Here is a 288,358-nt window from a genome sequence, read left to right as displayed (position 1 = left end):
AATTCCAGTAACCTTGCACGGGGGCGCGCACACACCTACAATGGAATCGACATGAGCAAGCAGTCGAAGAAGAACAGTGTCTGGTTGCGGTGTCCAAATTTAAAAAACAATGTTGACAAACTGGGAAAAAGTTCAGGAAAGCGCTATAGGAATTACTTGCGTTCTGGAAAACCTGCCTTACAATAAAAGTCTTTAGCCTTCGCTTGGATAAAACTAAACAGACTGAGCTCTCTAAGAGACGACTTGATCAGGCTAGAAATATTTAGATGGGGTAAACCCTGTGAGAAAGCTCTCTAATCTAGCAGACAAAGATCTAACCAGATCCAATCACTGAAAACAGAAGGCAGACAAATTCAGGCTGGAAACAGGGAGGGTAATTAACTACTGGAACCATTTACACAAGGAGGTGGTGGATTCTCAATCACTTCAAATCAGGATTGGCCGTCTCTTTATAATACAGACCTGTAGCTCATCCACAAGATATGGACTTGATTCAGGAATTGTAGGTGAAATTCTCTGACCTGTGTTATACAGGAGCTCAGACGAGATGATCATAATGGTTCCTTCTGACCTTAACGTCTATTAATTAAATTACCTTATAGCATCCTCTTTCCCAAACTGTCCAGTCTTTAACCCAAGTCTAGCCAACCATCATAGCCAAGATCTCTTAAACCTTTGATTAGTTTAGCTGTTCTTAGATACAAAATATTGACAATTTACTAATTATTTTCCTGTAATAAAGACATTTCCTGAACTAACCCTCATTAACTTTAAGCAACCCATTACTGCTGCAGTGTAGCAAAATGCAGTAGCACTGAGTAGCGTTATGTCTTCACAATTAAACCAGCAGCAAGTACTCTTTCAATAACCACATCACACTGTTTTTATGGCGAGAGTAATATAATATAAATAGAGTAACCATTGGCTCCAATCTGTCAGTGCTTATCCAGTACAGACTCCCATCTGACTTCAAAGACCTGCATGATTCTATTACCATCAAAGAACTGTTCGATACAAAAAAATAAACATTTAGTGCTTGGAAAACACATACAACTTCTGTCCTTCTGGGGAAAAGCCAGTTTTCACTTTAAATCTATTTCTGCATTTAACAATTAAACTAAATTATGAATCAATTATGGGAGGGACAAACGGGAGCACATGAAACAATTTGTTTTATTACAGCATTCTAACTACATCCAGTACTCTCAGAAAGCAACATTTAACCTTTCCCCAAACTCTTAAATTTACATAAGAGAAATATTAGATCCATATCTATATACAAGACATACAGCCAAACCCTCACGGTGTAAACTGGAACGGTCCCATTGAATTCAATGTGGACTTACACCTAGCCTGCTGTAAAACAAACAGCATCAGAATACCCATCCTGCTAATGCAACTCTATAGACCTGTTATGCCTCTCATTTAACTGAACTTCATCCGTGTCACTTCAGTGGAGTTATTCAGTAAATCCACTCTGAGTTAGAGGGAAAAACAAGCTACATGAGTATTTCTCTGAGCAACATTTAGAGTAAAACTGGCCCCCTTGCTGGCCCTCTGCACAGGGGTGAATTTCATCGTTGGTAAACCATTACAGCAATTAGTAAAATACTGTTCAGAGGAGCAGCTGCACCCAGCAAGGGGAAGGGGAAATTATGATGAGGTGATCAAGCTGCATTAAACTAAATTTAAATGACCCAGCACCCATAGAAGTCACTAAATTGGGCTTTAAGTCATTAAAGATTGCCACTGTGTGTAAGGGCGACACAAATATTAAGACTGCACATGTACATAGACTAGGCTTCCACTTACAATATAGTATGTAAAGACTGAGTAATGACACATAAGCAAACTTCAGGTTTTGTATTCATCCTTAACTTTGGCACTTCTTTTCCTTTTGAGTTCTTCTCTGTGCAACCTCAATATTGTATTAACGGAGGATTTTTTGCATGTGACTATTGTATTAAACTACTTTCATTCAAGTGAATTTTCATTTAATTTTACACGACTTCTTAGGACTCCAGTCCTACGTTTCTAAGTTCTGAACTTACTTTATTACAATAATGATAGTCTGAGTTGGCAGCAACTCCTACAGTTAAGGTTGCCTAAAGCTTTCTGTTATAAGACTGTTTTCAGTCACTTGTAACTTGGACTAACTTTAACCATTTGCGCAGCAGCCTTTCATGCTGAGTTTCTGCTAGGGAGTGAAGTTTGAGCCAAACTGGTTCAGTCATTTCCAAGAATGAGATTAGGGAAAAATGTTTTGCCTCTTACATTTTCTCAGTTGGTTTCATTGAAAACACTAGAACTTTGGCACAGGTACGCAAAATTTGGTGTGTGCGGCGGGGGTGGGGTGGGGGCATTTCCCCAGGAACGCTCAGATTAGAGATGTTGGTCTAGGTCTTTGGCCGATGTAAATTAGCCTAGTTCAGATCATCCTCCCTTCCTCAAGCACAGGTTGTTTGGAAGCTTGCATGAGCCTCCAAAAGTGGTATCCCCTTAAAAGGGCAAATGTTGCAGCAGCTGCAAGGCTCCTGGCTTTAGGATACCAATTGAAAGCAACACTTGATGGTGGCTAGCCCCCATACCAGCAGCAGGCTTCGTATCCTGAAATCTGAGCGTGTGAGCAGCCCTGCCCTTTTATGGGAGCTTTGACCACCAAGCATGGAGGAAATGTGGAAATCTCAGCACCAGACAGTGGGCGAGGTGCATGACGGCCTGTAGTGGCTGGAAATATCCCTAGGAATGCGGCTGAGGGGACATGGACGTTAACTCCGGTTCCAGAGTTCCTCGCCTCTTTTGTTGCCCACCATCCGCATGTCTGCAGAGACAGTTGGTGTTCTCTCTGAACAAACGTTTAGCATTTTTATATGCCTCTATTTCCTGGCCTTGGCGCCTGGGCTTGCATTACTCAGAAGGACCCATTTTTCAGCTGCTTCTGAAGGGATCTCCAGGTGGAACTGAGCTGGCCCACAGATGAGATTTATTTATATGCCTCAGGACAATCGTTTTGTCCATTCTGATCTCACTGAATTCAGAGAGATTTCTGGCTGGGGTAATGCAGGTTCTGGAGTCTGTCGTAATTAGCATATAGCCCCATTTTCTGAAGGGGGCAATTTCATGCTTACCATAGATTTTTCAGACCTCAGCACTTTGAACACCAGGGTTGAAAGTCCTGGCCTGAATTTAGGCATCTAAATGAAGTGTCCAGTTCTCATAGATGGCAAGCACCCAGCAGCTTCCATTGGCCTGGGTGTGGCTTTATCAGTTCAACCCCCATCTTCCTCCTTGGAAAACTGGCAGCGTGAACTGCCTGTGCTAGGTTTGTGCTCATCTCAAGTGTGGGGATCCGATGTCTAAATTGGGGTTGCTCACCCCCATAGCCTCTCGCGTCAGACCACATGGGGTGGGGGTCATGGCTCCAGCAACCCTCCAATTCCTTCTGATCGCTGGCCTGAGGTGAGCTGGCAGCTCACTTAGTGTGCTTAGCCACAGAAAAGCACCGAAGGCCTCTGCTTCTCTCTCGGTGGGACTTGGCAGAGAAGCAGCTGCTACTGATGCTGGAGTTATTTGATTCGATTGATCTGCGAAGCCAGGCAAGGACAGAGCCAAGATGCAGTCGATAGCTGTGGCTCAGTGGTTTAGGGTTTTCAAACTCCTGGAGCTAACTGTCAGCACCAGTAGTTCTGCTTCCCACTCCACACCAGTTCTCCCATCTTCGGGTTGGAGTAAGATTCTTCTCCCAGGCCCCAAGTGTCTCAGGCTGACTGCTTTCTTCTAGCACGCTGGGAGCATTAGACAGGGGAGTAGGGAGGGTGCTTTATTGAAAGTCTACGGATCCTATTGGGGAAAGGAGATGATTTCAACCAGACCCACCTATTCAGTAAATTGGAAGGTTTTACATCTGGGCAGCTGTAAAGGGAGCAGATCTGATATGTCCCTCCTCTGCCTTTGTCTTAGGCTGTTCAAACCGTTTGTCAGGGTCCAATGGTGACCACTCCATTTTGCTGCACAGCTCAATAGTCTCTACTCATCCGACAGCAACCGTATTTCTGACATCTTGTTCCATGATTCCTTGTTCTGGGTAAGCTTGTAGAGCAGCTGTATGAACCGCTGTTCAATTGTTCTCTACACCATGTCTGTGAAAACAGACCTAATGTCAGCCGGAGGGTTGGAGAGGTACAGGCCCAATGGCTGACCGTCCGCACACTGGGTTCATGATCTAGCAGGTTTTCACTACCTGGTGATATTACAGCCCACTCAGCTAGGTGCCCTGTGGGCATGACCAATATGTGCAAGGCCATTACATCGAACTCTGGTACTTTTTTACACACCTTGCCTCCCACAGTTTGACCTCTAGGGCTGATGTCAGTTGAAGATGGCAATCCTGTATCCCTTCCAATATTCCTCAGACCTCCTTCCGCTGCTCACTGCTTAGTTCTTCCCCAAGAACAAGGATCCACATGGACAATTCCAGAGGGAAAGAATCACTGAAATAAATGTTAGCCTGGGGACTCTCTCACTGCAGATGTAGCATAGGGACACTTGGATGCAGTGGAGAGGAAGGAGCCAGTAACTCATTGTAACGATCAAAGACAAGGGACTTCTAAATTTAAGTCAAACGTACCTTTTAGGGAATCTTAAATTTCAGTCTTAGGGAAGACACCAATTCCTAAAAATCTGCCTTTTGGGGCAAGATGGCACCCGTCTGAAACCCTCGAGCTGAAGTCTAAACAGCACCGCATCCTGATCTAGACTGGGATTCTCAAATGCAGCAGAGCCGGGTATTAGCCTCTTTGCCACAGCCTTTGAAAAGGACTGTGCCTTCGGTAAGCCCTGCTTGCAGCATGGCTCTGCATTCCCACCTGCACGGAGATCTGTGACTGCTGCTGTTTCCGTGCCAGATTGGGGGATTTAGCTCAAGTGGAGGAGACTTGTGCTTTTCTTAGCCGCACGTTCAGTCTCCGCTGGACTACCAGAACAGGCATGGTGGTGGAAGATATGGCTAGGCTGTCTGTAGCCACTAGCCCCCACTCGGCTTCCAGCGACAGGAAGAGAAACCATAAATCCTACCATGTCTCACGCAGTGGTGTCACCCACTGACTCAGTGAAGGGGTTCTCTCAGTGTGAAGTGGTCCATGGAATATAACCACATGCTTGCCCCTCCCCCTCAACATTTACTTCATTGGCTGATGGTGGAAAGGTCTGTGCTGTCAATTTCAAGGTTGTGGGTTCAAACCCTGCTTTGGGGGCCCATGTGGGGTGAAGAAAAAGTGTATCAATTTTACTGTAAGGACCCGGGCATAACTAATGGAATGATGTATATCGCTAGCCATTTTATTTAGACTGAATCTGAATGTTGTTGGGCTAATAATTCTTTGATGGTTGCACTTATCTTATTGGTCGATGGTTAATGGGAGCTGCCCCTTTAGAATAGGCTGCAATTGGCCGTGTCTGACACTGAAAACAGGGAGCGATCCTGCCTGGCTCAGCACCACAAAGGTCAGGACTGGATTCCATAAACTTACCTTGAAGCAGCCTCGTTGCTTAAGGGGTCAGCCTCGTGCCTAGGGGTGGGCGGGCTGGGTGCCTCAGGGCAGGGCCATCCCTGGAGGGCACCACTTTGAATGCTGACCTGCTAAGCAGAGATTGCTTTTGGTTCCCATCTCATGGAGGTTTGGTATCTCCGACCCAGTCAGAGCTTGTGTTGCCTTATGGGCCACACGCCATCCAAACCCTGCAGGGGATACACAGTTATTCATGTCCCGGTGCTCTCCAAATATCAGTGCTCCACAACCAGTCACTGATCTTCACCACACCCTTGTGTAGTGGTAGTCTCCCCCTTTGACAGCTGGGGAACTGAGTCAGGGAGATGGAAGCCAACGTTGTCAAGCGTCTGCTAATTTCAGGTGAGACACCTAGGCCATTTTTCTAGCACTGTGTGTTCAAAGCATGGCTCCCACTGACTTCAGGTGCAGATCTGGCCCATTACCTCAAGTTAGGCATCTGGAAAATGAGGAACACAGTCAGTGGCCACCTGTGAAAAGTCTGCTTTGCGTGACTTGCCCAGCATCACACAGGAACTCTGGGGCCGAGGCAGGGATTCCAGCATGGCATTCGACAGCCCTAACTCCAAGACCTTCGTCTCTCTTCCTGCAACCCCCTGCCTCATTCATCACACATCAACAAATAAGGGAAGAATCTTAGTTGTCTTTACTGCACAACCCTGATTCAGCATCAGTGTGCCGTCCACCCTGTACAATGAACGAGGCAGTGGTCTGTGGGTTGTGCAGAAATGCTACGTGATTATTTAATTAAAGACTATTGCAATGCATATTCTGCAGTTTCTCCAACTTTCACTTGCCACCTAAGCAAGCAAATGTTCGTTTAGCACAGCTTTTTGTATATAATTACTTAGGTTTTAAAGCAGGGAAAAAAGATAAAAACCAAGTTCTCTCATGTACAGCCCACATATGATCATGTAATTAAAGACTAGCATAATTCATATGTGCAAAGGGGTACAATTAATTTGGCATGGGCGTGCTTAATTCTGGCATTTCCTAACTTTTGAGTGCTCGACTTGGCAACCTTTTTTTTTTTTTTTTTTAAGTTATTTGTCATTTCCTAAGCTTTTAGAAAAGCAAATTAAAAAAAAAATCCATCATTTGGAACCATGTTGATCCCACATAGGTAATCAGCAGGATTGGACTCTTTAGATGCACAGCACAGATATCCACCACTTGAGTTAACAGTAACTGGTAGCAGTAGTAGGCCATTACCCACTGCTAGCGGCCTGTTCACAGAGGCTGACACCCAAACTTTGCCAGTGGGTTTCAGACTTGTTTGCTGACAGCAGAGAGATGTTTGACTCTGGAATCCTGGATCCTTTTTGAGGCTCTAGAGAGGAGTGTTCTCTAGTGGTTATAAAACCTGCTCCACAGCATCCCTTCCGCTCTTCCTTAGCTGTGCCCCTCAGTTCCTTCTCCCTCCCACCCCCATTCTCAATCCTCAGTGCAGAATCTCCCTGCACTTAATTCCCGTGCCTTGTGTCGCAGCTTCTCCCGGCTATTGGAGGCAGCAATTGCAGGGCAAGTTTAGCCTGTCCTCTGTAGCGCTGGGCTGCAGCATACTCAGTACAGATTGAATCTTCGATGAATAATGCTACCAAACTCATGCAAGCCTTCCCAGAGTATGTGCAAACTATTAGGAGAAGTTTATAACTTGATCAGATTTTCACAGGACATCAAAAGGCACTCCAGGGCATCCCCTCCACTCAGGGCCGAGCCAGACCTCACTGCAATCCCTTATCCTGGAACTAGGGCCACGTCCTGCTGGACCAATAATTCTCAGCACTCTGCAGAGAATGTAGGGCCAGCTCTTCAAACAGCTAAATCCATTCAGCTCCAGTGAAGTCAGCTGAGAGGCCAGAGTCTTGTGCCTTGATCTTCCATCTGAACCGTCAGCTCACAACCTCATCCTACCCCAATTATTTTCCCTACTACCTACAGCAAATGTCTTATGTGAGCAAGTTTGTGGCAATGGATTGCTGGCAAACAGCCTGCTGCTCACTATTCACAATTCCACTAGCGGAGCCATGTGAATCGTCACCCGAATTCTCCTCCTTCCTCTCTGCCGTCTGAGTGACCTCACCTTGGTAAAGCCCTTCCTCCCACATTACGCTAAGCTTCAGCATAAAGTGCCTTTGAGTTGTGAAGTGGAATCTCTCCGGGAACCGCCACTCCCATGCCACCTTTTTGAGCCAAAGGCAAACACAGCTGGAGTGAAAACCTATTTAAAAATCACAGCAGCATTTATGAAGCGTTTATCCCTCACTGTGCACCTGGCCTGGGTGCTATGCAATCGCAAGCTGTCTGCAAAGCCAAGACAAGAGGAGACACCCGCCAAAGCAATATACAGAAAAAGAAACCAGTTACTAGGACAGCACCTTGATCAAAGTAAGAGAGACTCTGCCACAAAGCACCAAATGATCTGGTACAGTACAGGAAGTCTGATTTATCACACACTCCACTCCCACCAGGCCATATTTCCTGAAATTAGTATAAATAACTATTCAAAAGCAGTGCTCAAGACACTGGATTTAACCCTGAAAAGACTTCATTCTGCCTACACGCAGAAGAATGCAGCTATCTACAGGGCAACACATTACTACATAGAAGCTTCCTGCTAGTAAATCTCCTATTGCAATCAACTATACAAAACAACAAGCCGTCTGTTTCTAAATACAGAATGAGCGAGGCCATACTGGGAGATATAGGGGATCCCAGGAAGAGCAGTACAGCAGTCATAATGGGAGAAAAATGAAATGCAGACATACACACTTTCTGCTTTATGGTATAAAATGAGTCTTAAGCACTCAAAGGATAAATAAAACTCTGCATAATTTGGTGTGGGGGGAACTGGCAGATTGGAACTGTGCCCATATCAGAAAGGGATAACAGTGATTTGGGGGTGGGGAATGTCAACTGTATACACTGTGGCAAACTTCTACCAAGTCAATAAATGCAGCCAGGCACAAATCCAAACGTGTGTAGACAAACTGGTTAATTATGCATGCAGATAAGTAGTTGCGTATGCAAATGTACATTGTGTGAGCAAATGCAGATTTTTATGCACACAGACACAGACAGACAGACACACACACCCATGAATAGCGCAGGTGCCTTTTTGAGAGGCTGATTTACAGTTTAGGCCAACGTATACAACCCATTTCCTTTTGCTGCTACTCTGAAATCCGTCCCATCCAGAGACGTTCGATGCACTAACATTAGCAACATCTGAATGCCTTGTCATGTCAACAGTTTTTTTTTTAAACTGAGCGAGCTAGAAATGCATGATGGCATCTTCAAAATATGCCAGCGGTCATAAAAGAGGAGACTCAGGCTGTGTCTACATAGCAGAAAAAACCCCACAGCAGCAAGTCTCAGAGCCTCAGTCAACTGACTGGTGCTCGCACTGCAGGGATAAAAATAGCCGGGTAGATATTTGGGCTCAGGCTGGAGCCCAGGTAGAGCAGCCAACTCTGTAATTTGTGAAAACTGGGTGCTGCCACCAGAACCTCCCCCACCCCCTGCTCTGCCCCTTTGTCTGAGGCCCTGCTCCCCACTCCTCATCCCCTCCCACCATCACTGGCTGCTCCCACCTCCTGCCAAGTGAGCAAGGCTCTATGGGCAGGGGTGACTGGGGCAGGGTGGGGGAGCCGCCTGTGTCTCTCTCTGACGGAGCCGTTCCCGAGAGCTCCTCCAGACTCTAGCAGCAGCAGCTGCTGTTCCCTCCCGCCAGTGGCGGAGGCCGGTTACTGCAGGTAACCCGACTTCTAGTGTAACCAAACTTTCTGGTCAAAAAACAGACACCTGGCAAGCCTAAGCACAGGCTCAGAGACCCTCCCCACTCCGCAGCTTTCAGACAAGCTGGGAACATCTACACTGCTGATTTTTAGCATTGCAGTGCGAGACCCGAGAGCCCAAGTCAGGCGACCTGGGCTCTGAGACTCGCTGCCGCAGGCCCTTTTTTTGCTGTGCAGGCATGCCCTAAGTGATGTGTCCCTAGGATTCCTGCTGCAGAGTCAGCTCGGCTACAGAAGAGGCAGCTGGAATTGACTTCATGCGCATCAACAGCAGAATTGATTACTGAATTTGATATAGAGTCAAACCCGTCTGTCAAAAATGACTGAAAGCAGGTGCCACTGAAAGAAGAAATAGGGTTACAGAGGTGGGCAGAGAAGCAAAGAATCCTGGCTTGACTCTCAGATCCCAGCTTGAGACTGCGGGGCTGGGAGCGAGAGGAAACCATGGCTTACTTGCAGAAAGAGCCTGTTGTGTCTCAGTGTATTTAGAGCAAAGCTGGTAGACCCTGCCTGCCGTTTTTCAGGACAGAAGAGCATGCTATGCGGGGACCTAATCCAACTGCCACATTCCCTTCCTGAGAGTAGTAGGGGCTCTCGCTGCTGCCTGTCAGTTCTGGGCGAGTGGGTGGGGGAGGCATTTTCCTATAGGTATCATCCTGTCCATTTCCAATATTTTTAAATCAGCAGGTGCAGGTACCTTGCATGCAAGTGTTTTATGAGAGCTGCATGGGCAGCTCGCTGGACCATTAATGTTGATAATAATGATAAGTTTTGGAAAACTGGGGAAATTCTAGAAGACTGGAAGAGAAGTAATGCTGTGCCAATTTTTAAAAAGGGCAAATAGAGATGACCCGGGTAATTATAGGCCGGTCAGCTTGATATCAATATTAGGCAAGATAATGGAGCAGCTGATATGGGATTCAATTAATAAAGAACTAAAAGAGGGTAATGTAATTAACGCAAATCAACATAGGTTTATGGAAAAAAATTCTGTTAAACTAATTTGGTTTCTTTTTTGATGAGATAAGTTTGATTGATAAAGGTAATGTGCTGATATATACCTCAACTTGCTATCAAATGGCATTTTGATTAAAAATTAGAATTATATCAAATTAACAAGGCACATAGCAAATGGATTAAAAATTGGGTAACTGATAGGTCTCAAAATGTAAGTAAATGTGCAAACGTCATCAAGTGGGTGAGTTTTCAGTGGTCCCCCCCCCGGATTGGGTTTTGTCCCTACGCTCTTTACATCTTTATCAATGACCTGGAAGAAAACATACAATCATCACCAATAAAGTTTGCAGATTACATGAAAATGCGGGGTGTGGTAAATAATGAGGACAGGTCACTGATTCATAGGTGCTGGCAGTAGGCACATGCCGCAGCCCATGGCTGGAAGTGGTTTCCATCACATCCAGGGCTTGCAGTTTGGTTCAATGGCTCTCAGCACCTCTCCCCCCATACACATTATTCCAGCCCCTATTTAGATTGGTTGGTACACTGGGTGCAAGCATACAATGCATGTTTTAACACTGCTAAATGTAAATGCACACATCTAGGAACAAAGTACGCTGGCCATACTCACAAGATGGGGACAATCTCCTGGGAAGCAGAGAGACAGAGATTTGGGGGTCACGATACATAATGAGCTCTCAGTGTGATGCTGCAGCTGAAAGAGCTAGTGTGAGCATGGGATACATAAACAGGGGAACCTGGAGTGGGGTAGAGGAGTTATTTTACTTCTGTATTTGACATCTGGTTGCAACCGCTGCTGGAATCCTGTGTCCAGGTCTGATGCTTGCAATTCAAGAAGGAAGTGGATAAATTGGAGACGGTTCAGAGAAGAGCCAGAGTGACAGACACATGGAGCTCAATCTATTTAGCTGAACAAAGGGAAGGGTAAGGGGTGACTTGATTACATAGTTATAAATACCTACACCAGGAGCAAGTATTTAATAACGGGCTCTCCAGTCTAGCAGAGGAAGGTAGAACATGATCCAATGGCTGGAAGTTGAAGCTAGACATATTCAGACTGGAAATAAGGAGTAATCTTTTAACGGTGAATGTAGTTAACCATTGGAACAATTTACCAAGCGTTCTGGTGGATTCTCCATCACTGACAATTTTTAAAATCAAGATTGGTAATTTTTCTAAAAGCTCTGCTCTAGGAATTACTTGGGGGCAGGTCTCTGGCCTGTGCTATACAGAAGCTCAGACTAGATGATCAGTGGTTCCTTCTGGCTTTGGAATCAATGAATCTATGGCAGGGAAGTAGAAATTTGTATTTAGGTACATTTAAAACCACCCCCATTGCATGGGCATGTGCAGTAGGAGAAAGGGTTTCACACGGTGTAGCTAAGGGTAGAAAAAAAGGTAAATGTCAATATGCTGCAAAACAGACAGACAAGCTGAATTTACTGTGGAGGGACTTTTCAAGCCGAAGAATCAGGGCCAGCAAGGGCTCTCAGAATTGCCCTCTATGGCTCGATCTTTCTGATGACTGGAGAGGGAGCGGAGGGAGTTGGCCATCAGACAGTCTGAGCAGCTGAATGAGGAGGCAGGACTCCTAGAAGCCGGATCCTTCCTCTCTGAACATAAATGTTTCCCATGGTGCAAGATGTCACATAGGGCATGGATTCTCACTGTGCCTATAATAAAAATGTCCAGTTGTACAGCTTCCAGGGGAAGCACTCATCAGAAGAATGCTATGGGCATGCTTTACTGGTCCAATCCCATTCCACTGGCACAGTGGTGGAGACAACTGGCTCAGACATTTGCCCTAGATGTCGTTCCTGGATGCTGTTGGAGACCACTTGCCTTGGCATAAACTTGGCAGCAAGTAAGCCTTCTCTTCCCAGGGTGGGGAAATCCAGGCTGATACATGCAGGCTCTGATAGGTTTTACTCAGCTGAGCTGGGAGCTAGAAAAGCTTTGATTTGTTTATGAGCCTCTGGAAGCACCTATGTTTAAAAAAAAAAAAAAAAAAAAATTTAACAAGGCAAAATCCTTTGGTTTCTGCCAGAGCTGAGTTTGCCTAAAGAGTGGAAACATCATTCCTTCTCATTTTTATGCTGTATCTTTCCTTGATATCAGAGCTAGTGAGAGCGTGTTTACCTGTCAGTCACTTGTTGACACAACCCTCAAGACATCAACGTAGGCCTGCTGGGCCCCAAATCTCACAACAGGCATCCAAAAGATGTTTCCCTCGATCAGAAGATTTGCTCTGAGACACTATTCAGCCATATGTTCTCAAATGCAATGGTCTTAACACACTTCCACTCCTAGTGGCACAATCATAAGAGGCAATGTCCCTGCAGCAGTTTCCTCATGCTCTCTCTTCTGTAGGCTAAAGGAACACCTCTCCTCCGACACACTAGCTCAGAGTTGAGTCTGCACTGCTGAAGCCGGGCCACTCACCACATAAATTATCCATTTAAAACTGACTGACTTGCTGATTGAGATTTGATCTACGTGACATCTCTGCATTGGCTAAACAAAGGCCTCCAGGCTACTTGTCCTAGTACAGCGTGCAGCAAGTGTTGAGCCTGACGTGCTGCACACATAGGGTTAAATGAGGCAGTTTAAGCGAGACTACATTTCAAGCCCACTGCATGCCTAGCTCCTCTGCCAACAGCTGGCAGCATCTTGATGGCTGCACAGCCGCACTCTGGACAGGAAGGAATCGTATTGCACCCTGCGTTCATGCACATACACCAGCAGCCTGAGATTAAGCCTAGCGCAGAGGGGCATGTAGAGGACTGTAGCAGAGAAAGAAACTACCTGACCTCCCTCACATTACTGGTTTGCTCCCACTCCACCCTCCCATGCCAGTTTCTTGTAGCCACCAAACTCCTACAGCAACGTGACGCTAGGATGCCTCACAACCAGGGCACTGCAAATAGACAGCTGCAGGGGCACTAAGAATCTCCCCACAATGTCTGCGTGGGAGGAGAGAGATGCCACAGCCTTGGCTGCTGACAGGATGTTGATGACACTTGGCTACATACCACTCCACCAACGTAACCGCCACCACTCCGGCGGGCCTACAGGAAAGTCACTCCTAGGTGAAAGGCAGCTGGCTGAAGCTGGACCCAGGTGATGCTGGTCGGAGAGGAGAACACATTGAAGGCCTGGCCAAGATGCTGTCACCACTTCCCATTGGAGACCTACAGCTCCCATTTCTCAGAGTGATTCAAAGCCTCCGGCTCCCGTTTGACTCCTCACTATGCGTGGATGAGCACATGGCAGAAGTTTCCAAAAATGCCCCCTTTCACCTCCTGCTGGCTAGGAAACTTCCTCGCAGACAAGACCCTGGCCACAGCAATCCATGAACGTGTCACCTCCTGGCTGGGTCACTGTAGCTTCTTGCATCTGAAGCAGACTGTAAAGACTATGCACAGACTCTGGCTGGTATAGACTGTAGCTGACTACCTGCCTCAGGCTGAGGCCGCTGAGAATGGATCAAGCCCCAGCTACATCAAAGACAGAATTTAGATCAACAATCTGTCCGCTCCTCTGGGGCAAAAAATCACACAAAGCCGGGACCAAAGTTTTCTTCACCAAGGGGATTTAACAGCGGGACCATTTCCAAAGGGGATGAGGTAAATTCAGAATCTGACCAGCATCAGGAAACGTGGCCAAGCCTTCTGCTTTGAGACATCCTTTCCACCATGAGCGACACTCACAAGTGAAACACCCTTGTTATTTCCAAATCCTTCCCAGCCCCAACACAATCTATCCCCGAGCAGGATTCTGACCCCACCAGGGAGAAATGCCAGAAACTTCTTGAAGTCCACTAGGGACTTTGCTACAGATTTTACATGGGAGGTGCTCAGATACTACCGCAATGAGCAGCAACGTGAAACACAGAGGGTGCCAAACACAGAGATGAGACATCACCTCTAAGTGGCTCATTTGGTGTAATCTGCAGCTAGCTCCCATCTGAGTCACTGGAGAACTACGCTCAGGAAGGCATCCAGACAGGATGGCTGATTAGGGAAGTGGCCAGAGCCCAGCGGCTGATAGGGGTAGGCTCCCGACAGGACTCCAATGGCAAATCACTTCCCCTGCTTTGCACACATCTTTACAAGGTCCTGACGAGAACCACCGCCCACCACAACCATTCGAGGGGAGAATGGTTTTCAAAGCCCCCTTTGAAAGAAAGAAAGAGCTGTTGGGGAGATGCGGGAAGTGTATTGCAATGGATGCTGGTCTAACAGGATTTGATCGGGGGCAGTCCGGTTGCTGAGGAGTGCTAGAGCTGAGAGGCAAAGACGACAGAGGCTATCAGAGCTGCCCCTCAGTAGTGTTCACTTCTTGACATAGAGCATGACCTGGTGGTTGCCATATAAAAACGTTAATCTGCCGTCCCCCAAGGCCCAGCTAAGTGCAGTCTGCCACAGGAGAGAAAGGCTAGGGAAGCCCTATTAAGTAATGGCCGTGTGATCCTAGAGGCCAGTGCAGTATGGGATATCCTCCAGGGGTTTGTCCAGTCTGATTTTAAATAATCAGAGAAACATCCTAGTTAAGACACGTGAATTTGTTTACATTGCTCCACTCATTGAAACTGCAGGCTTGGCGCCCTCAAGTGTTCACTTTAAGCTACTTTGTGTAGTTTGAAATTAGAAATTCTCTGTAATTTGTCAAATGAAAACCAAAATGCATCTCTCCAGCCCGAGATCTCTGAATACAGGCGTATGTTTGAGTGGACGTAAGTCAGTACAATAGGAATATCAGCCATGACCTTCACCGCCAGCTTTTGGCGGCATTAAATCAGAAACTAAAGACATTTTTAAAGTGGTCTGCGAGGATTAAATTTTGCAATTTCCAGAGTAGTCACTTCAGGCTGGTCTCCTCCTCTTAGCGGAAAGTCACATGCTACTGGACTTGAGGCCTTCCTGTAGCTAACAGCCCAAGGCAGTGTCTTTCATCAGATCTCACAGGCAGTATGTGGATGAAAAACAAAGCAAAACTCTGAGTGCAAGGCACAAGGCGGCACTACTACACCAACTCTCCATTGTGGCCTATGACACACGGCGCTACTGGACATGGCTGCCTTGCAAATCTGACATTTTTTCAGCCCCTGGTTGTCCTCTCCTTTTTGAAATTGGGGGTCAACAGTGAAGGGAAAATATAAAGTGCCCGGCTGCAGACAGCATAAGCTACAGGAATCAGTTTGTCCCCGGTATAAAGTGACTCACCACTGTAGCTGAACTAACTTTGCTTGTCCTGATAGTGAGTTAATGTGGAAGGGAAATATTTAAATGTCAACCTATTCAGAAGTTAGCCCACTGGGATTCTATCCTGCCACATACACTCGTGCCCCTGCTCAGTATGATGGTATGGACCACACATTCAATAGTTTCATTCAGAAGCTTCAGTGTTGAATCTTTTATTTTTATGCAGGGCAGAGTTTTCAGAGTCCGGCGCTGGCTTAGCATCCTGTTCCCCTCATCCCTAAAAGAGCCATGTGCGGGAGAGAATAATTTAACTTTTCAGATTCTAAAACGATCTGAGGTATAGTTCTAGAGGTATTTCATGTCTACACTGCATTTTAAAACCCATGGCAGAGAGGCTCAGAGTCTGGTCTAGCGTGATGGCACTAAAAACAGCTGTGTAGATGTTCATGCTTTGGCTCTGAAGCTCGGGGAGGGGATGGGTTTCACAGCCTGAGCATCTACATCTACACAGCTGTTTTTAGCTCCTCAGCTAGGTCTGGACTCCGAGGTGCCACTGCAGGTTTTAAAATGTAGTTAGACAGAACACTAAGTCTGCTGGTAGGGTCGAACTACAAATTGGGCTTGCCCAAAATGACAAAGTTGACAGGCAGAACACGTGTGAAGAAATTTGAGAACACAGCAGAACAGTCCCCCAAGCACTTTTCAAATCAAAGCGATTTCTAGGAGGCAGGGAAACAGTGCAGCTCCACAGCTTACAGGCAGATGGTGCCTTGGCAAAGGTCATGTTCGAGTTAACATTGCAGAACACAGACAAGAAGCCAGAGGTTTCACAAAAGCTCAGGTTCCAGGTTTATTAAGTAAAGTTAACTTAACTGTTCTTGTTCTGTAGGGATTCCTTCCTGCCTTACCCAAAGGGGTGCAGTGCTGCACTGAATCACGGCTGGACTGTGATAATCCAAATACAACTTTGGCTCATCTCACTGCTGACACATCTGGAATGACTTGGGAATTATTACATGCTGTGTCATCTGCTTGAGGCAGGTACATGGACAGATCGGCACAAGTTGCAAACAACAGTTTACAACCTTTCGAAACAAAGCAGGGCATTTTGCAAATGCACCGCCATGAGAAGACAAATGAAAAAGAAATCACACAGACTTGCTAATACATAATAAGTTCAGGCGATGAAAAACAAAAAACAAACCTCAAATACTAAATGCCAAGGGGAAAACAGTTTCAGACACAGTCTGTTCTAATTAAAACCCAATTGTAATTTAACTTTAAATTCCTTCCAAACGGGAAATGTACAGTAATGCAATTTAACAAAAACCAAGCTCACCGTGGAGAGGTGTGTCCAAAAACACTGATGCACAAACAGGTTCAGAATTCAAAGCAAAATGTCCCTGGGCATTGGTGGATTTGACTCTTGGAGCCAGAGCAAAGCAATTCATTACACTAGTTGCACTGGAGGGCCTACTGCTGGTCCACGTTGTTACAACAGCACGTAGGATTCCAGATGCAGGCAGACAGCAGCACACAAAATTCTGGTTACTGTGAAAAATGCCACAAGCCAGATCTCCCTGGGATTGACTGGAATAAAACAGCCAGTAACCTGTCCTCAGTTGCTCAGTGTTAGTGTAATATTCTGCAAGATTCTTCAGTTCTTAGCTCGCTCCTTTCTGAGCCTGAATTGTTTCTGTCTTGTGCCTGAGCACAAGCAAAATCGGCCATGCAAAATTATCCAAAAAACACAAGGGACAGGACCAAGAGAGCTAGCTAAAGCTGTAGCTGGCTTTCAAATCCTGTATTTCCAAATATCTGAGTTACAGATCAGAGCTTTATCTACAAAAGAAATAAAAAAATGAAATAAAAATGGCACCGTCCACAAAATTAAAAAAAAAAAAATTCTTACAACACAGCCTTGTAAAAATGGTTAGCAACAAGAGCTCAGTCACAAAACGAAGGATTCTAGTTTTTCGAAGGGCAGAGGAAACAGAAAGCTAAAAATTACTATTCCACATTCTCTTAATAAGTTAAACTTACCTTCCCTCCCACATGTCTACAAAAAGGCTGAGTAATCTACAAGCAAGAGGGGGAAAAGAGGCTACCAAAAAAAGGAAGAGGAGAGGAGGAGAGAAAGCACGCGCAAGAGAGAGAGCGCAGTCTGTAGTCATCTGGGCTCAGATGGGGCTGAGTTCCTTTTAGGGGTTTAAAAGATGCAAAACAGTTCCTTAAAGGTTTCCAATCTTCAGCAGTTAGTTCAACACCATAGCCATAAAAACTCAAGTATGTATAGGAGGGAAGATTCTTTCAGGCAGATCCACTGTCACTAAGAGAGCTAATCAATTTGTTTTAATCCTCAATGATTATCGGTTCATCATTCATGGGCTGTCGTAACTGCACTGCCTGGACTGGCCGGAGGATAATGGGCTTGTAAGGGCGTCTGGCGGCTCGTTTGGCTTCAGATGATGAAAGCAGCTTGCGAATTTTCCTATAAACAGTGAAAAGAAAAAGGAGATGGTCACGAAGGCAGAAAATCCTGGCATTTATGACTATTTCCTATTTCGCAGAGTGCTTAACGGGATGGGTTGAAGATGCCTATTCCAGCCAAGTCTTCTCAGCTTTTTTTTTTTTTTTTTTTAAAATAAACCCAACAAAAAAGAGGATTGCCATTTCTCTAACTTTTCTCCTCTGACTTTAGTGGCCTATTCACATATGGGATTGTTTGCAGGATCAGAGCCTATACTGGAGCAGATGTAGGTAATGTCTGAAATAGTTACCGCAACCAAACAGTTTTCATTAATAACCTGGGTATTTTAAAATATTCCTACACAAACACTCATGGCAATAATATCCATGTGATACATTTCAGAGCCATCATACAACTTTGGCTACCTTACCTGCCTACAAAGCCACCTCTTTTAGACATATTACATTCCAAACTTCTGAGCAGGTTCAAACAGCTGTCAGTTAAAATAATTTTAAAAAAGCCAAAAATTTTCTCTTTTCCCCTCAAATGTGGAATTTCTCATTTCATCAAAATGACACAGGCCCAGGCCCAAGCCCAAGAATGGGTAATGTTCAGTCCCGTTATCTGTAACAGCTTTCCTATGTGTCAAAATGTAATTACCTGGAAGTTTGGTATCTTGTACTCTGCTAGGGCTAGAAACAAGAGGTGAAAACCTGATCAATTCCAACAGAAGTTTTGCCATTGATGTCAATGGAGCCAGGATTTCATCCAAGGGTTTTATCCCATTGGTAAAGGGAGATTCCCATATTTTTAAGTACAGAAAATTCATTATAAATTTGGTCACAAAAACATTTTCTTCCTACAATACATTTTAAATTCAAAATTTTTCATGGGAAAATGACTCAAATTGAAGTTTTCATTCCAAACCAACTCATTTTGATTTGGTATCCAAAACCTGGTATTTCTGAAATATCACTTGTTTTTCTACACGTTCTCCCCTTCTGGCCATTGAATACAACATGAATTGTACAGAAAAGATTCCACTGAAGGTGACCTCCCGCCAGTCTGGTGCTTCCCTGAGGCCACAGATTTGACGCCAAGGTGAAGAGCCTGACAGAAGTGCCAGAGGATATTTTCCTTTCCACCTCTGCTCCTTTGGCAATCCCCTCATATTTTCAGGAAGCCTGGACTGTAATCACCTGGGACACTGGGTCCTGGTGCTTGTGAAGAAGCAGTATTCTAATTCAGTCCCAGTCTCTTCAGACCCTTTCTCCCCCTACTTCCCCTGTTCCTTTTCACGGACCCTTCTCACAAGATACTGTTAACACAAGAAATGGACTCCCTTCAACACCTGAGAGCAGTGGAGAAGGTGCCCAGAGAGTTCAGTGTCAGGGAATTTTATTCACGATATTTTCTCATTCCAATGAAGAAAGAAGGCTGTATCCCATTCTGGTTCTTTGACATCTCCAATTCATCCATTGTTTCAAACTCAGGACTCCACTAGTGTCAATGACTCTAGCCTCCACGATTCCCTCCTTAGATCCTCACGACTGATTTGTGGCTTTCTACCTGCAAAATGCTTATTTACAAGCATCCATTTAGTCAGCCAACAGGGAACACCTCAGATTCCTGGTAAGAACATGTTATTTCCAGTACAGGCTCCTACCCTTTGCTCTTTCTGCAACACCAACGGTATTCACCAAAAGTTTGGCAATCATGGCAGTTCCCCTAAAGAGGCAGAGAAACCCTTGCCTCAACTACTAGCTGATTCAGTGAAGATCAGTCCAGCAGGTGACCAACTCAATCCAAGAAATCCTAAAGCTCTTCACCTCATTGGGCCACAAAATCAGAGAGAAATCCACACTTGCTCCAGTTCAAATCAAGAGCTCATAGGTGCAATTTTCGATTCCAGAGAGAAGAAGGTTTAGAGTAGGAGGAGTAAAGGCAAACTGCCCAAGCAGTTTTAAGATGGAGCTTGATAAATTTATGAATGGGATTATATAATGAGTTGCCTGCTAAGCAAAGGACTGGATTTGATGACCCAGGAGATCTCTTCAAGTCTTATGTCCCTACGAATCCACTTTACGTGGTGTACTGCAGTGGCATACAGTTGGCCAGGGGCCCATTCCTTTTAAACACCAGGCCTGGTGAAGAGAATTTCTGAGCAATCATACAAATGTCATCAGTGTGCATAAATAGTGCTGCGGGTGACACATGAGAAGTAGAAACCAAAAGGAGTCACACACAGTAAGAATCCCTGGATTGACATATATTCCCTACCTGGTTTCCTCAGTGGCCAGATAAAACACATCATCTGGCGCATCAATCCAGTTCATCCTCCTCCTTTTCACCGGAGGCATGGATCCACCACGAATTAATCGGACTTTTGTTGGGTATGATTTCCCATTGAGCAGCAAGTTTCGGCTTGGTCCCTAACAATATATAAAGAAGTAAAATTATGGACTGCAGCTAATCCATGGTGGCATGAGACAAACAATTAAACAAGAGGAGAGAAGGATTTAAAGCTGCCAAATCAGATTTTAAAAGTTCACTGCAAGTTCTCCCCCGCCTGCCTAGGAGTAAATGTAAATTTCATGAAAAAGCAACTGGCCACTAGTACTAGAGGTTTAGGACAGGATAGTACTCTAACAAACAATACAAAGCAAGGCCAGTAAACCAACATTTGTACACAGAAGGATCCTGTCAAGTTTGGAAGACTGAGTGCAGGATGAAGCTCTCAGTCACACTGCTGTAAATCTGGAGTAATTCCATTAAATTCCAGGAGAATGAAATCTAGATTTACAACCAGTAAAACATAAAAATCTGGTTCCAAGGTTATACTGAGCTCTCACACTCACCCACATCCCTTTTGCCTTGAGGTTAATTTTTAAGAAGGGCAATATATAGTTAAAGATGCTTTTGAAAAAGCTAAAATAGCAAACTTTAAAGGTGGTCATCAGAAGGTCTCACTGACATTTGTCTTATTTTGATGCCCCCACTGATACTGAACTTGCTTTATGAAGTTAGCCACTGCCACTCCATTGAAAGTTGTAAGTCTACCTTTATAAAGATGCAGGTGAGGGCATGCAAGGAATTAAAACTACTGAAGTATGGTTGTCCTCCATCACTTGGGGCCCAGTTCTGCCACCTGTACTCAAACTAAGTACTATTTAGAGTAATCCCACTGAAATTAACAGAGCTCATCAGCAGAATCAGGCTCTGAAATATGCAAATTAGAACTGTTCAGAAAATTTTCTAGAGATGTAAAGAAAATGTTGATGAAAACAAAAATAAGTTTGTGAAAACTAAGTTTTCCATGGAAAATTTTGATTTTGGGGGGAAAATTGGAATCCTGAAAAATTCTGACCAAAATACAAAAAGTCTGATTAGGAAATTCGGCCCCAGCACCTCATGGAGGACTACAACTGCCACAATGCACCATGGTCACCCCTCTTGAAGAGGGGAAGTAGTGTACCATGAGAGTCTCTGGCCATGGTGCATCATGGGAGATGTAGTCTGGCTGGGAAGCCCTACAGGAGAATGCAAACATAAAGCACCCAAACGTCAATTCCCAAGAGGCAGTGTGGCAACATAGCCAAACTGAAATATTTTTAGGGGTGGGGGACGGAGGGGATGTGAGGGGTTTGGGTTTTTTGGGGCAAATCATTTAAATTTTCTGCAGAAAGCAGATACTTTGTGAGAATTTCATTTAGTCAAAAAATCTAATTTTCTCTCAAAAAAAGATGTGACAAAATTTTCAGCCTGCTCTAATGTAAATGCCATTGGCTGCTTTAGGTTGGATATATTTTCCTACTCTTCTCTCTCAGCAAATACAACTCTGCAAAAGAGCTAAATCCTTTCCCTTCTTAACTCCTTGAAAACAGGGAGCAGCTCCCTCAGTTATATTCTATAAATGGCATAGACTACTTTCTCTCAGTTTTTCTGCCTCCTTTGTATTTTAGACAATACTGGCATCAAAGCAAGCCACCAAGATACTTTCACAAATTCAGCATTTACTTTTGTGGTTTGGGGAACAATGATTGAAATATGGTGTTGCCAGATTTCTGAAGAATTGTCCTTCTCGTTGTGGTGGGAAGAATATTTTCTGCAGTGTGTTAAGAGTCTGAACGACTCAGTGAAAGTTCTCAGAAACGTTTGGAAGAGAGGAGGAACTATGCTTGGAGTCTGCCTTTTCTCTCCCCAAACAGGGTAATCAGTTCAACTGGTACATCCTGAAACGTGGACCTTTCCTTTTCAGTAGAACATTTTATCAAATAGGCAGAGAAGCAAGATAATTCAACATTCTTATCCCTACAGGTGATGGAGGTATGGCCATTTCTTAGATTTCTCCCACTAGATTGTGAGTTGGTTTACACAGTAGACACAAACAAGTAGCCAGTCTCCTCTGCAGTAAGAGGTGAAACTGAATTCAATTAAAAATTCACCAGTTCTTATCAAATGCTAATGTGACAAACAACATGATCTTACAACTAGAATAGCATGACAATGTTACATCCTGGCCATAAGATATTATACTCTACCCAAGACAGAAGCATTAGATTTGATAATACTCAGTCATTATTCAATAGCTGTCATTCAGACCTGCTGCAGATTTACTAATTTCTGAGTGCCTCCATTCACACTAGTACATTGTGGCAATTTACCAAACAGGGCAAATTCTATGATGGCAACACTATGAGGGTGTTTTGCAGCAAAAATTCCAGGGTGAAAAATTCTTCCCTATGAAGAGACCCAGAACAAGGGCCATTAAATCCCATTTTCATGGCTTAAAGTGGCGCCGCCTCTTTGTGTTTGCCCTCTGCAAAGGGGTGAAGTGCACCCCAGGAGCAGTCCATGAAAATCACTTTGCCAGAGACCCATCGTTCAGACTGGCTATTTGCTTCTGTCCCCTGATAAAGCTCTCAGCATAACGGATGAAAGGCAAAGATGATTTTTTTACTTTTAAAAACACACACATTCTCGGCAGACAACTTGCACACCAACTTTCCAAAAAAAAAAAAAAAAAAAAAAAAATAAACCATTTTCCAAACAAAATGCCTTCCTTCCTGCTTCAATGAAACACATTCCATCTAAAATGCTTGTCGAGGCTTTGCTGTAAACAGCCACTCTCTTGATTTCCATCTGAGTGGACACCCAAAATGTTCCATTCAAAACAGAATTTCATTGATACAGACTGCATTGTGTCTTTTTCATTTAAACGCCTAGATCTGTTTTCCATACATAGAACCATCCTGGATAATTGAAAAAAAAAAATTGATAAAGTCTGAATAGCTGTGAACAGCAAAGGCAGAAGTGAAATAACTAAGCTTTAAAGGGGTAATCTATCTAGAGAGAGTTACAGTTTGGGTGTTTTGTTTTGTTGTTTTCTTTTTCCCGTTTTTGGTTTAAATGAACATTCTCTTACCATTTGTCTGGTTTGTCCGTGGTTAGGCAGACCTAACAAACAGGAAAGAGAATAGAGCTCGTAAGACAGCAGTGATTTTCCAAGACAGAAAAAAATACCAAAAAAAAAAAAAAAAAATCAAACAAACACAGCTATGTTTGCATTTGGGTTGGTTTTCTGATGTAGCAGTTTTCTACCACCCTAATATCTCCCCCTCCTAGAGGGATAACTGAGAAGATAGCCTCCCTAACAACACAATCTAAAAAACAAGGCCAAAAAGTTAAAATATGCTACTCATTTTATTCTCCATTCACTCCTACCTTACTAGACAATACATAGGAAACCACCATCACAATCAAAATCAAATCCCCACTTTCAGATATAGAAACTACTTCTCAATTACTTGGAAAAATCCCCAGTTTTCAAATTTTATGATGGACTTAAAGGGAAAGAGGGTTTTGCACATCAAGGGAGCAAAGAGTAAAAACTGTCAACATCCAGGAAAATCCAGGGAACTACTCCTTTTGGATTTTATCTTCTGGATGTACAATCAGATCATATCTATTGAACTGTTCAGTCCATAAAAATCTGCCACAAGTAAAGGCTTCCAGTATCTTAGCTCTGACAGTCATAGAGCTCAGCAAACCTCTCCATCACACACAAGGTGGTACTCCAGTAACAGTACTGGAAAGCATCAGGCACAGTGATCTGATATAGTAAGTGGTAGTCTAGTAACATTATTAGATATTCCATCACATTGCAAAAGGCCCATGTTTTAGGTGCAGAGCAAGTGTGTAAACTGAACCACAGTTCTAAAGAAAGAGGAATATTACTGGACATGTACAAGTTTTTTCAGTATGTAAGAGAATGAAGTGCTGGTATAAAGCTGCAGCAAAAGTCTGGCAGGGAATGGCTTAGGTAACTTAATAAGTCTTTTCCATTGCCACCTTTTTACTATTTTATGCTCAGCTAGGTAACATTAAAAATCGTCCTACGTCAGTTAATTTGTACTGGCGTGCACATTCCCAAAACAATCAATCACATTTCATCAATTGCAGTGCACGAGTGTCTCTGGGCCCCTTTTATAGCCCAGAAAGGAATTGCTCCAGACATAAAGAGAATATGTATTGTAAGAAGCAACTACCAGTGTGCCTTCATTGGCTACAAAATGGGTTTGCATCATCACCCTGCTTTCACACTCACAACTTTCCTAAACATTATCCTCTTAGCCTGAGCTTTTCCTCATTTGGTCTTTGACTTTTATTTTAAAAAAATGTTTGAGCAAAGTCCCTGCTGCTATTTGAGAATTCAGCAACAATTCATGCACACGCACAGCTCCTGCTTTAAAAGATTCTGACCATAATCGTCAGACAGATGGCCTACATCAAAACTGGCTATGTCTGAAGATTCCTTTGTATAACAAACGCTAAAATACTCAGCAAGTACACCAGTAAAACATATCGGCTATACAACAAGGCCAAGTTAATGTTTCAGGGGGAAAAATACAACTGTTGGACTTTCCTATTTTTGAGTGCTTCAGTGGTTTCAACTGTAATATTGTATTAAAATCAGTAGTTTGCATTACATACGGTAACAGTGCACCTGTCTGCAAAAGGGCAGATATAAGTAGCTACCAGCATATGAAAACAAACACACACATTCACACATGGCTTCATTTTCTAGTACTTCGGTGCTCAAACATCCACACAGAGCTGAAGATCATCTAATGAAGATTATTTGCAGTATTGCTGTAGCTGTGTTGGGGTCCCATGATATTAAAGAGACAAGGTAGGTGACCCTGGACCCAAGGAAGAGCTCTGTGTAGCTCAAAAGCTTGTACCTTCAACCAACAGAAGTTGGTCTAATATAATATATTGCCTCATCCACCTTGTCTCCCTGATGACGGAGAGGTCAGTCAATGATACATCCAGTATCAGGAAGTAGCTCAGTTGGTGAAGGGAATGTAAAAGTCTCCAGAAAATAGATTCACACCTTTAAGGGAAGAGCAGCAGCCACATTCAAAAGGCAGTAGTAGCAGGAATAGCCATTTGAGATAGACAAGGAGCTCAACACAGCTATCGGATGGAACATGGACATTAGGTTGCAACATGAGACGAAGTCAGGAGAGCTGAGTTCTAGTCACTGCTTGGCAATTTTATCCGTCGTGTAACTGTGGGCATGTGTCAGTTCCCCTTTCTATAAAACGAGGATAATACCGTCCTTGCTCACAGGGTATTGAGAGCTTTAACTAACCGATGTTTGTGAAAAAATTTGAGCTCTGTGGATGGAAGGCACAAGGCTCAATATGCTTGATGCCAAGGAAAACAAAGGCCACAGGAGCAACTTGTGTCAAAGGATTTCCATTCAGAGAAGAGAGATCGCTACTGGGGCCAAGGTAGTAGTCAGTAGCAAGGCTACTCCCAGTTCCAAAATCATGATTAATACCGATCCTCCATGGTGAGGAGACAATTGTCACATGTTGAGTGTGACAAAAGCAAGACTCAGAGGTGAAAGCAGGGCAGAAATTACTACTGGTTCCAAGAGCTTGTGCCTCAAGTCCATAGACAATAGTAGCAAAAACACAAAATTCTGTTAAACATCTGGACCCAACCTCAATAGTAAACTGCTCCTTCCGGGCAAAAGGAACCCACAGTTGTAGTTGATTATTTTTCTGATCCACAACTCAGCAATATAAAATAGATAAATTTTTCAAAGCAATTTTTATAGTCTTACTATTACATTATGTTTGATGTTAAGATGCATGTAGGTAATATACTAATCTTTCACTATTTGAGATTGTTCCCTTTCAACAAATGTATACACCTGGAATGTACAAGACAAGAAAGAATACAGGAAAAGCCATCTAAAAAACTAAGTGTGTTATGACAGAAAATTACATCAGAAATAATGGCTGGCCATTTAAAATACACCATTTACCAATAGTTATCACATGGCAGTAAAAGAGATACAGTGCCACAGCTATATCATATTCCAAATATACTCTCAGAGCTGCTGCCAGGCCAAAGGAAAATACTTTGTACTGGTAGTGACAGATTCCTAGCTTGAACCAGACATACTTTTGGTGATTTCTCATTATCAAGAGGTAGAAGTATACATCTTGAAGCTCATGAACCAGACCTGAGAGTTTGGGGAAGGAATGATAATTGCCTTGGAGATACACGATCTTTCCTAAACTGCTGTTCAATTTTTCAGGGATTGAAAATGGAATACAGACACCCTTCTCCCTCAACAAACAGACACGCACACATAAACCTCTTAGGTCTAAGTACATATTAGGAATAAAACTCCAGAGGGCTCTGGCACCCCTTCTACAGCTCTCTATATTTAAAAGGAAAATTTCTCTCTTAGCAGTGTCTCATTACAGGGATCCCTGAAAAGGGACCAGGAAAGGAGCCTGGGATATCCCTTTTTGATGACCTGTGAATGTATAGACTGCCATGACTGAAAATATTGGGTTGACTGTCCCCCAAAGGCAGAGAAACTCCAGAAAATACAGCATTTATTTCAAGTTCCTCAGGCATGCTTTCAAGTCATGCTTCTAAGAGATATTCAATGACAGATCCAAAACTGAGGAGAAAGGCCATAAGCTTCTCCTGACTAACCAGATTTTTCCTCCTTTTGGGGATGAAAGCTACAAGGCAGATGGCTACGGAAACTAAGATGCTTTCTGAAATCTCAAAGATTAGGATTTATTTCCACAGAACAATATGAAAAAACCCATAGCCCTGGAGAGTGTCTACTGCCTTGCAATTTTCCTAAAGCCTCATAGTATAATAAATATGAACAACAGAGGAACTTCAAAAGGTCAAATTAAGTCAAGAACTTTTGACTGCACTTCCGCAGGTAACCTAGAATTCCTTAACCAAAAATGACTCTGGAGCATTATTGAAATGACTATAGAGCAAGCAACTATATTACAGGACAGTGCATGACACCCTCAAAGTATGTCTTAGCTCTTGAATGGCGGACAAGGCCTCAAACCTTTGCTCTCTGGCACAAGACCTATTCCGGAGGAAAGCTTGCTTCACAGGGAGTAGTCACAGTGGGTTAACACGGTCTTATGATTGGCCAATCTTAGAATGTCAGAGCTGCCGAGGAATAGACTTCCTCCCAAGGCGATCCAGGAGAGGCAATGTAACAGAATTTCAATTTCACTGCAGCTAAACTCCATTTCTATTTAATTACTCCAATCAGATAAAGGCAAGTTTAAAACCTAGATTAGATCTCCGAAATAAAACACAAAAACATTGCTTTTTATACACCAACCCCCCCTCCTTTTTAAAAATGAATCCAATGAATACCTGACCTGAGGGAGCTCATGACTCCAACGAACACTGAAATCTGCATCTCCTGCAGGAGCCATTGTGCTGGGGCCACAGAATAGCATAAGAGAGGGGTCTCTAGCTTCTGGCACACTACCGAGGAAGCTTGCTAGAGTGGCTGATTTCCTGGGGAAATCTGCAAGGTCACAGACATGCATGCTCTAATTGACATGGAGTCCAGCGAGACCTTGCCATGCCACAGTGGTAGCATCATAACTCTCCCCCGCAACTTGCCTACTCCCATTTCAGAAGCGCAATCTCCTTCCTCAGCACCACCACAAAATGCACTCCAGTCACTGCCAGAGGTGGGAGACCCAGATCCCCCCCCCAGCTTGGTCTCTGGGAAGTATTCATTCACAGCGGGGTGCCTGGCAAAGGGGGGGGGGGACCTTCCAGCAAAGGCCAAAGTCAGGAAGCTGCAGAATAGAAAGTGGGTACCTCCCCATCTGCCAGTCAGCTGTTCATGTAACTAGCACTCTCTAAGCCTTGCTACACCTCTCTTACCTCATTTTATGCAAACTTGACCTCAGCACCACATAACCTTCACCTGAATCCCTTTCCTCTACCAGCAGCTCTATTATAGCTCCTCACAACCAACCTCTGAAGCACCGACTGAGTTCCAAGGGAACCCACAGTCCAGCACCCAACCATTTAGGGCAAACTTGGGATGGCCTGATTTAATAGCACATAAAACATTTAACTCCCTCCCCAATGATGAAGCATGGTCACCCCCCCAAGGCACAAAAGTTTGCTCTCCCAAAATGCACATCCACCTCCCAAAGACCCAAGAACCTCTTTTGGTCAATCAGCACAGCAAGAAGTTAATCTTCAAATGTTTTATTTCCCTTTGCTGAAGAGAGCTATCATGCAAAACATGCAGTATGAAAAGTCATTCCGAAATGTAGCTCTGATAAACAGATGTACAGAGAGATACATTCTCAAGACTAGAAAATTTAAAATCTAGACTACCTTTTAAAATACATAGATTTGTTTTCAAAGTCCATGTGATGTTTTACATCTATTTTCTCCCTCTCCCTGCCACCAAAAAACAACAAAAAAGTATTTTCAGGGATCCTGCTCTGTTCAACAACAAAATGTATCAGCAGCCCCGCATTCATGAGCAAACCACAACAAACTAGTGTGTGCACATGGCAGAGTAAATATTTTATGATAAGGAAACAGACTTCATTTTCAAGTTGCTAAGTGAACTTCAAGCTTAACTTTAAAATAGTGATAGAATTTGTGTGCGTGTGTGTGTGTGTGTGTGTGTGTATACACACACACGCATACCCACACCATTTTCATAAATAAATCATGAAAGTTATAGACTACTCTAACTGCTGAGAAACTAGCGCTAGTATTGTGCATTGTTGGAGCTGTGTGCAGATTGCCAGATGAACATCACCTTAAAACTTAAAACCCACCTTAAAACAGTGGGTGAACTTGTAGGAGTGTACGTACAGAAGTGCCATTAGCAGAATAGGATTAGATTATACCAAATAGCACCTATACTAGACTAATGGTTTCTTATAAAAGTCTGTTGGGCATATAACAGTGTTAAAATTGTAAGTTACTTACCTAAATAAGTTCCTACCAAGATTGGCAAAGGAGAAGGGAAAAAAAGATTTAAAGTTAAAAAAGGAATGATATGTGATTCAGAATACAGCAGCCAAGCACCATGAAATAAAAGCAGAAAAACAGAGTAGCTATTTTGATTGTAATGGAGGGCAAAAGTGACTGAGTTTCTATAATGCTTAATCTTGCCTCATTTAGTGTAATATCAAATAGAAATTAATTTTCTCCAAATATGCGATAAAGCAAAGGCCAGATATTGGATTCTCTAGGCATAAAAAAAAAGTCGTTCTTTGCCCATGTCCCTCCACTATAGCTTGCATGTTAGTTATGTATTTATTGGCCTTGGACAGTTGATCCTGAAATGCTCAGTTCTACAGCTGTTTATACTGAATCAGTTTGCTACGAACATACTATATGGTCAGATTCCGATGCCCTCTCTCACACAGGGTAGCACCTTGCTCCACATGTTATCCCACTGACTGTGATGGTGCTCTTTGTGAAGTAAGGTCCTAGTCCACATGAGAAAGGCCACTGGTGATTAGATGAGGTTGGTCCAGAATGGATCAGTAGCAGTCAGCTTCATCCCTGAAACAGCATTTCTATACTCTGTCCAGTTGAGAGGTGCTGGAGGAAGAGAGAAGTTCACTCTGAAGTCTTGTTTCTTTGGACACTGTCAAATCTGGATGATAGAAACTGTCAGCATCTGAGTTACCTGCTACTGTTCAAGCTGGGACAAAGCAATGGAACTCCACATATCAGATAGGAGTCCAAGCTACCTGTCATCATCTTCAAGGCCATTCACAACTCAGCTCTTGTCCTGTCACCACCCTGCTCCTTAACCGCATCAGCAATGCCAGCCCATGTCTGCTCTTCAAACAAAGCTAGGGAGACCTGACGTCCCAACATTAGAGGCTTTGTCTTATATAGACAACTATGCCTTACCTCCCCACCCGAAAAGAGTGTCCCGATTTTTCACACTTGCTATCCGGTCACTCTAAACAAATCTCTCTGTGCCTTCCTTCAAGCTGTCCCTTACATGCCTGGAATGCTTTTCCTGAACAGATCCATGCGATTTGAAGGAGAAGGTGGCAGTCTCTTCTCCAGATCTACTTTTCCCACACTACCAGTAAAAATCCAGTCAACATACGATGGCTAGGCTGAGGACAGGTGGAAAAGTTGAATATAAAAACTGTATACACCTGTCTCCATTGCCCCCTATCTTTTTAGACGAAGCTCTCCAGGACATGGCCCGTGCTTAATTTTGTGCAGAGTCTAGTAGAACAAATCTTCATCCTGATTAGGGCTTCTATGCACTGTACTGTAATATAAATATCGTACCTTGAAGAGATGCAGTTCAATGTGCTTCTCACAAAGTGGCTTATCTCCTAAGTGCGTGTGTGCAGAGGAGACAAGTGCCTTCTAAAGGCTAGACTGTGCTTTTATCACAGGCCCACCATCCCAGCACTGGGAGGCACTCTGAACAATGCTGCCTGGATCACCTCAGCAATGATTCACTACCTCCCTTTAAAGGGGGGAGAATATTTGCCCTCATGAAGCCAGCCAGCTCCACTAACCCATGTGCAAGCACCTGAAGCCATGGCTGCATCCATTCACCACTCAGTAGCTCCTTGGGGGGGAGGGAAGGAAGGATCCAGGCTGTAGTCCCTGGACACCCATTAGTACTCCAGCTGCTAATGTGGCTGGGCCCTTCCTTTCTCCTATGCCCCCGCATGGCTATGTAAGGGCAGGGCACAATCTAGCCTTCAGGGAGTAAGAGTTTTCCACCTTTCATGGAAGTTCTGCTTCAGGCTCATTCAAAAACCTGATCCGGAATGAATATATGAGATCTAGCAATATTCTTCAGAGCAGTCGCCAACTCTATTCCTCATACTAATTTGGGAATAATTAAGGATTTTAAATAACTATAGTTACACTAGCTCAGCCTGGTTAGCATATGTATAGACAACTAAATATGTCAACCTTCTCGACAATGCTGAAGTTACACTTTTAAAGATTTCCTATGGCTCAGGACTATGTTACACTAAGAGAATGCCAGTGGAATCCAGTGTCAGAACACTTGTGTCCTGCTGCTATTTGAATAGCAAAACTTGGAGTCATTTATTTTCAAGGCTGGGGAAATTTGCCCTGAAACATTGTTCTGCTCTCTTCAATGTTTGCTTTATTTCCACTTGGCCACATAGAGCATACACTTTTTGGAGAATGAAAATACTTCCTTCTGTTTCCCCTTGCACAGACTCAGCCCTGCTCTGCAAACATAACTCACTAATCACCACAGAGTAGAACATTACGTGGGGGGAGGGAAACCCAGCATGCTGACTTCCTTTATGTTTTGAATCTGCCTGACCTTCATTTCAAGCTGTGCTCTGTGCAGCTGAACAGTCTTTTTACCAAGCCCTTATTACATCTAAAGTGATCATGTAAGCTTTTCATGATATTCAATATTCTCCTCAGGCCAACTGAGCCCCTCCCTGGACTAATTTTCCATTCTCATTAAATCTCACCTTTCAGGCTTCCCACAGTATTGCATATTTGCGGGGTTTCCAAGATCTTTAGTTTAGCTACAGAATTATAGAGCTGCATAATCACTGCCCAAGGCTGCTCGTGATCCCTGTCCAGATTCAGCCCTCCCCCACCCCCCTATGTCCACACAGTAGGCCAAGCTTCTCACTTTCAAAAAGAGGAAGCTCTCCTCCTTTGTCTTTTGGAGTCCTCACCATGGGGTGAGGATTTATTCCATTTCTCCTCTGAGTATCCAAATGCCTTTTCCCCGTTTCTTCTGTTTTTCTTAACAGCTGCTGCAACCTCTTGTGAGCTCAGACTTCAAGGAAAGAAATCTTCATTCAGTCCCATACCAACCCTTTGCAGGCATTCATTTTGCTTGCCAGCACTTTTATTCACCGTAGGGGACACTGCAGAGATTTTAGGGTTAGTGGCCTTAAGCCACTGCTACAGGGATTTCTGGATCAGAGTCAGATCTTTTCAATAATTAATTCTTGGCATATAACTATGCCTCCAAGCCATGCCATTTCATCCTTTTGTTCAGCGTCTGAATCTTTTTCTTCTACTTTATGTGGTTTGATGCCACTAACAGCTTCAACTAAGGGTTCTCTCACAGAAGCATGCCATCATGTATCACCACTGTTGGGGCCCTCAGGGTTAACATCTGTAAAGCCCTGTGCAGATGCAAAAATTTGGATCCGCATCTACTCCACGATAATTAACTTGTATCCAACCCACAACCTGCACGCCACCTTTTATATGCATTCATATCTGTACAAGCACCTTATCTCACTGTTAGAGCTCTGCACGGATACAAAAATATCCGATCTGCAAAGAGGGGAAATGACACAACCAAATCCGTGGATGCAGGTAACCATGGATATAAAGCAGATATCCATGGATTTGCAGGTCTCTAAACATTTGCACTAAGGTATCTGCTAACTTTGGAGGACCACTGCATCCAGGCTCCTTTTCTGGAGCAAGTCTTTTGAGTAAAGCGATGCCTACCAGGGCTCAAATTTATTTAAATGGGCTCTGGGGAGACAAACGGAGACTTTGGGTAGCTCATCTTGAATGATAGTGATTTCGGTAGCACAATGGTAGCACTGGTTGCCCTTCCAAACATCTCTCTTTGATCCAGATAAGTACATGGTCACAACCATACTTTCTGTAAGATCTATGTAGCATAAACGCCAACCCAAAAGGCAATACAGGGAATACATCATTTTAATTAATTTATTTATTTTTGTAAGGCCAGAAGGGACCATTAAGATCATCTAGACTGATCACCTGCATAACAGAGGTCATAGGACTGCCCTGAATTAATTCCTGCTTCAAGTCCCACAGGTGAAGTTGAACTAGGACAGTAGCTTTCACCCTATTTACCATTGTGGGCCACATTCAATACTTACTACCTGTATGACCCTGAGGATATGACATGGGTTGCAGCTGTGTGCTGATTAGGCCACAGGCGTCCCATGGGTTGAGAACCACTGAACTGGGGCATATCCATTAGAAAAGCATCAAATCTCTATTGAAAGATTTCTTGTGATGGAGAATCTGCACAAACCAGGGTAAGTTGTTCCCATGGCTAACTACCATCACTGTGAGAAATGTATGCCTCATTTTTAGTCTGATTTGTCTAGCTTCAACTTCCAGCCACTGGATCTTGTTATACCTTTGTCTGACAGATCAAACATCCTTCTATTATTAAATTTCTGTTCACTGTATCGGTACTTATAGATTGATCAAGTTCCCCTCTCCCCCACCTTCTCAGGTCTTTCACTTTAAGACATGTTTTCCATTTTTTAATCATCATGACGTTTTTCTGAATGCTCTCTGATTTTTCAATATTCTTCTTGAATTGTGGACACCAGAAATGGACACAGTATATCAATACTAGTCACACTAATGCCAAATACAGACAAAATGACTATACGATAGTCCCCTTTATATCTCTCAGGGTCACATTAGCACTTTTGACTACAGTATTGCACTGGGAGCTCAGCTCACATTTAGTTGATTATCCTAGGAAACAGTGACTCAAACACCATAGGGGGTCATGGTGGATAGAGACCCCAGTCTGGGAACTGTTAGTATTGTTTTGATATTAGAAATCTGAGAAGCAGACATTTGCAAAGTCAAGAGCCCAAAGTCAGTTTTCTTCCTGTGAGGAGAGAGGATTTTTTCCTAGAAATATAAGGTCTCAGACCTTAAAGCCTCCACCCTTGTGGGTATCAGAAACAGAGCTCTGTATTTCTTTCACAAGGATGCATGGATTGGATGGCTCTCTGACAGGAAGAGCTGAATTTCCTGTGGTGTCTTTCCCTGATACGGCCTATCACAAATGCATCATCAAGGGGGGCAATTTAAAGGAATTTATTCAGAGCAATTTCCATCTAGACCTATTGGATAATGATCAGGACACATGTCGAAGGTACCCTAACAGCTTCTGGTTAAGGGCCTTCATCTTTCTCAGCAAGGAGTTTTACTTGCAGTAGATATTGGCAGGCTATTTACTCCAGAACATTAAAAAAAACTACTAAAACCAAAAGACAGATGACAAGTTAATAAATTTATAAATACCCCAGTGAACCTAGGGCATCTCAGAAACCGAGTGCTTTAAAATGCTAGAAACCGTGGAATCTGCAGAGTGGTTCTAGGCCCCAGGCTGAAAAACAGGGAGTTGGGAAGATGTCCTATGCTCAGAAGTTACCTCCAGTAGGATGAGAGGAAGAACAGAACAGGTTTCCCAGAAACCACTAATGGAAAGAAAACCACTAAGCTTCTCCCACACGCTGAGAGTACTGAAAATAGTGGTGGGACAGGCTAGCCAGGGCACGTGGGTGAGGAGAGGAAGTGTTGTGTGAGGAAGGGGAGTGAGCTGCACTGTCGTGCTTCTAGAAGGATTCCTATAATTTGAGTGCCAACTAGTTTGAGATGCTTAAGCAGATGAACCCATAATCCAAACTTTACAAACTTTGGCTATAACTAAGCAAGACAGATGCTGGCTGGATTGCTAGACTTCAAAGGGGCATAGAAAAACTTCATCCCCTGCCCCATTTAAAGATTTTTAGATTAAATTTCAGTACTAGGTGGTTGAATCTCTAATTCTAAAATGTCTAGAGTTAAATTCTTTCATCAGGTCTGAGGGCACAGCTGAGATAAAAGTAAAAGAAAATCAGCTTAATTCAATTGCAAGTAAAACCACTGTTAAATTTGCTGATGTGGAAATCATATTTCTACCACCAATCATATTATTAAATGTAGCCCTAAACCTTCAATAAATGTATTGAAAGGGTTTTGGTCCTGAAAGATCCTGAGTGCTACCACCACCTCAAGCTTATAAATTGACATTAATGTAGATTTATATGAAAGGATAAAGCTACTTCATGTAACTTTTTCCATATAGTTGGATTTTCACACATTTTGTTTCTATGAGCATTCGTGTCCACATCACTCACAATATAAAAAGAGAGATAAATGAGCACATCATTTATAATGATAAAGATCTACAATCCATATCACAAGGAATGGACAACATTCTAAGCAGTTTTTTCTCAAGGAGAGGTTACCTGGTGTAGAAACAGCAGATGGCATTTAGGATGTTCCATTCCTGTATTACCAATTATGACATCACACGTCCTAAGTTTCTGAACACTGATTGCCTACATTAAAAGCTGATGAAATCTCAGGTCAAAATCTGCTAATAAGAGTGCTTAGAGTAAGGCATTTAAATCCATATTTTAAGCACCTAAACATGTGACCTCATTGCCGGAGGTGCTAAACAGCCTGCATACCAAATGATGTAAAAGGGATCTGAAAATCAAGTCACATGTGTGCCTATATAATGATTTTGAGTGCCTAACTTTAGGCACCCATGTTTGAAAATCCCAGCCTCAATCCCCACAAAATATCCTCTCTTTCATCCTGACCGTATTAAAGGACTACCTGTGGCATGCCTGTCCAGCTGATAGTTTAAAGCAGTCAGGTGAGAAACTATCCCCCGTGAATCTGGAAGCACAGTTCCATTACTAAAGGGCTTAGCACAGAATCTCAGCAAAGGTCCCCTGGGGCTGGATGTCCACAGTCAGATTCATAGATTCCCAGGCCAGAAGGGACCACTGTGATCAATTAGTTTGACAATCTGCATGACACAGGCCACATAATTGCCCCAAATCAATTCCTAGAGCAGATCTTGTAGAAACACACCCCATCTTGATGTAAAAATTGTCAGAGATGGAGAATCCACCACGACCCTTGGCAAGCTGTTCCAGTGATTAATTACTCTCACTCTTATGCCTTTGAGCACATGTCTTACGAGGAGAGGCTGAGGGAACTGGGCTTGTTTAGTCTGTAGAAGAGAAGAATGAGGGGGGATTAGATAGCAGCCTTTAACTACCTGAAAGGGGGTTCCAGGGAGAATGGAGCTAGGCTGTTCTCAATGGTAGAAGATGACAGAACAAGGAGCAATGATCTCAAGTTGCAGTGGGGGAGGTCTAGGTTGGATATTAGGAAAATCTTTTTCTCTAGGAGGGTGGTGAAGCACTGGAACGGGTTACCTAGCAAGGTGGTGGAATCTCCATCCTTAGAGATTTTTATGGTCCAGCTTGACAAAGCCCTGGCTGGGATGATTTAGTCAGGGTTGGTCCTACTTTGAGCAGGGGGTTGGACTAGACTAGTTGGACCTCCTGAGATCCCTTCCAATCCTGATCTTCTTTGGTTCTATGATTCTATGTGGAAAGTCAGCAAGCTGCTCAGCAGGCTTGAGCTCCCCTGCACATCCCTTAGCTCTGGCATGGAGGGTGAGGAGGCCCACGAGGCAGTGGAGACAGACTAAGTGGGTGAATGGGAGAGTTTTCTTTATTATTTTCTTTCAATTCACCCTCAAAAAGAATATTAAAAATGACATTAAGGGCTACACTTTAGTGCACAGTTCAGGTTTAGATTTACAAAATAATCAGAAGATAGAAGATTCTTTTCATGCGAACTCTAACACACCCATATTTCACATATATATTTTCAACTACTAACTAGGCTGCTAATATAATCTTAAAATTCAAGGGATGTGCAATATGGCTGAGTAAATATTTATTGTGCAAACCTTCACTTCTGCATTGCCTGATTTTTGTTGAACACAACCTAAACCTGCATTAATAGACTGTTCTACTCCACTCACTACAGCAGATGCCAGTCGCTTACTAAACATAGCTTTCCAAATTATTCCAAAACAAAAGTTTTAATGGTTGGTTTCTCACCAAAGAAGATTGAGAACATTCTTTTCCACCTGCTATGACTGTGGGAGGGAAGGGGGGGGAGTTAGAATCTTCCCATGCTTTTTAAAAACAGCTTCAGTAAAAAATGGAAGCGTGAAACTTGAGACTTAGCACATACAGTCTTTAGAACAGCAGTGTCTTTGCTTACCAGGAAAAAATAGTTTTTATTTAACATAGTCAAGATCCTTTGAAAATTATGTTCTGAACATGTGCAGTAGAACATTTTGTCAGCATACCTGGATTCTATTCCCAGCTCTTAGATGATTAGCCTACACACTGAATGAATGTATCAGTTTGGCTCAGTTTCTCCGTTTGCAAAACTGGGACACGAGGAAGTTACTTATCTTATTGCGACTGAAAGGTTCTTTGAGATCTATAGTCCCTATCAGTCAGTATTCCACTGTGGATTTGCATGTGCTCCACACCCAGTCAGAGAATTCTTGCAACCAGCATCTATTGGTCCATCCTCACTCTTCTTATGTTTACAACCAAAGGCATAAATAGCAGAGTGGACTGACTCTTTCCAGTTCCTTCTTTATCATGAATCCAGTAAAGAGCCAAACCAGAGGGAAAGGAGCTTGGATTGTGGAATACAAATATGGACCACGCATCCCAAAGAACTTCCAGTTGGTATATGGAAAGTAACTCTCTCTTCTTCAAGTGCTATACCTATGTGTATTCCAGTGTGGATGACTGACAAGCGGTATTTAAGAAGGAGGTGGCTGCAAGAATGCAGACTGCAGAGCCATTTGGACGACTGCTGTCCCAAAGGATGCATCAGAGGAGAAGTTCTGTACTGGACCATCATGTCTTTCAAACGTGTGGCTGGAACTCCATGTAGGTGCCCTGCAAACATCAAGTATTGGTACTTCCTGAAGTGATACCACTGAAGTTGTTTGCACTCTTGCAGAATGAGCTCTCGCCACACAAGGGGAAGGAAGATGCAACGACAAGTAACAGAGCAGGATGCAGCTCAAGATCCTTTTAGAGTGTCTCTGGGATAGCTTGACCTTGGACTAGTTTTGAAATAGCGAGAGCCAGTCTAGGTGATTTTCTGATTTTGTCTTTTGCAAATAGAAAGTGAGAGTGCATTTTACATCAAGGGAGTGAAGTCTCCTCTCCTCCTAAGATGCATACAGTTCCAAAAAGACACAGGTAAGTGGACTGACTGGTTTATGTGACACTCCAAACTACTTTGGGGTGAATTTCAGAGGTAAACGTAATGAGACTTTGTCCTTTCAGAATACAGTGTATGGCAAATCTGCTGTTAGGGCTCCCAACTTACCTACCCTTCTGGCTGAGGTGATGGTCAAAAGGAATGCAACTATCACTAATGGTAATAACCTAATGGTTTGAAGGGAGGCTTAGTGAGTGCGACAAGTACAAGATTTAAATTCCCATGCTTTCCTTACCTGTGGGAAGGATCTGCTTCGGCCCTTTAAGAATCGGTCAGTCAATGGGTTATTGAATAACCATCCTATGGTGGATGGCACACACTGACTGATGCCAGGTGGACTCCTATAGAACTGAGGAAAAGATATTCCCCTTATTTCGGACTACCTGCTGACTCAGGAGATGCGTGTTTCTGCTATGTTCAGATGGGAAACTCTTCCACTTGGCTAAATATCATTTCCAAGTGGACTCTTTTCTGCTGTTAAGGATGGTTTGTAAGGTTTCAGAGAAGGAAGGTTCTAGCATTGATGTCCATCTGAAAACCAAGCCATAGCATGGAGTGCTTCAGAATCGGAATGCTTGACCCTGCCCCTCTCATGGGTCAAAAGATTGGGAAAAGACTGGATGCTGATCAGAGGGTGAGATGACATTAGAAAGAACTTAAGAATGGCCATACTGGGTCAGACCAATGGTCCATCTAGCCCAGTATCCTATCTTCCAACAGTGACCAATGCCAGGTGCTTCAGAAGGAATGAAGTGATGGATCCCATGCCCAACTTCTTGCAAACAGAAATCCCTAATAGCCATTGATGGACCTATCCTCCAGGAACTTCTCTAGTTCTTTTGTGAATCCCATTATAGTCTTGGCCTTCACAACATCCTCTGGCAAGGAGTTCCACGGGTTCACTATGTGTTGTGTGAAGCAATACTTCCTTTTGTTTGTTTTAAACCTGCTTCCTATTAATTTCCTTTGGTGATCCCTAGTTCTTGTGTTATGAGAAGGAGTAAATGACACTTCCTTATTCACTTTCTCCACACCAGTCCTGATTTTATAGACCTCAATCACATCCCTCCCTTAGTAGTCTCTTTTCCAAGCTGAAAAGTCCCAGTCTTACTAATCTCGCTTCATATGGAAGCTGTTCCCTATCCCTAATTATTTTTGTTGCCCTTTTCTGTATCTTTCCCAATTCTGATATAACTTTTTTGAGATGGAGTGACCAGATGTACACACAGTATTCACGATATTGGTGTACCATGAATTTATAAAAAGGCAATATATTTTCTGTCTTATCTATCCCCTTCCCAATGATTCTCTACATTGTTAGCTTTTTTGACTGCCGCTGCACATTGAGTGGATGTTTTCAGAGAACTATCCACACTGACGCCAAGATCTCTTTCTTGAATGTTAACAGCTAATTTAGACCCCATCATTTTATATGTATAGTTGGGATTATGTTTTCCAGTGTGCAATACTTTGCATTGATCGATATTGAATTTCATCTGCCATTTTGTTACCCACTCACCCAGTTTTGTGAGATCACTTTGTAACTCTCCGCAGTCTGCTTTGGACTTAGCTACGTTGAGTAGTTTTGTATCATCTGCAAATTTTGCCACCTCATGGTTTACCCCTTTTCCCAGATTATTTATGAATATGTTGAACAGCACTAGTCCTCGTACAGACTCCTGAGGACACCACCATTTTACCTCTCTCCATTCTGAAAAATGACAACTTATTCCTACCCTGTTTCCTATCTTTTAACCAGCTACTGTTCCAGGAGAGGGCCTTCCCTCTTATCCCATGACTGCTTATTTTGTGTAAGAACCTTTGGTGAGGGACCATTTCAAAGGCTTTCTGAAAATCTAAGGACACTATATCCACTGGATCACCCTTCTCCACATGCTTATTGATCCCCTCAAAGAATTCTAATGGATTGGTGAGGCATGATTCCCCTTTACAAAAACTATGTTGACTCTTCCCCAGAAAACTGTATTCATCTGTGTGTCTGATAATTCTGTTCTTTACTATAGTTTCAACCAAGTTGCCGGGTAATGAAGTTAGGTTTACCAGCCTGTAATCGCTGGGATTGTCTTTTTCTTTTATTGTTTGGATTTTATTTTGGAGAGGGTGGGGGGAGGGGGAGAGAGGAATTATTGTCTTTAGTTTACAGAATGCTAATGAAGTGTTTCTACCCCTCTCCCCTCCCATTCTTCCACTCCCCATCTAAACTCCCTCACAAAACTCCCATTAGCTGCTCCTGTTCATTAGCTATTTGGGAACCAAAACAGTCTGGGCCAATAGAGGGTGATGAGGATGACATATACCCTTTCCTGTCAAATCTTCTGTAAGACTCAAGGCGTAAGTGGTAAGGGAGTAAAGACATGGGTCAGATGTCCTGACCATAGGAAGAAGGAGAGCATTTCCCCAAAAACGTAGACCTACAGCTCCTCTGGAATAGTAGATGTTGCATTTCCTGTTCATTTGGGAGGAGAACAGATGCCAGGTTGGGGTCCGCCACCAAGCAAAGATTCTGTTAACCACAGAAATGTGCAATTCCCATTCATGATTGACCACAAAATGCCTATTAAGGGTGTCCAACACATTCTGAGTTCCTGGAATGTAAGCTGCTGACAGGGTGATTTGTTTCCTGACACATCAACAAACAAGCAAGGGCGAGATCCATCTTGTATAGATGCGGTCACCTTAGGGAACTGTGTAAGGGGGGGGTTGTCATGTTGCCTGACATTATGAGGACATGGTGGAACTGGATAAGTTGCAGAAAAACCTTTGAAGCTTCTCTGACTGGTCAAAGTTCCAGAAGGTTTATGTGCATCTTGGTATCCAAGCACCCTGTGCCATATGGCTGTCAATGCGGGCTCCCTCCCCAGCCTAAGAGAGTGATGCCTGTAATGATCATCTTGTCTGGTGAGGATTGTACGAAGGGGACACCATACATACCTGATGAGGATCCTTTCACTAAGTTACTCTGGAAGGAATGGTTATCAAGTATTTATGCAGAATTTGGTTGGTGAATACATTGTGTGGAGCCACACCTGAAGGAAACATAGATGGAGTGAGACGAATGGGGTAACAAGTGCATGAAGCCAAGTGCCCCAGCAGGAAAAGACAAGTTCTCACTGGAGCTTGAGGTTTGCATATAACCTGGTGTATCCGGTCGTTCATGATGCAGAACCTGTCCTGTTGTAGATAATATCTCACCATGACGGAATCTAGAAGTGGTTCTTGTGAAGTCCATAGTCTGTGTCGGAGTGAGGATTGATTTTTCCAGGTTCAGAGACTTCTAGAGAGAGAAGTAACTGAAGCATTAATGAGGTCAACTCACAGGCTTCTTGACATGTCCTGGCAATGAGAAGCCAGTCATCGAGATAGGAGAAGATGGTGAAGCTCTACTATCTAAAATGAGCTGCTACCATCAGAAAGACCTTGGTAAAGACATGAGGGCAGTGGGAATGCTGAATGGGAAGCACCTGTACTGGAAGTGGTCAGGGTCCACCATGAATCTGAGAAAATGCTTGTGGGCAAGGTGAATATTCAAGTGAAATTAAGCATTCTTCATATCGAGAGCTGTAAACCAAATATCCTTTTCCAAGATGGGATTATTGATGCCACAGAGACTATTCGCAAGCTAAAATTTCAAATGAAGTGGTTGAGATTGTGGAGATTCAGGATAGGTCTCCAACTTCCCTTCTTTTTGGGGACTAGGAAGTACATTTTCTGGTGTTGAAGAGGTACTTGCTTTATTGCTCCTGGCTGGAGGAGGGATTCCACTGTCTCCCTGAGAATAGTCCTTGAAGATGGATGGCAGTTTTGGAGAATAAACTCAATAGCACAGCGAGAATGGATAACTAAATTCCCACTTGTCCACTGTTCTAGCACTCCAGTTGTGAAAACAGAGCGCTAAATGACATCCAAAGGATATGTGGGGATTGGATAGGGGTGGCTTCATCAATGGTTTGCAGCTCTCAAACGCCCATCAAAAATATTTTTTGGTGGGGGATGGAGCTGAGATGGTGCTGTAGAAACAGGAGTTGCAGGGAAATGAGACTTCTGTATCCTTTGTCTCTCACAAAGAGGGTCGTAAAATCATTGGTGATAAAACTATCAAGTCCCCTGTCTAGGTTTGCAAGACTGCCTGTAATACTTTCTTTTTGGGTAGGTGTATATATTCCCAAGGAGCAGAAGGCAAGAACCTAAGGACTCATCTGTCTTTTCAGGGAAAATGGGGGCTTCACGGAAGGGTGAGTCCTCCATGGTGTTTGGGATCTCCCTGGGAAATCCTGAAGTGTGTAGCCATGACTCATGACATATCACGACGGCTGTTGCCATTAATCTGGAAGATGTGTCTGCTGCATCAACTGTTGATTGGCATGCAGTTGTGGCCCAGCTTACCCTCTTCAGGAAGAGCCTGGAAGTGAGCTGTGTCCTCTTGAGATAGCTTGTCTCCAAAGCCTATGAATGTGGAACAGTTCAGATAGTCATATTTAGCCAACAGCACTTGACAGTTCGCTGTATGAAACAGAAGACTTGTGGATGTGAAGACCTTTCTTCCCAACAAACCGAGGAATTTAGCTTCCCTGTCAGAAGGAGTGGATGTTGCTGTCTAGATCTCTCCACGGCAGCCTGTGAGCCATCCCCAGGAGCTGTGCAAACGAATCAGATGTAGACTCTATTTTATTGTATAAGAAAGATCAAGGTAGAGATAGATTTTTCCTTTACTGTTATGATAATGGTATAGTACTGTTTAGTGTGGCATAAGTGGATTCCATCTTGTTAGTTTCTTGAAGTAAACTCTTTCCTGAAACTTGTATTACTGAATCTAAAAATATCTTGATGAATTCTCTGAGAGAGAGAGAGTAAGGAATATATGTGCAGGGCCATAAAAAGATGTCAATTAACCTGCTCTAACAGAAAAGAAAGTGAAAACGCCAACTGCCATCCTGACCCTGAAGGCCGAAGAATGCATATCAACCACCCTGAAGTGCAGATAACGACCCTAAAGTACAGAAGGAGCCACCCTGGGAACTGACAAAGTACAGAAATAAGAAAATAGTCATGCCAGCAATTAGCTGGTGATTAACAACCATACTGAACCTGGAGGCAGCATGACACAGCAAGACCCACAGACTTACATGAGAGCCAGTAACTATAAAAGATGTGGTAAGAACATGGAAACTGAGTTTCGGTCTGCAATCGTCATTTTGGAGCATCGGATTCATGACTGACAGAATCCCAGCTCCCTCCTCATGGTGGATATCTGGCATACGGGTCCCATGTTCCCCAGTACGGCCAATAAACTGCGTCAGGAGAAGGTTGTGGGGGTTCCCAAGGCATCGGGTACCAACACTCCCAAGGTAAATGTCGAGGTGGAGGATGGTACAAGGAGGCTCTGAATATCCTTTCTGACTAGCATTCTTGGAGGATGAGATGATAGCTCCTCTGGTGGTTTCAATTCTACCGAGGAAGAGAAAAATGTGTCCAGATCCAATGGCAGCATTAATGGTCCAATGGAGGAAAGGCACTGCCAGTAGATGAAAGAGGATATAGGTTTCTGTCCTCAGTAACATCCCCTAGAGGAGTCACAATCTCCCTAGGGAGAGACGGTTTTAATGATGGGAGAAACTGAGGCTCAGGAAGAGCAAAGATGTCCCTTCAGGGTAACAGAAATATCTGACCTCCCTGAAATGCAAGGGGTCCAATCCATTCATGCTGATAGGGTCAGAGAAGGGAGGCTCCATGTGAGAGAGAGAACCAATAGTACCAACGGTGGTTAAAGCTGACTGTGGTGGAACCGATGGATCCTGACTTTTTTACTTGGACGGTACCTGCTGAATTGGTGTGGTTGTACCGATAAAGCCCTGGCTTTATGGGGTTTAGAGTCATGTTCTGGGACTTAGTATGTCTTAAGTCCTTAGAGGTTGAGCGAACTTGTGTCAGACATCATCGAAGCAAACTTAAAGGAAGACTTGCTCTTCTGTTTGTTCAAGTGTTCTCTGCCTTCTCGATGAGACCCCAACTGTGGGTATGGATTCTCTTGAAACAGAGTTGGACCTCATGATAGGAGGCGCACTGTGTGTCGAATCAGGCCAATGTACGGCAGGATCCCTCAGACGGGGCTCGGATTGTGGCCTCATGGCTTTCTGCATGAGGTGCTTTCTAAGCCGGAGTTCCTGTGCCACTTGTGTATGGCTACAGAAAGGAGTATAGTGTGCCTCTCTGAAACAGAACAAGCAGTGCTGATGGTCATCACTGACAGAGAAGGAACGGGGGTCGGACACATTTTTTTAATCCTGGAGTTCTGGGCACACTCAAATGACCATAATGGGTCATAAGGGGAAGTTTTCCTAAGCCGGGGAATATATCTAACTAGAAATCTTTGCTAAACACTATTAAAACTAGCTAGCTGTATACAAAATAAACCAAAGGCAATTGTTGAAATATTTACAGATCAAAGAAATCAAAGGAGAGCTCTGGTCACTGGAGGTTGGGACCCAGGCCATGCAGCAGTAAGAAGAAACTGGAGAGGCAGTCGGTCCACTCCACCATTTATGCCCTCATTTGGAAAAAACTAGGAGGAAAAAGGTGCATGGGAAGATAAATGGATGCTGCTTGCAAGAATCCTCCGACTCCGGATGCATGGAGCACATGCCACAATGGAATATGCATAGGGACCAGCACTCGAAGAAAAAGAATTCTTACTAACCTTGTAAAGCACTTTGAGATCTATGAACGAAAAGCACTATGTAAGAGCAAATTATTATAATTACAGATGCTAGTTTGATAAAGATAGATATGCACACCAGCACTGGCTAATCAAACAGCTAGCAGTATCTCTAACATTATAAAGGGTCATGAATACAAGGCAGAAAATATCCTATTATATTTTGATTCTTTTGTGATCTGTATGTTTTTTATATTTAAATTCATATAGAACATTTGAAGACTACATTTCTTAATGTTAAATAGTGAACCAAAAACATATTCAAACTATCTTTACATTCCTAAACATTCAATATCTTTTACAAAACTGCTAGAAAAATGTCTGATAATTTGGGGATTTTAGTAGTAGAAGATTAAATCTTTCATTTCATTACCACTTCCATGCAACAACTATGGTTGTACAACTATTATGCCCACATGTGAAAAAAGGCTGGAAAATAATTAGCAGTGCATAGACTATGGATACAGAGATTATCCAAAGAACATTTAGACACCAACACAAAATTTACACAGAGCATTAGTAGCCACAAGGCACAGACAAGCGAACTAGAGAAGCCAACAGATGAAACGAAAAAAGACACTGTCCTAGCATAAGCTGAGCGCAGCTCTGAGGTCTTACCCCTGCTAGGCATCAACAGGCGCTTCTTCACGTTGCCTGACAGAGCATAAGTGAAGAGAAAAGAGAAAAAACACCATATCAGCAATCTGAACAGTGGCATTTTTAAAAGCTAAATATTAGACAGTAAGATACTCACTGCTGATTGTGGAGTTTGCCTTCAATATAAATGCTAATTTAATCTAAGAATAAATGTAAAGATGGTTGCACTGAAATGCAGTGGCAGTACTGCTTTAATGCAGCACAGTAAATTGACAGGGATGGAGCAGAATGGGAGAGAATCTGGTCTCACTCCAGAAGGAGAAGACCTGTAATAGTTTGACAATCAGCTGTGCTCACTTCTGGGAAAGTTGGAAGCTCATTTTTCTCCTCACCCTGTCACAGGCCCACCAACAGCAATTCCAGGCCCCAGAGCAGAACAGTCAACAGCTCCCCTAGAAAGGGAGGGCTGAGGTTTAAGACCATGGGCAGCAAGTGAAGCTTCCCACTGCTTCCGCCTGTGGTCCCGCCCTTCTGTCCCAGGCCCCACCCCCCAAATCCCCCTCCTCTCTTCCACACATCCTCTTCCCCTAGGCAGCGATGAGCAGCGGCCTGGGGGACGGGGGGTTGAGCAGGGAAGGAGAGGAGGAAGGGATGTGGCAGTGAGCAGGGCAGGGGATAGGGGTGGAGTGGAATGTGGGCAGGGCCACAGGTGGAAGAGGCAGGACGGGGAACTAGCCTCCCCAAGGGGAAGCATCACCCACCACTGGGCCCCTGGCCAATTGCTCCTTTTGCCCCCCATAGGCGGGCCTGCACTGTCATGATCACTTAAGTGCCATGCTCCAGATGCACCCCTCTTAAGTGAGCCATTCTCCACCTTCCTATTCCTGAATAAGCCCGCTCAATCTTGATTGAGGAGCCAGCTGTGCCAGGCTCAGCCAACAGCCAGCTCTTCAGGACAGAGCCCTGGACTCCATGCCAGGAGAATTGTGCCTCCATCTCCTGCTGCAAGCACATGCTGTCTTTACCCATGCTGCTTACTGGGCTGACGGTAGGGGTGAGACCCACCTCCAGTGAGAGGAGACTCTCATTGAGAGGCCAGCCAGGGAAGAAGGGTTGGCTCGAAGTAAGGCAATGCAGGGCTGACTAAAAGCAAGATTCCCCACTTAGTCCTGCTCCAGTTCAGCTAACCACTAGCCTGCCTTCCTCCCTGGAAAAGCAGCCCTGAAGGCTTTCCTCATACCCTGCCAATCCAGAGGTGACATCCACCTGAGAACTGGGCAGTTTCTGAAGGTTTTTAAAAAAGCAGTAAATTCTTAACGAAAGAGGAGAAACCATCTGGGAAATTCTCTGTAGTAATTCCTATGGTGGTAGTAACCATGATAATAATAAAAAAAGAGGATTGTCATTTTCCGTCATGTCTGCAAGGCTGAGATCAGCCTGACATTAAGATATGGTCTAAGTGGGCAGAGTTCCATTAGTCTAACAGCTCTATATAAATACACTGCTCAGACCATACACGTCCTTGCCTGCACAAGCAAAATAAAACAAAATCAGCCTTTGCAAGAAGAGAAAAGTAAACCATAATGTTTCTTGTTCTGTGTTCAAAACAATTAAGGCCCCTAAAATAAAAACCACAATCTCCCCTGGTATATGGCTGATGCTGTCCCTTTGGCAATATTCCTACTCCATTACAGCATCCTGAAATGGAAATTATTAATAGGAGCACTTTGCTTGAGACACAAGAAACACCCAACAGATGACAACATACGCGTACTAAAAATATTTACCATCCATCCCATTGTGTTGCTCATAGCTTCTTTTTCCCAGGATAGTTGGGGATCCATTGTTTATGACAGGTGTGAACTTGGCAGGAGTCAGACTGTTCAGAGAACTGGACAAACTCTTTACAGGGTCTGGTTTCGGAGGACATGGATGAGACTCTGTTGTAAAACAGCAGTGTGTTATTTTTATTAGTAGATAGAGAGATTATAAATCCAAATATGAACATCCCTCTCACGCTAACGGAAATCCATATATTCAAAGCTGCCTTATGCGGACTTACACCTACTCTGCTGATATGCAAGGGAATCTAAGTTAGTGAAAAGAGGTCTAAACACAAATTCCTGCACATATCACCTTTGAATTTGACCCTAAGCCTAACAGAATATTGCTACTTATTTATAGCATTGTAAATATACTGCTGAATTCAACTCTATTAAGGATGTTTTAACCTGTGCCATAACATTCACTGCCGTATAACTCTAAAATAGGGGATAAAAGGCTGTTTTGTCTCCTTTGCCAAAACTGTTTTCCACTAATTCTGGGTAATATTGGCTGCTCTATATTAGAAGCCATCTTCAAGAAGTCATGCAACACCCCCAGGCTACCAGGAAGTTACAAAATGGCCAATTTCATCAGAATTGTACAAATGCAATTCCAAAACTGGCCAAGCCATTTAAGACTCAAAACAAAACTATCAAGAACATGCACAGAATTTAAATCTAACCTTTTGGCTGAGGCAGAGATCAAGCATAGGCGTGCCAAGGGAAAAGACGTTGAGAAAGTTACAAGCAACTGAAAACAGGGGGATTTAAAATGAGTTGCTCTTTCTCGGCCCTAGCTGTGGATTCACAGCTCTGACTCTGTAATAGCAAGAAGTAGCATAACACTGCTGAAGATAGTGACATCAAAGGAGAATGGCCCCGATACCCTCCTCTCTGTTTCCTGTCTTAAGAGCCACCCCACTGAAGCATTGGCTTTCAGATGAGACCTTAAAAACAAAGGTCCTATTTGCTGTGAGCATTAGAGATCCTATGGTACTCTTCATAAAGAGTAGGTTTTTTTCCTGGGACCCCATAGCAAAATTTCCTCTCCTTTTAGTGGCTGCATTTTGGTTGTGCTCCGTGTATACCATTTGGGAAGTTCTATGGGACATTTATTATTATGGAATGTTTTAATTGTTAAGTACTGTATCTAAAACAAAAGCAGACAAACCCTATTTAACGAATACTCATGCAATACACACACTATATTTTTATAAAGAAAAATACTCAAAGAACCAAACTAACTTCAAAGATTCCTATCAGAGTTAAGAGAGAGTTATTTTAACTGCTGAACTGGGAGCCTTAAAGTAAATCCCAGACCGACTCTCTGGAATTTAGAAGCAGCCTGGCCACTGCTCTAGTGAACAAAGCCAGTCTCTACAGGGAAAATGCCCCTTCCCCATCCGTATCACTCAGCAAGACTAGAGAAGTGGTCAGAGGAGGCTTTTAACATTAGAGCACTGTTCTGGGTGCTCGTTTAAGGCTCCCAAATTCAGTATTTAAACCGACCAGGAAAGTCTGAAGGAGGCAGTGTAGTCGCTGCTGGAAACACCAGAAAGAAGCATGACCATTTTAAAACTGTCCCTGCCTTTGCAACCTGACTGTCCCTCCGGAGCAGTCTGTGGCCTCTAGTCCCTTAAAACTCAATGGCTATTTAAACAAAAAATTGGGTGTCTTAAATTTCAACTTCAATAGAAAGTGAGCTGGCAGCAGCTGCTTGGCCACAAATGAAGTTGAAAGAGCGATAGCTCATGGGACCCTAGAGAAGACGGGGGGCCGAGGAGTTCAGGTTACCTACAAAGAGTAAACGTTAAGTAATAAGAGAAGGAGGAGAAGGTTAAAATGGATTTTAAAATATCATCAAAAATATTATGAGAGGCTTCTGTAGCCTTTTCCCCTATTATTCCTCTCCTTCTAGATTTTTAATAGTAGAAGGATGCAATACATTAAGCACCATAACTTTTTAAATACAAAAGAAACAGTTAATAAGCTGTACTCTGATGCCAGCATGGGCTATGGTAAAGTCATAAGGCCTTCATCCCTGTGCCCCACAACACACTCCAGGCATGCACCAATAGTCAGTTAATGCACACAGTATCCTGGCTTACTGCAATGTTCATTTGACAGCATTCCCAGTTATGGGAGGGATCCTCCTTTAAGGCAATGCATGATGCACATATGATTATATGAGAATTTGCAGATACCAATGTATTGATAAGAACAAGCAACAGATCAAATTAAGCACAAATTCACTGAAATACTTGGATAAAAGGTGCTAATGAAATATCAGCCATTTGTTTCAAAGAGCCCAAAGCACTTTTCACGTTGCAAACGATACACACGTGAAATCATGTCATCCACTCATAAGGAAGACTAACGGATGTGTAACAGCACACAGCAATGCTAAACAATTTAGGACAAGAGGAAAAGAATGCTGTTCCCAAACAAAACTGCAGAGGGAATTTCTGGACAGGACACACATTCCCCTACTTTTGTAAAAGAGGGATGCAGACTGTGGTTTTGTTTGTCTGCTTTAAAGGGGTGATTGAGACCATCCTTTTATGTTCAACCTGAAAGACAGAACCTCCCGCAGCACCATACTTCACGCTGGGGACATGATTCCCACTCACTCAGGAGGAAGAGGACAACCTCCTGAACCACCTCTGGTGCCCAGATGGTTTTGAGTTCTTGCTCCCAAGTACTGATCAAACAGTGTAGGGATTATTTGGGGGATGCTCTCTGGCCTGCATTATGCATGAGATGATCACAATGGTCCCTTCTGAATCTGAAATCTAGGAATCACCCACTGATCATAATTCCTGCACTTCAACCTTTTCCGCTGCAGAATCTACTCTCAAAGGCCTAAAAGGCCAAGCAAACAAACTCCAATGCAATTTCTACTGCACGCTGGTGACACCATAGAATCATAGAAGATGAGGGTTGGAAGGGACCTCAGGGGGTCATCTAGTCCAACCCCCTGCTCAAAGCAGGACCAACCACCAATAAACCATCCCAGCCAGGGCTTTGTCAAGTGGGGCCTTAAAAACCTCTAAGGATGGAGATCCCACCACCTCCCTAGGTAGCCCATTCCAGTGCCTTACCACATCCTTATCAGACATTTGCTACTGTGCAGTGATTGGGGTGCTGGGGAGATGCCCACAGCAGAGCTGTAGACTCCTTCGGTAGCTCCTGCAAAGCACTTACTCTCAGCATTTCACGGACAAAGCTCTGTACCCTGAGTGAGGCCTCTTAGACTTGAGAAGAGGCTGCACAGAGGACCCCGTTGTAGGAATTATATTAAGACTGCAGGAATGTGGACCAGCCAACTGCACCCATCTGATCACATTCATGGATTGTAAGCAGAAGGCCTCCCATCCAGGGCCATCAAGACACCAGAGGCTGCAGGAAAGGAGGCTGCCTCATGACCGCTAAAGAGGAGTTTCTGATATGGGATGGAGGATGGGTAATAGGCTGCTTAGCCACCAGACTTCTACATATAGTATGATGAGAAGAAAGTTCACAGTGGCCCCTGCAGCCTCTCTCCTGTTCCAGAGAAGGAAACAATAGCCTATCAAGTGAACATACCAGGACCTTACAAAAGGTTTAGTTAAACTTATTTCTAAAGAGGGGCAAAATTTTGGGAAAGAGGATCCTATTTTTTCAGATCAGGTTACTCAGCCCCCGTTTCTAGTTCCAAAACAATGAAAATATGCAGTTAGGATAATTAGCCAGTAGCGTATTTACCTAAATATCGGAGTACTGCTTCTAAAGGCTTTCGAACAACTTGCTTTAACAACAAAGGATTTTCTGATGCTTCTGGTAAGCGTGCTGTGCCTGTGAAGACAATATCGAGGTTGGGGAAAACAATTTTCTTATTAAAAAGGAATGGAATCTCTGACATGAACTTAGTATGACAGACTATATATCTGTGTTCACTCTTTTTACAAGACTGTGATAAATTTCATACAAAGAGTGGTTTGTGAGGTATTGTTTTGAAACTCATAATCCACTGAACATTATTGTCCTGATAAAATGTGTGGCAACATTTTACGTAAAGTTAGAAATTTCTAATGTATAACATTGCTGTAACATTCCAGAGTTAGAAAAGCAACCCAAACCAGTTCTTCAGAGACACACTGGCTGGGTATTAGCATAATCAAATGGACTATCATAGACTATCACCGGGCTAAATGGCCATTCTTCAGCAGGAAGAAGGGTCTGAGCAAGAACTTTCTATACTGGCAATGGAACAGCAGGGGGTTTCCCTGTAAACAGGCTGGCTGTCACCTAAACCCAGCTGGTGATAATCCTCAAAGTAGGGAGGAAGATATAAGAATGAGAAACAAAGGCTCCCAAAATCACCTTCTCTCTACCCATGGTAACTATAACGTTTGAAAGATAAAGGAAGCATAATTGAACTGGGGGGAGATCCTGGTTGAAGCAATCCAGACCTTTTTGCTTTTAATTTCACTTAGCTTGTTAAAGTTAGGCATTAGTTAGCGCTTTTCCGTTTTATTTTCTGTGTAACCAGTTTTGACCTTTATGCTTCATTACTTGTAATCACTTAAAATCTATCTATCTTTCTGTAGTTAATAAACTTGTTTTATCTAAACCAGTGTGTTTGGATGGAAGTGTTTGGGAACCTTCACTTGAGATAACAGGGTTTGGGCATATCATTTTCCATTGATGAAATGACAGACTTTCTACGAGCTTGCATTGTCCAGGAAGGTGCTTGGCAGTACAAGATGCACGTTTCTGGGGGACAACACTGGGACTAGTTATTTGCTTGTGTCACTCTGCAATACAATTCGTAAGTGACTTGCCAGAGCATTCATGTAATTCAGCTGGAGTGATTTTGCATGCAAGAGTCTGTGTCTGAGCAGGACCAAGAGAGGTTGCTCTCACAATATAGAAATGTAAAAGACACCACAGGCAGGAGAAGTGAGGGGACACAACTGTTCCGAGTCCAGATTGTACCTTGGGAAATGTTGCTCTGGAGAAGTCTAAAACAGTTCTTTTCTGGAGAACTTTCTAGTAAAAAAGGATGTTTACGGATTAGGTTTATGTTTTGTGTACACACAGGGAAAGGAATGTGCTGCATACTGGCAAACAAGTGACATTAAAAAAAAAAAGCTGATCTATTTCAGACCTGTTATTTGACAATCACATGATGAGTTAGGTCATTTCGGAAAATGAAATAAGTAACAGCAGGTCATCTGGGCTTAGCTCCTGTCCCCTGGAAAGATCTAACAAGTCTTTCCTAAGAGGAGGAATTAATTTCAAATTCTGGTTTCCCAATTTCTTAATAAGTGTATGGCGGGCTGGGTAAACACTCACATTCTGCTTTGATTGCTGCACTGTTGATGGGCAGATAGGGATGTCTTGCCGCATGCCAAGGACGCAAGATTTCCCGACATAAGCGTCTGGCAATCCTGGTCAGTTTTGTTGTATGCAGATAAAAAGCTTGTCGTGTCTTCATGGCAAACTTGGGGCTCCCACTGTTTCGCACTGGCACACCATGAGGACTCTGGGAAGAGGAGAAAAGCACAAGCACTTTTACTGTTTATAACTGATTTTTATTAGAAATGTGCAGAACACCAGAATCCAGCATCAATAAACACTACATAGCCCACTCTGCAACTCATTCCCATCTATAGCCTCCTATTCAAACCCCTTCTTTCCTAAGTATTTTAAAGGCTGGGCAGAAGGAGAGGGATGCTCAGGCAAAGTAAAATATTCGCTTCTATGCAGTCTCTGAAAGGCTCCAGGGGACAGAGATGGGAGCTTGGAGTTGATACAGGCTGAAGGAAGGTACAGAGATGGAGGTGAAGGGAAGAGAGGCAGGCAGAGATCCGGAAGGATGACTCAACAAGCTAAGAATGCAACACAACACTCCATACCCTTCTCCCATCTGAACAGCTGCTGCTCTTCCCAAGTCACGATTCATTTTTTAAATTTTTTGGCCCTCTACTTTAATGTGGACCAATTTAAGCACTCTGTCTTGGAAGGCTGGCTTTGGCCAAAGGCATACATACTGAACGACACATGAACAAAGGTGACGTGTCAATTATTGCACAGGCCAGGCCCTTACTATGTCATAAAGAAAGCCAAGCTCTGACTAATAAATTCTGTTGGATTAGGCTTTAAACAGTTGTGTATTATTTGATGTGGTTGATGGGTGTGGCAGGAAGAAGGGATACTTTTTCCATTACTCTTAACTGGATACGAGCACTCTGTTCCCTGACCAACAATCCCAAGCTGCCTACACTGAAGGCACATACCATATTATTGCGGTTTGGTCCTGGTCTCTCGCCATCTAGTCTTGTTGGCATTTTCAAGCCACCATATTTCTTCCAGTATGTCCAACAGGATGCACAGAGGCGACACTGCATGTTAGGGGGACCCCAAGAATACCACTGATAAGACTGTGTGGCTAGGGATAATAAAGGTGGAAACATATAGATTCTTAAACAGAATTGATTTTCAACGTTTATAGCCTTTACAAGCATCTTTACCATCTCAAAGGAGAAAGAGTATTTAGTGTCACAATATAACAAAACTAGATTGTAAGCCTGTTGTATCAGAAATGAGGCAAATTAAAACTTTACCATCACCATCATCAAATGTGTTGTTGCAGCCATGTTGGTCCCAGGATATTAGAGAGACAAGGCAGGTGAAGTAATCTCTTTTACTAGACCAGTTTCTGTTAAGAGAGACAAGCCTTTGAGCTTACACAGAAGAAGAGCTCTGTATAAATTCAAAAGCTTGTCTCTCTCACTACCAGAAGTTGGTCCAATAAAAGGAGATTACCTCATCATCTTCTCTCTCTGACATTAGCTAAAGTAGTTACACTTGTTAGTATGTCACTGAAAATAGTAATACGACTTAGTCATTAGGATGGGGACACTTCCTGTCAATGCCTTTGAGATATCTTATGCCGTAACTCCAAAACACAACCAGCCCTTTGCATATGTGAGGGGGTGATGGTGGGAGGTGCACTGCAACTTTTCTTCTCTATTTTAGAAGTCTCCTCCCCAACTTCACCATTACGGAAAAGGGGCAGAGGGGGAGGGGGGAAATGTCAGTCATTTTGACTCTCCATACAGCCTTGTGTTTTAGCACATCTCAGACTCTCCATAAAGGAGAGGGATGCCTATTAGGCTAGGACATATTAACAGATGAGTTCATAGTGAATACAAGGATGTAACCATGCTCTTTGGACTTTCCGCTACCATTATAAAACTGTGAGAACATCAGCAAGGCCTCTCCAGTGAATTAAAGCTTTGTCTTCGCTCAGGAGACATCTATTACTCCACAGGAAACATCAGCTCTTACAGTTATTTACAAAAAAATCCAACCACCTAAAAACTTAGAAGCATTTATGTAAAGAAAAACCTTGCCTATTCCCCCTCCCCACCATGGTAGCTTATTAAAGCTTTACTTTAGTCTTAGTGCTAGAATACTTTCACTGTTCTTGCACAATTGCTACATTTGCAAATCACTTACTATAGCAGCTTTCACAGGCCCGTCCTGCTCCTGTGTTCTGTGCCTGTCCTCCTGTACCATTTACCACGCCTGGCTTGACATTATTTACATTGATCTGGTTGGGGTTTGGCTTGTTACTTAAAACACAAAGCAAAAAAGGGAAAAAATTAATTGATTGTGACATGTAACTTTCCTAAGTGACTTAAAAAAACCCCCAAACACATGGCCCAAAAGATTAAAACTGAAGACTTGGATTTCTCACACGTCTCTGAATTTCAAAGCAAGAAACATTACTTATCAGTACAGAGAGTTCTCTGCACACACTTCCTCTGCAGATCATACTGTAGAAGTCACATGCCATTTCTCAGTCGTACCAGAACCACTTAAGAGCAGTTAACCATTCTGATCATGAATTGATTATTGATCCAAAAACATTCTAATCTACATGACAAGAGGGCTGCATCCACAGACATCCCTCTGCTCCTCTCTGCCTGAACAAAATTTTACTGAAGCCTCCAAAGAAGTGAGGAAGGCGGGAGAGTCAAGGTGGATCTGCAGGAGCAACATATTCAGAGAATTCCATGGTAAAGTAGCCTTCCTTTCTCCTTCAGGAAACTGCCTCTTCAAATCCCCTCTCTCTGTAGGAGACTGGCAAGACAAGAGCGGTGGCGTAGTAATTCAGAGACTCCAAGCTTGCTCTCCTAAAACAGGCACTTACTGTCACTTCATTATGAAAGAATTGCAGAGTAAAAGTTATCCTCAGATAACTCAAGTGGGAACACCTTGTACAGACAGCAGTCTTCCCCATCTGATTGAGAGGTATTTCCTGTGCAATTTCTTAAAAGAGATGCGTAAGATGCTTCCTTTAAGATCAATAGCTCCATACCATCCTGTGGATTTAGCGTAGAAATTATGGCACTCCAAGCCAACATGCAAATCAGATTTATTTACTAAACTTTATTTTATCACACCCTTCATCAAATCCACAACAGAATTAGACTTGTGATTAAAACACTGGACTGCCATACAGGGGTCTAGGTTCAATTCCAAGATTTCCTATGTGACACTTGGCAAGTCTTTTAGGGCTTGCATACACAGGCACTCCACAGGGGTGTGATTTCTAAAGCACATTCCTGTGCTGCACATTAATTTGCCTGGGTAGACCACTAGTCCGCAACCTTTTTACACAGCCATTCTGCTCTGTGCGTGTATTCAGCATCTCATCCGCTGACTTCAGTGACAAAAACAGTTTACCACTTTTCACAACCATTAGCCCTGCAAAGCCAGCACAGTTAAGAGACAGACAGATGCAATTCCTTCTGATGCAGCACCAACAGAAGGATTTAGTAAATTCCAATCAGCTACACCTGCACACACCTATCAAAGGCAAAGAGATTGCCTCTGGAATTATTCTGGAGACAACGGGGTTGGGCAGGGAAAAATAAAACCATAATTTGACCCAAAGAGAAACGTGAGGATATGACAGAAAGAAAGAACCCAGTTTGATTCTCAGAGCCCAGGCTGTGTTTCCAGGGCTGTCAGTCAAAATTTTTTTTTTTTTTTTAAACTTGGAAGTAATTACATTTGATTGGGAGTCCCTGACAGACAAAGAGTCCCACACACAATGCCTCTTCACCCCCCCCCCCCCCCCCAAAGCTACAGGCAGATTCTTCTAACTGCTTCAGTGGCACACAAGGGCCATAAAGGCTCCACAAGCAGGCAGGGGAGCCTTTACCAAGCCCAGGAGATGTTTTATACGGACCTATGCTGCTCCCCTTTGTACAATATAGTGGGCTTACTAAGAAGGAGGAATGGCGGGAGAGGAAGGTCTGTGTACTGCTGAATACTACAGACATTCTGGTCTGCAGGGGACTCCAGTTAAGGCAGAAAAAGAAGAATTAATAGCTGGGGCCTTTATAGTCTCTTACAGACTTGGCTCCATTGTTCTGACCTTCAGCTGATGCACTTTCATGGCCCTAATGATTATTAACAGATGCAAAACAGCTCTGGGATTTGTAAGTCACGGCACGATGCTCCTGCCCTGGGAGACCTGCAAAGGTAACTCTGCGAAGGAGAAAGTTGGAATATGGTACCTTTGCGCTGTAGAAGAGAGAATCTGGAGCACTGGGCCTGGTGCAAGATCTGAGGCCTGAACCAGAGGCTGTGAACCAAAGTGAGGCCATGTATTAAAGCAGATGCTTACAAGTTCACCGTCCAGTACCTGAACTTGGCAAAGTTGCTGCTAATATATTAGCTACTGGATATTTATGTAACTATATTCCAGCTAATACAGACACATCCCACTTACCACAAGATAAGATAGTTTGACAAAACAATGCATAGGGATGTTTTGTCCAAGGTATCAGGAACAAGGGGCAGTAACAAATAGATGTAATAAATACGTAAGGTGATGTGTAAGTTGTGCATGGTAGTTGTTTGTTTTAGCCTATAAACGTCAGAGTACTTTGCCTTAATTCTCTGTTCAGCCTAGAGGGTGGCGGAAAGGTCCATCACTCACTGAGCCATTCCTTGTCACAGGACCCTCATGGCTTAGTGTACCTGTAACCACAGAGCCAGGGTGCTAGGACCACCTATGGATGGCAATACACTTGGACAAGTGCCTTTGGTCACTGAACCGTACCTGTGGTCTTTCTTTATGGGCAACATCAAAGTCTGCTTAGCTAACATGCTGTGCTACCACCACAAACTCCAAGGACAGAAGTGTGAGCAGCCTAAAGAGCGTTACTAAGGCAACGACATCCCCAGCCTGCAGCACTTAACCACACTGGGTAGTACTATCAAGGTCTGCTGAACCAACTACCTGCACTGCATGGAGCTGGGGACAGCACACGGAAAGAACACGCACACGCAAGCCAACAGACAATATGCACAAGTCAAGCATTTTGTTAATTGCTACCACATTAAAAATGAGCTTTCTACTTCTGTTGATGCCAATAGCTCACCAGAAATTCATTTGGTGCAAATATAACGAGATTACTTCAGGCAGCGGGGGCTCTCCAAATGTATTGTCTCCACAGATTCATGCTATGAATGGAGGCACGCTATGGAGGCAATTACATAGTGGATAGAGCACTGGACTAGAGCACATGAGACCTTAGTTCTACTCCCAGTTGTGCCACTGGCCTGCTGGGTGACCTTGGAGAAATCATTTAATCTCTCTGTGCCTCAGTTTCCCGCTCTATAAAATAACGATCCTCTAAAAAGAGCTTGGCGCAATTATTATATTACATTACTATTGTAGAATGCTGTGCTGCATGGTTCAAGAAACTGCATACAAACACATGTAGGGGATAATGGGTGGATGATGGTTGGTCATCAATGTATTTCTCTAAACTCCAGTTACAGTAAATAACTTTTTCTTCATAAGCATGCTGCCTCTGCCTTCTGAATAATGAAATCAAAGATTTAAGTGCCCTACCCTAAGCACCCTAACCCTTATTTCTTCAAAGCTTGGTACAAAGGTTATTAGTAAATCTAATTAAATTAGCTTGTTAATTCATTAGTTACTTAATAAAAATGAAATCAGCAAGGTTCAAACTGCAAGTAAGATGCACATTTTTAAACACAAATCATCAACAAGTGTGGTAAGTTTTCCTATCACTTTCTAAAAGATTTGTGGTTGAATATCTAGTATGCAGGAATTTTCTGGCCTGTGTTATGGTCATCCAATCTGATTTCCTGCATAATAGTCTCTTCTGACATTTGAGTCTATTAAAGTGACAAGATTCTTGTAAGAACTGTTGGCTCTGAGATTCCCTTTAAATCATGAATTGACAAACATCTCTCAAAACCTTGACATTTTACCAGTGTGACACCAATCTTAGCATTTTGCTGATAGCACTAAATTAACATGGGAACAGGAACTGAAGTCTTACTTTTCTGAAAGGAGAAACTTGTGTGCCAAAGACATGGTAGCTAAAGATTAAATTGGTTAGAAGACAGTGGAACACCACTAATGCGCACTGAAATAGTTCCAGTCACCCAGGTACATACAAAAAAAGGTTACTAAACTTTCTGTAACTATTGTTCTTCAAGATGTGTTGCTCATGTCCATTCCAAGTAGGTAGGTGCGTGTATGCTGCATGCAGTCACCAGAAGGTTTTTCCCCTAGCGGTATCCGTAGGGTCAGCTCTGGTGCCCCCTGGAGTGGCACCCTCATGGTACCGTATACAGGGCACTGCTGACCCCCTGCCTCTTCAGTTCCTTCTTGACAGCTGGCTCCAACAGAGGGGTAGGTGGGTGGGTCTTGGAAGGGACATGAGCAACACATCTTGAAGAACAACAGTTACAGAAGGTTAGTAACGTTTTTTTCTTTTTCGAGTGCTTGCTCATGTCCATTCCAAGTAGGTGACTCTCAAGCTGATCCAGAGGAGGAGGGGTCAGAGTTCAAAGCCCTGAGGATTGCAGTACTGCTCTGCCAAAAGCAGCAGCATCTCTGGCGTGCTGTGTAGTAGTGCAGTGACGGCGTGAATAGGGGACCATTGCTGCTCTACAAATGTCCTGGATTGGAAATGAGCCAGGTGGTTGCCGAAGACCCTATGCCCTTGTGGAGTGAGCTGTCAGTGCTGGGGCAGGCACCCATGCCAAGTTATAATATGTCCAGATACAAGATGTGATTCATGACAAGATTCTTTGGGATGAAACAGGGAGGCCTTTCATCCTGTCTGCTATTGCTACGAAGAGCTGTGTCATTTTCCTAAATGGTTTTTGTCCTCTCACTATACAAGGCCAAGGCCCGCCTGACATCCAGAGAATGCAGCCTCTGCTCCTGACTATTGGCGTGTGGTATTGGGTAGAAAACAGGGAGGAATGTGTCCTGGTTTGCGTGGAATTGTGAAACCACCTTCTGAAGGAAGGCTAGGTGAGGGTGAAGTTGAATCTTGTCCTTTTCTTGACTATTTACAGTCAACGTTTGAATGTCTATTGGGGAAGAGCTTGCTAGGCAAGAGAAGAGCAATGTTCCAGAGACCACCACGGACAGTAAGAAGAAACTGAAGAGGAAGGGGATCGGCAGGGCCCTATATACAGTGCCATAAGGGCACCACTCCAAGGGGCACCAGAGCCAACCCTATGGATATCACTGGGGAAAAAGCCTTCTGGCAACGCTGCATGTGGCATGTGCACACCTACCTATTTAGAATCAACATGAGCAAGCACTTGAAGAGACACCAGATGTTCGGGTTCCACATGACAAACACAGATTTTGAAATAACATCTTGATAAAAGAGAAGGGCACTTCCCCGCTTAATGCACCTACAGCTTTGTCAAACCATTGCTTTGTGCATCTGAAAATGTGTGCCTAACAATCTATTGTGTGTCCACTTTTGAAAAAAAAAAAATAGTCTAATGTTTGTTAATTTTCTTAGGCATTGGAAAGATCCTTCTCCACCAACTCTAAAAGTATAGATCACTGTTGTAACACACCTACAAAAGAGGGACCAAAAGTATAATCATTAAGATTAAGATTTTGTCTCTGTTATTTTTAGCCAAACTCAGGAAGAGTCACGGGCAATAAACAAAAATTCACAGAAGCTGTGACCTCTTCCTGACTTTAGCTAAAAATAACTAATTATGACTGGGATGAGAGCAGCAGAGCAGGGTCCACTCCCTCCGTTTCCTTGCGGAGGCAGAGAGCTGGGACCAGGGCTGGGAACTCTGAGTCTGTGCCCCCCTGCTGCCCAGAGCTGAGACCCCACCCCCCGCAGCAGCTCAGAGCTGGGGGCTCCCCACCCACAACAGTATCTCTCAGCTCAAAGGGCTGCCCGCGGTGGCTCAGAACTCCAGGGTTCACCACTGCTTGTGGTGGTGGAGGATCGGAGCTCCAAGAGGCCTCTGCCACCCATGGTGGCTCGGAGCTCCAGGAATACCACCCCATCAGCTGCCCATGAGCTGCAGGGGCCATGGGAAGCAGCAGGGAGCATCAGGGGTCCCCTGCTGCTCGCTGCAGCTTGGAGCTCCTGGTCCCTTTTACTCTTTGCCTAAGGGGGCAGGGAACCACTGAAAGTGTTGCCAGGCAGTGTCCGGGCAACAGCACGGATCTCCTTTAGCTGCCACAACCATTCCTGCTCCTTGCTCGTAAATTCCTGGCTTTGACCTCAGGTTGATTTGGACTTTGCCTCCTGACTTGATCCTGAAACATGGCTTGGGCTTGGACCCTTTGTACGAACCCTGGCCTGGACCCTGACTATGAACACGTCCGCTACTTCCAGCCTCAGGTTTGCCCCTGCTCTGACCCCTGGCCCTGATTACCTTGTTGGGTTCCTGACAAGGAAAAATTTCCTCCTTCACAGGGGTTTTATACGCCAAAATTCGTTGTGTTTGTAAGTGGGCTTTGAGCTTCTTGGATAGATGGCATTAGGAGAAGAAAATATTAGTCTAAATCCTTCTTGAAAATGGTGGATTGCATGGGGCATTAATCTAGATTTTCATCATATCCTTCCCCTTGTTCTTTCTACCTCTTCTGATATGGTAATGTAGTTCTTCAAACTAGAACCAGAGGAGCCATACCGGATCCCATTCTCCTACCCCGATGTTGCTATTTCCAGATGTCCTGCCCCCAGATACAACTTGCTAAACATGCAGAATAGCACCAGGTAGATACCGGAAGTTAGAGCAAGTGACATCCTCCCAGGAGAGAGCAAATAAGACCGAGATATGACTTCCACGGCATCCTGCAGAGTCTGCTTGGTTAACCTCTGGAAAAAAGAAATGTTACATTTGCACAAGAGAGAGTGACCAACCAGGAAATGAGGAATGTCAAATACTCAATAAAACCATCCAACTGTATTTGAAGCATAAACTACATGGAATGAGTTGACAGTAGCATCTTTGTTGTCATCCTCGAGAATAAGATTGTGTCTGAGTATACAGACTAAATTAAGTCAATGTTGCAAAATAAATATGGTCTTCTCTCATTTATACTTAAGTAGCAACAACAAGGTCATATGCATCCAGCTACTATACTGATCCACAAGCACTGCTAACATTTAATGAAATTGTAACGGAAGTAACTTTCAGTGAGTTTATGCATTTAAATACTATTCTGTTACAGAAAAAGGGAGAGATTTGTATTTTGCATATTAATTCTAACTTTCTGTATAACCACGACACATCTCCACTCCCACAACTGAAGACATAGGAGACTACAAGGTTTCCTCTCTATCGAAGGCACAAAATGGCACAAAAATGTCATTCCTGCTTTTCAGTTCCTCCATAGACTTGTCCCATCTCCCAGGTTTTCTATTCTCCAGTTTATTCCTTGCACATGAATATTCGACTCCCTTCTGTGTCTCCCTCTCACAGTTAATAGCAGCCTCTGAAAAAAGTGCACTGCTTCTAGATGCCTAGTTGATTTCTTAAATCTTCCAATCTCTTCTTCTCTTGGATTCCTTTGCCCCTCATATTAGCCTCCCAGGGGATCCTGTCCATCAGCTCCCTGAGGGAGTCAAAGTCCGCTTTTCTGAAGTCCATGGTCCATATCCTGCTGTTCTCCTTTTTTCCTTTTGTCAGGATCCTGAACTTGACCATCTCATAGTCACTGCTGCCTAGGTTGCCACCCACTTCTACTTCCCCTACCAAATCTTTCCTGTTTGTGAGCAGCAGGTCAAGAGAAGCACGGCCCCTAGTTGGTTCCTCCAGCACTTGCACCAGGAAGTTGTCTGCAACACTATCCAAAAACCTCCTGGATTGTTTGTGCTCTGCTGTATTGCTCTTCCAGCAGATGTCAGGGTGATTGAAGTCTCCCATGAGAATCAGGTCCTGTGAACTGGAAACTTTCCCTAGTTGACTGAAGAAAGCCTCATCCTCCTGGTCTGGTGGTCTATAAGAGATACCCACCACGACATCACCCTTATTGTTCTTGCTTCTAAGCTTAACCCAGAAACTCTCAACTGGCTTATCTCCAGTTTCATACTGGAGCTCAGAGCAATCATAGAGCTCTCTTACATACAGTGCAACTCCTCCACCCTTTCACCTCTGCCTGTCCTTCCTGACCAGTTTATACCCATCCATGACAGTGCTCCAGTCGTGCGAATTACTCCACCAAGTCTCAGTTATTCCAATCATGTCATAGTTTCTTGACTGTGTCAGGACTTCCAATTGCTCCTGCTTGTTTTCCAGGGTTCTTGCATTTGTGTACAGGCACTTGAGATAACTAGCCGATTCATACTGAGAAAGTAGGCCAATCAGGAGGCCTCCCCTGCTGCATCCTCCTCCTTCTGCTTCCTTGTGGTGTCCCACTTCCCCACTAACCTTCGGGCTTAGGTCTCTGTCCCCCATCAAACCTAGTTTAAAGCCCTCCTCATTAGGTTAGCCAGCCTGTCTGTGAAGATACTCTTCCCTCTCTTCGTTAGGTGAATCCCATCTCTTCCTAGTAATCCTTCTTCCTGGAACAACATCCCATGATCGAAGAATCCAAACCCCCTTCTCTGACACCACCTGCGTAACCACGCGTTTACTTCTGCAATGCGACGGTCCCTACCTGGGCCTTTTCCTTCAACAGGGAGGATGGACGAGAACACCATTTGCACTTCAAACTCTTTTATCCTTCTTCCCAGAGCCACATAGTCCGCAGTGATCTGCTCAAGATCGTCTTGGCAGTGCCGTTGGTGCCCACATGGAGAAGTAGGAAGGGGTAGCGGTCTGAGGACTTGAGTCCTAGCAGTCTTTCCGTCACATCCTGAACCCTAGCTCCAGGCAAGCAGCACACTTCTCTAATTTCCTGGTCCGGACGGCAGATGGATGACTCGGTCCCCCTTAGGAAGGAGTCCCCGACCACCATCACCCTTCTCTTCCTCTTAGGAGTGGTGGTCGTGGAACCCCATCCCTAGGACAATGCATCACTTGCCTTCTGATCACCAGGGTCTCCTTCTGATCCATTCCCTCAGATGAGTCTTCCAAATCGTTCTCCGCCATAGTACCTGTGCAAAGAGCCTGAAAACGATTCCTTACCTCTATCTGCATGGTGGGCATGTAGGTTCTCTTTCTTCAGGAGGTCACATGCTCCCAATTTTCTTCCCCGTTCTTCAGTTTCCCTTGCACTGCCTTCTTTGAATTTTCCTCACACTGTGCCTGCAGTAGCAAATCATGTCTTCAATCGAGAAAGACTTCATTTTCTTTAATGCAACGCAGGGTTGATACTTAGGTCTCTAGTCCTTTAACCTTCTCTTCCAATATGGAAACCAGTCTGCACTTTGTACAGATGAAGTCAACTCTATCCTGTGGGAGGAAGACAAACATAGCACATCCAGTGCTGGTGACAACAGCAGATCGCTCACTTTCCATATCTTTCCTCTGAAAGCCTCTTCAGATGCTGTATTTACTGCTCAGCAAAGTCTGAAAGGCAAAACCCTGCTATGGGCTCTCCCCCCAGGTGAACTCCAAGGTAAACTCCCTCTGTTCACTTCTCCCTCTGTTCACAACTGACTGCTTCTTATAAAGGCTGCTGACTCGAAGCAGTTGCCCCGCCTCAATGCCTCCCTCTGCAATCAACCATTCAAGATCTACCCGGAACAAAGTACTCCCAATTCACACTGTTCAATCATTCAATCAATCACACACATGGTCAACTGCCAAACAGTCCCTGTAACTGCATCAGTCACAATCACACACACAGTCATCTGTAACTTGCACCAGTCACACAAATGGTCTCCCAGATACTCACCCCCCTAGCACACAACAAAGCTTCCCTCACACAGCACTCACCTGGGCTCCTCTCCGACAGATCTCAGGCAAACTCCTTCTGTTTGCCTCTCCTCTGTTCGCAGCTCCAAGAAGGCTAATAGCATATTGGGCTGCATTAGGAGGAGCATTGCCAGCAGGTCGCGGGAAGTGATCATTCCCCTCTATTCGGAATTGGTGAGGCCGCATTTAGAGTATTGTGTCCAGTTTTGGGCCCCCCACTACAGAAAGAATGTGGACAAGTTGAAGAGAGTCCAGCGGAGGGCAACAAAAATGATTAGGGGCTGGAGAACAAGACTTACGAGGAGAGGCTGAGGAAACTAGGCTTGTTTAGTTTGCAGAAGAGAAGAATGAGGGGAGATTTGATAGCAGCCTTTAACTACCTGAAAGGGAGTTCCAGGGAGGATGGAGCTAGGCTGTTCTCAGTGGTGGCAGATGACAGAACAAGGAGCAGCGGTCTCAAGTTGCAGTGGGAGAGATCTAGGTTGGACATTAGGAAAAAAAGTTTTTCACTAGGAGGGTGGTGAAGCACTGGAATGGGTTATCTAGGGAGGTGGTGGAATCTCTATCTTTAGAGGTTTTTAAGCTGCGGCTTGACAAAACCCTCGCTGGGATTATTTAGCTTTGAGCAGGGGGCTGGACTAGATGACCTCCTGAGGTCCCTTCCAACTCTATGATTCTATCTGAAGCACCATCTCTCAAAACCTCTTCCTATAATAGGATCATTAATGGACAGTGGTGGATGGTAGAATGGGATGGATGGGACGATGTAATCTCTTCAAAATAGGATCATTTTGCATGCTGCATTTTTTGTGTGTATACACACACAAGTGGGAATGGTTCTTGCTGATATTGTATCTTATTGAAGAGCAAGATCAGTTTCAAGACAACCTTTGTTAGGAAGGAAATTATATAGAGAAATAAGGTATCAAAACTTTCTATTTGCTAGCTGTAGCATAGGACCGTCTTGTATTTTTGTTTTCTCTGTCCCAGTATGCAGCACCGCACAGGGAAAGAGGCCAGATAACAAAAGTACAGGAAGTGGGGCATCACTACACTTCCTGGAGGAAGTGCTTGTTAGCACACCTAACCCAGATCAGTGAAAGGCTCATTTTAAAATATTATTTCAATGCTGTTAATTTTGCCCTTTATTTTTGTATTCTTTCTTTCACTTGTCAGACACAACAGTGTATCTATGAAGGGAACCATTTGTGCACTGCAAACAGTGGGTTCAGCCCATTCTGCTGTAGATGTCTGCCCCATAATCAGATGCTTCTCTGAGAGGAAAGCAAGGTTGGTCTCATGGTAGGGGGCACTTTTCTAGGACTCTGAAGACCTAGGTTCAACCTGCTGCTCCATCAGTCTCTCTATGTAGCCTGGGGCAAGTCACTTAGTCTCTCTGTTCTTAATTCCCCAGCTGTACAATGGGGATAACAGCACTGCCCTGCCCCCACAGGGCATTGTGCGGATAAATACATTAAAGCTTGAGACGAACCTATGCCTATTACTATGGTAATGGGAGCCATATAAGAACCACAGATAGTTAACAACCCACTACAGCTTTGGTTCTATTTTCTCTTCCTATCCTCTGTCAAATGCCTTTCCCACTATCACTACAAAAAGGAAACCAGCCTTCCATCAGCTGAAGTGCCCAGAGACAGAGAGAAAAGCATCCTGAGTTAACTTAGGGTACGTGCACCCAGTGAAAAACAAGCGAGCCAACAAAACCCCACAGCAGCAAGTCTCAGAGCCCAGGTCAACAGACTTGGCCTCAAGCTATTGGGCTACAAATAGCACTGTATATGTGCCTGCTTGGGCTAGCACCCAGCCTCTGAATCCCAGCAAGGAGGGAGAGTCTCAGAGACCAGACTCCAGCCCAAGCGGGAACATCTACCCTTATTTTTAGCCCTGAAACACAAGCCCAAGTTAGCTGACCAGGGCTCAGACTCGCTGCTGCAGGTCTGGTTTAGCAGAGCAGACATCCATAAGGGCTTGCTAGATCACTCTTTGCAGTCAAACACTGATCAGCAGGACTTGCTTCCAGGTGGGCCTGGAGTAGCCTGATCGCAAGGGACAATCGTTCATTCCTAAGGTGACAAACACCTGGATCGTTATTGTTAAATCCTCATACAGAAACAGGCATCAGCCCACACCACACCAGGCTGGATTTATTTATATGCAATACATTTATCATGACAGCAGGAGTGGAGCCAGGTTAACACAACTCCGCTCACAGCTGCCATCATCTAATCAACCAGAGTTCAACTGTAGTGAAAATCCACCAGAACAAGCCCATCGCTGGGAAGATATCATCCATCAATGCCACGAGTGGTCTCGGTGCCATGACTTGGTCTGAAACTTGACAGAGGCAGTAAGAACACTTGGGGGAGACAATGGGGCTCTGCACAGGGATTGCAGCTTTTCCCGATACACGCCAAGGAGGTCAGAGGAGAACGACAGTGTATGTTACACCTGCTTAAAGGCTCACTGTGTAAGTTACAGTGCACTCCCATTCAAGTCACCTGTGAATTCACCCCTGAGTATTGTGTGCAGCGGGAGGGGCAAAAGGCATCCGTGAAGCAAAGCTGAAGGCTCCTACTTCGCAGCTTGGACTCCTGCCTATCAACTGTCCCTTCACCACCAGGCGACATGAGCGCTTGTGGTGGGGGTAAGAAGCAGGGTAGGGGACAGGGTGTGAAAGTCTTCCCCATATTAGCTGAGGGGCAGACATGGCTGTAAAATGGAATTTTCTTCTCATGAAAAACTTTGATTTGGGGGAAAATTATCCATCCCAAACTGGGAAGAAGAGTCAAAATTTGAAAGCCTTTTGCAGGAGGAAACATTCTGAAAAGTTCCATTTCAGGAGAACTGGAAGAATTTTTTGGCTCTTTCCCAGCTGCTCGACTCCCTAAGCTGTGCCTCTCTGGACTGCCCAGATCCCTGGGAGTCAGACTGCCTGGCCTGGGAGGTGGGGGGGCCCGGGCTTACAGGAAACAGGTAGGCAGACGCTGTCGCCAACCTACCTGCCTCGTTTCTGTGGGAAGTTTTGACACAATGGACAAATCGCATGGAACATTTCTTACATCTAAGCAGCATTTTCCAAATGAAAAGTGTTCTGTCAGAAAATTTTCAACCAGCTCTGACTACCCAGCGAGGTTCAAGAACAGGTTTCGCCCCACTTGGGCAAGCAGAACTGTGAAGGCAGGCTTTGAAGTGTGCACTGAGGTGACAGCCCTGATAAAGGGAATCAGATTTGAATGAACAAGGCTCACGGTATTTAAAATTCTTAGCACATTACAATCAGAAGAATAAGAGCATACAAGTAAAGGAGCCTTACAGACATATCCTGCACAGTAGGACTCCAGTGGTCACTGCAATTAAGACTACTTTCAAGTGCATGTTCGAGGCTGGAAAAAAGGGAGAAAAAAGGCAAACCGTACACACACACAAAGAAAATTAACCAACCCATATAGAAAACTAAGAGAATACTTTCATTATTATGTGACCAAAGCTACTGAGGGGGGGAATAATCTGTTTTTTCTGTTAATATCCTTCTTTGTATCTACAGTCCAAAATGGCATTTGTTTTGCTGTCTTACTGTATTGTACATCAATGTCTAATTTGTCACCCTGAATAGTATCCGCTTCCACGAAGGACATTACCACGGAATAATAATGAGAAAAATTCTGTTGAACTTCATTCTGAATATTACATTCTGTTTTGGACATAATGTCACCTGATACAGATATTGACATGCTGCAAAGAATTCAGAAGACAGCAACAAAAATGACCAGGGGTTTGGGGATTGACTTCAAGCTAAATGTGTAAATCTTGGTTTAGCTATGGTTAGGAGGACAGGAAAAGAATTCTTAACTATTTGAAGACCATTAACATAAAAGGAGGGAAAGGAATTATTTAGGGTGGCCCTAGGAAAAAATACTTCTATGAGTTATCTCCCAGCCAACAAAAGTTAGAGGAAGAATAGACCGAATATTATTCGGTAATTTTTAGCAATCCCTTTTTGTCCATTATACTCCCGATCTAACAAAATCACCAATTCTTATTTAATATGAAAAATAAGACTATGAAAGATTTTTTTATTTAAAAAAAAAAAAAAAAAAAAAAAGGCTCAGAAATTCTAAGGGCCAAGTTATGGCAAGCCCTGTGTCAGTGTGCTATGGGGGGGTGGAGAGAATACAAAGAGCCCCTCAACCCATAGTGCACCCATGCAAGAAACAACCTTAAGCTCAGAAGCCCAAGGGGAAGCCCACCAGCACTGTTTAAAGCACTCCTGGCCTGAGAGGTAGTAAGTCTGGGCAAGACAGGTGCATGGCCTTGCCTTCCATGCATGTGCAAGCAGCAGTATGATTGCACTAGGAAGAGCAGTGGCTGCGCGTTCCTAGCCAGCTCCACCCGAAGCACAGGAGGCATTATACTTTCCTCTGCAGCGCCTGTTCCATGCACTCCCCTGGCTGTTAGGAGCCATCATTCTGCCCAACATGTTTGGTAAGAAGCACATAAGTCAGACACAGAAGAGGCCAGAGACAATATTTACATGTGCATTCAATCCACTGGCCTTTGTGCTGGCTGTGCAAAATAGCTACCGATGGTCATTTCCTGATCTGTCTGTTAGCATGCAATGCCTTCCATTGGACTCACAACAGATGGCAGAGTTACTGGGTACAAGCGATGATTGCAGGTGATGACCATGCATCCAAGTTAGACTGTGGCTAATTTATTCTTCAAGACCAGAACTCCTCCTTACTCAGCTCTTTAATAATCTAGGTTGTTAATTCTTCTGACATGAGCTTTCTATGGCTGCTCTATTCCAGTTTTTCAAATGAAATCAGTGCACCACACTGCCAGGCAAAGGAGACTGCTACTATATCAAGCCTCCACAATGAAACGGGAAATTCATCAATAAGGAAAGATACTTACTAGTTGGGTATATACACTTGTTTTAGCTTGCTTTCTGCTTCCGCTGCTTTCAATCGTTTCTTAAAACACAAAAAAAAGGAAGTTACAGTGAAAAATGAAAAGAATAAAAAACGAATGTTCATACCCATTTTAGCTGGGAGTCTGGCAATTCAACCAACAGCTCTTTTAATGAACAGGAGTAAAATTCACTTCTTGGCATTAGTCGCTATCACATATTCCCTTCCCAACACAGAAATACCCACTGAAAAGCAACTGCTGGCATCAAGAGTCAACTAAAAAGTGTCTTCTGTGACTTCAACCCATCCGTTTCCAAACTTACAATCCAACAACTTCTCATAAAGAACACTCGTTTCATCCTTTTTTAGTTTTGGAATCATTCCACATAAAAGGAATTATGTATGCGAAGAAAGGTCTCAAATGTTCTGTGCTCGTCCTGCTTGTTAGCACGTACCCAACCACAATATACCTTAAATGGTACGACATCTTATTCATTCACTGTCCTGATCAGCTGCACCGCTTCAGAGAATTTGAAGGGATTTCTGTTTAAAAGGAGAGGCTAGGCCTAAACTGTGTTAGAGATCTTTCCAAAATATGTTTGTAGCATAGGGCTATCAACCCATTTATCTAGTAAACAAAAGTCTCCAGTTTGTAAATCACATAGAAACAAACAAAGGAGATTTTAAGAACAAGGGCTAGACTCAAGGGTTGGCAATGACTTTGGGAGGTTTTCACCTTCCCCTGCAGCAGGTGGGAGCAGGTCACTTGCCAGTAATGTCTGGGTATATCTCTCAATCATTTCCCTGCCACTGTGGGGGCCTTGGTACCTCCTATTCTCTGGTTGTGGCATATAACACTTTAGTGTTCTGTGGGCTGTAATCCTTTGATCTAATTTCAGTTGCTGGGTTTAGTGTGCAGATGCTGGGCAGTGTTGGTAATTGGTGATGCACGGGAGATCAGACAGATAACGATTCTGACCCTAATAAACTAGGCAGTGGCCAGCACAGTTTGCACTGTCTTGCCCAGACTTACTACCTAACAGACTTACTACAGTGATGGGTATATCAGAAATACTTACACTGATTACATTTTTATCTTCCTTTGCAACTAACCTTTCTGCCAATTTACCCAATTCTCACCGCTAGTTTTCAGTGGCCAGATTTCTACAGAATCCCTTTTTATATTTCCTGTATTGTATTCTCTTTATTTAAGTGACCAACTTATCTCCTCTGTTAGACAAAGGGGGATGAAATGAGAGCAATACTAGCCAAAACTGGCTGGTGAGGGTGTGGGTTAAGGAATGCCAGGCACAAGAACCTCCATAGGAACAGCAGGCACTTGGTTCTCCGGTCTGGGAGTCATGAGGAGACAGAGGTGAGGAATAGCCAAGGGATGGCTGTTCTACACAGCCACCTCCTCTTCTCACACAGAAGTTCCTGGGTAATTTCCTGCTAAAGTTAATGCTGATCTTGAATACAGTAACATACCAAGATTTTAGTTTTGTTCTCCTTCCCACACTCTGGAGACAAAGAAGTTCCAAAGCAGTCATTTCAAAGCACCTCTAACATAGACAGGAAATGAAGAAGCATGTGTGAAAGGAACACACGTGGTAACCCCACATATTTCCCTGACTTCTACATGGTAGCTGAAGAATTCAGTGGCAGAGGAGCTATTTCTGGTACTTTGAAGTATTGCGAAATCCACCTGCTGGACTGATTCCCAAGAGGAAGTTCAAAGCAGCAATGCTCTTCCTTTAAAGACAACAAAAGCAGTGCCTGTTAGAATCCAATGGGCTGTGCAGAATTTCACTTACCTGCTGAACGTATCTGTCTGTAGTTTTCCACATGTAGTAATATTCTATTATGCTGGTTAAGGACTTCCATGGAAGCTAGGGACATGAACAAAAAGCCACAGTCATCATAAGAAGCTGGTGCCTCACGGAAATTCACAAGAATCTTTTGACAGAAGCCTTTCAGCAAAGTGTTCTATAGACTATAATTCTTCCTAACAGAGAAGCCAGTCAGTGCCTGCTAGGGGCACCAACCATTCTTGGAGGCTATATAAAATAAATGCCTTTCAAGTACAGTGCCTTCACTTCAGAAGTGGGGCAGAGGGTAGATAAAATCATGCTGTGCTGGCTCTGCTTCAATCCACTGAAGGAACAAAAAGGCAAGGTGGAAAAGAGGCACATTAGCTCAGACTCTCTGCTTGAGATGAAGTCTCAGACCAGAGCCACAATTCAATTGCACTGCCTCAATTTATACTCACAAAATCTTGTTGAATATCAGTGAAGTCTTTTCCATATTTTTCCAGTGCCTCCTCAAAGAGATTTGCCTCGGAAGCAGACCACTCTTCCATCTCATCCCTACATAGGACTGGCCCTCCCTGTGGCACAAGGGCGGAGATCGCCTTGGAAATGTCATAGACATTTTTGTGCAAAGTGTCCATGGCATGGAACTAAACAGAAGTTTAAAAAATAAAGTTAACGAAAGATGAGCATACAGAAAGTCAAGTGCTTAAAAATGATCCCAGCGACAGGAGCCAGGTGGGTTATACACATCCCACATGCTGTAATTAGGAGGGCAAAATATTTCATCATGATACAATGTGAGTAAGAATCCCCCCATCCCAGACTGACCATTTACTACTAGTAAATGGATACAATGGTCATCTAGTAATAGTGCTTTTTTTGGAAAAGGTGACCCCACATGTCCATACTTTCCACTCATCTGCTCCCAAGCAGTAATCTGATGGTACAATTGTAGAAACTGCAAATGAGAAAGCCCTGTTAAATTCCATCCATGGATGGGGCAGGGGAAGGGGGGGGGTCTTTGAGGGCATGCCATGCAAACTCAGGATTTATTGTTCATCTTCTTTTACTCACAATCAATAGCAACTGCATTACAAAAAAACCAAAATATTACCTCATCAATGCACCTTACTAACCGCAACATAATATAGATCCAAAAATCCCTTTAAAAGAGTTTAAGTTTCAAAGGGCAACCCCCACTCAAATCAAACCAGAGAAGCTAGAACAGAGGCAGAGTTAAGTTTGTCTGTGGTTGATATCTGAGGATTTGCAAGGGGTGAGGATGTGAGGAGTGAGAGAAAGATGGTATAGTGTGAAGGTTTTACTCTATTTCCTAGTTTTGAGTTAGATGTTATTTGCCCCTAGCAAACTTAACTGTTCTTACGGTTTTGTGCATGGATGAATGTATTCTACAGTGCTTTGTCCTGTTTAATTTAAATGACCCAAGCAATAGGGCATCTATCACTCTCCTTCAGAGACTTCAACAAATTCATGCATCTCACTGCCAGGAAGCTGATACGCAGCTTGAATTTTCCCTTTCGACTCATTAGTTATAATCATTAGCATTAGCATGTAATGTTTTACAATACCACCACTTGGTGAATTTTGTTATAAATAACTAAAAATAGAGAAGGAACAGGCTGTACTGAAATTCAGCAATTACTACTAGGGAAGAATAGATCTGAAAGCCAAGTTTGCTGTTCTGATCTTTTTCACCCATTGATGGCTAGAATATTCCCTGATTTTTTTGGAATGGATCAGATGCATCATTCCAAAGTTCTGATGTTACAAACAGCAAACTAATCTTTGTTGTTTTAAAGACAGCTACTCAGTATGCGCACCCCAAGAGATGACTGAAAAGCACTGGGCAGAAAACATTCATACACAATTTAAAAAGGGTTTGCAGTAATCTAATTGCAACATTATCCAGGTCTGAAGATGAGGAGAAATGTTTCAAGAAGTCTTTCGAGAATAGAGAAGAGGCTCCTTTAAAAAAAGCACTCACTGAATCTCAATCACAATCCATCTGCCCCTCTCTCCTTATGCCAACTGCGGTAATGGAGGGGCATATTTTACATTTCTCTCAAAATCCTCTTAAAATCTTACCAGTGTGATGTCCCTGGAGGCTGCTGCAGCGCTCATGTGCAAACTTGGTTGTCTGACAGAACTGCTGCAGTCTAGGGCTCGGGCAAACGTACCAACAGAGCTGAAAAGGATTACGAGAACATCAACCTTGCATGAAAAGTGAACATAGGAAAATCCACACGTACTATTTCTGAGGCGAGCAGGGCCACAGTGAACAGCTCTGTCGTTCTTCTCCATTACTTCATATCGGGCTCCAGCTCTGAGCCAAAGATCCCTTTCATCACATGGCTTGCCATGGCCGATATGCTTCATTCTGCTTAGCTCACATGGTCACAAGTTACGCTTATGCATAGCAGGAGGCATGAGGAGAGAGACAAACGCTCAGGGATCACACTGGGATGTTTCCTTGTCTCCCCACCCCTCAACAGATACTGCTGGATCAGCATTGAACTGGAAACCTGATCTACATCAAGTTCCAGGCACATCAGAACCCTTTCCGTGAAGATAAGAGCAGTTTTTAATTAACTGAAGGCACAAAGGAGAAGAGAGATAGCTGCCAAGGTAACAGGTGGAAGGAGAAACAGCAGTGATCCAATTATAATTCCTCTAAGAAAGTTTCAGAAGACAGTCTATTCACATTTAAACGGTTTCATATTCTGCACTGTATATCCTACACTTACAGTGGGGGGAAGGAAGGAGGGCAGCAGCGGTGGGAGAGAGAGGGCAGTAACTCTTGATGCTGGCCTCTCCAGCTCACCATGCCCATAATCCCCAAAACTCCTCATTCCATCCCCAAACTCCCAGGGCCTTCCCTCACTCCCAGCCTTCACCAGATCCACATTTACCACCTGTCACACCCAGCTTGTTAGGTCTTTCCAAATTTCTCAGCTATGGATCAACTTACCAAGACTCCCACCAGAAGCAACCTCCCAGCTATTGCTCCCCAGTTATTGGCTCTCAGTTTTCCTCCCCTTCAGCCAAATCCATTGGGCTGCATCTGAAACACTGGCTACAGTAAGTTTTGCTGCTCTATTCTCACTCCTCACGGAAAAAGGCAAAGCTGTGGGATCAGCAACACAACAGTTAGGGCTGGTCTACACTACATAGCTTTGTCAATAAAGCACTGGAGGGGTGCACACTGCAACGTTCCCCCCGCCGATGTAACTCCCCTGCTCTGCCGACAATAAAACCACCTCAGCAACAAGAGGCGTAGGGCAGTGGTTCTCAAACTTTTTGTACTGGTGACCCCTTTCCCACAGCAAGCCTCTGAGTGTGACCCCCTGACCACTACAGGCTCCTCTCTACCGCTTCACCCCTAACCCCTGCACTGTGCCCTCTTCTCCCCCTAAAACCTGCACCCCCTCCTGCACCCATGTGGGGAAACTGACCTGCATGCAAGGAGCAGCTGGTATTGCTGCCTGCTCCCCCATTGAAAAGTACTCCTCCAGGCACCCCTAGGGGCTGTGAGGGGGAAGCGAGGAGCAATGGCAGGGCTCCCTGCATCCAGGTCACTCTCCCCGCATCCAGGTCACTCTCCCCGCCTGGGTGGCATAAGGGGAGGGCAGAGAGTAGCAGCTCCTGATGTTGGCCTTACAGCACAGCCCAGGTGGGAAAAGTGACCTGGATGCAGGGAGCCCTAGCATTGCTCCTTGCTCCCCCCCACCCACCGCCCCTTAGAGGGGTGTAGAGAAATGCTGGGGTTGGTAAGCAGTATCTGTACTGCATGCTCGCCCTGCCCCCCCTCCATGTTCCTCCACCTGGCCAGGCTCCAGGCCCGCAGCCCCATGCCTGGCCAGGGTTGGGGCTCTCAGCCTGCAACTCCCACAAAACCACAGAGAGGTCGCAACCCCCAGTTTAAGAACCAATGGTGTAGGGCTTATGTTGGTGTGGAAAGGGCGATGCACTATCAGGGAAGACACCGTGTTCCTTACATCAACTGTTCGCTGTCGTTCTTGTCAATTTGACAAGAAAGCCGGGCAGCTACAGCCCAGCTTTACATGGCAGGGAGAAGCCCTGGGCATCTTCCCCCAGTGGGGAGCAGGGAGTGGGGGAGGAGAAGGGGCAGTCCACTGGGAGCCTGTGGGGCAGCCAGGCTCCCAGCAGAGAGCTGCCAGTGGAACTGAGATATGGGGCTCCCAGCTCCCCACACTGTCCCCTGGGGTCAAGGGAAGTGCTCTCGGGGAGGACGCGCACCACCGGCCCAAGGAGGGCGGTGTGGACATCAGCCACTGCAATCATTACAGCGGTGGCTGTAAGTCGACCTAACATAGGTCGACTTACCTTTGTGGTATAGACTAGGCCTTACCAAAGCCAATGAACTTCACAGTGAATTAATTTGAGTGCAGCCACAATACACAGGACTATCAAAACTAGAAAGGCTGCATCTAGATGAGGAAAATGAGTTAGCAAATAAACAAGCATTAGCTAGCCCTGAGCTAACCATTACATTTTCCATGGTATAGATACAGGTTAACATTTTTACTTCAGCGTAGCTAACTGAGGTCAATCCTAGACTCCCCACTAGATCTGAGCATCCAACCCAGCACCTTAAAGCCTCTCAAACTGGACACCCAAAAGTCACCAGTCAGTCATTTTTTAAAATACTGAAGAAAGTTCCCTTCAATGACACATCCATGAATCAGGAAAATAGATCGCTTTGAGATGAGAATGAACCCTTTCCATCTTACCAATATTTGTATTTTATTTTAGAAGAACTATTTCCCTTTACTACTCTCACTTCACTCACTCATTTGTTTCCTCCTACTTCCTTCGTGTCTTACTCAGCATGCTAATTCCTTCCATCGTGTTTTTTCTTCTTGCTTGTGTAAATTGCATTAAATGGGGTCTGCTCAGTTCAAAGTGCTCTCTTTAGTGCCACATCCTCTACCACCACATCACACGCTAACATATCTTCCTTTACGACATCCCACCATTTCTTCTTGGGTTGGTCTCAGTCTTTTTCCTTCTGCCTTGATCTGTTAGACTCTCTTACCCACATAGTTTTCAGGACTGTACTTGGGTCATGTCAACCATCTGAACCTGCACTCCCTCTTTTTTTCATTTAGAGGTGTCACTTTGAGCATGTCTCTAACATGCACATTCCTCAGATGGTCTTTCTTGTTTACACCACTCATCCAGCTCAATATTCACAATGCTGTGGAAGTGATTATTTGCTCATTTTTCTTCTTTGTTACCTAATACTCACAGCCATACCTTAAAACTGGATGGACCAAAATTCAATAAACTTTCCCTTTTAATTTTATTGGTATCTTCCTGTCACATACTACACCCCTTATACCTCTCTGCATATGAGCCAGGCATTTATTATCCTAGCTGTAAGTTCATTTCCCTAGTCTGGAACCCAGATACTTGAAACTTTGCATTTTCAGCACTATCTGCCCATCTAGTTTCAACCAGACTTCTTCAGTATTGATATTATTCACATTACATACCACATACTTTTTTTTTCCTCCACTTATTTTGTGTCCATGTCTCTCCAACACATCTCTCCATTTATCAAGATCCTCTTCTAGACTCACTGAAAAGGATGATATCATCTGCAAACAACATGCATGCACCAAGGTGCCTCTATCTGTATGTTCCTTGCAAGGGTACCCAGGATGAGGATAAAGATGTGCACTAATGTTTGGTAAGTATTAAATACTTTTTTGCGGTATTCATCAATAGCATGTGCTTAAACTTTTCTGAAGGCTGAAGTGCTAGCCTTGAATTGGGAATGCTCTCCTGAACTGGTGCTAGAATGGGTACCACCATGTGATGAATGCAACACAAGGAAGACTTACGAGTGAAAAGTAGGAAGGCTAGCTACCTTTAAAACCATTGGCCCCAATTCAGCAAAGCAGTTTAAAAGGACATGTTTAGTTAATCCCTGTACAGCAAAGCACTTCAGCAACAGAACTGATAGTTTGCTGAAACAGGGTTCATGTTATCAGATGCCCTGCCCAACTTGCGTAAGTTTTGAGCACACTGAGCTCCACTATATGTTCGTAACTCCACACATTCTTCTCCCTTCAACATCCGATGACATTTGAGTCCACTCCACTAACCACATCCCTCTCTTCAATTACCATTACTTCACCCATTCCCCTTTCCTGTCAGGCTTTCAGACAGTTCTATAAACTTATCTGAAAAGCACAATAAGAAATTTGATATTCTCACCATTTCCCTTTAACTTTTTAGTATTAAATTTTCATTCACAGAATTAAATTGGTTCAAATGGTTCTACTGTGAAAAACTTTCAAATATGACATGTTCACGAAAACATTTCAGAGTAACAAGATCAAGAATTTTTTTTTTTTTTTTTTTTTTTTTTTAAAAGAATCCACAATTGATTGGGGTTGGAGTGTTAGCTGGAAAAATGTACGTACATTTTCAACATTTAGCAACTGTACAGATTTTGAAGATTTTGCCCAAAAGTAAATTGCATCTACATAATCTACATACTCTAGCAATGCTACTTGAAAACCCTCACTACACTCCATCAAAATGTAAAAATTGGTATTTCAGTAAACTCCCAAGATATGGTTGTCCATAATTCATGTACTTTATTTGCATTTTCTGTTTCACAATGGGAACAGCTATTCAATCTTATATCTTGAACCTCAAGTCACATTTAGGCAAGTGAAATGCACCTTTTTAAAAAGAAGAAAGTGAACCAGCAATCAAAAGAGTTCATACCAGAAAAGAGAGAATATGAATGTTGGATTTGGAATAGCAGGAGGTGAAACAAGAAACCACCACTAAAATTTTAAAAAAGGTATTCAAGTTCTTTAGTTTTTTTGCCCAAACAAAAGTCACATTTTCTTACCGTGCTACCACCAAGAACTGGTCTATCTGTTTGTCAATTAGCGGATTAAATGCTTCCCAAACTTTTGTTTCAAGTTTTGATTGATCTCTTCCATCTTCTTCACCTGGTTGAAATGCAAGTTAGAAACGTTTCAGTATAGCAGCTTTCAGAAAGAATAAAAGTATTTATCTTCAGTATTTCATCTCCACCAAAAGTTATGTAACTGCCAGGTCCTTGGTTTATTAAAGCATATTAGCTTGCTGTTTGTGTGGCTGGAAAATGTTTTACCCATTTGCCTGTGGCAACTGCACCCTGGATACACAGCTATCGGCTCTGCCACTGTTTTTGCAAGCTATGTGCTATGTTCCCACCATAGCTGTGTCCCCAGACCACATTGGATCAGCTTTGGCTAGTGCTCTGGATGTCTCGTAACTTTTTCTAAGCCTGTTCATATCCACTCTCTCTCATATAATAATGCTCATTTATAAGTTTTGTGGCACATGGAGAATGGACTTGTAACCACCACATCTGATCAGTGACAGGGGATGTAAGCCAAAAGTGCAATACAATGACAATCTGAATAATTTTTTCACCACAGCATGCAGAAAAAGTTGGCCTGGGTGTGTGGTGTGTTAAGTCTATAGAAAGGTATTGCATACTTTTATATATATATATATTTTTTTTAAACAAAAATGTATTCTTACATAACACATCCACGCTGTGTCTTCCGTTCTAAAAATGACCCAAACAACCTCCGGAAATACTAGACAGTTCATGCTGCAGCATAATATTAAAATGTATCTTTGTCCATCACATATGAAAGCATGGTAACAGAATGCAGAGAATTTGGGATCTTTCCACACAGTGCTGCATATCACGCTAGTCTGGCTATTGAACACTTTTTTAAATGCACTCCGTTGTTATTCTTCCTTCATGTCTCCTCCACTTTAAGGCTCACCACATTTTACAGTCTCTACATTAGTCTTTTTCCTCTATCAAACCTATTATTTCCACCTTCCCCGTGTCTTTTGCTCCACTGGTTTTCCCACATTCTTTACCTTTCTTCTTCCACCCATTCTCTTCTCACTCTTCATTCCAAATACCCTCTCTCCAGCCCCCCACCCCAAATCCACCACTCCCAGAAACACAACAATACACATGTTCATCAGCTGCTCGGAGGGGAGCAGAGTGGAGCTGTAGGAAGAACATCAGCATGCTGTTGGGCAAATATTTTCCTTGACCATCTTCCCACCCTGTAGTTTCTTCTTTTCCCAGCCCAGTGAACACTGGTCTCCCCTTCGTTCTCTACAGAAGATCAGAGGATTCTACTTCCCCCATCCCCGTCTTCTCAATGTGTGGAGATGGAGTGCCATAAGGTTGGCTCTTCCTCCTCTCGAGCTGGGATGCTAGCCCAGCTGCAGTTGAAACAGCACCAGTTTCCCAAGCAGAGCAAATAGAAGCCCTGATCTGTGATCCACCCCCTTTCTTGCCTGTTCTAAAACCAAGCTAGACAACGTCAGCAAAGCACAGATCAAAGCATCGATGTTACTTCACACCTCTGCCCTATGCAGAAGAATGGCACAATCAAAATGGAGATATGTGCACTGAGGTTCACAGAGGTTTCCCCTTTGGAGAAGAGGAGGGAAGATCCCCCCCAGAGGTCCAGGAGAGAGAGAGTTGGAGGGGGGGGGGGTAAGAGTGAATATCTGTATATGCATCCCCTCCTTCTGGGCCCGGGAGTGATGGAAAGCGAGGATTTCCAGAGCTCCAGCTGCTGCCTGGCTTGCCACCCCTTACCCTGGGCCTACAGGGAAAGAGACAATAATTCCTATAGTTCTCCTCCTCCTCTAGAAGTACCAGGAGAGTGAAGTAAATCCTCACAATTTCCCTTGTCTTGGCACACAGTTCACACCAGCAAATCCTTCATCACTCCTGTCCTGTGGGTTAGAGCTCCAGTAGTCAAAAGTGATGGGTGGTCAAATGGCTGTTGGAAGCGGGCACCCAGGAGTAATGGACAGACAGTATTTAACAGGTGATGGGTTGGGAGAGACCCTTCACGTGGGGCAGGGGTTGATTCACAACATAAAAAGCTTTCACATGCATGGTGAAAATTTGGGCTCCCATGGGCAATTCTCAAACATCTTATGAAAAAAAAGAGTAGGCTCCTGGGAACCAATTAATCAAATGTGTTTCAACAGCTTTTACGACCTGGACAACTGCCCACTTAAACTTGGACTGAAATCCAACTAATTGCCATCAGCTAGTAACACCACATTAGCCTCTAACAAACCAGGCTATAGTCCTAGACCTAGAGCTGAAAGACTCCATACCCCATGAGTCACACAGTCCACTCAAACAAATAAATAAATATAAAAACCATTTTCAATGTGGCATCTTAACAATTCTAATGAAATCATAGGTATTACCCTCTTTTAATAAGTCTGTTATATCCGCCTGGTATCGGTTTCCAACTCGAATCTCTCCTTTATCAGCCAGTAGAGTCTTTTGTTGTGGATCATACACTAGTGAATAAAAGAAGAAATCCTAAAAATAATACAAAGACAAAAGACAAGCAACATTATTAATGTTACTGGTAGCTAGTGGCCAGTTTTTAATTACAGATTTGGTTTTTTCCTAATCTATCTATATTTTTGTAATCAGGTGGATGAACTATGAACCAAAACACCAGTCTTAAGAAGCAAAATGAAATGCGAGGACTTCCTTCTGAAAACGAAACGGCACTCCCTAAGTAAAGGATGTCTTTCTGGAGAACACACATACAGTTGTTACAGCTAACGTAAGCACAGTTTCCTCTTGTGTGATGCAAATGAGCTCTGGCACCACAATGACCAACAGCCTGGAAAACATGAAAGAAGAATCTAAATAAAACTAGTAAAATTCTCCTCCTCCTCTCGCAGGAGATTACACCAAATGGCACAATGCTACTGTGCCTTGCAATATACCAGAGAGTAACTAATGGGCCCTTTGGCAGCTATCTACACTGTGAGAGTATGTGATCCCGCAACATCCAGACCCTGCTGCCCATACATGGAGCTGTGCAGCGGGGAAGATAAAGTAGTGCTGCTGAATGGCGGTATTGCACACTCCAGCTCACTTGAGGCTCAATGGGGACAAAAGGTTGAACAGGCCCAAGGGACAGAAGAAGCCACATGGCTAGTTCACAACACACGTTCAAGCAACACAGAAGACAACTGTAGCCTGAAGGCTTCCAACTGCAAGTCACTTCTGCTTCCTGAGCCCTACTTGCATGTGCACATACCCCTCAAATCCCGTGTTGACAAGAAAGGAATTCTGAAGTTTTCCCCCTTCTCTCTGTATTTCTAATGCACCAATAATCATGGTATCCAGTTATCAAACCCAAGCACTGTACACTTTTGAATAGTCTTAATAGCATTATATTTTCTGCTCCACTGTCAACTGGATGGACTTATTTTGGAGGAAGAGTTGATGGGAGAAGGGAGAGGACTTGACAGCCAGAATATCGCATCACTACTGGAGAAAGGTGTTTGCAAACAGATGCACCATGCCTGGTGCTCCAAAGGAGGCAAGGAAAGAATCATCCTCATCTCGGGCAACAGAGGGAGCACCTGTCCTATTTCCACTTCAGACTGAGCTCTCCGGCATCTTGCACAGTACGGAGCACAATGCTGATGCTTAACAAAGGCCTGATCCAAAGTCCATTCAAGTCAACTGGAGCCTTCCCATTGGACTTGAGTAATCATTGGATCAAGGCCTATATGAACAAACAACCTCTGTATGAGACTATTGGGCCTAATTCTCATGCACACTAAAGGCGCTTTACCTCACTCTGACAGCACAAAGGGGCCTCAAAGTGGGTGCAAATGTAACTGATGCCAGAGCAGTGTAAAGCAGCTTTAGTGGTGATGAGAATTAGGCTAGTCATCTTGATAGTTATAAAATATTTAAGACTGCATTGTCATAAACAAGAGTAAAGGGGGAGGGGTTGCATATTTCCGTGTTACAAACGAGAGTTTTATTTGGGTTTCAGCCACACAGCATCCATCTCTAGGACTGCAGTGTATCTAGTGCAACAGTCAGCATTTTCAAGCCACTTGCCCAGCAAATACACAAGCAAAGCCTTCAGCATGTCATACTACAGGCTCAGGATGCCAGATACACCAGTCCACTCCTTAAAGCAGTGGGATGGCCAGTGAAGAACACTGCCTGCGCAGAGGAACTCTTTGCTAGCAAAGATTGTTCTGCCATCTATTCTGGCACCTACCTCCCATCCCTGCCATAAAGGGAAAGAGGGGACATGTCAGTGGTAGGGCATAGATATATGTTCAGCATGCTATTACAAGTACAACACAGAGTCCAGTTCTGATTTGTAAAGTCTCTTCAGTCAAGATTTTCAAAATTAAGACTTTAAAGGCTTCTAGCTGTATATTTCAGCACCTAAGTAAGCAGACAGATTTTCTGAAGCACCGTGTAACCACTGCCTCCCATGACCTCTACACGGAGCATTTGGGTGCTCACCACTTTTGATGAGCAAATCACTGATCCAGGAGCCAACGCTAAGCATCCATTTTTTAAAACCTTAGCCTTGGAAAAATTGGTTTGTCATGGGCGATTTGCATTTTTAGTGCCCTGGTATAACTCTTTCCTACATTTCTTTCCCTCTGCCAGGAAGTTGGCTACTTTATGGTTTGTAGGCTAGATAATGCAGACATTTACTTACTGAAACTCCCAAACAATTTCTATTTTAAAAAAATCTTTCCATTTCTGTGTCAGAAGAAAAAACCACCCCTCTCTGCTGTTCTCATGCTTGCTCCAAAAAGAAAAATGCCAAGTTCTGTTTTTTGAAAGTTTGGCAGCAGATTCATCAAAATAAAGATCTACAATACTGAAAATTGCCCTGACTTAAGGACCTTCTCTCACTCATTATATGGAAGATGGACTCCCAGGATCCCTGACCAAGGTGCAAGGGAGGCTGTTGCCCCAAGTGGTGGCGCAATGCCCCTGCCAGCTTTTTCCAAGACACTACTAGGAAGAACACACGTTCTGCAGTATGCTGATCTTCAAACTGGCTTTCCAAAACCTACTCTTATGGAATTAATCTCACTCTTACTGCAGTGCCATTGCAAAAGTATGCTCCTGGGTGGCTGATAGTTTTTCTACCCTAACCTCAAAAGGGCAGCTGGATTCTTCTGCACCACCTGGTGATGGAAGTCACATTAGATGATTTCCAGAAGAGTCAAAACGTTGGAAAAAGTGACATTCTGCCCTACGTAGGAAATGGCATAGTCCTTTCACAAAGTCTGTGCTCATTTTAGCTGTAAAAACTGTATACACCTCTTTCACAGCACTGCTTGCAAGAGAAGAGAAATAATATACAAAATACAATCATTGATGCTGAACGTGTTTAGAAAATCAAAATGGATTGCAGGAATTAGAACTGAACTATGAAGTTCTACTTTCCCAGAGACAGTGCAGTGTGGCAGATGTGTTTGAATTTCCCTTTCAGACCCCGATCTCGCCCTAATTCATCAGTAACATTAGCCAAAGATCAAACCCACAAGGAAACTGCAGAAAATTTGGGAAAAGAAAATGACCAGAAAAAATATGGCTGATAAGAATTTTTGCTATAAGTTGGGGACACATCAGTTGGAAATGACAGAGGAAGAGAGGGACCTGGGTGTATTCGTTGATCACAGGATGACTATGAGTCACCAATGTGATGGGGCTGTGAAAAAAAGCTAATGCAGTCCTAGAATGCATTAGGAGAGGTATTTCTAGTAGAGATAGGGAACTGTTAGTACCGTTATGCAAGGCACTGGTGAGCTATTATATGTAATACTGTATGCAGTTCTGGTCTCCTATGTTTTAGAAAGATGAATTCAAACTGGAACAGGTGCAGAGAAGGGCTATTAGGATGATCCGCGGAATGGAAAACCTGCCTCATGAGAGGAGACTCAAAGAGCTTGGTTTGTTTAGCCTAACCAAAAAAAGGCTAAGGGGCGATACGATTGCTCTTTATAAATACATCAGAGGGATAAATACCAGGAGGCAGAGGAATTATTTAAGTTCAGCAGCAATGTGGACACAAGAACTAATGGATATAAACTGGCCATCAGAAAGTTTAGACTTGAAATTAGATGAAGGTTTCTAACCATCAGGGGAGTGAAGTTCTGGAATAGCCTTCAAGGGGAGCAGTGGGGGCAAGAAACCTAGCTGGCTTCAAGACTGAGCTTGGTAAGTTTATGGAGGGGGATGGTCTGATGGGACAGCCTCGTTTGGCTATTGACTGATCTTTGACCACTAGCAGTAAATATACCCAATGGCCTGTGAAGGGGTGTTTCATGGGGTGGGTTCTGAGTTATTACAGAGAATTCTTTCTGGGTGTCTGGCTGGTGAGTCTTGTCCACATGCTCAGGGTTTAGCTGATCACCATATTTGGGGTCCGTAAGGAATTTTCCCCCAGAGCAGATTGGCACAGGCCCCAGGGGTCTTTCACCTTCCTCTGCAGCATGGGGCACGGGTCACTTGCTGATGAATTCTCTGTACCTTGAAGTTTTTAAACCATGATTTGAGGACTTCAAGAACTAAGTCATAAGTTAGGGGTCTATTACGGAGTGGGTGGGTGAGGTTCTGTGGCCTACGTTGTGCAGGAGGTCAGACTAGATGATCATAATGGTCCCTTCTGACCTTAAAAGTCTATGAGGAAGATACTTTGTTGTTTGCAGTGTTATTGTTGCTGTGTTCATCTGAGGCTATTAAAGAGATAAGGTGGATGAGGTAAGATTTTTTATTGGACCAACTTCAGTTGGTGAAAGACAAGCTGTCAAGCTTACACAGAGCTCAAAACCTCGGTTTCTTTCACCAGCAAAAGTTGGGTCAATAAGAGATACTGTCTCCCTCATCTTGTCTCTCTAAGAAAATACAGACATCAAGAGATGTTAGTCTATCGGGAATTTGTACACAACTAATCTAAGTTCAGAAATATTAACCAGCTAACTGTCTTGGCAGTCTGCTAATTAGATTTCACGAGCTCAATTTGAAAAATACTAGTTTATTTTTCCTTTTCAGGGCCATTCACAGACTAGTGAGACACGTGGGCAGCTATCTACGGGGCAAAGTTCTCCCAGGTTGCTGGATGCATGCTTGCAAGGCAATGAAATAGTTGGGGGACATAAAACATTGCCTGGCGTGGAGGAGGAAAGATTAGATTAATTGCTTCTGCCACCTTGTAAATGATTCTGTGTCTACAGTAAATTCAGATTCTCCCCATAGCTTCTCTTCCTCCTGGTTCTTCCACTCTTCCAAATGCAATACGAACCAGAAGTGCTGATTGCGAGCATGCTAGCCAGCCCCCAAGGAGTTTAACAAAACGTTCCACTGGGAGAGGGACCTAAGCTAACTTCCACTATCCAGCTGAAAAATCACTTTTTTGTTTTGCCTGTTACCTCCTCCAGAAGTTTAGCCTACATGTCTCAGAGTGGTTACTATGTGCAGGGCGCCACATTCCAGATCTCTAGGACACAGTTTTTCCTTTTTCTGTGGGAGCTATGTTTGAAATTGAAAATGCACTTTTAAGGATGGAGGAGAAAAGGTAAGGAGGTTGAAAGGGATAGGCAAGTGTTACACCTCCTATCATAAATTTGTCTCCTATTCTTCCCTCTCCCTTCAGCCCTCTCTTTTCATTGCTCTCTGCATGCTCCACACCCACATGTTCTCTAAAACTCTCCATTTCCCTCGGTCTCCCATGTCCACTAAGTTTTTGAGCACTAAAACAGTTCCCTTCTGTGGGAACAGAACACCTTCATGAAACCTCTTATCGTGTGAAGTTTCTTCCCAAAATGCCTGCTCAGTTTTTTAAAATAGCCAATATCACTCAGCTCAGCATTCTGACAGTTCAAAGGAAAAGTTACCCGTCAGGAAACCAGGGTTCTAATCGCAGATCTGCAGCTGAACTGCTGCATGACCATGAACAAATCAATGCACCTCTCAGCCTCAGTTTACCCATCTCTACAATGGGGATAAATATACTTTCCTTTGAAAAGAGATCTGCAGACAAAGAGCACTCAACAACTAAGTATTATCAAACTATGAAACTAATTCTGTTTTCTAAGTTTACACTTTCAATTGGCATTTTCTCAGCTGCCAGCTGGTGGTCGCCATTGTCTGAATACCGTGGGTCTTGTTTGACCCCCTGTCCATTTGGCAGCCTTATGTGAGACTTACCATGTTTCTAGTTTAACATTCTGAAGAGAAACTTGAATATTCAGCAGTCTTTTTTTTTTTTTTTAAATCTTAAATGTGTCAGATTCATTTAATTTTCTGACTATTAAAGCTTCCTTTATAAATACATTTCTAACCTACTTTATGATGGAACAGATTTCAGTTTACAATTTGCAAGACCGGTTTTGTTTTTTTAAAAAAGTTAATGGCTGTTGTTTTCAATCAACTAATTTTTCCTGTCTCTTATACTTATGCAACATTTAAGTCTTGTCAAAGGAGACCATCACCCTTGCAGATGTTTGTAATACCGTCATATTAAAATTCATTTTTACTTCTCAATATAAATAAAATTGAAGAAAAACTTGCTAATAATCTCTGAAACGAAGCTCCCAGACTGTCAGGTCAAATTCCAACAAGATTGCTGACACCAGCAGGCAGCATAGAGATGTCAATTGTAACTAAAATTAAATACATATAAATGTGTTAATACAGGATTACGGCTGCACAGTTTAAATTAACAAAATACCAGAAAGTAAGGTCCAAGGCCTAAATCTTAAGCAGTTACAAGTGATTTGGGATGCCCCAATTTTTAGGTGTTAAGTTTGAGACATCTTTAAAGAGCCTGACTTCAGAGGGTGAGTGCTTGATGTTTCCTGAAAATCAGACCCTGTTATGTTTCTCAGTCAGGATAACCAAAAATAGTCACTTTAAAATATGTAGGGTTCCAAAATAATGTTAATTCAGACAATTTAAGTAGCTTCTATATCCTATGATTGATATATTCTACAGCATCAATAATATAGTAAGCTGTGCATTTAACCAGAAAAATAAGATGATAAAGTTTCCTGCATGCACAAGATGACAAGCTGTCTTTGCATCCATCAGGCTAGACCGTGAGAAATCTGCCGCAATGTCACAGAAAAGATGAGGCCACAATGATTTCTGCTAAAACTTCAGTAGATGTCTACTGAATTTGTTCACAAGTAATCTTTCAATTGTTTAAAACCTTTGTTTTCTCTTTCCAGGCTTACTAGTGCACATGCTCCTCATTGAGGAGTATGGGAAAAAATTTTGAAGGAGTCTGACTACCATTGAAAGTCTAATTCTAGTTTCAAGTTTGAAGCTTTATCACTTATGCTGTTACATAAAAAAAAAAATCTATTGGTTAGAATTTCTTTTTTTTAATTTACAACTGAATATCAAAATAACAAAACAACCCCAAGAGGGGTATTTCCCCCCACTTTTCTGTAACTCAAGAATAGATTTGATTGAATTCCAGAAATAATTTAATTTTGAAGAGAGAACCAAATTTTCAGCCTCAGTAGGTAAAGTTTCAGAAAATTATCTTACAAAAATAAGGCAAACTGTTCTGTAATCTCAACTATAGTGGTTGCTAACAGCAACTTCTACTACATATTTCAGTTTAATCCTGTCAACAGATGAGTTAATCTTTGAACTTTCAGACTGCTGGGCTGACAAAATGAGTAGGGTTTTCTTTATAGGAGGAGAGATGGTTTAATGTCGCAAATATATATTTAAACAATGAGCCTTGCCTGCTACAGTCATAAAATTTTTACAGCAGAATGAAAACTGCAGAACCAGACAATTTTATTGACCTTAATCTTTTCTAGTGGCCCTGACAAATGCCAAATGAGAAAAGAAGAAAATCTCATAATTGGACTACTTGCAGAAAGCCACCAATACTAAACTGTGGCAAAATAACCTGGTGAAGCTTTGCAAATTGCAAAATGGATTCATACCTCCCGTTCCAGATATGATTTAAGGGATTCTGTCTCATTTAACAGAGTAACGCTGCATTTGCCTCTAAAAAAAAAGAAAGAGATCACATTTTATGAAAAAAATTAATATATTAAACTCATGATATATACAATAGTATTACTGTAACTTTTGCACAAAATTTATTCTTACACAGGAAGAATACTGGATTAACAGTAGGCTGTTTGCCAGCATAATTAAGGAATTACCTTATGTGTGTGGCAGGTAAAGATTCCAGCTGTCGTGAGAGAAACAGTTCTCGATGCCTTAGCTGATGCTTCTGTTTCTCTGGTAAATCAACCATTTCTGGGTTTTCCATCTCTTCTTCCATTTCCCCTAATTACAGAGGAAGCGGAAAAGCTTAATATCATAAATGTATTGCAAACAGTCCCTCTTGGCCAATCGAAATGCATTGCTGCAAGACCATATCACAGTACACTGTACCTAGGCTATTTTCCTCTCTGCCTCTTACTACTACAGCCAGGAGCTACAGCCCATGGCAGTAGGCAGCTTACACCAACCACAGCATTGAACAGAGTTACAGAACACGTGTGGTGAGGCCAATCGTATGCCTACCCAATCTCGTCAGCTATTCTAATGGCACTACTAATGTCTAACACCAAGTAGTGCTAACCCCATTTCAATGCTCCGACTCATTTTATTTTATATATGGTCATGACCCGTTTGACTCTCTGATCATAATTCTTTGGCATCAGAGGTATACTGTCCCAATTTCTTAAACGAATCTTTAAGCCTATATGCTAAACTACATCCTCACTAATACATAACTTATCTGCAAAACAACTGAATCCAGGTAATGTCCCAGGGGGAAATAGTTGCAAGAGGGCATTGACATTAGTGACATCTGTGATGCATGGATAAGAAGGTGACTATTTCTCTCACTGTTGTTACCATGCTTACATGATTTCCATAAATTTTGTACACACATAAACGGAAAAGTTATGAATTGCTAAGTATGATTTATATGCATGAATCATCTCTGTATCTGAAGTTATTAATATTGTATGTAACCATCTCAAACTTGTATTGTATGCCTGGGTGACACCCCCAGATAGATTTACATCAAGACTGGTCCATTAAGGACATTCAGCTCTCATAACGGGCCATTGAAGAAACTCATCCACCTCCTAGGTCTTCCTGCGGATGCCTCAGACAGCAAGGAGCCAATGGCCAACCCCTATGATGTGTTTGGCTTCTGGTTAACAAGTGGGGTGCTAAAGAAGTTCTTTGTTACTGGTTTGGTGAATCTAATTGTAGAGGAAACCACCAGTTTGGGGAATTGCCTGCCCTATTTCTTGCAGTCTGCCCTGAGTGTGGCACTCCCAGTGTGGTCTGCACCAGGCACCCGGTAACAACAACATCTTCTTTCAATTATGCCAGATATGGCATTTGGAGCCAGACCACTTTAGGAAAAGGCCCAGCAACCAATCATGAGAAACTGCAAAAAAGGAATTTTTCCTTCTACGGAATTCAAATCAGCTATTGCATTGGCCAGAAAGTGTGGGAGAATTTTTGGATTCTAGCAGACTGAGCTGTTAGTTTTACACCAGATTTAACAAACTCATTACACTACTCTCAAAAAAAGGTTGAGCAGTCTGATGCCTGTAGCTAACTTCAACAGCTGTTGCTGAGAAATACTTCTTCATCCCCCCTCCCCCACTCGTAGAACCTACATGCACAGATGATTACTGTATGAAAACATACTGCACACCCAAGGATTTTAGTCATTTATAATCCTCAAAATTATCCCAAACCAAGGCAAAAATAAAGGGAATATCTCAATTTTGTAAAATGTTAAGTTGCATACTTGGTTTTCAACTGGCCGCTGTGCCAAAGTGATGAGGAGAAATCACATGCCTCTCTCAGGTTCTGTACAGTTTATATTACTTTGTTTTATCATTCTGAAACAAGACCTGATGTTTTATATACCCATGTAAGCTTCTCCAACAAAAAAAGAATATGCAGTAGTAACATAATTAAACCAGGCGTGCAACATGCAATAGTTACTACACTATATAAGCTGTTAAACATACAGCAGTGTGCATTTGCACTAATACTTTCCTAGGAAATGGAACAGAATTTATGTGTGTGTCACAGTTGCATGGCTTCACAATTTATTTGCTTAAGTTAGTTCTGTTTTAATAGAAAATTTATATCGTGACTGGTGGACCACACTATCAATACACCAGCAACAACCCACAAACAAGTCAGCAAGTCATAGACCATGTGATTTGAAAACTAGTAAATACAACATATTAAAAGACAACATGGAAAACCCCCATCATGCTTACATTTGCAAGTGTGTATAGAGAACAAGAAATCTGTGCTATTTAAAACCCTCCCATTCTGAATTTTCAAAAACCGTTTAGTATGACAATGCTTTGCATCTTTTAAAGAGTTTGGAGAGAGATGTACTATGTCAAGGAGCTCAAAATAATTCTCAATGCCTTGAGCTCATTTGAAAACTTCAAGCTTTTTTTTTTTTTTTTTTTTAAATAGTGATTAACACACAAAAAATGAAGCCACCCACTAGACAAATAAATTTAATCTCAAACTGTAATTTTCTTCACCTTCCACCAAGAACTTAAACCAAGTAGTGTTATTTGCTTGGCTTGTTTTTGTAATGTAACACAGAGGCTGTGAAGCACACATTGCCTTTGCACTCAGCCTGCTGTACACAGCCTTTCAAAATAAAAAGGCACAATGCAGGACATTTTGAAAGAAAGACTTCATCTAAGGTAACAAAGAAAAGTCCAATACAAAATGGCTAAAGCTTTTGAGGACAAAAGTGGGTAAGAACTCTCTGAAGAATAAAAAAGCGGTATGCAAATATCTTTGTCCCCCTTGCTGAGACCCCTTTAATAGTGAAATGCATGAACCTGATGAATTTAGACATAATAAAAGCACAGAGAACGTAGGGTCAATTCAGTACTAATATAAGCGAACCGTCAGCACAAAGCCCTCAGCACCACATTGACGTTGTGCAGCATTGACATGGTTGCAGTGACCATACAAAAGTACCTTTGCAACAACTGCATGTGCAGAAAGACTCAGCATCTGCACTGGGGGCTGACCCTGGGCACAGGCTGGGAAGCGGATTTCACCTCTGAAGCTCAGCTGTGCTTCACCCTCTCACAGCTCAATTACTCTTACTTTATGTAAAGTAAGTGGATTATCACCCTAGAAAAAACCAATGAGGAACAGGCACTATATGGCTTTTTAAAGAACAAATCTTGTCGGACAAATTTGACTGCTTTTATGGTAGTGTTACAGAAGTCACAATGGAACACAGTAGATGCAACATATTTGGATTTTAACAAGAATTGATACACTGTCACATAAAATCTTACTTGAAAAGTAATTTCTTGGCTAGGACTGGAACACTCAGTCTGAAAACTTAATAAAAAACACTTTACACAAACAAGAACATGCAATATATCAAGTGGAGGGAAGTATCCAAAGGGGATCTGCAGGAATCTGTGTTAGGTCCAGTCTTATTTAACATCTGTATTAATGATTTGGAAAAAGGATTACTACTAGCGCATTAACAAAGTTTGTGATTACTATGTTGGTAGGAGGAGACATGAACGCTAGAGAAGACAGAGAAATAAGGCGAGATACAGGCAGATCGAGCACTTGGATAGAAGAAATGACAATCAATTTGAAAGAATGAAAGCTAATAGATGTAGGAAAAAATTAATTAAAAAATACAGATACACAATTGCAGGGAGAAAGTAAAGCAGCAACAATGATAATCATCAGTTGGGCCCTCCAGAATTCACGGCACTGAAAAATGCATCACGGACTGTGAAATCTGGTCTTTCGTATACTGTTACCCTACACTATAGGCAGTGTTTCTCAAACTGGGGGGGAGGGGGGGTCTTGACCCAAAAGGCAGTTGCAAGACTATTGTGGGGAGTGGGGGATCACAATATTGCCATCCTTACTTCTGCATTGCCTTCAGAGATGGATGGACAGTGGCACAGCTCTGAATGCAGCGCCACAGCCAGCAGCAGCGCAGGAATAAGGGCTACAATACCGTGACCTCCTACAATAGCCTTGTGACCCCCTTTTGGGTTGGGACGCCAGTTTGAGAAACGCTGATGTTTATATTTTGCTATTTTTAAACAAGTCATGTTTTATTACATGAAATTTAAGATTCAAATATCTGAAACCATGAAATTCAAGGTTTTAAAAACGCTGAGACTGTGAAATTTACAAAAATGGATCGTGACTTTGGTAGGGCCATGATTATGAGAGCTAAAGATATCAGGTGACAAATTAAACAGCATCCTACATGTAGTGCCCCTGTAATAGTCACTATAAAGAAAAGTGAGACACAGGCTTGCAGAGTGATATGGATCAATGCATGTTGGACTATCTATAAAAATCAGGGAGGGAGGGAGAGCTCCTTTATATTCTAGCTGTGTCATTACTATAAAAATACTAACAATTGGAAAAAAGCTCAGAAAAAATACAAAAAGTAAGCACAAGATGGACTTGAAGATTAAAAGAGCTAATATGTACAGCTTGGCTAAGCAATGATAAAAAAGGAGACAGGAGAGTCTACACTATTTGAAGAAGAGAAATTTAGCATAATATTCTTAGTTTAAGTAAGAATAGGATGAGAAAATAATGAAATTTGAGAAAAAAAATGTAGGCTGAATATCTGGAAAAAACTAGTTAATTCTGTGCAATTAACCTGTGAAAGTTTAAGAAGTTGTAGAAGCCCCATCACTTGTGACTTTTGTAACTAGAGTGGACAAAACTTTAGAAGATATCCTGAAGGATGCTGCATTTGCAGAGATCGACTAGATTATCTATAGCTCATTTCCATGTCTAATAAGCCTAAAATAAACCACAGAATCAGAGCTGGAAGGGACCTCAAGAGGTCATCCAGTCCAGTCCCCTGCACTCATGGCAAGACCAAATGTTATTTTGACCAAGCAAATCACACAGGACCCTGAGTGGCAGGTAAGCAGGTTGTTGCTTTGTTTTTGTGATCTCCACTGAGATAATTAACTCATTGACAGTTATGCTATATAGGATTTCTTTTTTAAAAAGAAGGTATATGAACCCTTACACATCAATGGTTAGGAAGAAGTTTCCCTGGTTGCAGGTAATACGTTATTCCATAATGACCTATTATAGGGTTTCTTGCACTTCCTCTTAAACAGGAGGCTGAATATCTGGAAAAATGGCCACTACCAGATTGGATACTGAAGTAGATGGACGACTGGTCTGATATGGTATGGCAATTTCCATGTTAATTCAGGGAGAGAGAGAGAGAGACTAATTTAACTCAGAATTCTGGGAGTTTACTCAAAAGAAGCTGGCTCTGCCTCTTCGGGAATGATGAAACCAAAAATCTCATTTTAGATTTTGTTTCAGGTGAATTCTGAAACTCTGAAACCGATGATCTGAGCACTTCCAAACTTTGGGGATGCAGAGTCAACTGACTAAGACCTCATTCATGAGGATATATTCCAACTGTCTTCACACTCGCTGGTGGTGTAGAAACCACACAGGCTGAGCAACTTCCTCAGGCAAACAAACCTCAGGCACCTAACATGTTGGTCTGATAATGACATCTTCCTGCTGCAAGACACTTATTTTTAGAAGCTTTGAAACTTCAGAATATGCCATCTTGTAGGCCTGACAACTGAACAGCAGCTGCTGAAAGCGGATAGGAAAAGTGCCAATAGCTGTCCAACTGGGACTACGAACAACTATTCATTTATTTTTATGAACTGGGACAAATTAATGGAGTGTTGATTCTGTGGCCACTGTTGCCAATGGCAAAAAAAAGAGAAGATGGCTAGGGGGAGAGGGTCTTTTATAACTGGTTGGAAATATTTCAATATCTGATCAATGCATACCTGCTCCCTACCATTTTATTACTTTAAGTGTTTTCCTCCTACACTTTGTTAGTTGTGGCATCCAATCCTTACCTAGGAGTCCAGCAGAGTAAATTATATAAAACAGAAGTGCGTTCTGACTCCCTAAATTCTCCCTGCAATTTTAATTGGATTCCTTATTTATTCTTTGTTTCCTGTCCCAAACTCTTGTGCAGTTTTGCTGGAGACCTGTTAAATAGAAATTGTGTTCCCCCCCGAGGAAGCTGCATTCAAGCAATTCTCGTGAATAATTTATGAAGTGATTATGGAGTTTAAAGAATGGAAAATGCGAGAAAAGGTATAATAATCATTATTCAACCATAACCCCAGACAAGCGTCACATCAGGTGGTTAAAAAAAGGAAATTTGCAGTTCAGACACAGGAATCATACTGCATACATTGCATACAAACTTATAAACATCACTGCAGAAGGCACATCACTTCTCTTCTTGGAAAAGGGCTACAAGATAAAACCCCTGCATCTTTCTTTAAGTTTCCGATGCTTATACTGATAAAGGTTTATTATACCCCTATTTATTTTACTTAGTGACATTTATTTACTTGAATATCTCAGTCATTTTTCTCACCGCCCCTCTATTTTAAGTGAGAAATAGATAAATATTGCTAAATTGCACAATATTTGAGTACATGAAATATTCACACATTATTCCTTTCTTTTTCATAGTTATATCATTGGTAGGTCTAAAATAAAGGCATCAATAGCAGACTTACAATTAGAAAATACAAGACTGAGTGAATCCAGAAGTGTCTGCAGTCACACACCTTCATTAATCAGCTGAACAAAGGCAGTTAAAAGATCAGTGAGGCAGATACATACATCTATTGCAAATGCATCAAAATGAAAAGGGATTGTTATGCAATCAACTCGGAAATCAGTGACAATGTTGATTCTCTCTGATCAAGTATTTGTATTAGAATTTTTGTAGGAAATTAGGAGTAATTTGATTCTAAATTATATTTAGAAAGTTGATTGCTACATAAGCATATTTTTACCTTTTAAAAAGGAGCAACTGAAGCCACACAAGAGGGACCTGTTAAAAGAAAGTCTGTTTTCTGGGAATTAACTGGTACCTGTGCCAAAACGACAATACAGAACAATTCTACATAAGGAAATCTAAACTGACATACATTGTCTCGGTTTCTGTGTTGTTTCCATTCATAGCACTGTTCTATAGTTGGATTTTTCTGACAGTCTTCCAAATAGCTATGAAAGTGAAGCAATGATCTATTTTCTATTTAGATCAAAACTGTTCATTTCATATTAAAAAGAAAAAAACCTGAACTGTCAGGTTCAAAGAATGGCTATTGTGGCTAAGAGCAAGCTTTCTCATCTTCATCTCAAACAGTGCAGTGCTTTCAACAATTCCTTCTCACTCCATTTACTAACTTACTGAACTGAGACACACATGAACGAGTCAACATATTTACTTTGTTTGCAGGGAGGTGTCTATTAAACTTCAGCATTCCTAAGCAATGGAACAGTTATGGCACTGAAGAGATTCCAGAAAAAACTATGTATTGTGACCAAAAATGACCTAAAAACATGGACAAATCTCATCTCGTATCCATATGGATACATGGACCAAGATTTAATTCTATTAATACAGCACACATATTTCATTCTAGTCAAACCTATTACCGATAAAAAAGCTATTTTGAAGGCAGAGCGCAAGCACAGGTCTAATTTTACTGGGCCTTTCCAATAGCATGATGGCAGTATTCAGAAGTGTAGCGCTCAGATTTTTGGATTCATCAAGACTAGAAAGAAGTCGGATCTGTAAGTTGTGTATTTTAATAAATGACATGAGTAGTGACAAAATTAACAGGTTCTTTTTCCTCCTTTGGAGACGGAGGCACTTCTTCACAGTAAGTTATTGTACCATAGTCTTAAAATTTAAATTGACCTAAAAAGCATCTATCCATTGTAGTATCTCAGCAGTTTTGGGAGGAAGGAAGGAAAAGTTTTATTACTAGAGACTTTTTTTTTTTTTTAATTTCTTGTTTGATTGTGGACTTAGGTAGATGGTTACATATACTTATACTATATTTTAGGGAAATTCAACTATTACTTTTTTCCAGTATTTAAATATTGTTAAACTGTTTCTCTAACATAAGTGTGCAGAATTTGTACTCTATTGGTTTGATACCTAATATATGCACAAATGAAAATATGCTATTGTTTTATACCATCAGATACATAGTGCTCTAAAATGACACACACAGGTCAATTGACTTTTCAAGAGGCCTTTGTTTCTTAAAAGAAAAAAGGTCAGAAGTGAGCCAACCAAGTGATACAACTAATTATTGGAGATATTTCCTAGCTGCTTAGGATGGGGATCATAGATTTAAAATAACCTAGCATCCAACATTCATGCATCTTTAGAATAGCATCAACACTTCATCCAAACCTAGAAATTAAAATTAATAATGAGTTAAAATAAACAAGCTTATTTGCATGTTTGAGAGCCAGTACAAAGACATAGTATAGTGCAGACAGACAGTAACAAAAGGCATAGATACTGAAAGATTTTTATATTGTAATTTAAGTAAAACCTTTGTATAAGCTTCTCCCAATTATTCATTACACTTCAGATACAGATTAATTACATTTTTTTAAAAATGACTTATGAAGCATCTCTCTGGAATATGCAGAGAGACATGATACAACAAGAAATTACAGCTCAACTGCCGCACCGGTATCTTAGCATCATCATAATGCACACACACAAGCGAGGCCAAGTGAAAGTGGCATGAACAAACAACTTTGGCACTTTCTGACTTTTCAATACTTTTCATGAAACTAAAAATTCTCACTATTTTTTTTTTAAACAAATTGAATTATTACAGTGTTCAAACCACTAAGCAGCACTAATTCTCTTCAGATGTCCATCCAATTGGGAGATTATCATCCTCTGAACAGATGCCATAAATTCAAGACCTCACATAATGGTGGCGTGTCCCAAAATCACTAATGTTTAGAAATTGTACTAAACATGCTGAGTCAAATTTTCCATCATTCACAATTTCACTAATTCTGTAAACTTGTCAAAGAAACAACTCTGGATAGAGAACCAACAAGCCATGTCTGATGTTTTAATGTTCTTAAATGTGAGTTATTGGCAAACAAAGTATGACCAGGGGTTTTGTTTATTTATTTGTTTTTTAAATGCAAGGAGTGTATTTCCCTTTCCCAATCAACTTATTAGTATGTGAAATTTTCCTCAAATGTTTTCAAGAAATTCACCTTCATGTAGAGACAGTCATGCACTTTTATTCAGCCCAAAGGGAGAGTGTAAGAAAGTTATGTTTAATAATTATAAACAGACATTCTTCTCCCCTGCCCCCCCTCACTCTCTCACACACACACACACACACACACACACACACACACACACCCCTCAAGAGGCCTTTGTTTCTTAAAAGAAGACAGTCAGAACTCTGACAACCTAGTGATATAGTACAATTAATTGTGTTAGATACTTCCTAGCTGCTTGGGATGGGGATCATAACATTTAAAGTAATCTAGCAGTTCCAACATCCATGCCTCTTTAGCACAGCATCAACACTTCATCCCAACTTAGATATTAGACATTAAAATCGATAATGGTTTAAACAAACAAGCTTACTTGCATGTTTGTCAGCCAATACAATAAGAGTACTCGATATGTCTCTTCTTCTGTAGAAACACACCACCTTTGCTTCCACATTTCCATTTGCTGTCTGTAACAGTGAACAGAAAAATTATTCTTGGGCATAAATAAAAAACTGGATCGCAAACTACTAAACTAGAAATCCATTAAAGTATTTTTAAAAATTAACCATAAGTACTCCAATCAAATACATGAACCTTACTATGAATAAAATGCATTTTTATAGAAAATGAAACATTGTCATCAGCTGTCTAAGCAAGCACTCTGCAGTTCTACAATATTGAAAAAGAGAAGTTATATCAGAACAGACCATTGTTGTAAATCCCATTTCTTGTTCACAATCATGGTCTATACTAGATTGTACAGAGGAAGAGAAACAAAGATCTCATAAGGCTTCTGAGAAATTAGACTGGGTTGTACAAAGATGTCAGCGTGAATCTCCTTCCTGACCTCACACCCATTCATCTTGATTACCTGAAGCAGGCAATTTTAATTCAGTTTAATCAGTAGATTAACCAAGGATTCAGTCAAGTAGATTGGATAACCTCATACGGTAACGAAGCGAAAACCTACACAGGATCAAATTCTGATCTTCCCTCAAACAGAGTAGAACCTTATTCTACAAGTATCTCATTTACCCTAAACCTGATCTAAGTGGCATCAGGTAAAATTAAATAGAAGTAAGGGGATCACAATCTGGTCCTTTCTTTGTAATTCTGCTTCTCCCCCAGAATTCTCATGTCTAGATCTCAGGGCAGCAGTTTCAGTAGGAAAGCAAACCAGTTTTACACGGGGGATTGCACACTGCATCAGAGAATAAATTTACCACTTTAACAACTTTCTTAGTAAATTCCTAATCTACTGGAAACCAAAAGCTTCCCCCAAAAAGATGATCCAAATAAAGTAATCAAGAAGTTAATGCCTCAAAAAAGTACAATAAAAAATTCAAATGGAAAAAGGTAACGACCACCTCGGAAAGGTTTCCATCCTCCATCTTTCCAAAGTGAGAAGGGTTAGAAAGAACCTGCCAAGATGAAATCACATGTGTAAGATTCTCCCAACTGATGAGTAAGTAACTCCAGGTAAGTCCCAAAAGGAGCAGCAATAAAACTGCAACAGGGAGCAAGATTCTTGTCAACGACAACCATATGAAAGAAGGTTTATATTTTTTGTTGGTCTTAAAATAAGGTACTATACCGAACATTTGTGAAACTGGCTCTGTATATTTCTATTTGTAACAGGCTTGCTCACAGAGTTTTATCTATTTGCATGAACCCAGATCATCTCAATTCTCTTGTGGACTTCTCCCCAAAATGCCTGAATGATGAAAACAAAACTTAAGTGACAGCATCCCAGTGTGGTGCACTGATGAGCTAGATTTAAATCCCAAGGTTTAGTAGACTGGCAGTTTGGGGATTAGAGATGTAAAAGCCCAAAAAGAAAATAGTCAGAAGTGAATGAGTGACGTTCCATGCACAAGGAAATAAAAGGCCAGTATATAAGGTAGCTGCTAAAACCTTAATGGTGGAAGGGACAACAATCAAGATATCTAATTCTATCAAATTATCTAGAATTAGAAACATCATGCAACATGTACACACATACAAATGTTTCCATCTCACAGGCACACAGTTTTCTGGTGCAAGGCTTGCAAGACTTTGACCAAGTTTATCTTAAACATTTAAGTTTTGGATTATTCTGAAAACACGAGGACCCATAATCCAAGCCACAAGATGCTAGATTTCTAGATCTGGATTGAGAATTTGACCCTTTTCAAGACTCGGAGAAAGGAGGAAAGTTTCCCAGGAAACTGGCAATAGGTCCAAGTACCACACTGATGTCTAGAGCCATTAAGATCACAAGTATCCTGACCCACTTACTTTTCTCAGGACTAGAAGTATTCATAGGAGTGGAGAAAATGCATCTCTTCTTGACAGGAGTTATGACTTGCTATATGCATTTCCCAGAAATGTAGTTCCCTGACCATTCTAGAGGAAAGACTTCAGACATTGATATTGCTGCAAGACAAACAAGTCTATCTTTGATAAACACATTTAGCACAGACTGAGGAGGTCATCACTGTATTCCTCATGGAGGACACACAAGTTTCTGCCATAGGAGACTTCGTACCAAATGGGAGTGATTACAAGAATGACATGGACCTTCACATCCACTTCTTCAGTTTGCAAATCTACAGATGAATCCTTCATAAAAAGTTTATAACAAAGAAGCTTTAAAAAAGACAAATCTCCCCCAACCATTGAATTTCTTTAGCCAATCTCCGATGGCAGCTAGATGATTGGGTCCAACCCCGAGAAGATGACACCAAGTTTCCTCTCCACAGACTGCAAAGGACTGAATAGAACTGTACTAGGAGGGAGATCTAAAGTGATACAGTGTGGTAGGGACAGTAGTTGAGGACTTCAGAACAGGCTCTCTGTGCTGAAACTGATCCTTAGTACCAAAGGATTCAGATTCTTCCCCTTCCCCACCCCACCTTTCATCTGTTCTACTGGAACGGCAGTGGCTATCATACCGCTTTTTCATCTCCAAGCAAGAAGAGTGTTCCGAGGACTAAGAACACAAATAATACACCAGCCCCAGACCACAAGAAGAGAAAAATTTCAGTAGGTTGATGTGAGGATATGGCGCACTTCTTCCTCATAAGAGGGGCTCCCAGGTAGTTCAAACCATAAGGCTCTTTCCAAGCCAACCATTACATCTTTGGATCAAAACAGCACCAAGAGTTTAAGTAATGCAAATTAAACCTTGCCTGATAAGCCAGAGTGGGAGGGCAGGGTCAGTGTCAGGATGACTTTCAGCTGGTGCTCTCTGGCCTTTGCAGACAGCACATGCCAAGCACCGCTTGAATGAATGACTACCCCAGGTTATTCCAGGCAATGGTCAGATATCATTACTATATATTCTGTAATTACTAGCATCTTAAAAAAAATACTGCAAATTATTTCAAACTGATAAAAAGGGAGGTGGGGGTAGACAAAATTATTTTCAAGTCAAATAAAATTAGAAAATACAGCCAACAATTTCAGATACCTGGAGAAAAAACATTAGCTTTGCATTACCTTATTGAGTTCTTCTATTCTTCGTATCAAGTATGGGTTACTTGAAGAATTTTCAAAGTAGACATAATCTGGAAAAATACAGAAGGAAACCCCCAAAAGTTAGAGTATGTTTTCCTTCAAAGTATAAACTTTCAAAATGGCATTGCTTATAAAACCCCAGATACACAAAATGACACTGCACTACTTTCATTTTAGCAGCAGTTCACAATTCCAGCATCCCATCTAAATCCAGTAACAAAAGAGATGCATAATCGGAATCCAATCTTGCTTCACTTAACATTTCATTCCAGAAACCAGAATTAATGAAATATGAAGGCTGTAAAATTCCATCTTCAAAACAGGGTAAATTATAAAAGTTCTCCTGCTATCCTCTGCATTCAGAAAGCAATGCTTAAGATCATCTGCCTGTGATCAGACCACATCACTCCCATCGATGAGTCCCTTTGACTCCTTCTCCCCTTCCATATCTAGTTCTAGCTTCCAGCTTCAAGGCTTTGCATAATTCTGTCCCGCAGCATGTCTCATCCTATCTCCCATTTGTTCCACCTACGAATAATGCCTTACTTCTCCCTTATTCTTTTATCTGATTCTTATATTTGCCCTTATTCCCATGTCTGAAACTGCCTCTTTAGCCACAGACACCCTCTCCTTCCAAGTCTCTCACCAAAATCTGTTTCTTCTGTAAATCCCATAAATGTAAGCTACATCAGTAAAAGTGCTGTCAGCATGCATATGATTTAATATTAATCCCCCACAGGAGGGAGGCATGGTAACCCCTAACTCACAGATTGAGTAATACCATCTGGCTCTTACAAAGCTCTTTTCATCAGTAGATCTCAAAGCACTGTACAAAGGAGGTTAGTATCTCCAGTTTACTGATGGGGAAACTAAGGCACACAGAGAGAAAGTGACCTGCCCACGGTCACACAGCGGGCCAATGGCAGAGCTGGGAACAGAGCACAGGTCTCCTTTGTCCCAGTCCAGTGCTCTGTCCAATAGGCAAAACTTCTAGGCCCTGTACATTCAGAGAGATCAAGACAGGGATTGACTCAAAGAGCTTGTAATCTAAGACAATAAATATATGAAAGGTGGAGGAGTGGGATTCAATCAAATATACTTAACTGTTACATGCTCCTACTTTAACTTAAGCAATTACATAAATATACTTTAACTGCCTGTAAGCCAGTGAGCTCTCTCACCAGCCTGCACATCAAGGAACACACACCAGCTAGAAGATTCTAGTTCCCTTTTTCCCATGGTGTTGATTTTATTTCTTCAAAATAAAACCACTTAGCACAGGTACATCTCAGTCATGCTCTTTGCTCGCTGCAGAAGACCAGGTGAGGAAAAATTGACTCCCTACAGCATTACACTCCACAAACAGTCTGCCTGGGAGTCAAGGGTCTCTGCTCTCTTCTCCTTTGTTGTCGGCTCTCCATAGGATTACATTGCTCAGGCCATCTGCCTGAGAGTCTCCTAGAAACTGGGTTATTTTCCTCCACCTGGGGACTCCTGCGAGAACCAGGCTACTTCCCTGCATTTCTCATTTGCAGCTAAGCTCGTGCTCATGTTTATGAGGACCCGGTAATCTCCCACCTATCACCAGATCCCCAGCCTCTCAACAGCAGCTGGGAGGCAGTGATTAGCCACAGATGGGGCTGAGCCAAACTCCCCCTATAGGGCCAGCCATCCTGTGATACCAGCCCTCCCCATCTAGCCATTAATCATTAGTGTCCAGGTCCAACCAGAGTAGCTCTTGAGTTCACACTCTACTAAATCTAAGATGGGGGAATCCAGAGGGAAGTTGTGTCTGACCTGTATTTAGATTTTAAGCTCAATAGCCCCTCAGGGTAGGAACCATGTCTTCCTCAGCCCTGAACAGGCTGGCAGGGCTTACCATCATGGTTTGTTTGTTGAGGCGATGGCAAGTTGTCTGACAGAGTGAACAGAGCACTGGTCAGTGCAACAATCCACCTGTCAACTAACAGGTGCTAGAGAACAGTGGGGAGTGTGGAACTACAAATCCGAGTTGACTGGACATCTTCCCAGTAGCTAGACAGGAGCAGGGTGTTCTGTAGTCAGTGAACCAGCAAGCATGCCCCAGAGGACTAAGAAGAAAAAACAGGGTATAGTCTTTCAAATAAAGTTACAGAGATACAAAATGTGGGCATAACACCGTGAAAAGGCAGGGCAGCATTTTCCCTGTGATGTTGGATTTACGTGATGACAAGAATTACAACCTTGCATGGGAAGGCTCAGCTATCACAACATGCACATTTGTGCTGCATAAAATTATTAAAAATCCCAATAAACTTTAAGGACACTACACAGCAGCACTCTGAAATCACAAACAGGGTCTCCAGCTCCTTAGGTTGACTCCCATTATCTTGGAATGAAGGGCCAAGGGCTGAAACCCTCTTCCTGCCTCTGCAACAGCCACTTTCTCTTTAAATCTTCCCTCTTTTCAGGATTCAAGAGTCAGTGATGGACAAAGCTCAGAAGTCTGGAGTTTGCATTTGGTTTGGAAAAGGATCCAAAGTTTGAATCTTATCTGTATTTGAAACCCAAAGTGTCAATTTTTATCATAAGAAAGCACGAGGCTGGTATACTATGCGAAGTAAGAGCAAAAAGAGTTTAAAATCACTATGACTAATTCTAGAACAGGCAGCCTAAAGGAGTAACATTTAGCACTTTACAAACATTAAGAATTAATGGAACAATAACTAAAATTAGAGGAAACCATACCAACAAGAGAACTAGTGGGTTTTCTTCTGAGGGGGCATGCACTGAGTGGAGGAGGTGCATGAGTGAGCATGTATCTCCCACACAGCTCTGCCTCACCATAGCTCTCTGCACATCAGCAAGTTGGGGGAGGGAATCTGCTGCTACGTAGATCCTCCCCTTTTGTCTCTCAGAGGAGACTCTTTAGGGATATAGTGACTACTTCAGAGTCAGGGTTCCAGGACCAGGAGAAGGGATGAATGATTCCTTCCTCCCTCCCTCCCTCTGCCCCCTACTCAACTAACTACTATTCACCCCAGTTACTCGACCAGCTCCGCAGCAGAGTGAAGATTTGGGACTAAATGTAAAGAGATTACATTCATGAACTCCAAGACTGAAAATCGGAGAACTCAAAAGTAAAGAAATGTCAACGTTTTTATTTGAACATACAACCTTAACTCCACTCCTCTATAAGTAGGTATGCATTACAAGCCTTCAATTACGTTCTGCGTAGTATTTCTCAAACAATAGAACATAAAATAAAATGACAACCTTACATGAAACATTGTATTAACGCACATTACGACAAGAGCTTATTACAAAAATTTGGCATGAGTTAATAAAACAGTGTTATCATTAGAGATTATAGGCTTGCCAAAAACTAGCATAGAGCAACCACTAACAGTTTATGATTGTAAATATACCAGATACAGGACTTCTAGATTTTTTTTTTAAACAAACTATATTTGAAATGAGTGGCAAAGGACAATTTACAAGTCTGTGATTAGTATCTGCAATCAAATCTTGGCACCGCCCACACTAACAGCCTATAGATACGGGTGCCCTTTTAAGTGGCCACACAAAGGTGGGTGGTGGGTTGCCACCAAGCACAAGCAGTCGCAAATGCTCTGCAGATGAAGTACTCACTTAGAGGATATGTTTAAACCATTGCACCATAACATTGGCCATGTCATGAAGCCTTTGATCTCTGATAGTACATTTCAACTTTAATGTAGATACACGCCAACACATCATAAACGTTTCAAATCAGTCTCTCACACATTAAGCAGCTCACCATGAGTAACAAGCAGGTGAAGAAGATGTTGTGATCCAGGCCACATTACTGAAACTAGCTGGAAATACTTATAAAATTTCTATCTTTTTTATGAATAATTAAAAGTAGAGTGTGCTACAAATCAAATAAAAGGGAAGTCCAAAGAGAAGAGAAACAGCATTCACATTCTCTCAAAAGCTCTTAAGACCTACACATGTCTAACTAGAGTTCAAATATTCTATACAAAGTCACTTCTGTGAACCGCTGCTCAGCATAAAAAAATTAAAATTCAGAGACTTATCCCTTAAAATGGTGCTTTAGAGGGTAGGGAACTCCTGCAGGTGCATCAAAAATTATACATAATGTGGTTAGTTCCCACAGCCTCTCTCAGGAATTCAGAATGATTAGGAAACAAACTCCTTTTCCATGTTATCCATCAATTATATGCATCTTCCAGAATACTGGGAGGGAAGAGGGAATTTACAAATAAAAGGAAAGTTTGGAAACTAAACTGAACTGGTCACATCAATAAATCATCTCCAACTACTTTAATGCTATAGGATTACTATAACTACTGTAATGTTTCTTCACTAAGTTTTGCACAAAGGGGTGCAATATTTCCTTATCACCAACAGCCCAGCTGCCGCTATTTTCACAAAACAGTCTCTGTAGATAGTGGCTAAAATTCCTATTGATGATTACTTCACAAATGAGCACTGGGACACTGGGAGCCTAATGGTTCTGACACAGGTAAAATATCAGGTGGTGTGAAAGAAAGGGGGAGGGAGAGGAGTGAACACCAGCACCGTGCTTGTAATTCAGCCACTGCTACAATGCAGGGAGAGGATATGCAGCTAAGACCACCACCCCCCAAAAATATTAAGAAATAAATTCATAGATTGCAAGTCCAGAAGGGACCAATGTGATCACCCAGTCAGAACTCCTGTACAGCACAGGCCAGAGAACCTCCGCAACAAAATTCCTAGAGCAGGTAGTTTAGAAAAGCAGCCAACCATGATTTTAAAAATGGTCAGTGATGGAGAATCCCCCACCACCCTTGGAAAATTGTTCCAATGGTTAATTACTCTCACTGTTAAATAGGTACACCTTCTTTCCACTCTGAATTTTGTCTAACTTCAACTTCCAGACATAGGAGCATGTTATATCCTTCTCTGCTAGGTTGAAGAGCCCATTATTAAATATTTGTTTCATATACAGATACTTTTAGACTGCAGTCAAGTCACCCCTTAACCTTCTTTGTTCAGCTGAACAGATTGAGCTCCATGACAGCCTATCACTATAAGGCAGGTTTTCTAATCCTTTAATCATTCTTGTGACTCTTCTCCGAACCCTCTTCAATTTACCAACATTCATCTTGAATTGTGGGCATCAGTACTGGACACGGTATTCCAGCAGCAGTCACATCAGTGCCAAATACAGCAGTAAAATAACCCCTCTACTCCTACCTGCAGTTTCCATTCATGCACCCAAGGATCACATTAGCCCTTTTGGCTACAGCGTTACACTGGGGACTCATGTGCCGTTGATTATCCACCACAACCCCTAAATCTTTTTCAGTGACAGAAAAAAAAGCAGCATGACACCGAAGTAATACATGAGGAAATCAGGCACTTCAGATAGGAGAGATCAAGCGTCCTGGCCTACTGGCTTTACCACTTACTGCCCTACATGCAGAACCAATCTACCTGCTCTGTGCTCCATGAAAGTAACAAAGAGAGCAGAAGGATGCAGGGAGTCTCCTCAGAAACAAACACATCCTCCACTCTCACACTGGCTCCTTGCAGAATTCTGAGTGAGAGTTCAAAGATTCAGTCCTTATCTTTAATGTGTTCAGTGACCTGGACTGTGGATACCAAAAAAGAGCATCTGATGACTGATGAAGACTGTGATTGATAACTTCCCTCCTCTGGCACAGTGTAGCTTTCTGCAGTAAGGGTAAACAGAGCAGCAAACAGAGAACAGCATTTGTCTATGTTAAAAAAGTCAACACAAAAAACACTTCACTGCCCACACTTCTCCCCCTGCGGGAGCACAAAAGAACAAACACCACGTGACAGATGTTAATCAGGTAACAAGGCACTGAGGGAAGGTACTCAGATACTAGGTGATGAGCCTACATAGAATCGTTAGGGCTGGAACATTGAAGTCTGGACATCACAGAAGGAGGAGTGCTTCAGTGAAGCACCCACAATTCTGGAATTCTGTCTAATACTAGGAGATATAAATTTCTGGTCCAAATAACACAATCTGCCCAAAAGCTAACATTTTTTGGGAGAGAGATTGGATTAACAGCAGAGATAAATTGTACCAATGTGGGGAAAGGTAACAGTTATGAACTCAGAAGCTTCCAAGCATCTGCACACTTTACAATCCTCAGAAAAATGGTTTGAACATTCCTCATGAATTTTCTCCTTCTGTTTCACATGGAGTTGTAGAGAGATCAGGATTGGGTTGGCTGCTGCTGTGGCAACTGTTCAGCTCCTGCATTTTTGGATAGGGAAGGATGCAGATGTGCTCTCCTTTTTCCTTTTTGCTCACTAAGGTTTTTAGACTGAATGTCAGGCTATGAAATGAGATATGGATCCTGTTCTTTGTTATTGGTAGTTAGCATGGAGAGAGTTGAATATATTATTAGAGACATGTCAATGACCATCTAAGGGAGGTCCGGACACCAAATAGTTATGGAGTCGTTTTGTTTTGAAAGGGAGGATGGCCTATTAGCGTGCAAATTTATACAGACATTGCTTTTATGTATGATCTTACATTTTAATGTAAATTAATACTCAAATATTAGTTGTTTCTATCATAAAAAATCTTGTTTCAATGCAAGCTTCAGTAAATATATCAAATATACATTTTGACTAAAGAAACTTGTAGCAAACAGTTAAAAATTGCTCGCATGGATCCACATAGCAGGCATTGCAAAATGCATGCCCTTATATTCAATTTAAACTTTCTTGATCGCAGCATCCGTTGGATTTAAATCTGTTGATAGCAGCACCCGTTGGAGTTAAAGGTGGCACACCATTGACTGCAACTCAGTTTTCTTCTACTAATTCAAGAATCTATTGTGTGAATCAAGTAACAGGGAAGAGCATGAATTCTTGCAGGCAATCATTTTGAAGAACTATAAGAAGTAACCAACTGATCCAATGGTGTGATTCTATTCCTCCCTGCTTGGATATGAAGCACACAGATACTTAAGCGTCTGCCTTAGCTAGGACCAAAAGGTCTTCAAGAGTATTCAGAGTCACAGAATGTTCCACACAACACTCGTGGGTTGCTCTCTGAAGGACAGAAGCATCAAGTGTATCTAATATGACTGTACTGGACAAATTTAGAAGTCTTTTTTCAACTGGGGATTGTCCCTGGACTGCCATGAAACTGGCTTGGCAGCCAAAGATGTCCTCATGCCACACTAAGGTGAATTTTGTAGGTAAGGAACAGGAATAGGACTCCCAACGCCTGGGTTCTGTTCCAGTTCTGCCAGACTTCCTGTGGTACCTTGGACAAGTCACTTAACCTCTCTATGCCCGCTATCCAGCTGCAAAAATGGGAATTAATACTTTCCTACCTCACAGGACTATTGAAGGTATTTTCATAGGGTAGGTATTACCTGAATGCCTCACAATGAGGAGGTCCATATGAGTATCAAGTACAAGAAGTGCAACTAGTCACCAGATACCTCAGGTTCCATTGATGTTGTCAAAAGTGCCATGTGCCTGCTGCTGCCGCCGCCACCATCAAGCCAACAAACCTGAGAAAACAAGCTTTTGCTTTAATTCCCTCTGCTGGATGTAGTCTTCTGGACCTTGAGGCATTGCAAGAAGTCTCTGAGACCTGAATCAGGCTTACTTTTTTTACTGAGACTAAGCACATTAGAGAGATATCTAAGGCTAAACACTAAAACTAATGTTTCGAGGGTTCAGGGTATTTAAATTTTAGGATGAATGCAAACAGAGTGAGGTGGCTCAGGGACCGCTATGTTAGATGGAAAGAAAAACCTAAGATGGTTAGATAATGGAGGAAAGGCTCTTCAACCCCAGACTGGAATGTACTAATTGTCAATTGATGCACATGATTCCTAACGGCGTAACACCTACAGAAGGTTTTATGGCTTGCGAGACAAAGCATGATTCCCATGGCTAATTACCTAGTGTCAACACACCAGTTACCTAGAATTGGCGAAATGAAGCAGAACTACTCCCAAACCACCAATTTCACCACTTTGAGAGCAAGCTTCTGGATCACAACAATGGTTACAGGGAGCCCTAGACTTCCATGCTGCTGTCTGATGCCAAAATCCTGCAACCAACTTCTCAGATCTGAATTGGCAGTGATTGCCCCTCTCACTGAGCACAAATCCACCCAGAATCCCAATTTAAGCTGCTCATAATCACTTGGCATAGCCCAGTCCAAGGACTGGTAACGTTCCCTCCTAAGAACCCATTGGTCTGAGGATCACCAGTGATCTCCTGACAGTCATTAAAATATCATCTCAGGGAATGCCCCTTGGTCATCAGGTCTACATACTTAGCAAATTCCCTACCACCAGAACAGTCTGCTCCAGCTGATAGATTAGCTGCAGTTTGGCTTGCTGCTACTCCGTCACAGCAAGTTATAGCTGCCATATAAGTTGTGGCAGCTCTACCAATCACTTGATCATCTCACATTCCCCTGTATTAGTTTGCAGAGACTCTGCTTGGAGTTCTGAAGCCTCGCAACCCAGACAACTGTAAGCTGCTGAAGGAACGCTCTGTTTTCCACTTCAAGATTTTAGAATACGTAAGGGCTCATCTACACACGTAGATCCTGATCTTCTGTGTGTGTGGACATTCTGAGGACAGGTCTACATTACAGTTAGGACAACATAAACTACCTTGCATTGACTTAGTTGTGCACGTGTCTACACCTCTCCTACCGATAGAAGTGCCCCATTACAACAATGAAGTAAGACCACTTCCCAAGCAGTGTTGAGCCATGGGCAACGTACTGAGGTCAATTCAGCATAAGTGAACACAATGTTACTTACGTCAACCCTAGGAATCCTCCAGCAGTTGTACCACAAAGCCCAACACAGACTGCTTTGGTCACAATTATGAACTGCACTGCACTCATGGAGACCGGAAGTCAGGGACTTTAAAGCCCTATGCATTTTTGAAGTCTGTTCCTGATTGTCCAGGTTGGCAAGCACACTTAGCAACTCTCCACTGTTGTGTGCAACTGCCCAATTGACCATGCCTGCTACACACTCCAGTCTCCTGGGCATGCGGGGAGAAGAGACTGTGCAGGCACAGCTACGGATCAGCTGTAGAAACATGGATATCTACGAGAAGGTTGCACAGGGTAGGTAGGAGAAGGGGTACGACAGGGACCAGTAGCACAGTGAAGGAACTGCTGCAGGCATACCAGAAGGGCAAGGATGCCAACAGTCAATCCCGAGCCAAGCCACGGACCTGCCACTTTTACAAAGAGCTACATGCCGTGATTGGTAGAGACCCTGCCACCAACCTTGCCTTGGATACCTCCAAGAAGCCAGAGTCACAGGCCCCTGGCATGAACAGCAAGGAAGAGGAGGTGATGGAGGTTCTGCAGCTACTGCTTGTCACCCCAAGCCTGCATTATGATGCAATCCCATCAGTCAATGCTCATTTCTCAGCCTCAAAAGAAACACTCCACCATCTGCAGCTGTTCTATGACCATCTCCACCAACTTTGAAATGGTGGACAAATTGCTGTGGGACATAGAGAGCACCAAGAAATCACCATGTTCCCTGCTGATTTGGTTCTTCTTACCGCTGCGCATGTATCAGAGGATTGTGCATCCTGTACTTGCAATACTGATGACAATCAGTGCAGAGCTGTGCAAGCTCCACGCTTCTCAGAGATGGTGGGTAGCAAGGAGGGCCACACAAGTCTGTAGGATTTTAAAGGAATATCCCAACATTTTTTAGTCTAGGTGACATTATGAGATGAAAACAGCTGCACTCTGAGAAATTGCTCCCTTGTTCCCAGTCACCCCTGCATGATTAAATTCCTGCCTCACTATGCACTACCAAAATTTCCCAAAAGAGAGTGTGCTGGACAATGGTGGTTAGCACACTCTGATACCCACCTATGGTACATTGCACTGTGCACTGACACAAGCATGCCTAGTGAGCATGAACACGCACAAGTGACAGCTTTATTCCGATGTAACTTGTGTCAAAGCTTTTACTGCAGACATGCCTTACTCTAGGATACATGTCTCCACACAGAATAATCTGGCATAATTTCATGTGTAGGCAAGCAGTTATAAGAGAAACAGCAGGCATTTTACATAAAAAAGGAGCACACACAACATGTTCTCAAAGGCCTTCCCTTCCAATTAACGAGTAGGCATTTTAAATTTCTTATACTTCTTCCAAGAGACCAATGGGCCTTCAATCTTTAGCCCTGTACACTTGTGAAAGGTCTACCCAAGAAGATAATACCTGGCTTCCAGCAAACAGGGTAAGGCAACATTACCATAATACCTGTGTAACAAGACAGAGGGTAGAAAACCTCACATCTGCCTCCGTTAGCCCAAACCGAAGGGGCTTGGGCAGCACAGGTAACAGCTGCAGCTCCTGATTAAGCTGGGTCCGAGCCTGACCTAACGAAGGAACAGATGGGGACCTGGCCCACAGAGACAAATAGGCCAGTACCTGAAGCCAGGAAGAGAGGCATGCCAGAGCAGGGCAGGGGACTCTGGGAGACAGGCTGTCTGCTGGCCAGGAGGGAAGTCAAACCCTGAGCCTCTGAGCCCATAGAGTGCCTGGGGCAGAAAACTGGGACCGACTGTTATGCACTGTAAATAAAGGAGCACAGGTGATTGCAACATACCAAGGCGTGATGAGTCCTTTGGGCCAGGAAGAGGGGACCCTGTGGACAGAAACAGGGATCCGGGCCACCCGGCCTGCTACCACCTAGATATCAAATACGTCTATGCACGTGCATGGACACACAGTTTTGGTTCTGCATAATATCAGTTCTAACAGTATTCCCCAAGTATAAGTAAGTATAGGAAGCATCTCTGAAACATGTAAAGCCAGAATAAATTTTGCATAAATAATTATATACAATAAATTCAATATACCTCCACCCTGCAAAAATCTCCACTACTTTAAAGAAAAGTTAAGTTTGCAAAGAGAAACATTCAGAAGTCAAGAAATGTCATGGCTACAGGAACACCACTAGTTTGGCTCCTCCTTTATACAAATGCCCTAAATTTCAGTCTTTATTAACATAATCGTGCGTGCACATACAAACAGGCAGAGAACACCATTAGAGACTGTGTGCTACATGAGGCAGTGGGTCCCTATGCACACTGAATATGTAGGAGTGTGGTAGAGCTGTGCCTCAATTTAGGCCAAGTTCTATTTGCAATTACAACATCATAAACCCACATGACGACATCTGGTGAGGGAGACACACCCAGAGGAAAAAGGTAAAACGTATGAGTGCACAAGTGAAGGATCCAGGCATAAGAGGAGACAAGATCTCCATAAGAGGTGTGTAGAGGAAGACTGAGTAGGCACTTACAAAAACATGAACCTCTTTTAAACGTGAACGCAGACACATTTAGCATATCTGTGGTGTTAAGGGTGGCACGGGTGTTCCTGAAAGAGCAATAGGCTTAAATGGAGTATTTCCTCTCTCAGTGCCTAGGTTCACTAGTTCTAATAGGGTGTTTCCCCTCTGCTCTGCAGAACTGGAGACAGGGCTGCATCAATAACCAGGGATAGGCCTCTAGTTCCTCCCCTTAGAAACTCCACCAGAGCTCTAACGTGCTCAAGAAATTAATCTAAAATTGGGCATCCGAATGCAGAAATATTAATCCTATATCCCTATTACACTTTCTTCAGTGCAAGGAGAATTTACATCCAGGTAGGGATGACTTGATTAATCTGCTCATCAAGGGCACAACTACACTTAAAACTTAAGTTGACCTATGTTAAGTCAATTTATAGTCACCACGGTAACTGTGGGTAGTTCATGTCCAAACTGCCCTCCTTCTGTCAGTGGTGCCCCGGCTCCCCACTGGGCACCAGCAGCTGTCCAGTCTCTCAGCACCTCCCCCACACAGGCAGGGAGCCCAGGCAGCAGCCCAGCTAGGAGCCAGGAACCGTGAAATTGACAAGAATGATAACCAACAGCCGATGTAAGTAATCAGCAGCATCTACACCAACACTGCATCACCCTAACTACACCAACATAAGCCCTATGCCTCTCGTGGAGATGGGAGTTGTTATGCTGGTGTAGTATGGCACTTACATTGGCAGAAGGAAGGCTGTAGGATAGACACTGACTAATTAGGTCAACGTAAGCTGCCTTATGTTGATCTCTCTCTGTAGTGCAGACCAGGGGCTGAGAGAAGGAAAACAAGGTAAGTCTGTTTTAAATCCGTCCTCCAATGGCCAAAGTCATTACTCCTGAAACTGGGATTTTAACAGCAGAGGCACTCCATGACAATGTCTTTTACTCAAAAGTAGTACATACCTGAAAAAACAAAACAAAATAAAGGGTTTTTTTGTCTTAGATGTGTATCACTGAAAGCTGTACCTTCCTAGTAAAGACAGCATTAAGCAAAGACTGTACATATAGTTCATAAATGTCTAGAAAATGTAGGAACAAAAACCCAGATAACTACCTTACAAATATGCTTCCAAAGAAGAGAAGAATTTTCTGCTGCAAAAATATAGAGACTAATCTGGACTGATGGACCAGAGTTTTCTCCAGGATGGAAAACTTGGAATTTATAAAGCTCTGTATTAAAAAGTTTAACACAGTAGTACTGGAGGCATTTGAAGTTTGTTTTTTTCTTTGACTGCCAAATGATAGAGAACAAGCAGATCTGTGTACTTTTGGAAAAACCTTTTCCTGTTTTGGCAATGCTCTAAATGCCCTTCTTCTATCCAGTCAATCCCATTGTTTTCCTTAGGGTGCACCAAGCAGGGGTGTGATGGGACTTGCCAGCACCGCCCTGGCCTAGAGAGAGGGTTAACGACACACTGCAGGCTGAATGAGGTGACACGCCTTCACCTCTGCTGGGTATGCTCAGCCTAGAAGTCAGGTATAAAAAGGAAGCAAGCAAGCCAGCTCAGTCCGGACAGGCTGCAGAAGAGGAAGGACACAGACCACCTGCTCTCTCCAGAGAACTGCTGCTGCTGACTTCAATCCCAGAGCTAAGCCACACTCAGGCAGCTTCCAAGTTGACAGACAAATCCAGGGAAGGGACCGAGCCCTGGGGAACAGCACCAGCTGAGACCTCAGAGAATTGGGAACCATTGCCATAGGAAACAGGGTTAGGAGTACCCCTGGGGATCAGGAGAGCGCTATGGGGGGAGGATCGGAGAACCAATCAGCATGTTTTGAGAGGATCCCTGCTGACTCGGTGGCGAGTATCCCCACCAATGTTAGGCACCTGGCTGGGGCTCAGAGAGGCAGCGAGGGCCCAAGCCCCCCACCCAGGGCACCACACATCCCAAGGTAGCGCTCCACTCCCCAACATGCCAATAGAGCATCTTATCCCACCAACGTGGGCCATGCTACCCCGACCAGAGGGCCGCTGTATTGACTCTGGACACCAGGCCACGGCCCTGAATGAAAGGGCCGCTTTGCTGACTCTGGCTGCTAGACCACACTGCCCTAACTGACAGGGCCACTTTATTGACCCAGACCATTGGACCATGTTACCACATGGAATAGTCTGGGGTTAAGGATGAGAGACCCAACTGGTGGCTCTATGGCTTTTCCCTACCTTCTCAGCTCATGTGACCCGACATCTGGGACAGGCCGCATCAGCCCTGTGACAAGGGGCAAAAAGGAAGCAAGCACACCCTCTGTACTGATGAAAAATAGTGATTACAATATCATTGCTCCACTTTGAGTGGTAGGTATCTATGTTAGTGGGATTCCGTAAATAAGGCTGATAGCTGTGAAATGTTGTGATGACGTAATTGCTTCTAGGAACGCTAACTTGAAGATAAGATAGAGACAGATACAGAACATAAGCAGGACTTTAAAGAGGACTCTGAGGATATTAAAAAAAAGATTAAGCTTCCAGGGCACTACCTGGAGAATTAAGAAGCACGTTTGCTCTTAAAAACGTTTATATGGTGTGATGAGGAAATAAATAAAAATAAATAATCTAAAAAAAATAAATAAAATGGAGACCTAAGCCCGAAGTTAAGTGGGGAAGAGGGGCACCACAAGAAAGCAGGAGGAGGAGGGTGCAGCAGGGGAGGCCTCCCAATTCATACTGTGAAAGTAGGCCAATCGACTACTTATCTCAAGTGCCTGTACACAAATGCAAGAAGCCTGGGAAACAAGGAGGAGGAACTGGAAGTCCTGGCACAGTCAAGAAACTACGACATGACTGGAATAACTGAGACTTGGTGGAGTAACTCACACGATTGGAGCACTGTCATGGATGGGTATAAACTGGTCAGGAAGGACAGGCAGGGGCGAAGGGGTGGAGGAGTGGCACTGTATGTAAGAGAGCACTATGATTGCTCTGAGCTCCAGTATGAAACTGGAGAAAAGCCAGTTGAGTGTCTCTGGGTTAAGCTTAGAAGCAAGAACAATAAGGGTGATGTCGTGGTGGGTGTCTGTTATAGACCACCAGACCAGGAGGATGAGGTAGATGAGGCTTTCTTTACTCAACTAGGGAAAGTTTCCAGTTCACAGGACCTGATTTTCATGGGGGACTTCAATCACCCTGACATCTGCTGGAAGAGCAATACAGCAGAGCACAACCAATCTAGAAGGTTTTTGGATAGTGTCACAGACAATTTCCTGGGGCAAGTGCTGGAGCAACCAAGTAGGGGCCATGCTTCTCTTGACCTGCTGCTCACAAACAGGGAAAATTTGGTAGGGGAAGTAGAAGTGGGTGGCAACCTAGGCAGCAGTGACCATGAGATGGTCGAGTTCAGGATCATGACGAAAGGAAAAAAGGAGAACAGCAGGATACGGACCATGGACTTCAGAAAAGCGGACTTTGACTCCCTCAGGGAACTGATGGGCAGGATTCCCTGGGAGGCTAATATGAGGGGGAAAGGAACCCAAGAGAGCTGGCTGTATTTTAAAGAAACCTTATTGAGGGCACAGGAGCAAACCATCCCGATGTGCAGAAAGAATAGCAAATATGGTAGGCGTCCAGCTTGCCGTAACAAAGAAGTCTTTGGCGAACTTAAACACAAAAAAGAAGCTTACAAGAAGTGGAAGCTTGGTCAGATGACTAGGCAGGATTATAAAAATACTGCTCGAACATGCAGGAATGAAATCAGGAAGGCCAAAGCACAATTGGAGTTGCAGCTAGCAAGGGACGTGAAGGGGAACAAGAAGGGTTTCTACAGGTATGTTGCCAACAAGAGGAAGATTAGGGAAAGTGTGGGCCCCTTAGAGAATGAAGGAGGCAACCTAGTGACAGAGGATGTGGAGAAAGCTGAGGTACTCAATGCCTTTTTTGCCTCTGTCTTCACAGACAAGATCAGCTCCCAGAGTGCTTCACTGGGTGGCACAGAATGGGAAGGAGCCGAACATCCCACAGTGCTGAAGGAATAGGTCCAAGACTATTTAGAAGGATTAGACATACACAAGTCCATGGGGCCGGATGCAATGCACCCGAGGCTGCTGAGGGAGTTGGCTGAGGTGATTTCAGAGCCATTGGCTATTATCTTTGAAAGCTCGTGGCAACAGGGGACTGGGAAAAAGCAAATATAGTGCCCATCTTCAAAAAAAGGAGGAAAGAGGATCCAAGGAACTACAGACCAGTCATCCTCACTTCAATCCCTGGAAAAATCATGGAGCAGGTCCTTAAGGAATCCATTTTAAGGCACTTGGAAGAGAGGAAGGTGATCAGGAACAGTCAACACGGATTCACCAAGGGAAAGCCATGCCTGACCAGCTGATTGCTTTCTATGAAGAAGTGACTGGCTTTGTGGAGGTAGGGAAGGCGTTAGATGTGATATACCTTGACTTTAGCAAAGCTTTTGATACTGTCTCTCACAGTATTCTTATCAGCAAGTTAAAGAAGTATGGGTTGGATGAATGGACTATAAAATGGATAGAGAACTGGCTAGAGCATAGGGCTCAACGAGTAGTGATCAATGGCTCCATGTCTAGCTGGCAACCAGTCACAAGCGGAGTGCCCCAGGGGTCGGTCCTGGGGCTGGTTTTGTTCAACGTCTTCATTAATGATCTGGAAGATGGGGTAGATTGCACCCTCAGCAAGTTTGCAGATGACACTAAGATGGGGGAGTGGTAGATATCCTGGAAGTTAGGGATAGGATACAGAAGGACCTAAACAAACTGGAGGATTGGGCCAAAAGAAATCTAATGAGGTTCAACAAAGAAAAGTGCAGAGTCCTCCACTTAGGAAGGAAGAATCCCATGCACAGCTATAGACTGGGGACCGACGAGCTAGGCAGCAGTTCTGCAGAAAAGGACCTGGGGGGAACAGTGGATAAAAAGCTGGATATGAGTCAGCAGAGTGCCCTGGTTGCCAAGAAGGCTAATAGCATATTGGGCTGCATTAGGAGGAGCATTGCCAGCAGGTCACAGGAAGTGATTATTCCCCTCTATTTGGCATTGGTAAGACCGCATTTGGAGTACTGTGTCCAATTTTGGGCCCCCCCACTACAAAAAGGATGTAGACAAGTTGGAGAGAGAACAGCAGAGGGCAACCAAAATGATTAGGGGGCTGGAGCACAGGACTTATGAGGAGAGGCTAAGGGAACTGGGCTTGTTTAGTCTGCAAAAGAGAAGAATGAGGGGGGATTTGATAGCATCCTTTAACTACCTGAAAGGGGGTTCCAGGGAGGAGGGGGCTAGGATGTTCTCGGTGGTGGCAGATGACAGAACAAGGAGCAACGGTCTCAAGTTGCAGTTGGGGAGGTCTAGGTTGGACATTAGGAAAAAGTTTTTTACTAGGAGGGTGGTGAAGCATTGGAATGGGTTACCTAGGGAGGTGGTGGAATCTCCATCTTTAGAGGTTTTTAAGCTGAGGCTTGACAAAGCCCTGGCTGGGATGATATAGCTGAGGTTAGTCCTGCTTTGAGCAGGGGGTTGGACTAGATGACCTCTGAGGTCCCTTCCAACTCTAATGTTCTATGATTCTATGATTCTATGATTCTAATCACTCGAAGATAGAAAAAAGTTTTTTTCCCCCAAAAAGCTACAAAAAGGAGACTCCGAGGTCTCTCAGTACCACATTAAAGCACCAAAATGATGTCTTCACAAGGAAAAAAAAAGGTGCCTTGGCACAAGTTAACAAATATGAGCTAAAGTCTTAAGTGAAGACAAGGCAGTTTATAGTTTCCACACAAGTTATCAGATTGAGTTAGACTATGGAGAGGCCTAGCATTTACTTCAGCCTGTTAACTCATGTGAGCTACACACTGTTTTGTCTTCACTAGGCTTTTACCTCTTTATTTCATTCACGTTAAGAACCCACCCTTGTTCCTAGTGAAGACAAGGCCAAAGAACATATGAGACTGGGCTCTGTTTTGTGCCTGACCACATCTAAGGAAGTGCCCACAAAGTAAGTTATTTTGCTGTAAGTAACAGAGCTCAAACCTCTACCCATGTAGTTAGTGCTATTGGGTGTGCTGGTGCATTGCTCTTACACTGTTTGTGGGGCTGGGAAGAGGGGAAATGATAAGGGGATCTCCTAGCACTGAGTTTTCTGCCATCTCAAGTTGTGACCCTAAGAGCAGTCAGCTCCCCACTTACACATCAGCAGTTGGGGTCACCACTCTTTATGCTGTTGGGTGTGCTGGTGGATTGCTCATGTGCTGTTCATACAGCTCAGGAGCTAGATGCATGGCAGAGTGCTGCTTGCTGGTTCTGCTGACCTCAATGTCCCTTCTAAAGGCAGATCAGACTCAGTTCGGTAACCAGGGTGGTCAGCCAGGTTTATTGCCAACAAGACACAGTCCTAGTGCCCTGGCTCAACACATATAGGTTCACTAACATTGTCACAGACATATGTGTGTATCAGCTCAATCAACAGAACAGAATGCTGTCCCATAGGCCAACAAAAAGTTGCCCCAAACTATGACTTCTGCTTTTATATATTGAAACAAACACACTTCAGATGTTGTTAGTTGCCACCCTTGCACCTGCTAGTTCGAACAAGTCATCCCCGCCTTATCTTTAGAGCCCTACAAATCTGCGAATATCTGCTCTATATCTGCAGATGCATATGTGGATAACCATGGATCCTTTTTTTTTTTTTTTTTTTTTTTTTGCAGATGGTGGATTGGATGTGGATTTCACAGGTGGGAAAGCAGCTGTCTGCAGCTCATAGCCTTTGAGACTGCTTCCCCGCCTCTGAGATGGGGTGGGGGCTGGCTGCTGATCAGCTGTTCCATGGGGCTCCCCTGCGGGCTGCCAATCAGCTGTTGGGCAGCTGCCTGAAAGGGCTGGCCTCTGAACAGCTGATCAGCGGCAGAGACTGCAGTGGAGCTGGTTTGCAAACAGATGATTGGGGCCCCAGAGCTACGGGTGTGGATGACCTAGACTGCGGATGGCGGCCGGAGGTAAGCTGATTGGGACAGAGGCAGATCCACATTTGTGTATCAGTGCAGGGTTCTACTTATCTTTACGAGGCGTTGGTGTATTCCTGTCCCATCCTCTCCAGTCAGGAATGTGCTTAAATGGTTAGTTGATGTCAGAATCGTAGCATCTAGGTAAGGCTTACTTTGGTTCACCATCTTTGATTCATATTCTTAGCCAGGCCTAGGGCTCCTGCAAGGCCTACAATCCAAACTGAAAAGTTATATCAGCATAGCTACATCAGCCACACCCCAAATCAACGCAGCTATGCTGACATTGCTATGTCGAAATAACTTTTCAGAGTAGATATAGCAATCTTTGTTCAAAAAGGTGATGTTCTTGTACCAACAGAAAAACCCCTTCTGTCACCAGAGCCTGCATTTACACTACAGGGCTGTGCTGGCATGGCATAGTCGCCATAGTGTAGACATAACCCTTAACTACTCAGCTATATATTTTTGCTCAATGCCCTGAAGATGGCCCAGACTCCGTAAGAGATTTATTTTGCCCTTGCACAATTGATTTTTTGGATCATGTGATTTCCATATTCTGTTTCACATGTGACAGACTGCTCAATTTAACAGCCAATGAGCTGGGGCCTCACAAAATCCCTGTACTCGAAAAGGCCTGCCTGAGATGAAAGCTTAATGATATATGGCAAGATTCAAAAGCTCCAAACAGAGGAATCTTTTCAATCAATTGGGACAGGTCTAGTTTGAGAAATTTATGAATGAAGGTAAGTTGCAACTTTAACTTTTGCTACTAGGAAAGCATATATAAACAGAACAGTGGGCGAGTTTCTTTGCAAGTTTTATTTTAAATTGCAATAAAAAAAGTGAAGAAATGCATCTTGAATAACCCTAGAAAGCTCTAATAATTTTCCTGGAAAAGAAAGATGACATTTCCTGTAGCTTTTGAGAATAGGATGAGCAACACTTTTTCTTCATATTAAGTTCAATTTAGGCTTTACCACAAAATTAAGTTAGTAAAAGTAGATGAGAAAGGGCTTATTGGAAATATTTAAGGCTTACATTTGCTCAAATTGTAGCATCCTGCCATTTATCATTGACTTCCAGAAGAGGTTGTATCACAACTTCTGGGGGTGGTTTGTGAAAAAGCTTTCTTTCTACTTCCAGCAAGAGAAACTTCCTATTTACTAATGGAAGTCACTCATTTCACGATTGAGTGAATGGAAGCACAATTTCAAAGTATGAAACTTTAATTAGAGTAACCAAAGTTATTTTTAAAAAGGACTTTAATACTGAAGAAAGCATTTCACCAGGAGCCAAACTTCTCACATGATTTTCCTAATTGTTTGGTAATTAAGTAGAACCGCCTTAATTCTTACTAATTATGGACAGTCCAACAGGCTAATTATTGATTAACGAATTTACAAATTAGTAAGAAAACAAAGTTTTTAAAAAGCAATCATGTTTCAAAAATACTTCATTATATTAGAGATGTATAGGGCTCAACGAGTAGTGATCAATGGCTCCATGTCTAGCTGGCAACCGGTCACAAGCGGAGTTCCCCAGGGGTCGGTCCTGGGGCCGGTTTTGTTCAACGTCTTCATTAATGATCTGGAAGATGGGGTAGATTGCACCCTCAGCAAGTTTGCAGATGACACTAAGATGGGGGAGTGGTAGATATCCTGGAAGTTAGGGATAGGATACAGAAGGACCTAAACAAACTGGAGGATTGGGCCAAAAGAAATCTAATGAGGTTCAACAAGGATAAGTGCAGAGTCCTCCACTTAGGAAGGAAGAATCCCATGCACAGCTATAGACTGGGGACTGGGCAGCAGCTCTGCAGAAAAGGATCTGGGGGTAACGGTGGATAAAAAGCTGGATATGAGTCAGCAGTGTGCCCTGGTTGTCAAGAAGGCTAATGGCATATTGGGCTGCATTAGGAGGGGCATTGCCAGCAGGTCACGGGAAGTGATTATTCCCCTCTATTCGGCATTGGTGAGGCCGCATTTAGAATATTGTGTCCAGTTTTGGGCCCCCCACTACAAAAAGGATGTGGACAAGTTGGAGAGAGTGCAGCGGAGGGCAACCAAAATGATTAGGGGGCTGGAGCACAGGACTTATGAGGAGAGGCTGAGGGAACTGGGCTTGTTTAGTCTGCAAAAGAGAAGAGTGAGGGGGGATTTGATAGCGGCCTTTAACTACCTGAAAGGGGGTTCCAGGGAGGAGGGGGCTAGGCTGTTCTCGGTGGTGGCAGATGACAGAACAAGGAGCAACAGTCTCAAGTTGCAGGGCGGGAGGTCTAGGTTGGACATTAGGAAAAAGTTTTTTACTAGGAGGGTGGTGAAGCACTGGAATGGGTTACCTAGGGAGGTGGTGGAATCTCCATCCTTAGAGGTTTTTAAGCTGAGGCTTGACAAAGCCCTGGTTGGGATGATATAGCTGAGGTTAGTCCTGCTTTGAGCAAGGGGTTGGACTAGATGACCTCCTGAGGTCCCTTCCAACTCTAATATTCTATGATTCTATGTACTGTAGTCAATTTTGTAAAGTAATGGAGTCCTAATATACTACAAGAGCTCATGATACTCAAGACTTACTAAAACTTCACTAGATAAAGAGAAAAGACTGAAGTTTATTTATTAAAAAGAATCAAGTTTGTAAGTTAGAGAGGAATAAGATAGTGAGGGTCCAATGTATCAAATTCCATTCCCCATTTGACACTGCAGCTAACTAATTTTAACTTTAACATCATGATCACTTTGCTGTCAAAAGATTATTATATCTCTGCACACAAAAGCAGATGTTACACTATTTTACAAAAAAGCCTGAAGTCCAACTCAAGAACACACAGTACCAAATTTCAAGTTTCGACCCTGAACTACTGAAGTGTTTAAAATAAGTTTTATTTTTCTTTTAATTAATAATTGCACACGTATTTTTCTACTTTTGTCATCTAAAAAAAATCTGTATGTAAACTGCTGGCAGTTCTGGTCACCTCATCTCAAAAAAGATACATAAGAACTGGAAAATGTACAGAGAAGGGCAACAAAAATGATTAGGAGTATGGAACAGCTTCTATGAGGAGAGATTAAAAAGACTGGGACTGTTCATCTTGGAAAAGAGACAACTAAGGGAGTGGGGGGGGGGCGTGGACAGAGGCCTATTAAAATCACAAATGGTGTGGAGAAAAAGTGAATAGGGAAGTATACCCCTTCGTATTAAACAAGACCCAGGCTTGAAATCTGATGAAATTAATAAGCAACACATTTAAAACAAACATAAGGAAGTACTTCTTCACACAACCCACAGTGAAGCTGTGGAGCTCATTGCAAGGGGACGTTGTGAAGGCCAAAACTATAACTATAGGTTCATGCAGGATAGATCCATCAATGACTATTAGCCAAGATGATTAGGGATGAAACCCCATGTTCTGGGAGTCCCTAAACTTCTGACTGCCAAAAGCTGAGACTGGCAACAGGGAATAGATCGCTTTGTTCGTTCCCTCTGAGGTATCTGGTACTGGCTAGATGTCCATTGATCTCACCCAATATGGCCGTTCTTATGAAATCAATTGGACTCAGTGCTGCCAAGTGTACACAGCTAATCAAACTGGTGAAATAAAGAAAAGTTAGGTGATACCAATATTTTCAGAAATAAGTGACTAAATTGATGGTGTCCCTTTCTCAGGATGGCTATATATGCATAAACCCTATTTGTGACTCTCCAGGCAGATGAAGAAGTTAAAATATTTGCAATGTCAGTTCCAGAAATTTTTTTAGAAGGGTCACCTAAGCCATAAAAAAAAAAAAAAGAACCTAGCCACCTTACAACCCCCCAAAAAGACAGTCTGAATTAATAGGTCTTGCAACATGCCTTGAAGGCCAGTAACTCTGGCTCTGTAAACAAAGGAAGTGAAGCGTAGAATTAAAGGGCCCCACCTTGAAAGCTCTGCACCCAGCCCCATTCACACACAAATCTAGAACTATTAGTCAGTTGCTTCCTAGCTGATCTCAATTCTCATGATAGTGTAAAAGGACAGATTTAAAAACTTTTATTAAAGATAAATGTTTTTAAAAAAGGATCAAGTACAGAGTTTAAACAAAAGAGTTTCTGGACATCCAAGCATAATGTACAGATTATCAGCGGGTACAGAGTTTGGTTGGAAGTTGGAGCGTACAAGGAAAGCATAATCTGCTGTATCCCGGATAGAGGGCAATAGGTTTGACAGTTAACAGTACAAGCAGTCGGGTAAGAGGGTACGTTGCTCATACAAAAGTTCCGTTTAAGCGTGGTTTGCAGGAAGTAGATACGGTAATGAAAGCAGGTTGACCCTCATTGAGTGAGAATTATGGTATAGATAATCCTCCAGTACATAAAATCTAATAAGGAAAGGCTTTCGATTCCCATCATCTACAAAGTAATCAGGACCAAACCATCAAGGGCTCCAAAAAAAAAAAGTGAGTTGTACACTGGTAGATATTTAAAGTCTGCAGAGTGTACTGACACAAGTATACTAATACAGCCTATCCAAAACACACCACTAAGATAACATATCATGAACCCGCAGAAGTTTCTGGAGAGTCTTCAGGTGTGGCCTAAAGCTAAAGCACACTGCAGTAGTCCAATCTGGAGAGGACAAAGTCCTAGAAGACTGTGGAAAGCTCCATATAGAAAAGGAAAAGTTGTAAGACGATGAAAAAACCTACGCTTGGCTACTGCTGAGCCCTGATAATCCAGAAGTAACCATGAATTGAATAGGACCACTAAACTGTAAAGGTTGTTAACAAATGGCACGCCTACCCACACATTCCAGGAATCAGCTCTCACTCTCACCATCTCTGCTGGTTATTTCACCTCTTCACCCAACATTTCCTCTGCTCCATCTCAAGTCACCTTCAAGTAAGACCCAACTTCAGCTAAATGCTGGGAAAGCAGAGACCACATCACTTGGGTCTGATGAAAGAGATAAATCAATAGAACACTCAGCTCTGTATCATAACAATGCATTTTCACAATCTCCTCGATCAACTTCACACACACACTGACAAAATACGGCAGAAAAATTGGATCAGGACTCCAAAAAGATCTGCATTCAATCCTTAGCTCTGGCACAAACTTCCTTAATCTTTGGGCCTCAGTTCCCACCTGAAAGTGGATATTACTATTAGCCTATATTACTAAGGTGTCATGAGGATAAATTCACTAATATGTGAAAGGTGCTCAGAAACTATGAAGATGGGGGCATAAGAAGGAAATCCTGGGGAGTTCCAAAAGGTGGTAATATCACATAGGAGAAAACAAAACAAAAAATAGACAGCTACTGGTCCCTAGTGATGCACTAAAAACACTTTACCATAAAAGACTGATGATATCATAGGTCTTTTTTTTAAGCCAGTATGAGAGACTCCCAAAACTAACACCTGACTCAAAGGGCAACTTTTAAAATTCCAGATAAGGCAAGAACCTTGGCACTAAACTTCTCCAAGATGTTAGAGACAGGACTATCGTTGGCAAGACTGTCAGTGTCAAGAGGTAGCTTCTTGGGCATCAACATAATTGTTCATATATGCTGCCCTCCTGAGTAGAGGAGTTAGCACTCTGGTAACAGTGATATAAAACATATCCCTATCGTAACTTTACCAGCCAGCAGGGACATAGATCCAAGCTGTAGGTCACAGCCTAAAACTCCCCACTATCTTTAGGCATCATGTTTGTCCAACTACCTTTCTAGAAACAGGAAACCCAAATGGATCTGCCGTTATACAGCCAGCCAGTCACTGCAAACCTAACCAATCTTGTCGAACATTTGACTGCTTCCAAACAAAAGCAGACCACATTCACCATGCTGCCCCAGAAGATTTCAGGCTATTTGGGCTTTCATAGAATCTATGGTGGAGAAGAAAATCTTCACTATTATATTCAAGGCACATGATTTCAAACAGTTCTTTATAGGTGATCAGTCAAATTCAGTGCTCAATTTCTGCTCTGGCCTCTTTAATGTAAAGACATTCCATCTGCTGCAGGCGGTCTGTACACCATGGGGACTGTTGAGGATGGTGCTAAGGAAGATATTTGCAAACTACTGTATCAACTTTAGAGGGTAAAAGATAGCTAAAGAGTCCTACAGAGTGGTCCACAAAGTGCATTGTACTCTGCATCGGAAAATACTATTAGTTTCTGAAGGCAGGCAAATAAAACAGGTTCCACACATCTGCAGAGCAAAGGTGTGTGCAGACTTATCTGGTTCATGTACGACAAGACCATAATAAAGTAATCTTCACCATGACTGTTGCCAATCCCAACTCCAAAATAAGCTTAGCAAATACTGTCATCTAGACAACCTAGTACAGACCATTATGATTATGGCAGCCACTGGATCTTGAGTCAATATAGCAGGGTCCTCATTTCCCTGGAGACTGAAGTAACTCCGGACAATAAGCCTAGATGACCAAAAACAAGTAATCAACAGGGAGTCAAATGTATGAAGGTGGTCCTTTCAGAACCTGGCATCCCATTTTAATCATACCCTGAACTCATGGCAGGCGCGCACACAGCCGGTTATGAAATGGGAGTCTCTCTCCTTCCAAGGCGATGCAACCAACACAGCCTCCTTCATGAGCTCAGAACAGAAGAGTCCCCTAGAGGCTGTATTGTCCATATAGGTCTTGTAACGCTTGTCATGTAAAACAACAGTGTGCTAATTTAGGCTAATAGCCAATAACCTCTCCCTACACAACACGACCCACAGAGCATGGTGCCTATCATTCAATGCTCCAGAGATGAGACTATGAGCAAGACTGTCAAACTCCAAACAAAATGGTCAATCCCTGTGATTTATAAACCAGATTATTTCACAACAGGAACCAAGAGTCACAAACCCCTACCAATGATCACCTTCAGTATTCTACCCTCAATAAACCCAATCCACAGCAGTGATGCTCAGCATTTTCTGAAGCCAGAGGTGCAAAATTATGACAGCAGGGAGCCACATTACATCCCCTCACCAAGCCAAATACGCAGGGAAGTGGGTAGATGTGACAAAGTAAGAGGCACCTAATGGAGCCAAAAGCAAGAGAACAGTAAGAGGTAGGCCAAGGTGAGTCAGAGAGATGAGCTAAAAGGACAATAGTTGGAAGCCAGGACTGGTACTTGGTCCTCTGCCACTCCCTGCTTTGAATGTCACTCCTGCCATATCCTCTTAATTCATCCATTTTCCTGGAACTGATAACACCATAATGGCCACTGGATGCCAAAGGAAACGGGGCATACTAGGATGCAGGGCACTGATATAGAACAAACCCCCTTGTACCATTCCTCCCCACCTCACTTCCAGGAATAAGGAAGCTCCACAGCACAGCTTTCATACAGGAAACCAGTTACGGATGAATCTACACCAGGCCACCCTTTCAAAGTTTATATTCCCTAAAATTCCACCCCAGATGCCTATGGCCTCTTCTTTCTCCTCCCATGAGTTAAACCTGACACAGTAGGACAGAAGTGGGGGACTCTGAGTAGCAGGGAAGAGGTTGGAGTCAAGCACAAGCCACCATAAAACCGTGGTGGGAAGAGGGGAAGACAGAAACTAGCAGATCTTTTGTACCAGCTACGGAGAGCCTCTCCTTATCCTCACATACACCTCCCCACAACCCTGCCCCATACACACCCGACCCCACACATCTCCCCAGTTCTACAACCCCAAGCCCTCCTCCCCATCCAACCTTACCTCCTCCCACCACCTTTCTTTCACCTCCCAAGCCCTCACCCGCACACCCTAGCCCTACAGTCCTGCCCCAGAGACAACTGTCCCCCTCCAACTCCCCAGCCCCATCACACCCATAGTCTTGGAACCCCCACATCCATTCCCCGCTCCCCCACCTCCACCTCCACAAACACTAACCCTTCCCAACCTCAGCTCTGCAACCCCCTTCCCACCCTACAGCACCCATCCAGTGCTAGCCCCATCCTGCAAGCCCTACACACATCCAGTCCCCCATTTTCCCTAACCGCTACCCCAAAATCTCCTCATCCCTACGACCATTGCCAACCCCTGCGCTGCCAGCCCCCCAACTCTAAACTCCCTACAACCCTCAAACCCACCCAGCCCCCAAACACTCGACCCCACCCCTACATCCTCCCCGGCCACTCAGCACCCATCCCCTGCCAGGCCCCCAACTCAGCCCCACCCCTGCAACCCCACACCCACCCTACCCCCACTCCTCTAACCCTCACGCCCACCCAGCCCCCCACTTCCAGCCCCCAAACCTAGCCCCCCACGGCTCCACACCCACCCAGCCCCAAACCCAGCCCCAAACCTAGCCCCACCCCTGCAACCCTCACACCCACCCAACCCCCCACTTCCAGCCCCCAAACCTGCCCCTGCCCCCACCCCTGCAACCCCGCGGCCCCCACCCCACAAACCCCCTCGGCGGGGCGGGTGGGGGGCCCGTGACGCGTTGCTCAACCACCGGGAGACGAGAAGCGGCGCGGCGGTGGCGGTGGAGGCGAGGCCAGGCCAGGCCGGGCCGGGCCGGGCCGGGCCGCGGGGCTCTTACCTCCGACCCGGTACATGTTAGCGGCCATGCCCGGTCGAGATCCAGGACTGGGCCGGGCCAGGCCGCTCCCGCCACTGCTGCCTCCCGGTGCCGGATCCGCTGGAAAATGGAGGCTGGAGCGGCCGGGAGGGGGAGGGGAGCGAGGGAATTAAAGGGGCCGCGCCGGCCGGAGAGGGAGGTTGAGGGGGGCTGCCAAAGTGGGCGGGGCGGGGGGAGGACAGGTCAGAGCCGGGGGGCGGGGTGTGGGGTGGCAGATCAGAGCTGAGGGGGGCGGGGAGCTGTGTAGGGAGTGGGGGACAGATCAGAGCTGGGGGGGCAATGCAGGGAGTGGGGGGCAGATCAGAGCCCCCGACGGCAGAATTGAGAGGGGAAGGGCAGCTTGTGGGGAGTGGGGGGCAGATGCTATTTGGGGGGCAGTGGGTAAGGGGGATGGCAATGGCCACAGTGGCGAGAGGAGTTGAAGGGATGGGGCAGCCGGGCGCTGTGGGGGGGTAGGGTGAGAGAACTGGGCGTGGATGGAGGGCGGGGGGGGGGGCACAACGAGAGAGAAGGAGGGGAGAGGAGGGCTGGGCTGGGCGGGGCGGGGCGGAGCAGAGCTGGGCGCTGGGAGAGGAGGAGTGGCAGGAGAGAGAACGGGGATATAAGGAGGATGGAGGTCAGCTGGGGAACAGGCTGGCAAGGGCTGGGAGGCAGAAGAATGGGGCAGAGGAGAAGCAGTGGAGCTAGCCTTAAGCCTAGTCCACCATTCACGGGGCACAGCTGCCAAACTGCACCTGCCTCACAGCCTGCAGCAAGCGGATGGCGAGGGGGGTTCAGAGTTGAAGCAAGATAAGCTCCCTGCCACTGTTAGACACTTGCCTCTTGAGGGGCAGCAAGTCTGGTCCGGTGGGGAAAGGAAACTCCTGAGGGAGCAATGGGCATGGCCCTGAGGGGATGCAGCCAGCAGATCCCTGAATGGGGGCAAGGGGAGCAGCAGCAATCATGGGGTGATGATACTCAGCTCTAAGGCTGATAGTACGAGAGCACGCACAACACAGCATCATTATTTTCCCAGGGCCTGGCCCAGCTAGAGCTCCAGCTGAAAGAGAAGGGGCTGCGTCACACACCAGGAGAGAAGGAAGCAAAGGGAAGGCATTCAGATGAATGCATGCTGGCGTTGGTTACAGCATTGATTGAAGGTGTAGGCCGGACCTTTGCCGAAATATATCACTGCCTTGGGGACTGACTGGGTCCCCTGCTGAGCCTAATCTATTACTAGATTATAGAGATCTTGGCACTAGCTGGGGTAGGGACCAGGTACTTGCAATGAAGTAAAACTCCCAAAATGGACCAATTAAGGTCGATGCTGTCGATGTAGAATTCCTTCCTAAACCCAAGCAGTGAGCATCCCATGACCATGATAAAGTCCCCACACAAAAAGTTACTTTCTTCCACCATGGACCTGTGTTAAACTAAAGAAAGCAGAATCAGCCCTAAAGCTGTTCTCTCTCTAGTGCTTCTCCAACAACTGTCCTTTCAGCCTCCCCAGGCCTGGCTTTCAGGAATCACATCTTCACATCTCCCCCGCCCCCCCGTGTAAACAAGGTAACAAAAATGTTTTTAAAAAAATTAAAAAGATCCCAGCAAGACACTAGCTTCACTTACAATTAGGTCTGGTCTTCTGACTTTGAGGAGGGCTTTGTCCAGTTGACTCACTTGAATTCTCAAATATCACAGAGAGAACCTGGTGTTCAGTAGGATTTAACTGAATTACCTCCCTTCATTAAAGCTGTGCTGATAGTACCATTGCAGTTAGGTCAGGTCAATGCTTGGAGCCAGTTGAAGACACTTCCTCTTCCTCCTGTAGCGAGTTCCTTAATTAGTTTTGACCATGTAGAATCGCTGCATGCAGCTTCTTTCGGTGTTAGGAACAGGTGCTGTTCAATACGTCTCATCCAGTTCTAACAGGACTGCGTTTCCTAGGTCACGTTGGACTAAGCTCCAGGCAGCAGTCTGACAGTTAAAGCCAAAATACCTCCTCGATTTGGTACTTCACAGCTTCACATCCTTTGACCAGGGCTACTCACACCTAAAATTTACCTCTGAGATTAGCCACATTGTTTTTAGCTGTCAACCCATGAACAGCGGGCCTGAGTTAACTCTGTTGACTAATGTGGAGGTAGCTGCCTTATAGCTCAGCAGAGCTAGTACGGGGTCTTTTGTTGTAGAATTCTCTGACTGCTGTGTACGGTTTTCTTTGCCACTGCATTCCTCTGTGGGCGGTGAAGACTGGAGTTAATATCCTTGAAATTGCACTATATCCCCCAAAGTTGGAATTCAGAGCAGGAAACATATGGTCCATTGTCAGAGACTTTTCCCAAACATCCCACTGAGAAAAGATTCTTTTAATTTTGCTAAGCCCCTGTTGACAGGTGGGAAGTAGACTTCTTACAACTCTAGACAACTAGTGGTTACCACACTGGCGTGTCTCTTCTTCACACTTTTCCAAGGTCTATCGAGTAGCCCTGTGACAATGGGAAATTTTCTGAGTTTTGTTCTGTCAGGTCATTCTGCAAGACTCAGGTTTTCATCCTACAGTGAGCCATCACACCGACATTACAGCTCCTTCTAGCATTTCTCAGGGCCTAATATGCCTCATGTGTCCTTTACAAGGACTGTAGGAACACAATACAGATGCTATCGGTAATCAGTACAAGGACTATAGGAACACAGTACAGATGCTATCGGTAATCAGACCTTCATCTTCAGAAAGTTCACTTCTTATTACATAGACATCATGGACTGGATGCTGAACCTCTCATAAGTAACTAAGCCGGCCATGTCTTATAACCTGGTTTCCAGTGGTGTTTGAATCAGCTCTGGAGTTTCTGTGGTGAGAGTGAGTGGATAGACTAAATGAGACATATCATAGAGTTGGAAGGGACGTCAGGAGGTCATCTAGTCCAACCCCCTGCTCAAAGCAGGACTAACCTCAGTTATATAATTCCAGCGAGGGTTTTGTCAAGCTGCAGTTTAAAAACCTCTAAAGATGGAAATTCCACCACCTCCCTAGGTAACCCATTCCAGTGCTTCACCATCCTCCTCGTGAAAAACTTTTTCCTAATGTCCAACCTAGACCTCCCCCACTGCAACTTGAGACCATTGCTCCTTGTTCTGTCATCTGCCACCACTGAGAACAGCCTAGCTCCATCCTCCCTGGAACCCCCTTTCAGGTAGTTAAAGGATGCTATCAAATCCCCCCTCATTCTTCTCTTCTGCAGACTAAACAAGCCTAGTTCCCTCAGCCTCTCCTCATAAGTCTTGTGCTCCAGCCCCCTAATCATTTTTGTTGCCCTCCGCTGGACTCTCTCCAACTTGTCCACATCCTTGTTGTAGTGGGGGCCCAAAACTGGACACAATACTCCAAATGCGGCCTCACCAATGCCAAATAGAGGGGAATAATCACTTCCTGCGAGCTGCCGGCAATGCTCCTCCTAATGCAGCCCAATATGCTATTAGCCTTCCTGGCAACAAGGCCACACTGCTGGCTCATATCCAGCTTTTTATCCACTGTAAGCCCCAGGTCCTTTTCTGCAGAACTGCTGCCTAGCTCGTCGGTCCCCAGTCTGTAGCTGTGCATGGGATTCTTCCGTCCTAAGTGCAGGACTCTGCACTTTTGTTGAACCTCATTAGATTTCTTTTGGCCCAATCCTCCAGTTTGTTTAGGTCCTTCTGTATCCTATCCCTACCTTCCAGGGTATCTACCACTCCCCCCAGCTTAGTGTCATCTGCAAACTTGCTGAGGGTGCAATCTACCCCATCTTCCAGATCATATGTGAGCTTCTATATCATCCCAAGCCTCTGGAGAAGCTGTGTGATCAATAGGGATCCCCAATACAGGGTCAATCACCTTGATGGTCTTTCTAATAAGATGGACAGTCACCTGTGTGCCTATTCTGCAATACATGTATATCTCAAACGATGAGGAATCTCTGGTGTTTAATATGTGTCTTGCTTAGGTAGATAGTGTTTATTAAAAATATAAGTAGTTTGTGGTCTGTCACCAACCTAATGTTATCAAGTTCACGCAAGTGGCCTGTGACTCTCTTGTATACCCACATGCTTGCTAGATAGTCTCTCTCACACCTGCTCTCAGAATCTGAATGCACAATAGGTCAAGGCAGGGCCAGTCTACAATAGAGAGACCGTGGGCCAAATCCAGATCACCAGCCACTTGTGAATGGACTGCAAAACCTTTTTATTTACTTATCATTATTGTTATTGCGGCATGAAAAATGTTTCTCTGGGGTCTGGCCCTTGACCAAGAAATTTAGACCTTGACAAAAAATAATTGACTATCTCTGGGTCAAGATTTCCAAAGCCCTCTAGCATATTTAGCCCTACAAATGCTCTGGGGCTAAGTATTCTAGTTGACTTTGAAAATCTCAAATCAGTATTTTTCTAAATCATATTCCAGCTGCTCAATTTCCATCAATCTCTGGAATTAGAGTAACAACCCACCAATACCATAACTACCAGCATCTGCTGAGATCACTGTAGATCATAAAACACCAATATTGGGAATGTGGTCAGTAGAGAATTTTAAATCCCCAAAAGTGTGCCCCTGTGCTTTATCCCAGATTCACTAACAGTTTTAAACAATTCATAAAGAACTTGGCCTTTTCAGAATGATTTAGTGCGACGATTCTCCAGCATTCAGTCAGATGGAGGAACAGCCCCACTCTGATACATTGTAGGAGGTGACCTTTCAACTATGACTGTTTCTATTGCTAACCTTACCCCTTCTTTATCAGTCCTGCGTCCTAAGAACCATAGCTGCTTTGTTCTAGCATATATTTTTATCCTTTTAATTTTAGTCTTGCATCTGCCATAGCTTTCAGAACTTGCTTTAGCCCTAAGTTAAGTTCTTCCACAGGCTTCCCTTACTTATAAAGTCATCCACATAAACCTTCGTTCCCTACTAGCCACATCACCTCTCATTTCTCTTTGGAGGATTTCTGAGGCATCTGACATGCTGAACAGGAGGCAATGCAAGCCGTATCTGCCAAGTAGTGATACAATTATCAGTTGACACGGCCAGGAGAGAGCTGGACTTGGCAGGCTCCTTTAGCTGGCTCTAGAGAGGAGAATACCATTGCATCTGCTTATTTAGAAAGGAAGCCCCTAATTCTCCCCGTCAATACAACTATTTTGTGTGGCTCTGGTGGCACAACACAGCCAGAAAGCAGGCATGACCATCTCCCCGGGAATCCCCAAGTGGCATAAAATTGGGGCAGCTCTTCTCCACTGACTCCCCTCTCTGCCCCCGGCCTCGGGTGTAGGGGCATTCAGGCACTCCCCAATGCTGGAACAACCTCTGGGGGGTGATCGGCAGCAGGGTGTCATTGACAGAACTCAGATTGCCGTACATCGCACTGGGCGCTAAAGCAGCCCTGAGCTAGCTCGAGAAGAAAGAGGCTGCAAAGTTGAAGAGTTAAGCCACCTTTCTCGCCCTGACCACCCTCCACCCGTGCTCCTGCATCAGAGGGGAAGACTATACCGCTCCTCTCCACCCACCATTTTTCTGAGCTCCTTTACTTCCGTACAAATACAGATAGGTCCCTATTTTTTCACAACAGGCCCTACAGCCGGGTCGCACTCTGTTGGCTCACTAATGCACCCTCACACTTCTCTCCTATTGCTAATACTGAGAAAGTAGGATTTCTTCTGTGCCATTGTCTGGGGTCTTTCTAAACCAACAAGGCTTAGGGCTGGTGGCTATGGGCAGTGGGGCCCTGTAACAAAAGGGTTGCACCTCCCCGCCCCCCCCCCCCCTTACACACATCCAGCCTCCTTGCTGTTGTGGCTAGTATTGGCTTTAAATTGGTCCAGATAACATATGTCTCCCCGCACTAACACACAGGACCCGGGGTTGCTTTAACTTAGCTGTAAGGCTGATCTTCTTCTTACAAATTGTTACAAGTCACTTCCACCCCTGAATTAGTTTTAAATGTAACACTAGTGCAGATCTTGACTTTACCAGTGCCACTCTGCTTATCAGTGCTATATTTGGAAACAGAGTCCAGGAAATCAGCCTCACCCCTCACCTTGCTTGGGCTATCTCCCCACTAATTTCATGTTGGTCACAAACTGATACTTCACACTCCCCCCTCATTAATCTATTCACTGCTAACAGTCCTAGTACCATACCAGTAACCCCTTTTCAAGTTGCAAATGACCACTTGTTACTACGCATTGATTTCTACCTCCTAGCTAGTTTCTAACCCTTAACAAACAGCATCTGTGGACCATATTCCCTTTCACTAGCTGCTTTTGTCCACGGCCCTACATCCACTCCCCTCCAATGAAAATCCTACAACTCTCATCTATGTCGTGGCACCTCCATCTTGGCCTACTGCGATGTGCTCCACTTGTGGCTACTTTTAAAGTTCACTTGGGAGTTCCTTCCACTGGAGAACACAGCTGCCCATCTCCTGAGACTCTCAGGGAACATGGACAAAACACCTATACTCAGGTCTCTGCATGAGTTTTCTTGTTTTCAGATGCAGCTCAAGGGGGGGTGGGGCGGGGGAGAAGAGGGGATCTTGTTATTTGAGAGGTGGCACTCACGCCATACTCCACCCTGCCAGTTAAAATCAGTTGTGATGTTCTCACAATGCGTTCCCAAAATTTAACTTGCTTTTGTGCAAGAAGCCTGAGCTTCCAGTAGAATGCAAGATACAGTTATTTGGTTTAGCTTTTACAGGAGTTTTGTTACTAGCTGTTGGACCTTTGCTCCCGGAGAAGTGATAGGACTCTTGCGAACGTCTACTTAACACACTGCTGGTGCTAGACACACAATGCAATCCCTGTAGGCAGTAGCAGAGGGTTAGAGGGGTATTCATTTTGGGCAGTTTTATGTCAGCTATTTGTTAAAATTCTGCAATAAAACTCCTAGCTGCCCTGCCAGTAAGTGGTTAATACTTTTTAGCAAGCACATGATCACTCCTGCTATACCAATAGATAAGACTGCATAACAATAACCAGTATAAATCCCTCTGTGCACAGCTTTCCGATACAATTCGCTTTGGTGCTCAAGTTTTCTGCATTTCCTACATGCCCAAAAGTGACTGCTCCTTCTCTCCCCAAAAATAATCAGTCTTAAAATCTGACGGCCTTTTGTTCCAGCTAGATGATTTTGGCTATGTTTAAATTGCCGCTGCCAGATCGATCTTTCAGGATCGATTGAGCAGTCAGTGAGACCCGCTCAATCGATCAGGAAGTCGACTGAGTAAGTCCATCCACTCAAGTAGGGTAGAGCTGCCTGAACAGCACACAGAAGGGAAGCTTAGCAGTCCACGTCAGTTACGCAAACTACTCTGTGTAGTTTGCATAACCCCGGTCGACTGCCACCGAATTGTGCAGTAAGTGTGAACCAGCCCTTAGAAACAGCTGAGCACCGACACTTTACATTTGACATGTAAAGAACACACAGAGAGAAAAAAATTGGTTCAATAAGAAGTTACATGTGATTGATAAAATCACTTCTGAGCATGCTCAGTGGGCATCTGAAGGTTTTTTTTTGTTTTTTGCTAACAAAACCATGCCCCATTAGTGACTTCATAATACACATTGTATCACATATCACATATCAATACACATACGCATCAGGCTGTGGGGTTACTTCTCCCAGATGGAACTGATTGTTTCAATAGGATACACAAACATCTTCCCAAACAAGGATTCTCAAACCAGTGGTCTCTGGACACTTGCTAGCAGTAAATGAAGAGTTGGCACGTCACATGGTGCTAGCTCCTCTTCAATCCCAGATGCTAAATTGCTTTAAAAGATTGGGGGAGGGGGCGGAAGGAACCCCATAAAACACTTTCCTGATGTTACGTTTCTATGTAGCATAAAAAGTGCAGTTCCCACAGGACCGTTATGCAATTGCAAATGAGAAGAGTTGGTCCCCATGATTATGAACAGAAGCAGAGGCTGTTATTGGGAGATGGGAATCCCCTGCTGGGATGTGGGACAGGGCAAAGGGCCTGGCTCACTATTTGTCATTAAAGCCATGTTGACAGAAAACATTCTGTGGAGCCTTTGAATGTGGGGTCTCATACGTGTGACTCTTTTGACAGAAAAACCCTTCTATCTGGCCGCTTTCACTGAGAAAGCCAATGTGCACACCCAGTGGAAAAGGGCGATTCTGCAAATAAGTGATTTGGACAAAAAATACCTTCTCTGTGAAAGCCCTTTGCAGCGTGAACTTGTTAGTCCTGAAAGTTTCCCCAGGGAAAATGGGCAGAGAAAAGCCTTTGGGTAAATTGTCCCCTCCCAGCAACCAGCAGCACCTTTGTTTTGCATGGGGGTATCCCTCATTCCACCCTGCCCCTCCGGCAAAACCAAGTTTAGGCTCCCTGCAGTACATGCCCTCATTCCTGCCCCTATCTGTGCTCCTTCTTTCATACTCAAGGTCAGTAGTCCATGCATTGTTCATAAGCCATGTCTCATTTCATGCTGCATGTCTGCACTATGGCAGCTGAGGGAGTGTGGATTGACTTTTGGATGGAAAGGCCTGGCCACCAGAAGGTGGAGAGGGCCAGGCACACTTCAATTGAGAATATTTTTAGATGCCCAGCACAGTGTGCACTGAATTCTCTTCATCACTTACACTATGTCCATAGCAAGACAGAGCACTTGACCAAAGAGCCACAACTCTGATCTGGACTCCGTGTTCTTCCTGAGAACCACCATGTGTGGCACTGTCAAGGAGCCCAACTCCCATTGAATTTTAACGTGTTTTTGGCACCTAAATCCCTTATGCACCTTTGTAAATCTCTGTGCATATGACACTCATCAAATTTAAAGGGGCTACAGCTTTCACAATTCTTACAGGGATTGTCCAGAGTTTGAACTTCAAACCTCAATTTAAGGCCTTGTCTACTTGAGGAAGATGCTCCTGTTTAGCATAAGGTGTGAATTTAACCTGATTTAGTTAAATTAGTACAAATCCTGTGTATATGGATATTTATTTTGATTTAAGAGTGGTTTATTGCACTTACATTTCATAGAATCATAGAACCATAGGGGTAGAAGGGACCGTAGGGGTCATCTAAGCTAATGTCCCACCAAGATGCAGGATTTGTTGCATCTAAACCATCCAAGACAGATGGCTATCCAGCCTCCTTTTGAAAACCTCCAGTGAAGGAACTTCCACAACCTCCCAAAGCCGTCTGCTCCATTGTCCTAACAGTTAGGAAGTTTTTCCTGGGATTTAATCTAAATCTGTTGTGCAATAGTTTGTTCCCAACTGATTTAAGCTAAATAGAAAAAAACCCAAAACATTCTTATACTGAAAAAAAATAATATTCCAGAAAGCTGTTGTCTAGCACTTTTCATCAGTAGGTCTCAATGCACTTTACGAAGGTGGTCAGTATCATGATCCTCATTTTACAGATAAGGAAACTGAGGCACAGAACCATTAAGTGATTTGCCCAAGATCACCCAGCAGGTCCGTGACAGAGCTGGACTAGAACTCAGGTCTCCTGAGTCTCAGTCCAGTGCTCTGTTTGCTAACAGTTTATACAAGTTTAACTAAATCCATTTAAAAAACCCTGTAAGTTACAACAGTGCAACTTTCCTGTGGAGACAAGGCCTAAGATAGACTGCTCTATCAACAAGACACTGTGTTGGAGTCTACTTCCGCCATGTGAAGGATTTTATAAATTAGTCTGGAGAAATATTTCCCAAGATTTAAAAGTATCACCCTCCCCATCTCAGATAGTTTGCCTAAGATTTAGTCTCAGGACCCCAAGCAACACAGTTACAAGACCCCTGTCACAAGTTATTCCCACTGAAAAAAAGGACACCAGTTTTTGAACACCGGCGGTTTGTGCTCCTCGGTTAGCTTTGGCAGTAGCAATATTTGGCCAGGTGTAGCTTCAATAAATTACATACTGCCTATAATCTTTTAAGGAAACGGGATGTGATTAGAGAAAACTAACGTCACTCTCACCTGGGAGTAGCGAAGGTTGAGAGTCCACTTGAACAGTGCTAGAACTAAATCCATCCACCTGAAATTTTGGTCATGCCTCTCTGCTGGAGAAGTTTTGAAATTTGTCTTTTTCAAGCATGAGGCTTGTTGGACAATGATATATTCTTAATCTGTACATCTGAGAAAGTCAAGTTCTTTCACATTTTGAAAACTGGTTTTTTGTTGTCCTGGGAACATTGTATCTTGGAAACAGCTTGGGAAGTGGCATCCTCCAGGAGGAGCGGGGTCTTTTACAATATTTTGTAGTGTTTGGGAAATTACTCTTAGAATGGCTTTATATGTTTTCCCAAATTCTCAGCACTCCATGAGCATCCTGCAGACTTTAGCAGCAGTCCAGGAGAAACCCTAAAAAAAAACAAAGCAAGCACTCTAGACCATTTCCTTGTGAAGGATCTTCAATGCAGATTGCCAAGGCATTTCATATATTTTATTCCCTCCCACAAAAAAGCCCTGTTGTAGCAGAACAAGAAGGCTGCAGCATGAAGCACTCCGAGTCCAACAGCCATTGTGAAGGTGGCCCAGGTAGCCCGCAGCCCTGGACTCATTCAGTATGCAGATTGGATGGCTCAGAGCAACTCGCAAAACAGCGAGGAGCAACAAAATCAATAGTGACCAGCTGCCTCATTCAATGCCCGCTGTGCAATGCACGCGCACAACGAGCACCCGCCTCTCCCGGGGAAACAGCACACTGCCCCAGCTTTGTTCCAGCACCACTCCTGGCCAGGAAAGCTAGTTCCTCCACTCAGGCAACAGACACATTAGCATGTGAGGCTGGAGCCCAGTCCCTTATCCAGAATAGCAAAGGGCAGACACTGCAGGAGGATCCCACAGGCACGTATTTGCTCATATCCACACATCAAACAGTTCCAGACACCTTTTGTGGACACCCCGCACAGAGAGAAAGGGACCAAACTTGCCTGATTACTTATTCGACATCCAGTGGAGCCAGCGTCAGCTGTACCCAGTCAGTCCTGTGTTTGGACTGCTATGGGCCAGAACTGTCCCTTGCCTTACACAGAACTATGACGATAAAGGGCACCTGCGAGTCAGGCCCCGTATTTACTCCATCCCCGCAGCCTGACACTGCCTCATCTTCATCACCTGAAAACAGCAGCTCTGCAGTATCTCCCCCAACAGCCTCTATAGCAAAGGCTGACACCAAGAAGTCCATTGGCTTAGCAGACCCCTCATCTCCCTTGCTGGCTTACATTACTCCCTGGGGCCAGCTGATGCCCGTTTCGTGTTTATATACACTTCCTGTTTGTGACGTGCGGAGACCTTTGCTCTTCGAGTTCTCACTGAGCTCTTCCCTCTCGCAACCTAACTCCATGCTCCACAGGTGTCTGGCAGCGGGTGCCGCACCATGGACCAGTCCCACACGCCATCCAGTTCGCCACAAGAAGGTGCGATTCTCAGCTGCACTCAATCAGCCCAGCCGAGAGGGGGTAAGCTGCCGTCTTGCGCTGTCTTTCCCCCAGTGCAGGTTACCACTGCTTCCCCCACCTCCTGACAACAGAAGGGATTGTGGCTTCCCAGTGCACAGGCCTGGGACTAGAACCGACAGGCTGCAGCATCCCAGCTTCATTCCCACGAGCCCAGAGAGTGTTCAGGCGGTGGCATGACAGCTAGCCTGGCTCTCGACCGCTGTATACATCTATGGCTCACCGGCAGCATTGGAGACAATCATCCAGTCTGGCTGGAGGAACTTCGGGGACTGGGTTTGTCCATGAACACTTAATGACTGACCCTTCCAGCACAGCATAATGCTCTTTAGGAGCGCACATCGCAAGCTTACAGAAAGCACTCTTTGCCTCCAGCAGGGGACACAGTTTCAGTTGCAGGGGGCTGGACTAGGTCCCTTCCAACTCTCATCTGCAATTCTATTAAATGCTCAGAGCTCAGAAACAAATTCAGTTTCTGATGAATGAAGTCAGACTCCCCAGGAGAAGGGAGCATCTCCATGATCATCTCCCCTCCTTGCAACTAAGAGAAATGCCTTTTTTTCAAAATCACATGCACCCATGGAGGAGAGGTTGGGGCAGCCATATTTGTTGTGCGTGTGGGGTTAAGCGGTTCTGAGGACCGGTTTGCATTAGCCAGTGTACAGGGATTTGCACACTTGCTGATTAAGTGTAAAGTAACACTCAGCCATTTTCTAGTGTCTTTCATCTCAGGATTTCAAAGCACTACATGGTAGCTGCCACCCTCTGAGTTGGGCAGCATTACCCCCATTTTACAGATGGGAAGATTGAGGCACAGAAGTTAAAATGGTCTGCCCAAGATCACCCTGTAAGTCAGTAAGAGAGCCAGGTGCAAAATACAGGTCTCCTGAATCTCAGCCCTGTTTTAGGCACAAGAAAGCAGACTCACATTCCGCAATTTATCCATCCACTGAACTGCAAGGAATTGCACAACTAAGAAATCAGCATATATTCACAGATCACAAATGCACATCACCCCTGCAGGACTGGCAGATTCCCATTTCAGTACTGCCGGTAATTTCTTTAGAGGTTGGAATCTTGAAAGGAAAAATTTTGAATTTTTTAAAAAAGATACTTGTATTTTAAAATACAACTCAACTTCTCCCTCCACCAAAGCCCTTGCTAAAGGCATTGTAATAGCACAGTAGCCTCTGATAACAGGGCAGGCCATCACTACGCCTTGGGTGCGTAAGCAGACTGGCCAATGTTAGCTTTTCTTCCTACTTCCACAAAAAGAGGGTTCTCAGACATATATCACGTCTGCCCTCTAGTGGCTGTACTGTAGCTAACGTACAAAAAACTTCATACAACATGAAAGCTGCACAATTAATGTGAAAATAAAGAGAGAAGAGGTCAAGGACCACAACTGTGTCAACAGAGGGGAAAGGGGATGAGACTGCAGTAATCCTGCTCTATCTTTGTGTGTGAAATATTCTTGAATATGGGCATGAAAAAAGCCACAGGCATAAAGCAGCCAGCTCAAGTGCAATATGGCCTTAAAAATGCGCTTTGGTCTTGTCAACACAACTGGTAGCAGCAATGGCTTCCCTGAGCCAGTGCTGTGAATGCTTTGGCTGCTAGCGTGGGCAGTACCAGAAAGTCTCCAGCTGTGTCAAAGCATCCCAGAGACTTCTTTCCGCCATGTCTCACTCTTACTTGCTGTACTGGTGCAGGAGAAATGTTTTTCATCTACTCTAGCAGCTAAGCCCTTCCAAAGCATCAATTCAAGAGGACTGTCAGCTGGCATGAGATTTCCAAAGCAGGTCAATTTCCTAGTGTAGACAGATCTCAGACATACAGAGCTATAAAATGCAGCCATTTCAATCCAGGCCAGGTTGGTTGCTGGCACAGAAATGGATGGCCACTCCCACCCAAAGGAGACGGCTGGGACGTGAGTGTGCTTTCATGTCCAGTTTTATTAGTGTTGCATTAGTACCATAAAATAGTTGATGAGGTTGCGCACTTTGCAGTTTGTTTAAAAAAAAAAGGGCTATTTACATTTAATTTGTCTTCATATAAAACCTAAAATCCAAACAATACAACAATGATACAGATGAGCAACTTAGACATCTACAGAGTGGTAACATCCCTTCATTTGACGCAATGCTTGCTGTACATGTGACAATCTCGCACACAAGTGTACCCACACTTAGAAAGGGGCTTCCTAAAGGGCGCACTGAGTAAAGACGCATTGGATGCGAGTCACACACACTAAGTTCTGCGGTTCCTTCTACCAGGCTGTACAGAGGGGGAAGCTGACCTGACAGGGGTTTTGATGTCAAACAGAGTGTGCTTCCTTTTAAAGAAATTAATGTCCGGCTCCTCGTTCTCTCGAGCATCAAGTCCTAAAGGGCTTGGAAGGAAACCCAGGAGAGCCCATCACTCCAACTCTCTCGCTTACTTTGCAAAGAACTTGCCATAACAGCATCATCAAGGTCTGCTGGAGGTGCTGTGCTCAGATAGTCGCCTCTCACAGTGGGCATCCCAGTGGAACATCATGCTAGGGCTCTAGCAAGTCACCACAGCTCTAATGGCCAGGATACAGAAATGCACCCAATGGAGGGTTTGTAGTCATCTCAACAACTCTAAGCAAACACCACGAAGACAGACAAAACAGAACACCAAGATATTACAAAGATCTTTCAGACTTTACATTCCTGGGATCTGAAACAGTGCTCCCATCTGACAGTGAAACGTCAAAGAAGCCCCCATCTTTTCAGTACTTCAAACTACCGGGAAAGAATACAACAGGCTCTCTGTTCTCATCAAGATGTTTTCTGTACAAGGTTTCAGGGCACCTGGTACCATTTCTTGAACCCTCAAAACTGAACGATTCTTAGAATGTTTTATTGATACAAAACAGCTGGCCAGATTCATCTGAGATGGTAGCAACACTTGGCCAAAGACTAACAGGACACACGTCAAGAAGAGTATTTTAGTGACATTAATGAACAGTGCTGGTCTGTTTGGTTTTTAGCTAGGTCAAGTGCCTACAGGTGGGTATGACATATCTATACGAAATCACAATACTTCCTGTCCTGCTACCCCACCCTCAGATCGCCTCTCTAGGATATGACAAGGCTTGTTAATTAAAGCAGCAAAATGAAGAACAGGAGAGGTTGACAAATATCCTCAAACTAATGTAATTAAGAACTTTGTAATTACATTGGAAATGTAAACGAACAGTTTAACGGGGCAGTTGGGTTGAGCAGAAAAACGTGATTGATTATATGCAATTGGTAACTGCAGGTGAAGTTAACGGAAAGCCAGTGGTTAAGTGAATATTGCTGCTCCAGCAGCTGTTTTCTTTAGGGCAAAGAAAAAGAAATGCAAGCCCAGCAAGCATTCAGTACAGGTAAGGATATTCCCTGATTTGCCATGGTGTATTTCTGCATTTCCTTTAGCCGTGGAAGTGTGAAACTAGAGCTACAGTTCTTGGTCAGAACATCAGCTTCCTTAGCTCCCACCTCCCAGGACGGACTGGGGTCAGTTTCCCAAGAGAACATCAGGAAAGGGAAACGACAGCTCTGCTGATAGGGACGTGCTGGAGTCGGACAGAAAAGTTGCCTCTGGTCACAGTTTGGACCTCTGGGGAAGTCAGTCAGTGGGTAATGGGAATCAAATGGACACTGCAGCTCATTCCTGCAGGACGCTGCTGCAACCCCAGTGCAGGTGGGGGGGGATGTTGACAAGTGATGGGCTGGCATGTGACCTGCTGAAAGCTAGGCCATCGGACGGTCCCCATGCCCCCACTTCCCTTCCCCCCGACAGCCAGGAACCTGCCTGTTCCTTGCCAGAAATCCAGGGGCTTCAGTAAAAGTGGCCTCTAGACTTTCAGATAAAACAGGCAAAGTCTGATGTCGGCCAGTGAGTGAGAGAAAGCGAATGAGTCGCATTCTGGGGGAGGCCTATAGAGATCTCTGTTCGTTATACCATGCAGAGTTTTAAACAAACATGCAGCTGTGCTGGGTTTTTTTCTCCATGAGGATCAGGCTTCTGCACTCCTCTGGAGAGGCAAGTAAGCACCCCCCTAATATCCTGATGGCCACCTTTGCTGGCACAAAAACTAGCACCCTCCCCCCACCCCGGCCCCGTTGGTGAGCTCTTCCTGGAACCCTCCATCGCCCCAGACCACAGATTCTACCTGCATGCAACGGGAAAGTCGCAGCAAAATGGCACACAGCCCAGTTCTCCAGAATGACTTCCTGTCAACCCTGGAATAGGTGGCTGGCTGCAGAGCACCACATGGGAGACCTGAGCTCAGCTCCTGTCACTGCTTTATCAAAATCCATTCCTATGGAGCAGCCCACTCTCTGAGCAGCCCAGGTGTTGGAACAGCTCACTTGGTTACAGCAGAGCTTCCACACTCAGTGTCTGTCCGAGAATGTTTCCCCAGGGGTCGGGAACAAAGTTAGTCATATGAAGACGCTCAAAGCAAAGTAAAACTTTAACAAACACTGCCAGGGAAAAAAATCCAACTCTAACCCTTGGCTCTGAGGCAGTGCAGCACCATGACTAACCACTAAGAATGAAGCTTTCCCCAGATCAGTGCAGTCCTGGCAAACACCAGCCTGATTTAGGGCTCCCAGCATGAGGCTTCAAGGAGTGTTTCCTTGGATGCCTTGCTACAGCAGCTCGCCTTAGGAAACCAACGCTGCTTTCTGTAAGCTCTTGGGTGTGGAAAGTTTCCTGGTGAAGTAGATTTCATAAAATGTAATTAAAATAAAGAACTAACCCACATGAAACATTACACCCGGTAAAGTAGAAGGAAGGTGGCAACATATGTTTGAGATGCAGGAGCCGTAAAGCCCCTTACTGGCTACAGGTGGTCTTGCTACAGTAGGTGGAAATCCAAAGAGGAGCAAAGCGTCAAATCCTTCATCGCCCCTGGTAAACAAAGTTATTGCAAAAAGCCAGTCCAACCCCTCCCCAGAGCTGCAGGGGCGATGAAGGCCAGGCAAGGATACCAGCCAGCGCTGGTGCAGAATAAGCCATGGCACTGAAATCAGACTGGGTTTCAGTCACTCAAGTCACACGGGACAGAGCGATTTAAGGAAGAACCGGAAGAGCTGACTTCACGAAAAGTCTTGTCTGAGGCAACAGCTTCAATAAAGAGGGTGGAGGTGCTTGTGTGTTCCCCCAGAGCGACAGCACAAGCCTTCTCAGAAGATGCTAAGCCCCAGTCACCCCGATGCTGACAGATTCTTTCTGCCTCCATCACCAAGTGTTAAAGGGAACCCTGCCCACTCCTCTGGGCTGCTCGGAGTGAATCATTCACAGTACCCCCTTGCCAGCTGTCTCAGCGTTCATGCATGGGTCTCTCTGCACACGGACCTGCCTGACTCCTCATACAAGGAGGGCCCTCTGCCAGTCCGAGGTGAGTCCATTCCTGGGCCTGGCTCGAATTGCACTAAAAGGGTTTCTTTTTAAGAAACACACATCTACGCCAGCAGCCTGGGCAGGGAGGGGAAAGGCGCACACACTGTTTGCTCCGCAGACACTCCTCTGTGGTGCGACAGGGAGCAGGGAGGCACTGTTCTCATTCCCTCAGCAGGGCTGTTGGCTGAAAGCACCCACAGCTGCCCATGGGATTCCTGCCCAAGTCAAGGAACCCCCCACACTCCCCCACCCCGCTGGGGGCACAACCCACCGGAAGGGCAGAACAGGCTCCCCAGCCATTTGCAAATCTTCGTTTTCTTTAACCAAACCTGGTCAGTCAGTCAGGGCCGCAAAACATTTGGGCTTTGAAAGATGCTTATGGTATTGGTATTGCTGCCCCTTTGAGAGGCAGGGAAAGGAGCCACTCGGGGTGGGAAGAGGTGTGTGTCTCCTTTGCAAAGCAAACAAGCTCTAGCTCCTGAGCCCCTGGGTTTGGAAACTCTATAAAGGCCAGGGCCTGCCTGGAGCTGTGCTGCCAAGAGCTCCCTGCAGATTCAGGCATGGGACCCTCCCCCCCCCCAGCTGTTCAGGTTTGCTGCAGTGAGATTCCTCGCAGGTCTGATGGGGGAGGACTTCTGGGCAAAGGCCCCACACAGCTGGAAATTTCAGTCCACCTGCACAGCCTGTTTCACTCAACTCCAGGCATCAAACCGGGTTAAGCCTGTGGTGAGAAGGATCAGAACCTCATCCCTCCAGTTCTTTAGAGTACCGTGATGTCCGTTCTGCAGAGCAAAGCTCTGTCCTAAAGCCAAGGCAGAATTCCCAGGGAGGAGAGCTGCTGCAATAGCTCCTACATGAGCCCATGCTCCCAGCTACCATCGTGACTGGCAGCCAGAGGAAAAGCTGTAGCGGAGTCTCCTTGGCTTCAGTGATCCTCTGCTGCTGACACGGCCCTGTAGGGCTACTGATAGAATGTAAATCAGAGCAATCATCAGGCTGCTTTAGCGTACCCTGGGAACTGGGCTGGGCACCATGATATCACTGTGGGGGTTGGGGGAACATAAGGAGCTCATGGCTTCCCACTCCTGAGCTACAACCATGCTCAGGATCTGGGCTGCAAGGGACAGTGAATTTCCCACAGGGGCTGGCTGGTTTTGCATAATAAACCCTTTATCCCTGCACGGTGGGACATTCTGCTAGCTGTAAGATTGTCTCCTGCTGGAGCAGCCTCCTTTGCCATAGAGAAGTGCCCACGAGAAGTGGCATTCAGTACAGAAGCTGATGAAGACATTTGCTTCCTAATCTATGAGAGCCAGGCCCTGAGAGGCACTGAGGGACTCCTCCACCTCCACCTTAGGATGGACCCTAAGCTGGCTAACGTTGCACTGTGCAGCACAGGGGCACTGCCGGAGCAGAAGAGCTAAGTGAACCCTCAGGTCGGGGGCATTCCAACGCTGTCTGGACAAGCCAAGGTTTTCTCTCTGCGCTGTCAAAGCTGGCTTCCTGCCTCAGAAAGGGGAGCAGCAGCTCACACCTCTGGAGGGGCCCCTCCAAACAAGGAATCCCCATCACTGGTCTGGAACAAGAAGGGGGACCCTGGCGCACGCTGCCTAGAAGAGAGGGTGCATTCAGGATGAGGTATGCAGATGGCGCGCTTGCTGTGAGCTGGTGTCATATGTGCTTCTGCTGTACGGATGTGAATGTAGCTGGTGTCAGAAATGCAGCTGGTCATGTGTAAGGTCCCAAGTGGCTCACGAACTAGCCAGTAACTGATGCTTGGACAATCAGACAGCTCATCTTTCCTGTAGTCTTTTTCAGCAACTTAATCTTTTTTAAAAGCATTAAAAAAAAACCTGCACCTGTAAAAAATCCATTCCCTTGAGAAGCTGGACAAGGTTTTATTGACATTTACATAATCTGTGTGAAAATCTAAATAGCAGCAACCCCACTGAAGTGGTGTCCTTCAAATATAGCTCCTGGCTGCAGGCGGGGCCCTGTGTCTGGCTCGGTTTGGTTACTGGATGGACTTCGAACAATGGGATTCCTCAAACATACATTCTGTCCTTTGTATTTCAGTCTCTGCCCAACCTTGGTCAGGCACAAGAGTGGACACGTCTGCCTGTTTCTATAGCTGGCCTTAAAACAATGACCCTCTGTAGTTTGTCACCTGTGCAGAATCTCTGGGGTTTCCCTCAGTTATTGGTTTGGTTTTTGGCAAACAGCACAGTGTATTTCACATTTTTGGTACCTGAACTAGATGGCAGTGAACCAGTCTCTACTTCCTTCATGTGACACCTGGGAGGGAGAGTTAAACCTTTTAAAACACTTCCTTCTCCCCCTATCTCCCACTCTCCCCACACAAACCACTCAAACCCAATCCAGAACCCACAGCCCCACACGCTTCCATGAGGTTTCAGGTTAATAAGCAGTGCAGTTATTCAGCTATCTGCTCTTAAATTCTCGCACAGGTCACCCCACTTGTGGAGTTCCCCCATTAATTTCCATGTTATCGGCACAGCTCTACTTAAGACTGTTTTTTTGCTTTGCTTAAGGGGTTTCCTTCCCCTGTAGTAAACTTAAGAATTAATAGAAAAAAGTAATTCGGAAGTAATCCAGACACATCTGTAAGTAATCTGCAGTAAGCGAGCAGAGTTGGTGCTCAGATTCCTGGCTCCTGGATGTGCAGTCTCTACAGAGGCACAAAGCCTCCCCGCTGAAAGCAGTTAGAAGTTAGCTTTGGAGTGTCCGAATATGCAGATGGGAAAGTGCTTGACATGGGAGGACCACTGTGCTGCCAGCTGAAAGAACTTCACATCGTTCCACTCTACGCCATCAATCAGGACTGCAGGGGAAGAATATAACAAGGAAGCGGGTCAAAAAGCCAGCCAGCCAGCCAAAGAGCCCACTGGAGAATACCTATGCCAGAATTCTATGCCATCACAGCATCCTTCTTCTGCCAGTACAGGAAACAAACTGTGCTGACAGCTAGAGAGTAGAAAAATGAGGAAGACAGCCCAGTCAATTTTTATGATGCCCTAAAGATCAAACAAAAATGGCTCAGCAGCTGAGTTGGGAAAGATGTCAGCCGTCTCCCTGCCCAGCCCCGATGGTGGGAAATTATTGTAGATTGGCTGCATGTATGATGGAGAAATTCTCCCCTTTCTCTCAGGCATCAGGCACAGGCCACAACCAGAGCAAACAAGATGGCCCACGGGTTTGGTCCATAAGCAATGCCTATCATACTGACCTGACTGACCCCTCCCAAAGGATTTTACCTTTTCCCAACAGTGAACCCATGTTATGCTACAAAAACACTTCACGGAGTTCTCCCCCACCAAGCCAGAAAGGAAAAAAAGAGGGCTGTCATGTCCCCCAGACCTGTTTGCAACTCCCAGATTGAGAACCTAAGGTTTAGGGTAGTCTCAGGGCTACTCTAAACTGTGCCAGCTACCCTAAGGGCTGTTCTAGCACCCAGGAATCAATGAAGTATAAGGTGCTCTGACCACATCCCCTTTTCACCAGGAATCTGCCCTGCCCCAGGGTGGTTGGCTCTACTCCACCTGTGGATTTCCCCATGACAGGAGAATTCTCCTCTGGCCAGATCTACCAGATTCCAGTCTGCTCTGTGTCACGGGCCAGCACATACTGGTCAAGCACTGAGATCTCTGGCTGACCAGCACTAGCAAGAAAATGCTCCTTTTTACTAACAGAAATGATGCAATAATTCAGCACTTACCCCGCAGCATGTTCTGCTGATGTTTTGCTGTGCAAATCAACCGACTAATTCCTTCAATGCATTGGCTCTTAGACTCTATTTCCTTGTCTTTTGTTTTCTTGGGCAAAAACATCACTAGAAAAAAAAACAAATATGTTTAACCTCTGCCAGGCACAAAAAGTTATACTGAAACAATTCCTTACAAACACACTGAAGTCTAAACTTCCCTCTTTACCGGGAGTTTGACAGTCCAGGTGCTCCCCCGGCCCATCCTTACTACCATTTCCCGTTCACAGAAATGCTTACCAAGCATTGCCACTGTACAAAATGGGCCCTATAAACTGGGCCTTTTTAGGGACAATTCTTACAGCCACAAAGCAATTCATACAGCCTCTGAAAGTCTCCAGTGCTATAAGCTTCCCCTTCATCCTCCTAGGGCAACTCCCCAATTGGGAAAACATCCAGTCCGTTACAACATAAAGCTCCACCCTTTCCACTGCAAGTGTTAGTGGTTTGGCTCAAATGATATAAAATCTACTCGTTTTAGTGGAGATTCTTGCTTATTGAAAGACATTTCTAGAGCAGAAGGCCACAGATTTTATCTTCCCTTCCAGCTGAATGTGACAACTCATGCCTGTGCACAGTCACAGATTCACTACACAAACTACACACCAATAGCTGCTCAAAGGGACAGTCCAGATAAGGGAGCTACTGCAAATATTGGAAATGGGTAGGATGGGGAAAGGTTAGGAAGCCCTTCTGAAAAAGGTACCGAGATCTCAGGACCAATCTGAATTAACAGACAGAAAGGGAGGTGGAGGCTCCAGGAGAAATGTTTCCAAACCGGGGATGAACTCTCTTAAATCTAATCTGGGCAAACTCTATATGGGAGCTTCTCAAGTGCCATTTTAGCAAAGCCTCAGGTCTCCCAGACAGAACATACCAGCCGTTCATGTCTGATCGGGAGGCTGGCACTTCCTGCAGCACAACCACCGTGGCCAGAGTGACGCGGCACTTGCTCAGCATTAATTATGGCCCAGCACTGCAATGGGATGCCCATGCAGAGCTCCCTGCAAAAGGAGATCCCCACGAGGGAAAGAGTCACCAGCTATTGAATAGCCAAAGCCGCTTCCTGCAACCAAGTGTGTTTTCAAACCAAAGAGCTGGCTAGCACAATTCAGCAAAGCGCTGGAGATCAGACATGTTCACAGTCCCCTGCAATATGACTATTGCCATCTCCTCAGCTCTCGGAGAATTATTTTTTCATGGGGAGTTGTTGTAGAAGACTCTTGAAGGAAAAGGAATTCTAGAAATGCCTCATTCGTAACAGGTTTCCCAGAAAGTGTAACTTCCCAGCTTTCCAGTATTTTGGGTCCCCCCCCCCCCAAGTTCAGAAATTGGTAGTTTCCCTCCAACCTCTCTCCTTTGTGAAGTATTTGTGTTTACACCCTTTAAAAAATGAATCATTTTTCAAGAAAAACACAGCCTTCAAAACCCCAATGCAACAAACAAGACACTTATCTCAGCTATCGTTACTATTAACATCAGGACAAAGCAATGCAAGCACATGGCTAGTGCTTTGTGCTTTTACAATGTGTAGTCTCTTTTTTCATACAGGAAATGCTTAGCCAGGATCATAAGATGTACACTGACTACAATCGCGATCTTGCAGGTATTACTTTTCATAATATCATACGAGATGCTATGCACCATGCATCCGTGTTACATTTGATTTTAGTGTACCCAACCCATTTGTGACTAGTGTGCAGTTACGGTCATGGTGGTGGCGGACAAGCCCAGCCTGACAGGGACTCAGGGAAGACTAAGCTCACAGGGTGGAAAGGTGGTTCTGTTAATATCTGGAGAATGGAGTTTAAGAACTAGGAACTGGAGAAGGCCCAAGGATGGTGGCAGTTCTTTGAAACTCACAGATGCATGGCTGGTTCCATTAGTCTGGGTCAGAGTTCATCTCTGCAACCTGCAATCTCAGGGAGCTGGGAGGATTCCCATGACACACACTAACCCCCTCCTCCCCCCCCTTACAGCAGTATCTGAAGTGGAGCCGTATATATGGGATCATCCTGTGGCGGCTGCCTGCTTTCGTGAGGCTAACAGCCTGTTAACAGATAACAGCCATGTGCCAGTACCCCCTGCACCTTCGCACTGGTCTTTGCCATCTGGGTTCGCTTAGAAGAATGTAAATGTGTGATCCATTCATGCCGAGTCAGTAGTGTCACTGGGCCATGTTCTTCTTTCTGCTATTTCCAACCTCCACGTCCACCCTGGCGCTATCGGCATCCCTGATGCTTCCAGGCCCTGCCTGGTGGTGGCATGCTTGGCGGCGGACCACTCCAGCAGTCTCATCTCAGGGTTCCTGAAACAGAATCTCCTTGTCTAGTTGTTTGCTGCAGGGCTAACAGCTGCTGTGACCTGCTCACCAACCCCCTCCGGGGCAGGAAGGGCTGGCATGCTCTGGCATCTCTGCACCACGCTTCTGGAGGGTGGAGATAGTGCCTACCTGGAGTCCTGCCACTGCTACTCTCATGAGGTGCACCACCCAGCTAAGCACCCCTCAATCTACTCTCTATTTGGGTCAGCCCATCTCTGCTGTGGGGCTCTGGACCCGCACCTGGGCAGGTTTTCAGACCAGTGGAGGGGTTGGTTGGCCACCATCAGTTCCCTGCCTCTTGCCTCCCTTGGCTGTTTATATCGTCTCCCACAGCGGTGCTGTCTGATCTTATCGCGCGCCATCCTCAGCATGGAGGTAGGTGTCTACGAGGTCAGTCCTCAGTGTCGCGAATCCAGCCAGCCCATGACATCCCTGGCTTCCATTTGGGAATGGACACTCATCGCAGCATGGGTTCAGGAATGGTCCCATGCCAGGCTGCTCCCCCAGGGATCAGTGACCCCCTCACATCTGCTACTGGATTCCCTAGGGCTGGCCCGCATTCTGTGCAAGGTTGCCCTGAGGCTGCCAACTCGCCCTGCGGGAACAGATTCATTCTCACAGGCCCAGTCGTGCTATGGGCCCTCCTGGTCCAAGGGGAAGGAGTCAGCAGAGCCCATACCCCCAGAGCTTTGGCACTCAGCTGGTCTGCTCTGGGAACGAGGAGCTGGGAGACCTGGCACCTTCACGGACCTTCCTGGTTGCCTGGTCCTCGTCTGAGTGGGGGATTGGCACGTTCAGTGCTGAGCTGGAAAAATAGGGGGAGGTAAGTAGAGGCCTTCTGAACAGCTGGAACAAGCATGGGCTGGCTAGTAGCATGGCACCGGGAGATGGGGCAGTTGCAAAGGGCAAAAGGAAGAGAAGCTCAGAAGACCTGAGAACTGTAGCAAGTTCTCTGCACTGCTGCTCCTACTCCAGAGGCAGCACATTTTGGTGGTGGGTTTCCAGCAGGCAGGTCCTTAAGAGAGAAGATTAGACTCAAGCTGTAAGTGGGAGGACACCCTCGATGGGGGGCTGGGACATACTCTCACTTGAGTACTGGCAGCACACTGCTGTACCCCCTTATCCAGCCCGACCCTCCTCTTCTCCCTCATTCCCATTCTCACCCTTCCTCCACTAACCATCGCCTTCCCCGTGACTATCACCTCACCATCCTCCTTCCTCCCAACAAACGAACAGCAGGAATCCAAAGGCTTGTCCACATGAGGAAACAGCCTAGAATAACACACTACCCCCTTCGGTGGACACTCACATAGCACACTAAGAGTGCCTTTGTGTGCTTTAAATTAATCCACTTCCGATTAATCCATCACTTTACAGTCACACCCTCTCTTATTTCACAATAGATTCCCCATATAAACAAGCTGGAAGGGTAAAATCTGTTCCTCCTTGCTGCAAAATCTTCTAACAAAGGTACAGGATGATACTGAGTCCAGTACAGGGGCTGGGTAGATGTATGACCATTAACACATCTGTACCTACAATAATGAACAGAGCAATTCAATCTCATGCTTCATCAAGCCTTCAACTGATACTCAGCAAGAGTCACAACTGCATAGCTGGCTAGGTGCATTTGGGGTCTCTTCATCTCCAACATCAAGTACTAGCCATCTTCCGACCACAGAGAGATCCATTAGGGCATAATTTGTACACCCAGACCTGGCAAAAGTTTTTTTGCAAGTCTAAAGTTAATGGAGCTACAGTGCGTGGAATTCTGTAGGAAATGGCACTGTGACAGAAAGGGCTAGCCATGAGTCCACCACAAGATTGTTTGGCTCATGATTTGTTGTGTGTACAATTATTCAGTGGCCCTGGCTGACCTCATATTATAGCCACCAGCTTTTATTTCACAGGGGCACTCCATCAGGAGACCTAGCCAACATGGTGTGATTTGCTGGCACCAAACAGCTTCCTCTTCACAGCAACACAGGGAGTCACTCCCCATAGGAAAAAAATAAGGGGCTGCAAGCCACCATGCCTAAGGAGGACCTTTCAGGGCTGAGGAGCAAGCCGTACTGTTAAGATATCGTACAGTGAATCTGGGCAGACCTGGAAAGCCAGGACAGGTGCAACAGTCCATCTTGCACACATCAGCAACACCCGACAGCAGCAGTAAGCTGACATCCTCTCTGCCATCTTACCCTTTTTGTTCTTTTCCTTTGTCACGACTGTCATTGACATGGTTGGAGTGCTGGTGGTCTCCCCACTGGTGGGTAGCCTGCTGACCTGGAGAGACCGGAAAGTGCATTTCAGAGTGTTTTTGGCAGCGGAAGAGTCCTTCTTCTCTGGGTCTCTCTTTTTCTCCATGGGCTGAACTGCAATCCAATAATCCACCTGCAGTCCCATCAGCTCAGCACCAAGGCTCTGGCTAAGAGATGGAAAGAAAGAATCATTTCCACATTGCTGACGGACAGGATTTTCATCAAAAAAACAAATCAAGGGCCTAACATTTTCACAAGTGACTAGTGATTTTGGCTGCCCAACCTGAGACTCCTCAGGGCGGTCAGGTTTTCAGAAGGAGAGCGCTCAGCGTCTTTGGCAAGTCGGACCCCTTGGACGTCTCTCAGAATGGGCACCACCCAGAAACAACTAGTCACTTATGGAAATGTAGACCAAGGTGGTTAGGATCTTCCCATGAAGGACAATTGTCAAGGAGGCTCAGTTACGTGGCTAATAAGCCAGGGATCTCTGTCTCTAATAATCACATTTTATTGGTTAACTTCTAATTCCTTTTCCTTTGTTTTAATTGCAGTCCTGAGAATAACCATCAGATTTAACAATCAGAAGAACAATTGTTCCTCAGTGCAGCCAGTTACTTTTTCAGGTGACTACACGGTCAGTCAGTCTGGCTAGAATCACATCTGCAGTGCAGTTTACAAAGCCCAACCCGTGGACCAGGAATTGCCTATCTTGGTAACCAACTGCCCAACACAATCCTGAGCTTGACTATCGCTTTCCCTTGTGGGCTACCAAAGCCAGACTTTGGCTACCCTCAGGGCATGGTGCAAAACTCACTCCAGTTTGGCATTTTAGATACTGGGGGGGAATTAGTTACAAAAGATAAGTCTGTTATTAAGTGGTTGAGAAATTGGCAGTGGGTGGAACCAGGGACCGCTGCGGCGGCTATCTTATGTGATCACAGACACGGCGACGCTGGATGCACTGACCATGTGCAGATAACCTTGTTCTGCGGCATGGCTCTCCAGAGTGGAGAGATGTGGGGGCCCTTCCTGCTGGTATCTGGCAGGCAGGGAAGAATGTATCAGGGACAAAAGATCTGGCACCAACTCTGCCCCCATCCAGACACTTTGCGCTTCCCAGCCAATGGCTGCCAAAACCTCTCAGCTAAATCTGCTTAGCCTACGCAACACTGGACACTTCACTCATTTCCTCCGCTCCAGGGGCCAGCTGGGTGGAGGTTCATGCCAGAGAGCAAAGTCACATAAACCCAATTAGCAGCAAAAGAAAGTTGGTGATTTGGCTCCTAGGGCTGAAAATGGCTGAGGGAGGGAGCAGGAAACTCAGAGGCTGGCGTGACAGGAGTGGGGTTGGGTGGAGACAGGAAGGAAGGGAGGTACGAGTACCCCACACTGAGGCGACACCTTGGAAAATGGCCTTACAGCTTGGGCACTCTGTACAAACTCCCCAGACTCCAACGCAGACAGATCCAGCTGACAGTGCTGGGGGAAAATGTGGGCCCCGAGGGCTGCTCTGCCGGCCAAGCCTACAGAGCCTCTCCCCATTCAGCTCAGGGACCTCGTGGAATAGGCTTTAAGTCAGGCTGGGTAGGCTGGCCGAGGCCACCCAGAAGCAGGAATAGATTAGGTTTGAAAAGATGGTCAGAGGGCCGTGGAGGACTAAGACTCTCCATCTCCATAGATGGGCAGTCCTCACGGAGCTGTCTGAGGAAGAGAGAGGCTAGCCAGACTGCCTGCAGACACAAGACATGGTGCCAAGTCTCCTCCCATGATACCCACTTGTCCCTGGGCAGACCCCCACCTCCAACCCAGGAGGCTGACATCAGCTGTGAGATGAAGCTGAGTCACATCCTGTCAGAGAACAGTACTTCCCACCCCCACCTTGGTGGGGGCAGGGAGGAGGCTCAGGATGAGAACCTTTCTGGTTCCCTCAGGAGACAACATTGCAAACCTCTGATGGGCCCAAGAGATCCTGGGCTCAGGGATCCAACCAAGATACCAAGCCCCTTATCAGCTCCACGTAGCAGTAGAGCAAGACATGACCTGTTTCAAACTCCTTGGTGGTGGCTTCCAGTTCAGGACCCTCTACGGAGACCCAGGCTAGCCCTGCAGCAGTGCCTGACAGCCCTTCTTCTCCTGGGTGCAGCTGGACAATTGCAAGCTTAGGGCTTATCCAAAGAAAACGACAGGATGGCAAGCCAGGGGTGAGTCTATCGCACATCAGCCTGCCATGCAGTAACCTCCCATGTGGACACGGTGACAATGCACTGAGAGTCCCGGGGTGTAGGTAGGCTCACTGCCTGGCTTGCCACGCAGTAACTCATGGGGCAGACAAGTCCTACTAGCTACCCCTCTCCAAGAAGGATCCTGAAACCAGATGTCTCAATCTAATTTGGCATGAGACTGATGGGGACCATAGCGCCTGGCCAGGATCTGGCTCCCTTGAGCCAGCCTCAAGCGTCGTCTGGGAAGAGATGCAGTTATATCTGGAGTAGCACATTTCAGGTGCAGCATGAATGAAGGGACAGGGATGGCCTTGTCTAAGAGGCTCCACTTTCCCATGAATAACCTGTATTAACTTCCTTCCTTGGAGGGGAACCACTGGCATCTGGGTCATGCCGGCGGTGAGAGAACCACTCTGTAGCAGACACCTGGCCTGCATAAAGGGAGGGGAACAAGGGGCAGGGGAACTGCATTTGGCGGCGATATTGAGCCAAGCGCCTGAGGAAGAAGGTGCCTCTTGGGAAGCTTCCTGGGAGGAGGGAAGAGAGAAGCATCAGGAAACACAGACAAAAGCCCCAGCACTACGACCCTCTGCATCTCTCTAAGAGGGGAATGCAGTGGGGAGGCAGGGGTCCTAAAGAGACCACTCTGCCATCTCTCCAGGGCACCAAGCCTAGAGCCAGTTCTCGTCAGCTTGCATTAGTGCTCTGTCTTAAGCCTGGTCTACACTGCCGGTGAAATTTGGGGGCAGTCGATGGGAGTTACGTAAGCTATGCAGAGTAGCTTGTGTAACTCCCATCAACTTCGTAACTTCTCTTCTGTGCCCCATCTCCACTGCACTGCGCCGACAGGAAATGCGTTCCCATCGACGCAACGCTGCGCTTTTGGGGGAGGTGGTTTTATTAGATCAACTTCCGGATTGATTGAACAGGTCTTCACTGCCGCTCAATCAAACTGGATAAATCAATCTGATGGGGGCGAATTGGCTGCCGTCAGTGTAGACATAGCCTCAGAGTTCACATGTGGAGTGGAGGAGGATCTCTTCCACTTCCTTCCCCACAGAGGAGGCAAGAGCCTACCTCATCTGTGCTGGTGCCCACGGCTCCTGAGGCTGAGACAAGAGATGGCGCCTCAGCACAAGACACGCACAGTCTTCTCCACTGAGAGAGGGCCAGTGTTCTCCAGATAGAGCTCATTAAGGAAGCCAAGTGGGGATTTAGGAGTGAATAACTTTCAGAAATGCTGAGCCCTGAAAAATTCTACCGCAGTCAACCAGAGCCAAGGGGATCTGTTCCTGAGAATTATGTGCCTGAATACAGCTCACGATGTCTAACAAGGCTACCCACGTGTAAAAGAATTGGTGTCAACTCCTCTGGTCCTGAATGGTCGTTCGCTGCCTGCCTGCCACCAGAGGAAACATCCACTGTCTCCACGGGCGAGCGAAGAAACAGAAAGCAACACAAAAGCGGACAAAGACACTTCCATAGTTAACAAGCACCCAGCAAAATGAAATGGGAGACACAAGCTTATGAAGCAAGGAGACCTGTACTCCAGCCAACTGCAATCTCACTACCTGGGGAGGCACGGGCAGGCTACTGTACTGAAATGGTCAACCTCTTGGCAAGACCTCTTGCATCTGAAGTCTCATTCAAGCCACATGCCTACACCCCGTCCCTCTACTTTCCCACAACTCACACTCAACCCCAAACCTGAGAAAGCCCTCAACAGCTGCCTCTCTTCCACTCTGCTTTTCTGCCTGTCCATCTCCTGGCTGCCTCCTCCCTCTCTTGCCATATACAGCTCAGAGCTTACAAGTCAAACAGCCAGGAGGAGGATTTGGATTTGTCCTACTGTCCTTGCTTCCCCTCCCAAGACTTGTCCATAATCATTTTCCGTTCTACAGCACCTTCCATCCGAAGAGCGTAAAACCAAACAATTAGGCTGCACAACCCATCTGTGGTGGGTTAAACACTAGAAAATTCCAAAACCAAAGAACAGTGGTGTTTCAAAATCCTGTGAAGGTAGCTAAGTCCTATCAACTTTCAATTTTGGCACTTTTGGCACTTTTCGAAGACCCCACCCTTGATGCTTATAGTTGGCAACTTTCAATGCACTTAACACCATTGTTTGTAAGCAGCAAAACACACAAAAAGTAAACCTTTAGGGCTAAATGCTGCCCATAGTCACAGACTCCCCATAATCAGTACCGTAAGCACATCTACCCATAGCATTTTCAGTAGCTGTCAAATTATTTTTGTGGTTCTCTGCACCCTCTTCAATTTGCCAATCTTTTAAAAAATGTGAACATGAAGTATTCCAGTACTGGTCTCACCAATGCTGTATACGGAGATAAGATCACCTCACTGCTCCTAAATTAGCTCATCCTAAATTGCTTGTCCACTGTGACACCTTAGATCTTTTTCAGGGTCACTGCTTTCCACGATGCAGTCCCCCATATAGTTATGGCCTGCCTTCCTTGTTCCTGGATGTATAAGACGGCGTTTAGCTATATTAAAAACACAATATTTAGTTTGAAGGGGTCCAGTTTACCAATTGCTCGGTATGACTGCCCTGTCCTCATTGTTACTTGATATTCCGCCAGTCTTTGAGCCATCTATAAATTTTTATCAGCCGTGATTTTATATTTACTTCCAGATCATTGATGAAAATATTGAATAATGTTGGGCCTGGTACCAATTGCTGGGAAACCAAACTCACAACAGCCCCAGTTGATGAAGATTCCCATTCACCACTACTTTGAGATCTCGCAGCCGATTCTCAATCCCTTCAATGTGTGCTCTGCTGCTATTGTCAGATGTCATGCTTAAGCACATTACATCTTTGCAGTTATTTGTATCAACCAACCCTGTAAACTCAAAGAATGAAATCAGGTGTGTTTGACATGACTTGTTTTCCATAAAATCACATTAATGACATTCTTGTCCTCAAACCTTTATCAACTGAATCGCATATCAACTTTTCCGTTATTCTGTCTGGGACTGATGTCAGGCTAACCAGCCTACAGTTACCTGGGTCATCCCACTCACCCATTTTGAATACTGACAACATTCACACTCTTCCAGTCCTGGGAAATGCCCCCAGAACTTCCTGCAGCCTGGCAAGGTACGTGGGGGAGGAGAAGAGGGTCTGATCTTACCCCCTTGAGAGCAGCCATGCAGGGGAAGAGCAAGTCCTGACCCTCCCCAGCCCAGCCAACAGTCGGGCTTGAGGCACCTGCCCCTGAGGCTCCTGCTGCAGGTGGGGTTCCTGCCCCGGAGCTTCTGAAGGGGCTGAAGGTGCTCCAGCTTTGGCCTTGCGCCTCCTGACGGGGCTTGGGGCACCCATTTTTCCGGGTGACCCCCAAATTGGCTGGGGCATAGGCATTAATCCGCCTCTGGCCAGGACTAACAGCTAGGCAACCCCAGCTGGGGCGCTCCCAGCAGCATGGGGGAGATTGGACCCTCCTCCACCTCTGGGGCCTCTTCTGACTGCAGGAAGCTCTGCATAGAAGTGAGGGTGGCAATTCACAACCCCCCTACAACGGCTTTGCAACCCCTCTCCCCACAGCCCTCTTTCGGATCAGGACCCCAGGGTTACAGTACCCTGACATTTCAGACGTAAACATCCAAAAATGTGAAATTAACCAATTTTCAAATCCTATGGCCATGAATTTGACCAGAATGGACCATGAATTCGGTAGGGCCCCTCTGTGTGAGCACACTCCTGGCTCCCTCCTTCTAGGTCATTGTTAATGCTCTCTATTGCTGCAGCACCTCACAGTCCCGATCAGAAAGATGCTTTAATGTGCAGGGTGCTCTACGAACATAGGGTGTGTTCCACAAAGGACGTTAATAGGACCAGCTCCTACCACGAGTCCCAGTGGTGTCACGTCTTGTTATCCTTTGTGATGAACCAAAGGTTACCAACACGTGGATTATTCCTGAATTAAGACTGATGGCATCAAAGGCTTTACTAAAACCCGAAGACATGGGGCTAAGAGGCCCTGAGAAATACCTGCTTTTCACACAGGCTCCAAGCCAGGAAGGAAGTATTCGGTTTCCATGCCAGCTGGTGACCTCCAAAGCAATGACGCTAATGGAGCTCTAGGGAAGGCTGCACATGAGTATCCTCAGACAGTGCTGCAGCTGAATGTAGGCATACTGCAGGGTAGGTCAGCCTTTGCCCCACACATCCTGACCCCTGCCAGCCAAATGCAGCTAATAAAACCCAGCTTGAGCCTCACAGAGCCTGCACCAATGACCCTCCCATCAGGGCCTGAGCCCTCCCACTATCCTGGAGTTAGTTCCTCCGAAGAGAAGCAGGGTTAACCTCCACGGGGCCCAAGCTACAAGAATTTAAAGGAATGACTTAGGACTTGGGGGACGAGGGTAGCAGGTGGGGGAAGAAGGGCTGCAGGGTTCCTTCTAAAGAGATTTCATTTCTACTGTATTTTGGGTAATACAGTGAGAGGAAAAAAGGCGGAAAGCGCTTTACCTGGAGGAAGAGAAGCTGCCCGTGACAGACGGCGAGGAAGGTGGGGTGGGGGAAGCTTCCTTCACAGCAGGAGACACAGAAGGCGGGGTAGAGGAAAGGACACTGGAGCTAGAGGGAGTTGCGTCATCGGAATCACCTTAAAGAGAATGATTCAAACCATTTGTGTGTGTTCGTCAGCTGGGGTCTCCGACCGGCAAACACTGCGCGGTGCAGCGGATCACTCACAGAACACAGTGAAGCTCTAGCACATGCCTCAGCCATGGTCTCTCCCTGCCTCTACTCCCCAGCACCCTGGGTTATGCATCTAACTTGTTTCCCAGTCTGTAAAAAGGAGTTACTGTTCCACTGACCGATCTCACTGGTGCTTTGGGAAGCATAATCATTCAGGGCCAGACTGTTCACCCCAGATCATTACAAGACACAAATCTGCAGCCCAGCCTCCCTTCTCCACAGCCCTCCCAGGGCTCTCTCAAGGGGCTAGGATGTTTGTGTAGTAAAAGGGTCAGGCCCAGGAGAGGAGGGGAAGGTTGGAAGAACATGCATTGTTCCCTCAATGCCAACAGAGAATCCTCCCAAAGGTAACATACTTGTTAGCTTTTCCATGGAGCCCCGCTCTGCTGGGAACTCCTCTTAAAAGGGACAGGAGTCAGTGGGAACAGGATGGTCACATGGATGGTCCTGTACCACTCGTACAAGATGGTGCCCACACAGTTTGGGAGCCAACACCTTGCTTTAATCTATGGCGTGTGCATGAGGGGGAGGCAAATCCTTCACTCCTAATGGAAGAACTAAGATGAAACGCCCCAAGGGGGTCCCTGTGGAGTCCCCACCTCTACCTTAATATTTTAAAAAGCTTTGAGATGCTTTGCTGGAAGGCTCCATGTACAGCAAGCCCAAAAGTGGTGCTATAACACGCAGACTGCTCCCAACGCTCCCTAAGGAATTAGTACCACAGCAGAGGGAAAGAGAAAAAGCGGCATAGAGAGGAGATGCTTCCATAGGAAAGCTGTTCCAGATGGGAGGAGATGGCTCCCATACCCAGAGTATGATGGCCTTGAAATGATGTGCAGTGGAAACAAACATCAGATACCGTGCAAGTATAAGAGGTCGTCTTGTCTAGTCTGTGAAGGCAGATTTAGGATATTTCAGTTCTATTCCCATCTCTGCCTCTCACTGCTGTGGGATCTCAGCCAAGTCACCTAACTGCTGGGTCTTTGCACCCCATCTTTCAGGTTGGTCTAATACTTACCTACCTCCCAGGGTGCTGGCAGCCTTATTTAACTATGTGAAATGGTGGCAGCTCTGTGGCAAGAGGCACTGTGTATAAAAGCAAATCACGATTAGGGATAAAGGCAATGCACAGTTTAGTTGGTGGAGCTTGTGAGGCCTCACAGTCAATTTAATGTTTGCGGTGTTGTAGCCATGTTGGTCCCAGGAGATTAGAGAGACAAGGGGGGTGAGGTAAGATCTTCTGTTGGTGAGAGACAGGCTTGTGAGCTACAGAGCTCTTCTCCTGGTCTGGGGAACGTATTCCCAGCATCACAGTGGAACAGATTGTTTGGCATAGGCTAGGTAGTTAGCACATATAGTGAGGGACCATTCATGGTGAAGTAGCCTGTTAACACCAGCAGCCAAAGGATAAAGAAGGGGGATCGATCGGCGCCCAGCATCTCTTCAGTCCATGATTATAGCAGTGATGAATTGAAGCTTCCAGGCTTGTCTTTTGAAAGCGTCGTGCAGGTTTCCTTTGAGGATGAGGACCGATAGGTCAGGCAAACAGTGACTGCTCTGTGAGAAGTGCTCACCCATATGTCATAGGGTGTTTGGGTCTTATTTTTCTGAGTGAATTCATTCGAGAGCGCAGGGATTGTCTGGTTTCACCCACACAGGCATTGGGGCATTTAGTGCGCTGCAGGAGGCACAGTGCACGTAACCTACTAACCTCTCCCTGTTTTTGTCCTATGCCTACGGAGGTGTTAACAGACCACTCCACCTTGAATGGTCCCGTACCACACGCACTAACTACCTAGGCTAAACAATCTGTTCCACCTGGCCTTCAGTGGTGACATCCTTCCCTGCCCTGAAAAGTAGCTCTGTAGCTCAAAAATGCCTCTCTCTCACCAACAGAAGTTGATCCAATACAAGATATTGCCACACTCCATTTAATGGCATTTCTCTGGATTTAATGCGACAACATTCGAATGACACATCCGATCAATTCAAAAATTTTAGGGCATATTCTAGGCATCAGTGGGCAGAAGCCTTGTGATTTTGGTGAAAATCAAAGCCAGAAAGGGAGAAATGGCACCCAGTGCCACGGCATCTGGTTAGCAAAGCTATCAGCTTCAGCCACCTCTGAAAGTGGCTGTGGGCAGCAATTAGCATGTCTCAGCACAATATCCTTAACCTCAGCCCAGCCCATCCTCCCCATGGAGTATAAAGATATTGACACCCTGAATGAGAAAAGGAGAAAGGATAAGAAGGGGGAGGTGCACACACAGCATAGGCATGGGGGAAAGGGGATGCAGAACCCATGGTGGAAAGGAGAGTGGGGATCATGGTCTGGAGCATGCGGGTGCAGCCCTAGCATGTGTGCATGTGGGAAATGGGGCCACAGAGACCCCCTGGCATAAGGGAAGGAGTGGGAGGTGTGCAGGGAGTTGCAGAAACAGAGGGGGATGGGGGGGTGGGAACGGAGGGATACAGGAGCCCTGGGGTGTGCAATGAGCTTGGCCTGCAGAACCAACAAAGCTAAGGCTGCAATGCTTTCTTCCCACGCTAACATGCTCAGACTTTGCCAGATGTCCACATTTTGGGCTAAAGTTTTTCCGGCTTGGGCCTGGCCTACGCAGAAGCTACAGCAATTTAGCGTAAAGCACTTTATAAACAGAGTAGTTACGGTGGTGCAAAGCCATGGCGGGGCACTTATTGTTTTAAAACTGGTTCTCTGTTTAAATTTGCTCCTGTAAATTTGTCAGCATGAGTCAGGTTTAAGAATCAGTGCAAAATATCCATATACACAATGATGTTGGTTTAAAAATCATCCCTTTAAACAAACCCGTGCAGCATGTGGATTTTAAGTTTGAGTACAATTCTTCAAGCTGTTTGAGCCATGGGTGTGGGGTAACGGTTCTTCCCAGTGCGACAGATCCTAACCTGTCCTTTTTGAACAGGGTTATATTGCAACTGACTATGGCATGAAAGCATGGTTTTGGATACAAATGTAAAGGAAATGAAAAATCGCTTCACGTGCTCTGCGGTCGGTTCCTAAGGTTTCGCTCATTCGAGGGATGTGTCCAGACACAAGCCCACATTCAAGGACTGGCTGCAGACAGCAGAAATCATGGCGATCCCTACAGTAAACATGGGTTAAGATATTCAGCAGAGACTACTGCAATCTGTCTAGTCTCTGTCAAACCTAACACGTGAGGGTGAAGACTCCAGGATGCTTTGCAAAGGAAAAGGTAACTGTTTCACTGGCACATCCTCCAAAACCCAACCAAAAAGCCTTAATGTGAGAAGCAAGAAAAATCACAGAAATCACTGCAGAGCCTTACTGCAGTTTTGTTTGGTCATTGTGTGAAGAACATGAGATGGTCGAGTTCAGGATCCTGACAAAAAGAAGAAAGGAGAACAGCAGGATACAGACCATGGACTTCAGAAAAGCAGACTGACTCCCTCAGGGAGCTGATGGGCAGGATCCCCTGGGAGGCTAATATGAGGGGGAAAGGAATCCAAGAGAGCTGGCTGTATTTTAAAGAAACCTTATTGAGGGCACAGGAACAAACCATCCTGATGTGCAGAAAGAATAGCAAATATGGTAGGCATCCAGCTTGGCGTAACAAAGAAGTCTTTGGTGCACTTAAACACAAAAAAGAAGCTTACAAGAAGTGGAAGCTTGGTCAGATGGCTAGGGAGAATTATAAAAATACTGCTCGAATATGCAGGAATGAAATCAGGAAGGCCAAAGCACAATTGGAGTTGCAGCTAGCAAGGGACGTGAAGGGGAACAAGAAGGGTTTCTACAGGTATGTTGCCAACAAGAGGAAGATTCGGGAAAGTTTGGGCCCCTTACAGAAGGGGGGAGGCAACCTAGTGACAGAGGATGTGGAGAAAGCTGAGGTATTCAATGCCTTTTTTGCCTGTGTCTTCACAGACAAGATCAGCTCCCAGAGTGCTTCACTGGGTGGCACAGAATGGGAAGGAGCCGAACATCCCACAGTGCTGAAGAAATAGGTCCAAGACTATTTAGAAAGATTGGACATACACAAGTCTATGAGGCCAGATGCAATGCACCCGAGGGTGCTGAGGCAGTTGGCTGATGGGATTTCAGAGCCATTGGCTATTATCTTTGAAAGCTCGTGGCAATTGGGGGAGGTCCCTGATGACTGGAAAAAAGAAAATATAGTGCCCATCTTCAAGAAAGAGAGGAAAGAGGATCCAGGGAACTACAGACCAGTCAGCCTCACCTCAATCCCTGGAAAAATCATGGAGCAGGTCCTTAAGGAATCCATTTTCAGGCACTTAGAAGAGAGGAAGGTGATCAGGAACAGTCAACATGGATTCACCAAGGGAAAGTCATGCCTGACCAACCTGATTGCTTTCTATGATGAGGTGACTGGCTCTGTGGATGTGGGGAAAGCGGTGGACGTGATATACCTTGACTTTAGCAAACCTTTTGATACGGTCTCTCAGAGTATTCTTATCAGCAAGTTAAAGTAGTGTGGGTTGGATGAATGGACTATAAAATGGATAGAGAACTGGCTAGAGCATAGGGCTCAATAAGTAGTGATCAATGGCTCCATGTCTAGCTGGCAAGCCAGTCACAAGTGAAGTGCCCCAGGGGTCGGTCCTGGGGCCGGTTGTGTTCAACATCTTCATTAATGACCTGGAGGATGGGGTAGATTGCACCCTCAGCAAGTTTGCAGATGACACTAAGATGGGGGAGTGGTAGATACCCTGGAAGGTAGGGATAGGATACAGAAGGACCTAAATAAACTGGAGGATTGGGCCAAAAGAAATCTGATGAGGTTCAGCAAGGACAAGTGCAGAGTCCTGCACTTTGGACGGAAGAATCCCATACACAGCTAGACTGGGGACCGATGAGCTAGGCAGCAGTTCTGCAGAAAAGGACCTGGGGGTAACAGTGGATAAGAAGCTGGATATGAGTCAGCAGTGTGCCCTGGTTGCCAAGAAGGCTAATAGCATATTGGGCTGCATTAGTAGGAGCATTGCCAGCAGATCATGGGAAGGGATTATTCCCCTCTATTCGGTATTAGTGAGGCTGCATTTGGAGTATTGTCTCCAGTTTTGGGACCCACCCCCACTACAAAAAGGATGCGGAGAAGTTAGAGAGAGTCCAGCGGAGGGTAACAAAAATGATTAGGGGGCTGGAGCACAGGGCTTATGAGGAGAGCCTGAAGGAACTAGGCTTGTTTAGTCTGCAGAAGAGAAGAATGAGGGGGGATTTGATAGCAGCCTTTAACTACCTGAAAGAGGGTTCCAGGGAGGATGGAGCTAGGCTGTTCTTGGTGGTGGCAGATGACAGAACAAGGAGCAATGGTCTCAAGTTGCAGTGGGGGAGATCTAGGTTGGACATTAGGAAAAAGTTTTTCACTAGGAGGGTGGTGAAGCACTGGAATGGGTTACCTAGAGAAGTGGTGGAGTCTGCATCTTTAGAGGTGTTTAATCTGCGGCTTGACAAAGACCTGGGTGGGATTATTTAGCTGAGGTTAGTCCTGCTTTGAGGAGGGGGTTGGACTAGATGACCTCCTGAGGTCCCTTCCAATTCTATGATTTAGAGCTGAGCGTGTGTTTTCTGCTATGAAGAAATATGCAAGACAACAAACTGATGTGCTACTGGAACCATCACCACCAGAAAGCGGTCTCCAGCTGAACCCCTTCCCAACCAGGGTTGGAACTTCGCACCCTAAATTAAGGGCTGGTCTCCACAAACTTGCATCAAACCAGCTAACTCCATTCTACTGCATACCTGCTATTTCAGGGCAAGTCTGTGTGCAAGTCTACACTACAAAATTAAGTCGATTTAAGTTATGTTGACACACAGCCACCACAGTAATTGAATCGATTTTACACGTCCACACTACGCTCCTTGTTTCGGCAGTGCATGTCCTCACGAGGCGCACTTCCACCGATTTTACTTTCAGCACAGGGCCCTGTGGGATGGTTTCTGAAAGGCAGCAATGAGCAAGGTAAGTAACTCAGTGTCTACACTGACACTGTGTTGACCTAACAACATCGGCTTAAGTTCTGCACCTTTCGTGGATGGGCTGGTGGTGCTGAAGTCGGTGCAGCAGGCGAGTTACAACATTTTAGGGTCGACGCTTACAGAGTGAGGTTGACACAGGCTGCCTTATGCACACCTAACTCTGTAGTGTATCCCAGGGCTGTGCTCCCGCCCATTCGGTGTTAGGAACGTCCTGTTTTAATATACATTGTTCATTCAAAGTAAACTAGCTAGAGCGGTGTACGCTTGTGTGTAGCCCAGCCCAAATGGTTGTTGAAGGTGAACTCTAAAAGCAGCACCTGTGCTCTTTATTGCTGCTGCCTGGTGCAGATGGCCTCTGTTCTTTCATAGACAGGTTTGCTACCTTTGACATTCCATGCTTGCACGCCCCTACTTCCCACGTCATCTCCTCCACTAATCCATTTGCCTGGAGCTAGTTGTGAACTAACTGATGCAATTTGAAAAATGCTTTGCCTCCCAAGGGACTGCTCCATATGACCACCCCTCTCCTTTCCCCTCAGAGGCCTGTGACATGGTTGTGGCAGCCAAATCAGTGCAGCTTTTCTAGACATTACTATGTCAGTGCTAGAGTTGAGTATTGCATGGCCTTTCAGGGCTACAGCAGGGAGCTCGTTTGTCCCCCAGCAGGGCCTGGCATTTCCATCCAGCTCTACAGAGGGCTGAAAGTCAGGCTGATGCAGTAACACACCAGAACCATTATTTTTCATGTGCTCTGACAGATGAGTTTGAGTCTCTCCTGCCTTCTAAGCCCAGCGTAGTTGGACTCAGGGGCCAAGATTTTTTCCTCCTGGAAAAGTATGAGCCAGGGACTCATTGGCGCCAACTGGCAGAGGGCCCGGAGCTGCACAGGGTTTTACAGAGCTTCCTTAGGTTGGGTACCTGCATAACAGTTCACCAAAGGGTGGTAGGTGAGATCTCTACGGAGAGCCGGTAGCCCCCTGTTTAATCATTGTGAAATCAATCACTGTGAAATTTGTGCATGGATAATCATAAAGAAGCTACATATCTATATTCAAAATTAGGCTCTTAAGATCTTGGAGCAGAGACAGGTCACCAGGAGGTGCCAAAGATCAGAGATGTTCCTTTCAGGCAGAAGGTAACACACCTCTTCCCCCGCCTGGCCACTTGTACATTGTGCATGTATGCCTCATGCTGTAGGCCTATTTGCATACTGAGCCAGAGGCCACGTCAGTGACAGCAAACTCTACAGGAAGGACAAACAGCAAGAAGGTGTCTTGCCGATGAACATGAACATGGGGTTGGTCTGGCATATCCTGAAGTGCAAAGAGACAGACACACTGAATGCTTCACCGAGGAGGCAAACTAACAAACAAACTTGTCTCATGAAAGGGGATAACAGCCAGCCTGACTGTCAGGTGCTGCAAGGATCTAGGGTGAGCTAGACTCTGCAAGATACAGAAGTATCTTGTTAATGAAGTCTAGGCTGTAGAATTCATGTTATGATTCTGTATGTAACCCTTTGTGTCCAATACTACTTCTTGCATCTCCGGGCTTTGTTAAATGAACTCTAACCCTGCTTAAGTGCTGTGCGTGAAGCGGAGCAGTGATCTGAGCTGCCCTGGCCCTTCAAAGCAGCCAAGCTGTGACTGTTGCGAGTGTCCAGCAGAACAGGGGCTGGGTACCTCAGGGAGATGCTTGGCGGGCACAGGGCTTGGAGCGTGCCAATCATTGACCTGCAGTGACAGTGGAGCCTCCGAGGCCCAGAGGGCAGGGCTCGTGCTGCCCAGGGCCGGTGTAGTCAGGGAGCTGACCCCTGGCAGTCACAGACCTAGCTTCCTCACACTAAGGCCACGTGGTAGCAAGGAGCCGCAAAGCCCTGGGTACCCGGGGAAGCATCACAGAGAGGGCCGTTGGAAGGGCCCAGGGAGAAGCCTGAGACCTCCTCCCAGAGCGTCTCAATGGGGATGGTGTGCCCTCCACAGAGTAGATCTCAGGGGATCTGCCGGAGGACAAAGCAATCCAGCTTGGCCTCTGGGAAGCTTTGGGCCTCTGTGAAGGGCCACAGCTGCCCCTCAAACCCTGAGATGGGTACAGGGAACTGCAGAGAAGAAAGACAGGCTCGTGCGGCTCATGCTGTATTATTTTTGACTAATAGTCACATCTTTTCTGCCCTGACCTTCCTCACTCCCTTGGGCCTTGGGGAGAGGCCTCCAGTAGGGTGGGGATGGGAGGCGTTACATACGTGGCAGAGTCCTGTGGAGTAGGAAGGAGAGCCACATACGTAGGGTTTCCTCCATGCAGAGATCTAGGGCTAATCCAGACCATGGTAACAAGGCATGTAGCTTTACTGGTGGAGGGATATAAGAAATAGTCCCTGTAATTTAGCACACTAAAGCATTCCTAAGTAGCAGTGCGTGTTGGGGCGGTGATGTGCAGAGGCTGTTGTATTGGCTCTTGTATATAATGGGACCATCCCAACCATATACATAAAAAAACCTTATAGGCCACTCTATACCTAGGTAGCTGGCAGCACCGCCAGTTAAGGTTGCCCGAAACTTTTCCCTATTAGACCCTGTTTTCAGTTGCTTGTAACTTTGACAAACGAATTGCTTGTGCTGAAACTTTCCATGCCAGGAGTTGGGAGGGGGGGGGAGGGGGGGTTCAGCCAAAAGGGTTCAGTTGTTTCAGCGAACAAGACTAGGGACGAATGTATTTTCCCATATTAGGAAGTTCTGGCAAGTTTCCTTGAACAGCTCTAGCACCCCCATGCTTTGGAGAAGGGGCTTAAAATGGGTAGGGGGCAGCTTGTATGTCAGGGAGGTCTCGCTCGCTGTTCCCAGGAAAACCTGCTCAGATCTGGCCAAGTTAGAAGCCCTTGAAAATTGCAGTTTGCTCAGAGACTTCAGATTTTTAGCCACTACTAAAATTCCCCAAACATTCCGTCTGCACTGAGCATGCTCCAGCCCAGAGACGAGCAGGGCTATCCCAGGTCTGGGCTCCTGCAATAAGAGCCAATAACCCTGAATGCAGAGGGGGACCTGGAGTAGATTAGGACAAAGAGCCCAGGGAGAAGGAGCCGGAGCGGGAAGCTGGATGGGGGTTGGAGATTGGGAGATAACAGGAAGAGCCATGGGGAGACAGATTAACAACCAGTGGGCAAGAGAAAGGAGGGGGAGACATTCTGGGGGAGAACTGGTACTGGCTGGGCAAAGACTTGGACAAGAAGCTGGAGTGGTTGGGACTGAGCAGCAATCACAGACTATTTTTTTCCACAAAACCCCAGCCTCATTCAGTGCACAGAATGGACCGGACCTGGGGATGAATCAGGGCTGTGTCGTGAAGGAGGCTGTTGTCTGTAGGAGCCCTGCCTCCTTTGTTGCAGGATTTGGAAGGTGTGTAGTGAATGAGGCAGAGTACTGCAGGAAGAGAAAGGAGGGTCTCATGGTTAAGGCAGTCAAATGCTGCCCCGGAGAACTGGATTCTCTGCCACTGAGTTGCTGTATGATGCTGTGCAAGTCTTTTAAACCATATTTTTAATATTGTGTGTACCTCATTTTCTGGGGCCCAACTTGAGGCCCTGGGGTCTGATTTGCAGAAATGCTGACCACACTCAGCTGCAGTTTAAGTCATGGGAGCTGTGCTTGCAACATAAAAAGAGCTCTATAAAGCCAAGCGCCGGGAAAAATCAGGTCCTAAGCATTTCAAATTGGGCAACTAAAATTAGTGGATACCTCAAACCTTAATCTCTGTGCCTCAAGTCTCCACTTGTAAAATGGGGACAATACCCCATCACCTCACAGGTGTGTCATGGAGATTAGTTTATGTTTGTGAAGCACTCAGACACTATGGTGATGAGCATCACAGAAAAGCCAACGAAGAAATAAGTTATTCTGTCTTCAGTGCAGGGTTGGAATAGTGTGCAGTACATAGGGCCTGAGCCACATGGTGAACACCAAGGAGAAAAAAATGAAAGAGCTGTCCATCCTGTGCATTGAGCACAACAGGCTGCTCGAATTTGAGCTGCAGCTTCCCCAGTGTGTGAGTGACTCACAGATTTAATCAGGAATCAGAAACTTATTACTATGTACATCAAATGAACCCCACAGAGCAGATCTGCACTGAATGGAAGTTTGCATTGATGTCGTGCTTTTTCTTTTTCTTTTTTTTTTTTTTTTTTTTTTTAAGTGCTTGTCTATACAGAAATTGTTCCTGTTATACCAGCATAAATACACTACATGAACACACTTACCCTGGGATAAGAGTGGATTTTTCTGCTGAACTTAAACGACTTCCAAAGTGACAAACTAAACCAGAAAAAAGACCCTCTTATATCAGAATAGTGCATTCACATGGGGAGTTTAGTGCTTTCCATTCACACCCTACCTTACACTGGTATAAATTTTCCCCGTCAACGAGCCCTAACATGTCACGATTGCAAACGCTGACCTTTCGCTACTAAATCCATGCGTTCAGGCATTGCCATAATGTAGATATTACAGCTCCAAGCTGGAATGCTATAGACAGCAGTGAAAAGCAGACAAAGCTTCTATTACCTGACGTCGCTGAGGACTGTTCCACTATTCCAACCTTTACCACCTAGAAGGGAAAACACAGTGGAGTTTACACATAGTGGTAGGGTCTGGCACTTAAACTTGTCCCACAAATCCCCTTTCCATCCCTCTGATGGTGCAAAAGGGCCAGAAAGATGGCTCAAGGAGGCAGTGGAGTATTCTGATGGTAATGGAAATACAACCAGCTTCATTAACTCAACAACATTCCCCTGCCTCTCCGTTCAGGGGGCTTGGAACCTAGGGATTGTAACCAGCCAGCATAACTTCAATCAGTCCTGAGATTGCTCAGCTTATACCTGAGGCCATTCTGGCCCCTTGCTGCCCCTAGGGACAAGAGTGAGAGCAGAAAGGCAACAGAACCCTTTTTTGGCTACACAACTTCAACTATCATTGAAATGCAGCCACCTCCGGGGTGCAACACAGTATGTGTTTAACAGTTTACCCCAACTCTACAAGATAGCTGGGAAGAAACAATATCCAAATTATAATTTTCTAACACCAGAATTAATATAACCAACATTGGTTAATTCTACATGAGACCTCTCATTCTGATGGATAAAGATGAATTGGTCACTGAACTAAGAATCAATGGTTGCCTAAGTGCAAGTGATTATGAACTGATTCACAATTCCACAACCATGTAAGGTGGCTGCACTGATTAAAGAATCCTGGTTTAGAGGGGAAGTGAAAGTAGCAATACAAATTTAAAAAAAAAAAAAAAACAAATGGGGAAAAGGAAAAGTTAACAGCAACTAATATAAATCATTATACTTATTAAACATATTCAATGCAATAGTTGATAAAGGAAGCTAAAAGTATCAGTGAAAAAAAATGTATGACCAGAGGGTTAAGGACAACGCATGTTTTAAATTTATCAGGAACAAAATCAAATCTTAACAGTGTTACAGGTCCATAACTAGATGAGATGGTAAAACTATCTGATAGATACAAGGCAGAAGCATTGAATAAATATTTGTGCTCTGTAAACAGTGATGAAACATTTCCCAATCAAACATTAATTTAGGAGGATGTTAAACAGCACCTTCTAAAGTTAAAAGTGTTTAAAAATCAGCAGGTCTTATAACTTGCATCCAACATTTTAAAAGATTTAACTAAGAATTAAAATGAATACGCAATGTCAATTTTTAATAGAACTTGGAACTCGAAGGAAGTTCCAGAGAACGGAAAGAAAGGTAGTGTTGTGCCAATATCGAGAGAGGGTAAATGAGATGATCTGGGTAACTATAGGCCAATTAGCCTGACATCAGTGCTGGGCATCAGTAACAGAATGGTTACATAAGGCAATCAGTGAAGAATGAAAAGATGGTAGCAGAATTAAACGCTAGTTACGTTTTATGAAAAATGGCCTTTCAAAACAAACTTGGTATTGTTTCTTGATGAAACTAAGTTTGATTTGAGAGAGATAGTTGTGTGGACATAATGTTCTTGGACAATGTTAGTATCGCATGACATTGATTAAAAATAAGAAAAATCAATGCAGCACATTAAATTTATTAAAAATGGGAAAACTAATAGATCTCTTTGGAACTGTAAACGGGAATCATCATCCAATAGGGCTATTCCTAGGCAGTCCCACAGGAATGAGTTCTTGGCCCAACATTAGTCAGTTCTTCTATTAAGGATCTGGATGAAAACATAACTACTGGTAAAGTTTACAGATAGACATGAAGATTGGTGTAATAGAGAATAATTATGAGGACAGGGCCCTTCTTTAAAGGGATATGGGTCTCTTGGTAAGCTGTCTGCAAACAAATACAGCCAAATGCAAAGCCACACATCTAGAAACAAAGAACACGGCTCACACATAGACCAGAGGACTATTTTGGAGAGCAAGGAGAAGGACCTAGGAATCATGCTGGCTAACAAATCACAAGCTCCCAGTACAACACTGTGGTTAAGAAGTTTGAATAAGCGGGGGAATATTGGGTAAATATAGGTGATGTGTAATGATGATGTAGGTGATGTGTAACCCCTCCCCTCGGCATAGGTGGCGTCTACACTGAAGCATTGCTGTTGTGTCACTGTAGCATTTCAAGTATAGACGAGCCCTTAGAGAGGTGGATTTACTACAGGAATGGAAGCGCCCTTTCCATCACTACAGCTGTGCTGCTGTTGCATTTCTAGCGCAGACGTATCATAGAATCATAGAATATTAGAGTTGGAAGGGACCTCAGGAGGTCATCTAGTCCAACCCCCTGCTCAAAGCAGGACTAACCTCAGCTATATCATCCCAATGTATATCATCCCAATGTATATCATCCCAATGTATATCATCCCAATGTATCCTAAGCTAACAAAGCACTAAAACGACCCAATTATTGGAAGTGGAAACTTCATAAATTCATACTGGGGAAAAAAGCCACAAGTTTTTATAGGTAAGGGTGGTAATCCCTGGAGCAATTCAACATTGAATGGCATGGATTCTCCATCAATTCAGGGCTTTAAAATCAGTATCAGATTTCTTTCTAAAAAATATGTTCTCTGGTTCACCTGCAAGTTATTGAGCTTGATGCAGGAATTACAGGGGGAAATTATGTGGCCTGTGACCAGATGATCATAATGGTTCCTTGTGGGTTTACTCTATGAAATTGGAGGGAGAACATTAGGACAGTGGCATGTAGTTACCTAAATTGGTGAGACCAGGGGACCATAAATAATAAATGACCAGTAAGTGAGTTTTTTCAACTTGGCAGTTTTATGAATGTAAAAACAAAGTTTTCATCTTTTTTCAAGAGAGAATGTTCTTTATCCATATCCAGAATAGAGAAGTGATGCTAATTTAAAAGCAGTCAATGTTAGAACTACTGGACCAGTATTCTTCAAAGTTTATTTGGCAGATTACAATGAGAACTAAAATTAAGACAAGGAGAGACCCTTATAAAGATCTGAAAGTTGCGTTATGTGCAGTGTTCACACCATTTCAAGCCTAACATCTTAGCTCCTCTCCCTTTCATTAGGAGAGCTGAAACACTTCACATAAGGACACACACCCAGTAGTCAGCAATGACTCAGAAAAATTCATTGAACCCCAGAACTTGCCATGACACTCAAAGTCATGAAAACACTGTCATCTTAGAAAAAGTCAGTAAGTCACCTCACTGCCTTAGGGAGATTAGTATGTGGGCCGATAAAGGAGTATATCAATAGTAGAACCACAAAGGCAGATTTCCTGTGAAGGTTACAGCTTAGGGCAGAGAAAGACACACAAAGGTGAAAGCAAGGTCAACCTGAACCATAGGTCAGCCTTAGGATAAGGTCAGCTAAGATCTCTAAAGCATTTGGGACTTTGACACTTACACATGGAAATATTATTGATTTACACAACACACACAAAAGTTGACTCACGAGGATCAGACAAGGAAGAGTAAGTCACCCCCAACGTAAAAAGCAAGGGAAGATACTAAATTGCAACAAAAACCAGAGGAGAGATGTGTGGCTGAAGAGAAATCAACAGGTCCATCCTTTCTGCTATTGTAAGTTAATATAATATTATAAAACATGAGAGGATTGAATAACCTAATAAAAAAAGTAAACCTGAGAAAGGTAAGATTGCTCCATTGCTATGCTACATGAAATACATCAGTAAGAGAGTAGAAGTTCTAGAAGGGCAGGGCAACGAAAGTTTTCATTTCCCTCAGCATGCTTACAATGGCAGGGTAAAGGGAATAGCAACTCAGTCACTAAAAATTTAACCGTAGGTGCCATACATACAGAACAAAAAGATGGCCCCTCTACCCGAAAGGGGAATCTACACAGATGGTAGAAGGATAAAAAGCAAGGGAAGATACTAAATTGCAACAGAATTGGGTAAATATAGGTGATGTGTAATGATGGGTAAACAATGAGACAGTATTGGCCTGTATGATAGGCAATGGTCTCTGACCACCAACCGCCTAATCTCTGTCAAATTTTTTGTGGTCCTCACAGCAAAGGAGAGTTTTGAAGAGGAGGTTGAAGGTGGAGAAGGAGGTAATGTTCCCAGGCATGAGGCCAGCATGGAAGAAAGCACAAAGGTGCCAGTGGGAACATTTAACAAGTGGGCAGTGCAGACAATAGGAGAAGAGCACTGACAGCTCGATCGCGAATGAGAGCAGATAGATTGGGGATTGACTGAAGGACCTCGATAGTGGAGATGAAACTCGTGTTTGTGATAGAGAAGGGGGAGCCAGTGGAAGGATTAAAAAGAGACGGGGTAACGTGGTTAAAGTGATGAGCTAGAAAACAATCTTTGCAGCAGTATTCTGAATGGGTAACAGTGGGGCAAGATGGCATTTGTCAAGGCCAGAGAGGACACTGCAGTAATCAAGACACGATGTTAGAGCCTGGACAAGAGATTTAGCTGTGTGGATGGATAGGAAAGGCAAGGCTGGATCTTAGAGATGTTATGCAGAAAGAAATGCAAGATTTAGATATAGGCTGGATGTTGGGACAGCTCTCAGTCATATGGTTTGAATATTAAAATACTAGTACTGAGAAAACCGTGAACAGATTTCATACTAAGAATTCCAAAACCAAAAACTTCATTTTAATAGTTAAACAAGATGATCTCGGTAATTATAGGCCTTTTACTTTGACCTTAATTCTGAGTAAGATCATGGAGAGGCTAATATGGGATGAAACCAGTAATTAAGTAAAGGATTGTAATTAATGCCCATGAGCTTGATTTAAAGGAAAATAGGTCTTTGTCAAACTTGATTTTTTTATGAATTGTAGGCTTGGTTGATAATGGTACCTGCATTGAGATCACATACTTGGGCTTCTATGAAGTGTTTGGCATAGTGCCACACAACAACTAGTCCTACTAGTTCATATATTAAATGGATATTTAAAAGTTCTCAATGGATCCTCAAAATAAATTCTATGTGGAAACAGCCAACCCAATGGGAGTGCTTCTAATGTGGTCTGTTCTGATAACTGGGCCTACAAATTTAACCTAATTGTGAGCTCAACTGTGAAAAGTGAGTGAAAGTTCAGGAAGTGTCACAATAACCTGTACAAGTGCTGGTGGGAAAAGGTATAAAAGTGGACAGACAGAATTAGACCAAACAAAAAGGAATGCTGATATAACTCCAGGACTGTGCCAGGCATGAACGTAAATAAGAAAAGTGTGGAACTGGAAATTAATTAACCAAAACTGGTGTTTTGGAAATTAGGCCTAATTGGTGAACAAAATAATGAGGGGATGGGCTATTCCACCCAGCATTCAATTTTAAGAGGGTTTTTTTTGTTTTTTTTGTTTTTTTTTTTTAAAGAAGTAGAGCTAAAACTTGTAGGTTTCTTTTTCAAAAAGGTCTTGTTTTCATTTTGAGATTATTGATAAAAGAACAGTATTCATTTTGATTCAGAGTTAAGCTTATAAGTGATGTAATATGCATTCCTTTATATACGATATTATGCTAGCAGGGTAAGGTTTGAGGCTGTTAACTGTGTGTGTCCTGGCTTTAAAGTGATCAGATGTTTTAATTAATATGCTGATTTTAAAAAAAAGACTTGCTGTTCTGAGCATTAGATTTGCCTTGCACAACACTTTTCATTTTAGAGAATTTATTTCCTGAACACTAGGTACCACACAATTCTGGTCACCCACAGGTAGAGTGGCACACAAACATATAACCTGAAGTGCTGAGAGTCTGTTGCAGAGAGAAGAGAGTAGGGCTTTTTTCAGCTTCAACAATTTAGAGGTAAATCCTCAGCTCAGTTTCAGGTCGGGATTTGCTGGTAAATTTCTTTTTTTTTTTTTTTTTTTTTTAAAATATGAGGAAACCCTCTTTAGAGCACACATTTTTGCAGAGAGGATAATAAGTGATGAATTCTTCAGCCCTTGAAGTCTTCAGATCAATAGTGGAGGCCTTTCCGGAAGATACGTTCTACTCAAAGACAAGTATTTGACTCGGTACAGTGGTAACTGCGTGAACTGACTGGATAATCTAATCCTCCCTTTTTATCTTTAGAATCTACAGATCCCGGTGAGATGGTTCATAATTAACCTTGTTTACATTACGTAATTCACCAAACTTTAACCTGAATGTCAAAGCAAATACTCACCCCAACAAAGGGAATGAACTTCTGGGATGATTCTTCATCAGGGCTAGAAGTAACAAGGACAGAGTAATTAATAAATAACTCATTTCATCATTGAGACAAAATTGATGTTACTGTTTCAATCAAGCATGCAGCAGGAACTAAAAATGTGCAAGCGCCAATTTTATTGCTTCTCTCAGCACCCCTCTGATAAGACTGGGGAGTATTGTACCTCTTCATGTATCTTACAACAAAAGAGGACGTTTTCCCTCTCTCACTTCCTTGGATTTTTTTTTTAAACAGAGAAACATGCTTTAATGACATGGCAGTAGATCCATTCACACACGAGCTCCTGTTGCAAAGAAATGAATCCATGCCACATCATACATCACCAGCAATACAGAGACCTGTAGGTTACTTACTAATAACTGAAGCTCTCTGAACACATTGCTTTCATGAGTCTCACTTTGCATTCAAGTGGCGTACCTTGCAAATCCTGGAAAGCAGTTAGCCTGCCATGGGCTTACCAAGCCATTGCACATTACTTGTGTGGCACCAGACACACACCTGCACAAAAACAACAAGAGTTCTGTGGCACTTTAAAGACTAACAAATTTAATTTTTGTAGGCATAAGCTTCCGTGAGACTCAGCTCACTTCATCAGATGCAGGGTACATCTGCATCTGACAAAGTGAGCTGAGTCTCACGGACGCTTATGCCTACAAAAATTAAATTTGTTAGTCTTTAAAGTGCCACAGAACTCTGTCTGTTTTTGCTGTATACAGACTAACATGGCTACCCCTCTGGAACTGTTACACCTGCACAAGAATGTGTCCCCTGCTACAAGGAGCTAACACTCAGACAGATACAATGCCAACAAAGCCCAAGTCCCAGAGGGGAACAGAGTGCTCTAGGGACACGACCAATGTTCAAGAAGCTAACTGGAAACAGTGACTTCAGGAGGGCTAGGAGAAAAGGCAGGTCTGAGAATACAAGAAAGGTGGCAGTTAATCCAGACAGTATAATGGGGGACAGTCCCACATATGGCCAGGAGTGCAGCGATACCTCGACTTACACTTTGAAGCAGGTGACACATCAGCCCTGCCCAGCATTCAGAAACACGAAGGAGTGGAGAGAAGAGGTCCGTGGAGCTGTAGGGGCCATAGAGGGGTGGTACAGAGGAATGAGAGAAAGCAGGCGGCACGCTTAAGAGGCAGAGAGTCAAGAGGGAGAAGTGATAGGGAGGAGAGGGGGAAAGTAAGGTACATAGGGTGGCTAGTGGGAACAAGAAGTTCTAGGGAACCACCTTCGGACACCACGAGTGGTGCAGGGACGGGGACAGAATGGCAGAGGTCAGAGGTCACGTGGAGTCTCTCTCTGGGCAGCCAGTGGAGAGATCTGAAATGGGGGCGTGCATGGCTGAGGCTGAATTTGAAGTCAAAGACAAACGAGCTCTGAACACACAACCTTGGAAAGCAGGTGGGAAACCATGAAGGTTGAGTTTTAAATCTCACGATTTTTGAACACTTGGAGTGCTGCACTCCTGCAAGAAAGGCGTTTGCTGTGGCCTGGCCTATTGCAGAGTGCGGCTTGGACACTCGAGATGGGAAGAATGCATCAAAAGAAACCAGCAGCCCTGCGGTGCTCTCTGCAGCCGATGCTCTGAAAAGGTGTGGGGACGTGAAAGATGTGGACAACTGCACAATTAGGATTGGCTGGCCAGCTTCCTCCCACCCCTGTGTACGGGGCAGCATGCAATTGAGGGAAGAGTGACTCAGTTACAGCTCACTCCCTGCTTCAGGGGCAGAGGGTGTTTTACAGTAGCTCTTTATATGGTGCAACTTACCCTTGCACTGGCTCAGCTGGCTGGCGCGTTGGGGTGGAACCAAGACACTGCTCATTTCCCACCCCAGCCATGCTGAGCAAGAACTAATTATACAGATGCTTGGTTCCTTTATCTAGGCTTTACATCACACCCTTTTAACTCCAGTGCTAGCCCCTGCCATGTAACCTCTAAAAACTTCCTGAACAGAGAAAGTGCTATTGAGCCATGCCTCTGAGAAATATTAAATGGACAATGGAAGTCGGTAAAGCTGTTGCGATAAAACAGTAATGGAATTTCAGTCCTTTGCTTCTCCAACCAAATAGATAAAGCTGTCCTCAGCTGATAGAACCACATGTTGGCTGGCCCACGTGGTCAGTGGAATGATGGCAGTACCAGAGTATCATGCTTCTTAATCTTGCTGCTATTAAAGTTTTCTGTAAGCCCTAAAAAAAGAAAATCAAACCAAGTGCGGCTGCAGCAGAACACTTGCTCAGTTCTGCTGAGTACAAATGCTGAGTCCCAGAGCAGATTCCTTCCAGGGAAAGCTAAGAAGTTGATGATTCTAAAATAATAATTTGCCCATTTTAAATGGCAAGTAATGGTTCTCAACTACTGTTCTTGACGGTTGAATAATGGCTATTAAATGACAACTAAATAGATTTCAGTTAGAAGCATTAACCCAAAATCACTTAGTTTGGAAGAATACACTATGCTTTAAATATTGTTCTTTTGTGCGGTATAGAAGTTTGCTTAGTTTTATGCCTATTAATTATTTTTCTTAGCGATGTTCGCAGAGAAAAACCAGCAGGATGGATGGACATACGTATTATAAGTGGCGCTCAGACACAATGAGCACCACAGAAAACCTTATTTGTTAACCAAGTCATGCTTCAACTGGAAGACCAGGCAAATTTGTGAAAAAGGATTAAAATGGATTAGAAAAAAGTGGATGAAACAAAAAATCCCTTCTTGAAGTCCTTGTTAAAATAATATTCTATCATGAGAGATGACTGAATACCCAATCTTGTAATGTACCAATAATCAGGACTGCTAGGAACTGCAGAAGTACTTGACTGAAGCTTCAGCATCACAAAGCAGATTGGATTAGATCGCTGAATGAGCAATTCTACAGTATTTTTTTTTAAATGGCTTTGAAAATCATTGTCCCAGGCGCCTTCATTGGACACTTCTCTCGTAGTTAAATTTTGGATCTTGAGGTTGGATCAGACTGGCAGAAGCTGGGATTGGGGGCTGCTGGCCTCCTTCCCTTCCCCAATCAATCAGTGGGGAACAAGGCTTACAAGCCAGTCTCTGTCCAAAAGAAAATGAAGGACCAGGGCTGCTTCGCCTGGCTAACTGAACCCAAGGAAGGCCTAGCCTGTACCGGAAAAGGTTTGATGAAATGGTGACAGTCAGAAGGGTAACTTAGAACTACAGGAATTTGAAATAATATGGTGAAAAAATTAAATAGCTGCCCCAATCTTGCAAAATGTGGTCAATTGATATTAAGCTTCCATTTATAAAGGGTGAATAAATAATCAACAGGTGATCTCAGGTTGTTACAGACCTGAGTAATATGCTATAGACTGTAATAAGATCAGTAAGAAGGTGTTCGAGTTTAAGTAATCTGTTGATCTGCAGAGGGGAATAACAGCAATTAAGTCTGAGGGACGTGAAGGTTAAAGGCATTAATTTTGTGAGGTACTCACGTATTACAAGGTTAGGAGCCAGATAAATACTTAAGATTGGTTATTCAATTGTTAGCCTTTTATGAAAACATTTATTACTCTTTATAAACTATAAATGGAGCCTTAATACAGAGTGTGTCTCAGAATGCATCAACCTTAACAGGGAGCTTTTACATTTACAGTCTGCGGTCCTGACTCAGGTTCTTTGTTCCAGCCATGCCCTTATGCAGGCATTTGGAGAAACGGGGGGGAGGCAGTTCTGTCCCTGGAGCTCACACTCTTGTGCCATTGGCAGAATTGTACAGAGCAGCCCTATCACTCCCTAGAATTTTCATCTTTAGGTCTAAGAGCATCAGTGCTCTCAGCTAAGTCACTGCCACTGACTACCACAAAAATATTGGTTTTGATTTTGTCAGCTTATGAATAAAAGGATGAAATCGCTAGAAGTCATTTAGATGCTTTGGAAGATTCACTTCCAAATTCAATTTCTTCCTGTGGTTGGAAGAGTTTCAGTCTCTCTCTGCAACTTCATACCATTTTCAGAGGTCATCATGCCCCTGAGCCACGTCACAAGCACAGGCTCTCTGTTTCCTCTTAAGACACTTTTCAAGTCATTCACAGATCTAGCCAGTTGTTTCCCCTCATTCCTTTCTCATCGCCGTTAATGCAACCATGGCGCTGCATTCCAGTTTGCTCACTGCTGTGCTTCGGAAATCCATGGCATTCCCTACCATCTGCCCTAAGGCATGCTATATGCTCCATGTCTACCACAGTAGCACACCACATTTGAGTGTTCTTGGTCTCCCAAGAGATGCAAAATTCTTATTAGAGTGACTAAGTCCTTGCAGACCAGCATCTCCTCATGGAATGTGATTACTGAATGATCGTGAGAGTACAATGGAACGTATGAAAACATCACATTTCAGCCCAATTAACCCCCGCTGCACAGTTCGGAGAAGTAAAGGACACAAGTTGCATGAAATTTTCCTTTCAGTTCTCCAAAGAGGAAGTGCTGTCACGTTTCCATCAAGTGCTGCCACAGGCAAAAGGTGGGCATGGATGAGCCAAGAGGAGGCATGGTCCAGGGGAAACAACTTAGGCTGCCACTGCATGCTTCCCCCCAGTTGCACCTAAATTTCAGCATACAACTTAGCAGCTGCAGAGCACGCACTTTGGAAGAGACTGTGTTGGGTGCCAGGCCCTGGGCAGTGTCCTGCAGTGAGGGGAAACATTTTTCAGACATCCTTCGCTGCTCAGTGGCATGGGAGGTGCTCTGGCAGCGTTAGCTACTATGGTGCAGCGAAGGCTTGGGGGCTCGGCTTGCAGCAGCCAGGTTAGTAGAGCTACCGCCAGTGGATGGTATTGGCGCTGGTACAATGCTGCTGGCGTCGCTAACACCAGCTTTCTATGGCACAGCAGTCTTGGACCCCACTACCTGCTCTGACCAAGGTCAGCAATACCCCACCACCACCCACCCACCCACACAGTATGTCACTCAGTAAGTGGCAACACAGAGGAGACGTAATACAGCAAATCATTTTCGCCCTAAACCCCTTCCCCTCCCCCCATCTCTGTACTTTGAGAAGGTCAGCAGATACTCCAAAGAAACCAGGCAAAGCTTTCAGACAATATGCAGTCTATCACAAGCAGCACATGCTTCAGTCTTGCCATGACAAATAGAACGGGGGGCTCGGGAGAGGGGTGGGGGGGAGAGAAGGAGAGCAAAGGTCACTTCATTTAAAGCCAACTGGCAGAAAAGAAGTTATAAAGCAGCTCATTACACATGGCTAGGTTCTGAAGACTGGCTTTTCTCTCTGGTTTTGGTTTCCTCAGATCATTAGAGCTTGTTTAACAGAGCAAGTGCCAAGATGCCAGGGAGATTTTTAAAGTTTCTAAAAAGCAGTTTTCTGTGAACATGTCAAATAGAGCTATTGCCTCCAACACAGACCTTCACGAAGGTCCCGTAGCTTTAAAGAAGTTGTTTCCCTCTGCTCAGGAGGGAGATGGAGCATTCTAAAAGGCCTTGTGATGGGGACACTGAATTGACATCACTTCAATATCCAAAGGCTGGATAGTTCAGAGCTGGGGCAGAATGCAGCATCTGTCAGACCACACAAACACCATCGAGGTTTACAGAACCGAATGCCTCCTGCTACTCTTTTTATAGTCTCATTTGCCTCCTCCCCCTCAACTTCTCCTACATTTAAGACGCAAATGCTAGCCTGAATTTATGGAGTCTGTGCCGCTCCAGGAGCTCTATTTCTATTCTTGGGGTTTTTTTTATTAATATTATTAGTCTATATTAACAGAAAAGGGAACATCTGGCCCCAATCTTGAAAGACCTACGGGGTTCTATTCCAGCTGAAGAAGTTTCAAAACGTGCAGTCTTAGGATATGTCTACAGAGGGATAAAAGACCTGTGGACTGGCCTGGGTCAGCTCACTTGGGCTGGCAAGCTAAAAAGTTCTGGGTAGATGTTCAGGCTCAGGGTGGAGCCCAAGCTCTGGGACCCTGGGAGAGTGGAGAGTGAAAGTCTACCCCAGTGTTTCTCAAAAAGTGTTCCGTGGAACCCTGGGGTTCCGTGGGCTGAGTTGAAGGGTTCTGTGAAAAAGTGGAACCGCGCTGCCGAAATCAACACAAAATCGCGCGCCGCGGAAAAGCTGATGGCGCCGCCGAAAAGCCGTGAGCGCGCCGCCGAACCGATGTGAACGCGCTGCCGAAAACTGCTTACAGAGCACGCCACCGAAACCAGCCTACACCGCGCTGCCGAAAAGGGGAAGATTTCCTGGACTTGTCGGTGGAGGTTATCGCATGGCCGCGCAAGGGTGCCGCAGCAAAATATAATTGAGAAACACTGGTCTACCCAGCAATTTTTAGCCCTACTTGCCCAATCAGTTGACACAGGCCAGCTGCGCCTGTGCCGTGGGGCTTTTATTCTAGTGTATATGTACACTTAGGAGGACACTTGGAGCCATTGCTGGGAGCAAAGAACGTTCTTTCAAATTACAATAGTGACATTTAAAACCTTAGTTTAGCTCCAATCCTTCATATACTACAGTAAAAGTCCTCATAGCTGTGACTGAAAAGCAGGTGTTACCTGAAAGTTAAAAGACCATATTTATAATATCCTTACCTGTACTGATACATTCAAACTCAAATACTGTACTATTCTAATCCCTTTTACATATGTGTTACCTATTAACGCCATTTGCTTAACTCAGTTTTGACAGTAGGAACCAGACTGGCTTGTTTCTCTTTCACAGTCTCATGACCTCAACTGACGTTGGCCAAACATCTTTATTTTCTGGATAACACTATTATTCTCAAGTTTATTTCCTGTACAACCTGCATTTTGGGTCCCAAAACAATTGGCTGTGAGGTACCTGTAACAGTGCATTCTGCCACCAGAGGCAGAAGTGTCAAAAGGAGCAAACAGAACGTAATTTGAAGCACAAGTTAAGCATCCCAGACCTGCAGGAGCTGTTAAACAAGGCATGAAAGACCAGCCCAGGAAGAGTATGTGAGGGGGAAGGGAACCTAAAGAACGGATACCTTATGGTAAAATCAAAATGAAAGCTCTTTTTCCTTTTCAGAAAGCAAGCAAAAGAAAAAATGAACATGTTATTATACTTTTGACAGAAAGCAACACATTCTTTTAGGGAGTGCTAACCGAGTCCTACGTGTATGTTACTCGAAGAAATAATTCCCCCCCAAGGCACTGCCATCAGTGAATTTTGTTTCTGAAGGAAACCATAGTTGGGAGATAATTTCCCATCACTCCACGTAATAAATTGCTTCTCTAACCTCTTTAATTTCCTGTGTGGTACCTGGCTGAAAGCAGAAGTTGTTTTAACATATCCATAAATAGATAGAGTTTCTAGAATCCAATGACCCCACATTTTAGTCAGGAAGTAAAGATACCGGAGAGTCAGGGCTTGTGGCAATGGCTGAGGAGCCAAATAAAGTTCTCCATTATTTCACTTCAAGGTAGCCCCAGACAGACCAAGCAATCTCTGCATGGTTTCTGGCACAGTGCACCAAGAGGACCTGAATGGTTTGATGCCAAACCCATCTTTAAAAAGGGAAAAGGTGCAACCAGGGAATTATGGTCTATTACAGGCCCAAGTGAGCTGCCAAAATCTATTATACAAGAGCTTGATGGAATAGGGTGAACAGACGGGTGTAAATAGAAACCAGAACACTTTAAAGAAATCTGAACAGCTGATCTCAGATGAAATTATCCTCCTGGTAGGGAGGTCAGACAGGCTGTTGACAAAGGGAACACATGTGATCTCTAGCTAGACTTCAAAATGTTTTCAACAAAGTACCACTTACAAACTTGATTCTTAGATGAACCAACCTGGGCATGGCAGAAAGCCATAAAGTGGATAAACTGGTTAAATAGGCATGCTCATTATAAACAGGAACTGGTACTAGAAATGGATAAGTCAAGGAGGAACTGAACAAGAATACATCAATTAAAGCATGCAGGAAAGACAAAGGCAGCAATATTAGAACAAGATAATGATGTAGTAAAAAGATGTAAAATGTTTCCCTGATGTATGTGGAGTTTCATTCAGAAATCAGGAGACAATCAACAATGAGCAAGTAGAGAATCGCAAACTAACATGGTGCCAGTTTTCAAAGAGGAAAGAAAAGTAACGGATAATGACTGCCCGTAAATTTAGCTTCTACTCCTATAAAAATTGAATGCAAAGAACTACTTTAGTGTACCATTAAAGTTGCAAGTTCTGCACTAATTTACAAAGTATCAAACTCAACTTTACCTCACCTGCGTGACATATGTGGTATATTTCCCATTTTTAGTCACTAACTGAAAAAGTAATGTAGGTGAATTAAAGCTACTCTGAGAACTGAAGGAATCAGGAAATACAAGAGCTCAAGCTTGCCAATGTTGGATTACTTTATCTTAAAGAAAAGAGAACTCCTATGCCAACACAAAGCACCTCTGCCTGACTCCCATAGGTCCCCCATCATCACGGCCACACATGGGCACAGCTGCTTCATGCCCTACCCCTCCTCTGACTGTGCCCCTATCCTGTTTGCAGGCTCCCATACTCTTCACTCAACCTACCTCTCACAAGCCAGCCATACTGACTGGGGCCCCAGTAATGCTCTGGCTACCAAGCAGAGGAGCTGCTCCTTCTCCTACCCATCCAAAGCCAGGCTTGCACACCAATTCTGAGGGAGGCAGAGGCCAGGACCCTCAGAGACACCCTAGGGGAGGGCTATGGAGAGCTCATGCTCCACGGTCTGAAGTCTCCCTTTCACAAAACATTCAGACACTGGCGCTGTAAGCAAAGCCAGATATCTCCCTGCTTAATTCCTTGGCATCTGGAGACCAAGCAGGTATACTGGTTCCTCTCAGGCTTCTCTGCTCTTCAGATACTTTCTTCAGCTCAATTGATGTAAGACAGATTTCTGGTTGTTTTAGATTTGTCATCTGCTATCTAGCCAAGGTCACTCACGTACCAGGTACTGCTCCTTGGAAGAGTTCTTGATTTGAATGTGCAGTTTTAACAGGTCGTTTCTTAGACAGTTTTAAGGTGGCCAGTTATATTTGTGTGTAACAAGTGAAGTGGTGTTTCCCCGTCCTTCCTGGATTTCCTGACATTCTGGAAATCATTACTGAAACAACATACCTTTTCTGCTTGTACGTCAACATTGCTTCTGCAATGGGCAACTGGTGTGCACAGTTTGCCCCTGCTATATACTGGGTTATTCTGGAGACAATATCTGGTGTTTCCTGAACTGCAATAGAATGAAAAAGAAAGACAGGAGCAGAGTGAGGACTATTCTTCACTAATGAATATTGCAAATTTCATCAGCAATTACTCAAATCATGCAGTCTTGACTCTCAGAGCAAGAAAGAAAAATAGGAGACTTTGTCAGTCACTTGGTCAAGAATTAGGTAATGAAAAGAGGGACTCAAATTTAGAAAAACATGTCTCAAAACTAGATGTGAGCCAGAGCAGATAGCAAGAAAGACTAATGTGGTCAATATCTTGTCCTCCCTCTCAAGAATTCAATGTGTGGCTCAACACCACCCCCTGCTGGGAGGAGAGAGATGAGGCACCACCGCACAGCAACATGAATTTCTCTATCCCCCAGGGCTGAGTGCATGACTTCTGGCAAGCCAATGGCCTGGGGAGAGGGAGAACAAGGGGTCACCCAAGGAGTGGTGTAATGCTCTACTCCTACAGGGATGCAGCATCTGCTCTCCAAGAAGAGCCAAAATGCTGACCTTCCTCACAGAAACACAGAAGCCAAGACCAGTGTTTTGGCAGAGGTAGTCGTGGTTCCGTGGGGAAGGCTGAGTTGAGTTTTGCATTTAAAATAGGAATCTGGCCTCATGTATGAAGAGCACCAAACAGAATGAGTTTTCTGAGAATTTACAAGCAAACCTATTTAGGAGTTAAAAATAATTTAAGATGGGTCTTTAAGATGCTAAATTTTTGTCAGACCATTTTTTGTCCTGAATGTTATTAATGGAAATAATGCAAATTCAGACTTCCCATATGTTAAAACTCACTGAAATTGCATGTATTGGCTACATTTGAAGAAGTCTTTTAAAGAGCCGTATTTATTTTTTGTCATTCTTCATAACAAAAACTTTCTTTAGAGAAGTTCACAAAGAACTGCCCTCTTTCAAAATGGCTGCCACCTCCTTATGGTTTCAATAGGCTTGAGAATCATGAACTAAGATGCCCTCTTCTGGCTTGGTCATCACCAGTCATTGTTTCCAATAAAAGTGATCTTCCCTGAAGGCTTCACTCCCATTTGGTGGCCAATTCAAAAGACACCCTATTAATTAAGAAAGGGCACCTGCGACCTAAATCCTGCTGGAAGAAATGGCAGCCATTCTGAAAAAAGGTTGTTCTTGAATTTCTCTGAGGAACGTTATTCTTCAGCCACTGAATAAACTTTCAGTTATGAAAAACAGCAAAAAATAACCATTATTCCTAAAAATACCTTCAGACTTGGGCCTATGCATATAAAGCACTAAGTGGTATGTTCTGGAGGAATAAATTACAAGCGTTTGAAAATTCCACTTTGCATGTAGAGCACAGTATACGCAGTTCTCTCTCACTGTACTTGTAAAATGCACAGCTATGGAAGGTCATGCAGCACATGTGCTTATCCATTACAAGATCACATGTTCTTCTACAACCTTGAAGTAGCACACATCACTACATATGAATCTGTGCATGCCAGTTAAATGGAGTCCATTATAAGGGAAAACAGAGTAAGTTCTTACACCAGCATAAAGAAAAGTTTTACTGGCACATACAGCCCACCTAGATATGGAGATAAGCCAGTTTCAGAGCTAGCTTTTGTACTGAAGAATGCAACTAAGGCAGCGCTGCTGGTTGAAGAGAAAATCTGTGCGGTGCTGGATTATAATAAATACTTTATGGAAGATGTCAGTTGTAACTCCTTCATTGGGGTTGCAAGCAGAGTTTTTTTCAAAGCTTTATTTTTATCCAACAGCCCACAACTTAATAGGAACAAGCTATTTTGACTTTGTGCTTCCTCAAATAATTTTTTCCCCTAAGAGTTAAATTCTAGAACAAGGACACAAACCAATCCAAAGTGATTTCTTTACCTAATCTAAGAACGTCAGCGTTTTCTCCCTAAAAATGAGCTCTTTGCAGTCCATGACCAACCACTTTTGTAGATGCCCGAACAAAACCGAACATTAGACAATTCAGGAAAGAATGGATTTCAAATGAAATGATTGTGAACGTGCAGTGGTATGGAATGAATGGCTGTCTACAAGCCTGCCATCCAAAGCTTTATTTGTTGAGAACCTTAAATGCTAAAGCAACGGCAATGATGCTGAACTGGATCACCTGCACGTCAATTCCATTCTTCTCCCTCAAGACTTTAAGGAACTAAATAAGAAAAATGCCTGCATTCTTAGTTCCCAGTACCTTAATGAGCAACTCTGCTCATTGAAATCTTTGAACTATTTGACTTCCTAATTAACTCTCACAGGCCAGCTGAGTTCCTAACTGAGAATACAGAAATACGCCAGGTTAGGAATATCAGTGAAAAAATACTTCATAAAAATTAAAAACTAAATGTATTCATGATAAGCAAGTTGAAAGTTTGTACTTGTCAGAGTCAAGGTTGTTTGTGAAGCACGAATAGTGAATTTTTACGTCAATTTCGTCATTAACTGAAATAATGGATTGTAAGAGTAATGGGAAAGAAGAGATCACTTCCCTGTAACTGGAAGTCCTTCAAGCTGAATGATCCCTATTTGTATTCCAAAGGAGGGTGCGCACACACGCCGTGTGCTGAAAGATTTCTGTAGCCGTGTCTGTCGGCCCGCACATGCTCTGTACATAGCCTCGTGGTGCAGGCATGGTTATATGAGGAGGTGTAGGACAACGCTCCCTCAGTCACCCTCTTATAGCTGAGCAATGCAGACTGCAGCAGAGGGGAAGATGGAAGGATATTGGAATACAAATAGGGACCACAGAGCTTGAAGAACTTCCAGTTACAGGAAGTAACCTCCTCCTCTTATTCTTCTAGTGACTGTCCTTATATGTATCCCAAACGCAGGTGAGTAGCAAGCAGTGATCAGTGCAGAGGGGGTGTGAGGATGCAAGAGATATCCCAGTCTGGAGGACAGCATGACTTCTGGCTGCATCAGCCACCACCCCCTAGACTATGGCCTGATGGTCGGTGAAGGTATGCACGGAACACCATGTTGGCACTGGCACATGTCATGCCAGGGTACGTCCACCAGGGAGGAGGTGGCAGCTGCTTGTGCCCATGTTGAGTGTGCCGTAGTCTGGGCGGGCAGTGTGGCGTTAGACATCACATAGCACTTTTGGATGGATGCAGAGACCCACTTTGAGATGCACTGGGAGAAGAGGGCTTGACCCCTGGATCTGTCTGCAACGGCGAGAAAGAGGCGTGGAGAGGCATGGAAGGCACAGGTCCTGTTGAGTTACAAGGCGAGGGGGATGTCAAGCGAGTGCAGGGTCCTGTCCACAGGAGCAGCATGCGGTTTGGGATGGAAGACTAGGAGGTGGATCAACTGGTTGAGGTGAAATTCTGAGACCACCTTTGGGAGAAATTAGGGGTGAACGTGTAAGGAAACTTTGCTCTTATGGAAGTCTGTATAAGGTGGGTTGGCCATCAGGGAGGCCAATTTGCTGACCCACTGAGCAAAAGGGGGAGAGTACCAGTTCTATTGCACCCTTGGCTAAGACAGGGATCACCTCGTGTTATATAGGAGGGCAGGATGGGAGGGTCCTCCCAGTAGGAATCCAGGGTGGGAGGGACACTGGTGCAGCAGGAAGGTGAAAAACTCAATAGAATAGCCATGCCACATGATCTCCAGCATCCAAAGTCCATGATGATTTGCCCCAGTCGTTGGCAAAAAAGACAAGACAGCCCCCAAAGGTGACGGGGCTGAGGGTAGCGACGTGGGGGGCTCGCAGTTCTCGATGTGCACGTCAAAACTGTGCCTTGGGTGGTTGCTGAGGCAAAGAGGAAGAAGTGGTCATGGCTGCTGGGACCAGCGTCACCATCAAGGGGCATCCTGATAGTGGGGATAGGTGGTCTGGTAGAGCACACAGGACCAGGGCCGGGATGGTTGTCATTGCTGCCTCTGCTGGGTCGCTGGGCTATATATCCCAAGAGACTGGAGTGTTACCCTCGAGTCCTTCAGGGAGTGAAGGGACTCAGGGATGTAAAAATTCCTTTAACAATTCGTTTAAACGTTCTAAAAATAGAACAGCTTTTGCTCGCAGGGAGGCAGAGTCCAGTGCAGCTCCCCTGCACTCCACATTTAAATGTTTAAATAGCTACTTACCATTTATATGTTTAGCCTTTTACATCCCTAGAAGGGACTCACCAGTCTCTGCCAAGAACACCTTGGCCTCGTCAAACAGGAAGAAGTCCTGGATGGTGCTCTGGACCTCCTATGAGAAGCCGGAAGGCTGCAGCCACAACTCCCAGCGCACAACTACATTGGTGGTGAGGGAGTAGGAGAACGTGTCTGCTGCATCAACCGCAACCTTCCTCTACAGGACCTGGAAGCATTGCCATTTGACCGGGGGCAAGCTGACCAGGAACTCTGCCAGCTTAGCATAGTTAGCAAAGTCATACTTTGTCAGCAGAGCATGGTAGTTGTTAACAATGCGAAACGGCAATGATGTGGAGTAGACCTTCTGGCCCAGGAGGTCCAGGCATTTGGCTGCCCTGTTCGGGGGTTACAGCCTGGTGCATGCTGTCTCGAGTGTTCGGTTGTCATGTGTATCACCAAGGAAGTTGGGTGGGGAAAGAGAAAGTCTGCCCCCTTACAGGGAACAAAGTACCTGCATTCTGTCTGTTTGGGCACGGGGGCACAGGAGACAGTTGTGTGCCAGAACACCCATACAGACTGCAGGGTAGCATCATTAATGGGCAGTGCGACATAAGACGGCCCTTTGGGCTGGAGGATATCCAGCAGTTGGTGGCATTGGTCCTGGACCTCTTCTAGGCGTATCCCCAAGCCAATAGTAACCCTCTGCAGTAGCTCCTGGTTCTGTTTATGGTTGTCAGGAAATGAGAGAGAGTGGGTGAGATTGAGGCAGCATCTGGCGAGGAGAAGACGACCGTAAGAACCAATGGAACCGGCTCCAGCTCCACTTCCAAGTCAGAGTCCGATGGGTCCGGAGCAGGGGCCATGGCCAAGCAGTGCGAGGCTAGAGACAGTGGATATGGCCAGTGATAAGGATCCCAGGGTGGCCTGTGTTACCATGGTGTTGGGTCCTGAGGTATAGCAGACCCCAAGGATACCAGTCCCACGGCGGCAATGGGGAGGTATACCCGATGGGTGCACTGGCCATGGCCAGTGCTTCACCCGGGCATGGGAGAGGAGGACAGTTCTACTTCTGAGAAGGTGCCAGCGTTGGAGGTGATGTCCGGTAGCAGGGGAGCCATCAGTATGGGCGGTGTCCAGCTGGGGGCCCAGAAAGGTCCATGCCCCAGAAGGAGCAGTGTGTCCACTGGAAAGCAGGGTTCCAGTACTGCAAGCAGCAGGGAAAGTGGGCAGGGCAGGTCCAGGTGTGCCAGGGCTCTGGGGAATGTCCCTCGGACCGTCAGTGGCGTCCATGGCGTGGAGTGCAGAGACGTTGGTTGCACTGGTGGTGCGAGCCCTGGAGAGCAGTCTTGGTGGGCAGTCAATGCACCCAGTGGTGGCACTGTCACATCTCTCTTCTCCTTCGCTTTACCCTCAGAACGGGGAAGGTTAGATGGCAGCATGGTGAGGAATCCATGTGTGACGTCTTGCCCAACTGGGTGCAGCTCGGGGAGGGAATGTGGCGCTTGACAGCGGTCCATGACGGGGTTCCGGGTGGGACTGTGCATATGGCTGGAGAGCCTCCTATACAAGGAATTTATGGAAGCAGAGCAGACGAGCCTCATGAGTCTGCGGCGGGAAGGACCTAAAAATCTTGCAGGGAGCAGCGCTTTCCCAAGGCAGTAAAGGCAATGGTGGTGCTCATCACTCAGTGAGAATGAGCAAGGGCACAAAGCACAGTTCTTGAACCCAGAATGCAGGCCATAATTCCCCAGAGAAACAGGGGTAGGCGGCAGGCTCCAAATGGGGTAAGGATGAGACTAACTACACTAACTAATAGTAACTAATTATAGAAGAAAACAGAGAGAACCAACTATATACAACGACTGAATCATTCTCGCAGAGATAAGGATTCCCACTCCAACCATGCAGCAGTAAGAGGGAACTGAGGGAGTGTCGTCCCACACTGCCTCATATAACCTCGCCAGCACCAGGAGGCTATGTACGGGCCGATAGAAACTGCTACAGAAATCTCCCGGCTCCAGTGCATGGCACACACACACACACACCCATGTTTGGAATACATATAGGGACCATCACTTGAAGACAAAATAAAAGTTGCTTTCTTTGATCATCTTCATATTTTAACAGACTAATCATCCTCATGTAGTTTGTCAGAGGGTTAAAATATGAGGAGCTAACTATAATGAGAACTTTGTGTTGGAATGATAAAATTCTATGTTGGATTTTTGGAACTATTTGGCCAATGAATTGTTATACAAAAGAATAAAAATGATGAGACTCTAGAAGTGAGTGTCAGGTTGTAGAAAAAAGATATGGTGTTTTAAGAATAGTATGTAATTGTGTAAAGGTTGTATCACAATGCACACACAAAGAGGCAGAATTCAGGTTTCCAATTCAGAGACCATCACAATATGCACATTCTTTTTGTCTAAATAACGTATGTAACCCGAGTGAGAAGGGCAGAGTACAACACCACGTTTATATTCTACTCTGCTTTTGAGGGAAGAAACCTTTAAGTAGAGTAAAGAAGAAAGAAGAATTTGCATTATACATCTGGTCCCATGTGATCTTGTTAGGACAGTTCCCCAGTAAAGTGACCCATTCTAACATTTCCTGCTGCTTGAACTGTTTCTGAACCAAATGGGAACTAGTTGCTGATCTGACACTGGCTGGTTCTCACTAAGGTTGCTGCAGTGATAAAGTGTGTCTTTCACTGGAACAGATGGTTCCACCACGCTTCAGAAATGTGAAGTTTAATTTTATTAAAACATTATTCTCACATGCAAAGTATCTATTTTGCAATGTCAACGATGACAAAAAAAGAAGAGCTCTGTGTAAGCTCGAAAACTTGTCTCTCTCCAACAACATATTACCTCATCCACCTTGTCTCTAAAATCATTTAGATCAGTCAAGACTATCTTGAGGAACTCTGGAAAGACCTAAGAGCTACTGTGGGTAGCTGACTAAAGCGATGGGGAAGACCCATCGACAAAAAACAACCAACCAAGATCTGGGGAAAACTATGGAAATCTGAAGAAAGGCACTGGATCTCCTGGAGAGGCAGTGGAAGACCACAAAGAACTACATTAGAGGCTGCAAAAGAGTCAGCATCTGAAAAAGCAATATGGAATTTGGTGGGGAGGGGGAGAGAAATGAATACATAGACAATGAAATTCTCAAAACTCTTAGATTTGCAAAACTCCTGCAAATAAATGCAAAAACCTCTTGCATTTATTTGCTATTTTCTAAAATTCCGAACTCCTTCAAGCTGTTTGTTCCATGCAGTTCAAAAATGAAGAGTCTTACCAGTGGTCTGTGCTTCAAGTTTGTTAAACAAATCTCTCCAGGCTAAGTCTTGGAAGAAGTTGTTGTACCTGTAATCTACAGAGCCCAGATACTTTGCCACTGGATGAGAACCTGCAAGAAGAGAAAAATAAACCAGTTGCTCCAAATGCAGAACATACAGCCAATGTTAGGCCCGGTCTACGCTAAAAAGTTATGCTGACCCAGTTATGTCACTCAGGGGTCAGAAAAATTCACATTCGAGAATGAGGTTGTTAAGTCAACCTAAGTCCCCATGTAAACAGCACTCTGTCAATGGAACACTTCTTCCATCCACCTAGCTACCCATCTCTCGGGGAGGTGGATTGCCAATGAGAGAATCCCTGCCATTGGCGTAGGCAGTGTCTTAGCTGAAGTCCTACAGTGGCGCATCTGTGCTGTTGTAATATTTCTAGTGTACACAAGCCTTTAAATTTTTTTCATCCTAACTTCTAAACAAAATTATATTAGATGCTCCATTAGTATGTCTTCAATTGCAGCAGAAAGCAATTTAGGACAAAGTTTTCAGGCTAATGTTCTTAAAGTTAGGATCCTAAATAAAAGTGGCCTGATTTTCACAGGTGATGAGCATCTGCAACTCTCTGACTTCAACATAGAAGCCCAGCCATATAGGTTCTATACCCAGTTATGGATTTCCTTGCATTCTAGTTAATGATGCCCATCAGGCAGCCATTGTACAGAAACTCTCATTCTTCAGCAGAAGACAAATAACCATACCATGAAGATGCAAATTAGACATCTAGAACCAATCACAATGCAGACAGATCCCCACCCGGAATTCTTCCCTCAGTAACCAAGCTGTGGGGATGCAAATCTCTCTGCTCCAATTGCATAGTATAATCTCTGCAGTTCAGATAGAACATTCTTCACACATGAGCCAAATTGTTTTCCAGCATCAGAGACGCTGCTTCCATTTGACTCCCTCCAGCAGATCTCAACATTCTAGAGTTTAAATGAAAGTAAAAGTCTGAAGAAAACAGGGGCTGAGAAACTACTGAGGAGAGAAATACTTTTAAAATGGTGAAACCCTTTGATTCTGCTATTTCACTTAGGCTCCTGCTTTAGTCAAAGGGAATTTTGCAAATTACTTTAATAGCAGCATGTGCCTCAGAGCCTTCCTTCATCTCAGTAGGTCACTTGTCCTCAAAAGAGCTGTGATATGCTGTCTTTATGTTTGCATTCAGAGAAGACAACCTCTCCTCCAATTTCAGTTCTAATTCATATCAAAGGGAGGATGCAATTTAATTCAATCCAGAAAAACCGCAGTTTTTTTCCCACTGGGGGAAAAAACAGCAAGGCTTTATTAATGAGACATGTGAAATGCAAACAGGGTCCATAAAGGAAAGCTTGCAGTTCTACCAGAACATGCACACATGCTAAATGTGTCCCTGATCTACTAACTAGTTAGGCCTACTGCTGCTATTAGTCATTAAATGCACACTTTTATCAGCTTATTTGTTCTTCCAGCACCTGGCCTATTACAGAGCTTTACCACATTCAGATCTGCATGGTCAGAGAAATCGCTGACTCATGCAGAGCTGGATGAGAAGGGCAAGGCATTAAAAAACTAAGTTCTGGAGCTAGTAATTCTGACTCCTGAGGTGTCGGAAATCTTCCACCGCTTTGAGATGAGCTGTTTCACAGCTTCCTTCAAAAACAGATTCATGATACAAATCTGGATACGCACTTTTAAATGCTAGAGGAGGATGCAACTCAGGATCACACCTTCCATCAGCCACATTCCACCCTCTGCTGATCTGTGCTCAACTGATCTTTTTTGTATTTGGGATTAGTCATGTTGGCTAGGTAATGGAAAGGTTCCAACAGCTTCTCCAAATCTGTTGATGTTATCCTTGTGGGCTTCCAAGTCTTTAAACAGATCAACCCACACTTCCACTGGGACTGTTACATTTGTGTCACGAGCCTGTAATCTGCCAAAGTTTCCCCAAATTCACCTCCAATAATAATGCCACTCTGCAGAATCCCTTGTTGTGTAAAAAGCATGTCATGTTTCAAATCAAAATCCTCCTTGTTCTCAGTGCAAGTTTCAACACATCTATGTTAGCTAGAGGCAAATAGACAAGAACGTGCAGAGTTCCACTGCATGGCTTTGGAAGTTGGGGCATTAAAACCTTTTGTGGACAGCCAAACAGAAAGCTGCCAATGGTTGCAAAAGAATTTCTCAACATGCAGAATGATCTTTAGGACTGTTACACATTACTTCTTTCCCAATGAGTTTTAGATAGTGTATTGAATACCCATGAATTACGGACAGTGGTTGCATTCTTTTGAGTTTGTACAGGGTGGCTGCTATTGAAACCAGTAATAAAAACGAGTGCTCCAGAGACGTTTTCTCCTTTGCTATCTGAGCAAATGGTGAAGACCTCCCGGTCATACCCTCCAAGAATGCAGAGAAAAGTATCTTCAGTCATTTGGACACAATATGGTCTTTTTAGTCCTAGAATCAATGGCATTATGCGGGAATGCATTTTTTCTATGTGGACATACACAGCTACAAAAGGATCATTTCTAATGTTCAACCATCTTGCATTAATAGCTATGTGATATTTTAATAGCTCTTTTTCCCTTTGTTTCTTTACAGGCAGCAACTAGCAGCGGACCAAGGAGCACAAGTCTGTCTAAAGGAGACTATCCAACACAAAATGACTCATTTATTTCTATCAATTGTTCATTTTGCACAATCTCGAAGGCAACATTAGCAGCATAAAAAGGGTTGTAACTTTATCAGGTTCAAGCCTTTGCCTTTCAGTTATTTTTATGGCATAACCAATCCTTGGTCTTTGGCAATTTTTGGCTCCTGAATGAAGTTGATGAAGAAGACCTGATGGAAAATTGGAAACTGGTGCTTAAAGGTAGAGTTGGTCGGGAGTTTTTCCATTAAAAGTCTTTTTTGTTGGAAAACTCTGCTTCAGCAAAACAAATTGTTCAGAGGAAAGGATCTGTTTTGACAGATTTCCCATATCAAAAAAATTCTGAAGCTCTCAAAACATCCTATTTTATCATTTTAAAACCTAAAGTGTTCCAAGACTTTTCACTTTAGAAATGTAAGTTAATTTATAGTAAAACATAAATTCAAACGAGTTAAAATAAAAACAAAGATGTTTTGATCGATCCAATCATACTTCTATTTTGATTTTCAGTTCATGAAAATTTGAAAAGGGCTTTTTGGTCCAATTCAGGAGAGGAGATTTTCAAGATCTCAAATTTGCGTGGGACCAGAAAACTGTTTCCAACCCAACTATACTTAATTCATCCTCACAGCCCTCCTTCAGTGATGATGGCATTTGGAATGTGTCTGGCAGGATCAGGCTCTTCTGCATTTATTCACAGAAGTTTCCTTCAATGGCACATTTGATCCTGATGAAAGATTTTCTGTTTATTGAGATGAACACTAATCATTCTATCGTGTTACCTTAACTCTTGACTATGGCTGGATTCCACTTGAGAAGAATTATTTGCTTTCATTACTTCAGAATATTCAATTGCTTGACTCCTACACCACCTCTTTTAGAATGCCAAGTCAGATAAATTGATACATTGATGTTTGCTATTCAGTGATCACTGGTTTTAGCTCTGATCAGTAGCTTTCACACTCACTACAGTTAAAATGGAAAACAACCACTTTGTGAATTCAAAACTAAGATTGCAGCTAGTCAGCTTTATATAGAGCTATGTTATCAGGTGCCCTGCCCACTTCCCAGAAACTCCTAAATTATCACAAGCCAAGGCCCCAACAACTCAACTCTACCCTTGCTTACACATCCAATGACATTTGATTCAATCCACTAGCCAAGCCTCTCTACAATCACCTCTGAGTCCACCCATTCCTCTTCTCCAGGCTTCTAGACAGTTCTAACACATTCACCAACATAAGAACCTTGATCTTCTCATCAGTAATGTTTCTGAAGTTTTTCATTCATAGTCTGAAAGTTTAGATGCTATTAAAATTAGGCTGACTCAAATATGTGATCATGTGAGCCAGAACAGTCTAGGAGTTGAAAGAATGGAGAGAAATTCTCCTGAAAACAAGCTGCCCTGAGCTAAAAAAATTGTCGTGCAAAATCCCATATGTAATTGAATGCAGAAGAGCCTGGGTAAGAAATGGGGAGGGAAGAGGAGAGGTTGGGGAAGTCATTCAGACAGAGAGGAAGGAGGGAGATAGAAAGTTAGAAGGAATAGCCAAAAATTTTTCCATCTCAGTTTACCTTTTAGCAGGTTGAGAGCCCATTTTGGCTCTTTGTAGTTTCCTTCTCTGGCATTTAAATATGTAACAACAGTTTAAAGGCACCTCCTGTTAACTGAGTATTAACCATGCTCTGAGTTCAACAGCCTCTTGGTTACTTTCTAGGAACATCTTGTGCTGGCGCCTCAGAGTCCAGAATACAGTCGTTACTTCAAACATCACGAGCACTGTAGCAGATTTACCATAGCATTCATGTACAGGATGGCTAGCAGAATAGTCACAGAAGTTCATTTTACAATTAAATTAAAAGTCCACTGCAAGAGGATTAATATTGTAACATAGCACTGTCTTGGGAGAGCGCAGTCCAATCCTCTGCTTTTAGTATGAAATATTACTGGCTGTTTCCCAACAATAGTTTCAATAGGAGTCAGCATCAGGAATGCAAAGATGAAATTCACTAATGTGACAGGAAGGTAATGTAATATTAAACACTATCACAATGCAACATTTGTCTCATTTAATGACCAGCAAGAATGTGGCCTTTGGAACGCACCCTATCCAAGACTTCCTTAAAGGCAATTCCTGAGAGGGCACATTTGATTTAAGTCATTGATCTTTTCTGTAAGGAAAATAGTAACTTATTTACCTAGTGGGATGATCAAAAACCTCATGTAGCTGAGCCAGTCGGGGGTTTTGTGAGACAGCTGTTCTACAAAGAGCCTCAACACAGCACTGAGGTAATTCTGGGCTCCAGCCACTGCAATTTTAATTGGGTTTGGAGGCTGAGAATTGCAGTTACAGCTAGACAAAGAAAAGAGGAACAGGTTTATAATTTGTCTTCTAAATAACTATGTTAGAGTAAGTCAGAAAGACTGCTTGATACAATCTCGTTAACAGCTGCCAAACAGAAAAGAGCTATTCTAACACGTAGGACAATCTTACACTGAGCAGCATCTTAAAACATATCAATGAAATGTAACATTTGCTTCAGAAATATGGACTTTCAATTACTCTCCTTACTCTCTCCCACCCTCAAGCCTGTTTCAAGCTATGAAAGCCTCTATATGGCTTTTAAGTTTAGGGTTCAACTATCGTTATCAATCGCACTGGGGAAAATGCACACAAGGCACTCTCTGCATGCACTGCTACCTTTACTGACTTAAGGTATGTCTACACTGCAATAAAACACCTGCACCTGGCCTGTGTCAGCCAACTCAGCCTCATGGGGTTCAGGCTGAGGGGCTCCAGAATTGCACCGAAGACGTTTAGGCTCAGGTCGGAGGCTGGGCTCTGGGATGCCACTCTCCAGCACATCCCAAATTTTGACACTGCAATTTCATAGACCCACAGCCAGAGTCAGCTGACACAGGACAGCCATAGGTGCTTTATTACTGTGTAGACAGACCCTTTCCCTCACATTTTTACAGACTATTTAAAAAAATCTTCCCCTTAGTCTCCTTTGTAAGCCTTCTAAAGATTTCCTTCATTGGGTATGAAGCCTAGAATCAGAGACTTGTTATATGCAACAAATTTCATTGATAATGAGGTAAAGTTGACTGTATGCAGAGAATTACCCACCAATATTTGGTCTTATCTCTTCACTCATGGTGCAACAATTTCCCCACACTCTGGATTATAAAGGTTAGTGTTTTCCTGCGTGTTTTCTCTAAAACCAAGCCCCTTCAGAGCTGGAATCAAGGATGCCTTGATGCTGGAGAGCTAGTGCAATAGTAGTGGCTCTATAGGGACTGGCCTTGAGATCTTAGACACACGGACTAACCATCACCTCCAGTGCTTTGATGTTCAGTTTGCATACGAATGGGGCAAGAGACTTATTTTGATGGGTGGCCCCTACAGGTTAATGGAACCCAAGGGCTCCATGAAGATACTGTTCCACAGAGACAGCTCTCTCAAGGGTTGGTAAGACTCGATCCTAGTCGTGTCTTCCAAGGGCAGCAGCTTGGCATCCCCTTCCATGGCTTGGTCCCCACAGATCACCTGCTTTACAAGTGATTTGAAAGAAATGAAGGGACGACTGCTAGAGTCCTGGTGGCAGACTTCTCAGGCTGAAGCTAATCAACTGTGCTATAAAGATTTCACTCATTAGGCGATGACTGTGCAGGAGGCAAAGAACCATTTCTGTGCCTCCATAAGATCCCAGACACGCTGGTTTAGAACTGTAGCTGGCTTGGTTAAGCCAAATTGCCGGCATGCTCCGAGATCCCTCCCAGCACCAGATTACGGCTCAGGTTCTAAAGATTGCACCTAGGGCCCCAGCTTCTGGAGTCTGCGATTACACCAGAATCTAAGTTCACTTAGAAAAATGAGGTTCCAGCCCTCAGGGTTAGAGTAATCTGAAAATAAGAACCGTGTGGTGCTTGAGTCTGCAGGAAGCCTGAAACAATAGCTCTGGGAGGTGTGTTTTGTCCTGTTAATCTCAATGAGGGTGTTACCACCGAGACCCGCTGCTCAGGTGGATCCTCCCAACCCCACCCCAGCAGAGAGCTGCAGGTGTGTGAGGAGAAGAGTGCAGCCAAGCACGCCAACCTGAGTGAGCACCGAAGGGACCACCACCTTCTGCTACCCCCTCCTCTCGGGGGAACAAATATCCTTGCTGCCACACTTGGGGGAACATGGAGGCCCTGTGATGCTGCCCCACCTCTCTGGAAGGGGCCCCCACTACCCCAAAAGGGGGAAGAAACCGTCCCTTGATGCTAACCTGGCTTGTTCCTGTTCGAGAGCCAATACGCTGTTTTGGAGCAAGGTTGCAGAAGCAACTGTGGTGAGACAGTTCTCACTATGGGCGTGCTTTGGATCGCCTAAATCAGGGGTGGGGAACGTCCGGCCCGCAGCGGGACGTATACGGCCCACGTAATGATTTGGTTCGGCCCACAGTGGGCCGTATAAGGCCCACGAAATCATTTATTCTGGACCTGGCGGCGGGGGGAATTCGGCGGCGGCGCGGTTTCACAGCAGCAGCGGGGTTCCGTGGGGGGTGGGGGGGGAGGGGGCTGTGCCCGCCACCGAACCCCGGCCGCCAAAACCCTTGCCGCCGTTTGTCTCTTTTCGGCAGCGGGGGGACTTCAGTGGCGGGCACTGCCCCCGCCCCCCACGGAACTCCGCCACCGCCGTGAAACCGCGCCGCCGCTGAATTCTCCCCCACCGCCAGGGCCACCATCAGGCCCTTGACATAAAAAAGGTTCCCCACCCCTGGCCTAGATCCTTGTCAGTCAGGGCACGGACCTGGCTTTGACAGATGCTGGACCAACTGAGGGGGTTTGATGATGAAGCTCAAGTGTCCAGGCTGACTGTGTTAGATCTGTCAGCTACCTTCGCTATCGATCAGGAGGTGTTGACTAGCCTGCAGATCCTAGCGGGAGCAGATGGAGCTGCTTCCAGGGGCTGCAATCTTTTCTCTGATTGACTGTGTCAACAGCCCTGCTTCCCTCAGAGCTCCGTCTTGTCACCCTCTTACTGGCCAACTCTGTGGAGATCATGAAGAGAAGTGGGGAAACAGCCAGAGGAGACAGCAGAGCCAGCAGCCCCGCAGACAGGCTGTTCATCCTCCACCGGGGATCCAAGTTCCAAGGCTGAGCATGGTACAAGATCCCCAGTTTCTTCTAGTCAATCATTACAAGATGGCCAAGGTGGCTTTTTCCCAACAGGCCAGTGATCTGCTACCTGTTCCATCAGGTGTGGGCCTTGCTACTATTATCCGGCCTCTCTCATCTTGGGATTAGATCACTTCAGCTTTTGGGCAGATTTCAGACCATGTAGAATTCAACATGGACTCTGCAGAACCTTGCAAACCACTTATCCCTGGGTTATCTGTCACTGGCCAGGAACATAAGTGTGCTGGGATTTGCATTGGCAGCCTATGAGCTTCTGCATGGACCTTGGATTTTACAGGTCACAACTTACACCATAAACACTCCCTGACAGATACCTGTCCCCCTTTCCATCAGAACACCACAGTTGGGCATCAGTGGAGGTACTTCTGCTAGAACACCTCAGTTTCAGAGATGGCTTCTGGAAGTACATATTCCCCACGGTGCACTAGGCTCTGGGAATTGCTTCTCTTCCTTGATCCAAAATAGCCTGTGTCTGTTGACCCTTAGGGCTTGGTGTAAAGACCATCTACTTGCTACGGCTTTAGGCAATGGATGAGATTTAGATGGTGTGGTGTATTTCTTGATTACATCAATTACTAGAGGGAAAACTCATTCCAGTTTTTTGCTGCATAGGCTCTCTCGTCTGTCCTGTGCACATATGGTTATTTTAAGTCATTAGGTTGTCTGGAGCTGGGGAATAGGCATCTCATTGTACTTAAATTGAAATAATTTAACAGTAAATAAAATGTGAACTCACTATCTCTGTATCCTGGAGACAATCGTGCTGAAAGCCGCCTGCACGTCAGCAGAAGAACACGTACAGACTACAGGGAGGGTATGTTTTTGCAAGACATCTGAGAGAAACTGGGAAGACAATATAACATGTTAAAAAGCTCTGCCAAAGAGACATCATTTTACCCAAGGCTTTTGACCGGAAACACACCTATACGTTTTGCCCTGCCGGAGTATTTTCAGACAGATGTGCCCATCTCCTGGAATTAGAAGCTGCATTCCATGCTGCCTTTGCTATGACACCTCTTCAAGGAGCAAAAGCTTAAATAGCAGCCCTTCCAAGGTACGTCAACACTGCAGTCAGAAGCACGACGGCAGCTTGGGTAGGTATACTCGTGGTAGCTTTAATCTAGCTAGCACGGTTACAAATAGCAGGGAAGATGCAGTGGCAGAGATCAAGAGGGTGCTAGCAACACAAGTATGTACCCAAGGTTCCAGGACAGGTACATACATACTGCCAGGAGCTGGGCCACAATGTCTTCACTGATATTTTTAGCCATGCTAGCTAGATTAAAGCTAGTCCCCAGCTCCAGACACCTGCCTGAGCTGCAGTCACACCTTCAAATGCAGTGTAGGCAAATCCTAAGAGTAAAACGTGAGGCTTATTGGCTGGCACTGTGACAGCACTCCCAGGACATACGGATGTGTCTGAAACAGATTGCACCAGGTGTTTCATTACAGCTTCCGGAGCATAGGGGAATGGTGGGAATCCAGGAAGTGGAACGTCAGGGCAAGTCTCAACCGACTCCCCAGGACTTTTTTTTTTTTTTTTTTTTTTTAATAATTATTAATAGTTCACTTCAGGGGTTTCTGCATACAACATGAGCTGATTTGCTTTCTTGCTACAGAAGCATAACCAGAGTGGCCTCTCTCCCCCGCTCCGCACAAAGGCTGCTGTTGATTAAAATAAGATCTGTTACAGACCAAACCACTGCAATTACAATTCCAGAAACAATTTAAAAGGGATGAGGGCTGGGCAAGTGTGATATCCTCCTTCTCAGACCCTGGAAGCAAGCTACAGGACACTTCTGAACTGTACCCTGACACGCACGCAGCATGTTTCCCTTGACAGAGACAGACTCCACACCAAGCAGAACTGCCTTCTGCTTCCAAGTCCAAAGGAAACACTCCACATTGCCTTCCCTGCCACAGATGATGCAAAGCCTCTTTACAACCTTATGTTTCCCTCACCAACACTGCACGCTTAGACTGGGCACATCAGCTCTACTGGCTAATGGTGAGACTCTGTCTACTACCCTGTTCTCCCTCACCCCATTCTCCTGCTGAACCATCTGCCCCTCAGTCCTCACACCTGGTTCACCCCATCCACCTCCTCCATTCTGACCCACACAAAGCGCCAAGCACCACTGGGAAAAGTCCTGTGGCCAAATACATTACTCCATTCACCTGACGCTAAGCTATTTTTGATTCTCCCTACTTCCTGCAGAATCAGGATCTAAAAATCACACAGACCAAGAATTTCACCTTCAGTAAGGCTAACAAAAGCCTGGTCCTTGTACCCCCTTCTCCACACTGGGCCATTCTAAGTGCTGTAGAGAAGTTCTAGGAATTATAACTCAGAGTATCAGGCCCTTTCGATGCTTATTTTTTAAACTTGCCTCGTTTGGTGAGAAAGGAGTGCAACTTTATCTGAAAAAGGCAAACAAGCCTTATCTCCTGGATGTAGAAATCTCTCCTTGACCTACTCCTCACGTCCCCCAGGCACATTCCCTGCCTCACTCAGCGCTGCCTCCTATGCTATTTCTGTAGCAACCAAAGATGTGGTCCTTTGCTCCACCACTCCATTACAGAGGCAGAGGAGTTCCTGTGCACATGCACTGCAGGACATCCCTTTTCTCCCACCCCCCCAGATAAAGTCAGCCAAGTATCCCCATCTCAATGCATTTTGACAGTTTCCTTCCAAGTGTTGATTAAACTGAGAGAAAAAAAAATGATCAGCCATTTCCAACGAGCAAGGGAAAATGTATTTTATTGACCCAGGAGAATGTCACCTTAACAGGAAAGGTGTGTGTTTGGGGAAGGGTCATGGTTAAGAACTGCCCTGAAGTGTAACAATTCTCTGTAAAAATAAGATCCCACCTACAGGCCCATGAGTCACTTGTGGCCACAATTCCTAGATGCTATTAAACCCATTTACTCGATAGAGCAAAGCAACCTCAAATGTTCCTTCCTTTTACGCAAGCTAAAAATCCTATCCTTCCTTCCCTACATAGAGGGCAACAGAGGCTGCCTGAAGGGAAACCTAGGGTTCAGCATCCCTTCTCCTGCACTTACCTGGCCTTGCCAGTCCGAAGTATTGACAAGAATAATATTTTCTGGTAGCTGGTCATCAGAAATCAAGATGTGATTCAACTGATCGTACACTGTTTTCCTTGGGATCTGCAAATATTTAAAAACCCCAGATAATGGAACAGTGGGGAAAAACAGACCACAGATCTGGCCAGCAGCGTTATTTTTATGCCCTGTATGAAAGACTATGTTCTATTTCACCACTTCCAAGAGCCCTGTGTTTTACAGAAGCTGGGAGCTCTCGTGCATGAGGAGGCAGAGACTCAGTGGCATTTCCAAAGCACATATTCCACCAACTATTGAATTAGCTGGGCTTTGTTTTGTCAGGGATGATAAAAAGAGTTCACAAACAATAAAGTCACTTTATATCAGTCAATATTAACTAATAAAAGACTGGGGGGGAGGGCGCTATATTTTCAAAATAATGGGCCACAATTACCATTTTTAATGGGTCCGATATTACCAAACTTGGTGCTAGTAAGAGTCCCAGGATACAGAGTAGGGACTTTGCTAGAAACATTCCACATTGGGTACATCTACAGTGCAAAACAACCTGCGGCAATGAATCTCAGAGTCCAGGTCAACTGGCTCTGGCTTACAGGGCTAAAAATAGCAGTGTGGACATTACCCTCAGGATGGAGTCCGGTCCCTGAAGCCCAGCAACAGGGTGGGTCTCAGAATGTCCACACTGGTATTTTCAGCCCTGTACTGGGAGACCGAGTCAGCTGAGCCAGGTTCTGAGCACTTGCTGTGGCATTTTTTGGTTTTGGTTTTTCCCTTGCAGTGTGGACGTACCCTTTGTTTTTTCACACTGGATCATCTTCGGGAACCCCTCTGTTTCAGACTAGTCATTTCCTGGGGGTAGTGTTAAGAGATCATCATTTATTTCTTTTTGCTGCAGATTTGCCCCACAGAATTTTTCAGTTTCATCCTAATGGATATAAAGCAACAAACTAACCAAAAGCTGAAAGAATGAACACAAAATGTGAGATCAGCTGAGAAAGACTCAACTGAGAAAGACTCAGCCCATCTTGTCGTGATGGAGCCACGTGTAAGGAAATGTACAACCCTTGCCTTCCGAGGCGACACGGCTGGCGGAAAGAGTCATGGGAGACATTTTGGGGGAGGACGCACAGTGGAAAGCTGTGAAGGGGATGGAGCTCATCTCACTTGCAGGTGGTGCCTGGTGTCTGGAGAGCGCTCGTTGTCCAGGCTGTTCGCCCTCTCATTCTGCGGCCTTGCTGGTTGCCTTTCCTTCAGTGACGTGCTTCTCCCCCGGCGACCAGTCTGCTTCCCTTCCGACCTGCTAAATTGTAACGGTTACATGGTCACTGCTCACTCAGGGCAGCTGACGCTGCTTGCCAGAAGGGTTTTCCCAAGCTGCAGCAAAGGGATTCTCTGCATGGTGTGCTCAGGTCGCAGACTTACTGAGAGCCCAGGCAGCCTCCTGCCCCTCCATAGCTCACACTCCTGAGCCTGCCCCCCCCCAAAAAGGAACATCGAGCACTTTGCTTGAGGAAGACTAATCAGAACTTTTTACTGTGCGTGAGTTTAGCACTGGTGAATGTCTTTGCATTAGCAGTCCTGGACCCTGCGGTCCCAGTCATTACAGTAAGTGAAGTAGCAATTGAAACTTCCTCCACATTGCCCTGCCAGCACGCATCACCCAACATGGAGAGCCCATCACCTCTCATGGGCAGAGGTCAGATTCTCCATGGCTTATTCAATTCTTGGCCTCTTTCCTGAGAATACCAACCAGGACCCAAATTAGTGCCTATTCATTTTAATTTATCAACGGGACTTTTCAAACTAAGCTGCAAAATCAAGAACATTCCATCATTAAATAATGGCAGTTAAAGGACCATGTCCTCCCCAAGAAATTGTCCCATGAAGCAAATTATATCTGTCTGCTAGGAGCTGGAGTGAGATCCAGCACCTCATTACCCATAGATCCAATGGTTGTCAACGCTACAAGCCAATGTGAACTGGTAAGTGATAGTGTCCACCTCCAAGAGCAGTTCATAAAGAATATGATCTCGCAACTGGATGGTCATGTTCTTCAGAAAAGACCAATGATTTTGGCTGTCCAATTTGACACCCGTTAAAGGGACCTGATTTTTAGAACATGATTCAATTTGACGTTCCACTCAATGTGCAGTCCCTCCTCTCCCTTGATCCCAGGCATCCTGCAGGTTGGAGTCAGGTCACAGAGAAGTGCACCTCCAGCTTTTCCCCCATCCACACCCACCCGGATGTACCCTCCAGGAGCCAAGTTCCAGCCAGCTACCATCCTAGCTAAGGAAGCGTGGAAGGGGACCAACACCAATCTCGCAGATGGAGCCTCAGCTGAGGAAATGAGACCCTTGTTCCAGGGGCTGAACACAGGTTCATGGCACTGAGAGACCCACAGTCGCAGATTATGTAGATGATTACCCTGGGTTTGGCTTGGAATGACGTACTCTTTCCATGACAGGATAACTCAGAGTTTCACATGGACCAAAAGGATATCCCAGTGGCTAAGGAGCTAGTGGGGGACTTTGCAGACCTGGGTTCAATGCCCAGCTCTGGCACAGACTTTCTGTGAGATTTTGAGCACGTCACCTAGTCTGTGCCTCAGCTCCCTGTCCGTAATGCAGGGACAGTAGTACTGCCTCCCTCACGGGGGGCTGTGAGGCGCTCAGATACTATATGATGGGCAGCAGGTAAGTGATGCACTATATAAAAGATGAAGAGCTTCCATACCACCGTAGCCAGTTCTTGATTGTTACCTGGTGGAAGGAATAATGAGAGACTCGGTCTTGGTGATTTTTCCACTTGGTGGGAGCTTCTCAATGAACACATCCAGTGTGGAGAGCTCTGCTTCTTGAGCGTCTTGCTGGTCAGGCTCCTACAAACACAAATAGTGACATGAAGAGCCATATAAATCCTCTGCCCTCCTTGGCTGCCAGCAGATACTGCCAGCTCCGTCCACATGAGCTGCTCAAGACAAAAGCTTTCGTCATGCGATAAAATCACCAGGAATGGACATACACTGAATCCCCAGCCAGACCATCTCAAGGAGTTAGCTAGAGAGTGATGCGGGTGGCGCTGGATCTGCAAGGAGGCTACACCCCTTTGGGATTTGCCATGATGACGTGGACAAAGTCCACACAGCATATGACTGACCGTGAATAATGGATGAATGTTGCCAAATGAGTTTTTAAACGTACATAAGACACAGCGTCAGAGATGCTGTCGCCTGGATGTTTGCTTCCAAGGCTCTTCGTCTTTTCAGGCACTTCTATCTGTTTGGCAAGAGAAAGCAGTCAAAGCTTGGCACACTAGAGCACGCAGCACCCCATATAGATGTGCACTTTACATCTCACTATTTCCAAGCCTGATTTCACAACAAAGGGTCACTACGCCATAGTTACGGGAGGGCACTACCTTACCAGCCCCAGGCTAACGTATGCAGAAACTGCACCGCCCTTAGGTCTTCCATTTAAAAACTGAAATGTTTCACTGAAAACCTCTGTCACTTAGGAAGCTATAACAGAAGATGGCCTGACAAGCTGCTGTCAGGGAAACCCCCTTTTCGCAGAGATCCAACCCCCACAAGACCCTTAGAAGTGGTTTTGAGATCTCAGTAATACTGCCTGGGATTAAATATTAACTGACACCAAGGGCGCAACACCACACAGCAGCCTGCCTCAAATACCCTCGGGCGAAAACACTTCACCCCTGCGCTGTACCAGCCTCACTGGCCATCTGATCGTTTCTGGGTCAAATTTCAGTCTTATTCTGAATCTAGGTGGTCCTGAATGGACAGGGACCTGATTCTGCAAGAGATGGAGTCACAGGTGAGGCAAAAGCACACACGGTCCACAGTGATGCTGCTGCTTGGGAGACCCAGGACAGGGGCTGGGGGGAAGAGTGTCGGCTGCATCAAGACCCTTCTTATGGAGCTTCTTGTCAAAGGAAAGCAAACAGAGTCCAAGCCTGACTGTTCACTTCAAAATCCAAGACACCATCTGCACAACAGCACCTCGTCCCAAAAATGGTTTCCTTTAAGCAGTACACCCCTCCACTCCATTCCTGCCTATAAACAAAGCCGTACGGCATATACACTAGAGATCACCTCTGCGCTCCTGCCCTGAATATGGAGACCACAGGAAAGCGTGTTGCATTTGGGATGGCACCAGCCCCTTCCCATAGATGACTCAGGTGCCCCCCAAGAGGGCACAGGTAGGGTGGGGCTGCCCCAATGGGCACTACTATCTGATGTTTTAAACTGTGTTCCACTTGTAGTAAAGATACATGCATGCAATGCTCAAGCAGTCAAAGATCCTACATGGAACATTTCCTACTCTGGTTCTTACAGAATGTGGAACTGAACATAGATTTGTTTAGTAAATCTTTAACAGCATAAATAGGCAAAACGTGCAGTCCAAGTTAACACCACAGGAAACAAACTTCTGCATCTCTACTTTTTAAAATCTAACCAGGTTTTTCTAAGCATTGCATTCATGTCTCACTCACCAGCGCTGTAGAATTAGATAGAAAGGAAGGAGCTGATACCTGCTTGTATCAATTACAGCTCAGCACAAACATCAAGGCTGAACACATTCAACTACAAGGCAGGTTAATAGTGTCTGGCCGGTGTGAATTCATTTCAGATGAAACATTACTACTTGGCTGGGGAGAGCAAACCTTGCTGTAGCTATGTCATCCACAGATAAATAACCCCATGACTTACAGGACTTGATGGCTCTCTTTGGCTTCTGACACTGTGGATGCTACCAATTTCTGTCTGAGAGCTGGAGTGCGACAGGCCTTCAAAGTAAGGTCTAAGAGAAGACAGACAGAAGATATGGTCATCTGCTGTGAAAGACACCAACAGCCACTACTCCCACACTTCTAAATTGAAGACAGACAGATATCCAGAGGGTTTAATTTGCCCACATTAGTTCACCTGAGATTTGTTAGCAGCTCCCATTTGTGTCAGTGGGAAAACAGACAGGAGGGTCTGATGGTTCAAGCACAGGAACAGGAGTTGAGAGATACGGGTTCTTCTAGCTCTGCCAGTGCAGGCAGGTCCCTTACCTCTAAGTTTACCACTCTGTAAAAGCAGAGTTTTTATGTGCCTACCTCACAGGGCTGGTCTCAGGATTAATTCAGATTTGGAAAGTATGTGGAATTAAAAAGTCACTTCACTCTCTCCTTCCTTCTCTACACCTCAACCTGATTTCTCCAGCACCATCCCCATCCTGCAACTCCTGGCTCTTTATGACTTCTAATCCACTCATGTTTATTGCTTCTCTACCACTCAGTCCACCTTTCCTCTTCTGATTCCATTGCCAGTTCCCTTCGCACCCACTGCCCTCTTCTGCTGCCAAGCCCACCCTTGCAACCTGGATCACATCCAAAATCTGCTTCCCCAATCCACCTCCTGCGCCTCTGAACCCCTTTGGAGAAAGCCCTGTAGACTGATGTTCCTCAACCTGAAATTTCATAGATGTTGAAGCCAGAAAAGGCCACCATGACATGGGTGGATGGATTTAAATCACCACTTTTCATCATGATTTATATCAGCACACAGAAAACCTTAATATTTTTCTGTTAGTCCTTTTTAGTTATTTTCCAAAGGAAAAGTTCATTCTTACTGATTGATATAACCATCAGAACTTACTGATTTGATTCATTTAGCAAAAAGTACCAAATCTAGTGTAATGACTAACTTGGAGGACACACTATAATTATACAGATTTAGGCAATAATATAGATTTACATTTATTCAGATGCTTAATTTCTACATTTTTTAATGCTATACAGTGGTAAATGTTGTATTTCTGATTTACTAAATTAACTTTTTAAGTCATGATTTGTGTCAGCTACACTTGAATAAAAAATGCATAAAACCAACTTTTAAAATTAGTTGAAAAGGATCATCAGATTCCTTGGCAATCCTCATTGTTAAAATCTAACTAAAAGCTACACAACGAAGAACACTCAATGACAGATGAATTAACGGTAAACATAAAATTATAGGTATTTCTGCTCAACTGAAACCCAACACAACTAATGAGAAAGCTTTTCTGCACCAACTTTTTTTGGAAAAAAGAATATGCCAGCATTCACAATATTATAAAAGACTGATTACATAGATACTTGATGCAGTATATGACATTGTCCCATATTTATAAAAGCTGACTCAAAATATTAGAAATGTTGTCTCCTAATTCTGTATATATAAAAAGCAGGTTTATTAAAGTCTATGAGAAGTAGCTGATTTAGCATTTAATGATTTTAATAGATTATAGCAAAAAGGTGGTGAAAAAGAAGCTTTTGAGCTACACAGATTATAGTAACTTCAGGCCTTAAGCCGCAATGTGAGTTGTCAAACTGAAATAAACTTAAAAAAATTGATTTTTATTCACTTGGCACTGTGGTCATCTAATCTGACCTCCTATATAACAGGCCATAGAGCATCATGCTGTGAGACATGCACCAAGCCCCATAAATTGTGGCTGAGCTAGAATGTATATTTTTCAGATAAACATCCAGTCTCGGGTTAAGAACTTAAAACGATTGCCAAGAGATGTAGTAAATTCACTGTTCCGATGGTTAAATCGCCCTCAGTTTGAAAAATCTGCACTGTATCTTCAGTTGGAATTTATGTAGCGTAGATTCCAGCCAATGGATCTTGTCATGCCTTTGTCTTATAGGTTAGAAAACCATCTACAATCAGATCTTCTACCCAGGAAGGTTTTTGGTTTAACAAAGAAGGTTAAGCAGTTATTTGTTCATAATCTACAATCATCTCTATTTTAGACATGTTTTCCATTCTGCGTATCATTTAGCTCTATAAAGCCTCCAATTTTTCAGTCTTCTTTTAAAATGGTGGATACCAGAATGGACACAGATTTTCAGAATTGGTCTCCTTAATGCTTCATGAAGAGATAATGGTTTCACCTCCCTACTCCTATTCGACATTCCATTCTTTGTATCCAAAGTCTGAGTTAGCTCTTTTAACCACAACACCAAGGAACAGTTCAATGTACCCACCATCACCAACAAGCCCTTTTCAGAGTCATTCCTTGCCATAATTCAAGCCCCCATTCTTTAGGAATGTCCTATATTTTTAGTTCCTAGATGAATGACCTTGCATTTGACCATGTTAAGATGGATGTCTGACGTTTGCCAAGTGGTCCATATAAGCAATCTGTTCTAGTCATTTACCTGCCACCCGTCTGTGTTATCACTGCAAACCACCAAGAACAGACTTTACATTTTCTTCTAGTTCATTGACAAAATACTGAATAGCACTAACTGAACAGATTCTCAGCCCTTCTAGCTGATTATGGCCCAATTAACAACTACATTTTGAGATCGAACAGCTAGCCGGCATTTAATCCATTTAACACAGACCGTACTGACTCTACGCAGTGCTAGCTTTTCTTCATCAGGATGTTAAATGATGCTCCATTCTCTCCCGTCAGGCCTGCCATGCTCATGGCCAAACACTTCTCCTGCCTCACCAGCTCTCATAATCCCAGGTACTCATTTCCCACCTTTGATTCCCTGATGAAACCATCCCTCCCACACAAGGCCTTGTCACCTTTTTCAAAGACACAGCTTGATGAGACCTCCCCTGGCTTCCCTTCTCCCTGCCACCTCATTCTCCCCCAAAACCAAGGCTCCTTGTCTGCTCTCTCTCTGTCTCTCTCAAACGCCTCTACTCACCTCAACACAACCTCCTCCTGGCTACTACTATCCTTCTTCCTTTTGTCGTCTTCTTGCCTAACTTATTCTGCTCAAAAACCAGGCATGCCCCCATCAACCCCATCTACAAAGTGCCTCTCGACTTCATCTGCCTCTTCAGCTACTGCCCCATCTCCTTTCTCCTCTAAATTCACTGAGTGTGCCCCTGACAACCACTGTTTCAAGCTCCTCTCCTCCAACTCCACCACTGGTCCCCCCGATCTGGCTTTTCCACCTTTTCCACTCTACTGAAGCCATCTCACAATGGCATCTAACAACCTTTCCCATAATTCCCTCTCCTCCTCTTCGATCTACCATACACTCCCTCACAGCCTGGCCTCTCTTGGCTTTCAACCTCTCCTGACTCTGGGCTGATCGCTCCATTTGGCACATTTTTCTCCCATCTTCTCTTCTTCTTCCCCAGCAGGGGGATGTGTGCATGTAGCTTTTAGTTACACTTACTGCCAATGGGCACTTCACACCGCTATCTGTCTGACAGACATCAAATAGCATAGCACCCTCCCGTGTTCTGTCTGCAGTGCACAAGAAAAGGCAACACACTGAACAACAGGACAAGGTAAGAGCAGGGCTATCAGTATCAGATGTAAACTCTCCCCATCAACTGACGTGTCGGTACATGCGAATCTTTCATGCTGTGGTTTAAATACATGCCATGATCCATTGCCAGATCAAAGAAAAACAGAAAGTAGGAATGGAATGGAATGAGTGTAACATGCAATTATAAATGGCATCAGAGTGGATTTATTTCCAACACCCCCCTCCAAAAAATATCCCATCTTAGCAGAAAATGGAGACTGCCAGGCACTTTAGCACTCAAGCATTGATCTGTTTCTGGACCAGCTAATTTTACCCCTGGCTTCTGCCAGCCCATACCGACACCAGAATCCAATTCTCTTACTTTAACTTTGGTTTAGGAGTGCTGAGGACACTGTCGTCATCTTCCATTTCAGGTCCACTGTCACTGGGGTTTTCTATATCCAGTGTGTCATACAGAAGGTCCAAGTCTTCCTCCACTTCTGGCACATGCTCTGCTGGGTCCTGCTCTGAATCCAGAACCTAAGCACAAGGCAAGTGGATACAACTGTGTAAATGATTATTAGGACACAGATCCATTCCAAGTCATCTCAGCACACACACAGTGACTGCTGGCATTTCTGGAACCCCCTGAAAATCAGGTCAGTCTCAAAACATATCATGGTGGGGTCACTTTGTTCTTAGATTCTCACGGGCTAATGGATGTTTGAAGCATGTTACAGACATGAGCTGTGTGTATTATAGATGACTTCTAAGCATGTCAGTAAAAGGTGATATAGATGTTATAAGCAAGCTACTTATCTATCGAACTAAGAATCTTTAACAAATTAACTATTTATTAAAATATTTATTGATCATTTAACAGCCATTTATAAATGGACCTTTAGCGTTTCACCCAATTTTAAATTGTACTACCAAAAAAATAGTATTCCATCTTGTATTCTCCCCAGAGTAACCTAGCCTTTAACAGACTGCTCCAGCACCTTGACTTATTATTTCTTTGGTTTATCTGCAAGCGATTAAAGGAATAAAGGATTATCTCCAGAAGGGATTTCCCTCATTAGTAAACTGAAGGCTAACAATCTAAAAAAGTCAAACCAAAAAAGCCAGAGCTTCCATCAGTTTCCTCACATGTGAGACATCAGTGGGGTCAGACATCTATACTTGGATAGGCTCTTGAGACGGGTGCAGCCTGGTGCAATTTATAAAGCAAGCACTAGAGGGTGGTATCTCATGAACAGCACAGTGGTCAAGATCTGAGTTATTATATACTCTTTCTGCTGAGTTGTTTTTCCTTAGCAGGAATTTGGGGGGAGTGTAACGTAGGCATTCCACCCATGGAAGAACAATCTATTTCAGTGTTTCTCAATTGGTGTTCCACGGATGAATTTCAGGGTTCCGCGAAAACAGCTGACAGTGCACGCTGCCGAAAAGGGGAAGATGTCCCGGATTTTTCAGCGGAGGGTATCGCATGACCCCGCAGAAGTTAAAAAGGGTTCCGTGGCCAAATTTAATTGAGAAACACTGATCTATTTTGTAGTTACCAGTACTGCATCTCCTATGAACAGCTGGCTTACTGCAGGGAGAGGCTTCTGTATGGAGGCCAAAATGGCTGGAGTGATGTTCCATGGAATAGTACTTTACAGACGAAGGGATTACAGAAAGACTGGGTATCAAGGAAGCACTGAGTTTATTTACTGCCATGAGATATGGGGTACCCAAGAGCTTGGGAAAGAGGGGGGAGCGGAGGGAAGTGTCAGTGTCTTCCTTTTCCCTTAGTCGCTCTGTTTAGAAGATTAAAGGTACCATGGTGGAGTGAGCTGCTTTCAGTTGAATCATCTGACTAGTATCTTTCTCCTGGGACCATTTATCTACCACTATGGGACCATGGTGGTTGTGCTGGGTGTGTTTCATATGGACGGGATGGTCCAAATTGTGCGAACTGTCGGGCTGCATTTGCATCTGATGCTTTTCTAAAAATTTGTTTTAATTTTTTTTTGTAAGTCTCTGATTGTCCTCTTTTTTCAGCTTTTACTGCCTGGCTTACTGTCTTGGAGATTTTTGTTGTCTCCAGTGAAAACTGCATATTTTGCTCAGCTTTTATAATATGGGCAATAAGAAAATAAGCTGTGATGGGCAACTTAATGGGCAACAAACAGACTACTAGTCTTTGAAAGAGTCACGTGATTGTAAACCAGTCTGCAAGCGAGTGCACAAGTGTTTTTAAAATATCTTTGACAAAACTGCAACCAAAAAATCTTGATCAAAAACGTTTCAAGTTAGCTCTCAACCCGCCCTGTCCTCCTGTAGCCCAAACAGAGCTTCAGAATGTTGGGCAAAGTCACCGGTGAACTTGGGACACTTCCCAGTACAGAGCTGAGAAGAAAGAAGGAAAAACAGCCTGAAAACTAGCAGAACCCATCAAGCAGTTGAATGACAAAGTCGTAGGTATAGGCGAGCGTTAACTAACTTACCTCATCAGACACTTTAAATCTTCTCAGCAATGCCACCACTTTCTGCTTGAAGTTTTGTTGCTGTAAGTCAAGAACACTTTTACATGAATATGGCAAGAGGGAATGCACAGGCAGCGCTGGCACAGCTAGAAATGGATACACTGACTGCTCCAAAGTAGGGTCATGTACAGGGTTGAGCCAAAAATCAAAGAGCTCCTTTGCCCTTTCTTCTACCTATGTGCCATTCCCCCATTCTACATGCTATCCTACCTATGCTTAGATCAAGTCAGCTCCAGCTCTGACTAGATTAGCCTTATTGCACCTCTATGGGCTCCCATCATACATCAAACATTGCACTCTAGCCATGTGTTTATGTATCTAGTGGAAACACAAAAAATGTTGAACCTGCCAGTTAGTCACAAGCTGACGAATACAGTGAATGCTTATGGCTGTTTTTCTGCCTCCTTAATGGAGAAGTTCCATCTGCCCTCAGAGATACAACGGAACCTTTTCTGCGAGGGAGTAGTGATTTTTCCTCCCAACTCTTACGGTTGATGGGGATGTCTCAGTCACCCCAAGTGCGTGACTGGATAGTAGGTTCCATAGCAAGGATCTTGGCAGATTATTTTACCCTAACGGTAGAGCTGTAACAAACCTGAGGGATTGGCGCTTAGTGTTTGACAAGCATTTTGGCTTTTCAGAGTCTGCGCGTCTTGTGAGCTCTGAACGTAGAGCTTCACTCAAAACAATACAACCCAAGGGGCTGAGTTTTGCTTAATTTCTACCAAAAACATTAGCCTTTGGCCTGGCCTGTAGCAGATGAAACTAATCTCACATTTCCCAATGTAAGAGGTGCAGTTACTCTGAATGGGGGAAAGCAATGTCAATGGGGCCTTTCCTTACTGAAGGCTACTTCCTCATTTTGCTGGCTATTTCTCTCCCTACAACTCCTATTGTCTCTGTTCAGACAGTCCAGCCAAGATAATCAGAAAGAAGAGCCTGAAGTTAGGCTTTCAATTCTATATTTAAGCACTTGCCCGATTCTCAGACATGCTGAGCACCCACCAACTGCGATTGACCTTCTGAAGGATCAGACACATGCCTAAATAGGACCTCAGGAGCTTTTTGAAAATCTTGGCCTATAAGTAACTGGCATTATCTACATAGACCAGGGGTAGTCTGGTTTTTGGTCAAGGTATAGTCAAGGTCCAGTCTCCAGAGAAAATAATAAAATAATAATAATAAATAAGTAAAAAGATTTTGGGGTCTGTTCAAAGGCGTCTGGCAGTTCAGATTTGGCCCACGGCCCCCGACATACATCATGGTGCCGATGCTAGAGTTACAATTTTTAGCTGCCATGAGTTTAGGATGACCATAAAGCCACAAAATATAGTTCCCCTCAAACAAATAAGTTTATGGTTTGTGAAATGCAGGATGCAATTGTTCTCATGAACATGCACTGGTGTGGCATAATGATAGACATGAATTTGGGGACGGCCATCTTTGTCAACAGGCATCTATCAACAACTCGAGTTATGCAGGTCATCTTTCCATGATATCAGCTTTCCATGATATCAGTCTCTCCCTGCACCCCATATCCTGCAAGCACCAAAGAGTCTAGACAAAGTCTATTTAGAAAGTTCTCTTGTAAGTTTCTATTATTTTTAATGATCTCTCTGCCTCTAAGGCCAGGCTGCCTATTAGTTAACATACAAGCCTCTACCCCAGTGAAAAAAACATAACAGAAATATTAATTTAAAAAAATGCAGCTTCTATGGTTTTTTATTCAGTTATGGTATTGCAGTTTTCAGACACAATATCTGCACAGCTACAGACTGGGGACCGATGAGCTAGGCAGCAGTTCTGCAGAAAAGGATCTGGGGGTAACAGTGGATAAAAAGCTGGATATGAGTCAGCAGTGTGCCCTGGTTGTCAAGAAGGCTAATAGCATATTGGGCTGCATTAGTAAGAGCATTGCCAGCAGATCACAAGAAGTGATCATTCCCCTCTATTCGGCATTGGTGTGGCCTCATTTGGAGTACTGTGTCCAGTTTTGGGCCCCCACTACAACAAGGATGTGGACAAGTTGGAGAGAGTCCAGCGGAGGGCAACAAAAATGATTAGGGGGCTGGAGCACAAGACTTATGAGGAGAGCCTGAAGGAACTAGGCTTGTTCAGTCTGCAGAAGAGAAGAGTGAGGGGGGATTTGATAGCAGCCTTTAACTACCTGAAAGGGGGCTCCAGGGAGGATGGAGCTAGGCTGCTCTCAGTGGTGGCAGATGACAGAACAAGGAGCAATGGTCTCAAGTTGCAGTGGGGGAGGTCTAGGTTGGACATTAGGAAAAAGTTTTTCACTAGGAGGGTGGTGAAGCACTGGAATGGGTTACCTAGGGAGTTGGTGGAATCTCCATCTTTAGAGGTTTTTAAGCTGAGGCTTGACAAAGCCCTGGCTGGGATGATATAGCTGAGGTTAGTCCTGCTTTGAGCAGGGAGTTGGACTAGATGACCTCCTGAGGTCCCTTCCAACTCTATGATTAAGTGACAGGACTAGAAACAAATTATTTATATCATGAGAAAGCTACATTACTTAGTTGTCAAGACACAATTCTGCCACATGATATTTAAAAAGATCGTAAAACTGTCACTGATCCAGGCCTGAACAACTAGTAAACCAGCATCTGATGATTTTTCATGATTCTCATTTAGGGGAAAGAAGAAACTTTTTTTGGTGATAGACTGCTTTTATTTTAAAAATGTGGCCTATTCAGAAGCCTCTGATGTTTGGATGTCAAAAATAGTGTTTGTGGAGGTAGATAAGTGTGTAGACTGACCTTCAAGCCTACCCTAAAGTGCAAAATAAATCCTGCTTATTGCATGTTTTCTGCAATAAAGGCACTTATCTCAGTGCCTAGTTACTGTAATCTTGTACATGGCACAAATACTGCATACAAAAAAACTAAGTCATTATTAAGATTGCAGCACTCAAAGGCAAGTTAAAGTGACATGCTAAAATTTGACACTGCCCCCTTGTGCGCATACATTATGTAACTGCGTACCATTTACCAGATAATTCAATAGCACGTGACGATTACCACAGTTTGAACTACATACAGACCATCTTGCATTAACTCACTTATTATTTCATACCTCCTTCTCCAATATATCCTTTGGGATGCTCAGCTGGGCTAAATTCACCCTCATGCAGAGGGCCAGCAAAAGGCCTTTGCATACTTCAAGCCGATTTGGAGGCTTACCCATGCACGGACCTTGTGTTGGCCTCTGCACAGGGACAATTTCTCCCTTAAATGATTTTCATTGGGGTTCTTTCTTCTTACAGACAACACAAGTGATACAAGATGATTCACACACAGCTCAGGCTGTCAGTATCTGCTGTGCTTTCATCAATACTTGGATCACTTGGCTAGTTTTTAGTTCTGGATTCCCCCCCGCCCAAAGAGATTATCTCGGATTTCACCATTGGGCTCATTTTGTGTCTAGCTCTGTAAATCTCTTGAGCTGCATGCATCCTGGCCAAACCCTGTCAGTGTTAGTAAAACTAATTTCCACCGACCCTGGTTATGGACGTCGTTCTTACTATCGATCTCCGCTGCTTCTTTGGCTTGCCCAGCTCATACTCATCATCGTCCAAATCCTACACAGAAAGAGGAGACAGATAGTACACTTGCCTCAAGAACAAACAAGGTTGGATTTAAAAAAAAAAAAAATTATGGCAAAATGTTTTGTTTGGGCAATAAAACATGCCAGGCACTGATTAACATTATAAAAATGCACAGGAGAGACTGGCTCAGTCTTCACCTGTAGCTCCCTTCAACAAGGTTTGCAGCTCTGTGGAGGCAAAAAACTTAACCCTGAAGGAAACAGATCACAAGAGGCTGGGATTGCACTGGTCCAGCACAGAGAGGTGCCGCTGGAAATGCAGAGAATGAAACCCGCAGCACGCTGCTCAGCAGCCAGGTCTCTGAGTCAGACACAGCTGGTACACATTAATACACAAATACCAGCACCTCTCTGAAAACACCATCTTGTTCTCTAGAATCTCAGTCACTTCAAGTCAGCTTCTAGCTGCAGCGGTGCAAAGAAAGCCTCAAACTCCTAAGCAGAATAACTAGTGCAGAGATGAGCCTGCGGAGAGCTTGGAACCCTAGCCCGAGGTGTGACCTGCCTCCTTGTGCCAGTGAGACCCTAACTCTCAGGCCTATTGATAATTCATTATTTAGAAGTCGACATTTAATGATTTCATCCCTCAGGGAAGAGAAGAAGAGGTAATGTCACAGGCCGGGACAATTTACTGAGAGTAATCCTTCATTTTGGTGCCAAAAATGGGTGGCATTTGGGAGATACCATCCCTCTCCCTTCTGCCAATTGAGAAGATGTAGAGCCCATGGAAGCCAGAGCTCAATGAGCCAGAGGTGCAAGACACAGTTTGAACATTGGCACAAGCTATCGTGAGCAGTGTCTCATTCTGGTGATTCAAAGGGGTGGAGTTTGGGAGAGCTCCACCATCTTTCTTGCCCCAATCTGGCCCATCAGTGGCTGAGGCTGCTTAAGAAGTTGTGACTATCTTTCTAGCCAAGGATGTCCAAAGTGCAGAGTTCAAACGAAGGGGAAAATGTGGGGGAGGAAAATAATCTGTGGACCACATACAACTACCCACTGCAGTACAGGTTTAAAAGTTATAGGCCACGAGCAAGATTAATTGTACACGGTAGGGCCCTCTGAGAAGGTGTACTAGGCTCTCTTGAGGTCCTCTGCTGTAGGCCTCGCGGGCCTACTTTAGCTGCCCCAGAAAAGGGGCAGTGAAGGTGGGTCCTCCAGGCCTGCCTAGAAAGGCTGCAGGGAAGCAGCCAATCAGAGCACAGCATGCTCAGTTAAAAGGCAAAGCAGATCAGTTCCTGTAGGGGCAAAGCAAATCAGTTCCTGGCTGGGATCAGAAGGCTGGAAGATGGAGAAACTCTCCAGACGAGGCAGTCTGCAAGAGACCCTGCTCAAGCAGGGAACACATGGCGAGAACCCAGGAAGATGATGGAACAGAGTGGGAAGCAGCCCAGGAAATGCAGCCGCAACTCTTAAAGGGAAGCAGTACATGGCTGCTGTTTATAGGGTCCCTAAGTCTGGACCTGGAGTAGGGGGCAGGCCTAGGTCCTCTCCACTGGCCACTGGGAAGTGGCCTAAGCCCGGAGGAGAGGATAAGGCCAGTTTAGAAGCTCAAGTGAAGGGCAGGACTTAAAGTGACACCAGGGAACTGCTGAGAACCACGAAGTCTCCAGGGAAGAAGCCCTGGGGGCACTGCTCTAAAACAGAGCAAGGACAGGCTTAAAGCTCTCCTAGAAGGGGCAGAGAACTGAGCTCAGAGACAAGGCTGCAGATACCAACAGAGGCTGACAGCTCTTGCGGGACCTTTGTTACCCCAGCAGGAATTCCTTCATGCATTTTGACTGAGAGACAGACATGGCCAGAGCCCCTGATGAGGGGACACTGGGAGCAGAGAAAAGAGTGCAGAATTCCACCCAGCTGACAGGAGGCACTCATGAGAAGGGAGAACTCTGTCACTAGCCCATATACATGAGGAAAAACAAAAAACTGTCAGTTTCCAGCTCAACCACAGACTCTGACACCTTAGGCAAGTCACTTACCCTCTCAGTCTCTCCTCCTCAGCTACAAACTGAAATACTGGATTTCCTACCTCACCAGCGTGTACATTGGTTGTGAGGCTGCTCAGATACTATGGTAATGGGGGGACTTGTGGTTTTATTATTTATACTACAGTAGCACCTATGAGCCTAGGCCATGGCCCAGTATCCCTGGTGCTAGCTGCTGTACAAACACAGAACTAAAAGCTTTAAAAAACTTAAAATTTCCTTTTATTCTGGTTGGTGATCTATTCTCTGAATCTACTTAATGTTTGCTAGTTTAATGGTACAGTGCTTTCAAATTGATCAATAGGTGCCTTTACACATGTATCAGTTCATTGTACTAAACTGCTGTGGACACTCGTGTTAAGGTTTAAAAGGGCTAAGCTCTGAAATTGGCATCAGATAAATAACACCACTGACAAAAACAAAAGAAATCCATTATTGTGCACGCTTGCTTTTTCCTTGCCGCTCCAGGTGACTTTGTCCTTTACAGCCAAATACTCAGTGGTAGGCTTTGATTATACACTGGACTATTTAGCCAAATATCCACTTTGTTAAAAGTGGATCGCAGAGTGATTACTATCAATTTATGCCCTTCTGGGAAAGGAGTCCATTGCAGAGCCCTAAACAGGAGCTCCTCATACAGTACCTGTCCCTGGACAGCATCGTCACTGGCTTCTTGCTCAGAAGAGAAGCTCTCATACTCTTCTTCAGAATAGTTATCTGTAAGGTAAGGAAAAGGCATAGTCTTGTAAAACTGCCTATAGAAAGAAGGGGAAGCCTTTGTTCTCAGGAGTCAGGAGGGCAAACTTCCAAAAATTCACCCTGGTTAACATTCCTGGAATTAAGGAATATGAACATTTGAGGAGAAGACTAAGGGTGTATCTTTGAGCTGCTCTAGACAAGTAGGATGAGAACTTCCCCCCTGAGAGAAGGAGAATAGTAAGTACTCTGTTAACTGATAGGGAATATGTCCGCAAAGTAGAGAAGGTTGGCATGCAGGCAAGCCTGGCAGAGACACTCTCACCCCTTCCCTCAGAAGAAGTTAGTCTGGCATGCCCATCCCAACGGGAAATAAGTAGGAACAGCTGGTATATAGTCCAAGATGCTGTGGGCATCACTCAGCATCTACCCATGGGGCAACTCAAGCTACCCACTTCCCCAGGATTTTTTCCCCTAGCTAGGCACAACTAGTACGCAGGATCAAATCCAGTGAGAAAGAGAGACTCTGTTCCTTACTGAAATGATACACCAAGTAAACTGTCCCGCTCTAGTCTGGACTCTAGCTAACATCTCAGACACTGCGTGGTGGATGCCATGTATCCTGCAACATGGACCTCCTGTCTGAAATCAGAATTAAGCCACTGTCCTGTCACAGGGCAGGTACAGAGAGCAGATGCCATATAAATGGAAGGCTTCCAAGAATGGAAACCAAGATCTTTGATGCATGCTGCATAAAAATCACAGACTTATGCTCAGATAATTTAAGTTAATAATGTCAGTTACTTTAGAAAGTTACCATGCACACATTTGGGAAAAGCAGCTTATTTGGTTGGGTTGGCTAGCCCAGCCCAGAACCCGGTGACTCCACAGCAAGATATAGTTGATCAAGAACAAGTAGTAACACGTTACTAACCTGTGCCTTTTAAAAAAAAAAAAGGCATGAACATACTCCCTAGAAGTGTGCAAGATTTAGTTAAGGGAGGTAAACAAGAGATTCTAGCCTCCAGAGATCATGCAGTAGAAGCATTCTATGGAACAACTTCTCCTCTTGGTTTTTGTAATAGCCAGTTGGTATAGTAGTCACCAATCCAAAGCAGGACAAGGAGACAGTTTTCTATTTAACTTACAAATGGAATTTTCAATGCATCCTTCCCCATATCACCCAAGTGTCTAACAGCAAAGCAACAATTCAAAATATCACCAGTTCCAAACAGGTTTCTACTTCCTTGGAATGTCCTTCAGCTCTCAAGTGTCCTTGAAAGTGTCCTCTCTCCCCCATGTCAGTGAGGAGTCAGTTTGTGGTCTATTGCTATACGCACATACTGTTTCATTTAATTTTTGGTGTTGTGCTTCCCATTTGTACTTTGGTTCTATCTGGCAGAGAGTTTCTTTAGATTGTTATTTTCTATATTACAGCATATACAACCCTCCCATGAGTCTCTGGCACTCCAACTCCTGGCCGCTTCCTTGTCTCCTCTAGCTCTGCTCCCCTTGGAGCCACAGGGTTGCTTCTTTGAGCCTCTAACCCTCTTGCTCCAGGGACCCACCACAGGAGTTAGCTCCTCTCCAGCATGGCCTCTGCTGCCCAAGTCTTGGCCTGTCTCAGTCCCTTCCTCCCCAGCTACCTGCTAGCAGCCCTTTATTGCCCATGGGGTAGCCTGGCCCTCTTTAATTAGCCAGATTAGGCTCCCCTGTTCCAATCCAGGGGGGCAAGGCTCAGTCTATCCACAGAGACCAGTTACCCTGTGACACATGGGCAAAGAGGTAAGGAACTCTGAACCAGTGGCAGATGAGAGTTTACCAAGAACCAATGGAGCACAGACGCTCAGAAGCCTAGGGGGTTTGTCTACATGGTGACCAGTCCACAGTAGCTATTCCAGGCCAGCTCCCCACATAGACATACACATTCTTCACTGAGTGCCTTTTTGTGTTTTAGCTTGATCTACTTCTAGAGTGGATTAAGCTAAACTGCACAGAGACCTTCTTAGCGCAGAATATGAGTGTCCACACAGTTATTGCAAAATTACTATTGTGCTTTAAATTTACACTCCAGTTTATTCCACAAATGCTTCCCTGTGTAGACAAGCCCTAGTCAGAGAGGATTTGAATTCACAAAGAATATGGAAGAGGAGGAGAACAAAGCTGATTTCCATGGTTATCTGCAGTGCTTAGTTTTAGTGGGGGTGAAGAGAAACCATCTGCTGGTCAGGAATTTCCTAGACCACACTATTTTTTTTAAAAACGGCATTTAGTTCTTCTCTTTTCATGCCCTGCCCTGCCCTCCCCGAAGCCATTTGGTTAACACAGGAATGCAGGAAGTGGCACATTGGGGCCTTCAAAGAGCAGAAATAACCAAACAGGATCAGGGCCCCACTGGGACAGGCATTTTACAAACATAAAACCATCCATTCCTGAAAGCACTTGCCATCTGAGGAGACCAAGTAAAATGGGAAAGAGAATTTGATACAGCAGAAAAGGGAGCAAGGAGGTGCCAGGGACATCGCCAGCTTGTTTCATCTTTTTCTGTTTTGTCACAAAAATTTAGGTTGAGGCAATTTACTGCAGGGTGGGTGGGCTTTCAGGGAAGAGGAAGGGTTTGTCAGGAGGAAGAGAAAGTAGACAGGGACTGAAGTTCACTAAAGGATGTAACTTTACCTGTGGACTTGATTTTCTGGCTAGGCTGCATGGTGCTGTCTTCATGGTCTATTGGCTGGCTTGACAGTGAGAAGATCCAGATCTCTGCTGCTTTGGCTGTGGCTTCCTTGATGTTACTGAAGAGGCTCAGAACCTGGCCTCCTTCAGTCGGGTGCTGCATCACCTGGGATTGGTGAAGTAACACATTCTGATATTTAAATGTTGTGAGCCTGATTCCCACCCACTAACATCAGAACAGTTATTTAGTTTAATGAGTTACTCTGGATTTACAAGTATGCAAGAAAGCTCAAAGTCTTGTCTAGAAGAACCACCATATATAGACACTGCCTAATGCTATTTCAGAATTTACTTGGCTATCAACTTAAGGAAGTGGCAGGGACAGATTTCAGTTTGACATTTGATCAGATCACACTGAAGCATTTTATTGGATTACCCTCATTATTATTGAAATATAGAATCAGAGTTGGAAGGGATCTCAGGAGGTCATCTAGTCCAACCCCCTGCTCAAAGCAGGCCTAACCTCAGCTAAATCCCAGCGAGGGTTTTGTGTTAGCTTCCCTGGGTACTAATTTAAGTGATCTTACGAATTCCCGAACTACAAAAACAAATGTATTTTAAAACAAGTTGAAGAAACCATCCACAGTGACCTTTCCCTGGGCAAGCACACTAGGTGCTTTACAGAACAAAGTGGAAAAAAGAAAATCCCTGACCCAAACACAGCTGGCAACCTAGTGTGACAATGAGAAAGGGTCACAACACAGGCAAATAGACATCTTTGTGGCTCTGTTAAAATACTTTATAGATACCTAACATTTTCATAGTCTATCCTCTGCTGGCAGAAGTGACAGAACAGTAAGATAAAGTATCATATTTCAACAGTGAATGCTTAACATTTTAAAGAGATTTGCTGATGAGCTTATTTGAGTGCTGCTCATTTTTTCTCTGTTTAAATTTCCAACTGTTAACAAACAAACATGGTACAAGACAAACAAGCTAAAAGGTCAAAAATTAGGATTTAACCAAACAAATGCAGACGTGAAAAAGTATTTCTATTTAAAAGCTCAACTCACACAAAATAAATCATTTGCAGATAAACTAATCAATTACCTATAATCATGCTAGGTTGTGGTGATATTAGTGTTAAATCATTTCATTTCTCAATAAATTCTCCACTGACGGAACACAATTTATGGAATGAAATTTTCTGGAAGATTTCTGTGCTAATTGTAACATGGCAGGTTTCTGCTACACAATGCTCCTACTAACACTGTTTTGAATATTTATAAGTACACAAATGCCTAGATTAATTAGGGGATCAAAGAATTAGTGGGGAGCTAACGGAAGCTCAGGGGATACTATAAACATCTTCCGCAACTGATTCAAATTTGAAAGTCAGCTTGCTTTAGTCATCTGCTTTCCATAATACTCAAGCAGTCAAATTGTATTAACAAGAATGACCATGAAAAGTAAGTTTCAAGACTGCAATGCCTGAATATCCCAACTGAAAATGGTGGAAATTATACAATCATGAACTATCACACACATGCATAAAGGGGCAGAATTAAGGTTGCACAGATTAGAAAATGCTGAAATTAATGTAAACTTTGCAACACTTGACTTTGCAACCTTAATGTTTTTAGTATTTTATTTGGATGGAGTAAGATAAAATGTGCTATTTATGTACAAGAATTCAAGAACTGTCTGAAACAAACAGATGTTAGCTCAACTGAACCAAACTTACTGCAACTTTGGTTGTCTGGTCTTGTGCATTATTTTTTCAGAATATTTATTAGAGTTCTTGAACTCTCATGCCAAAGTGGCTTAAACGCAAGGGGAACTTGGCATCTTTGGGCAAAATATTAGGAACTGAACCCCAACCTTAAAAACCTTAAGAGAAATAACCCAGCCCTTGGTTCCCCAGCTTATATTTTATAGAAAACACATTGTATTTATTACTTTATATTATTTCCATCAACATTTATAAACCTTGGTGCATTTGCAAAGTGAAAGATGTGAAAGCCATCTAGGTACTTTTCCCAGAAAAGAAATGGTAGCCTTGGATTTAAACTGAGGTTGAAGGGCAAATGCTGACTCCATTCGAATGCTTTGAGTTGTGCTGATGAGCATCTACCTCAGCCATGTTGATGGAGCCCACTGCCAAAGTCTTGTAGCCCAGAATTGTTCGGTTTTTGTATCGCTTCCTCCTTTGCAGCATGATCTGAAGCTTGTTGCCTTCTCTTTTCAGGAAGTGAGGATACTGAAGTTAGAATACAATTTGAAAAAAGTTATACTTCTTGACACTAGCTCCAGCTACCCAGTTTACAGCTAACACACACTCATGTTCCTTAAGGTTAAATATATCTCCTAGTCCCAGTGCTTTTAAAGATGTTTATAGTTAAACTAATCTTTTGTTCTAGTAGTAGCAGCAGCGGACAACTCTGCATTTGTTCCAAAGAAGGCTAAACTTTAGGTGCTTGTTACTGAAAAATCTTGATCAGCTTCTACAGCCAAACATTCTCTTTTCACCATCCTGTTCATTCTGCCCTCATAATACTGAAGAATGCAAAATAATTTTTCAACTTACAAACGCAGCTCTGCGGAAGTTTTTTTTCCCAAAGACCTGTTTTCAATAGGTTGCCTGCCTGGCTGGTAAGGGAAATCAGTCAGCATAAACCACAATTTACCTATGTGCATTATGCAGGAAAGGAAGTGGCCCAGCCAATCACAGCACAGGGAGGCCTGATCCTCAAGTATACGTTTATTTCTCATGTAAGCAACCTCCCAAATGGCAGGAGTCTTATGTGCACAACATCCTCATGGTTATTTCTCAGTAGACAAACAATCCCTGTGCTCTGTCTGGCTGACAGCTATTTGCTAGAGTGCAGAGATCTCAAGAGCCAATACAATCACAGATGCTGACAGGCCTGGCAGAGTCTGATTAGCTCTTCAAGTTGACAGAGTTGTGTCCTGTCGTCACCAGCAAGGACAGGCAGTGTGACTGAGGTGCTTCCAGGATTAATACCTTGGGCTTCCAACATTTGGGTTTTGTTTTTAGTAACTAGACAGCCGTTCCTGCTGGGAACTCTTGGCCTTCACTTCAGGGCCAAGTATCTATGGGAATTTCCCTATGGTAATTTCTGAAACGCCTGATGCAATGAAACCCAGGGGAGGCAAGATACCCAGCAAAGCTCCTCATGATTCATGTGTTCTGGAAAGTTCATGGAGTTTGTTTCAATGAGTACTCTTAAGTTCTGGTTTTATTATGAAAAAATAAACTGATTTAAAATGTAGTCTGTACATGTGGGAATGCACCATCTTACATAAGAATATATTACACACACAAAAAAACTATGCTCCAACAGCAGCTAATTGCAAAATCAAGCACTTGGCCTGCCTGTGCATATGCATTTTGACACAGTCTTTAATTACATGATCACATGCAAGTTTTATACTGTGCCTCAGTCAGTGAGCAGAATCCATCCGCAGTGTTTTTAGTTTCTTGTCCAAGGTATGCAGTAAATTAGCCCTGGGCCACACTATTCAAACCCTACTCGGAAAATACAAATACTAATTTACTTCTGGGCTTTTCTCTGGTGGGTAACAACAATGTATGTAAAATACTCCAATACTATAATGTATTTATTTTCATAATACTCTTGTGAAGCGAGGGGTGCTATTGTCTCCATTTTACAAATGGGGAACTGAGGCACCAGGAAATTAAGGTCAAGAGTATCCACAAATTTTAGTTGCCCAGGAGCTGATTTTTTAGAGTGCTGAGCATTATACAGCACTTCATATGTTCAAAGCACAGTTCCCACTGACCTCAGTTGCAGCTGAGTGATCAGCACTTCTGCAAATCAGACCGTAGAGCTCAAGTCAGGCACCAGAAAAATGAGAAACATAATTTGAGATCACGTCTTAAGCAACTTGCCCAGAAACTGTGGCAGAGGCAGGGATAGAATCCAATTATCCAGGGCAAAATTCAGCTGCACTAACCAAGAGACCATCCTCTCTTCCCTCTGCTTCGTTCACCACACCTTCCAACTTCTGCAACAACTGAGGTTTGTCCTATAGACAACAGCCTCTTTCATTACAGAATCCTGATTGATCCCGAGAGCACTGTCCAACTGTGCACTGAATGTGGCAGGGCTGTAGCTGAAAAATAGCATGCAACCATATAATTCAAGATGAAAAATTAATATTCACTGCAACCCTAAATCAGCCCCTCCCCCCGAAATCAGGCATATCCTAAATTTTGAGAGCTTGAATTTGCAACCTGAATGTTCTTTCAATGTAGTGCCTGTGTGTAATTTGCTAGATTTTTAAAAAGCAAAACCAGAGAAAGGAAGATCCATCACATGGCATCATATTGATATCAGCAGGGGTCATGAGTAGGGTTGGAACCTCTAGATCCATCCCATAGACCTCTGCAGCTTGAACTAACAGACAACAGTAATAGGCTGCCATCCTCTACATCAGCTCTAGAAGGGGATGGGACATTTTGCCAGAGGGTTTCACAGATATTTGCTGACAACAGACTAAGGAATCCTGGGTTCCTCTGCAGGCTCTGGAGGGGAGCATGCTCTAGTGGGCACAGACTCTTCTGCCCATTGCTCCCAGAAAAGGTCACCAGAATTTTTCAACATGGGGCAAAAATTTCCCTACCCTCATTCTTGGAACTGCTGAAACAATTTGTCTGAAACCTTCCAAAAAGCCTCTGCCTGAGGCAGACACTTACCGTGGAAACTTTCAGCCCAAGTGATTACAGTTTGGCATAGTGGTAAGCAACTCAAAATAAGGTCTTATAATGGGAAGTGTTGGCAATGTTAATAGGTAGAACTGGCAGCTCTGTCTACAATACATAGTGTGAACAATTAACTCTTCAGAACTATGAAAAGGCATTTTTGGGAGTGAAACGCTACAGCAGGAGCCATTTCTGAGGAACAAGGAACTTTAATCCCTTTTTATCTGTAAAAATGTCTTGATTCATACATTTGATTTAGTCAAGCTCCCTGCAGAGATGACATGTTGTCTATGGAATTCCAAGAGGATTGCTTTGGTTTGGGTGAAGTTAGGAGAAGGGTTAATAATTCGAAAAGCAAGAGGATTGCCACCTTCCCTACAGAGGGGCACCATACCTCTGGTCCGCAAGGGGAAATATGCCCAGATTCAGATTGAGGAGAGGCTTTAATGATTGTTGGGGTTTACAATCCTAGCCCTGTAGTATAACCATTAGGAAATTGGTCTTCCCCTGGAAGTTTCCCCCTTTCTGCTTGGCACAAGTCTAATGTGGCTGGCACATCTCTCTCATCGCTGGCACATCTCATCCGCCCCATAACTTCACCTAAGCCACAGGCTGATTTTAAAAAGCAAGTTCTGTGTGCTGTGGATGAGCCCTGAAACTTTCTCAAGGAGCATGCAAGCAGGGAGGGAAGCCTGGGGGGAAGCACGCTGGCAGAGTTCAGAAGGAGTTGTAAATCGGGGTGCCCAGAGCTACTGTGGATATGATTGGGGAGGTGGGTTGAGGGCAGAAGCAAATCAGAACAGTGAAGGGTACAGGAGCGGAGCAGGGCGCAGAGGTGAGGAGACAAATGACATTACCTACCAATTTAAGGTGCTCCCAGAATCAACAACAGCATCTGGGCCAACACCCCTCGGCCTAGGAAGTCTCTCAAACATTTTGGCCTTAAGTTTCAGCATTTATCTAGCACAGGCTATGGTTATTAGCTCAGAGACAAAGTACCTCCAAGCTATCATCTAATTAAAAGACTATCAGTGCCAGTCATTAAAATCCTATTGTGCCATCTCAGAAATGCTTTCCATGCACTGCTGTGTGTAAGAACGCAAATCCTTCCTGTAATCTACGAGAATCTCACCTGCTCTCAGTGACAAGTTCCCACTGCATACACTTGCTTGCTTCTTCTGTTTCATTTCATAAAATTTCACATGCCCAGGGCACAGTTCTGCAGTGCATGCTCAGACTGAGCTCCCAATGAACTTAATCATAGAAGATGAGAGTTGGAAGGGACCTCAGGAGGTCATCTAGTCCAACCCGCTGCTCAAAGCAGTTCTAACCTCAGCTAAATCATCCCAGCCAGGGCTTTGTCAAGCTGCAGCTTAAAAACCTCTAAGGATGGAGATTCCATCACCTCCCTAGGTAACCCATTCCAGTGCTTCACCACCCTCCTCGTGAAAAACTTTTTCCTAATATCCAACCTAGACCTGACCCACTGCAACTTGAGACTGTTGGTCCTACTGGAATGGGATGTGGGAGTGTCTCACCTCACCCCTCGTCACCTCAGGAGATCTGGTTTGCTGCAAGACTGGGCATCTACACCTAGTGAACAATTTGGAAGAAAAATGCCCAGAGCTGCATGTTTTTCTTCTTGAGCTACAGCTCTGCAGTGAAAGCCTGTTTGGCAGCTAGGCTCCATTTAGTGTTCAGGTCAGGGAAGGGATAGAACGTCTAATCATTCATCTCCATGTCTGTTTGGCTTGGCAGCCACCAGAACTCTCAGGCAACTACCTGACAAAGCACTATTAGTGTTATCCCCATTCTCTCTGCTCCAATTACCAATGTACAGGTATTACTTTAAACAACTTTTGGAGGACGTATGATCTCATCTGTTGCCCAGACTGGATTGGGACCTTATTTCTTCTTACCTGGATAAATAGTTCAGCAACTTTAAACAAAAATCTTCCAAACATTCCCAAAATGCAGATATTCCTGACGAGCATCATTTCTGAGTCTCGTTAGCTTGCATTCTACTATGCTTCGGGCACGCTGATTTCACCACCAGGACCACACACACTCCTTGAGATTGCAATTTTCCCACAGCTAGCAAGCCTTCATCTGACTCATTTTCCCCATTCAGAAAAGATCGGAGGCAGCATGTCCAGTGGTTAGAGCAGGAGATCTGCATCCTACTTCTATACCCTCTGGAAATCAGACTTGTCTCATCTTGGCATAAAGGCAAGACCTAATATTGATCTGCCATAATTCATAGTGTCACGTGCACTTGCAGAGCTAGGTGAGGGCCCTATTTTAACACTCCTTAGGCAGGCAAAACTCCCAACTTGCCAAACCTGGGAAGTGGATAAGCCAGCGTTTCCCATCGTTGGGAAGAGATTGGAGCTTTATTTTTAAAATGAAAGCATAGAATTCACCGAATGCAGAAAGAGTTGCCCTCAGTTCTATTTGCACACACCTGTGGTTCTTAGTTTCCTCGTGTTCCAAAGTAGTTTTAAAGTGGGTTCCACTCTCAACTGTTCCAGAAGGGATTTTATGCAGCCTCTCGGTTACCCCCTTCTGTAAAGTATGGGGCATGACACTAATCTAAGGCAGGAGGCCTGGCTTATGGGAAGGAATATTGAGTGCATAGAATTAATGGCAGTCAGTGGAAGAGCTGGACTAGAGGCTGCCACACTGTGTCACATTCCTTATCACTGAGGAGCAATCACTTATTCTCCCACAAGGGCACCCCCGGACAGTAGGAAGGGTGTGAGCAAAGAAAGGAGCCTATCCCTAAGACCTACCAGAAGGTGGTGACAGAGGAGCCTGGAAAAGCTAGTGCGGAAATCCATGGCCACCCCAGAAGCAGCCTGTGAACAAGAATGCTTGGAGGATTTTTGGAGAGGGAGAAGAGGAAAGGGCAAGCCAGCCTGAGGCAGCTGCTCCCATTATACAGCTTTCTTCACTCTATTCATCCCCCACAGACTGTCCCAGTCCTAGCCATGCTCCTCCCAGGCCTGCCCTGTCTCCCCAGAATCCCCACCCTGCATCCATGCTGGGCCAATTTCTCCTCCTGCCTCCATGTTGCCTGGATGCCAGCAAGGAGAGCACTGAATGCACAAGAAAAAGCCTTCCTGCTCTGTCCCAGCACCTGCGACTGCAACAGACCTAGCAACCAGGGGCAGCAACTGAAGGGGAAGTTTTTCAGCCCTGCAGCACTCCTGGCTGCATGAGATGCAAGCTAGGTAACAGACTGCATGCAGGGGAAGACTAATGTCTCTCATCCCACTGCACAACAGTCTGAAGGGAAGGGAAGGCAACGCTGTTGCTGAGCAAGGAGCTCTCTGTGCATTCTGGGGGTTGGGGCATGCTCAGTGCAGACAATGTTTGGCGACGTTAGCTGCCAGCCTCCAGCTTCACTGAGCCTATGCGAACAGCCATTTTCAAAAACTTATGACTTGCCCGTAGCCAACTGGTTTCCACGGGGACAGCGAAACACATGTCAAGTTTCAAGTCCTTCCTCCAAAGCACGGAGGGACTAGAGCAGCAGTTTTCAAGCTCTTTCCATTCACGGACCCCTAACAAACTGCACCTGGAGGTGTGGACCCCTTTGGAAATTCCGCAGACCCCTAGCAAAGACGTCTTAGACTGAAAACGGACTGAACAGAATTCAATCAAACATTGCATGTGCTCGGCAGTGCATTTGATGCAGTGTGAGAAAGGGCACTAAACTGTGGGTTTCTGTAGCAATGGCAACTCTTCCGGCTTTGACCTGTAAGTGGGGGAATTCACATACTTTTGATTGATCAGAAAAATGGAATGCCTTTTCTGGGATCTGACATTTTATTTTCACAGTCACCTTTCGTGGACCCCTAAAGTCAGTCTGTGGATCCCCAGGAGACCGCAGACCACAGGTTGAAACCCACTGTGCTACAACTGCTCAAAACAGCTGTAAGAATTTAACATTGGCAAAACAACTTATTTTTCTCCAGTCTTGCTCTTGAAAAGCAGCATTTTTGGTGAAATGTCCGAAAATATTCAGTCTGAGGCAGAAACTCCATCACATGGAAAATTTCAGGCCAAATGGCTAAAACAGGAGCTTATAATGGAAAATCGTCTACTACAGGTGTCACTGCCAGAATTGCCTATGGTTATTTCAGGGAAATATTTACATTAAGACTTGTTAAAACAAGTACATCAAAACTTGGTTTAGTGCAAAAATCAGATGAGCGCATTCACTTTGGACTTTGCGCCTTATGTTACCTGCAGTGAAAAAGTTAGTGCAAGTTCGGTTTCTACGTGTCCGCTTGGTGGCAGTACAATTTCATGAGACCGTAGTATTCGCTTCGAGCCCTGCACAGAAAGAAAACCTGGTCAGGTAAAAGCTTACGCATCCGTCCAGTCTTGTTCCTTTCACCCTTTGTTGCCAGAGTTTGGAGGAGATCACTAGGAGGCGCTCTCTCAGACAGCACGGTTTGTGGAGATAATAGGGTGCTGCTGGATGGAAGCTAGGGTGACCAGATGTCCTGATTTTATAGCGACAGTCCCATCATTCAGGGCTTTGTCTTACATAGGCGCCTATCACACCCCACCCTCATCCTGATTTTTCTCACTTATCTGGTCACCCTAATGGAAGCTCTTGATTGCAGCAAGTTCTGCCTTGCTCCCTGACACCGCCTACACCCTGTCCTCCAGCCACCCTACCCCTTGTGTTGCCAAACCCATTTCTACACCAGGCAGCATGAAGGGAAGCAGCAGCTTCTTCCAGCAGAGCAAGGACAAATAGGGAATCTCTATTGAGCAGCAGACAGGCTGCAAGAGTGAAGCGGGCTCCCTGTGCAGGGCTGGAGGCCTATTCAAACAGCACATGGATGCCAATAACGGGAAAAGAAAGGCCTCATCTGAAAGAAACATAGGAAACTGCAGGAATGACCCACGTTGCGCATGGTGGGAGCACCCCAGACTAGTGCCATTTACTGAGGACAGGAGAACTCCTTCTTAGGGTACTATGGGCAACACAGTGAATAACAGTAGTGTATGGAGAACTGTTAAAATTGTAAGCTCCCTCTTTACATTTCTGGGAGTTTCCTTGGTCCTGCTCACAGGCTGGGGGTTCCATAGGCAGCAGTGAGCCTGCAGACAGTTCACAGTAAAGTGGAGAGGAGTTGTGCCCATTTTCAGGAACAGCCCACTTTGTTGCTCTGGTTTTCGGTTCTTGTTACTGTTCCAAACTCTAAGAAAAAAATCACGTTTTGCTGCAGCCTTTCAGCAAGAATATGTTTTTATCTAACTTTTCTGTGTTTATGTCAGCCCTACGGGTACTGCTAAGGGAAAAAAATCCCGGTAATCACGCACGGGGACGCGCACACACCTACAATGGAATCGACATGCGCAAGCACTCGAAGAAGAACAGTAATGGATTGACTACGCCCTCTTCCAACAAAGACTTAGGCTATGTCTAGACTGACAGCGACAAATTCACTGCCGTCAGTTTGATTTATCCAGATCGATTGAGTGGAAATGGAGACCCGCTCAATCGACACAGAAATCGACACTATTAATCCACCTCTGCCAGGTGGAGTAACACTGTGTCAATGGGGGCACATTTCCTGTCAGGGCAGCGAACTGAAGACACTGCGGTAAGTAGAAGTTAGGAAGTCGACAGGAGATACGCAAGCTATTCTACATAGCTTGCATATCTCCCGTCGACTGCCGCCAAATTTGGCGGCAAGTGTAGACAGTCTCAAACAGATGACTGGAAAGCACATGGCCATTGTGCAATTTGGACATATTTGCAATTGGTAATACAGTAGTAGCATAAAGCAGTATTTCTGCAGCACCAGCCCCAAGCGTTCAAAAAGCATGAGATTCTTTTAAAAAATAATTTTCTAATTTTTAAGACAATAAATTGAGGGTTATCATCTGCCTACTGGGTATTGATCCTTAGGTCACATTTACCAGCTTCTCTGCAACCATAAAAGATAGAAATTAACTTTGTAAATGAAAGCTGACACTCTCACCTAACCAAATAACTTCAGCAGCTGGAGCTTTAAGAGAAAACACCAAACAATGCGGCTCGCAATAAAATTGATAGAGCTGATGTGACAGATCTGGAGCAGCATTCTAAGAAGTTAAGAATACTGCACACTGACTGTACGACTATATTGGAGTCACTCTCCAGGCGGCTGTCAGGAAAAACAAACAGGAAGGAAAAACAGCTCAAGATAAGCCACCCTCCAGCAAACACTTGAGGGCTGCTAAGGGACAATAGCAGAGCCATTACCTCTGAGGATGCCGGCTTGACTTCCTGCTGAGCCTACAGGAGGGGTTTTGTCCAGAAGGGCCAAAGGCCAGGAACACAGAAGAACACAAGCAGGGTTTAAAAGGGACCTTCAGGACAGGGGATAGTTGGGGGAACCACTCACCCAGAGCTGTCTGAAGAAGAGATGCTTGCTACATTAGTATCTGTGGACTGCCAGCCTTGAGGCAGGAGACATGCATATAGATGGTTCTAAAATCCTCTGACTGCTTTTGTTCCTACTGTTCAAATAAACAATACTCTGGTCCCTAAGAAGGCTGTCTGGCCATTGTGTGTGACTGGTCGGACTCCGGAGGGGAAGAACTGCGGGTGTCTGAACTCTGTCAGACCTGCAGGGCCAGCATGGCAGATGCACAGGGTCTGTAGCCGCAGGGCTTGGTCTAAGAATGGGATAATTGGAAAATTCCACCAAAGAAACGTAGAGGCAAGAGACCTGGCACCTGAGGGCATGTGCTCAGATGAGAAAGGACAGCTTTGCAACTGTGACAGTTGGCAACACTGATTTCTGCCAGTGCTCCTTCTAGTTGCGACAGTGTTGCTTTATTTGTTATGCCACGTAAAGGCTATGTAATGAAGAACCAACATAGTTGCCTCCTGAATACATCACTGTATTCAAAGCAGACGAAGGGAGCCGAATGGCTGGTAAAGTTTCAGGAAATGCTGATGAATAACGAAGTACAAAGGGGCCTCCCACAGGTCAGGTACGGGCCTGGGAGGTGTTGGCAAAGATGGGTTAGTTAAGGTGGAATTCTGTCACGTCCTTCAGAAGGAATCTAGGATGTGTTTGTAATGCTGTATCTTTGCAATTCCCTTTATAAAGGAGGACTGAGTCACTAGACTGAAAGCTCTTGCACCTGACGACCTCGTATCACGGACACCAGGAATCGGCCTTCGTGTCAGGAACCTGGGCTTATGCACACCAAGTGGCCCCAAAAGAGCAATATTCAAATGGGTCACACCCCAAACCTACCGACTGCATGTGGAGCTGCAGACACACTAGTCCACCTTCAATGAGTTCATCGTAAGACACAATAAATGTGGATGGTGAACAGGTGACAGTGCAAGGTCATCTTGCTGGCACCCACATACAAGGCAGTAGCTGTGGCCACCACACCCCCTACAGAGGCCATCTGGTGATAATGCAAGAGCCAGTGAAAGATGGATGAGAGGAAGGATGATCTAGTGGTTACATAGCCCTGCCCTGCCTCACAAGGGGATTGTGAGGTTAAATACATTAAAGATTAGAAGGTGCTCAGATGCTATGACAACAAGTACCAAAACTGTTGCCATAATGTCCTTCCCCCCCATATATTTAAAGCTTTCCAGGAATTTGCTACTTCGTGTGTTTTACTTTCTGTGCCACAGGATTTTTTTTGGTTTTGTTTTTTTAACTTGAGGAAAAAAAAGCTCTCCCTACAGTGAAAACGACCAATTCTTCAGACCTGAACTTTGGCACGCCCATGGTGTCCTGTGTGTAGTTCCCACACAGCTCAGTTTCAGGAAGGGTACATGTAAGTGACAGGACCATCATTTGGGAGCATGAGTGGTGGAACAGAGCTAAGTGATAAGCTACCACACAAAGCCTCGATGGGCTGAGCGTGCAAACCCAAGTGTACCATTCCTGGTGCCTCAGATTACCCCTCTCCACAAAAGGCCCTTCTTCACCTGAGGCTTGTGAGCGACTAAGGTGCCAGAAGCTGTATATGTGGGCTGCTCAGGTGAAGGGGAGTACAGAGCCCCTTGCGCCTGCATGAGACACCCCCTCCCCATAGGTAAGGATTTCATGCCTTCCTTTCTGTCTCCTGCCAATGTTCCCTCTAGCTGGTGCCTGAAATCCCCACAGTCCCTGAATTACCAGCTTCCTTCATTTCCCCACTATGGGCATGGAGAGGAACTGGCAGCCATGGGGCTGCGAGAGCACCAGGAGGTCCCCGCCCCTACACACACACACGCTCAGTTTTTGATAGGGATGTCACGCTGGCTGGACTGGGGAGGGGACATTTATGATATTGTTTGACATCAGTATGTCAGAATCATAATAATTTAATGTGAGACATGCCATGTCAGGTACTGTTAGAAAGGCTATAATGTGCTAAGTAAGATGAGGATGTTTATGTTCATGTGTTATATGTGCAATGGAAGTTATAGATATAGATTGGTATATCAGTATTTCAAATTGTGCTGTCTGAGTGGCATCTCAGACAGGATGGCTGCAGAACAATAGCCTGCTTAATGGCCCATTGAGACATTCACAGGTGCAAGGGACCCAGGGGGAGAAGCCAAGGATATACCTGATGAGTCACAAGGACTTACTCACATGACTCTGAACTCCATTTTTTATTCCTGTAAACTTCCACAAACAGCATGGCAGGGACCAGAAGATATAACGCAGTGGCCTGGGAAGCCATTTTGTCTTTCAATCGGGATTCAGCTTCAGCTATCAACCTCTCTCTGGATCAGCTCATCTATAACTGAACTGAAGCTGTGAACAAAGGACTGAGACCCATCCAAGTATTGGATGTATACCAGAGGGACTATACAAGCCTGCAAACTCCACAATTCTTCTAGAAACCTGATGTGTATGGACTTTCAAATCATTTGTATGTATCTGATTGCTTTAATCCTTTAACATTTCCCTTATGGTTTGTTCCTTTCTTTTTATAATAAACCTTTAGTTTTAGCTACTAAAGGACTGGCTGGCAGCGTGGTATTTTGGGTAAGATCCAAACTTATATTGATCCGATACTGTGGCTGACCCTTTGGGGTCAGGAGAACCTTTTGGGTAAAGAGCATAGAGTTTAAACAATTGGTCTCTTCACTGGACCTAGTGGCTGATTGGGGGCCGGAGACTGAAATGCAGTAAAGAGGGCTGTGTGTATTTGTGTACTGGCTTCTTGATAACCGGATTGAGGAATCAGAAGCACAGTTTGTGGCTGGTTGGGAAGTCTGGCTTCAGTGCCACCTACCAGTGCTGGGAGAATCTGCTCTCCTTTTGCAGCCTGCCCTGACCTTGGCATTTTCAGGTGGCTACCTAGGCACAGAAGGGTCACAAGGGAGGGGTAAGGTATGTGATATTCCCAACTCCTCTTGACCACATAACCTGAACTCTGCCCCACAGGAACGGTGAGGCATGCAGTTGGTTTCACTAACTCTATTACCTGCTTTTCCAGCATCTGTGTGTTGTTTTTCCTTATAGTCAACCTTCTCCTCAGGGGCACTGAAATCTGTTTCCTGGTATCCCAGCACAGGGGTTCTAGGAAATGAACTCCCTCATTCTGGAAGGACAGGAGGCACACAGGACTAAGAAAGCTATTTGGTTGCCTGTGCGTTAGAGCAGTGGTTCTCAACCAGGAGTATGCAGGGGTCCTCCGGGGGTATGGAACTAATCTAGACTAGTGTTTCTCACCCTGGTGTTGTAACCCCCAGGGAGGTCCTGGGATGGGATTAGGGGGGTCACAAGTGCAGAGTCAGAGTTAGGGGGTGGTAAGCACAGCAATTACCTTGGACCCCATGCCACGGGGGGCCCCCACAAAGCTAAGTCACATGCTTCCGCCCCTGGCGGTGGGGTCTTGGGCTGCAGACAAGGCTCACAAGAGAAAAACAGATTCAAGTATCATACTGAAATGTAAGTACAATATTTATATTCCAATTGATTTATTTTATAATGATATGGTAAAATTGAGAACGTCAGCAATTTTTCAGTACTAGTGTGCTGTGACACTTTTGTATTTTTATCTCTGGTTTTGTAAGCAAGTCATTTTTAAGTGAGGTGAAACTTGGAGTAGGCAAGACAAATCAGCCTCCTGAAAGGGCATTGCAGTCTGGAAAGGTTGAGAGCCCCTGTGTTAAAGAAGGGAGGGGATGGAGGGAATCTGTGATGGAAACATTTTCTGTTTTAAAGAGGAAATGGCAGAATCAGTATCCCAAATAGCAAAAAAGCTGCTAGGGCCTGCTGGAGGTGAAGACTTGACAGTCTCAACATGCACAGATGAGGCTGTAACAGAGTTTCTCGTTGATCTCACAGTGAAAGCTGGTTGAATCCTTAGCTCTGTATTTGAATGTTCTGGGTTATCTTGTAAGGTGATCTCTGTAAGTTTAAACTTTCAGTGTAACATCTAGGGTTCTTTTTGACAACTACCAAGTTCTCTGCAAGGTTTTTGGCTGCAGCAGCAGATTTCATCAACTTCAGTTCAAGATTAATAAGGCTTTATGCCTGGGAATCTCCTTAGCTTTTAATCAATATTTAAGCACTGTTCAATGAAAGGAGTCCCTGTACGCTGGGCTGAGCTTACAAGTAGACCAGGAATGGACCCCATTCCTTCCCAGCTTGCCTCCTGCCTAGATGCACACTGAGGTATATATATAACCAATGCATTAATTTACACACTTAAAATGCAAGTTCATACACTTAAAAATAACATTTTTAAGTCAAGTGATATCCAGTTCTCTTGCATTTTGATGAAAACAATTTAATATCTGCATGCACCTCTTTGAAACCTAAGAAAAGTCACTTTGCTGCCAGGATTACTGTCAGAGTGCAGTTGGTAAGTGATTCTGCAGTTATTTTGAAGCAAAAAAAAAAAAAAAAAAAAAAAAAAAACCACAAGGAAAATCCTTTGAAAGTACAAGAGGTTCAAGTATCACACTGAACCCTCATCTTTCTGAAACTCCATTTGACTGCCCCAAAGCTACTGGGGGCCGAGGGGGAGAGGATGGACGACCTCTGCTCTGCGACAAGATGTAGCATATAAAACAGGTCAAGAGGTTGGATTTTGATGAAATTGGAAGAACGAGGGTTTGCATGATATAAAGCTGCTTTTGCCCTTAATGCTGGAGGGTCTGACTCACCCTGTGAAGACATACTTAAACATTATGACAGTGAAAGAACACAAGAAAGGAAGAAATTCCAAGATCTTACTATGTACCTAAGATTGCACAACTGCCTACACAGTGGATTGTATTTGTGGAGCAGTATATGATTGTAAAGCATGTATACAAGACGACCAAGTGCAATCTTAACTTTATTTCTTGACATTTCAGCACTTAATACACTGTAGTGTCACACTTACCATTTAAGACTAAGAATTAAATACAAGCTACCTGCATTTTGACTGCAATAACCACAGAAATGAGCTCCTTATCCAATTCCTTTAAGACGACCAGTTTCTTTAAAGTCAAGGTGCACAACCTGCAAGTGAGAACACAGATGAAGCAGCTATGAGTTATGCCTGAAAAGGAAAGGATATAAAGTCAGAGTACGCTGGAGATACAGCAATCCCCTGGGGATGAATTTCTTCCCTTTTCTTTTATGTACTGGAGAACAACGAACAGTCTACTGATCTACAAGCCAGGGTAAAATACCACCAGTTCTTTAAGCCAGACAGTCAATAGACTTTAGGATTGCACATTTTCTAGTTTGTTGGCTGTTTCAGTTTGAGACTTCTGGCCCATTAAGATATACTTGTTTGTCAACTCTTGTTTTCATGATTTCTTTGGAAAGTCAATAAGTAGCTCTGGCCACCCCAGTGGAAAAACCGGAGATGGATTTAAGCTCTTCCCTCTGCCCCTGCTGTTGACATGCCAAGCAGATAGACGTAGCACCACACTCCATGCATTGCTCTGTTGCTTTGGTCAAAGTTGTTAAGAACATAATAGCAGCCATACTGGGCCAGACCAATGTTGCAGCTAACCCGATATCCCATCTCTGACAGTGGCCAGTGCCAGATGCTTCAGAGGGATTGAACAGAACAGGGCAATTTATCGAGTGATGCATCCCTGTCATCCAGTCCCAGCTTCTACCAATTAGCAGTTTAGGGAGACCCAGAACATGGGGCTGCATCCCTGACCATCTTGGCTAATTCTTTTTCAACCCCATTATACTTTAGGCCTTCACAACATTACCCTTTGACTTTTTCAAAGTCCTCATCACCACAGATATGGCCATTCCTCAGCATGAGTTATAATACCAGGCTACAAGCAGATGCTCTGATCTCTTGGGAGCAGTCAGACAGGAAAGGCTGCAATCTAAGTGGATTCAAGCACACACCCTTGTCACTTTGCTCCAATTCAGTACTGCCCATAGGTGAAGGGATTCTAGTCAGTCTGCTTTAAGAGACCCACTGATTAATAGAAAATCTTTTCAAACAAAGAAGGAGGGCACAATTTGGCCAGCAACTCACCCCTCCGCTACCCCCATCACCACAACTCATACAAAGCTGCCCCCTGCACTGCAGGCAGAAGCAAACAGCAAGTGTGAAAAAGACAAACCTGCTCCGGGAGATCAACAGGTGTTTGATCCCATCACCTCCTTCCCACATGTGCCCTATCCCATACCCCTTCCTGTCTCTGGCATGTCTCTGCATAGCATTTCCCTACTGCCCCAGAAAGAGAAAGGGAAACTGACCCATAACATGCAGGTTTCATTCCCTGCCTGCTGCTCCTGCAAGTACTGCATGAACATGAGACCGTAGGGCTGGAAGGTCATTGAGTCCCCTGCTACTGCACATGGCACCGTCATTTAACCTTGGTCACAAACTCATCAAGCTTCATCTTCAAACTAGAATCCCAGAAGATGAGGGTTGAAAGGGACCTCAGGAGGTATCTAGTCCAACCCCCTGCTCAAAGAAGGACCAACCCCAGCTAAACCATCCCAGCCAGCGCTTTGTCAGGTCGGGCCTTAAAAACCTCTAAGGACAGATAGTCCATTAGGTTGGCCGTTTTCCCCAACAACTCCTTTTAGGAGACTGCTCCAGATCCTCCCTACTCTGATGGTTAGAAACCTAGTTTCCAGCCTAAATTTACTCCCAGCCACTCTATTCCATTTGTTCTTGTGCCAACACTGTCCTTCAGCTTCAATAGCTACTCTTCCTCCCTGGTGCTTATCACGGTCAGCAGGGCCAGCAGCACACCTTCAACACTGGGAGCAGCGATGCCTACCAAAGGGAGCAAAGTGCCCCATGTTAGACCACCCTAGAGACCGGCGAGGCAGCGCACTCTGTTCCTAAGATGTGAGAGCACATGCCCCTCTAGCTACCCCTCCTGGTTGGCAGGCTCCCCGGACAGCTATATGCAAGTTCCACCATGACGGGGCTCGAACACCAACCACGAGCAAAAACCCCAAAAAGGAACCAGCCAAAAAAAGTAAAATAAAATTAAAAGCTCTACCCCACATAGAGCTTTTACTCCAAGAAGAGAGCAGATCAAGAGAAGCACAAAGCCCCCAAGGGACTTCATTACTTGTAACCGATTTTACACAGAACAGTGTGAGACACTGGACAATTCACAGTACCTCTGGGCTTCAGTCTCCCCATGTGTACCACAGGGATAATAACCCTGCCTTGCCCCACAAGGGTGTTGCGGAGATGAAAACATTGGAGATGGAGATACCATTACTATGGTAATGGGCTGCTGTGTAGAACCCCAGCATAAACACAGCCCTCCCGTGGCCAGTGGAAGAGAGAAGGCACAAGGGAGAATGGAGGATCTCACAGAAAGTGGATCCACACAGAAAGGTGGAACCTCAGACTGAACGTAAGTGGGAAAGGGCAGAAAGGAAGAAACAGATGGAGGAGAGAGCGAAGCCCAGTATGTTTGACTGCACATCTAATCAGCGGTGGCATATAGTAAAAGCCAGAAGTGATTCAGAGATAAATCTGTCCCCTGCTCTAGATTGAGGGAGGGGAAGAGACCTCCACTCCTCACCCTGTCCCAAAAAGAAGTGTCAAGCCCATGCATGCTACAGCAAAGCTGTAATGCCATTTGTTTTCTTTGTAATGCTGGTGTAGACAATCACACCCCAGCTTGCCAAAATCCACAGAGCTGTGGCTGGTCAGGTGACAAGAGCAGAGGTATAACAGGATTGGCATTGTCTCTGCTGACAGACACAAACAATAGGCTTTTTCTGGTCATTATACCCAAAGCTTGAGAAGGGGAAAGGTATGTAAAGGAACAATTGTGTTCTCAGCACACACAGAAATACACAAGGCGCAGTCTGTTCTCCAATGACATTCTTTCCATTTGTTATTTATAAGCTTTAGAATCATAGAATCATAGAATATTAGAGTTGGAAGGGACCTCAGGAGGTCATCTAGTCACTGCTCAAAGCAGGACTAACCTCTGCTATATCATCCCAACCAGGGCTTTGTCAAAGCAGCTTAATCAAACCCATACAGCTTTGATCAAACCCATACAGCACTGCTGCTTGAGAAAGCCTCTTACAGTGAACCAGGGAAACAAAAGCAGTTAAAAAAAGACATGAGATACATCTGCTTTCTTTATCCATGATTTCTGGACAACTGGTACTAAAAGGCTCTTCACATCAGGAACAATGAAGCATTTATATCCTCTAGCAGAAGAGGAGATTCAGAGAAATTCATAGTGTAAAAATCATTCATACAGTCAGCATGTTTATTATTGCAGGTCTAACTTGTCTCGCTTCTATCTGTTACTTTACAAACCAAAACAACCTTAGAAACAGGAGATGGGAGGCGACTGATGCTTACAAAAATAACCATTTAAAAAGGGTTAGTCCCAGTGTGTATGGATTGCAGCCACAACCACTTTTGGAGTAGTGGACTAAGAGTGGATTCAGAACTGGTAAAGCCAACCGGGGGAGGCCCTCATTTCCAGATGCATACACGGAACAGCACCAAGACTATTTATGAAGGAGGCACAATGGTACACCATCCCTTTTGGTACTGTCCATCAGCTTGGAATTCAAGTCATAACTAAGTCTCATGGATCAGCAATTATTTGTTCTTAACATCTTTATTAATGAACTAGAAAACATCAAAATTTAACATGCTCATTACATGAGCAACACTAAACTGAGAGGAGTTAACACCATCAGTAAGGGCAGAAATACAGTGACTTAGAGAGGTTTGAAATGGACAAAAAAGATTTTCAGCTGGGAAAGATGCACTCAAATATACATATCCAGAGGGGCAGCCGTGTTAGTCTGTATACAGCAAAAACAACGAGAGTTCTGTGACTATTAGGTATGATGTCTTTAAAGTGCCACAGAACTCTCGTTTTTTCAATATACGTAGGAAAAAATAATCTAGTACACATGGCTATACAAGAGGAAGGAGGAAACTTGGAATCAGTGTTGCAAGAGAAACACAAGGTGATGACAGAACTAAGCTGAACAATTTGTAAGTATTTTAAAACTGCATACTGCGCATGTGCAGCAGAATATTTTTAGTGCATTTGTTTGTTTCAGGATCCACCTGTAATTGGTTATGCAAATACATAGCTAATTAAGGGCATAGAAGTGGGTTCAAGACATACAGTTAAACACACAAAAGCTTAGAACCTTCACTTCTGTATTTCTTGTTTTTTATCTCAACTGTGCAACCATGCTCTTTTTGCATTTAATAGAGGCATAATTTTGATTATTCTTGCTCATTTCATTTATGCCAGAGTTGCCATTGGGACTGACTTTTTCCCCAGCTTTTATTGGCAGGGACCTTTTGTGTTTTTTGCTTTTCTCAAGGCACTTAATGAATATCATCCATTGGGAGCCACTCAATCAGTTTCTTAATCTGAAATGGAATCTTGGGCCTTCTCTTAATCATAAGCTAGGTTTCCATGAAAGAGTCAAAGGCTCTTGCCTACATTCTGCATCAATTAGAGCTACTAACTACTACAGAACAAGTACACAATCAATAAAAATAAAAGGCTGTCTTTCTACAGTAAAGAAGTGAGAGTCCGACAATAGCTTTAAACAAAAACTGGAAATTCACCAAATTCCTTCAGCCCCACAATGAAGGTATAGAATCATAGAACAAAGGCTGAAAGGGACCTTGAGAGGTCTTTCTAGTCCATCCCCAATGCTGAGGCAGGACCAAGTATATCTAGACCATGAGTGGACAAAATACAGCCTGTCTAACTTTTCTGTCTGGCTCGCTGGCCCGCCATGCAAGAGCGCTACACTGGAGCATCAGGCAGCTTAGTGATTCTCGGCTGGTCGCTACCCAAACTTCCGGCTTCTGGTCACAAGACCGGAAGCAGATAATTCGGGAAGCGACCGGCTGAGAATCACTAAGCTGCCGGATGCTCCAGTTGCCAAGGTAACTGGAGCATCAGGCAGCTTAGTTTCTCAGGCCGGTCAGTTCCCAAACTGCCTGCTTCTGGTCATGTGACCGGAAGCGGCCCAGGCTCGCAAGAGTTACCAGAATTCATGGAGTGGGCCCTCTGAAAGAATTATTGCGCACCCCTGATCTAGACCATCCTTGACAAGTGTTTATCCAACTTGTTCTTATAAGCCTCCACAACCTCTCTTGGTAACCTACTCCAGTACTCAACTACCTTTGGAGTTAGAAAGTCTCTCCTAATATCTAACCTAAATCTGCCTTGCTGCAGATTAAGCCCATTACTTCTTGTCCTACCCTCAGTAGACACTGAGAACAATTTGTTCTACGTCCTTTTTATAACAGCCCTTAACATATTTGAAGACTTATCAGGTCCTCCTTCGGTCTTCTTTTCTCAATACGAAACAAAATTACAGAAATGCAGGACTTGAAGGGACCTTGATAGGTCATCTAATCCAGTACTCTGCACTGAGGCAGGGTTAAGTATTATCCAGACTAAATATTATCTAAGATGCCAGGTTTTGTTTTAACCTGTCCTCATAGGTCAGATTTTCTAAACCTTATTTTTGTTGCTCTCCTCTGGACTCTTCCCAATTTATCAGCATCAAGTAGAACAGGACAGTTACCTCCCATTTCTTACATACAACACTCCTGTTAGTCCACCCCAAAATGACAGCAGCCTTTTTGCATCATATTCAATTTGTGCTCCACTATAACCCCCACATCCTTGTTTGCAGTGCTACTGCCTCACCAGTTAGTCCTCATTTCAATTTGCATTTGATTTTTCCCTCCTAAGTGCAGTACTTTGCACTTGTTTTTATTGAATTTCGTCGTTCACCTCAGACCAATTCTCCAGTTCAAATTCTAATCCTGTCCTCCAAAGTGCTTGCAACCCCTTCCAGCTTGTCATCATCTGCATATTTGATAAGCACAGGATCCATTCCATTATCCAAGTCTTAATTAAAATATCGACTAGTACCAGACTCGAGAGACCCTTGCATGATCGTACGAGAAACATCCTCCAAGTTTGACAGCAAACCAGTGATAACTCTGAGTATGGTTTTTCAAACACCTGTGCACCCTCCTGACAGTAATTTCATGTAGATCATATTTCTCTAGTTTCCTCGTGAGAATGTCATGTGGGACTGTCTCAAACGCTTTACTAAAATCAAGATAAGTCTCATCTACTGCTTCCCCCCATACACTAAACCAGCAACTCTGTCAAAGAAGGAAATTAAGTTGATTTGGCATGATTTGTTCTTCACAAATCCATGCTGGCTATTACTTATTACCCTATTATACTCTGGGTGCTCACAAATTGCTTGTTTGATAATTTGGCCTATCTTTTTCCACGAATTGAAATTAAGTTGACTGGTTGACAATTCTCCAGAGTCCTCTGGGTTCTCCTTTTTAAAGAAAAGATAGGTTCTATGTTTACCCTTCTCTAGTCCTCTGAGACCTCACCTGTTCTCCATGAGTTCTCAAAGATAACTGCTAACAATTCCAAGACTGCTTTAGCTAGTTCCTTAAGTACCATAGGGTCAATTTCACAAGGTCCTGTGCACTTGATTATAATATTCTTTAACCTGTTTTTTCTATTCTAGTTCCTTTCCCCTCATTGCTATTAGCTGCTTTAAGCATCCAAGCAAAATTAACATTTTAAAAGTAGACTTAAGCAAGCTAGCCATTGAACATCTCAGCCTTGGGTGTCGTCTATTCTTTCTCCTTCCTCATTAAGGGGAGGGCCTACACTTTCCTCCTAATCTGTTTATAGAAAATCTTACTATTGCCTTTTATGTCTCTTGCCAGGTGTAACTCAGTTTTTGTCTTGGTCTTTCTGATTTTGGCCTGGTCTACACTGGGTCGATGCAAGGCAGTTTACGTTGACCTATGTAAGTGTCTACACTAAAATTTTGCTCCCACTGACTTAATTACTCCGCTGCACCGACTTAACTCCACCTCCACGAGAGGCGTACAGTCAATGTAGATGTAGTCAGATCAATGCAGTGTCAGTGTAGACCTGTGGTTCTCAACCTATTTACCACTGTGGGCTGCATAAGCAACTGTGTATGTTATGTGGGCGGCATCCACACAATATATAGACTTCCTGTATGGCCCTAAGGCTGTCACAAGGGCATCTGTGTGCTGGTTGGTCACATGCAACCCACAGGCTGAGAACCACTGATGTAGACACTGTGTTGCCTACATTGACTTACTGGCTTTCCGGAGCCATCCTACAATGCCCCACATGGACAGTAGAATTGATATAAACACTCCGGGTGATGATATATACCACTGACACAAGGAACAAAGCGTAGACACGCACAAGCAATATAATTATTGCACCAGCCATATGCTGACGCAAGTTAGGTCAACTTAATTTTGTAGTGTAGACATACTTTGTCCTTACATGCTTTCTTTCATATTCTTTTATATATATTCTTAGCAATTTGTTCATGTTCCCACTTTCTGTAGGATTCCTTTTTGAGGTTATTGAAGACCTCCAAATGGAGCCATATTGACCTTTTAACATTCTTTCTATTTTTCTTTGCTGTTGGGATAGTTTGCTGTTGTGCCTTTAATACGGTCTCTCTGAAAACTTGCCAGCTCTCCTGAACTCATTTTTCCCCCTCAGAATTAAATGTCTGTTTCTCCATGGGGAGCACAGTAATTGCACTAAGACTTCACTCACATGGAGATCTTTGACCAACAGGTAAGAAACAGAATTAAAAATTAAAGACCTGCATTTTAATTAAACCCTCTGAAACTCAGGAGTGTGGACGGAAGAACCAGTTGCTAGATCAAGTGAGCCAAGCGCTAGACTTCGACTCTAATGAATCAGACTCTCCCTGAGCAACAGAAACAGAGCACCTTGTCCTGATACCCAGACCACAGATTTAAAGTGAATTTTGGAAGACAAGATGATCTTGCCCTTCACACTTTACAGAAGCAGGCTTCCTCTGCACATATTTCCTCTTACAACAAAATTTACACACATCTAATCCCCTCGAGAATTTATAAATTTCAACCAGTGGACATGCTGCTTTCAGGGAATGTGTGTTTCAACATGGCTATTGTACAAATGTATTGGAGATGGACGAATGAGAAGTGAATGTATCATACTAAGATTTTTACACTACTACCCAAAACAAACACTTTCTGTAAACAAAGTATTACTTTGACACAATGAGACCTTTGTGTTTTCATACAGATCTGCATAAGCCTGCAGTTCCACCTCTGCTTTGCTTCTGTCACTCAGATAATTCTATTTGGCACAGGCGGCAACCACTACATTTAAGGCAACAAAGCACTTTTCCAGTATAACCCTATTTACACTCAACTTGTGGCACGTTTCACTTTTTGGGCCAATATATTCCACACTTAGTCTATGTCAAAGGTGACATTTTGTTTGAGAAAAATCCCTTGAACCACTTAAGGGAGAAGGGGGGTTGGGACAACATTTTTACATAAACAAAAGAACTGTTTTACAAACAAGCTAACAGATGAAGTATTTACATAGGAGTCTGAATAGGCAGCATGTTTCTGAGGAAATGGAATTGACCAAGTTTGAGTGTTTGAAAATTCAGACAGCATGTATAGCAGAATTCAAGTTTGTTAAGTATGTGTCTATGGAACTAAAAGCAGCATGTGCATGTCAGTAATTAAATAGCATTTAACTCACTGTTTTCATAAAGACTCCTACTTCGCCTGGACATCCCCAATGTTTCAGGAAAAACAGGTATCAGGAAAGTGGGCGTGAGAAGGAAAACAATCATCCTAATCTCACCAAAATGTTCCCATGGCCTAGGGTTTGGACTGGGAAGTCCTGAGTTATTCCCACCTTTTCCACTAACTGGCCATGTTAGTTCTTTGCGCATCAAATTTTACACGCTAGAGCATGAGTCCTTGGGCTGCCAAGTGTCAATCCCATTTTCAAATAGGATCATTAAGGCAGATACAGGTTACAACAGAACAGATGGAATGAGTTTAGATTACTGATGTGCTCTTGGGCAAGAGGCCATCATCAAGTTTCTAGTCTGTGCTTAGAAATACAATGGGCTAATAGCCCACTTTGGTAAGGAACTGTCAGACCTACGGATGAAAATTACCATAGTAATTCAAATGCTCAGCGATCAAAACCCATCTCTCGAGGACAAGACCACCCATGTCTTCTCACCGTGAGGACTATTTCCTTGCCCAGTTGCACCTTTCAACCCTCATCCATTTTGACTGCAGCCCTGTTCAAGAAACATGGAGTTTTTCTCTTTTCTCCAATAGGAAGAGTATTTTTCATTGTCCTCACACTCAAAAATAGCAGGGAAACAGCTTCCATTATAATGGTGGTGACTCTACGTTCCTAAGATTTTATGGCAGTAGAGATCAGAAAAGATGCTCTAACAGCAAATGGTAGCAGAACACTGAATGACTAGGCCCGGCCCTGGGCCTCCCTTCCCACTTGGCTAGTGAAGCTTGAATCTGCTGAGTATACTGCAAGTCTGTTCCAAATTCTGAGTGGGTGAATCGAATAAGTGCAAAAGAGCTGAGGGGAAAGTGTTAGTTTTGGTGGGATGCTCAATTTAAGTTCTTCAAGTCAATGAAGTAGCACCCATATTTTTAAACATAGGATTGTACATGCCCCCCAGGGCTTGGGATATGTACATTTTTAGAAACTGAAGAGTGCCAAATAATTAAATAATGATCAGGTGTGAAAATATGAGCTCATAAGCTTTGACCCAACACCTAGGGTGGAAGAGATGAAAGGGTGCACTTCCTGGGTGCTCAGAAAGCCTTAGTCAGTGGGGCTGGGTTCTACTAGCTTTAGTCACGGAAGGTAACATTAAGGAGGCATCAAGTCAAGTAGCTCCAGATCACACAATTTACAGCTGAAAGAGAAATGCCAACGGAGCTTTTGATGTTTAATAAGAAAATTCCATGCCCAAAAATAGCATTAATACAACACTCTTAGAATTGAGAAACCCACAGGGGGTCAGGAAATAGTTATAGTTGAAAGATCAAGCTTAACTCCGCCCCCTTGTGCATTTTACAATCAATACAAATATATAATAAACTGGAATTTCTCATACATGCTTACCTACAGCTACAGTGCACACAGCCTTCAAAGTGTTAAGAGTTTTGAGATTTGAAATATCCCACAAGTCAACTTTAGAGAAAATCAGCTCAGTGTTCGAAACTGTATGGCCCCACTTTACAGACAGGAACAGAGTCTAGAATTGGAAGGAAAAACATGCTGCTCCCTGACTCAATCTTTAAAAGTTTAAAGGAGCTAAAGCCATTTTCTTCAGGCTTGACCCTAACTCCATCATATGCACAAAAAGTGATTTTTACACTTATACTTTCTATTTGATTTTTCAAATCCCCCTGCTGGTATTAGTGAATTATCTGCCAGGTAGGCATTAGACCCATTTTATGAGAGAAACAAGGTACAAAGAAACTAAGAACTTGCCTAAGTCATGCCACAAGTTTGCTCTTATATCCAAGCTTTCATGTCTTAGTCACAAGACCTTTCTTTTCTGACTCTGAAATATTAGGTATGAATTCTAGAGCATTCAACACCTGAAAGTCAGCCTGATACAAAAGCCTCTGAATCCCTTAACATTCCAGGTTTGAGATGATTTTTTTTAAAAGTTTGAAGAATATTGATTCAATAGCTTTTAAGTTTAAAATCAAACAACATGACTTGTTTTGTAGACTCTATTGCAACTTGAATTCTCAAGGCTAGAAAGAATCCAGAGGTGAGCGACAAAGATGATCAAAAGGATGGAACGCAAGCCACATGAGCAAAGGCTGAAGGAGCTGAATATGTTTAGTGTGGAAAAGAAGATTAAGGGGGGACATGATAGTCTTCAAATACTTGAAAGTCTGCCATAAAAAGGAGAAAAGTTGTTCTCTCTTGCCATAGAGGACACGACTAGAGGCGATAGGTTCATAGCAGATTTAAATTAAATCTCAGAAAAATGTCTTAGCTGTAAGAACAGTCGGACAATGGAGCAGACTGCCTAGGGAGGTTGTGGAAGCTCCTTCACTGGAGGTTTTCAAAAGGAGGCTGGCTAGCCATCTGTCTTGGATGGTTTAAGACACAACAAATCCTGATTCTTGGCAGGGGGTTAGACAGATGACTCTTGTGGTCCCTTCTCACCCTATGGCTCTATGCACTGTACAATTATGGGTTATGTGTATGCTAACTTTATAACAACATTAACAGTGGTAGACTCTATACATGGCAACCGTTGGTTTCCAGGACCTAGCCTCTAGGCCTAGACACAATGAGCAAGTTTGTGCCAGTCCACATGAGAATCTGCAGTCTGAAGTAGAGCCCAGAGAGCATTCTGAAGTATAATATTAGGCTTTTATGTAGTGCTTTTATCTCAAAGCATTTACAAATGTTATCACTACAAAGTATCCCCATTTTACAGATGGGGAAACAGAGAAGTGAAGAGACCTGCCCATAGTCTCGCAGAAAGGCCACTAGAGCCAGCAACAGAACCCAGATCTTGAGAGTCCCTGTTCAGTACTCCAACCATTAGAACACACTGCCTTCCCTCTAAAACCCCACAGCATGGGAAAATGGAATTTTAATATGGGACCTTAATGATAGTCAAAACATTAAGAAGTGGGAGAGGGCAGGCCATTTAAGGTCATCATGGGTCAAGGCCTTTGCCTGGCTGTTAAATGTGCAACTTTCCAAGCTAGTAGGCAGGAGAAAGGAGGATATGATTGAACTAGAAGGCCAAGGTGGAAAAGAGTCAAAGAGCAGCTCCCCACAATGTATTCTGAAGACAAAGAAAGGTTTCACTAGAAAATACCCTGAGTTATAAGGAATCTAATTGTGCCAGAAAACTGAAGGGAGTAACGGCAGGGAAAATGCCAATGAAACAAAGAGGGAAAATAGCTTTTGAAAGGATACACAGCTGGAGCAAAAGCCAACTCCCCTCCTTAATCTCCCTTGTGCCTTCTCACTCAACCTGCTTCCGTGTTGCTGGTTCCTCTCCACACCCCCACTGGAGAGCAATATAGCCAATATCTCATAGGGAGATCTCATTTAAAATGTTCTACAGAATGCTATCCCCCCTGCTAGTAGTGACTGACTCAACTGGCATGAAGCATTCAGAACACCCGGGAACCCATCTCATTAACAGGAGCTGCAGGCAACACCTGTGCAGTCCACAGTGACCATCAGGCTCTGACAACTCCCTAATCGGCCAACAGGTAGCTGCAAATGATAGAATAATACCCTGCTTTGGTTTAGCCTGTATCAAGATTTTCACCTGACATCACTACAAAGCCAAAGAAATACAAACAGTATTCTGTTACTCTCGGAACACCTACAGAAACCCGCAGAGGTGGGCAACCATTTCTCTTTCATACCTATACTTCAATAAAAAAGGTTTAAAGAAAACAAACCAGACTTGGATTTTTGCAGTATTTTCCCGTCTTCTGCAACCTACATACCCAAGGCAGCAGCAGGTTTTAACAATCAAACATTCCCACAGCATAGACAAGCTGACACGTGATCTCACCCTGCACCCATGCAATGAACAGGATTGCACTCATCCACTGGCTTGTTTGTTCCTTTCCCTCTAATCCATTAGAAGTATGCCAAACTGCAAGCCCTTCTTGACAGCTGAGTCAAGAATCTGCGTCTCTGAACAGCAGTTACTGCTCTCCTGGCAAATCTTTCACCACGCTTTCTCAAGACAGGGTCTCAGCACTCAAGCCAGCAAGTCCGCTTGAACCCAGTCAAACTCAGTGAGGTGAGGCGTACTGGTCAGGCTGGTTTTGCGCTCTCCAGCATTCCTTCAATAACCGTGTTATGCTGGCTGCAGACTGCTCGACAACAAGGCACAGTTAAAGCAAGTCTCATCACTGAAGCTTTAAACACCTAGACAGCAATTTAGTGCATGGGTATGTCTAACACTGCAGAGTGAAGTCGATTTTAAATCAACTTTCACACCACACTCATTGCGTTGGGGGATTGCATCCCCACTAGCTGTGCTTGGGTCGACAAGCAAAGCAGTGCACCCTGGGTAGCTATCCCACAGTGCAACTAGCCGCAGAGGCTTTTGGGAAGGTTGTCATCCTCCCATGATGTAACATACTCTTTCTCCCTCCCACTTCTTGTCCCAGTCCAAACAAACAGACTATATCCTTTTCGTGCCATTTTTTTCAAACCCTTCCCACTGTGCGACGTGCATGCCATTGCCTGAGATGAATGGAGCATGCTCAGCTCTGCACTATTATTGTGAGCATCACAAACACCTCAACTTATTCTGCAGTATTTTCAGGGGTAAGACAGGAGCTGCACCGCTGAAAATTGAGATGCTACAGAGACTGCCTTGCTACAGGCCATAGAATGAAACAATTCCCATTTGCTCCAGGCTGTCATGCACCATCTGCAGTTGGTGGAGCACCGCTTCTGGTCCCAGAAAACAAGCAGTGATTGGTGGGATCGCATCGTTATGAAGGTGTGGGATGATGAGCAGTGGCTGCAGAACTTTCAAATGCAAAAGGCCACTTTCTTTGAACTTTGTGGTGAGCTCTCCCCAGCCCTGAAACACATGAATACTCACTTGAGACCAGCTGACAGTGGAGAAGAGAGTGGCCATTGCTCTGTGGAACCTAGCAACGCCAGACCGCTACCGGTCAGCTGGGAATCAATTCAGAGTCAGTAAATCCACCATGGGAGCAGCTGTGATTCAAGTGTGCCAGGCCATTAATAGACTTCTGTTAAGATGGGTAGTGACTTTGAGAAACGTGGAGGACATAGTGGAAGACTTTCTGCAATGGGGTTCCCAAACTGTGGGAAGGCAATAGATGGCACACACATACCTACTTAGCCCCGGACCACCTTGCCACAGAGTACATAAACCGAAAGGGATACTTCTCAATGGTGTTGCAGGCCCTTGTGGATTACAGGGGACGCTCCACCGACATCAGTGTGGGGTGGTCTGGAAAGGTGCATGACGAGCTCATCTTTAGGAACTCGGGTCTGTTCAACAAGATGCAGACAGGCACTTTCTTCCCTGACCAAAAAATAAATATTGGCAATGTTGAAATGCCACTAGTGAACCTGGGTGATCCTGCCTACCCCTTGTTCCCTACACCGAGCACCTGGACAGCAAGAAGGAGTGTTTTAATAATAGGCTCAGCAAGTGCAGAATGGTGGTGGAATGTGCATTCAGACATTTAAGGGCATGCTGGCGAAGTCTGCTCACAAAGTTAGACCTCAGTGAAAAATACATTCTAACAGTTATCTCTGCCTGCTGTGTGCTCCATAATGTTTGAGACAAAGGGAGAGAAGTTTCCATTGGGTTGGGTTGCGGAGGCAGATAGGGTGGCTGCAAATTTTGAGCAGCTAGATGCCTCTGCAATGCTGAGAGACAATCGCAGAGCGCTGCGCCTCAGGGAAGCATTGAAAAAACGCTTTTGCAACGAGACAACAGTAATGGGCATTGCTTATCAGTACTATGCTTTCACTTCACATCCCCTACCCATCCCCCCCAAGCCAGTTTCCTCCCTTTCCCCTCAAACACCGTTCCAGTCCCAACTTCCCCTCCCTTTATTCCCTTCTTAGTAAACAAACAGTAATAAATTGTGAAGCAGTATGTTCCCCCCAACCTTCCCCCTCCCCTCCGATTCATTCCCCCCATTCCCTTTTTATCAATAAATAAAGAGCAATGAATTGGAAAGCAGTACTTTCTTCAATAGTGATCCTTCACAGAGGGGGGAAAATGGAAGAAAATGGAATGTTCACATCTATTGTGAGAGGCCAGGGGTACAGAGCCCATTCTGGCTGTGCACACACATGAAAGAATCACACACACCCCCACTCCTTAAAGGGGCCATCACCTCTTTCTGCTTACCTCAACCCTGCTGCACCCTGCTCAACCTTCTCTTAGACCGCTTTGGGGTAGGGGCTAGGAAAGAACGCGTTAGCTCAGAGTTTTGTAGGAGCTACAGAGGGAGTCTGTCTTGCCGCTGAGCTTCCTGAAGATCACCCAGATGCCTCAACATGTCTGACTGATCACACATTATATGCAGCACCTCTTCTTGTGTTGAATGCTCATACTGCTGTGCTGCCTTCCTGTTGTCCATGTCCATGTTCAGTTTATTAGATAATGAAATCCTCCATGCTCTTAGCTCTGTGTCAGCAGCCACGAAGGCATTCATTAGCTCACTAAACATGTCATCCCGGGGTTATTCCCCCCCACCTTCTTATCTGCGACAGGCGCTCTGCAGGAGTATGAGACAGTGGTGTGTCGAAGGCCACGTTGTCCACTGTGATGGAAGCAAAGCACAAGAGTGCATCTATGTTAGGGAAGTTCATGCTCCCTAGAGCAGCATGGATGTCAGAATCCCAACTGATCAGGCTTTTAACAGGCGGTAGAAAGGGTGAGGGGTGGGTACGGGTTAACTGTCTCTGGAGGAAAAAAATGGGAATCCGTTTGCTGATGCCCAGGGCTCATAGCAACAACGTCCTGCTTAGGGACTTGTGGTGTGCTGAACCAAGAAACCATTACCGGCTGCGCAATAACAGTTTAAAAAACTTCCTTGGTTGGGTACTTTAAATGTGCGCCATCTTCCCTAGGTAACCATGAGTGATATCAGCCTGCTGAGGGTCACAGAGGCAGAAAGAGGATTTGCTGCAAGCATCTGACTACAGGCCTGGCCCTTATGCTGCTATGCTGTATTCTGCAATGATGCCTCACAATTAACAGAGTGGCGGAGGAAGTGTCCTATTGAGGTGGAAGAAATAAGGCTGCCCTTCCAAGAAAGGTTTGCAGAGTACCTGCATGAAAGGATTCCCAAAGGATTGCAGAGTACCTGCATGAAAGCTTCCTGGAGAAATGCATGGAGGATTCTCGGAGCATCCCTGTGCACATCAATAATCTTTTCCGGGGTGAACCCAGTGCTTAAGCACACCAAGTAGGAGGAAGCACAGCCCCACCGCCACACACCACTTTTTCCTGCTGGTACAAGATTCTGGACAGGAGATATAACCAAAGACATGCAATTTGCAGTACATATTCACCAGATGTGCCTTCCCCGGCATCCTGGTCAGTCACTGTTTCCTGCATCTGGGTGGGCTGCTCTTATGTTGCAAAAAGCTCCTGGCTTTTAGGGAGAAGAGATACCCAACTCACCTGCCCCATTCTCATCAGCCTCTTCGTCCATGGACTTGTGCTCATTCATCCTGGCCTCGACTCTCCTGAGGTATCAAAGCTGAGTGGTGGCATAGCGGTGGGGTCTCTGCCGAGAATCGCATGCAGCGCCTCATAAAAGCGACATGTTTTGGGCAAGGAGCCAGAACTGCTGTTAGCTTCCTTAGTTTTCTGATAAGCCTGCCTCAGCTCTTTAATCTTAACGCGGCACTGCTGCGCATCCCTGTTGTGCCCCTTCTTCAACATGCCACGAGATATCTTCTCATAGATATCCGAATTTCTTTTACTTGCTCGGAGCTGAGCCAAAACAGATTCTTTGCTCCACAGACCGATGAGATCCAAGACCTCAGGTCAACTCCAGTCTGGCGCGTGTTTGGGGAATCCATTTGTCATGATCAGTTGTGCTGGCAAGCTCTCTCCACGCTGACCAAGCAGGAAATGGGAATTCAGAATTTCCGAGGGCTTGTGGGGAGGAGCTATTTCCTCTTTACATGGCCACATTACAGCAAAGCGTGAATGTGCAGAACGGTCACAACAGAGCATTATGGGATACCTCTCAGCAGTCAGTGACATCAATTTACATAGTGCTCTGCCTACACCGACACTCGTTCGACCCACAGAATTCGACTTCAGCACTATGCCACTTGCAGAGGTGGTTTTATTAAGTCGAATTTTACTGCGATTTAGGTCAGCGGGACTGACATGCCAGGGGAGACACAAAGTATGTGGTCGATGTAAGCCATATTACGTCAACATACATTACCAGTGTAGATCAGGCCTGTGTTATGGTCAATGAATGATGTAGTGTGACAGCCTGAAGTCTGGCTTGCAGGACGGTTGCCACGCTACCTGGGGCTGTCATCTTGTTGGGTCTTTGAGTTCATTCAGTTAAATCAGTTCAGTCCTCAGAGGAGATGGAGCAACAGCCGTGAACAGCTGACCTTGGGGTCTGCAAATCAATGTAAACCAATTAGCATGGTTGAAAGTTAGTCAGATTTTCTGAGGTTTGTGGATTAGCCAACGCTGGCCTCCTGGAGTCCAAAAGCCACGTGACCAGGTCCCTGGAGTTTAGAAGCATCCCAGAAAACCTCATAGTTGGGAGAGAAAGTCTCAGGTTGCCTGTGGGGCCCCCTCAGACAACTTACCTGCAGGGGAGCCAGGTCCTCTGCTGGGCAGCGAGCAGGCCTTTTGTCCTTCCAAAGCAACAGCTAAATACTGCAGAAGACAGCATGGGCTAGCAGACTGAGAACAAGGCATGTTGAAGCCAGTGGTGTTGAAGTCATGCTGGTCCCAGGATATTAGAGAAACAAGGCTAGTGAGAGAATATCTTGTATTACACCAACTTCTGTTGGTAAGAGAGAGAAGCTGTCACAATCTTCTTCTGGTATTTTAATCCTGGCTCTGACAGATTCCCACTACAGCGTTGGTGAAGTCACATCCTTACTGCCTTATTTCCACAGTCATTAAAGTGCAGCTAACACTCACCTTGCAGGACTGTGCTGTGACAATTTAACAACGCTTAGAGAAAACTGTTTTGCTAGCCTGCTCCAGAAATGTTCAGCCTGGTTTTTCAGAAAGTGGCAGATGACTCAGTCGGTGAAACTCCATTGAGAACCATTCCTGAACCCAGTGACCAGGCAGGGTTTGGGAGCACCACAAGCCCTAGATATTAGACTCTCAGAATTTAATGTCAGAATGGACCATGTGGTCATTTAGTCTGACCTCCTGCACAATGCAGGTCACAGAACCTCACCCACCCACTCCTGTTAGACCCCTGACCTATGACTGAGTTACTGAAGTCCTCAAATCATAGTTTAAAGACTTCAATATAGAGAATCCACGAGTAAGTGACCCATGCCCCATGCTGCAGAGGAAGGCAAAAAAACCACAGGGCCTCTGCCAATCTGCCCTGGGGGAAATTCCTTCCTGACCCCATATATGGCGATCAGCTAAACTCTGAGCATGTGGGCAAGAATCACCAGTCAGACACCCAAGAAAGAATTCTCTGTAGTAACTCAGAACCCTCCCCATCAAACGTCCCATCACAGGCCACCGGCATATTTAGGGCTAGTAGTCAAAGGTCAGTCAATTGCCAAACTAGGCTCTCCTATCATACCATCCCCTCCATAACTTTATCAAGCTCAGTTTTGAAGCCAGCTAGGTTTTTGCTCCTGACTGCTCCCCTTGAAGGCTATTCCAGAACTTCACTCCCCTGATGGTTAGAAACCATCTAATTTCAAGTCTAAACTTCCTGATGGCCACTTTATATCCATTCATTCTTCTGTCCACACTGGCACTGAACTTAAATAATCCCTCTCTCTTCCTGATATTTATCCCTCTGATATATTTATAGAGAGCAATAGCATCTCCTCTCAGCCTTCTTTTGGTTAGGCTAAACAAGCCAAGCTCTTTGAGTCTCCTCTCATAAGATAGGTTTTCCATTCCTCAGATCATCCTAGGAGCCCTTCTCTGCACCTGGTCCAGTTTTGAATTCATCTTTCTTAAACATGGGGGACCAGAACTGCACACAATATTCCGGATGAGGTCTCACCAGCGCCTTCTATAATGATACTAACACCTCCCTATCTCTTCTGGAAATACCTCATCTGATGCATCCATTAGCTTTTTTCTTGGCCACATCGTATTGGCAGCTCATAGTCATCCTGTGATCAAACAACACACCCAGGTCCTTTTCCTCCTTTGTCACTTCCATCCCCAGTTTATAGCAAAAGTTCTTAGTCCCTAAATGAACAATCTACATTTTGTAAAGCCATGTTGTATTTTGTTCCAATTACCGTTAACTTCAATGTCCGTAACTACTTTCTCTTTCACAACATTTTTCCAAGATCTTGCATACCACTGAGGTCAAACTAACAAGATTGTAGTTACCCAGATTACTTTTTTCCCCTTTCTTAAAAATAGAAACTAGGTTAGCAATTCTCCAGTCATATGGTACAACAGATTCTTTAAAAATCCTTTGTAATGGGATTGCAATTTCATTTGCCAGTTCCTTTAATATTCTTGGATGGAGATTATTCAGGTCCCCCGATTTAGTCCCATTAAATTATTCGAGTTTGGCTTCTTTCTACCTCCATATCCTCATTCCCATTAGCCCCCTACCACTATCCCCATGCTCTTCGTTAGCCTAATTAAAAATGGAGACAAAGTATTTGTTTAGATATTGAGCCTTGCCCAGATTATCCTTAACCTCCACCTCGTCCTCTGTGCTTAGCAGTCCCACTTGCTTTTTCTTCTTATTTATATAGCTATAGAATCTTTTACTATTGGTTTTAATTTCCTTTGCAAGGTCCAATTCTACTTGGTTTAAGATTATATTTTAAAGTCAAGATCCTGAGCACATGTGATCCTTGAGATGTGAATCTGTTCTGAAAAATGGCCATATAGAAATAGCACCATATTTATTCAACAGATGTGGTCCTCCCAAGTACTCAGGATGTCTGCTAATTTGGACAAATTGGGAGCCTTTACTGCTTTTTATTCTTGTTAAGCCCTGCACAAAGGCAACATAGCAGAAATTGCATGAACTGGATTTTATTCCAAACATGCCATTACATATATTGTTTACTAAGTTCAAATCAGTTCTATCTGTGCAAGATGAACAGGGCATAATTTGCACAGGTTGCACCCAGGGTGTATTTAAGAACAATGGAACTGCACAGGTATTATTTAGGACCTAATATGGTTGTACACTCTATTACTGGTGAAAAGAATCCAGCTAGACTCTCAGGGCAAGGGCAGAGTTTGCAGGGCTGACAACATTTTTGTTTTACCTCATTAATGAAACACTTTTGAGACCAGTGTCATTGAAACACCAAAATTCACATGTCCTTTTTACATGACTAGAATGTATCCAAACCCTCTTCTTCGATGAGTGAGGGTGTTAAACCTTGCTATCCTGACCACGTTCCACTTTGGGTGATTATAGCCAGTGACCCTCATTTCCTCCAGCAGCTCCAACTGGCTGCGTAGTTCTTTACTTCCTGCTCTGAACGGCTGTTCAATGTTGCCAGGCACAGTCTAAAGGCTGGGTTTCACCCTAGCGGTGGCAGCAGAGTAAAGCAATACACTTGAATTCCTAACTTAACTCAATGGCTTAATTTTAAATACCCAAGATCTCTGCTAGGGGTGAAATAAGCTCTTACAAGTACCAAGTCTCACTTCTTCCCACTATATAGAAATTTCAAAATACACAGATTCCAATCTGAACAATCAGAGGAAAAGAAAAACAGTCAGAAAATTAATGATAACACTTAGAGATCCTTTGTTTTTGTACAGCTGATTGACAGCAATGCAGCTATTTAAAACCTAAAACTTAAGGGTGAGCAGATTCCACTGCTGTATTAAATATCCAAAAAGTATTTTAATCATCAGAAAATCCAAAATAATAATCCTTACAGCACCACAATGGCAGAGAGAAGTACAAAACATTCAGTCTTGTCCTTCTGTTACAGCAATTCACCATTCCACCCCCCAACATGCAGACATCATGCAAACCTTCTCTGAATGGGCAATCAGAATTCTGACCGAACCAATTCACTGCTTGGCCACAATTCAAGCAATTACTGCCACATCCAACATTACAATAATTTTAAAAGGAAGATCCATTTTTCCAAAGGCATTTTATTTAGGTTTGAACAGTGCCAATTTTGATAAGGCGACAGCTAGCTAGCTAAGAAGGCAGACTTCTTCAATTTAAACGTAATTCCATTACCAAGAACTCCAGTTTGCTACAATTAAAGATGCTGAACTCCACTCAACATTAAAAACACAGGGAAACCTTCAGTTAAGTTTCCTACAAACAGACAAATGCAGCTATTAAATGTAGGGAAAGACAGCTAGAACCTTATATGAGGGAATAAAATCAGAAAGCAATGCTAAGAGACAGCAGATTAGACAGCACTTCGTAACGTTATAAGAGGACAAAGTGTCAATACTGCATACCCAGAAGCATTATGCTTTGATGCAGGGAAGGAAGTAATCCTCTAACAGGCTTTGGATAAGGCTATATTCTATTCCCTTCATTTCTTCCATAATTGAACATTTTGGGGGGCAGATTTTCGCTTCCAGACTGCTGAGCTGTCTAGGAAAGTGCTCAGAAATGGGTAGACAAGCTGGGAATGAGTTTCCAGAAAAGCAAAAGAGGATCCAGGAGTCTAATGAGATTAAGCAGTGATATAAACAGAAACACAGATTGGCTAAGTGACATTGAATGCGTTGATATGACAGCATTCTACATATTTGAGAATTGTCACCACCAAGAATGGGGAGGAATGATTTAGGGACAACGGATTAAATTTAAAAAAATGTATCTGAAAGATGACCCAGGTTTTCATGAGTGCTGTCAATGGCCTAAGTACTGTACAAACTGAGCAGACAAGCTCCACGCCCCAAAGCCTTCTTAAAATAATGAATTTAGCCAATATTTCATCCATGAACACTCTATGAAGGGAAGTAATGGATTCTCTGGAGACAATCAAGGCTCAGTTAGGAAAACCACTTGACAATGCACTGGAAGTAATTTCTACATTGGCAAGGAGAAGGATGAGACAACCCCTAGTCAGTCTTTTCCATTCTAATATTTATGGTTCTATGGCAATTGTTTGGGCTGCAAGGAATCTACATATAGTTAGGCCAGCTAATCCATTCCCTAATAGCTTTTTTGGAGGTCTTTCATCTCTAGATCTTTTCCAACAGGTGCTTTTCAAACTGATCAAGTAATTCTGATCCCACCTCCTTTTAGGCAATTTCCTTTAAGGAACTCTCATTCCCAAGATGATCTCAATGAGTTTTTCCCTTGGATAGTCAAAACTAGATTTGTAGCCTCCATGTATGTATATATGGATCCTATCTCATGCTCCACTTTAAAGACGCCGCATTGTCATCGCAAAACAAGCATTTCTATTTCAAGAGCTCAACTTGCAGGACTCTGTGCATGTAAGCAAAACCACTATGAAGAGATTGGTAACTCTTACCCCCATTTTACAGACAGGATAATGAACTCAGATGCATTAACAGATTTTAAATGCCTTGCATGAAATCACACAGGAAGAAGTTTGTGACAGAGCAGGAAATAGACCACAGATGAGCATCTCCTCAATCCCCTTATACTGTTTTTGTCCATGATTAAGAGTTCCTTGTGAATTGTGAGGAATAAGCAGCCCTGACAGCAGCAAGCCTCACAGGCGAGGAATTCTTAACCCGTGCCTTTGTTGACAGGGGTTTTCTGACACCCCTTTCTTAACTTCAGCCTGTGCAAAGAGGTAATGGCCTCACCTCTTCGCGACGATCTGTATGAAACTCCCAAATAGTTCCTTGCATCAATTGTAGTAAGAGACTTGCTGAGAAGAGAAAAATGACAGTAAAGCTGAACAAACGATGCACAACAGGTCTAGTCTTACACTTTACAAAACTGACCAAAGTAGGCACAATCTGTGCAGCTGCAGTGAAAGAGCACAATCTCACTTCACCCAGCATCTTCTCTTCCCCATTTGTCCTGTGGTGCCCCTTTCCCAACCAGCTATCCACGCAAAGCCACTGTGCTCAAGGTAAGCATGATTCCTTTGGGGAACCAAGCTCATGGTTGTCACTCTCTCTGGTGTCTACCCAGTAATATTTTCTGGGTTACTTAGACCTGTGTTCTTCCCACACAAAAAGGTATTTAAACTCAGATTTCCCCATCCCAAGACTGTCCTGTTATGGTATCTCTCAAGATGTTCCTCATAAATACATCTTATTCAGAGGCATGTGTCTCTGAAGATTACACATGTAACACCTGGGTCCTGGCTAAATTATTAAAATAACCTCTGAGAGAACATAAGAGAAAGACACAGAATGAAAAAAAATGTCTGTGCTGTTTCCTGAGTACTTTATTTGCCCTCTGTTAGTGCCTAGGAGTCCCAACCATGGATCAGGAAGGACCCCTGTATGCCAGGTGCTGTACAGAAACAAGATAAAGAAGGTCCCTACACCAAGGCGCTTACAATATTTTTGTCTGTAGAGAAAAAAACATATGCTACCATAATATATTTGCGTGGTAGTATGAGGATGATAGAATCATAGCAAGGTAGGGCTGCAAGAGACCTCGAGAGATCAAGTCCAACTTCCAGAGTTGAGGCAGGACCTAGACCATCCTTGACAGAGGTTTGTCCAACCTGTACGTAAAAAACCTCCATTCCAGCCTATTCCAGTGCTAACTACCCTTTATAGTTAGAAAGCTTTTCCTAATATCAAACGGAAATCTCCCTTGCTGCAAATTAAGGGCATTCCTTCTCATCCTGCCTTCAGTTGACATGGACAACTGACCACAGCCCCCTTTATAACAGCCCTTAACATATTTGAAGACTGTTCTCAGGTCTCCCCTCAGTCTTCTTTTCCCAAGACTGACTGTGCCCAGTTTGTCTGGTTTTTTTAAATCTTTCCTCATAGATCAGGTTTTCCAAACCATTTTATGATTTTTGTTGGTCTTCACTGGACTCTCTTCAATTTGTCCACATTTTTCTTAAAGTGCAGCACCCAGAACCAGACACAGGACTCCGTCTGAGGCCTCACCAGTGCCAAGTAGAGCAGGATAATTATCTTCCGTGTCTTAATACACTCCAGAATATTAGCCATTTTTGCAACTGCATCACATTGTTGACTCATTCCATTTGTGATCCACCATAATCCCCAGATCCTTTTCAGCATACTAGCACCTCACCAATTATTCCCCATTTTGTAGTTGTGCATTCCATTTTTCCTTCCTAAGTGTAGTACTTTGCATTTGTCTTTGTTGAATTCCATCTTGTTGATTTCAGGCCAATCCTCTAATTTGTTGAGGTTGTGTATTTAAAGTCAGTATCTTAAAGCGTAAGCACAAACGGCTAGCATAAAGGCTGTGTATTTAGCCATAAATCTGGAATTCCTTAACTCTGCAATATTAAAGTTCCATTAACAAATTTTACATTCATAGGAAGGCAATGTGGTCTAGTGGATAGGGCACTGGACTGGGACTCAGAAGATCTGGATTCTATTCTTCGCTCTGCCATTGGTCTGCTGAGTGATCTTAGGAAAATTGCTAACCTCTATCTCCATTTCCTCATCTGTAAAATGGGGATAAGGACACTGACTTTTGTAAAGTTCTTTGGGATCTACTGATGAAAAGTGCTAGATAAGATATATTACTGAAGAGTTCTCTGTGCATACAAAGCATCTTTAATGCATAAGATCAAAATAAATTTAGAACCAAAGTGATTGCAATTTTAAAAAACCTGTGCAACTCACCCCCAGAAAATACTGAGGCAGAAAGCATAGCAGAACTCCAAATTAGAACCAGCCCAACATCTCCCCATCCAAGGCTAGGGAGGGACAAAGGCATATAGGGCAGAAAACAGTGGGTGGAGAAAGACACATGATACTGGATCTGCACCTATCCAAAACAAACATACTTCTCTGCCTGTGCATAAAGCAGGGGCTGGTTCCTTAAGAGTCCCCAGCATTTTGCCCTGGTACCACCCAGACCGGCCTATAATGCAGTCAACCACAGGTGTGGGCAGTAATCTGCAGCCTCAGATTTTTTTTTCTCAGCTCCCATGATGATCAGCTAAGCTGAAAGAACATGTGACCTGACACCACAGAACCACCATAGGATGCCCGAACCCCAAGCAGCGTGCAGCTTTCTGCTGAGCAGGGAGGGAGTGAAAGCCACAAAATGAGAGCAAAAAAATGAGGCAAGATCAGAACAGAGGCAGAAAAGGATGAAAGAGACTGGCAGAAAGATGGCAGCAACTGTGCTAGGATATGGCATGATGACACCTACAGCAATCCATCACAGGTGTGGCTTCACCAGAAAAAGGTGGATTAGACATCTATATGGAAAACTGATATGTCCCCAGTTCCACTAGCTAGGGTACTCTATAAGGGATATCATCCCTCTGGCTTCAGGACATAACCCCATCTGTCATCTCATCTGTCAAGAGAGAGACAAAGTGAGTGAGGTAATATCTTTATTGGACCAACTAGAGAAGATGGTCTATTAAAAGATATTACCTCACCTACCTTGTGTGGGTCCAGCATAGATACAGCATTGCAAGACAGTCAAGATCTGTTTTATCTTCCCCTGCCCCTCAAATAGCCAGGTTTTATTCTCAGGTTTGACTACATTTGAATTTACTGCTCACTAGTTCTTCATTTTGGAATAATGGGAATGCCTCCTAAGAGGGTCACAACACCACAGGACTGGGAGTCAGGACTCCTGGGTTCCATCCAACTCTGCAAATGACTCAACTTAGGCAAGCCAACAGTTTGAAGCTCCGTTCTCCATAACCATGACAGTCTCTTCCACAAAGTTAAAGTTTGCCAAGCACCATGAGACTTTCGCATTAAAGAGTGCCCACAAATATTACTGCAGAGCCAAGGAGAGCATAAGATGTGAAAGAGTTAAGAGCAGATTTTCATATGCATGACCAGAAAAGTTAAACAAATTATCAAGTCAATTTCTCCACTTTCATATCTGAGTCAGCAAGAACAGAACTCAGTGCTGATGCAGAGTATGGTTTCCAATTATTTATATTCAGCAACGTCCTCTCCGTTTGCAGATATTGGTGTCTTCCCAGCTACTTCTTCACATTGCAGTGCTTCTTCAGGGCAAGCATTTTGCAGGAGCATGGACTCAGCACTACTGAGTGAAGACTATAATCTGGAATTATTTAAGCAACAACTTGGAAAACCTGGTGATCATTTTGGAACTGGGTCAGCAAATAAAGGTTTGATTCTAGGAGTGAGAGCTACCCACACTGGGGAAAGAGGGCAAATGGGGAGAAGTTAGAGTGTTGACTATGTTCACGTTATTCTAAACTCACTATCTTGGTTTGTTGTGTTGTGCAACAATTTAAAAAATAAAAGTTTAAGATTGCAGTTCCCTGGGGAGGGGAGTTACTGTGTGTTTGGTCATTTGGTTTTTCAGATACTGTCACATATCCCATCATCCCAAACGAGGGAATATGGGAACAGGATATAGGTATGTCATACTGTTCATTGCAGGCCCATATAGACTGAGCTTTCTTCTATTCAGCTTTCCATGGAAGCACATTCATGCTTTCTTCTTTATAAAACCACAAGCACAGTTGTAATGACAAGAATTGTCCTTCCATATGGATATATAGACTCTTACTTTGATCTCAGGTAACCTGCAACTAAAATATGCTGCATACAGCTTCCCTCTCCCTTGTCTGCCTTGTCTATTAGACAATATTGCGTCTGTTTCCTTGGACTCCCTATTCCTCTATATCCATATGTTTTGCCTTGTAGTTGGACTGTCAGCTCTTCGGGCCAGGGACAATCTTTGTACAGTGCCTACCATGATGGGTACCTGGGCCATGACTGGGGCTGCTAGGTGCTGCCACAACACAAGCAACAAATACACATTGGAGAATATATGCTCTCAGTGAAAGAGGAATAAATTTATTGTAACACCAGGGATTTCTGTACAGTTACTCTGGAATCATACCGGTTTATCTGAAAGCAGATTTTCATTCTGGCTGCCAACATGCAGTGCTCCCCTCCCCAAAGACACACTCAAAGGCACTGGGCCTTGTTAAATGCAACAGAATGAAGCATGTTTCAACTTTCCAGGCCATGGGTCTGTTCTTTGCTTCTTTATGAACTGTCAAACCCCTGAAAGTTGGTGTCTCCAACACAAATCCTAGGAATAACTAGCCAACCAGCAGGGTTATAACATGACTTATACAGCAAGGAAGGGAAACCTAAAGAAGAGGAAGTGATTTTTCTAGCTGTCTTTTTTTTAAAAAAAAACAATTATCCTTAGTATGCAGACAACTGAAAAAAGGTGGTTTTGTTAAGGCCTGGTCCACAAAGTTTTTTGTACCAGTATAATTATCAGTTCAGGTGCAATTTTTTTTTTAAACAACAGCTTGTGAGACTGCAGCTATATTGGTACAAAATGCCTTATAACAGACTCCAGCCAGCAGGAGCAGAAGAAGCCAAAGCAGGGTCCCCTGGACATTCAGAGAACTCCTATAGTTTTGACTGGACTTTCTCCGCTGTGTGCTGACTGGCTGTTTGGTCCAGCCCTCCACCCCATGCTCAACACCTGCATCTCTTCCACCCTGCCCTGTCTCCCTCCCCTTTCCTTTCCATTTCACTGATCATCCCCTTCCTAAGTAAACCCAGCCAAAAAATATATATATATTATGGAACCAACCAGGTTTGCTGCCGTCAGACTGTCCATACTATTTGTATGTTACACCCTGTAGTAGAAAGTGAGAACATGAGACCTGAAGCCTAGCATAACAGGCCAAGGCATAAGCTTAAAAGAATGGTCAAGACTGTCATAAAGCCAAGTTAGCAGGAGTCAGGCTGGGAACTTACGACCTCACAGAAACTGGCAAGACGAAAGCTGATACTGCAAACACAGATATTTCCAAAACATTACTAAAGATATATATTCTCTCTCTCTCTCTCTCTCTCACACACACACTCACACACACACACACACACACACACACACACACACGGTACTAGGACCAAAGAGAACAAGGGCCACCTGACCCCTGAAATGACACTTTAATGAATAGAAATGTCTTTTAATATGACAGATGTTTTGCCCAAACCATCCAGTGCAAGGTAAGGGGTGGAATCAGACTGTTGTCGGTGTTGTTAGTGCTTATCAGTGTAGGCTCTGTGCGTGTGTCCCTTGGGTAGGTACTGGTCTGAACTCTGCAGATCGCCGAGACAGCACTCACAATCAAATGAATTGACACAATCCCGGATTAGCTGAGCAACGAAGGCACCCGGGCCAGGTTTATTACAGTTGAAGCACAATGAGAAGTGACCTATAGAATAGCTACCGGTACACTTCAAATACGAATGCTCCATTACAATGGACTCGGCACAACTTAACAGCGGGACTTGCTGTTATCCCCTAGGCCGGACAAAGTCGTTCCCTCTCCCACACTTTTTTATACACTGTTACAGACAATTTCGTTCTGCCCCCTTCAACGTAGGTAGTTGCCACTCTCTTGACGTAGTTGAATACCACTCTTTACCGTAAATTGGACACGTTGGGTAAAACAACTATTTATCCCCTTATTAGACATTTCTATCCATCAGTGTCATTTCAGGGAGTCAGTTATCTCTTTGGTGTCAGGATGTTTTGGTACCTTCTGCACCTGCTGTGTATTTTTAGTAATGTTTTGATATTAGTAATATTTTGGAAACGTGTATGCTTGCAGTATCAGTGTTTTCTCTGTGCCAGTTTCATTCAGGCCATAAGTTCACAGGCTGGTTTCTGTTAACTTGGCTTTTTCCACTTAGACCTTAAGCCTTAGGCTGTTCTGCTAGATTGCAGGCCTTAAGCTCTCACTTCTTACTACACTGACTACATCAAGAGGGTGAAAACTACCTGCATCAAAGGGGCAGAACTAAACTTGTCTGTAACAGTGTATAAAAGAGGGTGTCAGAGGGAACCACATTATCCGGCCGAGGGGATAACCGAGAGTCCCATTGTTAATTGCACTGGTCCACTGTAACAGATCACTTGTATTTGAAGTGTATTTGTAAGTTATAGGTTACTTCTCATTGTGCTTCAACTGCAATAAATCTGGCCAAGTGCCTTCGTTGCTCAGCGGATCCGTGGTTGAGTTGATTCATTCGATCGTGAGTGCCGTCTCAGTTACCTGCGCAGAGCTGGGATAGCACCTACATCAGAGGCACACACATGCAGCCAACACTAACAAGCACTAAACACAGACAATATACCCTTTCCCTATCCTGTATCTGGCTGGCCTATTTAGACTATAAGCTTTCTGGGACAGAGCATCTGCTACTCTGTTTGTACAGGGCCTAGCACAATGGGGCCACATCCTTGCTGGTTCTTAAACATGACTAATAAACAAGATTAATATGTATGGCTTATTCCCCTTCCTGTACAAGAACAGCTATACTGGTACAAGTACATACATACTGGTATAACTGTGTCCACACTAGGGGATTGTGCTACTTTAACTATATTGGTATAGTTAAAGCAGTACAGTTTGTGTGCAAACAAGCCCTTGGATCCAATACATTCACCCTTAACAAGGGCATAGAGCTTTCTAATTACATCTCCAGATTTGCCAGTGGAGACCTCCAGAAGAACCGGGAAGGCAAGACTTGATATTCCTGATGCTTTTAAGTTTAAAATAATCTGTTTAATTATTCTTCCTTCCAGTCCTCTTTCTGCATCATAATGCAGCAAACAAGGCAAAAAACCAGTTGCCGCCACCTCTTTGGGTCATCTCACACACTAACTCCAATAATACCTACCTCTTAACTGACCATTCCTACCTACACTCCATTTCCAACCTACATATTCACAAGCTTTTGATGGCTTGGCAATATAAAAGCAAGTGTCCTTTACAAAATCATTTTCACTATTAAATTCTAGGGTCAGGCCGTGACACCCTAGCTACTTGCTACGTTAAACAAGACAGAGAGAGAGTCCATGGGCAAGCAAGCTTTAACAATGCAACCCTTTCAAAATACAAAATATTTGCATCTCTGCATTTTTCTTTTCAGTCATAAGATTAAATCAATTATACCTCAGCAAGTCCTTGTAGAAAAAAGGTTGGGTGGAGGGTGGGAAGGGGGAGAGAAAAGTAGAGAAGAATTTCTATGAAACAAAAGAGCTCCCAGAAGCGGATACAAATTTACTGGAAATCAAACCCAGCCTACTCAACATTTTTCATTGTATGCAGACATACCAGAATCCAAACAAGGCGCATTTTTTCCAGCTAAAATATGAACCATCAGCAGTTTGACCACCACCAGATCAAAATATGACATCCCTGTGAAGCAACAGAGGGGTAGGTGGGGGAAGAAGGAGCAAAGTTAAGTAAAATATTGCATCTATTTACATTGAATCTACATGTCACTCCCACCCAACGTTCAGAATGTGCTGAGACTGTCCCTCTTGGAAATGACAAAGCTGGATTCCCATGCAGGCTTTACTGTCAAAACTGAACCACTGCAACTCCCTTTAGGAGAACAAAGGTAGCAATACCTTTTAATGGACCAGGTACAAGAGGTTTACTGGAACTGAAAAATGGAAATCCATCAATGTCAGAATCATCTCCAGTTTCCATAAAGCTCAAACATGCTCGTTATACAGAGACCGTCATCTTATTCTTGCTTGTAATTCTTAGACATCTTCCAAAAGGATAACGATATAAAGTAAGCCTGGGAATCCAGCTACACTTTTAAAACAAAATAGGCAGTCTCTGTGCAAGCCAGGAGGAAGAACTGGATCATTTTACATTTAAGTATCAACAATCCCCCCATGTTAATTTTTCTGGGGTCTGTCCTTTGCACCCCTGAGTTCTTACTGCACCTATAGTTCACAGAAGTCAGCAGCTCAGAACTATCAAACTGAAGAGGGATTTTTTTTTGTTTGTTTTGGGTTTTTTTTAAACTATTACTAACCTGGAACAAGGAAATGCTTTGAGAGGAAATATAGATTAAGCAGACAGATTTTAGAATAAAAGCAGCAGAATCACTGTCATTTGTTAGCCAAAAATAAGCAGTCTCTGGGTAAGCATTTATTAGTTAAATCCACCCGGGTGAGATAGCTGCCAGCTCCCTGGAAAGAAGTCCTGTCCACACATTGAAACTGATCAGTTGCTGAAACAAAGTGGCACGCATGCTCCACATCACCAACCATGTGAGCACATCATCTCAAAAGGGCTCTATGAACTTAAAGACGTTTTACCTCAAGCTGCAGAAAGCCACAACAACCTAAGAGGAGTCCAGTAAGCAACAATCTTGTCATGGTCAGAGATATACAAACCCTCCTAGCCATGGAGGGAGATGTCAAGATCTCAATTTCCCATCAAAACAGCAGCTGGGCAGCTCAACAGGACAGTGGCAGACAGCAAACAAAGGAAGTTCTTCCCTTAGCAAGACATGAGTAACATGAAACTGGATCTTCAGGTTGATTCCCTTTACACAGAAAATTGCTGCCAACAGGATCAGAGGCAGAAATCATAGAGGTAGGTTCTTGGAACTGACATAAGGAACCCAGAACCACAAATCAAAATTAATACTCGTTTTGGAAGAGAAATGGAAAAATAGAACAGGAGAGTAATGCCAGAGATGAATGATCCTTTAAAAATGATATAAACGTTTTGGTGGAGTTTTCCCCATCTACTCTGACTTTAGATGTAAGCACGCAGGATGGACTAAATACAAAATGTGTTTGATTCCTTGCTTTCAAATAGGATTTTTTTTTATTTTACTTTTTACAGAATTGGTTAAATTAAAATATATTAAGACTACCAGCAACCACTCAAGTGTCACCAGTGCCACTTTTTTTCTCCTCACCCCAAGAGGTCAGACAGATCAATGTTCTGAACTGAATTGTAAAGTCAGATGGTATCTGAATTAATTCCTGCAAATCTTCACAAATTATATACAATTTTGTCCCCTGGAAACATGGTGTTCTAAATCATTGGCTACATCTTTTACTGTATCTGGTACAAACATTTCTAGAATTTGATTCTGAAAGTGAGAGATAAAAGTTTAGCAAATAGGATTTATATGTTTAAACATGCAATTACTGTGTGAAATGTTTAGAAAAAAATGAAGCTAAAAAATACAGCTTCACCATGAACTTTTACAGGACTCCAGTAGTCTTTAATAAATGTACCTATAAGTCTGACTTTATAAATTTGAGCAACAATTTAAGACTATTTGCACAGTCAATATAGCAAATCCTGTATTTTTTGCAATATCAAGTGTCAATTAGCTCACCCAAAAAACCTCAAGTATATCTATGAAATTTGCCAAGTGGTTTTGCTATTGAAGTAGTCTAACATATGCAATATGAAAACATGCAAATGCATGTCCTTAGTCATACACTTATCGTTACTGTATTCCAGACAGTCCATAAAATCAAATATGAAAGTTACAGTAAAACTGTGTATAACAGATATAATATAAGAACAACCATGGAAAAAGCCATGTGAGGGTTTAAAACTATGTCAGTTCACAATAGCCATGTCATTATCTGAGTTCCTGTAAATTCATTAATACAATTACTATATACGTATGTCTTCATGTCAGCTTTTGGAAGGACTTGGTCTTCAGGTTATTTGCACCTGGCTAGTTAGAAGTCCGTGGCACACGTGCACATTCAGACCAATTCTTATGTGAAGTCAAAGAAAGTAGATTCAATTACATCCAAAAGAACCACATTAAAACAAAGTTTAGGCTGTCAGGTTGAGCATTTAAAAGATAGGAAATGCCAGATTTAAGGTTTTCCATGGAACCTTAATTTGGCCCTCTGCATTATGATGCAGCCTTTAATTACATGATACAGCTTTTCCCCCACTGGACCCCACCTCATTCCATGACCACAGGACCAGTCTCCATTAGATCCTACGCTCAGAGCACAAAGCATTTCTTCAGAGGCTAAGAACTAAGTAGTTATTTCTGTGCCAACATCACCTATGGGGCTTCTTGGGTTCTGAGCCAGAGATGAGCCAACGAGAGTGTTTGGAACTTGACAAGCCTCAGACCTGAGTCAAATTCAGATTCAATGCCCAAAAATGTGGATAACACTCAGTTAAGGTTGATTGGCAGGGCCCTGAACTCTTCTAGAACATCACACGCATCTGTACTTAAACCTCTGAAGGCCACGAATCCCAGAGTTCAGGGACAGGCCAGCCCCACCCTGCAGCTTTCACTCTGCCCCCTGGAGCTGGCAAGAGCCACTGGGCAGAAACAAAGTCTGTTTCAGCAAGGGCTTTCCCGTAACACACACCAGGCATATTCCATTTTAGGTGAGGTGCTGTGTCCCACAGAACTGTGTTCTCCCATTCATCTGCCTGCACTCCAACAGTCCTTTACTGTGCTAGGGCAACTGCACTGACTGGGGCAGGCATTACTTGCACTAGGTCACCATAGCTCGCTGCGATATGGGGAGAGATGCATCAGTGCATCTGATGGATCTGAGGGATTACGGATCACTTGTTTCTGCGCTGAGTCATGTCTGCTCTGCAAGAAAAGGAGCACAACAGATTATTCTTGCCACAGGAATTGGCAGCAGGCTGGTACTGAGGTAAGCGCAGGTGACATTCCAGAGGGGATCCTTAGGACAAGAGGTGGTAACATCTGGCCACTGGAGGGTGATCTGTGCAGAATAGGCCAGGCATAGCCAATTGGCATTGACTAAGCTCACCCCACACAACTTTTGTTTTAGGAAGGACCTGGTCTGACAGTTTCTCCTAATATACCATGTGCTGCGTCCCTTCAGTGTTCCACTTCATAGAGTGCGACAGTATCCATCAGAGCAGGCTGGGACATCACTGAAAGAGGGCAGAGTTAAGGGTGCATAATGAGGGTAGGTGCCACGTAGCATAGCTCTTGATTTCCTGGTTTTTAGGCGTACAGAGGCATTCAGCATTCTGGTAGGGTACAAGGTGTTTCTGCCCAACCTTAACTCAGCATTAACAAAGTTCTGAGTGCACCTCCCTTGCTTTTTGGGGAAGTGGGGTAATGAGGGGCCATGACTGGGGGCGCAAGGAGACTTCCTGGGAACATCTTGGTAGACGTTCTGCACCTTCTCTTGAAAAGGTACTCCAGCCCCTGTTGGAGTACCAATAGTCAAGATAATCTACACATGTGGGTTTTACAGCATTTTGAAAATTAAAATAAGATCAGCATGGGCTGTATGTTGGCAAACCCTTGATCAAAGGACCCCAACTTTCACCGCTAATGCTACCCCTGATGTTGCACAGCAATATAGTGGGGCAATAGTGCCACCACAGTGAACGCTGCAACAGGGTTTCCATTATAACGGTGAAAAAGGCCTACAAAAATTTGGTCTTTTGATTAGAATATCATTTAAATATACACTATAGTTTGTGCACTACTTGATTTTTCTATAGCAGTTTTTTGCGGGGGAATGCATCTGAGGTTGGCTGTTTTAAAAAGAGGGTCAGCTGACTTAAGTTTTTTTCCTAGTGTCTAACTTTGCCTTTGGACCCCTTTTTCTGGGGACCAAGAGCACTTTGAAATTTGAAATTGATAAAGAGTAATCCCTTGGTTTGTGTAACTAGGATAAATTATTGTAAAAGGTTTAAATTTGTTGTTTTCTGTGTGTATTTTTCATGATAAACATGAATTCTTGTTTTGACTGATTAGAGCATTCGGCCATTGTATTAGCGGATGTGGATGCTACACCAGTCCTTACAGGGTTCCCAATTATGGTTGCATTCTCTGATGCTAAGCAATCCCTTTTGATATGCTGTCACTGATGAGTCTCAAAACTACTTGGCTTCTCCAATCACTCAGTCCCACTGTTCAGGAAACGGATGAGAAGCTTGCAGCATGGTTATATTACCATATAATGGCTGCTTACTAGAGACTTTCACCTATACACTAATAATAATTTTCCATGACAATGCATGTGCAGCACTGAAATATCAACTCAAACCAGAACTTTGCTCTCATGGCAAAACTTCCATGAGGAGCCCCTGCAGAATACAGGCAGAAAGCTAACGATGCACAAAACATACAGAAAACTGCCAAGGGCAGGACTCGAACTCACGGTCCATGGGCACTGCATAGGTTCAACGGCCCCAGCATGTCACCTTGAGCCACCCACTTGCTGATTTTGGCAGCTTGTAAAACCTCAGTCCTACTGCACATGCCTAAGTGACTTGGTCTCATCAATCCTGAATCACATTATTTATCCAATGTTTTAAATATTGCTTCCCCAAAGGGACAGTGGGTGCTGGACTCTAGCTGCTATCTATCCCAAGCAGGTGATATTAGTTTGGGGAGAATCAGCCCCATAGTTTGAGACCCAACTGTGAATAAATAAAAAAAACCCAAAACTTTTATGGTTCTGACAATTTAAATTATTTTGTAAGGGGACATGTATCTTGGGAGCTCCTTGCTCAAGTGATGTGAACCATGGACCACTATCCCTACTCTGGATCCCCAGGATGCACAGCAATATTCAAGACCATCCAGGCAATCATGTTGCTTCATTAAGCACTCTAAACAATTGGCTGTCAAACAATAAACTAGCCTTAACATTAACCAATATATATAATTAACCTTGTCTCTGGGTCATCTCATCCATACATAAAAATTCAACTACCATCTCTGTGCTGATAACTCTCCTATCTACCTCTCTACTCCAGATCTGTCCCCATCAGTCCAAAAGGAAATCTCAGCAAGTCTCTCTGACATTTACTCTTGGATGTCTAGCCATCAGCTCAAGCTCAACATGGTGAAACCAGAGCTCTTACATGACCTCTTCCCTCAAGACCTTCTCACTACCTTTTCTTGATCACAATTATACCTGCCTCAGGTCCCAAACTTGGGTATCCTCTTTGACTAGGAACTTTCTCTAGGACCTCACATCCAAACTATATCTAAGCCTGGCAGATTTTTTCTGCACAACATCTCTAAGATACGGCATTTCCTATTCATCCATACAGCTAAAACTCTCATCCAGCTTCTCATCTCCCCTCTTGATTACAGCAACATCATTTTTTCTGTACGTGACCAATGCAGTCTTGTCTGCTTATATCCATCCAGAATACTGCTGCAAAGATCATTTTCCAAGCCCATCATTTTGGCTATGTTCCCCTCTCTCTGAATCCCTTCACTTCACCATCTGCATAACTAACTCATCCTCCTTCAAAACTCTTCAATCTGATACCGAGAAAAATATTGACAATGGCTGGGCTGCTAGTCTGCTGAGACCACAGCCTACAGTGTTGACCATTTTGGCTCATTGTTTCCTTGTACTTTTCTTTTTGGTCTGTATCTATCTGTTGTCTCTTGTCGGATACTTAGATTGGCTCTTTGGGTCAGGGACTGCCTTCTTGTTCTGTGTCTGTACAGCACCTAGCATCAATCCAAGACTGGCACTCCTAGGCGCTACAATAATACAAACAAATATCACCCCATTATAATGCATGCTTCTTCCCCCATTTTTGCACCAAAGTAGCTGAAATAAGCCAGTTTTGGTTTGTCCCACAACAGCTACACTGACCTTTAATGCTTCAAGAAGGAATGGACTGAGCAATGTCTTTGTCCCACCAAACCCCTGGAGAAAAGGCTCCCCAAGTGGAATCACACCCACTCAAATATATGGCACAAAGACGCAACAAGCTCTGCAACGGACATCTGTCCTGCAAGAAAAAAGCACTTCAGGTCTGGAATTCTGACTGACAACTGGGTAGGAGAAAGACTGAGCAGCCCAGCTGGTCACCACGCAGCGACCATGGCACAGCTCTTCTCTAGATAAGACACTCAAACATGTGGCATGAGTTACTATGAGTTGGTTTGGTAATTTTCAAAGAAAGGCTGAAATAGTTGGGTGAGAGGAAGAGATCCTGACTCTGCTTCCAACAGATGAACGGCAGTGAGAGAGAGAAAGGGGCCATGCATACCTTCATTTCCAAAAACTTGGATCCATCGGCATATTTGCAGCCGTTAAGAGCCACCGTTTCCCAAAGTGGTATCTGCTTGTGCACAGATGGGTGCACTCGTCCCAAGAGTGGGATCTATGCAACACTCAAAGGAGGACCAAATAGTTTCCAAAATCCCCCAGCCACTAGTGTCATTTGTTTATTTTCATTTGCTTATACGCCTATCAGCCAATTCTCTAGGTGACTACCAAATTTTCAATAAACAAGCCAGCAACTAGTGAGGTTTCATTCTCTCGTGGTGAAGCTGGCTTCATGCCCTGTCAGTCTCCACATAACAACTGTACATTACTGTAATCCAATTAAACCTCACTATGAGACGAGCTTCACATTATCACATTAAATTAGATTTAAGCCACTTATTGTCTGCATTAAGAGCCATTTGCACTATAAATCCCACACCACTGCTTGAAAAATGGCATTTATCAGCCAAAGAACAGCAATGGATGCTATACTGAAAGCTGGAGAAAAGACAGTAAAGACTGGATAACAATCACAGTAGCTTTCAGGGAGGGAGAAAATATGGGGGAAGTAAACTAAGATTACCACTACCCAAGCTTGCTCGTCTCCCAATGGTCATATTCTCTTCCAACTCTCCACTTGCACTTTTCCTTCTGATCACAGCTTCATAAAAAAAGGAACATTTGATAGGGGCCTAGAGGAATTCCTCAGTTTGGGATTTTTACTAAAGCAAAGAGAAAGACTGAGGATAACAGCAGGCCTGCCAATGCGTATCATTTGGCAGATGGTCGTGAATTCCATAGGAACTGCCCTCCCAAAAAGGTCAGTCATAACAGTGGCCAAATTTGGCCCATAGGAATTAGAAGAGCTGCTAAGATATGACACAAATAAACGGACTTAACAGGCCAGTTTCCCATGCAAAGGGAAACTATGTGATGTGTTAGAAAACACAGGTTAGGGGTTACGGAGGAACAGAATAGCACTGGGTTGTCACCTTCTGGGGAGAAAGCAGGGATATTTAGTTGCATTAATATATTATGCAACTAATGTAATAAGCTAATTTCCATATAATCTCACATTTCCATTAAAAGGAATAGGTAGATTTGGTGCTGGTGAAAAAGGTACTGACAGCTCTGGTGAATGAAACAGGGCAGTAGTCTGGCAAGGTTTACACACACAACTGCAGCAACATCTCTCAGCCCCCAAGACCAGGTTTGAGGTAGGAAATTTCCATTAAAAATAAGAGAGGCAGTTCAGTTTCCACAGCCCAAGCAGTTCTTGGCCTGAGTCTGCCAAGCAAAGGAGAGCCAAACCAGCTCAAAGGGGCCAAACATCCATTAAGTGGGAACAACTTTAGCCCCTACTAAGCTGGATTGCATTGAAAGCGGGGACCTACTGCTGAACAATTCTGTAGCACATTAGCAATGCCGAGGCATCTAGTACTCCCAGTACATGCCAACACAAGGAGGGTCCCCACTGATGTAATAAGTGCAATAATTCTGTGCAGAGAACATTGAGCTTGCACGGTCAAAAGATATGCATAGGAAATGCCAAAATTAAGGTTGCCTGAGGAGGTTTCCTGGGCACACATTTGTCACTCAGATACCACCTCTGTCCTCCTCCTGGCACCTCCATGCCTCCGGGAGGGCTGGAAGAAGGAAGGTGGTAGCTGATGAACAGTGAGGAGCACGTCTACTGGCTGGAAGTAGCAAGGGAGAGGACATCCCCACAGTCCTAGCACTATTTCCAGGGACCAGTGTAGGGTAAGGGGTTCTGTACCTCCACGTGCAGCACGGGATGCTCCCAATCCCAGCGCTGTATGCCTGTGCCATGCCCCAAGCATGGCCATTTCCAGCTACCCAGACAGATTCAGTCTGTTGCTCCTTGGGCCATATAGCAGGAGTTCAACATGCCTCTCCCAGCACAGAATTGATTCTTGTGCCTGCCTCTCTGGTGTTATTTTATATCCCTGCATGTGCAATTTAGAGCCCTCTGAAACATCAGGTCTATAGAGCTCTTCTGTAATACTGCCTGCACTTGGGGCAAAGCTTCCAAGAGGAGCCTCCCTGGAGCCCTCACCCAAGCAAATCACAGGTGTAGCACAGCAGCAATATGTATACCAGACATCCTCAAAAGACTGTCACAGGCAGGACTTGAACTCGCAGTCCTTGGGTTCAAGGACTATTGCTGCCTATTGCTCTAAGTCACCAAATGTGACTAACGCGAGCTGAGCTCCCCCATACAGCTGACCGCACAGCATGCCAGGCTCACCAGTGCATGAGCCTCATGGTGCACGTGCAAACTGCTTTCTCCAGCTTGCACCTCTAATGGCTTTCATCATGGACTTCAAGTCAACCTCTCCCTCCCCTAAAGCATGACCATGTAGATCAGTTTCCAAGCCTTAGATCTCTGGACAACCAAAAGCCCACACGGGGTATGATACTAGTTTCCTGACTGCACTATAACTAAATATAAATTATATCTTTTCTAACCCATGTGTGGAAATGGAAAGAGAAAAAAGCTGCTAGGCATAAGTATTGCTTGAGCAAGATTTACACAACATTTATTAACGCGAGAAAGAAGTCTAGTAGGCAGGGTGAAAAATATATATGTGCAATTACACGTGCCCCAAGCCATGCCCTCTGCAATTTAAGAATCAAACAGCTATGTTATAATTGAACACAGAACACAAGAACAAGAAGTTTTCTACTTACATTTTTAAAGTTATAACTTTAACTTGCTGTATCTTCTTCCCTTCCTAACTATCCTCAACTTTCTCTTCTTTCCTACAACACATAAGGAACACTTTAAAAGTACCACTGGCTAATGTAACTGTTTAAATGGTATGTGATACTGCATATTCTAAGTACATGAGATATTGCAAATAGCAATAAAAGGGCACCCACTGTAAAGCACAGCACGTGTTGAGTTCTTCCTATGTTCTCTTCTTCCATTCCTCTCCCGTTTCCACTTGACATAGTGTTCTCTACCACAGTGGTTCGCAAAGGTCTTCCAGGGAGTACATCAACTCATCTAGATATTTGCCTAGTTTTACAACAGGCTACATATAAAGCACTAGCGAAGTCAGTACAAACTTGTTTATACTTCTCTACATACTATACACTGAAATGCAAGTATAATATTTATATTCCAATTGATTTATTTTATAATCATATGGTAAAAATGAGAAAGCAAGCAATTTTTCAGTACTAGTGTGCTGTGACACTTTTGTATTTTTATGTCTGGTTTTGTAAGCAAGTCATTTATCAGTGAGGTGAAACTTGAGGTACACAAGACAAATCAGACCCCGGAAAGGGGTACAATAGCCTGGAAACGTTAAGAGCTACTGCTCTACCACCTCTATTTTCTGCTTCCAGTTTTCTCTCATTCTCAGAAAAATCTCTTGTCCCTTCTCAATGCCATGCTTCTCTTTTCAAGCAAGCCCCAAAAGACTCTCCCCCAACCATTCTTTTACACACCGACACACAGAGCACAAAACACAGCACAGGGCCGGAATCAGCTTCAGTAGACCTCAGAAATAAGTGCCTTATACTGGCTGCTTGCTTCCAGAGGTGCAACACCATTCTTGTACCTTCCCTAAGAGTCCCTTGCTAAGGTGGACAAACACCGCTATGGAGCTGACCTTGGCAGTGAAGTTTACAATGGGAACATTCCTATTTATCCTACAAGTTGCATGTATTAGAAGGTCACCATTTTAACAAAGGAGAAAGACAAAACTAGACAGAAAGAGCACAAACAGAGGGACTGTTAGCTAAAGCTGCCTAGTTTTCAGATGTTTCTATAAAAACTTTGAAACTATCACTGTTGGCAACATTTTAAATAACTGTCCAAAGTTATAAGGCAACTTAAAATAGGACTGATAACTGGACATTTAATTATGACCCACTTCTAAGAGGCTGCATTACCCTATCTAGAATGTCAGTTATCATTCCACCAGGTTTCAATTATGTCCAGTTGGACTATCTTCATCCTTTATCATTGATCCTTGCTTATTTCCCTTTCCTCCTCACACTTGTTCAATCCCTTTGTTCTATTAATATTCCTTTTTTCCTATCAAGGTGGATAAAAAGATGATTTTTTTAAAGTTAAAAAAGATATTTTTTTCATTTAAATTGGATTTTTTAAAATGTAAACACATTCTTTTAAAAACCAATACAGTTTACAATTAAAATTGCAATAATGACAACCTACAAGAAGGGCTAAACTTACTATAAAACTCATTAAAATCACTTAAATATGTTGAAAATATGCTGAAATAAAGATGAAAGAAAATCTAAAATCAGATAACATGAATCTGAAACTTATAGCATATGGAATATGGGTCATTCAATGCTTCTTTTTACCAAAGCCTCAGGTACTCCAGAAAAAAATGTTGCTGAAGCTTTTAGATATTTCTGTAACAATCATAGAATCATAGAATATTCGAGTTGGAAGGGACCTCAGGAGGTCATCTAGCCCAACCCCCTGCTCAAAGCAGGACTAACCTCAGCTATATCATCCCAACCAGGGCTTTGTCAAGCCTCAGCTTAAAAACTTCTAAGGATGGAGATTCCACCACCTCCCTAGGTAACCCATTCCAGTGCTTCACCACCCTCCTAGTAAAAAACTTTTTCCTAATGTCCAACCTAGACCTCCCGCCCTGCAACTTGAGACCATTGCTCCTTGTTCTGTCATCTGCCACCACTGAGAACAGCCTAGCCCCATCCTCCCTGGAACCCCCTTTCAGGTAGTTAAAGGCCGCTATCAAATCCCCCCTCACTCTTCTCTTTTGCAGACTAAACAAGCCCAGTTCCCTCAGCCTCTCCTCATAAGTCCTGTGCTCCAGCCCCCTAATCATTTTGGTTGCCCTCCACTGCACTCTCTCTAACTTGTCCACATCCTTTTTGTAGTGGGGGGCCCAAAGATGGACACAATATTCTAAATGCGGCCTCACCAATGCCGAACAGAGGGGAATAATCACTTCCCGTGACCTGCTGGCAATGCCCCTCCTAATGCAGCCCAATATGCCATTAGCCTTCTTGACAACCAGGGCACACTGCTGACTCATATCCAGCTTTTTATCCACTGTAACCCCCATGTCCTTTTCTGCAGAGCTGCTGCCCAGCTCGTCGATCCCCAGTCTATAACTGTGCATAGGATTCTTCCTTCCTAAGTGGAGGACTGCACTTGTCCTTGTTGAACCTCATTTGGTTCAGCTTCACTGACAAGAGAAGGAGAATCAAAGCTAACTCCAAAATGTGCAATGGAATCCAACAGCTGATTGTTTTAAGATATCTGTTAAAAACTATCCTATTATGACAATTTATGAAGAAAATTATGACAACAGATGGAACTATCACAGCCAGAGTAGTCAACTTTAGACTAAAGTAGAAATGTAAGAGATATGATGAATATACTGAAACCTATTGCCATTGCTTTGGACAAATCACAAAAAGATAGTTACTGTATATTGCTGCTGCTCTTGAAATTTTGGAAGAACTTCAAGAAACTCTACAGAAAAATACCCAATAATGTTAAACTGCAGGCAGTAAAGTAGTAGATGGTTCAAGCACTTATTGTGTCTCATTTTCTTGCCAATATTCTGAAAGTACTACAGTGGATGTCTAACTACTGAAGAGGAAGATACTGCTATGATATGTGCATCCAGCAATGCCAATCATAACACATTGCATGGCCAGAAATGAACCATTCAAACAATACTTGATTGCTTACAAAGTTTTAAAGAAAGTCACAGACTTAGTACCTGCAACCAGAGTTTGTTGAAGTGCTAAACCAGCTATTGAAAACAGTAGCCTATTCGGGAGGTGAAGAGAATATCTTCTTCATTTGGACTAGGTCATTCAAAGTTGAGAAACCAATTGAGAGTTGAAATAGCAGGAAAGTTTGTTTTCCTCTTTCAGTCTAATGAGTAAAAACTAGGTGGGAGAAGATGAGATCTATTACTTCTAAAAACATGAAGGACATGGTGACCAGAAACAATCGGTTCTATCTACCAATTACAGATACTTCCTTTGTTTAATAAATCAGTTTTAAATGCAAAACATGTCTGGATAAACTTTTTTCTTATCTATTCTGCACATTCAAGGTAATTTTATTTAACTAATAAAAACAATTTTAAAATGCTGGAGTTTGTGCACTTAATTAAATTCCAATTTCCATCCAAAAGCAGCTTGACACAAATCACAAGTAAAAAAATTCATCTAGTAAATAAAAAAATGTGTCGGTCACCATTTTCTAACATAATAAAAATCTAAAAAGTTTAGCATCTGAATAAGCTATCCTAACTATTTAAATAAGTGTGTATAGATACAGGGTGTACTGGTGAGCAAAAAGTACCAAATTTAGTGTAAAGGCTACATTTAGTTCTCAATCAATAGGTTTGAATGGTTATGCCAATCAATGAGAATGAATCACTCTTTAGGAAAATAACTAAAAAGCACAAATGAAAAACAAGATTAAAATCAATTGTTAAAGTCAAGGCTTTCTGCTTGCTTATTTAAATCATTGATTTGAATCATCTCTGATTAACATTAATTTTGTTTTAGTAGGCTCCTCCATCCTGCTCATCTCTTGTACAAAGATTTGTGCCTTCCCTCATAGGTTGGAAATACATGCTAGATTACTTCAGTTGAGTAAAAACTGTCCCTCACCTCTTCCTTACCCACAGTAATTTAGTACTTGCTTAACAAGCAATTGCCAGTTTAAGTTGGTATCTTTTCTGTGTACGTGGAAACAGACAAACCCAAACTCTTCCGTAATGAGAGAAGAGATTCACCCTGGTTTTCTGCAGAATATAATTTGTAATTCTGTTGTAACCTAGGTTAGTTAACTGGCAATTTTTTATTCATGTCAAATAGGAATACTTGTCTCTTTTTGCTGGCTCTTTCAGTGTTTCATTCTTGCTCATTTGTTGGACTAGTTCCTCTTCAAGCGCACAATATATGTGGAGCGACTAGGTTGAGAAGCTCCATATTTTCCCTCTAATCTTTCTTCCTACTTGTCAAGTTTCTACTTTCCTTCACTCCAGTCACCCATGATCAGCTGAAGATTGGTCTTTTTTAAAGGCGCTAGGCTAACTCAGTTCTATTCCCACCTTCACCAAAAACTTCCTGGGTGACTTTCTCCTCTCTGTCACTCAGATCTTTATGTGTAAAATAGAGATAATATTTCACTCTCTCTTACATGTGCTGAAGGAAAGTTAACATTGAAGAGCTCAGTGACTACACTGATAAATAGAGAAATCCCAGGTTATTTATAACACTGACTTCTTCTGAGCTCTGTTCAGCTTGCTTCCTTGGGTTTCTCCCAATGATGTATAAAGAAACACACTTGCTCAATACAGTGATATGCCCCAATAAGATGTATGTTGTGAGACCTAAATTTGAGTGCTTTCAAGCATCCTAGAAACTGATCAATAGCCAAATGCCAACCCTGATGAACGTATGAATACTTACATATTGTTTATTCTGGAGACCATTTAGCAACAGTGTCTCCTATTGACCACCTCTTACACTTGACCATGCTGTCTCTCAAGCCATCACCATAATTTGAGAAACACACAACTCGAGTTTCTTTTCTCAAAATCATTTTTTAAAAGTTTTAGGGAAAATGTTATCCTTCCACTAAGAAAAGCAATTCACTACAGAAGAGTGAGACTAGTAGAGAAGGAACGAGTAGACACCTTCTGGAATATACTTGTCAGACTTTTGGTGACAAGGTAACACCAGTTGTGTGATTGCTATGACTAAAACAAGAAACTTGATTTTCTGAGATGCGGAGTACACCACAACTCCAATTTAAGCCAATGGGCACTACCCCGATGCTCAGTTCCTCTGAAAACCAGGCTCAAGAAACCTATTATACACATACAGAAAAGCTGTGCCTGTCATTATCAGTTGGGTAGGAAGCCAGAGGGCTAGAATCCAGAAAGGCTACATAGTTTGGACATAGCTGCAGCATATGGTTTTGATGGAGTGATATCAACAGCCTGCCCTGCATGACTGAGGTATTATGATTGCTAATACCACAGAAGTACTTTTATATATACAGCAACAACTGTTCACAAAGTATTTTTTTTTGAAAAAACAGCTGACATCAACAGAAGAATAAGCATGTCAAATCATTTGTTACAGAAAGAAGCTGATCTCCCTTTTTCAGAAAGAAACCCACTCCCTTCCACTTAATGCACAAAGAATCAAGCACAGGGGACAGTATGATGTAACTGAGGAATGTCTCACTGAAGAAAACTATGGTTCTTTGCCACTATTTTTCACAAACTAAACGTAGTCTCTGACAACATTTCTCCCCATAAGGCATCTAGATACTTAGCCCTTCAAGTCCCAGTAAATCAAAACCAAAAGGAGAACTCCCTCTCGTCCTTGTGAAGTGTAATATGTCATATAATATCCACCAAAAAGTCTGCTAATCAGCCATCAACTGGATAATGAGCAAAGCATTCCAGTCAATCAACTCTCCATCTACCAGTCCACCCACAGCACTCAAAGCTTCATACCAGCTACACAGGGCAATTCACGGAATGAGACCGTTGCCTTTTATTTCCTTTACTGGCAAGCTCTTGTCCACAAGACCATTCCAAAATATGTCACATTCCCCTCTCTCTCTGTGTGTGTGTGAGTGAGAGAGAGAGAGAAAAAATAACTGCAATCACTTAGCCACAATTATGTATTCCAACAAGGCAGGCACTTGCTGCTCCAATCACTGCTCCCCTCTATTGCTGTATGCCATAAGAGTAGGAATGTCTAGAGATTTATCATGCCATATGAACAACTTTTAAAAAGGGAAGAAAATGCTCCCTCCCTGAGCATGATCCTCCCACATATTCAACCCATCCTCTGACTTTTTGCCGAGTTCAAAGCAGAGGTGTTTGAAAGTCAACAGGAACACAGAAAAGAATTTGCAACCAATGAAAATCCCAAAGAAAATAACTGACCACACACCAAGCCCGTTTCCTCTCCACTCCTTCCATGGTTTAACAGATGTTTGCCCAAAGGCTTCTACCCCTAGACACCTCCACAACTCCAGCTTCCCCTCCCCAGACGCTCTGACAACCCAGCTTCCCTCAGCTACTCCACTGCCTCCCTCAAACTCCAGTTCCTCCGCTACACACCAACAGATTCAAGCTTCCTTATGCCCAGCAGCCACCTCCATCCAGCCAAAGTCAGCCTTCCTCCCCAGATCTCACCTATTCCTCAGACACCTGTCTAATCTGCACACAGAGTCAGAGTGCTTGTTACTGAGTGAACAGCGATAAAGATGAAAAGCAGGCACACACACTAAGGAACAGAGGAGGGCAATGAAACTAGTGACCAGTGCCATGCAGCATTCTATTTCCCTCATGTCCTTGAGTCCCTGAGCCCTCCAGTTTGCCTGTGGAAGCATTCCCATTCTCATGGATCCTGGGAGGTCAGGGTTATTCAGACATCTCAGGGACACTGCGGTTGAGGGGCCATAGACATGGACTTGGGGAGCAGGGCTGGGCAGCGGGATTTCCCCCAGACTCCCCTCCCTGCGCTGCTGCCTAGCACAAGCCTCTGAAGGCCTACTTTCACAGCGCTCCATCCATTAACCTCTCCACCCATTGTACACATCAACTTAAGGTCATTTTTATCATAAAAATCCAGGTTGAGGGTTTGCCTCTAGACACAAGAAAACACAACATGATATTAATTCGTGAAGCTTGCTTTTATGGTTTTTCTTCCATGACAATCAAGGGACATTCACCTGAGTCAGGGGAGAGGGAGTGTGACAGCAGGTGTCTGGGCTGAACACTGGGACCAGAGGGCAGGCTAGGGACAATGAGGCAGTAAGATGTACTGCTGCCCAACTAAGCTCACCCACACACCCTTCCTCCATCCTCCCATCACACAGCCCCACCACTTCACAACGCATAAGTTGCCCTTGTGCCTCATCACAAGCCACTTTGAATCAACCCATACCCACACAAGTAACTCACAAGGAACAAACAGGAAGAAGTTGATCGATACTATTAAACACTGAGGAATTCACAAGCAGAAGCTTAATCAGCAGAGGCAGACCCCAAAGTCAGGACGTGCCCAGGTAAGCCCTGATTCCCCCCGATGATCACACCGATTCACATGCCCAAACGACAAGAGATGCTCAGTCCATTCCGCCCGCAACCCACCCCTTAGACCGCCCCTTCCATGTCCCGTCTTCCCTAGAATGCGGCTGGGGAACTGAGCCGAAGGCTGCGGCGGGACAAGTGCAGCCAGACCCTCCGAGGGCGGGAAGGTAGGACGGTGCGTGGGGCTCAGCCGTCGGGGCAGAGCTTGAGGGGGGGGGCAGGACGGTGCGGGGGGCTGAGCCGTCGGGGAGGCAGAAAGGCCCGTGAGCAGTCCCCGGAGCGGCCCCGCACCAGCGCGGTCTCACGAACCGGCCCCAGACTAAGGAAAAGCCGTGAGCTCGCTCCCCCGGCTCCCGCGGGCGGTCCCGATCCCGCCCCCAGGACAGAGCCACGCTCGCCCCCAGCCGCACAGCACGGAGCGACCGACCACAGGCCCCCAGAGCAGGGCAGCGAAGCCCCCCCAGGCGGCCGCCCGGTGACTGCGGCTTTCAGGGGGGCCTGCGGGCCGCGCCCGTTGCAGAGTCGGTGAGGCAGGGGGCTGCTGCGGGGGGAGGCTGCCCCGGGAGCCCTCCGGCTCGGCTCGGCCCGGCCCGGCCCGGCCCAGCCCGGAGTGAGGGCGGGGGCTCGGCCCGGAGTGGGGGCTTCACGGAGCACGCCGAGGGGCTGGGCGGGGAGCTGCCCCCGCTGCAGGCCCGACCCGGGCCGGGGAGCGGCGGCTCGGCTCGGGCCGCTCCCGGAACTCACCTGGGGACGCAGCTGGGGCTGGAGCCGTCGACCTCCCAGGTGGCGAACAGGTTCATGGGCACCGGGCGGCTCAGCGCCCCGGCGCCGCCCGGGAAGCTCAGGCGGCCCCGCTCCGCCGCCATCGCCGCGGCCGCCTCGCTCCCGCAGCGGAGCCGGACACCGGCAGCCGCCTGCAACAGGACGGGACTAGAGGGAGGCGCAGGCAGCGCGCCGCGAGCGGCCACAGCGCTGCTGCACGCGCCCCGCCCACCTATCGCGTCCGGGCAGGATCACATGGAGGGGGCGGAGCCGGAGAAGGGGCTCGGCGAAGGGAGGGGTCTGAGGAGAGAGGGGGAGGGGCTCGGCGAAGAGAGGAGTCTGGGGGGGGGCTTAGCGAAGGGAGGGGTCTGACTGACTAGTCGGGAGGGGCGGAACTTGGGGCAGACAGACAGAAGGAACAGGCAGGAGCCAGGTTGCAGGAGCCTGGGCGGGGAGAAGAGGGAAGCAGCCTGTGGGGGGGGTTCTAGGGCAGTGTTTCTCAATTGGTGTTCCGTGGAACCCTGGGGTTCTGCGGAAACGCTGTTAGGGTTCTGTGAGAAAGTGACATCGCGCTGCCGAGAGCAGCTGTTCTCCGCGCTGCCAAAAAAGGGAAGCTGTACTGGATTTTTCGGC

General features: G+C 44.3%; 2 protein-coding genes across 11 annotated transcripts; both read right to left on the bottom strand.

The window, feature by feature from the left end:
- Positions 1–16,765: 16,765 nt before the first annotated feature.
- Positions 16,766–127,936, bottom strand: MTA1 (metastasis associated 1). 7 transcript variants are annotated; one of them, XM_067536343.1, is made up of 21 exons: positions 127,847–127,916; positions 100,954–101,021; positions 99,751–99,888; positions 97,847–97,940; positions 88,491–88,617; positions 88,266–88,329; positions 80,712–80,829; positions 78,307–78,409; positions 73,500–73,599; positions 71,852–72,040; positions 71,397–71,471; positions 69,587–69,645; positions 54,971–55,086; positions 53,746–53,897; positions 52,802–52,991; positions 51,209–51,298; positions 47,429–47,581; positions 45,663–45,698; positions 23,442–23,473; positions 20,297–20,448; positions 16,766–18,037 (listed from the first exon to the last, which is right to left on the bottom strand). In XM_067536343.1, exons 5-21 carry the CDS (start codon positions 88,610–88,612, stop codon positions 17,899–17,901), a joined length of 1,890 nt encoding a protein of 629 aa, XP_067392444.1. In that variant the 5' UTR covers positions 88,613–88,617; positions 97,847–97,940; positions 99,751–99,888; positions 100,954–101,021; positions 127,847–127,916; the 3' UTR covers positions 16,766–17,898. The 7 variants fall into 7 exon arrangements, with proteins under 7 accessions (XP_067392444.1, XP_067392443.1, XP_067392445.1 ...); XM_067536342.1 differs by lacking the exon at positions 99,751–99,888 and having other exon boundaries at positions 127,847–127,936; XM_067536344.1 differs by lacking the exons at positions 99,751–99,888; positions 127,847–127,916 and adding an exon at positions 108,435–108,494.
- Positions 127,937–146,620: 18,684 nt separating this feature from the next.
- On the bottom strand, positions 146,621–287,961 carry PACS2 (phosphofurin acidic cluster sorting protein 2). Of its 4 annotated transcripts, none has more exons than XM_067536357.1 (24): positions 287,708–287,961; positions 240,211–240,298; positions 233,055–233,144; positions 226,191–226,316; positions 224,060–224,222; positions 221,331–221,404; positions 218,599–218,679; positions 215,049–215,108; positions 212,939–213,096; positions 209,015–209,105; positions 207,489–207,563; positions 207,048–207,166; positions 205,450–205,585; positions 204,265–204,369; positions 201,935–202,041; positions 198,213–198,367; positions 193,327–193,437; positions 185,837–185,945; positions 176,685–176,727; positions 170,601–170,643; positions 159,819–159,954; positions 153,045–153,271; positions 148,479–148,592; positions 146,621–147,584 (listed from the first exon to the last, which is right to left on the bottom strand). In XM_067536357.1, exons 1-24 carry the CDS (start codon positions 287,827–287,829, stop codon positions 147,466–147,468), a joined length of 2,652 nt encoding a protein of 883 aa, XP_067392458.1. In that variant the 5' UTR covers positions 287,830–287,961; the 3' UTR covers positions 146,621–147,465. The 4 variants fall into 4 exon arrangements, with proteins under 4 accessions (XP_067392458.1, XP_067392459.1, XP_067392460.1 ...); XM_067536358.1 differs by having other exon boundaries at positions 218,623–218,679; XM_067536359.1 differs by lacking the exons at positions 215,049–215,108; positions 218,599–218,679.
- Between the last annotated feature and the right edge of the window lie 397 nt (positions 287,962–288,358).

The sequence above is a fragment of the Emydura macquarii genome, unplaced genomic scaffold (assembly GCF_026122565.2).
Source record: "Emydura macquarii macquarii isolate MOO-44397 ecotype Brisbane River unplaced genomic scaffold, CSIRO-AGI_Emac_v2 contig_3534, whole genome shotgun sequence".
NCBI classification, from domain to species: Eukaryota; Metazoa; Chordata; order Testudines; family Chelidae; genus Emydura; species Emydura macquarii.
Note: the sequence above shows the minus strand (reverse complement) of the source record. Positions and strands in the feature narration are given on the sequence as shown.

Excerpts from the sequence above, each read along its gene's own strand:
- MTA1 (XM_067536342.1), bottom strand. The coding sequence starts at position 127,874 with ATGGCCGCTAACATGTACCGGGTCGGAG. Across the intron at positions 78,410-80,711 it reads AACAGACTTATTAAAAGAGG|GTGAAGAAGATGGAAGAGAT; the intron begins GTAATACCTATG and ends CATTTCAACCAG. Across the intron at positions 51,299-52,801 it reads TGCAGCAATCAAAGCAGAAT|GCACAGCACGCTTACCAGAA; the intron begins GTGAGTGTTTAC and ends TTGTCTTCACAG.
- PACS2 (XM_067536357.1), bottom strand. The coding sequence starts at position 287,829 with ATGGCGGCGGAGCGGGGCCGCCTGAGCTTCCCGGGCGGCGCCGGGGCG. Across the intron at positions 153,272-159,818 it reads GGCAGCTTCTCTTCCTCCAG|CCAGAGCCTTGGTGCTGAGC; the intron begins GTAAAGCGCTTT and ends TCCATCTCTTAG. Across the intron at positions 148,593-153,044 it reads AAAGGAAAAGAACAAAAAGG|TGATGTTTTTGCCCAAGAAA; the intron begins GTAAGATGGCAG and ends TTTTTTTTCTAG.